Below are 246,543 nucleotides of genomic sequence, written 5' to 3' on the forward strand. Positions count from 1 at the left end.
ATGTTAGACCTGTTTAATTTGATAGAAAAATGTGCTGGACAAATTCGACTCGTCCACAAACAGCGTATCCAACGCAAAGGTTCTAAAGATAGAAAAATAAATTTGATTGATACCTCATCTAAAGATAAGAATAAAGACTTGAAAGATAGTAAAATAAATTTGATTGATACCTCATCTAAAGATAAGAATAAAGGCCCTAAAGATAGAAAAATAAATTCGAGTAATACCTCATCAAAAGATAAGAATAAAGATTTGAGAGATAGAAAGAAAAATTTTACTGATACTTCAACTCCTAACAAGGTTAAAGATTTGAAAAGCAAAAATTTAGATTCAATTGATAGCCAATTTAAAGACCTGCAAAATAGGAAAAATAACCTAAAGAAAGAGCTAAATAGCTTACATAAAGAAATGGCGCATGCAAATCATGAACTTAAGAAAGAACTAATGAATAGAACAGGTCAAAACATCAAACCTAAAGAAATTATATACTCACGAAAAGAAGTTACAGAAGCCACAAAGAAAGACATCGAGGAGATTAGGAAGCTGATACAACAAGAGAGGCATCAGCAAAGCTCCTGGATGTCGATGAGGTTTGAGGTTGTTGCTTCACAACATAAGAAGGCCCTGGAAAAGGAGAGAGAGGAAAATAGGAGGGCTCAAGAGGCAATTCGAGCTGAGTTAGAGCAGCGTCTAGCCACTCAACAAAGAAAGATGGAGGCTCTTGAGCGAGAAGTGGCCAGGAGTCGAATACAAGAGGTAAATAAATTTACTACATCCACTCCAGGACCTAAATTAAGTAAACAATTAATTAATTTAAACTCCGACTCCATTGATAATTCGCTGACGTTTCAACGCGCTGCACCTAATGATAGTCTAAAGATAGAAGCTATTATTAAAGATAGCCTAGGGTGTTTTAATTATTCCCTCACTAATGCAACAAAACTAGAATTATTCTTAAAACAATTGCAGTCAGAACTAAAAAGTAAAAAATTGCTCCACACAATTGATTCAAAACTGGAAGCAACTATGAACATTACTCAAGAAAAAATGGAAGAAGATAAAGAACAGGCCCTAAACGTAATACTAGGTAGGTTGTCCCTAGATTACCAAAACAAAGTATATCACATTACTGATCCATCAACAATGATACAAAAAATTAAAGATATGAAAAGGGGTGACATAAAGATGAGCGCATATCAAATACGTAACAAAATATATTCCATTAGATTCGACCCCAAAAAGCAAAGTGCTACTAAATTTTGTGAATTTTTTGATGGATTGGTAAGAGATTTTGAATTAATTGGTAAAACTAACAGTTTCCCTGAAGATGAGAAAAGAGATAGTTTCTATCATGCAATTATCGATGGAGTACCGGATGTAAAAATAGCCGATTTTAAAAGGCTGTTTGAAAGCGAGGATGGCTTGTCCTTTAAGTACTTAAGACAATATATCCTGAAACAGGAATCAGAAGGATCACTTCCACGACCAACAATGAATGGAGCAAGCCGAGGTGGGGCGAATGCAGGGCTGAGTTGAGGTGGGACCGGGACCGGTGCTGGGCCAAGCCGAGGTGGGGCAGGCTCTCGACCAGCCACCATAGCTGCTGATAACGTGGCCACCGCCAGCACTCTGTGCTACGAGTGCAACGACAACGGGCACTACGCAAGGGACTGCCCGAAAAAAAGGCAGAACCTTAGGCGGTGCTACACCTGCCAACGGTTCGTACAGAACCTACGAGAGCACATAGGGAGGTGCAGAGGTAATTCTAACAAAAGTAGCGATTGGGATTTTAAACGCAATACTGGTGGTGGTAACAATAAGAATAATTTTAAAGATAGTAATAAACAGAAGCATGAAAAACAGCATACAAATCATATTAACAAGAAAGCCAAGGTCGATAACAAGAAACAAGGCGAAGAAGGTAATAATAATGTAGAAATACTTAGGTCTAATGCATGCAGTGGTTTGTTTGCTGTTAACCCCGAAACTTTGCTCTCTACGTGCGCGGAGGAAACACGAGATAGCGGTTGCGAGAAAATTGAGTTCGTAGCAGATTCAGGCGCCACAGAACATTTTGCTAATTCTAAACTCTATTTCAAAAATTTTAATGGATGTAAAAATAAATTGATTAAATGCGCGAACAAAGATTCCTCCACGGACTTGAGAGCGGAGGGAGAAGGGTGCGTTTCGGATAAAAATAACCAAAACAAGATAATCCTAGATAGAGTTGTATGCGCTAAGGCACTCGCTGCAAACTTGCTGTCGCTTCGCCGTTTTGCTGAAAGGGGCATGAGTATATACCTTGATAACACAAAGCTAGATATATTTGATCCGCGTTCTAATGAAACTATAATTTCTGGTGTCTACAAGAGCCCTTACTGAATAGTAGAACTACTGCAAGATGGCCAGAGCACAAGTAATAATGAGAAGTGCAAAGAAATTATAGACTGCTTAATGGTAGAAAATCCCCTGAAAGCAAAGACTGAGAAGCTTCAGCAAGTCAGCACTAATGATAGGAGCTGCCCTGGAATCTCAAGTAATGAATCTGGTCCACACAGCTCTCATCAAAGTGAGTTTAAGAAAACAATAATTAAAGATAGAAAAATCAATAATTGTGATGATCTTGTGATTGGTGAGATTCCAGAAGCTTAAAGCCCGTTTACAGAAAAGTACAGAACATTTGAGAGAAATAACAGAGCCATGCTCTGGCATGTAAGATTCGGACATGCCTCAGCAGAATATCTCAAGGCACTACAAAGAAAATATCCGGACAATGAAGATTTGAATAAGGCTATCTTCGACAGCTTCATTACAACATGCGAGGTGTGCCAAGTCGCTAAAATCAAGAGATTGCCTTTCAGTACTAAAAGAGATAAGGCAACCAAACCACTTGAGATAGTTCATGCTGATACAATGGGACCGATTAGCCCAGCTACTTACCCTAAAGGATATAAATTTATAATCGTCTACACGGACGACTACTCAAGATTGACTATGGCATACTCAGTGAAGACAAAATGCGAAGCAGGACGTTGTTTGGACAATTTTGTGACAAGCGCACGAAACCTGTTAGGTTATGATGCAAAGATATGCTATCTTCGAACCGATCAAGGCACGGAGTTTACAGGAGGCCAAACGGTAGAAGTTCTCCAGAGGTTGGGAGCAGAACTTCAGTTGGCCTGTCCAGACACTCCTCAGCACAATGGAGTCTCGGAACGAGTTAATCGTACCTTGCAAAACAAGGTGCGAGCCTACATGTACGACTCCGGGCTCAGGGAGAACATGTGGGACTTAGCCGTGGGTAGTGCAGTATATGCCTACAATCGGACACCTCACAGATCTAACGATATGATAGCCCCTTTAGGAAAGTTTGCGCCCAATCTGAAGATAGACATAACCCAAATCAGAAAATTTGGCTGCGTCGCTTTTATCAAGATACAAAGAAATACTGGAACCAAATTCGGTCCACAAGGGATACGAGTCGTGCTGATTGGTTATACTCCCACTGGCTATTCTTTCTTAAGACCTGAAGATGGATAACTTAATGAGAGTCGAGACGTAAAATTCCAAGAAAGACTGGTGTTCAGAGATATCTGGGGAAAGGACAAAATAGCAAACTGGGGAAACCACAAGACAGATATTAAACAAGATGAATAGTTCGATAAGGCTAGCCCTAAAGAGTCATTGGAAACGGAGGGAGAACCAGTAGTCAAGAGAAAGCGCGGTCGGCCCAAGAAAGTTGAAGATCTTGATCGAGAAAGCCCTAAGCAACTCGCTAGAATAAATGATACCAGTTTTGCAGGAGCCATCGACACAAACAAGTTGAATAAATTGCTCCAATCGAAGGGCGATGTTGACTGTTTAATCGCAGAAGTCAAAGATGAAATGTCACATGCCCTGATTGCTGGACTGACCAAAGATCCCGCAAACTACAAAGAAGCTGTCGCATCTCCGGATCGCGATAAATGGCTCAGAGCAATTGATTAAGAACTGGAATCAGTGCGGAAAAACCAAGTGTGGAAACTTGTAGAAAGACCAACCGTGAACGCTGAAGGTGGCAAGCCCAACATCATCGACTCTAGGTGGGTCTTGAAGAAAAAAATAGATAAAGATGGAAACACGAAGTTCAAAGCGAGGTTGGTGATTCGTGGTTTCAAAGATAGGAACAAGTACGATCTGCAAGAAACCTATGCCCCGGTGTCTGGTTTGGCCCTGGTAAGATCAGTAATATCAATAATAAATAGATACAATCTGGAGACTTGCCAACTTGATGTCAAGACAGCTTTCTTAAATGGATCTATCAAAGAAGAGATATATATGGAAATTCCTGAAGGCCTGCTTGATGGTGACAGTTTTAAGAAAGCTCAGGTTTGTAAATTGGAAAAAGCCCTTTATGGACTTAAGATCAGCTCAAAATGATGGAATGAGCGGTTTTGCGAGACTGCATCTAAATTAGGACTACGGTCACATACGAGCGAGCCCTGTCCATACACATGGAGAGAAGCCGATAACTTTCTAGTCCTGATCCTATACGTGGATGATATGATGATAGCCAGCAATTGTGCAGGCAAAATGAATGAAATTAAGACGGGTCTGCAATCTGAGTTTGAGATGTCAGATCTTGGCGAGGTTGGCACATTTCTAGGCATCAAAGTGGAAAGAGATAGAAAACTTCACACAATTTCACTGACACAAACACCATACATAGATAAAATGTTAGAGAAATTTGGATTCAACGAGTCAAAACCCCAAAGAACACCAATGGTGACAAATCAAGTTTTGAAGCGGCAAAGAAAAGATAGAGAAGATTCTGAAGATGCTGGAGAGTTAAGCACAACTATAACGAGAGTAAATGTGCCGTACAGAGAAGCAGTCGGTAGTCTGCTGTATTTAGCCAACACAATTAGACCAGACATTTCATACTCGGTGAATGTACTTAGTAGACATCAAGTCAGCCCAACTGAAGATAATTGGAAAATGGTCAAACGAGTATTTCGATATTTACAACACACAAGGACTCTAGGATTAACTTACAGAGGCCGTAAAGATGGATTAGAAGCCTATTCAGATGCGAGTTTGGCAGACTGTAAAGACTCAATAACAACAGGCGGATATCTCCTAAGGCTGTATGGGGATACAGTTGCTTGGAAAACAAGAAAGCAGAATTATGTTGCTATTTCAACCTGCGAAGCAGAATATGTGGCAATGTGCGACGCAAGTCAAGAATTGATTGCATCTCTTTCTTTTACCGTATCGCTCCCCCTTACGTACATTAGTATAGTTAGCGCACTCTATCCTTATATCTCGATGGGCTGCTCACTACGTTAAGGAATGCGTATCCAGAGGAAAAATAATTGTTAAATGGATTCCATCCAAGGAACAACTAGCAGATATCTTTACAAAACCCCTGCCGTTTGAACTGCATGAAAGACTAACGAAAGAAATTTTGAATGTTAATTAGCGTAAAATGCATGATAATTAAATTTTGATTTTAGATAGTAAAACTAGTAAGGTAATAATAGATAGACAATGATGATAGGCATGCTGATTAATGTATTTTCTGTGTATGTTTTAGCTCGTCGGAATCAACCACAATGAGTGATCCAGAAGCCCACGTGCTCCGCATCATTGGCTGATCAAAAACCCATTTATATTTAGTGTTTACGTTAAAATATATCCTTTTCTTTCATTTTTAATAAATTCAGATACGAACGGGAGGGAGTGTTAGATGTATTGTTGGCGCTCGTAACTGAATTATTACGCATGCGCAACAGCAAGAAGACCAAGACGAGACGCTGTGACGCTGCACTTCAGCGTCAAGTAACTTCGGTTTTTGTTCACTCTCGCGCAGTCAGCCAGTCTGTACACACACGCATTCTCTGTCTTCGCTTTTCTCTTACGTTTTAGCCTACCTTTTTCTGTTCGTTTATCCATTGTACTCAAGATAGTAAAGTGTAAAGATAGTCAAACCTTAAGATAGTATAAATAAACGTTTTTAAGTTCAATTCGATATTTGGAGTGTGTTTTATTCGCCAAGTCACCCGCTTAATCCCATACTGCTAACAATAATAACAATAGTGCCAATTACCAAACAACCTGGGGCGCTTACTGGTCGCTTTGTTAATTAATAAAATAAATAAAATAACACAAGTATCAATTACCATTTAACCTGGAGTGCTTACTGGCCACTTTAAAATTTAATGCTTTAAATAATAACAAAAGCGCCAATTACCAAACAACCTGGGGCGCTTACTGGTCGCTTTAATAATTAATTAAATATTTAAAATAACACAAGCGCCAATGCCCGCACAACCCAGGGCGCTTACAGGTCGATTTATTAATTAATATAATAAGTTCAAAGACACAAGCGCCAATCAACGCACAACCCGGAGCGCTTACTAACTTTGAATTCATTATATTAATTAACAAAGCGGCCAGTAAGCGCACCGGGTTGTGTGGTGATTAGCGCTTACGTTATTATTGTATTTATTGCAAATTAAGTAAGTGACCAGTAAGTGCCCCTGGTTGTGTGGGGATAGGTGCTTGCTTTATTATTTTATTTATAGTAATTTAAGTAAGCGACCAGTAAGTGCCCCTGGTTGTGTGGGGTTATAGGCGCTTGCGGTATTATTTTATTAATCATAAATAATTAAAGCAACCAGTAACTGCCTTGGGTCGTGTGGGCATTGGCGCTTGCGTTATTATTTTATTTTATCAATATCTAAAGCAACCAGTAAGCGCCCCGGGTTGTGTGGACATCAGTGCTTGTGTTATTCTATTTATTTAATTAATAATCAAAGCGGCTCGTAAGCACCCTGGGTTATGTGGGGATATGCGCTTGTGTTATTATATTATTAATCATAAATAATCAAAGCAACTAGTTAGCACCCCGGGTTGTGTGGGGATAGGTGCTTGCGTTATTATTTTATTTCATTAATATCTAAAGCAACCCGTTAGCGCCCCGGGTTTTTGGGGATAGGCGCTTGCATTATTATTTTATTTATAGTCATTTAAGTAAGCGACCAGTAAGCGCCCTGGGTCATGTGGGGATTGGCGCTTGCTTTGTTAATTAATAAATTTTATTATTTATTCAAACTTATAAGGCTGTTTATTGACCCATTGGGTTATTGGGTTAAATAGCTTGGGATTAGTTTATTAAGTTGTTGTGCATGTAATTGTGTCGAGTTATCTGGGTATTTGCGTCTTGCGCCACATTGCCAATTTGAATTTCCCACAAGTTTGCCAGTCACATTTGGGGAGAACCACTGGCTTTCTCCCTCCTCCTATTCAGCTTTTGAATTTTTCTCACTAGGATCTGTAACTATATATAGGTCCTGTAACTATATATTAGGATCTGTAACTATATATAGGTCCTAGTGATAAAAATGCAAAATCATATCCTCCTTACCCAACACTGTTTACTATTTAATAGAGAGGCCAGTAGTCAACCTAGGTCATCATGTGATAGGTTCTTTTGTGTTATTATTTAACATTTAATTATTCATAGAGTGGCCAGCAAGCGTCTCAGGTCATCAGGTGATAGGCACTTGTGTTATTGAAAATTACTCAAATAAAAGTAATTTAAACATTCATCCTTCGAGCCAGATTAAGTTGGTTAGATCGTGCAGCTGAGGACAGGTTACCTCGAGGCCTCCGTCAACCTAGTGACAGCCAGAACTGCGTCATCTTACTTGCATCATAAGTAAGTCGTTTGCATGTGAGAAAAAACTCTCTGCGTCCGAGCACGCATTGAAAAAATTAGGTCTCTGTTGCACGTAATGCAGTCAGACAGAGTCGTGCTACGCGAAGAAAATTGCGAGGTTAGGAGAGAATGTGGGCCTTGAGTGCACGTGATGCAATCGTACCGAGTTGCACCAAGTAAAGAGCAATGCGATCTTATGTGAGTCCTCGTGTGACGCCCTGATAGGGAACCGTTCAGACAACTGCAGTGCAGTTTGTATCGTGAAACCCACGCCCTAACGCAATTAGCCAGCTCAGACTGTCGACTGTATCATGTGTTATCAGGCTCCGCTCGGGAGACCAGTGTCGAGTCTAACATGTGATCTTCTAAGATTGAACGAAGGCGGGTCAGACGGTTTTGCTACGCAGCAAGCTCTTCTCGAGGTGCTCGACCAGTTTGCACAATCCGTCCAAGGCATCGAAGTTTGGACCATGGGTCTCGTCAAGGCCAGACTGGAGCTGCTCAGCAGCTATTGGGCCGATTTTCAGGCCAACCAGCCCGACTTGGTTAGATGTACTCCCAAGGACAAAGTCGACCCCCTCAGACTACTGTATAAATCCGGTGAGCATCATTACGTGGCATGTCTTTACGGCGCTAGGAGCGTGCTGGCACTGCCCCTCCCAGGAGATGGAGACTCGTCATCACTCGCCAGAGCGCACCTTGGCCGTCGCCTGCCGAGCATCAACACTCCACTTTTTTTGTGGGTGCCGGGAAGATTGGCAGTCCTTCCGTGACTTATTTCAGGCCTCATCCACCAAGACGCCCGTCTCTCCGACGTAGAAAGATTGCACTACCTCAAAGGCGAGGCAAAAGCAGTCCTGGACACCATCTAGCTGGTCGGGTCCAATTATTCGACGGCCTGGAACCTCCTCACTTCACGGTTCGAGCATCACCGCCTCCTCGTACAGAATCACGTCATGGCACTCAGGGCGCTCAAGCCACTCCGCAACGAGTCCGCTGAGATTCTGCAGGGTCTGATCAACACGTTGGAGAAGCACCGGGACCGACTGCAAGCACTAAAGCAGCCCGTCGAGCACTGAGATATGTGGCTGGTCTCCTTTGCATCGACCGCCATGGACCCATCTACTCCCAGAGCATGGGAAGACGAGCTCGAAAAATTGGGAGCAACTCTCTCGGCATCTGGGGAAGTGGCTACGTTTGCAGCACTGTTCAGCTTTATCAGGAGGCGCGGCCGATTGATGATTTCGATGGAGGCCTCGTGTGCTCCACCTACATCTAGCAGTTGTCATCGCCGGACTTTGGCCACCCATGCCCCATGCCACCGAAATGGACTGCCCCGCATGTAATGCGCCTAATTACATGGGCTACTGCAGCCAGTTCTGAGGCGCTGAACGTGCCCGCTCGATGAGCCCTGGTGGCGCAGCCCAAGCTCTGCTTCAATTAACTGAGACCGGGACACTTGGCGCACGTAGCTGTGGTAGACGCCACTCTCCTCCAGTCAAGCGGCTCCTAGCCGAGCTGGGTCAAATGTTTCCGTTCATCCTGGTCCCGATGGGCTTGTTCGATCCGCCACCATCTGGATGCCCACAGGGAAATATCTCTATGCTGTCAGCAAGCTTTCCCTACTGCCAGTTCACCGTTTCAACCATGACGACGCTGACCCCATGGACACCAATACTAAATGTTCGTCCAGTCCGGCGGGCGGGAGCTGAAATCATTTACGAAACGAGGCGGGCGGGTTGTTGATTCGTATTTTGCGGCTGCTACCGTCTCACCCTTAGCCGCATGTGCGGAGACCTGGCATGCTTCCGTGGGTGCTCATTAACGGTAAAAAGGGAGAGTAGAAGAAAACGCCGAGTCAGGCCAACACAGCCGCCATCATACCTTTTTGACTCAACAGCACTGTCCTCGTGTATTACTTTTACGTTGTAAGCTCTGCTAAACTTAGCAGTCACGCATCAGCGTTCTGTATGGATCATTTATTTCATCAATAATTAAAAGTAAATTAAACAATTATTAATTAGAGCTGCCAGTAGGCGCCCCGGGTCTCGGGGTAATAGGCGCTTGTGTTTTTCTTCAACTCTATAGTATTTAATAGTGTCCAGTAAGTGCCCCAGGTCATCGGGTGATAGACCCTTACATTATTATTTAATAGAAAGGTCAGTTAGCGCCCCGGGTCATCGGGTGATAGGCGCTTGTGCTATTAATTAATATTTTATTATTTAATAGAAAGGCCAGTTAGTGCCCCAGGTCATCGGGTGATAGGCGCTTGTGCTATTAGTTAATAATATATATCGTTTAATAAAGCGACCAGTAAGCGCCCCGGGTTACTAGGTGATAGGCACTTGCGCTATTAATTAATATTTTATTATTCAATAGTGAGGCCAGTGAGCGCTCATCGGGTGATAGGTGCTTGTGATATTAATTAATAATATATATCGTTTAACAAAGTGACCAGTAAGCGCCCCGGGTCATTGGATGATAGGCGCTTGTCTTAGTAATTAATATTTTATTATTTAATAGAGTGGCAATTAAGCGCTTGGGTCATTGGGTGATAGGCACTTGTGTTATTAATATTTAAATTTTTGATTTCTGCTAAATAGATCGTATGTCTGAATATACGATCTAGGGAAAAAGTTCCGATATTGAATCTGCCTAACCCAACGCGATGTTCGCTATGTTCGCACCAACTTCAGCGCTGCAAGCTGCCAAGAGACGAAACGCTATAGACAGGATAAACACGCTGCTAATCATTGTGTAAAATGCTTGGTGATAGTAGTATTTTTATTATTTGTAATCAAAATAATTAACATCGCTCAAAAGGAATCCAGAAAGTTGTTATGTAGGATTTAATAAAGTAGTAAAATATATTGGCGATGGTGTTAGGCCGTATGGAGAAGGTCAGCGAGTGTATAAAGTAGGGCATATAATTTACTGCGTCATCACCCTATAACAAATATCAGCGCTGAAATCAGTCGTAAACTACATCGTTGATTCTGAGTTCATTCCATGTTGAATTAATGCTGATTCAGCATTGAATCAGCGTTTGTTGAAAACAATAATATAATTAACTTCAAAACAGTGCATGTTCCATGTTAGCATTGCAGTTTGCAATTAAAATAGATTATTTTGAAGCTTACAACCTGTTACAACAACATGTTCTCCAGTTTATAATAAGTCAACGTTGATTCAACGCTGAATCAGCATTGATTCAACATAGAATAAACGCAGAACCAACGATGTAATTTATGACTGATTTCAGCGTTGATTCATCACTGATATTTTGGATAGGGCAGTTGAAAAGCTCCTGAAACTGCCTCAATGGTACAGCTTTCTGCATTGGTTTTATGATGTTTTTGAGCTGTCCTCGCTGTTGCCGGTGTCAGTTCACGATAATTTTTCGAACATATTCGATGGAGCTGTAGTTAAAAAAAAAAACTTATCATCCCAATTGTATCAATGAAATATAATATAAATAAATATATTTATTTACATTGACTTGTCAATATGAATCAACGCATAATAATCCTACATAATAATTTTCTTGATCCAGTAGTGCGCAATCTTAATTACTTGTGATACAAATCATAAAAATACCACTATCACAATGCATTCCACCCAGCGATCAGTTGTGTTTATTGGACTTTATTCTGCCTGTAGTGCTTTGTCTTTTGGCCACCTGCGGTGTTGAGGTTGGTGCGAACATAGCGGATACAAGGGAGATAGCGATTAGTATTAGTGTTGGATTGAAGGTTCGGTTGTATTGAATTGAGCCTGAGATTTTATAAGGTTTTTTCACTTCTGACGTCATCATGCAAATTGGTGAGGGCTAGCCGACAAAGTTTGAATTCACATCTGATATCCATTTGATAGCTCGTGAAATGGAGGAGTTTTTGTAATTAAACCGAGTAACTGGATCGGAATATCTCAATAAATTTTATGGTTGCGATTAAACTTAGTGTGTGAATTCAAACTTTGTCTCCCAGCCCTCGCCATTTTGCATGATGACGTCAGAAGTGAAAATACCTTATAAAATGTGCTGAAGTTAGGCTGCGTTTACATGCAATCTTATTTACTTAAGATTGGAAGATCCCGGCGAAGTTTAAATTTACTTTGGTTTTAAAAATCTCTAAATAATATGTTAAACTGAGGAAAAAATTATTTACCGACATTTTAGTAAGAAAGTATTGTTGCAGTATATTGTGTTCGTAATATAATTTGTAAAATAAGAATTTACAACTTTTATACATCGAAGACGATGATCGGTAAGTTGGGTCACTCACATACTCTTACAGATGTCACAACATTTAATGCCGACAAAAAGTTATTTTTTCTTTAATAATAGCAAGCGCAATAATTCTATTACAACAAAATTCTAAATGAAAACGACTTTTAAAATCTTGTAAGATCCTATTAAATGTAAGCTTATTGAATCAGCCAAAAAAATGATTAATGAGGATGAACAAGTAAATCCAATTCCTTAATTTATTTAATAAGTTTGTGACTGGAAATTCTAGTTACTTTTACAAAAAGCTTATTCAATGAGCATTTTAAAAAGCAATTACATCAGGGCTTTTAATGTATTGAAATTAATATTGTAATGTCTGATAATTTTTTTTGCATTTAATTAGGTTTAATCTTTGGTGTTTAATATTGATTCCAATTTTCGCTTTATTGGATTATACATATGTGGTAATCTCACATTCTTAAAGATATTTTAATACTATTATTTAATGGAATGGCTAGTTCAATGGTATCTTGTATCAATATTAATAACTATCGTTATCAAAACTATAACCGTAAACGCTTACGAACTCTTCTTGGATATCCAAATAAAATGCTACTTACTATGCAGTGTGGTCAGCGTTGACTCTGATATCGAAGATCGAAGCCTTAGAGGGTTAGCGCGCCATTGTTTTTATGGCAAGATTAGAATGCATCTTGGACCCGAAAATCGACCTTCAAAAATATTGGCATTATGTCTCTACCACGTGACCTCAGTATATATATGACTAATGTAGAGGGAAAATAACACAGGTCTTATGGGAGGAATCTTGTTTTTATTTTTTTTTGCACTTAAAAAGATATTGAGCTTAATAAGGTTGTTAATTCCATGTTACTGACATAATAAGAGTTACGTAGTTATTTTTTTCTTTTGATGAATTCGTTCATGAAGGTTGAAACAGCGTTTTGAACGTATACGGAGTGCCATTCAACCCTACTTTGAGCTGTTTGTTTATCTCTGAGCATCAGCAGCAGTAGGGTTAACCAGCACTCCGTATACGTTCAAAACGCTGTTTCAACCTTCATAAACGAATTCATCAAAAGAAAAAAATAACTACGTAACTCTTATTATGTCAGTAACATGGGATCAACAACTTTTTTAAGCTCAATATCTTTTTAAGTGCGAAAAAAAATGAAAACAAGATTCCTCCCATAAGACCTGTGTTATTTTCCCTCTACATTAGTCGTATATACACTGAGGTCACGTGGTAGAGGCATAATGCCAATAGACTTCCCATCCGATCTCATCTATAATACTCATCTAAGATAACAGATGAAGCATTATAAATACCATTGTAGATAAGAATACAATGTCTATTTTTTTAGAGGTCAATTTTCGGGTACAGATGCATATTAATCTTGCCGCAAATGGCACTTCTTGAGGACAACTTTTTATTTTCTATCTATTGGTGCAAGTTGCGGCTAGTTAATAAGAAGGATTATACGGCACCACTATTATTACCACATACAGCGCTCGGAGACAGAATATTTTTTCCGAGGATGCAAGGTTTAAGTTGGTAGCACCTTGCATCCAGCACTCTCAAAAGTAACTGCCAAACTTGCGGGAAATTCAAATTGGCTATATGAAGCAAAACGCAAAACCCCAGATAACTCGACAACATTTCATACACCATAACTCGATAAATTAATCCTAAGCTATTTAACCCAATAACCCAACGCGCCTAAAAGTAGTACCACAAGCTTTAATGATTAAAAAAATACAATAAACAATAACGCAAGCGCCAATCCCCACACAACCCAGGGCGCTTACTGGCCGCTTTGTTTATTAATTAAAAAAAATAAAATAACACAAGCACCAATCACCACACAACCCGGAGCGCTTACTGGTTGCTTTGTTAATTAAAATAATAAATAAAATAACACAAGCGCCAATCCCCACACAACCCAGGGCGCTTACTGGCCGCTTTGTTTATATATTAAAAAAAATAAAATAACACAAGCACCGATCACCACACAACCCGGAGCGCTTACTAGTTGCTTTGTTGATTAAAATAATAAATAAAATAACACAAGCGCCAATCCCCACACAACCCGGGGTGCTTACTGGCCGCTTTGTGTTTTAATTGAAAAAAATAAAATAACACAAGCACCGATCACCACACAACCCGGAGCGCTTACTAGTTGCTTTGTTGATTAAAATAATAAATAAAATAACACAAGCGCCAATCCCCACACAACCCGGGGTGCTTACTGGCCGCTTTGTTTATTAATTAAAAAAAATAAAATAACACAAGCACCAATCACCACACAACCCGGAGCGCTTACTGGTTGCTTTGTTAATTAAAATAATAAATAAAATAACACAAGCGCCAATCCCCACACAACCCGGGGTGCTTACTGGCCGCTTTGTTTATTAATTAAAAAAAATAAAATAACACAAGCACCAATCACCACACAACCCGGAGCGCTTACTGGTTGCTTTGTTAATTAAAATAATGAATAAAATAACACAAGCGCCAATCCCCACAAAACCCGGGGCGCTTACTGGCCGCTTTGTTTATATATTAAAAAAAATAAAATAACACAAGCACCGATCACCACACAACCCAGAGCGCTTACTAGTTGCTTTGTTGATTAAAATAATAAATAAAATAACACAAGCGCCAATCCCCACACAACCCGGGGTGCTTACTGGCCGCTTTGTTTATTAATTAAAAAAAATAAAATAACACAAGCACCAATCACCACACAACCCGGAGCGCTTACTGGTTGCTTTGTTAATTAAAATAATAAATAAAATAACACAAGCGCCAATCCCCACACAACCCGGGGTGCTTACTGGCCGCTTTGTTTATTAATTAAAAAAAATAAAATAACACAAGCACCAATCACCACACAACCCGGAGCGCTTACTGGTTGCTTTGTTAATTAAAATAATGAATAAAATAACACAAGCGCCAATCCCCACAAAACCCGGGGCGCTTACTGGCCGCTTTGTTTATATATTAAAAAAAATAAAATAACACAAGCACCGATCACCACACAACCCGGAGCGCTTACTAGTTGCTTTGTTGATTAAAATAATAAATAAAATAACACAAGCGCCAATCCCCACACAACCCGGGGTGCTTACTGGCCGCTTTGTGTTTTAATTGAAAAAAATAAAATAACACAAGCACCGATCACCACACAACCCGGAGCGCTTACTAGTTGCTTTGTTGATTAAAATAATAAATAAAATAACACAAGCGCCAATCCCCACACAACCCGGGGTGCTTACTGGCCGCTTTGTTTATTAATTAAAAAAAATAAAATAACACAAGCACCAATCACCACACAACCCGGAGCGCTTACTGGTTGCTTTGTTAATTAAAATAATAAATAAAATAACACAAGCGCCAATCCCCACACAACCCGGGGTGCTTACTGGCCGCTTTGTTTATTAATTAAAAAAAATAAAATAACACAAGCACCAATCACCACACAACCCGGAGCGCTTACTGGTTGCTTTGTTAATTAAAATAATGAATAAAATAACACAAGCGCCAATCCCCACAAAACCCGGGGCGCTTACTGGCCGCTTTGTTTATATATTAAAAAAAATAAAATAACACAAGCACCGATCACCACACAACCCGGAGCGCTTACTAGTTGCTTTGTTGATTAAAATAATAAATAAAATAACACAAGCGCCAATCCCCACACAACCCGGGGTGCTTACTGGCCGCTTTGTGTTTTAATTGAATAAATAAAATAACACAAGCGCCAATCACCACACAACCCGGAGCGCTTACTAGTTGCTTTGTTAATTAAAATAATAAATAAAATAACACAAGCGCCAATCCCCACACAACCCGGGGTGCTTACTGGCCGCTTTGTGTTTTAATTGAAAAAAATAAAATAACACAAGCACCGATCACCACACAACCCGGAGCGCTTACTAGTTGCTTTGTTAATTAAAATAATAAATAAAATAACACAAGCGCCAATCCCCACACAACCTGGGGTGCTTACTGGCCGCTTTGTGTTTTAATTGAAAAAAATAAAATAACACAAGCGCCAATCCCCACACAACCCGGGGCGCTTACTGGCCGCTTTGTTTATATATTAAAAAAAATAAAATAACACAAGCACCGATCACCACACAACCCGGAGCGCTTTCTAGTTGCTTTGTTGATTAAAATAATAAATAAAATAACACAAGCGCCAATCCCCACACAACCTGGGGTGCTTACTGGCCGCTTTGTGTTTTAATTGAAAAAAATAAAATAACACAAGCGCCAATCCCCACACAACCCGGGGCGCTTACTGGCCGCTTTGTTTATATATTAAAAAAAATAAAATAACACAAGCACCGATCACCACACAACCCGGAGCGCTTTCTAGTTGCTTTGTTGATTAAAATAATAAATAAAATAACACAAGCGCCAATCCCCACACAACCCGGGGTGCTTACTGGCCGCTTTGTGTTTTAATTGAATAAATAAAATAACACAAGCGCCAATCACCACACAACCCGGAGCGCTTACTAGTTGCTTTGTTAATTAAAATAATAAATAAAATAACACAAGCGCCAATCCCCACACAACCTGGGGTGCTTACTGGCCGCTTTGTGTTTTAATTGAAAAAAATAAAATAACACAAGCACCGATCACCACACAACCCAGAGCGCTTACTGGTTGCTTTGTGTTTTAATTAAAAAAAATAAAATAACATTCCGGAATGTTATTCCTTATTTTATTTATTCAATTAAAAAACAAAGCGGCCAGTAAGTGCCCCGGGTTGTGTGGTGATTGGCCCTTGCGTTAATTATTTTTTCAATTAATAGACAAAGTGGCCAGTAAGCGCCCGGGTTGTGTGGTGATCGGTGCTTGTGTTATTTTATTTTTTTCAATTAAAACACAAAGCGGCCAGTAAGCACCCCGGGTTGTGTGGGGATTGGCGCTTGTATTATTTTATTTATTATTTTAATTAACAAAGTGGCCAGTAAGCGCCCCGGGTTGTGTGGGGATTGACGCTTGTGTTATTTTATTTATTACATTAAAAAACAAAGCGGCCAGTAAGCGCCCCGGGTTGTGTGGGGATTGGCGCTTGTGTTATTTTATTTTTTTCAATTAAAACACAAAGCGGCCAGTAAGCGCCCGGGTTGTGTGGTGATCGGTGCTTGTGTTATTTTATTTTTTTCAATTAAAACACAAAGCGGCCAGTAAGCGCTCCGGGTTGTGTGAGGATTGGCGCTTGCGTTATTGTTTATTGTATTTTTTTAATCATTAAAGCTTGTGGTACTACTTTTAGGTGCGTTGGGTTATTGGGTTAAATAGCTTAGGATTAATTTATCGAGTTATGGTGTATGAAATGTTGTTGAGTTATCTGGGGTTTTGCGTTTTGCTTCATATAGCCAATTTGAATTTCCCGCAAGTTTGGCAGTTACTTTTGAGAGTGCTGGATGCAAGGTGCTACCAACTTAAACCTTGCATCCTCGGAAAAAATATTCTGTCTCCGAGCGCTGACCACATAACTCTTAACCACTTTGAAATATGACCAAAATATTTCAGATCTCCACAAATCATTATAGTTAGAGCAATGATGCGTAATTATAGCATCAGCAAAGTAACCGGATGACACTTGGTAGCATTGCAGTAGAAGCGATTTCCAACCTTTTGTCTATTCGAACTAATGCTCTCCATTTATTGAGAACCGAGAAATGGGTCGATAAAAAAAAAAAAATTATTTTTTTTGCTTGTTAACCAAACCAAACTGCGGTTAACAGAATGATTTCACCTAACGTATATCACACAATTTTTTCCAGCCGAAACTTACTGGCTGATTTAAAAAACGCAATTATTTTTTAAAAAAATTTTAAAAACCGGTTATTTTGCTGGGTCTGTACCATATAACTTTTCTTCGCTTTACGGGCCTATGTTAAAACATAGGCCCGCGACGCGGAAAGAGTTATATGGTACGGCTCCTGATGCTATAATTACGCATCATTGCTAAAACTATAAGGTTGCTCAATTTTGGTGAAAGTGGCTGCTGGTTAAAATTTCGACCATCCTTTGGCCTCAGCTCTTGGTCTATAAGTTTTCGTGCCTCTGCCTTTGTAGTACGTACTCCTTTAGAATATAGACCCTTAGTTATTGATACGCTATACCAATGGATTACAGGATGGAGAGTGTATATTGCAGTTGCCAATGTCGATTTTCAAGAATATTTTTCAATGGTGACATGTAATCTTTCAAATTAAGTAAATGTCATACGTATAAAGTAAATCAAACCCAAAAGTGAAATCAATTGAATTGCTTTTAAAGATAAAGCGAGTCTTATGTGATTAATTTGGATGCTTGTTTATGCTGTTACTTAAGGTATAAACCTCTTTTCTGCAGTCATGCCTTACAGAAATTGATGTTCTAAAAATCGGGAAGATAACTATAAAACATGTATTATTGCAGTTTTTAATTATAGTGACTGATAGTGTAGTAGGAACGAAGTATTTAATACAATACCAAGTTATTTATAGAAGTTTTTTTAGTTACATCAAATAAGCCAACTGTCATAAGTCAATAGGACCGATTGAAATCATCTGATTATTTAGAATAAAATTTCAATAAATAAAAAATCAGAACTTGATTAAAATCAGTATTAAATCTTGTGTTCAGCAGAACTGCAAAGGATATTAATTAACTAACACTTGTGAACATCATATACCTAAGGTATCAACTCTTGCTCTGGTGAGTACTTGGTTTAATGACGTCGATACTGAAAGCAATTGCCGCGAGCGCGATAATAACAACTATAATAATAATAATAATAATAATAATTATAATAACAATAATAATGTTAGTAGTAAATAAGAATAATGATAATGATGATTATGCAGATTTGCTTGTGGTCATGCAATTGGGCATTCTGGGGCTTCAAGCCAGTATTACCCATATTGTGTCGTACGCTTCGTTTTCTCGATCCGATCTTATTGTGTGGGCTCTGTCTTGATACGTACAGAGACACACTCAATCGCGACGTAACTTAGCGTGCGGAGACACTTATTGCCGATCGTCACATCGTCGCGTCGGTCAGGCGTTGATTGATTGGCAATGAGGTGAACGCGGAGCCAAGTATTAGGCGGTATACAGTAGGGCATGCTGCAATCCGCCGACGTGAAAATGCACTGCCGACGTCGCTATTTGTCACTTAACAGAGATTGTTAAGAGTGTTTCGAACGCGAAATCGCGATATCAATTTCTAATCACACGTTTGACTCAAATATCGAGCCACCATGATTGACAACGCTTGTAGCCGATCCAAAAACTAATGATGCGGTTAAATGTTACGGCTTGTTTATCATATTGTGATGATGAGTGAAGCTGTTGATTGGTCTCTCAAGAGCTCACATTGATTTGCGTTCTCCATCTTCAACCACCATTACACTTCTACCTACAATGAGTCAGGTAATTTATTTTTGTTACTTTGATACCCCCTACTTTGGATCAATACTTTTTACTTCAAACATAAACATTTCATCTTAAAATAAGATAAAAATTGTTGGAATACTTGAAATATGACAAGTACCATTAAATGTTACTTGACGAAAAACAGTGCAACTTCAGAAAACAGTTTAAAATTATGAAATGTCTCAATTTCAAACCAGTGGTCAGTGGGTGCTTTGAAACCCATGCATGAAGTTTTACTTCTTTGGAAGTAAATATAAGAATGCAGATATACTTTTTATGAAATAATATTTAGAATAACCCAATAACCCACTTGTACGAATCTTGTAGTAGGAATGAAGATATACGGTAATTGGGTGTGGTTTCAATAAATATCTTAATCTTAAAAAATGAATAATTAAAAATAACAATAGGTTAGAAAAGTGAAGAATATATCAACAGCACAAAGTGTTGCCATACCGGCTATTAGGAGACTACCGGCATTCGTCAAATCTTCCGATTATTTCTAATCAGCTTCATATGCGTTGATAACATCTTCAACGTCACTGGCACCTGTCTACGTTATCGTGATTTTATCGATCCCCGTAAAATTGAACTTTTAAGAAAAATAAAAGGTTTGGGAAATTTGACACATTCAATCAATTTTTCGGAAATTTCTAGAGCCTTAATAAAGTGTCAATGAATTGTATTTCTGAATCGTTAACCTTGTACAGTTCTGAAAATAAAATCTAAAAACGGTCAAGTTTTGTTTCGTTTTTTGGTGCAGCTTATTTTTTGTATGACACTGGTAATATTTTATTACCTTGCACTCGTTCTTTAACAAAATCCAACTGGACGTTGATACTTCGCCTTATTGTCAAATGGCCTAATTCACGACATATATCTTCCAATTTTTTACAAAATGTCAAAAATTGTTGCCTTTATTTATGATTTTTCGCCTAATTTTGAAATTTATTTCAGCCAACAGAATTTATAAATTTGTATGCTTGACATTACGCCTAAAAAGTATGTCACTTCACTTAATATTGACATTTTGTCTAATAGTCATATTTTCTAAACTAAATGTCTCTTTGCCTAATTTTCGAGACATCTCTTAATAATATAATTAAAAATTAATTATAAAAAATACCAATTTTTAATGCGTTAAATAGTTTTATTGATCGTTTAGTGATTATTTTTATTATTACTATGTTGTATTGGTCATAATTACTATCATTATTATTATCATCATTATTATTTTTTATTTATTCTCATTTTTATTATCATCATTAATTTTATTATTTTATTATAATTACAACTGTTGTGGAAACTTGTTACACCTCGTAGGTTGTTGCTTGCGCGCAAGTCCTACCATTATCTTGTTTGTATTTATTGACCAAGGTGATAAAGTCTCTGAGTCTTTTGTCTTAATAATAAATTGAAATTCAAATTTTTGTGTGCCTCGATGATTTCGTTTCTTTGTGGGCAACCCATAAAAATATTTGTTTTAGACCTATCTTTCTTTTCCTTTCAAGAACCGCGTTTTTTCAGTATTTTGAAGTTCTGTTGTCGTAAAATAATTTTGGAATGGATTCTAAATAATTTTAATAACTTTCTTCTCATCATGCTATATGCTTTCCTCCGATGGTTCAATAAAGATACATTAATAACTACATTGTATTACAGTTATGGTGTCACGCCCAGATAATACAGGAATTAATATAGTAGTTTTCCTTCGAGTTTGAAAAGTCTCTGTTTGCAAACCGAGAGGTTTGTGGCCCGAGCCGAAGGCGAGGGACGTAACGAGGTTCGTAAAGGAGACTTCTCGAACGAGTTCCGGAAAACTGCTTTTCCGCCCTCGGGTGGTTTTGGGAGGCTGGTATGGGATATGATGTGTATGTGGCCTATGAATCGGCTTGAGTTAGCAGTCCCATGGCTTTGCCAAACGGAGACTTTTCAAACTCGTAGGAAAACTATCATTTCCTACCTTGGGCTACTTTGTGTAGCCCAACCTTGGGATACTTATGTTTGTTCTGGTGACATGCGCCACCAGGTACGAAAACTACTATTTCGTCCCTCGGGTGAAGTGCTTTGTGCCCTAGGGCGCACTTTCCGCCCATGGGCGGAAAGAAACATTCTGGCCCTGCCGGACTGAAAGTTTATTTCACACTTCTAGGGTGAAAAGTAATCAGCGGGCAGAAAGTTTGCCCACGGGCGCTAAGTAGCACTTTCCGCCCTCGATACAAAAAATGTCGTTTACAAGATGTACTTTTTGCCCTAGGTAAGAAATCATCTACACACACGCTGTGTCGAAACTGACAGCGTGGTATATATGCTGATGCCGTGACTTGTACATATTTTTATTTCCTACTGACTTGCCGCAGTGTGGCTGACTATCTATACACGTAAATACATACGAAGTCAGTAGTGTGTGCGTGCGTGTGTGTCTGTACATGTGTGTACTTGTGTGTCTTGTGTGTTTGAGGGACGGCCGCTACAGAGTACTTGTATAGTGAGCAAAAGAAAAAGGGAAAAAGAGCCCGTGTCTAGTAGTCTTATATAGTGGAATTATGTGTAAAAAAATGTTGAAAAAGTTTATTATCTCTTGGGGAAGATCCATATCTGACTAAAATCAAATTACATTAGAATAAACAAGCTTATAACTATATTTCTTAAAAGCTAAAAATTGCAGCAAAATATTTAACTTAATAGTATAAAATAGAAAAATAAGAGCAAAATAAAATAGAAACAAAAATAAGGTCAATGTCCCAATTATCGCTCACGTCCCAATTATCGCTCAGTAAAGTATTATTGTTGTTATTAATAATTTATTAGGAGTAAGATATTGTTTACAAAATTTACATCGTAATCTTTGACATTTAATTGATATATGTAGTGATTCAAAAGTTCGTTTTAATTTAAATTTACCGCCAAAAAAAAGTTGTCTCGCTGTTCTGATACAGAGCTATTTTTCATAACATACTGTTGTTCTACCTATCAAGAGTACGCGTGCTTCTCAAACTTTTTTTGGTGAGTAAGTTAAGTCAAGATAGTTTAAATTAAATATGAGGCGATAGAAATTACTTCCAGGTGTAAGAAAATACGAATTTGCGATAGTGTTGTGAAAAAAAAGGTGATCGGTGATGTTGTCATAGACATAACCTAACTGTACTAGATACCGCTCACCTAACACGTACGTAAGTACTGTTCATGCCTTGTACTTACTTTCTTATAAGTATGATATCTTTGTTGCATTAAACAAATTAAATACACTATTGTAGGTTAAAGCTATGTCGAAAAAAAAGGCCAAGGTTGTTAAAAGTAAAAAAAAACATGTGAAAGTGAAAAGGATGCAGTATAAAAAAGAAGACCTAGTCCAAGCAGTTGCTGCTGCTAAATCAAAACAATTGTCAGTAAGAAAAGCCTGTATAAAATACCAAGTGCCATTCTCCACGTTGAGAGATAAAATAAAACAAAAACAAGATCCTGAAAAGAAGCCTGGCCCTACCAGTGTCTTGTCGACAGAAGAGGAAGCAAAGCTCGTTGTCTGGATAAATTCATTAAGCGAAATCGGTTTTCCTGTTATTATACGTTGCATTATTTATAAATTATTTATAAAATAAAGATCATTTGATCTTATTCACTCTTGTTTCACTGCATCTGAGCTATGAAAGTCTGTGGAAAAATATATTTAAATGTATGAGCGATAATTGGGACATAAGGTGAGCGATAATAGAGACAACTGATTTTTCGTGAGCAATAATTGGGACAATGAATGCGTTTGTTTAATTCAAATTTTTTGTATGATTTCATGATTCAATAAATATTTTTCAATAGCTAACAATGATTAATGAATTATTTTTAAAAAAGTAGTTTGATTTTCAATTAGTTTTCTATTTTTAAGTAAATACAGTCATTTATAGAGTGGGAGCAGAAGCTTAAACGAGCGATAATTGGGACATTGACCTTATAAAAAACATCAATAATGATAAGAGCATAGCTAGTGATTCAAAGCGAGGGCTGTTTTGATGCAGTAGAGAGTGAATATAAGGCTAGGTGATTGTCAGTGAAGATGACGCTTGACAGAGTTCGCTCTGGTTGCGTTCAAGGAGGATATCGTGGAGCATAGGTTTGAAAGTCGAGTATGTGAAGTCGGCGAGGTTGATGTAGGAAGTATCATCGCATACTTGGGTGCGAGAAAGGGGGACTATGAGAATGGGATGTGGGTGGCGCAGGGCACGTGGGTTTGAGATTGTTTTGGGTGCGGGGAAAATCGATCGGCAAAATAGGCAGGGCATGGCGTAAAATATTGAATGCAAGATACTCCAGGTGGTACTCGCGTCTACGTCGGGCCTAGAGTCAGCCCAAGTCCAGCCATAGTATAGTACCACGAGCCTCTCTCGGAATGGTGCTGACCAGAGGAATTGATAGACCTTTGTATCTCCAGATTACGAGTGGTATCAAGTCGAAAGAAGACGGGCGAGGCATAATCTAGATGTGGAAATGCTAGGGTTTTCTCAAGAAATTTCCGCAGACTTTGTGGCAGAGCGCGCGTGTGAAATCTAACGGAACGTAGGCTATGGTGCACTCTCTGGTTAATTCTATTAACTTGTGGGGTTGAATGGAGAGTGGAGGTAATAGTGATGCCCAAGGTTATCGCCCTCTCTACAACGGGAATCAGAACGCCATGGATATGAATAGGGATGATATAAAATGAGTTCAGTCGAGAGATGTAGGCAAGGCTGCCGAGGATCATAGCTTTAGATTTTAGGGGGTTGAGCTGGAGATAATCGTGATGCGCCTAGGATACAATAGCCTCAAGGTCGCGGTTTATACGTGTAATGCCTTCGTTAATGGAGGAAAATGGGCAGTGAAGGTAAATTTAAGTGTCATTGGCATAGATCATTTAGTTGGAATGAGAGAGGAAAGCTGGAAGGTCATTTATGTAGAGTGAAAAAAGGGGAGGACCGAGAACACTGCCTTGGGGGGACACCCACTAGAGCAGAACATTAGTCAGAGATGGCCTCCCCATTTCCCCTCTCCCAGTTGCTTGGTGATGATCAAAGAGGTAGCTATGGAAAAAAGTTAAATCACTATTGGAAAAATTAAGTCGTATAAGTTTAGAAGCTTCAGTTGGGGGACAGTGTCAAAGGCTTTACAAAAATCAAGAAGAACCAGAATAGTAACTTTCTGACAGTTTGTCGCCTCCTTAATATCCTCAGTTACGCCAAGAAGAACGGACTGAGTACTGTGCCCTCTGCTGAAGTCTAATTGTCGAGGATCTAAAAGTTTGTTGTCTGAAATGAAGTGTGAGAGTTGTCAAAAGAAAATGCCTTCAAGGCTTTGGGTATTAGCCAAGGGGAGTAATAAGACCCTTTTTGATAGGGTAGAAAAGTGTGTTGTATGAGACTGTTGAATAAAAAAATTACAAATGATAAAATGACAAAAAAGCGAAAGATGCAGCATTTAATGGGATAGACCGTCATAACTTATTGCCTTTGACGTGGGTGAGGTGATTACTCGATGGATTTCGTCGGAAGGTGTGGGCTTTAAATAAAAAGATAGAACAAAGGGGTTGGAGGGAGCAGTTCTATTAAGTACTAGGTTAAAGTTGTTTTAGGTGAGCGTCGATACTGATGCGGAGTAATAGGATATGCAGGAATAAGAGTGTTTGCGGGAAAGAGCTGAGTAGGCGATGGTAGGGGGAGTCAATAAAGTTGTGTTTGTGAAAAGCGGACCATTTATTTTTTAGGATTTATGGATGAGTCGATGAGATGGGCAAAATAAGAATTTTTGTTGGTGGACAGGGTGTTTGAAACCCCTTTGTGGAAGAGACGATATGCGCTTAATTTCAGAGGACAGACCTGTGCGCCGGGCTTCACGATAGGCGCGGCCTCTTGTCAACGTCATGCTGATCTGATGGGCGACTTAGGGCTTCCTGCGCGATGACAGGGTGATCCGCCTAGGGGTGAGACTATCGAAGGCTCCGAGCTGTGCTGTCGAGAATTGGGCTGTGAGGACATCAAGCTACCGTGAATTTGAGTAGATGATGGATGCAGTTAGGCATGAAAGTGACTTAGAGATATGGGATAAAAGTGCTTCAGTGTTGATGTGTTTGAGGTTACGCGTGGAAACAATTTTGGATATGCTTGAGACTTGGAGGAAAAAAAGGGCAATTTCGATCCAGTCATGTCCAGCGATGAAGGGTGAGGTGGACTGTTGATAGTGGATGAGCGTGGAGGGTCTCTTATGATGATGTCGATCCAGGTATAGGAGGGGTTATTTCCATAGAAGGTGTGGTGAGTTGGATTTGAGAGAACCAGTTATAGAGAGTGTTCAGATATTTTTATAGAGAGAAACTGAGATGAGATGGATGAGGTAAGCATATCGATATTAAAATCGCCTGTGATAATGATGTTTGAGTAGGCAGATAGATGTTCGGAGAGTGTGTTAAAGAACTGGTGAGAGGGGGCGGCAGAGGGTTGACGGTAGACAATGGCTATTTGAGGTGTTATGGCTATTTCAAGAATGAGAAATTCTGTCGAGTTGTCAAAGTCTGGGTCTGAGCTCGCAAGAATGGTAGATTTGAAAGATTTTCGAATATCGGCACCAATACCACCCCCTCCTTATCTGATCTGCCAATACGAAAAAATGAATGGCCCTGGAAGCCAACGGCAGCATCTAAGTTGTCGGGCGTGAGAAAGGTTTCAGAGATAGTGATAACGTCGGGGGACTTGTTAGCGACCAAGAGCTCAAGTTGAGCGTGATGGGGGTGATTAAGAGGATTTATGTTGACATGGATGATACTAATAGATTAAGAGGCGACCGCAAATTTTCCGGACTATCGGTAGGAGAGAGGAAAAGTGCGTAGGCAGGTGTATTGTAACAAAAGAAACAGTAAATTATTATATTGTTGGGATCGAAACTGCTGCTTTTTAACGTTTAATGCATTTTACTAAGTATTTACCGACAGACACCGAGAAACTGTACAAAACGTAACAAAACTGTAATCTAGTACCGATAAGGTAAAACTCTTGCACTTTTTCACTTATCCAGCGTAGAAAAGAAATATAAGTCGTACGCGCGGGAAAAGCAAAGTGCACACGCAGATGATTCATTTATGCATGTATATAAGGTATCAGAAACCGTTAGACTCCGAAACGTTGAAGATCAGACATCGTTCGTCTTTCGTAACTACCTGTGTACAATTTTAGTGCAACATGCATTGTTTTGTGTGTAAGTCCAGTGAAAGTAAATTGTTACAGTTCGATCAGAATTCGTTTGACAAATGCGTTATTGTTTCTAAATTCCGCAAACAAAACAATTTTATGTACAGTGATGTGAATTTGCCCTTGAAGAAAGACGAAGCAGCGTATCTCACTATATGTAGAAAGAATTTCATGCAAATCAATCGAGCGTACAGAGATGATTTATGATTTTCAAAGATTTACGGAAAATGAGGTAAGAAATGAAATTTCGTATGTATGAAATAGTAGGTTGTTCAATAGTATTTTATTTATCACTGTATTCGCCCGTGGTTTGCACGTACACTCACCGTATCTCAATTTGTTAACCGCAAAATTCAAATGCTCAAATTATATTACTTAAAAAAATATCCTTAATTTCAAAATAAGCGTTTATAAATGTACTAAGTACATCCTCAAGCTGCTCGAATTATTGTACAAAAGTTACTTCATTTGGAAAGTTATTACTTTTATCATAGATTAATAAATAAATAAATATAAGCGTTTGAATTTTGTGGTTCACGCATTACGACACGGCGATACGTTGTACGATGTACGCATTCGCGTCGCTCATAAAAAAAAAAAATTGGCCTGAGAAGTACCAATACTTTTTTCTAGGCACTAGAAAGGAGTGCTCATGTTGAGAATGCCCTTAATGAGGAGATTTCTGACTTTGTCGAGAAGCCCCAAAACACAAATTATGAGCAAAAACAGGAGATGATTTAAGATCCCGTAATGTCTACCGATGAGTCTGCACCGATTTTTGCACACGGTAGTCATGAATCTGCTGATCGACCTATGCCCATGCATCCTCAATGTAGCACTGAAAAATGCATACTGTGTGACTCGTTGAAAACCATATTTCGCAAAAAAACAAGATTTAAGAGTAAGTACCAATGTCGACTATTTTAAACTAACCCTTACGAAGGCGACGACATTGGAAGACTTCGAGCTGATGGAGAAATTGTCTAAGTGTACTTCCTTTGCGTATCATCATAGCTGCATGAATAATTTTTATTTTAAATACGAGTAGTTGACGCAGTCACAGGAATGTAGCAGCTGGCATAAAATGAGACATTTTCACCAAAAAGCATTTGATTCATTAGTATTATTTGTTATTAGAAAATATTTTAGTGAACGAGAAGATTTTTTTTTTTTGAATGACCTGTATGAATGCTATGAATTTTTACTCCTTGAAAATCTTGATTGCATAAAAGAAGATCTTATTAATTATCAATCGAAAAATCTACAGACTAAACTGTCAAATTACTTTGGAAAAAAAATTGAAGTTATTAGCAGTTTGAAATGTAACGACAAAAAAATAGTATATAAAACAGGATTGGATCTTGAAAGCTTGCTACTGACATCGGCTATTTCGGAAAACGCAGAGAAGATGAAATATGAAAATTTAGCTTATGACTTGAGGTTTCACATTAACAGTATGCGCTCCCAGCAACAACAACAACATATTACTGTCGAATCTATTTTAAAAGGGGATTGCGAAGTACTGGATCTCTTATTTGATTTCATTTGTAATCTTATTTAAGGTCCCGATAGTAGGCGAAAAAATTCGGTTGAAGATTTCGTCAAAATTAAATCGATTTGCAACGCTATTATCTTCGTAACGACAAAAGGTAGGGTCAAGCCAGCAAAACACCAACTATTAGGACTTGCTATGAAGTCACTTACATGTAGTTGGAGAGTAATCGACATACTTGATAGATTAGGGTACACTGTCAGTTATACAGTGGCTGAAGAGCTCGAAACGGAGATGACGTACTCTGCCGAACTTAACAATTGCCTTGTATCCCCTGGGTTACTCTTACGCCCCGATTTATTCACATACATAGCAAGCGACAATTATGACACCTTTGTTAAAACGCTATCAGGAAAAAATACCCTACACGACACCGTTTTCAGTGCGTATCAATTTTGCTCCGACAATGTCGTCGATCGCTAATCAGTTAGCACTTCTGCGAGCGCCACTTCTTCTCACGTAGAACAATCTATCAGCTTTAACAATGATTCCGAAGATACGGCCGCTCCTACACCTAGGAAAAGACTCCGCCGGAAATATGATGAAATTAGTTCTGATATTCAGCCCTACTACAAGAAACCTCGAGCTCAGACTCAGCTAATTAATATACACAAGATTAAAGAGTTTTTAACCAGTTGTAGTACCAGTCTCGAAATATCTATAAAAATAAATTTTCTTTGGTCATTCACATTTAGTGAAGTTGAAGACACGCTCTTGTGGACAAGTTTTAACAGTAAACAACAATTGACACCAGCGAACGGCAAAAAATACACTACCTGCCACAAATCAATAAATTGCCAACTACATGTGACGTCGTGTACGAGACGCTGATGCGTGCCAAACATTTGGAAAATATGTGTGGCCAAGATCACATTATTATTACGTACGATCTAGGCATCGCCAAGTCTGCTATGCAAATTCAAATAACCGAACATCCGACGTTTGATAATATTTTTTTGAATCTTGGAGCTTTCCATATTCAGTGCGCGCTTCTAAAAGCTTTCGGCAAGTTAATGGATGGGTGCGGACTGACGGATATTTTGATCGAGGCTGATGTTTTGGCCGCTGGCTCTGTGAATGGTTTTTTGGATGGTAAAATTTTCAACAGATGCAAGATAATTCTTCCCCTCCTTGCAGCGGCTCTGCAATCACTACGCATTGAACGATTTATCGCAGAGTATAATGTCGACGAAACCCTTTTGAAGCACGAATTATTGAAGGCACAGAAAAGGAAGATAGCATCTATCAATGCAAACACTTCCACGTATTTAGATAAATTATTGGGTGATTACACTATGTTTGTTGAAGCAACACTGGATGGGTCTCTTGGTAAAACGCCGCAGTATTACATGCAGTACATTATTGCGATTCATAATTATTTATCGTTCTTCCGTAGTATTTGATGTGCTGATTTTCATTTGCATGTTTTATAGCTGTATGAACTATGCAATTGGTTTTTTATTATGAATCAGCAAAACTATACACGATACACGATACTATACCTGTGCAATTTGATGAACTTGAAAAGTAATCAATCACCTTTGTACGAGCACTTTAAAAGGGGGGCTTTTGGCATTAAAAGGACAAGCACACCCTGCTCCCGAGCTCCTGTAGATTTTTTCAGCCTCATCGATTGAAACAAGATCAAGAAGCTTACCGCACGATACTCGACTGCATATTAAAAAATTTTAATCCATTCAGCATTGATGTTGACGTGAATAATTTGTATAATTTAAATACGGGAAGAGCAGCTTCAGAGGTTACGGCAAATTTTTTACTCACGGCAAATTCTCTTGGCAATGAACAGAAAGAAAAATTTATTACAGATTGCAATGCGAGTAATGACAGATTTGAACTACCACTCAAAAGAAATAAAATACAAAACTCTGCTGCTGATTGCTTGAAACGAAAAATCACGAATTATTAAAAAAATATAATTCTTAAAATGCCTCAGCACTGCCAGCCTTTTGTTACTTAAATGGTAGTATGATTAAAACAGACAAGTCGGCTCTACTGTCAAAATTAAAATCTTTTACGGAACAGTACCCCCCTCCCCAAAACTTAGACGTGGAGATCATCGATGGCTTTTACCTTATGTATAATTTGGGTCCCCTGCCAGCCACCTTCGATAAGATCGCCGAACTGATTATGAGAAGGCTGTGCAATTCAAAATCATCAAATATTAACCTAGTATTCGATCGCTACTTCACGCCGTCATTGAAAGACGCTGAGTGAACGGAGCGCGCAGAGTACAACGTGCCCTATTTCATATCTGGCGGCTCTCAAAAACGTCCGGCTGATTTTCTGAAAAGCTTGCGCAATATTAAATTTAAAGAACCTTTATAGATTGTTTATCCCTGAACTTCACACACGATTCTCTAGTACCTATAATTTCTGGTAATAAAATATACGTAACTGTTAACGAGCACTGTTACTTGTATGAAGTACTGAACCAAAAAATAATTAAAAAGGACAACTTGGATTACATGTGCGACCATGAGGAGGCGGATACGAGAATGATACTGCATTTAAGTAAAGTGAAGCTTCGAACGCCATGGTTAAAGTTGCATATACAGATGTCTTCGTAATACTTCTTGGAAATTGCCGCTCAATCGGATCGAAAAATTTCATACAATTAGCCGGTAATTTAGGTGAAGACTTGTGCAGGGCTCTTCCAGGCTTGCACGCCTTCACCTGGTCAGATTATACAAGTAGTTTTTACAGAGTAGGAAAAAATAAACAGTTCGATCTTTTAAAAACAAATGTAGATATGCAAAAAGTTTTTTCAAGTTTAACGAATCCGGGTGATATTTACGACGAAGAAAAAATGATTTGTATACAAAAATTTACATGTTTCATGTACAGCTTACACAATTGTGACCGTGTAAATGATGCAAGGCTTCTATTATTTAAAAAGTCTTACAGTAAAACAGAAAACTTTTTGAAAGATGTAAAATCATTTAATTGCGTTATAATGTAAACATTAAATGCGGTTGGATCGTTGAGGGTGATGAAATAAAACCGCTGTGGTTCGACGGTGCAGCTGTACCTTTGGCCGTCAACGATATTCTAGCTGTTGGGGTCGAAGGACTAGAAGAAGACGAGTTCGAAAAATATTTTGGGTATAAGGTCAGCAGAGCAGTTTGGTCGCATAAAGATCTGCAGGTCTCTAACTATTGGTAGCAAATAATTGAAGCGACGCTGGGCCTCATGGGCCTTGAGCAGAAGTTTGCGGACAGGGGAAGGCCAGAGGGGACGACAAAAGATAGAGGTCTTGCCGCCAATCCTAAATAGGTCCTGGGCCTTGAAGTTCTTCAAACGATAGGACTGAGATACTACAAGATCTTGAACCCAAGCGGTGGCGAACTCGACCACCAGTAAGAACGACTGGGTACTGTTGATTGCCGAGATGGTGGCTGGAGTTGCAGCAGGCACTTTACCAATTCATAGTCGGATTTGCACAATAAGATAGGCACAGTCAAGTAGGCCAACAGCGTCAAGTACTTTGATCACGAGGGGTCGATATTGCTCGGAGGGAGAAGAGATAAAGAGAGAGAGAGAGAGAGAGAGAGAGAGAGAGGTGGAGCCAGTGCGCAGAGAGAGGAAAGCAGAGACAGTGCATGGAAGGGAGTAATTGTCGGTTTCCTTCATTCTTTCGTTCACTTACAGTTTTGGATAATGTTACATTTTTTCTTGGCTTGGTCTCCGTGCCGAACCCGGCAAAAGGAACTTCGTTCCAATATAAAAATGTTGCCAAACACAAGAGAATGAGCAGCGTTGTAAGGTTAGTGTTCTGATTTGCAGTAAAGAATCATGGCGTTGTTAAAGTATTAATGGAGTAGTCGTTAAAGATGCTTGCATAAATAAATCAGTTGAGATAAAATACCCATCATCCTATGAAAATCAAAGTATTATTGATACAGAAGAAAAAAAATTTTGTTGATTATTTAAATTTTTATGGTAAAAGCTTGGAGTTAGTAGAAAGTTCTATATATTACACATAGTGTCAAGTACAGTTATATGTTACTTGTTTAACAGTCGGTGGTTTATATGCTTTCATTACCTACTCAGTTACAGGTTCTGTCGAGTTCTGTACTAGTCCAGGTTTATAGAGACGAAATGTTTTGAAGCTTTGTATATTTAATATTCTCTAACATATAGTATATTTTTATTTTATAAATGATAAGAGTAATCATGTTTGTTAATTATTTTTCTGTAATTATAGGTGCCTGTAAATTCACTTACGTAGACCAAACTTGCCCAATATCATATATACAATGAAATAAATGTGCGGGTATCTTGTTCAAAGTGTTGCACTGCTTAATTCACTGCATAATTATTTCTATGAGTATTCTAACGTGTAACATGCTTCTTGTTTCTTTTATCTCTTCCTCTGTAAACTCTGAATTCGTTAAAAATGGTTGCATAACAATGGCAATTCTCTTACCATTTTATATTATCTTTGTCCTTACTTCAAGAAATCCCTTATCAAATAATAAATTTACAAAATTTAATTAGAAAATTTCCTATTTTTTCCGCTGAAGCTAGTATTCATCCTAAATTTTTAACTGCATAAGTAAAACTATATTCTATCCCAGTCGTTTTACACTTTTTTTAGTATTTAACCTAATAATCATAACTACACGGTTTCAAAGACCGCATTCTTATGGAAAAGTACAAAATATAAAGATACGTAAGTAAAAAATATGCTTAATGTTTGTTAGACTGAAGAATTGTAATTTAGCAAATGTTTGCTTGAAAATCGGAAATCATTCCCTTGCCGTAGGGTTTCATGTTTCCGAAAAGTCCTTGGGTAATGAAAAATTTTATTTTGCAGTATGTGGATTCATCAGTCTAAAAGACCCAAGGTGAATCGATGTGCAAATTGTTTATACTTTCATAAGCTCTTATTTTAATAAATGAGATGAGTTAACGTTTATACCTACTGATGGTACGCGAATTCTACTTGGTAATTTCTCAGTAAAGCAAGTAAGAATAATGTTTTTTCTTGTCCCTTACTGCCTTTTAAATTAATTTTTAGTTCCAATGTAGAAATCGTTTATTCTCGGTTATTTTTTAGTTGTCGGACTTCATCAGCTAGGGAAGAATTTCTGTTGCCAACAAAGACTTGCTCTTTATTAACTCTATGCTTAGCTTCTAAAGTATTCTTCTAGAAATGTAATTCTGCTAATATTTGAATCAATCAAACCTAAATTTAAACCCCTGCATAAAGGTACATACGGCATCCAGTAAGTCAATAAATGCTCCAAAAATTCTGGTGAGTAAAATTTATGGGTCGAATTTTTTGACTTGTTTTATTTTGTTTGTTTATATCGTGGATGTTAGCCTTCATAGATACTGTGGTTTTATTACAGAGTTTAAAAAAAAGAGATTTTTTATAAATAGCACTACTCTTTTTTTCATGCAATATTTTTTTTGTATCAGTTTCCTCGGTCAAGTTTGGATAATTTTGCGTATCAGATATGTATTCGCGAATTTTTGCAATATTATTTGTAATTACAGGTATACTGTCGTTGGCCGCTTCAGTGTCTGTAGTTAATAATACTGCACACAAGTGCTGAAATATCTCTTGCAGTGACTTGAAGTTGCGAGTGAAGTAAATGATCGGGGTACACTTAAATAAAAACGATTTTACTCCTTTGAGTTCTGGAAATGTGCTGTCTATGGCTCTTGCGACAATGTGCATAAAATGTGAGTAACACAGGTTGATAAGTATAAGGGTTTTTTGGTGGTCTACGTATCGAACCCTTACAATAATCGAATAACATTTGTAAATATTGATTGATATCCATATCATTCCACCCGTTGAGTATACCATGTATTGACGGCCATGACGAATCAATCGGTATAGCTGCTACAATTCGCCTCTTACTTATTGTTTGTACAACAAAAGCTTGGTACATGTTCAATACAGTTTTTACACTACACACTGTCTCGTCACACGTAATCCATCGAACGAGTTCTAATATCTCATACTTATTTTTACATAGAATTGTGTGATAATACAATTGTTTGTCTTGTAATCCTTGCGACATTTGAACAACAGATCCCGTTGCGTCCATATGGAGAATAATTTTACTCTCCTGACTGATAAGTCGAAGATCTTTTTGTGTACATAAGCGCTCACATATGTAAACTTATTATGTATCTAAGGAATGAGTCAGCTACTGATTGTTGATTCGAGTACAATTGAACTAAGTCACCCAAATCAATTGTTTTCAATGTTAAACGATTTTTTTCGCATTCTCAGATTTAATTTTGTGCAGTGTATCTTGTCTAACAAGCTCTTGTAAAAGACCATCTTGAACAAGCTCGACAACAAAGTCTTTTTTAATATTAGCTAAAATAGATGCAGTATTGCCGTATCTTCATTTTCGGCCAAAGTTTCTTTTCAAAAGAACTTGATGAACTTGCTCATATTTGATGGACTTGCTCATAGACTAGATTAACATCAGTCGTATTATGAACATACTTTAAACCTTCTGTATTCTGTATTACGTGCAATTAGCACCATGACAGTCTTAACGCATTAATATCATAAATCCGGGATCCAAACCACTGACAATGTTGGGTGGACCTACAATCAGCATAGCACACAGAATCTCCTTCGTTCTAACGAACTGTGCTTCTAAATGCTAAAGGGCAAGGGCACATCAACGATAAACACATTATTTTCTTATAGCAAATTTAACTGTGTACCGTGCACAATCTCCTTTAAGAAAATTGTAATAATGATGGACATTTAGCCCGAGCAATATCAAATTTATGTTGTTTATTTTTTTTGTAGGTTCCTCTTCTGAAGACTCTGCTATATCACTTTCTATACCTTTATCAATAAATTCTTTCTCAGTCATTTTTCCTGATTGGATTTCCATTTTGGTAATTGTCCTCAAGAGTTCCCAATAACCATTTAACTCATTGCCATTAAGCGTTGTGGTTCATTTATCATTACTTTTAATAGGACATCCAGGCCACTTACCACTTACTTTTCTGTATATATTTACATATGAATGATGCAATATAATGAAAATTATTAATTCAAATGTTGTTCTATATTCTTTATTACGATTCATTATATTGGTGTATGCAACTTTATTTTTGTATTTATCTATACTGCTTATTGAACAACGTGCATCTTTTAATTTATCCTAATTTTTTACTGCATAGTTTACTATATTATTTCGAATCTCAGAATAGTAATTTTGTTTATCATGTAAGTACTGTGACATACATCTGAAAAGGCAATTGCCATCTTTTGCAATATCCAAAACCAGAAAATGATTTTCAACTACTTCGATGCATCTTTCATGATTTTTATCAATGTATTCGAGCGTAGGTTTTTCTTTCAAATGAGATAGTGTACTGTTCGGTTTATTATTAAATTATTTTTTTGTTGTAATTTATTAGCTTCAGAAGTATCTTGTTCATTTGAGTTAGTTCTTGTTCCTATTTTATTGTTTGATAATATCAAATCATTTTTTTCCTTCAAACAAATTTTCTCGTGATTTGAATTGTTTTTACTACTACATGCCTTATTATTTTGTCTCTTTTCATTATATTGAGCCTTCAATAATATTTTAAGCTCCTTTTTCATGTACAAATCTTTTTTTTTCTTTCTAAACATACAGTACTTTATTTTTAAAAGTCTTGTCACATTTATTTTTACTGAAATCTGCAAGCTGTGGAAAATTGAATTTGATTTGTTACTGTTGACATTATTAATAAAATAATTATTCATGTAATTAGTGCGTAATAGTAGACATTTTTCTTCCCAAGCGCGTGAAGTCACTCATCTTCAGGATGTAAATAGTCCAAGAGACGTAACCTATGGCCGATATTGCATATATTGTATATATTGTTTCTATTACGGTGAAAACTTAATGTATAAAGTTGTTGAGGTCACTGGTCACGTGAAAAATATTTCATTCGCTAATGAATCACCGCTTGAAAAATCAGTTTAACAACTAAAATAATTTTTCAGACAGCTCAGTATATCATTACAAACGATTATTATAAAGCCACTAGCGTCCCTTCCTTCTCGGCTTCGCCTGAGACTTACTAAATGGAACATCGTAGTGTATTGACGCGTACTACAAAACGTTTTCAGTTAAAAATTTTACATCCATTCCTGACACTTCTCAGAAAAAAACTTCTTATTAGAAACATTTTTGTTCAGAGTTCATGCAGTTTATTTGGTCAAATAATAAGCTGTAAATAAACAAGTGAAAAAATATGGTTTTGCTGAAAAGTACTAGTCGTTCCTTACGCCATGAAATAATTGTTGGCCCTAAAGGGCCGTTGATTTTCACTTTCTCACCTTATAATAAATGAAAAGAACTATTCGTCAAAACTGTCAAGTTTTAAAACTGACGGAAAATATATGATTGAAAAATTGTTTTTTCCAATATCACAACATTATTACAAGAGCATCAAAGTCCTGGAGCTTAGGCTCTTCATTTTTTATCGCCACAATAAATACAAATACATATTATTCTACTTATTTACACATCCAGAAGATTTAATTAATTTCTGTAAGGGTTATAATGGAAAGCTGATCTCCCACTTCATGGATTTTTTATATATCGATTTTGATGCTGCTGTTTCAATCTTGATAAATTGAAGTTTTTCTTCCAATTCGCCCATTTGCGACTATAGGCATGGTTAAAAATTTTGTGAACCCTAGAAGCTGTTTTTTGTCATCTTTGTTAAGTTGTAACCTATTTGTTGGCAAGGTAGTTCGACGCCTGATAGCCCTAAAAAGGACCGATGAGCTAGATTCTCTTTTGACTGAAGTTTCCGGGTGACTGCCTGGACACCTCAGGTTGATCTTCTCTGGACTGTTGTTGTAGCACCAGACTAATCGGGAGGAAAACTTTGTCTGAAGCGTTCGAGATAATTATAGAGATTTTTCCCAACGTATCCTGGTGTTACGCCAGAGACGTTGATGTTTTAACCACCTTTTTTTTTTTCAGAGCTCGTTTTAGTGATCTAAGGTGGGGAGATTGGTTCGCGATGCTTGCCCGTTGGAGACTGTCCCGTTTGCTAAAGTTTATTTTTCCTTCATAGCTGTTAGTTTCGCCCAGCGCAAATCTCGGAGAGAATCGGTGATTCCTGGTTGAATGCTTAGAATCGAGAGGGTAATGCAGGGTCGTCGGTCACCGGAACTCCTAGCCTTGTGACGAACAACCTCACTCGTGACGTCTACCAGTGAATAACTGACTTGGCTGAATAGTGGCCAGCTTTATAAGGGCAAACGTACCCATTACCGTACAGTTTTGCACCGACTTTTTTTTCTATATTTTACTAAATCATTGTTTACTGTCAAATATTGATTCAAAACGTTTTAAATCGTTGTTTTGGGTTCCTTGCACGTGAGAAAAAATTTTTTTTACCATACTACCGTACCAAAATAATTGTATAACTAATCAAGGATTTAAAAATCGTGCTCCTAATAGTGAGAGAACTCCTGCTGCTGGCTGTCCGCTACTATACGTATATATACGTATTCTCCGTCTCTTGCAACTTGGCGTTAACTTATTCACGGCCGTTTTACTCAAGTTTTTACATTGATCAACAGTGAGTAAACTTTTGTTTTCAACGTATTTTTTGTTTCTTTTACGAGTGGCGTAAGCCGTTAGTTGATCCAACTTGTCATTCGCGAAATATGAGCGTTCTTATAAAAAGTTGGCAAAAAACGCGAGTTACGCATTAAAACTGGAAGTGAGAAACTTTTTGACTATTTTTCCCGTGATTAGTGACCTCAAAAACATATAGAATACCGAGTTTCTACCGTGATAGGAACAGTATAGGCTCCAGGCTACGTGTCTTGGACTAAAAGCTAAAGCTAATCGACAGACCTAGCTGACTTACTACATGCTACAGTCATGAAAAAAAATTTGTATCTGTTATAATTGTAAATGAAAACTACACTAATACTTGTTGCCATAACCAAAGAATACAAGTATAATCTTTTTTAAAGTACGAAGCCACTATCACCACGTTAACAATAATAATAGTAAATAAAATCAATACTAATAAGCCACGAATTCGTACAATTTTTTTCGCTGAAATCTTTAAAACTTTTCTTAACAAAACATTAAAGAGACGTTAGAGAGCTTATACACTTTGATTTTTGTTTTGTATACCGACTGACGCTTTTTGGGATAGCACAAAAGTTTTACAAAATGAATAATAAATAAATGCCGATGAACCAGTAATTTTTTAATTTAAAAACCCCCAAGTAATCATAATGATATGTAATAATTCGGAAATAAATTTTTGTGTTTAATAATGTACATCTAGTTATTATTTACAACGCTTGCGTCTACTATAATGACATATTTTTCCGATAGTAGAAAAACACCCTTTAATTAAAGAATCAATTTAAAAAATTCGTAAATTTTATTTAATAGGTCTAGCTAATCTAGATGCATCTTAAAATAATTTTACACTATTAATTGACCCATACACAGCCCATGAACCGACTCTGCAATGTATGGAGTTTAAACCTACGATGCGTCACTCATAATCATTAATGGTAAGCATTTTTGGAACACAAGTTCTAATTCTGTGTATGAGGATCGACTACGGAAATGGGCACTCTTCGTTAGGACCTTTGCTTAACCGAAAATAATGTCTGTGCTTGTTTAAATATCGTGTGCTGATGAAAGTCTAATATTTGCTGCGTGCAAGCGTATTTGTGCCATCTGACACCAAAATAGTGCGGACTTGCCCATCAATTTGAGGCTCAATGCACTATCAGTCGAAAATAACACAAGATTATTGACTAATTATGATCATTGGCGGAAAAACTATGGAAATCTCCGTAACTACGATTATTTGAGGTATACGTACTGTAAAATGCAGATGTAACAAATAATAATGACACCCATGTTGACAAAGTAAAGACAATACCAAATCTGGTTACATAACACAGGCATGCGAGGTTTTTTTCTTTGCAGTCCAATAGTCATATCCTGAGTATTTTTTCGCGCTGAATCCCTATCCGTTAGCCAAATTGCCCTATCACGTCAGGATTTTGAGCAATTTTAACCTAAAAGTGCCAAAAAGCGTGTTTTTTGCCCTTTTGCGCGTTAAATATTTAAAAACTATGAAATAATGAGGCAAATCAAACAACGCGATCGTTTTTAGCATGCCAAAATCTAGAAAAAACCATACCGAAAGCGTGAAATTAAAAAAAACTTTTTTTGTAATACTGAAAAGAAAAACTTCTTGACGCGAAATCAACAATTTTTATTAACACATGATTCTGAAGTCAAAATTTTTATTTTTTAAATAGCCAAAACTTAAAACGCTCATATCACCCTAAATAATGAAGATATCGCGAAATAGGCTGTAATTTGGAATCACTTAAATTTCGAAAAAATTAGATTTGGAATTTTTCAAACCAGATCGTTGTTATCAATTGATAAATTTAATAAGCAACTATAATGACCTTCTGAATGCCCTCTTACATCCTCTCAAAGGACTTACAAACCCAAAACTTTGTTTTAAAGTAAAAATTTTTATTTTTAAAACAGCCAAAACTTAAAACTCTCATATCTCCCTAAACAATAAAGATATCGCGAAATAAAATTAATTAAAAATCACTTAAATTTCAAAAAAAAATTAGATTTGAAATTTCACTTAAACAACTAAACTAACCTTCTGTATGCCCTCCTGCATCCTTTTGAAAGACTACAAACCGAGGACTTTATTCTAAAGTCGAAATTTTTAATTTTAAATTAGCCAAAACTTAAAACGCTTAAAACTTCTTAAATAATAAAAATATCGCAAAATAGGCTGTGATTTGGAATCACTTTAATTCCGAAAAAATAAGATTTAAAATTTTTCAGACCAGATCTTTGGTATCGATTAACAAATCACATAAACAACTAAAATAACCTTCTGTTTTCCCTCCTGTATCCTGTTGAAGGACTGCAAACCCAGGACTTTGTTCTAAAGTCTTAATTTTTATTTTTGCAACAGCCTAAACTTAAAACGCTCATATCTCCCTAAATAATAAAGATATCGCCAAATAAGCTGTAATTTACAATCGCTTTAATTTAAAATAATCAGATTTGTAATTTTTTTAACCAGATTTTTGTTATCGATTAATAATTTTAATAAGTAACTATAATAACCTTCTGTATGCCCTCCTGCATTCTCTTAAAGGACTACAAACCCAGGACTTTGTTCTAAAGTCAAAATTTTTTTATTTTGGAATGGCCAAAACTTAAAACGCTCACATCTTCCTAGATAATCAAGATGTCGCGAAATAGGCTTAAGTTTGGAATTCCATAAATTTCGAAAAGATAAAATTTGTAATTTTTTAGAACAGATCTTTATTATCGATTAATAAATTCAATAAGTCACTATAATAATCTCCTTAATGCCCTCCTGCATCTTCTCAAAGGACTAAAAACCCAGGACTTTGGTCTAAAGGCAGAATTTTTAATTTTAAAATAGCTAAAACTTAAAGCGCTAATATCTCCCTAAACAATAAAGATATCTTAAAACAGGCTGTAATTTAGTATCACTTGAATATCGAAAAAATTAGATGTAAAATATTTTAGACCAGATCTTTGCTATCGAGTATTAAATCACTTTAACAACTAAACTAACCTTCTGTGTGCCCTCCTGCGTCCTTTTAAAGGACTACAAACCGAGGACATTGTTCACAAGTCAAAATTTTTAATTTTAAATTAGCCAAAATTTGAAACGCTTGAAACTACTTAAATAATAAAGATATCGCAAAATAGGCTGTGATTAGAAATCACTTAAATTCCAAAAAAATAAGATTTTAAATTTTTCAGACCAGATGTTTGGTATCGATTAACAAATCACATAAACAACTAAAATAACCTTCTGAATGCCCTCCTGTATCCTGTTAAAGAACTGCATACCCAGGACTTTGTTTTAAAGTCCTAATTTTTATTTTTGCAACAGCCTAAACTTAAAACGCTCATATCTTCCTAAATAATAAAGATATCGCCAAATAGGCTGTAGTTTGGAATCACTTGAATTTGAAAAAAAATGAGTTTCGAAATTTTTTGTACTAGACTTTTGTTATTCTGAAATAAATCACTTGACAACTAGAACAACTTTCTGATTGCTCTCTATCATTTGTTTGAAGGACTACCAATCCAGGACTTTCTTTAATTAAAAGATTTTATTTTTTAAACAGCCAGAACTTAAAACGCTCGTATCTTTCTAAATAATGTTGATATCGCAAAATAGGCTGCAATTTAGAATCACTTTAATGTCGTAATAAGTTAAATGTGACATTTTCTATACTAGACCTTTGTTATTTTCAAATAAATCACTTTAACCACTGAAACAACCTTCTGTTTGCCCTCCTGCATTTTTTTAAAGGACTAAAAACCGAGGACTTTAGTCTACAGTCAAAATTTTTAATTTTAAATTAGCCAAAACTTAAAACGCTCATATCTCTTTAGATAGTAAAAATATTGCAAAATAGGCTGTAATTTAAAATCGCTTTAATTTGAAATAATCAGATTTGTAATGTTTCTAACTAGATTTTTGTTATCGGTTAATAATTTGAATAAGTAACTATAATAACCTTCTGTCTGCCCTCCTGCATTCTCTTAAAGGACTACAAACCAGGACTTTGTTCTAAAGTCAAAATTTTTAATTTTGAAATGGCCAAAACTTCAAACGCTCACATCTTCCTAGATAATCAAGATGTTGCGAAATAGGCTTTTGTTTGAAATCCCATTAATTTTGAAAAGATAAAATTTGTAATTTTTCAGATTAGATCTTTGTTATCGATTAATAAATTCAATAAGTAACTATAATAACCTCCTAAATGCCCTCCTGCATCTTCTCAAAGGACTAAAAACCCAGGACTTTGTTCTAAAGGCAGAATTTTTAATTTCAAAATAGCTAAAACTTGAAACGCTAATATTTCCCTAAATAATAAAGATATTTTGAAACAGGCTGTAATTTGGTATCACTTAAATATCGAAAAAATTAGATGTAAAATATTTCAGACCAGATCTTTGCTATCGATTAATAAATCACTTAAACAACTAAACTAACCTTCTGTATGCCCTCCTGCGTCCTTTTAAAGGACTACAAACCGAGGACTTTGTTCAAAAGTCAAAATTTTTAATTTTAAATTAGCCAAAACTTGAAACGCTTGAAACTTCTTGAATAATGAAGATATCGCAAAATAGGCTGTAATTAGGAATCACTTAAATTCCGAAAAAATAAGATTTTAAATTTTTCAGACCAGATCTTTGGTATCGATTAACAAATCACATAAACAACTAAAATAACCTTCTGAATGCCCTCCTGTATCCTGTTGAAGAACTGCAAACCCAGGACTTTGTTTTAAAGTCTTAATTTTTATTTTTGCAACAGCCTAAACTTAAAACGCTCATATCTTCCTTAATAATAGAGATATGGCCAAATAAGCTGTAGTTTGGAATCACTTGAATTTAAAAAAAATTAGTTTGGAAATTTTTTGTACTAGACCTTTTTTATTCTGAAATGAATCAGTCAAACAACTAGAACAACTTTCTGATTGCTCTCTAACATTTGTTTGAAGGACTACCAATCTAGGACTTTCTTTAATTAAAAGATTTTATTTTTTAAACAGCCAGAACTTAAAATGCTCGTTTCTTCCTAAATAATGTAGATATCGCAAAATAGGCTGTAATTTAGAATCACTGAAATTTCGTAAAAAGTTAAATTTGACATTTTTTATACTAGATCTTTGTTATTTTAAAACAAATTACTTAAACTACTAAAACAATCTTCAGGTTGCCCTTCTGCATTCCTTTAAAGAACTCAAAACCGAGGACTTTGTTCTACAGTCAAAATTTTTAATTTTGAAATGGTCAAAACTCAAAACGCTCATATCTCTCTAGATCATAAAGATATTTTAAAGTAGGCTGTTATTTGAATTCGCTTGAATTTAAAATAATCAGATTTGTAATTTTTCAAACCAGTTTTTTGTTATCGATTAATAATTTTAATAAGTAACTATAATAAACTTCTGTATGCCCTCCTGCATTCTTTCAAAGGACTACAAATCCAGGACTTTGTTCCAATGTCAATATTTTTAATTTTGAAATAGCCAAAACTTAAAACGCTTAAAACTTCTTAAATAATGACGATATCGCAAAATAAGCTGTGATTTGGAATCACTTAAATTGACAAAAAACAAAATTTAAAATTTTTCAGAACAGATCTTTCCTTTTGCGTAATAAGTTTAATAAGTAACTATAATAACCTCCTGAAAGCCCTCCTGCATCCTTTTAAGGTAGCTCCTCACCCTTATACAGCCTGTATTTAAAACATTTTGTTAAAATTCTTATTGAAAGTTATAACAAGTGTCAGTTAGTTTGACAATATTATAGCTAGTGCTAAACATCATGCGACTTTTTTCATAAAATTTTGTTGATAAATTTCTGAGGTACCGAAACTTGGGAAAAATTCAACAAATTACTGTCATCTCTTTTAATTTATATCTAATATTTAATTTTTTGGGCTCATTTTCTTCCTTGAACAAAATCATTGGGAGTTACCACTGACAAAATTGCAATAACTTAGATAGGTTTCCCATAAATTTAATTTGTTTACTTATTCTTCGTATTCTCATATAAAAAATTGAACTTTGTAGGAAACCTATCCAAGTTATTGCAATTTTATCAGTGGTAACTCCCAATGATTTCGTTCAAGGAAGAAAATGAGCCCAAAAAATCAAATATTAGATGTAAATTGAAAAAAGATGACAGTAATTTGTTGAATTTTTTTCAAGTTTTGGTACCTCAGAAATTTATCAACAAAATTTTATGAAAAAAGTCGCATGATGTTTAGCACTAACTATAATATTGTCAGGCTAAATAACACTTGTTATAACTTTCAATGAACATTTTAATAAAATATTATGTATACGTGCTGTATAGGGGTGAGGAGCCACCTTAAAGGACTAAAAACCGAGGACTTTGTTCTACAGTCAAAATTTTTAATATTAAATCAGCCAAAACTTAAAACTCTTAAAACTTCTTAAATAATGAAGATATCGCAAAATAGGCTGTGATTTAGAAGTACTTTTAATCCGAAAAAACAGGATTTGAAATTTTTCAGACCAGATCTTTAGTATCGATTAACAAATCACATAAACAACTAAAATAATCTTCTGTTTTCCCTCCTGTATTCTGTTAAAGGACTGCAAACCCAGGACTTTGTTCTGAAGTCTTAATTTTTATTTTTGCAACAGCCTAAACTTAAAACGCTCATATCTCCCTAAATAATAAAGATATCGCCAAATAGGCTGTAATTTAGAATCACTTGAATTTAAAAAAAAATAAGTTTCGAAATTTTTTATACTAGACCTTTGTTATTCTTAAATAAATCACTTGAACAACTAAAACAACTTTCTAATTGCTCTTTATCATTTGTTTAAAGGACTACAAATCTAGGACTTTCTTTACTTACAAGATTTTATTTTTTAAACAGCCAGAACTTTAAACGCTCGTATCTTCCTAAATAATGTAGATATCGCAAAATAGGCTGTAATTTAGAATCACTTAAACTTCGTGAAAAGTTAAATGTGACATTTTCTATACTAGACCTTTGTTACTTTTAAATAAATCACTTAAACCACTAAAACAACCTTCTGTTTGCCCTCCTGCATTCTTTTGAAGGACTAAAAACCGAGGACTTTAGTCTACAGTCGAAATTTTTAATTTTAAATTAGCCAAAACTTGAAACGCTTATATCTCTCTAGATAGTAAAAATATTGCAAAATAGGCTGTAATTTGAAATCGCTTCAGTTTAAAATAATCAGATTTGTAATTTTTTTAACCAGATTTTAGTTATCGATTAATAAATTTAATAAGTAACTATAACCTGCTAAATGCCCTTCTGCATCTTCTCAAAGGACTAAAAATCCAGGACTTTGTTCTAAAGTCAAAATTTTTAATTTTAAAATAGCTAAAACTTAAAACGCTCATATCTCCCTAAATAATAAAGATATCGCAAAAAAGGCTGTAATTTGGTATCACTTGAATATCGAAAAAATAAGATGTGAAATTTTTTAGACCAGATCTTTGCTATCAATTAATAAATCACTTAAACAACTAAACTAACCTTCTGTATGCCCTCCTGCATCCTTTTAAAGGACTACAAACTGAGGACTTTGTTCTAAAGTCAAATTTTTTAATTTTGAATTAGCCAAAATTTAAAACGCTTAAAACTTCTTAAATAATGAAGATATCGCAAAAAAGGCTGTGATTTGGAATCACTTAAATTCCGAAAAAATAAGATTTTAAATTTTTCAGACCAGATCTTTGGTATCGATTAACAAATCACATAAACATCTAAAATAACCTTCTGAATGCCCTCCTGTATCTTGTAAAAGGACTGCAAACCCAGGACTATGTTCTAAAGTCTTAATTTTTATTTTTGCAACAGCCTATACTTAAAACGCTCATATCTCCCTAAATAATAAAGACATCGCCAAATAGGCTGTCATTTGGAATCACTTGAATTTGAAAAAAAATTAGTTTCGAAATTTTTTATACTAGACCTTTGTTATTCTTAAATAAATCACTTGAACAACTAGAACAACTTTCTGATTGCTCTCTAACATTTGTTTGAAGGACTACAAATCCAAGACTTTCTTTAATTAAAAGATTTTATTTTTTAAACAGCCAGAACTCAAAACGCTCGTATCTTTCTAAATAATGTAGATATCGCAAAATAGGCTGTAATTTAGAATCACTTAAATTTCGTAAAAAGTTAAATTTGACATTTTTTATACTAGACCTTTGTTATTTTAAAACAAATCACTTAAACCACTAAAACAATCTTCTGTTTGCCCTCCTGCATCCTTTTAAAGGACTAAAAACCGAGGACTTTGTTCTACAGTCAAAATTTTCAATTCTGAAATAGCTAAAACTTAAAACGCTTATATCTTCTTAGATAATTAAGATATCGCGAAATAAGCTGTAATCTGATATCACTTAAATTTCGAAAAAATAAGATTGAAAATTTTTCAGAACAGATCTTCGTTATCAATTAATAAATTTAAAAAGTAACTATAATAACCTCCTGAATGCTCTTTTACATTCTCTCAAAGGACTACAAATCCAGAACTTTTATCAAAGTTGAAGTTTTTATTTTTAAAATAGCCAAAACTTAAAACGCTCGTATCTTTCTAAATATTGACGATATCGCGAAAGAGGCTGTAATTTGAAATCACTTAAATTTCCGAAAAAGTCAGATTTGAAATTTTTTAGACCAGATCTTTGTTATCGATTAATAAATCACATGATCAACTAAAATAGCCTTCTGTATGACCTCCTTCATCCTTATAAAGGACTAAAAACTCAGAACTTTGTTTTAAAGTTAAAATTTTCATTTCATTTCAAATAGCTAAAACTCAAAACGCTCATATCTGCCTAAATATTTTAGATATCCTGGATGCTTTTTTACATTTCCTTGAAGGACTAGAAGAAATTTTACGAATTGTTTATCATGAATGCTAAGAAAAAAAGAGCTTAGCGTGCCAAGATCTTTATACTTACAAATAAATTGAGATATAATTGCTATAAATTGGTTTCTGATTATACTTAGTGGTATAAATGGAATGATTAATAATCATTCGTATGTAGAAAGTCCATTTATCTGCCTGTTTTGCAGTGTAGACAAATAAATAAAAAAAAGGTTTGTTGTAAGAAAATAAACATATTCTTATTGGCTTCGAATGCCTCACACTGTTAACAATATAATATTACAGTTATTTTTATAATTATATATATATATATAATATTAATGACGCTTTGCGCAACGACCCCCTATAAATCAATTATGTCTTTGAATGTCTTCTTGACGATAAAATAAGTCATGACGATAAGACAGGTGTACGCGTCTGTATACGAGAAAATTTATATAAATATTATTATCTGATTTAACAATACCTTTATAGGTCGCATTATCGATGTAGTCATAAGTTTTAGTTTCTCCATGTAATTTACTCAAAATCTGATTGTTAAAAAAAAGTATATTTATTATATAAAGTTAGTATTACGTTACTACTAAAATTGTTGTTGTAATTACCAATTATTTTAGTACAGACATCATCTGTTGTACAGGATTTAGAAATGTTACATGTTTCTATTTTTTCTTCTCTAATTCTTTACAACAATTTTGAAAATTATTTATTACTAGAGCGATTATTAATTTGTTATCTTTAAATTTTGAAGCAGTTCCATAGAAATGATGATTCAATAGTTTATTCTATTATCATAGTTCTATTACCGTTTTTTGTAACTGGAAGGATTTGTCGAAAATCTCCTAATACTATTAATTTATTACCATAGAAAATTTTTGTATTACTTAAGTCTCTTAACGTACTATCAACAATTTTTAGAGTTTTTTTCGGATATATAGAAGCCTCGTCCTTTATAATTAAATCAACTTCCCTTAATCTTTTTTTTTTAGTTTTAAATTCTAAAAACACGCTCTCAATATTATCTAAGTCTAGAGGTAATCGGAAAGTTCTATGACTGGTCATATATTTTGGTAGCAATACAGATGCAATTCCTTTCCAAGCCATTGACTAAATATTTTAAACTTTAGAAAGAAGGTAATAAATGATTGTCTTATATAAGCAGATTTTTGCAGATACTTCAGGACCATCTATGAAATATACTTTTTTACCTTGTTCACAAATAGTTTTAAAAATTTTTTTTTGATCTCGATTTAAATTTGTGTATATTATATGTAACATTTTTTTACTGAAAGATATTTCCTGAATATTGCAACTATTTATATAAGGTAAAATTGGGGTATAGTGGGACAACGCAGAAATTGCAGGGTATAGTGGGACTGGAGGAGAAAATCATAACTGGTAAATTCATTTGTTAAATAATATCCTTAAAAAAATTTTCTCATATTCCAGTATTTTTAGCTAGATAAAACTCCCAAAATTGATTGTGGTAAACGTTCAAGGGAGAATGAAAAAATTATTTTATCAAGCTGTCCAAGCACTCGTTTGATGCATACGTCTTCAACGAGGCATTTCGCTCATTTTAGATGTGACACTAAAGTTGACTATCAAGATGATTTTCCGAAAATAAAATTTTTTTCGTACATTCAAATTATTTTTACGAAATATTATGACACTCAAGAACAAGTTTTATTAATTAGATCATAAAAATAATTACTTCGTCATAAAATATAACCTGTCCTAGTATACCCTTATTTTCTGCTAACACCATGTAGAAGTGGGACAAGGCGTATCATTGCTGTCCCACTACTGCATCTTTTTTTTTTTAACTAAGTTGTAGTGGGACAAGTACTTGACAAGACCAAATTCTATTTTTAACGACTGTGATCTCATGCTTTTTACGATAGTAATTGTGCGAGTGTCATCAGTCTAATCTTTAATAGTAAAATTAAACTTAAATGTATTTGTAGGATTGGTAGTTGAGTGAATGAGAGCATCGTTACCTGGTAAATAGACATAATCTAATACCTAACCTCAATGCAATCTGTATTAATCTATCCTACTCAATGTAAAAAAATCAACTTGGCAGAAAATGAAATATATTTTCAATAATTAATTTTCATCATACTAATATTAAAAAAAAACAGAACAAAATCAATACCTCTGAAAATTGGCAACAGAAAAATACAGGTATTAGTTTACTCACATTATATTTTCATTTGGTATTTCAGCTTTTAAAACTTGCTTCTTATCTTCATAGAAGAATCGAATAATTCTCCTTTGAAAAATATATTTTTTGCAACCAATCTTAATTTTAAGATCAAGAAGGAAGCAGCTAAGGAAAATCGACCCGTGACGGTTGTTAATACTTAGATACATTACTTTGAAAAAAAAAAAAGAGAGAGAGAAATCATTGAAAAAGCAGTAGGTTATAGTTAATAAATAAGAAAAAGAAGAAATAAAAAGAGTACGAAAAAAATTTCAAACAAGAAGTTTCAAGAGCGTAAAAAAACTGTTAAGAACAAAAAAAGAAATTAACTTGAAAATTAAAAATTGGAAAAAAAAATTTTTAAATAAGAAAACCGGAATGCGAATAATACCTTAAAAGTACAGGAAATAAATAAATGTTTATCTAAACTAGAAGTCAATGAAAAAGCATTAGGTGCGTGTGAAGTTCATTTATTGCAGATGAAAAAAAAAAAAAAAAAAAAAAAATTTCAAGACCTTAGAAACTAATATTTGTTTTAAACTTGTGTTTACTATTATTATTTTCGTAGTTTGTATTATTAATAACCATATTATTTAGTTTATGTTGTATTAGACAAAATTTTTTTAATAACATTGTCATATACTGTCCCACTACTACCACATACAGTGTCCTACTACCGCCGTAATCCTCAAAGACCATGTCCCACTACTGCAGATTTCATGACTTATTTGAAAAATTATTTAATTAAACGGATAAAGATAGGCACAGTCAATAAATATTGTTTCCTTGAGTAAAGACCTATATTTTCAATTTAAAAAAAAATTTAGATAAATTAGCATTCTCGGAACTTCAAAAACAAGAAATGAATATTTTTTGCTTAAAAAGGTGTCCCACTATATGCCATTTTACCTTAGTTACTAATGGTTGGTGTCGGTAAACTAAAAGACTCATGATTTACTTTCCGATACTAAAATTTGAGTAATATGTAAAAGAGCACAATTATCATTATCATTATCGAAGTCTTCCGTATAATATTTTCTATATGCATTCCATATTTTATCTCCTTGAATTTTTCCTGACATCAAAAACAAAGCAAAAAATTGTCTTAACTGGTATGGAAACATAATTGTTATTGCTTGTTTAAAAATATTATCAATTTCATTATCGTGTTCAATTATACCCATTGCAATTGCAGTATCACTCAAATTTTTATATGTTATTTCATTATGTTTTTTAACGTCTTCGAATGATGTAGCCCCATGTAATTTATTTAAAATTAGTCTTTAAAAAAAAGCGCTCATGATCTTTTTGAGATACTATGTTTAATCTACGTATAGCAATATTTTTCATTATAATTTTCCCTTTTTTCCAAATTTTAAGGTTATGGTCAAAAATGTAATGTTTTGGAATTTTGATATATTTTAGTGGCGTTGCAAAATTATCTATTTTATTTAATTTAAACTATTTTATTTATTTAATTCAATAAAGACTAATATTAATGTGTTGAATACAGTAATACTTCTATCTTTGGCTTCATAAGGTTTTGATAATCGGGTTCCACGACAAAGCTGTTAGTCAAAAATTCTTTTTTTCCAAACTTAGAAGTTAAGACATTTCAGTTGCATAATTTTAATTATAAGTTTATACGTAGTAGAATTTTTGTTGACAATGTTTACTTACCTTTAGTCTTAGTTAGATTTCTATATACCTCTTAAGTCTAATATCAATTGTAGCTCGATGATATAAAAATATTAACACTATAATAATGTTTATAAGAGTACCCTGTAAACTGCAAATTGTAGGCTACGGTACATACAACGGAAGTAGCCAGAGTCACAGCAGAAAAAGAAAAACTCCCCTCACCTCCATTTTAATAAAAATACACGTTCGCTCTCTGACTTCTGTTACCGAGCGGAAAAGTAGTGTTGAGTAGTGTTAAGATGTAATCAAAAAATTAATCACCAGAAGGCAGCATGTGTTAGTGAAGTACTATATCATAGGGCTGGCATATGTATATTCCATACGACGCCAAGAAACGACTTGATATTAAATTAAATTATAGCATACTGAATGAAAGATTACACACCCGTTGGTTGTGTAAATCATTGATGTCACAATTAAATCTAACGAGGTTTTTTACTATGCCAATGACGATAGCATATACGTGCATAGTAACACAGCAATGCAGAGTTGTTATACCGTTCTCCAGAATGGTTGTAAAATATAAAAAAAATTATCTTAATTTTCATTTCATTTCTACCAAGTTAATTAATTTTAGTGTTCCACAATATAACAACGAAAATCCTAACGATTATTACACTTAAAGAAATGCTCATTTTAACCCTAGGAATAATCAAGGATACCGAGGCAGAAATCAGAATTATAATAGATACCCCCAATATAATAATTACAATGGTTATAACCAACGAAGTTTTAATCCTAGTTATCAGAATCAGAATTTTCAAAATCAGTATCAATCAGGAGATGACCGTTTGCCGCATCATTTAAACTCCCAGGTGGCTCACCATAATCGTCGTTTGGAGGTGAGCCCTCAAAGACAGAATTCAACCCCTATACCGAATGTTTTAGCACAAGTAATGAGCATAGCAACAGAATCGAAACCGTCAAAATCGGTACGTGCCAGGGACTTGGCGTAGACGACGATCCTACAAGTATAAGGTTGTCAGTCCTAGGAGGGAAAGATAGCTTTATCACACTCATGCTCGATAATGGCGCCGCCACAAACCTGATGAAATTATATCAGTTGCACCCATTTTTACGTATACAGACTAGTGAAATTATTAATCTTACCGGAATTACACCCCACCCAGTATTAACTAAAGGAACAACGTATATGACTGTACAAGGAAAAGCTACAATTTTTTAAATGATCCCTGACGATTTTCCGATCAAATATGGCGGTTCATTGGGTCGAAACCTTTGTAAGGAACGACGAGCCACATTATCGCATTATCACGATGCTATAGTATTAGATGATGACGTAATAAACCCCATTCATTTTTTAAAAACTCTTGAAGAAATAGAGTGATTGGAGAGGGATGAAAAGTAACAAAAAGTAACAAAACTTAAGAAACAAGCACAGGAAAATCAAATTTTAGCTATCAATTTGGAGATGTAAAAGTTGATTTTCATTTTCGAGATGAATTTGATAAATTGATTTTATCAGAAATGTATTATAATTTTATGAAGCCCACTAATAATAAAAGTGATGAGAGTGGGATACACAGTGAAAATAACGATTTGAACAACCAAGATCCCATGCCATTAAACAAAGTAAAAATGCACCTGGTGTAGAACAACATTGCCTTAATGAGGAACGAAAAGTTACTAATAAACCAACTTAATATACAATCAAGGCTCAAACACGTCAAGTAGTAAGAATTAATTTAATTAATACTAATTAAACTGAAGAATACTTACCACGAGTTGGCGTAGAGCGTGATAACGTATATTTAGGAGAAGGAATAGTAAAACTATAAAAGGTTAATGTAATATTATGATGATAAACACTAATGAGGATGATGTTACGATTGAAATAGACCCAAGAGATATTTTACCATTTGTATATATTGCACCTGAATTTGATATCGTTACTAGAAGCGAATATGAGAGACCACTTATCAAAAACAAACTAGATAGAATAAAAAACCTAACAGAACTTGTGTGTACCGGTCATATAAACTTGGAAGAACGAGACCAAATTAATTGACTGATTTCCGAATTTTCAGGAATTTTTTTGTCACTGAGAGACTCCTTACCCTGTACTAGTCTTGTTACGCATGAAATCCCGACGGAAAATAATATTCTTATTAACATTAAACAATATCGTCATCCACTGGTACATAAAAAAGTTTCAGAAGAGCATGTAGCGAAAAAACTTGATGATGGAATAATTGAGCCTTCATCATCACCGTATAATTCACCCGCCTAGATTGTTCCAAAAAACCTGATAGCCAAAAATATGAGACAGTTCTTAGGATTAGCAGGATACTATAGATGCTTTAATAAAGATTTTTCAAAAATAGCTAAGCCATTATTAGATTTATTAAAAAAAGGAGAAAATTTTGAATGGACTGAAGTGCAAGATAAGAGTTTTCAAATACGAAAGATCTATGTCAAGAGCCTATTTTACAATTTCCCGACTTGAGTAAATCACTTAGGTTGTTAACAGATGCATCTGACTACGCTATTAGAGTGGTCTTAAGTAAAGAAAAAGATGGGTTTGACCATCCTGTCGCCTATCTTTCAAGAACTCTGAATAAAGCTGAAATAAATTATCCTACGACTGAAAAGGAATGCTTAGCTGCACTATACGCAATGCATCATTTTCGTTCGTATTTATTAGGAAATAGATTCGTTTTTGTAGCTGATCATGAGCCATTGAATTGGATGCATGCAAGAAAAGATCTGGGTCAGCATTTAATGCGCTGGATGTTTAAATTTACCGATTATGAATATACTTTCAGATACAAGCCAGGAAAACTCAATACCAATGCTGATGCACTATCTAGAAATTCAGTAGGACCATTCCTTAATGCGAAAAACAATATAAACAATCGATTACCATTACTAAGAGTTATGATGATTAGTCAAAAGAAAATAGAGGAAAAGAAGAAAACAGAATTACAAAATCAGAGAAAAGGAATAGTAAGAACATCTAATTTAACGACTATCAAACCTACAACACAACTACAAACAACCTTGAAAGAGACAGTGGAAATGACAAAACCTGGGAGAGTGGCGAAATCAGAAACACACTGAAAAACTTTCGGTACCGCTGTTATCCCCGCACGTATACACACTATACCGAACTGCAGTGTATCTATCGTCTCTCCATGCGGTATAACAGGTATACCGAATCGGGCTACGTGAGTTCCACAGCGGTACGGTGGCAGCACCACCTATGCGGCTAAGCAGCTGTACTCATGCTCGGGCTAACAATTATTCCGCTACTCGGTAATACGTACTGTATACACACCTGTAGATATAGTTCAGGTGTTTATGTTTACTATTAAGTGCGTTTGTAGGTACATTGTTTTGATCACACCGACATTTTATATAAACAATGATTGAAATCTGTTAGTGCTCATTTGAAAAGATGAACGACTTTTTTAAAAAGTACCCAAACCACTCTGAGGACGTTGTGTCAAAATTAAAAGGTGAGTTTCGTTCATTCAGCAAATAACTTGTCCTAACTTTCAAACAAGTAGCATGCCTCAATGAGTCTATTCAGTAATATTGATAAAGGTAAGTATACTCAAACGTGAAATATTTTATACAAATAAACGCTTGTTTTGATTACTTTTTGTTTTCACTACTCTGTATGAATAAATTTTTGTAAATGCAAAATTTATCCTTCAATACAGCAATTAATGTAAATCTTTTTCCTCATATTTAAACGTGTTAGTTTACTATTTTTGTACAACTCTTTAATTTTAATTTTTTTATTTTTTTATTGTTTTACTAAAATGTTAAGTAGTTTTTTGTTTTTTTATTAATTTTTAGTTCTTATACATCAAACATATTTGAGCATGATTACCAAGATAAAACAGTTTTAAACAATTACAAAAAGGGTTTTCTCTACTACTCAGTTTATCAGAATATCATTGAATCTCATTTACTTTCACACTCCCTTTTCCTTGCTTAATTTGAATTTTCATTGAGTTTGTTTGTTTCATTGGTTAAAATACCAATTGTAAGCTAACAATAGCCACCAAACAAATGTTACAACTTTGTCATTCAGCAGATTCATTGAAATGTTACGATGATATTACCTGGGGCACATATTCCGATGCTTCCAATAAATATTATAACTTCGTAGATATCAACAAGTCGAATTTTAGAGTTGGTGAATATTTTGTCACCGATATGTCAGATAGTGAGGTGGAATTCGGAAAATTATGCAAAATAGAAAAGGTTGAGAAAGCTGAAGATGGTTTTAATGAAATTGGAGAAACTTATAAAAGTGTGATTTTTCATATGGAAATATATCAAGAAATTTATTTTGATGAACATAAATACTCTTACGTAGTCGAGCTTTGTACTAATAAAGACAGAGTAATTTATTTTGAAGATTTACCAAAAATTCCACTAGTAGTTTCTGTAAAAACAAAATCATGTTATCATCTTGTAACACGTTATGAATTGTAAATTATACTAATAAATTATTGTATTTACAAGTAAGTTTCATTTTTATTTGTACTGATTTATTAAACACCCGTGTAAAACAAAAATCTAAGTTATAAGTTAAAAGGTTACTATTTTACTACTACTTGTTACTATTTTATTATTTTATAAAGTAGTAAGTAAGTGCACTGGGTTATTTAATTACAGTCATTTTTTTCAATACCATAAACAGTGACAGTCATATACGTCTTTATAAGTATATCATATCAACGCATTACCATGTAGTATTCACCACCTATATATAAGTATACATTTGGCAAATCAGATACAGCTCAAGGTACTGTCTGACACTCCACACTCGCGCATAACAGTTGTACCATGTTTACGGTTCAGCAGACGAGCCGTAGGACCGGTACAGTGGGTATGCCGTTTCGGCGCTCCTCTTACGCCGAAGCTACGCAATACAGCAGTGCCACCTGCGAGTTAACAGCGGTACCAAAAGTTTTTCAGTGCAGATGTACCTAAATTTGCCAGAGTTCCTGGACGACCCCTTCGTTCAAAAATAAACAAAGAACAGCCAAAGTTAGATCATAGTGTGATTGCTCAAAGGACCCGAACGAAAACATTTCCACAACCACAGACATCATCTGCATCTCGATCGAGTATATTATGAAATGTCACTAAAAATATCTCAAAAGATTCTAGCTCATATAAAGTGAAATTTTCGAAATCAATAGCTTGAACATCACACGCCAGTGATACAAATACAGAAACAACTGGAATGAAATCTAATAGTTCCACAAATGACAAAATGCCAAAGTTACCAGTCAGAGATATAATTAACCTTGATACATCGTCAAAGAAAGGTATGTTTTCCGAGAACGATCCAATTGATACTTAAGTATCGTCAGAAGAAAATATACAACCACCAGTATATAACCCCTGACGAAGTGGATTATGGCAAGAATTATCTGAAACGGAAGCAGACTCAAATACAGATACTGACTCAGACTCAGACGCGACAAATACTGAAATCTCCGTTACACCCATTTCACCCAGTGAAGGTTTAAATGACGACGTTTTTAAAGACCAACCTAAAACTACGACCAGTAATTTGATGAGGTTACCCATCAAGAAATACAAAAGTTAACAAAAAAATTTAACCAAAGTCTTTAAGAATACTTAAATAAGTCTAATAACGATGGTGAATCCAAGCAAGCTGATACGGATTTTTAATCAGTAACTAGATTTTCTGATGGAGACAAGCCGGAGCCTGAAATTCAGGACATATTAATCGAAATCGATACCTATGATCCCGATAATTTTGATGATTCTGTATTGGATAAAAAAATTGCAGATTTATCAAGATGTACAGCGGATTTTGAACCCCTATTTTGTAAAGATGAAATTTTAAGAAAATATATGACGAGTGGAAAATTATCAATTTTTTTTCGTATTCAAAACAATACACCCTTAAGTTCTAGTACACCAACACACACGAGTAACAGAAGAAACCCCAGATAACTTGACTGAAAACAACAAACAAATAAACTGCAACACAAACAAATTAATAAATCGAAGTATTGCACCTGATTTCATGCTACTATTAGACTTATACCCTTTCTCACCAATCAATAGATAAAAACAGCAGTACGGAAAGGTGTATGTAAGTCTGAGTGACAGTAGCAGTAGAACTAACAACTATAATAACGTAAATAGAGCCAAGCTAGTAAACATCGTTATTACCACCAGGTATTGTCTTACATACAAAAGGGACAATATAGTCTATTTTATTAGCAAAAATTGTCAACCAGTCACATCTGTCTCAAAACTGTTCAGATCGATAGGTGCACTGGACTTTAGTTATTTGAAATCAAAGAAACGAAAAGTTGGCCACATATTATTAACACCTTATGCAGGATTTAATATACCATCAATCGTTATCAATGAAACATTTACCGATTTAGTAACTTCAGAAAGTCGTACAAAAGCTTTTAAATCATTTAAAATATTGTTGAGACGAAATCTTAAAACTTTCCGAAATTCAAGAAGGGAAGATCTTACAGACAAATTAGAACCTGGATTGATAACTAAAATGTTATTAACAACTTTCGATAAAACACTTACACAAATTACTGTCTGTTACGGTAAAGTTGATTCTCCAAAAATTCAAGAATGTAATGAAATAATATAAACCCTACATGATAGTTCTGTTGGAGGTCATGAGGCAATAAGCCAAACTTATCGGAAAATATGAGAACGACTTATTGGCCTGGAATGAAAAATGATATTCTTAATTATGTTCGTAAATGCAGCAAATGTCAAGAGAAAAAATTAAACGAATAAGAACAAAAGAACCCTTGGTGCTTACAAATACACCTATTGAAGATTTTGATAAAGTTTTCATTGATACCGTCGGTAAATTAAGAATAACACCAAATAGTAATTGCCATTTGCTAACCATACAGTATAATTTGACTAAGTACATCAAATTAGTCTCTGTACCAGACCTAAGATCAAGCACGCTTACCCATGCACTCGTCCAAATCTAATATTAGCTTACGGTAAGCCTAGACAAATTCTATCTCACAGACATGCTACATTTATGTCTAATTTATTGGAAACACTCACGAGAACCCTGAAGACCAATCTTCTAACTTTATCAGCATATCATCCTCAACAAACGGATCACTAGAGCGAAGTCATGCTACTCTAGCTGACTTTATAAGAACTTACTCAGAAACTTATGGTGACTAGGACAGTTTACCCAAATTTCACGACAGCCTTCAAGTACAACACGAGTGTACATGCAGCAACAAATTTTACTTCCTATGAAAAAGTATTTGGGAGACTAGCCAGATTGCCCTTAAAAATACCTAAAGACGAAAAGCTATTAATCTATCTATTGTATTTACAAGATTTTATTAAGCAACTTCGAAAAATGCAAATTGTGGCAGGAAATCAACAAATAAAAAAGAAAATGCAAGCAAAGACAAGAAACGATGAAAAATTAAAGCCTTTAAATATTAAACCAGGAGATTACGTTTGGGTAAAGAAACAAGTACGTTCCCATAAATTCGATCGCTATTATAATGAACCCCTGAAGGTTAAAACAGTTTTAGAGTGAAATAATGTGTAACTTGAAAAAACCACTGTTGAAATCATACGAAAACACACAAATGAATTGAAACTAGTTCTTTAATAATCGTATCCTTGTAAGAAGTATATTCTACATGTCTTCTAGAAAGAAAAGAACTCAACGATCTGGATTCGATTGTCCATCTTAATGACAATAGTGCTTGAAGGTTGCGTAGATCTAAACTATGCTAGTCATGGTAACTATGGTAAAGAATCACTTGAAACGAACCCTTGAATGTACTATGAACGAATTGGTATTACAAAAATTAAAGGAGCTGATTGGAAGATAGTGATATGGCTTGATATTAATAAATTTATATTAAAACACCCACTTACTCCAGGATTAAATAAAACCTCTTGATATTGTATTACACAGTTTGGTTATCCTAATTGTACCAATTATATGGAAATGGACCTCTTGAATATAAAGATAAAGCGATTGATATATCTGAAAGCAACATTATTGAACATAATAAATACTGTTGGAACTCATGCGAAAGATAACATTGTTTCACTACTCAGCATACAAACAAAAAGACTGACACCTTTCGAAATTATTGAAAGCATTGCTAAAGGACCTTTGAGCTTAGTCACAGAAGACAATATGAACGTTATGAACACTAACATCAATAATTTGCACACCGATCAAAAGAATATATTAAATTGTACGATCAAAATAGCCATATTTTCGTGGCTGCATTCAAAGAACTACATAGTTAGACGAAACGCCATGAGCATATTCTAAAACAACTTGCTGATATATTGACTTTAGGACAAGATTTTACGCTCGACAAATATTTGATACATTTATCAGCTTACCTTATAAGAACTAAGGTCATCTGGATCACATTATTCGTATCCATGAAGATCTGATCGACATCTTGCATAATCTACAAAGAGGTCAAGCACATCCAAAGCTGTTTACTCCAAATATTTATAGAACTGTAGTCCAGGATGTAAAGAGCCTAGCAGGAAATCTAGAATTTGTAGCACCAATAGATAATCTTTATGTTATAGATAATCTTTATGTTGGTGAAATAAGCACTCTAAGCAAATTCGATAGTGTGCATTAAGAAAATAGAACCATGGCAATATTACATTTCCCACTTGTAGATCAAACCCCTTACAATCTTTACAGACTACATCTAGTCATGATAACTCAATCTGGACAAAATGGATCTGCCTATATAAAACCATTATACCCTCACTTAGTAGTAGCAGTAGACCATAATTCGTATTGACGATTAAACGAAATTACATTTGATCAATATGATTAAACAGTATACCGTAACATATGCTCGGCTATGGAACCGTTCAAAGAACCCTATTCTATAAACAAATTTAAAACTCTTATATTATAACGACCTGGAACAGAAGTATTTAAATACTGTGAAATTATGTTTACTTCGAAAACCGAAAGCCAATGGATTTACTTACCAGCTGATAGTTCACTATTATTCTTGACACCTAATGAAGAGTAATTGAACATTATTTGTCCTAATAAAATGGACCGACAAGAAAGAGTAAAATTTACAAGTCTTTTACGAATGAACGATGGATATACGGGAAAAGCACACAAACTAACCTTAACCAGTGAACATAAGATTATCACTCAGACACAATATACCCATCAAGTAGAAGTGAACTTGAACTTAACTGTACTACATGAACCCTTAAAAGACACCAATGACTTCTACGATACTATAAAATCGATTCAAGAACTAAACCTTAATGAACAAGCATGGACAAATGAAGAATTAAATGTACAAAATATAATCAATCAAATGGAAAAAATACGAACCCGAAATTTAAAGGAGAAACGAACTTCTCTTATTATTTTAATACGTAATATCATTGAAGCTATTATTGTTTTTATTATTATAATTATTCTTATTATTATTATTATCATTATTATTATTATTATTATTATTATTACTATTATTATTATTATTATTATTATTATTATTATTATTATTATTATTATTATAATAGCAATACTCATCAGCAAAACAAAAAGCAGTTTCAAGAAGACTATGAAACGTAGTATCTCGGGAAAATTTATAAAATGCACCATTAACCCAGTGAACGCAGAACCCTGAGTTACCATAAAACAAGAACCAGAAAAACACGAACCGACTGAACTTGATGTCGAAATTGAAGTAAAACAAAAAACACCTAAATCATCTAAGGCTAGACCTATAATGAAGACACGGAGTTTGATACTCCCACGCCATACACCCCAAAAGTTAGAAATAGACTCATAAATCAATAGTAATTTGATACTATTTTCCTTATAGGCTGCACGATGAACCCCGATTATGAAATCACAATAAAGACTAGAGTCAACATAAATCATCCTTTACGTGAAGTCATTGAACAATTAGAGAATAAAGGAAATATCAAGGAAATGCACATACTTCCGGATTTACATAGTTATACACATCGAACTATAACCGCCATTTAAAATAGTGTTGCAGTTCATAAAAAATCCGATGAAACACTAGAAATAGGAGAGGAAGCTCAAACATTTTCTACTTTTAAGATGAAATCCACTATTTGTCTAGCAGAAAGAATTTATTCATCAACATTACCAAAAAGCTACAATGACATACTAAACATCGATCCAAAAAGACTTATGTGTCTTCTACCATAGTATATAGAAAAAACGATAAAAGAAAAAGATTTCTTTAATTATTTCTCTAAATTTAGTACCCTAGAATATTTTTATACCGTTAGAGATCGGCGAGGAAGATTACCCAAGGATATGTAAAATACATGGATCCTGAAAGCGCTATTTTTGGATTGCAGAACGATAAATCCAAGTATCGCACGAAATACGCTGAACCAATTAAAAGGAGTACAAAATACAAAATGATCAAAAAATTGATTCACCCATTATGTCAACAACAAGTTGAGTTACTGAGTTATCAAAGACATGTGATTACATGCAGAAGACAGTGCTGTACACAAACTTCAAAAACAAAGTCAACCCGTGCCAAAATCAGCGATCTACGAGAAAGGATCAAAAGTAGCATCAAATGAACCCAATCATTGAACCCTACCCTTCAACTAGCCACATTCTACGTCGAAAAACACATCACTTAGTTCTAAGATTTTAATTTTAAGCTTTGTAAAATCAATGAGTGAATTACATTCAGTTAATTATTACCGTCTTATATGCAAACTATATTAGTAAGCACAGATATCACATCATCCTTTTTTCTAATTGCACTTTATTTTTTAGTTTTATCTTTAAGATTTATATGAACTACGTTTGTTTTTAGCTTTCGTATATCAACATCAAAAAAAAAAAAGTAGAAAAAGAAATATAAATAAATATGATAATAATAAAAATAATTATTATAAGGCTTTAAGTTTCAAAAAGCGCATGCTGTATTTAATCACAGTTGCATGTTACTCTATTGTAAAATTTTTTTTTCTAATATTAAGCTTTACTTATTTAGCATGTATTAAAACTACTTACTCCATTGTATTGTGAATCCGCGAATATTTCGGCATAGCATGATAAGTAATGATTGTATCTATCTATGTATTTCCTACTCATTATCCAATAGTTTTATAAACCTAATTTTATTTTCATACTTAAATTCCACATATAACCTACAAATCCTTACAACTAATAACAGCACTCAAACATATACAGTATCAACCAATAATCACCATAACATCCATCATATTTACGCTTACAGGTTACATAAAATGACTAAAATAATTGACACCATCGTCAGTGGACGTTGCCTAAGCCTTATGATCAAGGGCCCTATAAACAAGCTCGAATTGCAACAGTTATTACAACAATACGGCACAGTTCAAGCCCTACAAGAGCAGCCCTGTGTTGTTCCACACATAAGCTATGAAGCCATCTACTATCAATCTTCAGAGGCTGCAACGGCAGCCGCTTACTTGACAAACATAGAAATAACCCGAGTACAAAGTATCTGGGAAAATGGAAGACGAATGGATATAATGATCAAAGGACCAATAAATACACACCAATTAGAGACAATCCTAAATAAGTTTGGCCCATGGAAATTCTTGAAAGAACAGCCATGTATCACACCCTACACTGGATACAAGGCCGTGTATCACCAACTGTGATGCTGCAGTTGCGGCAGGACCCTAAATGAAACCCCAATCATAGAAACAGAAAGGGGTAACCGACCATTATTACCAAGGCCGGAAATTGACATGACCATACATGCAAAGAATCCAAAAGAAAATAGTTGAGGACCCTGATATGGTACCGATAACCCAAGCAGCAGCTACGGACCTTAAATCAGTGAAAATAGCCCTCAAAAGTGAATATATACCGTTGAAAGACCTATCAACTTCCATGTGTGAAATTATAGGAATACCAATATCTATAAAACCTAGCCAACCCAGTAACAAAACTGCCGAGAAAGACTCAGACAACTTTTTACTACAGTTTATCAGAGTTAACCGTAATGGTAAGACAATACACGTGTTGTTAAAAAACCCTTCCAACACAGATAATGTGACTAGGTTCTTCGAAAGCAGATTTGGAATTGAAGACGTTTAATTTTTTAAACAGGAAACAAAGTAATAACATAACACCAATCCGCATGCACTATGAAAATAAACGGGAAGCCGAAGAAATACGACAAATAGTAGTACACTACTTTAAAATTCAAGGTACTAAATCCAAACTTGTATCAACAAAAGAGAATGACGATCGTACTTTACAACTACGATTGATGTCAAAAATCCCAGTGAGCAAAACAATACATGAATGGAACGAATGTCTAATGAACTTTGGCCCTTCAAACGACATAACATAAATTAGTCTACCAATACAACGGGCAGATAATAGAACCATGTATATGACGTTTCACGCATACTGCAATAAGCCGTCAATACAAAGAGCTTTGGAAGGATTACAACAGTATAGTGTGAGATACGCCAATACCTCTGCCACTCCAACACAAATAAAAAGTAATTTAACAACACACAATAAATGTGGCAATAAAATTAACAAAAGTGATTTACAAAAACACATTACACTTTGTAACATACAAAGTAAAACTTTGATCACTTGTAAAGAATGCAGCGGTCACATTCCAATTACAAAATATGATAATCACTAACAAAGATGCATTCAAACAAAAACCATTATTAAATATAGTTCAAGGATAGACATGTATGATAAAACAACAACAGGTTTGACATTGCTTGATGTGGAATATGAGATTCAAGTGTGGGACTTACCGCCACCCTTGAAACCTAATTCCTCTTGCATTAACACATAGGATAAACATTTTACTATTACTACTTACATTTTAAATTCACCTTACATATCATGTATCACATCGACATTTAGCTTTTTTTTATACTCCATTTCCTTTTGCACAACCCCGAATACATGTAATAATATTGTACATTAATCATCGCATACTTTATTATATAACATTATATTATTTTTTGATGCACAGTAATATCATTATTCATTATAATACTAATATTTAAAATTGATTTTTACACCTACGTTTAGAATAGCTTCAATAATGAAGTTATATTAAACTCTGATTACTAATATACATTCACCGAGGACGGTGATAATTTTAAAAAGGGAAGGCTGTTAAGTGACAACTTACGTAAATAAATAAGTTTTTGATTCTTGTTCTATTTTATATTATATTTATTCTCCATGATGAAATTTTAAGACTCTTAAAAGAGTCGTACTTACCGAAAGTCGTCACTTAACAAAGCTGACTGTGTACTTCGTGGTTCCCGGAAGTGTCAAGTGACAACCGAAGCGAGCTCCTAAGCATAAACACATGGAGTTAGCAAGTACAGGCCCCATGGCAAGTGAGACAAAGATATTTAAACTAAAACTTCGTGCAAGGTGCATTTCTTTGCGCGGCGTTTTAATCAGTGTTTTCCACCGCTCATCAAGTGTTGTTCCTAACTATTAGTTCAAAATTTAAATCAAACTTATTATAATTGTTCGATAAGTCATAGTTATTATTGTAATTTATTGTGAAAGTAAATAAAATGAAAAGAAAAAGCATACTTGACTGTGCAGACTATTTTATTAGTTAAAGTTCAATAAAATTATTAATATCAAAAAAAGCAGAACTGAAGAATCATATAAAATTAAATAAAAAAGGAAGACAAGGTATGTGAATATTTATATTTTACAAAGCTTAGCACTCTATATCTTAATTAATTTTTTCTGTTTTCTTTTGCCCAATTTACAAACGAACAAATAGTTGGACTATCTGCTGTCCCGCAGCCTGTGAAAGAGCGTGAGACTGTAGTCCACAATCTAGGGTTTTGAAATAAAGGCCAAAGTAAATGACATTAATTATCATTTAACAACGTGTTTTCAGTTGCTTTTTATTTTTAAGCTATTTGTCTAAAAAATTATTTCGACCGTGTTCACTCAGGAAAAAATATTTATACCGACTTTTACCGACCTTATCTGACAGTCTGCATAAGTTTTTGATGTTAAAAGTTAATATCTGAAAATCATGTAGAGTCTGCATAAGCCAATTTTCGAATGATGTGCCGAAATCTCTCAACGTAAACGAAACGAAACGACCGAAAATTCGAGACTGCACGTGACAGCACCAGAGAAAAACGTTTTTGAGATCACGTCGGGGTCACCATGAATTGTAGCACAGGGGTCTTATGCTACCCTAATGACTGCGTCTAAGTGACGAAGCCATCTAATTTATTAATTAACTGAAAAAGAGGGAAACCGCGAGGCAAATACAAAATACAAAATAAGAAAACGCAAGACAAGCAACACTATGATGCGAACAAGTTTCTAAATTTAAGGGCAACAATTTAACAGCTAAATCATTAAACTACTTTTACTATAAATGGAAAGAATAAATTATGAAAACACTTACGTTAATAACGAAGGATAGGATATGTGGGGTTGAACTAAAAAAAAAAACACTACTTATGAGCCACTGGTGAAGATGTAATTTGTGGCTCAAAGGAGGAAACTCTTGCGAGAAAACCCCCTAAGAGGAAAAAACGACCGATACAAACTTGAATACAACAAGAATTACAACCTGGTTTGAATTGATGTGTAGAGGTGTAGGTGTAAATGTGTGAGAGTGTGAAGGTAAGTGCGCGTCCGCACTGATCTCCTCCTCGTCTTCGTACCACGGTTCCGCGAGTGCGGATGTTCGCCGTGGGTGCTCACAGCACGTGGTGAAAGTTAACGCGGCACGCGGATGTAAGTTAAATTCGGACGAACAAGAAGAATTAATGCAGAAACACGTTAATGCGTCGCGGTGCAACGAAAACTTCTCGAAAAAACTCAAACGAGCAAAATTTATCCTAGACGAGCTACGTACACGATTTCTCAGAAAAAAACTGAAGACCGCTCTGTACAGAAGCAAGTATCAGACTGGACGAGGCCTACCGAATTTTCCCAGAAGAGACGCCCTTTCTCTCTCCCTCGACCCCCCTCCCCTTACTAATGATGCGCGCCAATTAGCGGAGGTGTTATTCTTCTCGAGTGTCAATTCGGGAGCCAGGACACGAACAATGCCGAAGATAAACGATGTATACTAATAAGTCGGTTTTGAAGGGAGAGAGCGAACGAGAAACTAGAACATAATAATAATCGCGCGCAACGAATGTGTAAAAGTAAAATGATTTAAGTGTAGTTCAATGTATTGATGAGGACGGACGTGCTGTGAGCTTCGATGCTCCTCCGCTCACGTGGCGGTACTCGATTTAGTCGCGTTCGACTAAACAATCAGCATATGAAAAACCTCTGTCACGTTACGAACCAATTTAATGGTATAAAATTCAAACTAACTTGTAATGTATAAAAAATCAAAACCTTTTTTTCTACGATTGTAAATATGGTATAGTTACAGAGTTAAATTAGTATGTATTTTTATTTTAGTTTTGTATAGAGCTTCGATGGCTTAGTGGTTAGCGTACTAGTCTCCTAATCGGGGGATACTCGAGGGGTCGTGCATTCGAATTCCGTCGTAAATTATTGAGATTTTTTTCTCGCTCTTTTTCGATGGGATGAGTTTCTAGGATGCCGAAAAACCACTTATCTGATTTTTAAAACAAATAGTCGATTTTTTTGGTGATGCCTGGATCTCTAGGGGCTTTCTTTTCGAAGAAAAAGCCAATACTTGGCCTGCTCACCGGGTTAAGTCACTGTCGGTTATTAAAAGGTTGGTACAGCGAATTAGATGGATTATTAGAAAAGATACATCTATTAAACTTGATAAAGTCCTTAAAATAAAATAAAATATCATACCATACCATTTCATATATTGATTTATATTTTTGTACAAAATTAAAAATTATTTCCTAAACAACATGTTGATTTCTAAATCATTTTCACGTTTATTTAGAATAAAAATTTTATATTCATTTTTGCATCTAAATCATGCCACATAGCCATCAGCTGACGATGAGAGAATGAAGTTTATTCAAGTAATAACCCTACGTTGATGAAACGTTGTTCTTACAATTTGTTAATAGTAATTGAAAATGCTAAAGCTAAAGAAAACGGCTCTCTTAGTCAGTTAAACATTAATAACGATGTTTTTCTTGTATTTAGAGTTAGTTTTGAAATAAAAACTTAATGTCCAATTTTTTTTCTGTTATGATTTCTGCTTCTGTATTTTTTTTTAACAATTTAGTTTCCTTTAACCTTGTACCGTTGCATAAACCATCAGCTGTATTTAAATTCCTTATCAACATGACTATTGCTCTAATTTTTTAATGCTATTTACTGGGTAGAACGCCTTCATGAATACCGTTTGGAATTTCAATAGGAAAATTTAAATAAATTTTTGTATCAGACCTATTAGTCCGGGTGCCAGAGGGGTTCCCGTAGCCTTTTGAGGTCTATAGCTCTACCAAGGTTTTTTTAGGACAGTTTTATTTCCTGAACTAGAATTTTAAAGGTGGAACCTTGAAAAACCATGCAAAAAAAGTTATTAACAATTTTTATGAAAAAATTTCAAAATCATGTTTTGAAAACATTGAAAAAATTTTTTTCTTATTCTTTTTCATATTTAAACCAAAAACGTATTGGAACGTATGTACCTAAACCCCACAGTTATCGAGTGAAAAATTTCTGAAGTTTTGAAAAATGCATTTTATCTAATTTTTAGAGCCTCGGCAGAGTATGAAAATAAAACAATTCCACAAGGCACACCACATTACCGTTAACCATCAACTTTCCTCTACGACCTCTGAAAAAAAAATTCCGATAAATTAAATAAAAACATACTGTTTCGTAGTTACCAGTGCGTACGCACCCATTAAAGTATGTCTCGTAACGGAGTGTGCGGGGGGGAAATAATATCAGGAACAGGACGTAACCTCACGACCTGCCAAGTTATACCTTGATCGGGCGGCTAGGCCCGAAAACCCTCGTCGACTTTTCTCGTTGATCCCGTAGGTCAATTTGCCTGCTTTCACGCCTCTGTCACTATAGGTGTAGTCAAGTGCCTCAGGATTACGGTGACGATCTCGCAGAGTACGCACACCTAGGACGAGAGGCAACACTGAAAGTCTAATTACATGTAGAGATACGGGGACACGGGATTCTCGGGTTGGGTATAATATACTCATACGGAATCAGTAATTTAACACTCGAACATTCGTAATTAAAGTAAGGCTAATACCGTATATTGAAAGTTGAAGCATACAAATTTATCTATATACCGACGCCTCGGACGAATACAAGTCCAGTTCAGATTTTCCCGTTCAAAATAACATTGAAAAATCTAAACTAGACTTGTTTTCGTCCGAGGCGTCGATATACGCGGGTGTGTGTATACCGCAACGGGATCTAATATAAAATTAACTTATCTTCGAGACCGCTGTCTCTCTCGCACACTTTGATTCCTACACGATGGGCAGACCTTGCGAATGGAAGCGAAAAGACACGTTCGAAAACACTCTCCTCAACTTACTTGTTCTAACGCAGGTGTTAAAGACGACAGACTATGTCAAGGATCCCTTGATCCTGCGGGAGGAACTAGTGGGCGTCTCCACCAGCCAAATTTCTTGATCTTGGCCTGGCATGGGTAATCTTAATCCCCTGGGTGCTCGAGCTGCGTCGACCTTCACTTGCCCTCACTTTATCGACGGTCGTTGACGCCCCTAACCTCTTTTCTGATTACTTATCAACTTGTCATGTATCAACAAACGCTCCTCCTCTCCCGTCTCCCCTCCCCGCTCCTGCGAATGCTCTGCGGCTACGCCGTGACAATCTATATGTGTTTACGACACGCTGTATACTCTAATACGTGCGTGCGCGTTGAAACACTTGAAATGTTAACTGCAAAAAAGAATGGTGGTACGTATTTCATTGGAATCATCTTTTTTGGAGATTGTAGAGGAGACTCAATAGTTAATGGTGATGTGATATGCCTTGTAAAAATGTTTTATTTTCATACTTTGTCAATGCTCTGAAAATTGGAAAAAATGCATTTTTCAAAACTTCAGGAATTTCTTACTCAAAAACTATGGGGTTTAGGTATGTAGGTTCCACTTGTTTTTTGTTCAAAATGTGCCAAAGAATAAGAAAAAATTTTTTTACTAAAAGAAACATAATTTTGAAATTTTTTTATAAAAATTATTAATAACTTTTTTTCTGCGTGGTTTTTCGAGGTTCCACTTTCGAAATTCTAATTCAGGGGATAAAACTGCATTTAAAAAACCTTGGTGGAGTCATAGATCTCAAAAGGCTACGGAAAACTCCATGGCGCCTGGACTGTACCCATTCTTTTATACATAGCATGATCCATGCTGTAATAAGTTTCAATTTTTTCGGTTTTATTCTCTCATCTCTTTTTCAATAGTTCAAAAGTTTATCATTCAAGAAATAAGGTGTATTTGTTGTTAAGAGTAAATATCAAGCTTTTTTTTAAATAATTCATATTTCTACTAAAAATTTATGGGAAAATATTACTTATAAATTTATTTTAACAGTATAAAAGCTTTATTCTTAATATTTAAGTTTGTTTCTCTTTATTTAACATCTTATGCCAACACAAAAATTTTAATATTATTTAAATTCAAAGGTAAATAAATGGTTTTATAATTAGTCATTTTTGTTAGACTTAACACAGATGTGATATCAGTCTAAGCCATTACTTTTTTACCTTTAGAAATGAGATAGTAAATAATTGTTTTTTATAGGGTTTTTTTATAACCTCTAAGACAATCGATAAAATAATTTTATGAATTAGCTCACGTATCGTTTTAAAAACGTATTTTTGATTATCATTTAACTCAAGATACATCGAATAAAATGTTTGTTTACACAGTGCATGTCTATAAGTGGTACAATTTTAGTTAGAGCTTACATTTTTTTTAGAAATAATAAGTTAATAACAATTTTTTCCTTATATTATCGTCTTAAATGTTGTCTAAAATTAAAAACTAAGCAAAAATTGATGTTCATTCAAAAAGAGGATAATTGTGCTAGCTTCTTAAAAAAATGTTATTGATTTGAGTTTCATGGTCAATTAAACCCATAGCCGTGCAGTATCTTTCATTTTGTATATTTAATATTGTGGTAGTTTAAAAAATTTTTTAATTATGTTGCTCTGTGCTTTTAATTTACTAAAAAAATCAAAAAAACCCAAGAACCATATTTTTCATGATCTTTAGAAAATACAATATTTTATTTGTCTACATATCAAGACATTTTCTGAAACGTTTTTCCATTTTTTTTAGATCTTCAGGTTATTGTTAAAAATATTGTTTTCTAGAAAATTGACTATTTTCAATGATTTAACTAAAACAAAGGTGTTCATGGTCTTTGGCGATAGTAGTTAGCAAGATAATCAGAAACCTATATATGTCTTGTATAGAAAGTTAAGGGAAAAATAAGGGATCCATGAAAATCTGTTTTGATATACTAAGAATATTAGAAGTCTATTAACGGCCGTAAAAATCTATGTAAACTGCTTAGTAGAATTAAATAGTCTGTTTAAGAGCTAGCTTACGAAAAATTAAGCGGTTAGTAAAAGTCCGTCTTAGTATGCATTAGGAATCTTGAAGGTCCGTGAACCTGAATAGAAATATTCTTTCAGTATTAATCCTTTCTGGATCCAGGTACTGGACAATTGGATCTGGACTGGATCCATTATACGGATCTAGTCTGGGTCCATTGTGTTCGCAGTTTTGGATCCATTCTGGATCCGTTTTGGCTACAGTACTGGATTACAATATCACGTGACATACCTCGTGATTATCGAACTTCCATATAATGGGAAAGGAATGGATCCAGACTGAATATGTAAGCTGCATGCATTATAAAATTTTATCTTTTTTCATCCTGCATAGTAAAATAATTGATACATAATTGAAATTCACAAAATTGTATGAAGAAGTTATGGAACAGGTACACAAATAAAGATCCATCCTTTATGTAACACGAAGGACGTATAATATTATTCAAAAGAAATTTACATTAATGATAATAAATTATTAAAGCCGTTTTTCTTAATTACATACATAAATTATTACAGCCATTTCTTTAAATCTTATACATAAATTTTGGAAGACCCTTTTTCTGGCATATAAATTGTTAAAGCCATACAGTTTTTAATTAATCTTCACTCATAGGCTCATGTTCATTTTTATTTTGTTCTTTGACAGGTTTGCTATTGTCGTCACTCTAAAAAAATGCATTGTTTATAAGAATACCCAAACCTTTTCGTATGTCACTACTTTTGATCGAAGTTTGCAGGACAGACAGAAATTTTTTCTCGTAGTAGTCTGCAAAAAAATATATAGTACAGTATTTCTTCAATGGTTTTTGATATTTATCAGCACATAAAATTGTGTACATACTTTCATAAAGCTTGTAGAACTCTTTTCACTTAAGACTAGTTTGTTCCCCTTTTTTTGCGCAGTATGAGCTCTTACAACATACTTGGATACGAAGCTTTTGAATACTCCAGTTAAATTTGTGTGAGATTTTTCAGTGAGAATGATGCAACTATGAAAATACTTAGACTGAAACAAAGATAGAAGCAGTATTATAGCTACTTGTGTTAATAATATAAATTTAAGTAAGAATTTACCAGATCATTTTTCATATTTATATCTGCCTTGAGGGCAGCGTTGAAAGCTTCATTATCCTCAATATTACTCAACGGTAAAGAGAGTTTGTATTTTTCTGTAAACGAGGTAAGCGTCACCACCTCTTCGATAGGAACACCCTGCTGTTGTATAGCTATTCGTAGATTTCTTTATTCCAGAATAACGTCATTGAGTTTCATATCAGCTGTATTGGATTTTGTAAGCAAAGTGTCCAAAGTTTCTTTGTAAAAAAAACGCTATTTAGGATTTGGAGTTTCATAATGTTCATGTAGATTAAGCTTGAACTCACCCTTACTTGAAGATTAAGTTTCTTTTTGTGATTTCTCAGCATATAAATGGGATACAGTTTGATGCTATTAAAAAGCTGTAAGATTGAGACAAAATCAGACTATGTATGACATTTACAAAGTACGTACCCCCAAAACATGTTCTAAACATGGATTCTATTGTTTTCCAGAAACCGTCATCTGAAAAAACATTTAATGATTCGCAAGTATTTTGATTTTATACATTTCTTCCACAACAATTGTAAGTTACCATTCGAGTTATCTCTGGGAATAACGACAGGCTCTTCGACAGACTTGCATGAAATCTTTTGGTTATTCATTACTACTTCTTGCAGCTTAGGTACCTCGAATAATTTTTCTACAGGTTCAGGCTTTTTTTTAGTGTGCTCTTTGAACTAAAACTCATTAAGTAACATCAGCCTGCTCGTAGGTGTCTAAAATACAAAAAAAAGTAGACATGAATATATTAAACAGAAATAACAGTCTGCTATGATGGATTTCTCACCATATTCTCCAAAAATTTCGCAAAGATGAGATTCCCATGTCTCTGGTAAAGGACCATTCATTTTTATCAGTTCATTTATAAAATTCAGAGTTTCTCTATTGAAAGGTGGCTTCTCGTATCGCACAAACAGTCGATCTTGAATAAAATGAGAGTAAGAGATTGGTACAATGAATATCAGATTGTTTAGATCTTTTATTTCACTTGTGATCTTTCCCATCACGTATTTGCATTGTGCACTCATCTGTAAATATTGGAATTAATTTATGTGGGGTAGGAATGTTTTGTATGCTTAATCTAAAATTATGAAAAGCAGATTTTCAACGTAGGAAAAGGATACTTAATTAAGATTTTAGCCTACCTTATATTATATTCAGCGAAAGAGTGAGCCTTAATCGTTGCTTTAAAAAAAAATTTGTTATTTTTTCAACTCAGTACAATGCTATTGCTGAAGCTGTTAAACCTTATGTTCAACTAAGACTGAGATACATTTCGTTTTCTGCTAATGCTCATAAGTATACCTACTTAAATACTGTACCTCCTATTCTACATTTATGTACATATCCATTTACAACCTCTTTTATTTACAACTTGCACACTAAAGATGTATTTACAAATATTTTGCAATTTGAGTCTATAATGAGTGTAAAATTGGCATGACATACACAGTTTTGTCATCATCAGGCAATTCGTACATTGACAGTATGATCATTTTGCATTTAATATCAGCCAAAGAAATATTCATAATTTTTCCAGAAGTAGTAGGTTTTATTTTGTAGATATTTAAGACTGATGAACTTGAACGATAACTAAAAGCATCTCTATTTGTTTCAAGAAGTTTAGCTTCTATTTTAACATTAAAAAATTGTAAATCACTTGAGTAAATGTTTTTTATTTTTAAAATTTTATTATTTTCTGTCATTAATATACTATTTGAATCTTTGTTAGTGAATTCACATCCTCTGCATTTCAAACCAATGGTTTTAAATCCACAGTTATTTTTAATGTATCTAATAATTTTGGTATTCTCTTGTGATAAAATTTTTGTCTTATTCCTTTGATTTAATTAGTTGCGAACTTGTTCAAGGGGATTATGGCCACTACGTACCATCTTCTTAAGTTGACCTAGTTCACTCTCGAAGCTATATGCTGATAAATCATCCAGCGGGCAATCCATCCTCTCCAAGTCATTAGTTAAATATATTAATGCATATATATATATATATATATATATATATATATATATATATATATATATATATATATATATTATGGACCAAGGAATCCAAGCCATAAAAAGTGGCACATAATTTAACAAAAGAAATTAAATAAGCACGAGTATGGTTTATATAGTTTTTATAAAGTTGCCTTGTATGCAAAATTCTGCAAGCTATTGCTAAGTAATAAAAAATGATTATATAATTTTTCTGGCAATATATTTTTAAGTACAACACAGCCAGCATATAATACAAGAAATCTATACTCCGTCGCTTTCCACAGCCCTATTTTCCCAAGGGTTCTAGTAGGGTATCTGTCCCAATTAGAGACCCTGTCCCTATCGTGGACCCATTATCACATTATTAATGATAAGTTAAACGAGTGTTTCAATAGCACAATGAATTACTTTTTAAGTTGTTATTTTCTCTCTAATTCACTATAATAATAACAAATAATAGCATTTAAACAATGTTATATCATTAAAATAAGTTACATAACGCTTTTGACTATTTTCTTCATCATGCCTTGTTGAAAATCGTGAGATACTCATATTTTTGAAACGGTGTATAAAACATTAGGAGTATTATTTGAACTCAAAAAATCGTTTAATATATCAATAAGAGTTTCAGAAAAATAATAAAAACAAATTATACTCCTAAAAAGTATATTTATATACATTATTAGAGGGTCCACAATACAGCCATGATCATCGGCTCTGTCTCTATTATGGACCCTTTATTCCGCCAGTATTGAGTGCACACATAACCTTCAACTTCATAACTTCGAGCTGTTGTTTTCATTCTAAAAGTAAAGAAAGAACAACAAAAATGCCTCTTAAAAAACGTATCAAGAAGACTAAACAACTTAAACAAAGTCATAAAAAATATAAGATTATTATAATAAAAAAAAGTAATAGTAATTATCACAAAATTAGTTTTATATAAAAATTTTTTCTTAAAAACTCATCTTTAAAAGTGCCTAGTCATATATTTTGTTAAAAGTGTGAGAAGTACTTATAATTAAATCTCAAATGTTTATTTAATTACATACAAATATTTTTTTACTTTTTCCTGTTCAGTAGATTTCATAGAACAGAGGTCCAAGTTCTAAACAGGGTCCATAATAAGGTGGTCCACATTATGGATAGGGTCCATAATTGGGGAGTCCACATTATGGGCAGGGTCCGTAATAGGGGGGTTCACGATAGGTTCAAAGTCCATCGAGGGGGTCTGTAATACGGACAAAATTTTTTTGTCTTGTTTCATCATTAAAATAAAAATAACAAAACTTTTTGATAAAAAAAAAATTTGATGTTGTTAAAAAAGAATCAAACGACTTATACGTTACTATACAAGGTGTAGTTCTATTGACCGTTAGACACAAAATAAAGTTGAGCTCGAAATTTTTCTTAAAGTGTCCATAATTGGGACAGATACCCTAGCTCTTTGAAAGTCATCCGGAATTTGATTACTCAAATTTGCTAGAACTGCTGAGATTTGTAGTATGCTCTGTCGATTTAATTTTACGTATTCACTTGATATCCAGTAGTTAAGCAATTTTTTCATTACACCTAGGTATCCTACATGCATAAAATCAAGCATAAAATGGTTCACCATATCTATTGTTGGCAATGTTTTTAAAGGTGAATCTCCTAGATGATGTTCACTGTTTGTTTTGTCAACAAAAGTTTGATGTGTCTCTAGAGGGCTATCTATTTCTGAGAAAGTTACCCTATTATTAACCCCTTTTTAAATTTATCAAAAAAAAGACCACACTGCTTGGTTTTCCCTTTGATTCGCATATAGCTACTGAAACAGGTTTGTATACTTGAGGCTGCATGTATACCTTTACAAGTATTGGCCAAAATTCTATTTTGCTTGATCGAAATAATGGCAAACCATCAATATTAAAGAGCAATTTTAAAGTTGATTCTTTGTGTAATTCAGGCTTAATTAAACTTTTCCACTGGTTTTCAATTCCTAGGTATGCTAGCTTACATAGACTGTGATTAGAATTTTTAGTATTTGTCATATCAAATTTTTTTTATTTTATTTAAATAAAGTTTTGTGTGACAACGGCAATATAGGTACAATATTTTTCAACTCTTTTAGTAAGAAATCTATGTGATTATTCAGAACTTTAAAATTTTCAATGTATTTTGTCAAAATCAAAACAATTTTACTCTTACTGAACTTGCTTATATTAATTGTACCATCCTTTAGTGCATCCTTTGCTTTGATTTTAGTTTGATCATTTACTTCCATGTAATGTTCGAGTACTACATCATGGTTGACAATAGATAAGGCTGGCGATTCCAAAAACGATTTTTTTTCAACAAAGTCACTTTTATCACTAGTGCAACTCATGTCTGGCATAGATGTTTGAATAGAACACGGGTCATCAAGGGGAAAACTTATTAGATTCCTGGACTTTTAATTAAACAACTTTCTCATTTTTATTCTTTTGTAAACACTAGTTCTCATTATTTTGATGAAGATTTATTTTACATTTTCCGGATAAAATAACCTCATCACTTTCTTTGCCTTTTAACACTGAATTATTGTTACTCTGAAATTCCAAACGCCTTCTTTTCCTTCAGTACTTTATTCGAATGGCACTTATGGTAATGCGCTTTTGCGATATTTTTAAAAATAATGATTGGCTCTCAATTTTTTTATTACATTACTTTATACAAATGAATTAAAGTAAACATCAAAGCAGACAGCTGTACCCTGCATAGGTATTTCACGTAATGTAATCCAGTACCGTAGCCAAAACGGATCCAGAATGGATCCAAAACTGCAAACACAATCGACCCAGACTTATTCGTATAATGGATCCAGTCCGGATCCAATCGTCCTTGTACCGCAACTCAGTTTCTATTGGGGAATGTCCGTAATAGTCTATATGGATTGCTCAGAACAAAGTAAACAATCCATTGAGGTCTGATTAGACATATCAAGAAACTTCAAAATCCGTGAACGTCTACGAAAGTCCGTATAGACAGCTCGAAAAAAAAGTTAGCGGTGGTAAAAGTCCGTGTGAGTCAATTTGGACGTATTATGAATCATTAAAGTGTATAAACGTCCGTAACAGTCTATGTGGACTGCTCAGAAGAATGCAAGCGGTCCGTTTGAGTTTTTACGGACAGCTTAGGAGAAAGTAAGCGGTGTGTAACATTTTTTTTTAGTACGTATGGGTACAGTAAGAATCTTAAAAGTCTTTGAACATCTATGAGTGTCTGTAACATCCTATATGGACTGCTTAGAAAAAAGTAAACAGACCGTTTAGATATATTAAAAAACTTGGAAGTACATGAATGGTAATAAAAGTTCGCATAGACTGTTGAGGAGAAATCAAGCGTTCCGTAAAAACTCCTTTAAGTCAACATGGATATATTTTAAGTCCGTGACTTTTCGTAACAGCTTATATAGGCTGCTCAGGAAAAGAAAGCGGTCCGCTTCAGTCTGTTTGGATAAATTTAGAATCGGGGAAGTCCGTGAGTGTTCGTAAAAATTTGTTCCTCGATACTCTGTGAATTTGGTATTAATTATCAATACCTATCACAAGGTATCGATGCAGTATCGATACATCGAATAGTATTAGGAAACCCTAGCTCTATTACGTTATTGCGCATCTTGTAACTGACTCCTAATTCACGACATATTTGTGTGTATTAAAATTTATCATTTCAATACTTCAATTTGTAATCCTTTTTTATTTTTATTCCAGTACAGTGATTTTATATTTGCAAATATTGTGATTTAAGATTTTCAAATAAGAAACAATTAGTAGTACATAACAAAATTTATACGTAAAAGTTTACTCATGCAGAGTATGTATACAAGTTATTTATCGCTACAAACATTAAAAGACATGTTTTGGGAACATTTAACTGGCAAAACTATTAAATGTCATTTTTATAAACAATTTTTCAAAGAAAATGAATATTTAATTACATACATCGTCAAACATCAAAATATCGTTTAAAAAAATATGTAATGCCATGGCAAAAAATTTTTAAGTAGTGACGTGTAAAAGACGCATAAGAAATGACATCAACATTACCTGTAAACTATGAATGTAAAATATGTGTGAAATGAGGCCCCGTTTTATCATTCCAGGTGACATATAGATCAACTCTATCCTTTTCTTCCTTTCCTTTTATTTTCTATCCTTTGGCATTTACGAAACTACACATCAGACTAATATTTAAATTTGCAATCCAACGTACACATCATCTAAGCCCCAATTTCTCTTTCATTCCTCTTTTTCTTCTCTCTTCGGCAATTACGAAAATAATAAGCAGATCTAGTTATACTTTGAAAGGGTCTTGTCAACTTATCAGATTGTTAATAAATTAGATTTTAAAAAAACAGAATTAAAATAAAACATTAATTAAAACAATGTATAATTCTTTGTTATTTTTTTTATTAATATTGTGTTCCCAAAAAAACTTGCGAAACTACACGTTACACAGGAAACAAATTTTTAACTAAAAAATTAGCATACTTAATGTCCATTAAAGTTAAAGGTTAGAATTTTCAAATAAATCGTCTTCCAACTCGTTTTCTATTATTTATATATATTATTTTCGTTATCTTAAAAAATTGATATACTTATTTAGTGAAAGGGACTAATGCAGACAATTACGTGATTTTAATATATATATATATATATATATATATATATATATATCTTCCTATATTAAATAGTCGTAAGAGTTAGAGCGAGGTTTTGCTCCCCCCCCGCTCCCCTCCCAGCTCCCCCCCAAATAAGGTAGTTATTCTTGTATTTTCTTGCATTTTTCGAGTAATCCTACTTTTTTGCTAGCTCCCCCCGCTCCCCCCAGCTTCCCCATACATAATGTGAATAAATTCGTAAAGCCTTATATATTAACTGTTACAAGTGGTCTAATTTTCACATATAATTTTATTTGACCATAACAAAAAATGTTGTTACAATTATCTTACTTACGATGTTCATTTTGATTACATACTCTAAAACGTATTTTTAGGTGCTCTGCTCTTACATAACCTTTTCCACAATTTTGACAAATATTTTTTTGAACGTTTTTTTCATGACTTTTCAATTGTCTCTATAAGTGATAATTTCTTTTGATACTTTTTTCGCATATGATACACTTTAAATTTTTATCAATGTTTTGGCATTCCTTTGTGTGACGCAAATAGTTTTTCTTGTCTAATATTATACTGCTACACAGATCACATACAAAAAATTTTTTTTTGTGAATTTTTTCGTGCATTGATAGACACTCTTGATTTGAAAATTTTGAATTACATTTGTCACACTGATAAAGTTTTGCATCCATGATGGTGCATCTAAAAACATATTACAAAAAACGGATTGTTCATAATTACATAAATCTGGGTATGAGATGGTACTGAAATTTGCTTTTTTGATAAAAGAGAAAATTTGCAAGAACGTATAAAAATAGTAATGAACTATAGAATAGTTTTTTTGTTACTCTAAAATTTCATTCCAAACAATATTTTCAATTTCAAATTTTTTTTCTGATTCAATTTGGATAAAAATTTTTTTTGGGTTTCTACATCTAGACAATGCAACATATAATTGCCCATAAGAAAATAATGGTTTTCTAAGGTATAATCCTAAGGCATCAAAACTTTGACCTTGAGATTTATTGATAGTCATAGAGAAAGCTAAGGTAAATGGAAATTGTTTTCTGTACAATATAAATGGTAGTGAAGAAGAATTGTTTGTTTGTAGTGTTATTCTTGGAATAAAGACTTAATTTCCTTTTTTTTTACCTGTGATTATTTCAGCTTCGATGTTGTATTTAAATAATTTTGTAATTCGTAATCTTGTACCATTGCAAAGTCCTTCAGATATGCTTAAGTTTCGTATCAACATAACAATAGCGTTAATTTATAAATTCAATTCGTGTGGAGGAAGACCTTTTTTATTACAATTTAAATATTCTGTACGGAAATTAATATAAATATTATTGTCTGAATTATCTACTCCTTTGTGAGTTGCTTCGTCAATACTATAATACGTTGCTAAAGTTCCCACCATATCATTTAAAATTTTTTTGTTCAAAAAATGAGTGTATTCATTGTGAGATGTTTATATAGCTTTACTTATTGAAGAATCATCATCATTATTAATAATTTTAGAACATACATCATTTGTTTTCCATGTCTAAGGAATTATAAAAGTCTTAATTTTGCCTTCTCCTATATCCAGTAGTAATGAAGAAAATTTTTTATCAATTAAACGTGTATTATTTTTTTAAATAAAAAATATTAAATAAAGGCCAAAAATTGAAAAATTTTATGGCTTCTTGAACAACAGTAATTTTGCTTTCGTTTTGTACTACTGGGAGAATTTGACGAAAGTCTCCACCTAAAATTGTTATTTTATTTCCAAAAGGTTTATTACTACTAGATAAATCTTTTAAAGTTCTATCAACGATTTCTAACGCTTTTTACGGTATCATAGAAGCTTCATCCCAAATAATTACTTCTTCATTACGTAATTTTTGTTGATCTGGCTCAAACTAGAATAATGCACTTTCTATAGTGCTTAAGTCTAGAGGAAGTCTGAAAGTTCTGTGAGTGGTTGTTCCCTTTGAGAGCAGAATAGAAGCAATACCTGTCCAAGCCATTGTAAGAATTTTTTTTCAATTGATATGAAATAATTTATTAAAGTTTTGTATAGAAAAGTTTTTTCAGATCCACCAGGACCATGGATAAAAAAAATTTTTTTTTCAAATTTTATTATGTCTTGAAAAATTCGACGTTGATTATGACTGAGTTGTGAAAACATTTCATGGAATTTATGTTTAAAAAATATTCTTTCATGATTGTTAGTATCGATATTTTTTTCAGGAGATATAAAAGGAAGAACCTTTTTTTTCGTTGCAATTTGAGAGTCTAATTCGCTGTCAAATTTTCGTTTAGACATTTTGTAACGTTTTAAAATGAATTTACGAAGTAAAAGTAAACAAAGAAAAAAATACCAATGGGCCAAAATTTTGGTTATAAAAAATTAAAAGAAAAAAAACAATCAACTAACGATACTGTTAAAACAAAGTCAATTTGTGATTTTAACAATATCGTTATTTTGTAATTTTTGACGAAATTTGAAATCTTTTAATACGTTGTTGTTTTAAATATATAAAATTCAGGCATTAGTCAGGGAAAATAAAAAGTGATTGTTAAAAATTTATGTAATTAATTTTGATCAATATATATTTATTACATATATAAATTTTAAGTAACAATTAATATAATTCGGGTTTTTTTTTCCATACTTCGTAAATCTAATTTGCAATTACGGGGGTTGGTGCGCAGAGCGCGCAGGAGCCATGTATAGTTATAAGAGCTTAGAAAAATCTATTGACACATACAGGATAGACAGCTCATTTAAAAAAGGGAGCCACTAGAAGAAATAATAAAGCTCACCAACAAAAAGTCAAGGGCACATCTCTGTGTCTATATAAACTTCACCACTTTTATTTGAAATTAGCAGCTTGTTCTTTATATTTCCTTAAAAGCAGACCAGTAATCATTCCCCAGCGTAGAAAATTTATTCCCGAGTATTTTCGAAAAATGCCACAGTCTTCCGAATTCTGTAAAATATACTTTACTATATTATTTTCGAACTAACAATTAATTTTATGATTTTTTAAGGCTTTAAAAAATATTAATACAAACCTTATTTTGAAAAAATTACACTTATAACATAATAAAAGGGTGGGTTGGTGCGCGGAGCGCGCAGGGGGTGGAGCCCCACTAGTATATATATATTTATAACATGGTAGAATTACGCGGTCGTTTTTGGAATGTTTTCAAAGTTAATTTTTCTTACTATCTCACCCGAAAATTCGAGTTTCGGCGGCAGTGTATAGAGACGAATGCCTATGTTCCTTCCCTATCGATGCGACATTTATATCGCGTAGAGGGTGCGGGAGAAACAACTTCCTGCTCCCTACTTTTCCTTGTTTGAGAGGAAGATAGAGAGAGCGAGTAGCAGTGCTCCACTGTTTCCCCCTACTTCTCCTTGTTTCAAAGAGAGATAGAGAGAGCGCGAACATCAGTGCATTCATTCATTTTTTCGAGCTGTGAGAAAACTTCTATACAGAGCACGCGTCCAACTAAAGTGTGACTTTCAATTTATCGTGTAATGCGTGTAATCTCTTTCAGTAATATGCGACACAGTAAATTTCTAACCTCAATCTGAAACTAGTAACAATGATTCAACAATTGTTGGAAAATCTTATAAAAATCAAACATGTGACTTTTGCAGCAACCGATGCCCAAGAGTCTAATAAAAAACTGTACTAGCTTATAAATAGTTGAATGCTAATAATATGCAAAAGTATTTATTAAATAATATAATTTATACGATGTCATTTAGTAACTAATAAAAACTAAAGGATTTTTAATAAAATTAAGTTGTTCTGACCGATTTCTTATGCTTTTCGGACCTGTTAACATTCGCTAACCAACAACTCTTGCTTTACTCGGGTCGTAAATGTTAGCGGATGATACAGGCCCTTCACTTTTGCCCTAAACATAACCTATTACCAAACTCATGACTGAAGCTAATTGTTATGTGATGGCTAATGAACAACGAATTTTCGGCCGAAGTAGTAAGAGAAAAAGAGTATGCACCACATGGGACGTAACTCGATAATCCACTCCGGCGGGAGCGGGTCATCGAGTTTTGTCCCTTATAATGTAATGTACTATTTAGAATCTTTATGAGCTTTTTTGTTGATTTTTCTTTTAATAGCTCGTTCTTTTTTCCCCTATGTTTCACGAGGTATACTATATTCTTTTTCCACATGATGGTGTGTCTCTCCAGTTGCAACTGCAGTCACTGCTTTTTGCAACGCCCCAGCCGACTATAACTGCCGATTTGTTTTTCTTCAATACGATCTGACCATCACTTTTCTTGTAATTAATAAAGCTTATCTACAAATCATAATTGATTTACCCGTACAGCCCCCCTCTCCAACCAATATTTCTTTAATACTAGATAATGTATTTAAAACTGTAAATGTATATTTTGGTGAAGCATTGCATTAAAGTGTAATATGTGATTCATTGTTATGAGGTTTTACAAAAGAAAAAAACTTGTTACCAATACTTGTATTCCACATATCAATATTTGAAGTAATTCAACTTCTTATTACTCTAAATACTCATTAAAAATAATATGTATTTACAGCGCTTAATGAACAAATATCAAAGAATAATTAACTATTTACTATAATATGCAATAGAAAAAAAAAATCAATACGACTGGTGATATAATTTTTTCAATAATGATAAAGGCCTTGTTTTTACCCAGTAGCCCATACAGCCCTAGGTTTCCCTATGCAACAATAGCTCTGTAAAAATGTAAATGTTACATTATATTTTTATTATTCAGTTATATTGTATTCATCAATAAAATTGAATTACATATACAGGTTTATCCCCCATTTGAAGCTTATTTCGTAAAAACTCTAATGAATAGAAAGGAATTGTATTAAATTTTTTCATTGTCATTTTGACTGTGTCATTCGAACTTTTTTTTAGCGACATATTTTCTCTTGTTTAATTTTTGTAAAAAATAATTACAAATTTTTTTCTCTTTAGGTTATTTTTAACAAAAAATTCTTAAAAATATAAATATAGACTTTTGAAAATATAAAAACTGATTGTCCTGGTAAGCAACTGCGCAACTCCTTCATGCAGAGCATTGATTTTGTTGGTCGCCATCAGCTGATATGTATGAATGCGTAGGTTTGGGGTAAGGGGGTTAGAGTGGCACAGTCAGTCTCAAAAGTTAGTTTAAAATTAAAAATCAGTGTATTTTATCATAATTCTTGATAAATTATCTGAGCTGTTTCACATAGTACAGCAAAAAATTACTAATAAATGAGAAAAAAAAAATGAATACTTAAAAATTGAATCGATGCACAATGTTTTATTTCTTTTCTGTTGTATATAGATTTACCAATAGCATTTGGTTAAAACTTTTGATTAAAGTATTTCTCAAACCATGACGGCACGCTTCCTTAAATTTGAATATGTATTCTAATTGTTGTTTACAATAACATACTGGTTTTTTGAATGATTTGTAAGAGTATTTTCCAACTTATTAGTAAAAATGTAAATGTCGTGACGACGTCTTCATCTTATGCTCTTCACGACGGCTCATCACAAGCTCTTGCTTGTGTACAAGATCCTAAGTTTTTTTTTTCTCAAAAAATGGGATGCTACGGTTCCTGAAATTCTTGTATGTTGTCAATATAATTAAAACAAACACATTAAAATTTTTTTAAGACTGTTAGTCCATTGCCCGGAGACAAAATTCGTCACTTCCCCAAGAATACGGGTAAAATAGTTTTGTCCAAATCATACATCGGCTTCATTTATTTATTTAATAATAATATAAAATAATGCCAATTTTTTATTAATTTTTTTGCTTATGTCTCCGCTTCTATTGCTCTTAGAGAAGTTTTTCAAGCACCAATCTCTTCGTCATCGAATTTCTTATAGAGCAGACACTTTTGCAAATTCATTATTGATTGTTAGTAACATGTAAATGGCAAAAAAGTGTGAGAACAAATTTTTTATAGTAAAAACCTTTAGATTGACGTAAAAATCAATCATAACTTACTTGTTAAGATTATCAAATTAATTTTTTCTCACTTGTTATCATCACTAACATTAAATACAATGTTTTCATCGAAGTGAAGTGTCGTGAAACCGACCGCGAAGTTTGTGATATCATTTCAAAGTTTCACTTTCAAAAATTAATTTAAAAAAAACAAACAATTATTTTGCAATTTTACAAATAGCTATTTGTTATGCAACTTAATGCTAATACTTTTTTTGAGTTATGATTAAATTAACATGATTTTTTTACGTCAATCTAAAGTTTTTTTAGTATAAAGAATTTTTTTCGCACTTTGTTGTCATTAACATATTATTAATAATCAATAATGGATTTGCAAAAGTGTCTGCTCTATAGGAAATTCGATGATAAAGAGATTGGTGCTTGAAAAATTTCTCTAAGAGCAATAGAAGCGGAGACATAAGCAAAAAAATTAATAAAAAATTGGCATTATTTTATATTATTATTAAATAAGTAAATGAAACCGATGTATGATTTGGACAAAACTATTTTTCCCGTATTCCTGGGAGAATTCTGATAAAAAATGACCAATTTTTTCTCTACCGAAAAACATGAAATTAAAAAATCTTTCGGGCCATGGACTATGTTGTAAGGAATTTGTTTTTCGCTTGAACCATCTTAATAACTTTTGTCCAAATAATTTGGAAATCGATTTTTTCTTCTATCAAGTGCTTTAAAGTAACAATGAACATTGGAGAGTGAGTTCTGTTGCCTCTTTCAAAGGGATATAAGACTCAATTCGGTGATTAAACTGCATGTTAGACGCGTGCATTTGAAGTCAATTTTAGACCGAATTTGACGACTAAACTGTGTGAGAAAAGCTGGAGCAAACCAGGCCACTGTAGACTCGCCTAAAAAGTGAATCTAAGAAGAACAAGAAAGAAAGGACCATCGATTTAAGTTTTGATATTAAAAGCAGCAGCCTAATTATTGTCATCGCCACTAGTACTCTCGTGTAGGATTATAATCATCATTGCCGCCAACCTTGTAAAATCTTGCAACTGCATGAACACAAGCAGCGGCTAACCAACGATCATAGAATCTGAAGAACTTGAAGTTAAGAAAAACCAAATATTGTTGAAACATTGTAAATGCTAACTTGAAACTGTATAATTTACGTTATTTATAAAAGTCAATCATTTCCGGCATTACCAAATTTGTTAAATCATTGTGTAAGATATAACTTGGTTGCTGATTAAGTTTGTTTTCTTAATTCAATTATTTCAAGGTTCGAAGTCCTAATTGATAGAAAAAATAAATTAAATTCCAAGCAAAAATTAAACAGATAACGTATGACCAAAACTTTCACAAGAACGTAAGATAAAAAATCGAATAAAATACGCTACTACTGCATTACATAAGATTCAAACAGTATAAATTCAAACAGTAGGTCAACGCCAGCTCGACGTACGACACACTAACACTACTGCACACATACCATTCAGTGAAATAAATACCATGACGCTGAGTCAACGATTTAAAAGAAAACTATACTGTATCAGCAAATAAGGTCTTTGCGCCGACGGCTGGTTTCTAAACAACAAAAATTAAATTTGTTTGTAAAACAAATCTACTTGTTTCACTCTTTACTTAAAAGTTTGAACGTAACAAATTCGTTACAATGTTTAAAATTATAAATTTAAATACTGCAAAAAATCTTTGAATATAGTTGTTCAGCTTAAAAATTATATTATCACACATACTAACGCAAAAGCATTTTAATGCCAGTTATGTGAGAAAATTTCTGCAAGGAACAGTTATGTATAACATCGTATGCTACAACATTATAATAATTATATTAATATAATTGTAATATTCATGACAAATACATCTACGTAAATCATATTATGATAAAAATATATATATTATAAAAATTACACTAGTTGCTATTACAGAAAAAATATGTACTTTTGTCAGAAATAAAACTTTCTTCGAAACTTTCTAGTGATGAAAGTGAGTATAGTGAAGATGTTGAAATATATGTATGGAAAATAAATTGATACATTGTAAAATAAATTGATTGATTTTGATTTAAAAATTAAATACACACGTTTGATTTTTTTTCATAGTCTTCTTTTTTTGAAACTATTAATTTCGACGAAAAGTTAAATAATTTTCTTGTTATTTCTTGGGTAGCAGCATTTACTTCTCTTCCTAAATTTATCATATAATTCTAATAACTTTCTTCATATTTAAGGTACTCCAAAAAAATCGACCGTCTTTCTCAATTGAAAAAAATACTAGTACAATTACAAATACAATCCAAATGATCATTCCATAATTAATTTATATTGTAAAATTTTCTTTCCTTCGATTGTTTTACTCATTGTGTGGATAAATAATTTTTGTCCAAATATTTTTTTTTTTTTTTTTTTTTTTGTAAAATGTATCATAAAAGCAACAGGTCATACATTAATTATTAGGTTGTCGATAACCAAGATAAAATAAAAATTTTTACAAATGCTGGGTGACACTTTATACTGGCAACATTCTAGAGTATTAAATTCGTGGACCTCTCTTTTTATTTCAAGAACGCATTAATATCATTGTTCATACTTCATAATTATAATTGGAAAATTCACGGTCACGTTTGTTACATGACACCTTAATCTCTTAAAAACAGATGTAATAATAATTTTTATAGTTTTGTATGTATATATATCTATCAATGGTGACTTCGCCCCCTTGCGCGCTTCGTGCGCCAACCCCCCAAGAAATATTTAAAACTAAAAAATTCAATAACTTTATATGATTTCAATTTAATATCTACAAATACTCGATTGTTACTCAGTTTGTATACTTTTCTAAATAATGTTTCTAATATTCTAATATACTTAAAATATACATACAACCTACAGTTTCGTATCACTACATTTTATTATATGATGAATACAACTTACATTTAAAACTAAAGTATTCAGAGATGGAAATTTCATTATAAAGGCTATGTGATAAATTAACATTTAATATCATTATTACATAGCAGCGATATGGTACTTGGCAGAAAAAATGAAAGTATGAAATTTTTATGATTATGACATCGGCGTTTAAAAATTTACGACAATTTTTGTAATTATAAAATTTCTAGTACGGAATTAAAAGCTGTTCTGTTTCTCAATTTTGTAAAATTAATTTTTCATCAAAATTCAAGATTTTCAAGATAAATGTTACAATATGCATGAAAAATTTTTTAATGTGAGCGTTTCAATTTTTTTTAATGTAAGGATTTAAAAATACAGTGTCATAAAATCATTATTTATTTATTTATTTCATACTCCGCCTCTTTCGGGTTTGGAGGGGTTCCGTTACACATTCAACCTTCTGTTTTACATAATAATTTAATAATTTTTATATCATCTTGTATTATCTTCATTTCTATTTGCACATACTTAAAATTCTACTTTACCTTTATATTATATAATCATGCATAAAAAAAATTCAGAGGAAAAAAAAATTCAGAAAAAAAAAAAATTTAGAAAAAAAAAAAATTCAAAAATTTAAATAACAATCTCCTTTCTTTAATTTGTTCTTTTAATTTCTTTCATTCTTCTTTCTCTGCACTCTCTTTTTCTTCTCTTCTTCCTTGTCCTGCCATTCGTTCATTTCTCCTCTCTACTATAAACTTTCTTCAGTCTTCTTTGTCTTTTAGTTATTTTCTGCTTCCTTTCTTTTTCGGATAACTCGTCTTAGTGACTCTATCTCTTTTGCATAATGGCTTCGTATTTTTTTCTATTTCTTTCTCATTTCACGTATCTCTAAAATTCTTTAGTATGCGTCAATAATCTTCTTCTTCTTTTTTGCATAATCTGCACTTCTTATCGTCCTCTCCTTTCCAACACCCTTTACCCCTACATTTATTTCCGCACCTAAATCTTGCTACTAGTTTCCTATCCTTTAATGACATATCCTTTTTCAAATATCCTGGTTCTTCCTCTGTTCTTATATCTTTGTATACCCTGTTGTACCGAGAATTCTCTATCTTTTCCGTTCTCTTCTCTTTGTCTTTTCTTTCCATGTTCTTTAATATTTTCTCTCTCACTTTTTCTTTAAATTCCACCCCTTTCATAAATCTTGTTTCTTTTATATTTTCTTCATGTAATATTTCCACTCCTTTTTTTTATTCTTTTCCTATTTTCTATCTTTCTTTGTCCTTATCTTTTTCTCTTATACATTCCTTAACTAATTTTATGTCTGAATCACTAATTTTCTCTTCAAATTTTAACGCTCTTCTAAGCGCCTTAGTACTCATCTTTTCTAATCTACACTCCTCCTCCACTATATCATTTGAAGTATTGCCATCTAGTCCTAATATCAATTTCATATATCTTCTTTGTACACTTTTCAGCCTTTCTTCTTCTTCCCTACCCAATACTTCCACACCAAACAACGCTATACTTTCCACTAGTGCTGTAAATAATTTTCTTCTTCTTCTATAGCTATTCTTAAATATTCTTTTACCTACGCTCCATGCATTTTTCATGGCGATCACTGCTTTCCTCTTTCTTTCTTCTATATGTCTATCATTTCTCCCATTTTTTTGTAGTATATATCCTAAATACCTTATTTCATCTACTTCTTCTAATTCTTCACTTCCCCACTTCCATTATTTTTTCCACAATTTTGTCCCTTTCTTTTTTCAAATACTAAAATTTTTGTTTTTTTCTCACTTAAAATCAATTTCTTTTTACAGGTGTACCTCTTAAATCTTTTAAGCATCTCTTTTAATTCTTCTTCTCTATATTTATATAATATATAAATATTTATACTATATCATCCGCGTAAGACACACTCCATATTTTTTCATTACCAACTCTGCATCCTCCCACACTTAAAATACATTCATAGTTTCTTTATAGATATCCACAATCCTATTTCTTAACTTTTCGTTCATCTTCATCTCCATCAATCTTTCTTTTAAAACCTGTCTATCCACTCTATCAAATGCTTCCTTTAAGTCTATAAAACAGGCAAATATTTTTCCTCTTGCTTTGCCTTATTATTCATCCACAATGTGTTTCAGTGTGTATATCGCTTCTTTTACACCTCTCTTTTCTCTAAATCCAAACTGACTTTCTGCTAATTTCCCTTCAATTTCCTTCTTTAGCATCTCATTCAACAAACTTGCATAAATTTTATATGCTGTGCACGTTAATGTAACTCCTCTATAATTTTCCAACTTATCTTTATCACCATTTTTGTGAATGAGGCATATCACTCCTAGTTTCCATTGCTCTGGTAATTCTCCTTCTTCCCATACTTTCTTAACCAGTTCCCAAAAGGCTGCGTTTACTTTTCTAGGCATGTACTTCCAAACTTTGTTTTCTATCTTATCTTCTCCTGGCGCTTTTCCTATTTTTAACCTTGCAATCTGTCCCTCGCATTCTCCCTTGCTGAACTCTTCCTGATCCTCTTTATTTGTCCTTTCTTCTTTTTTTCTTGTATCTTCTCTCTCGATTTCTTCTTCATCCTTCCCATCTTACTTTTCCATAAAATACCTTCTCCACACTTCCACTGTAATCTTTTTATCTATTTTTTTCTTTCGTTTTTTTCTGAACCTGTTAATGTACTTCCACACTTCACCTTCCGATGTTGTGTTTTTTTTCTTTTCTTCCTCTAATCTTTCAAACCTTTTTCTTTTGGCTTTACACCAGTCTCTGTACTTTTTTTTTTTATCTATATAATAACTCCTTTTTATTTTCTTTTTTGTCCACATCTTCATTATTCTTCTTAAATCACTCTTTTTCTCTTTCCATTCTTTATCGTACCATTTTCTATCTCCCAGTTTTCACACTTTAAACTGTTTTTCTACCTTAGGTACCGTACTCTCTATTATTTCTTTCAATTTCTACCATGTTCCTTCCACTTCTAGTCCTTACATCTCTCTCCATAATGATCGATTAATTCTTGAGTCCATTCCCTCTTTGCTGTTATCCTCTTTTCTTTTTCTATAATTCCTACTTCTACTTCCTTTTCTAAATACACCTCCAACGGCATATGATCTGATTCCGTTCTTTGTCCTATTTTCATTTCCTTAACCTGATCTAAGGCTTCTTGATTCCCAATTGCAAAATCTATTACAGATTCCCCTCTGCTGCCTACGTATGTGAATTTTCTTTCTTCTCCTTTTTGCCCATCCTTCTTCTGTTATTTCTTTAATTAGTCTTCTCCCTTCCTCATTTATTTTATCGTCTTTTGACTTTCTTACCTTTACTTCCTTGTCGCCATTTATTTTATTAATTCATCTTCCTTCTCTTCCGGTTCTGGGATTCCAATCTCCCAGTATTAGTACACTTCCTCTTTCCTTCGTTTTTACTTTCTCTTTTATAATCTCCGTCGTCCTTTCTACGTTTTGACTATATACTCCTATGATTATCCACTCCTGATTTCCGTATTTTATTTTTTGCATTATTATATTATTGCTCTATGTTTCGTATTTTCTGCTCTCCATCTTTTTACTTATTCCTAATATTATTTCTCCTTTCGCTCTACCTTTTCTATGCTCTCTTGTCGCTGCTATACACTTCCACTCAAAACTTTTTGACAACTCACTTTCTACACTAGTCCACTTGTCCTGCTCTAACGACGTTTCTACTAACACTATTATATCAAAATCACTCAAGTACTTCTACACTTCACAGTCCTTATTTAACACTCCCGCAACGTTTCACGCACAAATGCTAACATTCCTTCTTCTTACTCCCTCCCCCTCTCTATCTTCTTGTTCTCATTATTCCTGCCTCCTGCTTCTTTCTTCAGTGAACTCTTTTTTCCGTTCATCATATCTTAACCACTTACCGTCGACCATCATCTTCATATACCCAATTTTTGTATTCTTTCCTTCACTCCTCTGCTCTTTTGACTTGTTTAAAATAGTTCTTTGAATCTCTCTTTCTTTCTCTGTTAAATCGCTATCTATGTAAACTCCTCTCTCCATATGTTTTTTATTCCTCATTACTTCTTCTTTCATTTCTTTGTTTAGCAACCTTACTACAACTATTTTCCTCACATTTGGCCCAGCGTTCACATTTATTTCTTTAGCTTTCTCTACCTTTACTTTCACTTTATTCTCTTGTTCAATGAAGTCTTCCACATTCTTCTCCAGATTCTCTCTTTCAATGTTTGCTTCTTTGATTGTAATGTTCGGTCCCCTTTTCTTTCTCTCATCTTTTTCTTTTTCCCATTCCAACTTGCTTCTTCTTTCTTCTAATGCCTTCTTTTCTTACGTCCACTGTTGTCTCTCTTTTATCCACATCTGTTTTTCCTCTTTCCAATCTTCTTCTGTCCTTTCTAAAATTCTAATCATACTGTCAAACTTATTTTCCAATCTGCTCAACTTATCATTCAACTCTTTATTTTCTTGACTTTCTTTTGTGAAGTTTGATAAAGACTGCTCCTTTGGTTTCACATTTGCATTACTCCTTGTATTCACATTTACACCCGTCACTTTCCCGGTCATTTTCGGATTCTTGTTGATACCACAGTTTTCTTCTGGACCGGATTTTCACGTTGATCCATCAGAAATCCTCTTCAACGACCTTAATCAATAATGTAGGAAACTTTCTTATCGATATCTTTAGGAATATATCCTTTTCTCTGGTGTCGGTCTTCCAAAAATCTTCCTTATCGACCCCTCTCTTTGTTACCCTCCCTTCTTCTTTATATACCACTATTTTATTTGGCCGGGGACCTTTCTTATCTACCTCTTAACTTGCCCCTTTTATCGACCTCTTACTCAAGTTGCCGCTTCCTTTTTCCTATAGTTTACTAACCTCACTTTTCTCTCGCACTTCACTGCACTTTTTACTTTTTCTTATTTCACCACCACTTCTCTAACACTGATTTCCTGTCCTCTTGTCACCCGTTTTTCCGCTCACTCTCACCTTCTTTTATTATCTACCTTCTTCTCTGCCCGATAATTTTTATCTTTCACGTGTACCGTTCCCATTCCACTGACACGACCTCGCTAATCTCACTTCATCCTTTTAATTTCTTATATTTATTCACTTTACACTTTTTCCTCTGCTATTTCTCCACTTTTTTCACTTATTGGTACTTTTATTTTCTTTTAATTTTGTTTGAATAACTTCTTAATACTCTACTCTCCGGAGCGCTCATACGACACGTCCGCTTTCTCTCTCTCGCATCCACAACGGAACTCCAGTGTCTTAATATGTAAGGTTCTTTTTACGTTTTTACTTGTTAAAAGTCTAATTTTTAAGATGCATTCTATATATAATAAAAAAACTTAATTTCTTAGAGAAAAAAAAAATTATTAGGAATAAACTTTGACAAACACATAATAAAATTGTCCATGATCAAAAATTTCTTGCCATACAATGTTTTTGATGTTAGCTTGGTTTTCCGAATCATTTTTTGTATAAATTTATTCTGAGGATGTTCACATCTTGATACCAATACGTATAGTTGACCACGAAAAAACCAAGGTCTCTTGTAGTAAAATCCTAATTTATCTAAACTTCAACATTGCGATTAATTGATTGTCATGTCAAAAGCCAGAACTGTTGAGAAACTGTTTTCTGTATATAATAAACAGTAAAGATAAATTATTATTGGTATTTAACGAGATTTTTTACCAGTTATTATTTCTGCTTCTAAATTATATTTAAATAATATTATTATACGTTGTCTCGTTCCATTGCACAATCTATATTCTATATTATCGGTCATCACTTGATGAAGATCCATATCAGATAAAATGAAAAAGTAGACTTATTATGTACTGTCAATCTTCACTTTATTCGTTAAAAACGTGTTACAGCTGTTTCTCAGAGAACGCTGTATATTATTAAGTCTTGATGTACATCTGTCTGACGAAGGTACTGTGATACCGAAACAGCTGTAACACGTTTTTAACGAATAAAGTGAAGATCTTGTGTACATAATAAGTCTACTTTTTCATTTAATCTGATATGGATCTTCATCAAGTGACGACCGATAATATAGAATATTTAAAACAAGCTGATACAAGCTTTCTGGTCACCTTGTACTTCAAGCTCATACTGCGTTTAAGAACATGCACGCAAAATATATGGTTTTATAACGAATGTATAAAACATCAACTAGTACCCAAATATATTACGATAAAAACCAACTTCAATAACTTGTCGGCGAAGAAAGCAGTAGCAGGGGCAATTAGAAGATGGCTAGTGGAAGATAGAAGAAAAGCATACAACAAAAGAGACGTTGTGAGTTTTTACCTTAAAGTGGTTCATACTGAACTTTTATCCAAACTCCATAACATTGAATTTACGGCACTTAACAGTGATGTAAGAGTGAAAATAGATTGTATCATTCGGAAAAAGTACATAAAACAAAAAAATAAAGTAAATAGACTGAAATATTTCAAAAGAATAAACACATTTTACACAGACACTAACACTAATAATGAACATAGATATTCTGACCATAAATTTTTCAATAGATTCGTTAATTTGTCAAACACTAATTTTTCAGAAAAACAAACCGCTCTACTAGAGAAAAGTTTTAAGTTTAATTTTAACGTACAAAATTAAAAAAAAACAAAAGAACTCATAGTTGTCGAATGTGAAACTAAACTGAACAACAAAAGACTTTTACCGAACAATTTAGTCAATAATTTAAACAAAGAGAAATATTTGTTAGCTAGTTTAATAAAAGAAAATTCAAATTTTGAGATGAAAAACTATCAGAAAATAGCCATTAGTATTAGAAACAAGTTGAAAGATAATAATATTATTGTAACTCGAGCGGACAAAGGGAATACAGTTATAGCTATAGATAAGCATCACTATGTCTCGAAAACCTTTAAATTTATAAATTCTGGTCATTTTCAAGAACTGAAAAAAGATCCTACACATAAATTCCAACAAGACGTTATAAGTCTACAAAAAAACCTAACCATTCTATCAAATCTCCCGTACTATGCGATTGTCCAGATGAATCCCCAGCCACCAAAACTATACTCTTTAATTCAACTACACAAAAACAATATGCCTATTAGACCAGTTGTCTCATTTAATAGTTCCCCATCGTATAAAGTATCCAAAAAGTTAATTAAATCAATTACATATAATACTAAATTCACATCCACCTTCAGCATACAAAATTCCATACAACTTATAGATAATTTAAAAAATTAACAACTACCCGAAAATTCGACTCTGATTTCATTTGATGTAAAAAATCTCTTTCCAAGCGTATCAGTATTAGAAGTAAGAACCATTATTAAAAATTTACTTAGTAGATCCACTACTAGCCAATTATTTTCAGAAGAAATTTTACACATTCTTGACGTCTGCTTGAAACAAAATTGTTTTCAATTCCAAAACCGAATATTTTTAGCTAGAGATGGCCTTACAATGGGTTATCCCATAAGTCCACTCTTAGCAGAGATTTTTATGAATGACTTAGAAAATTAAATTATGGAACATGGTCTTAGGAAAAATTTGCTCTTTTGGTATCGGTACGTGGATGACATAATTTGTTGTTGGACTGGTACAAAAAGACAACTAAATTTATTTTTCAAACATATTAATACATTACATAAAAATATTGAATTCACTATGGAACAAGAAAACAACAATAAAATTAATTTTTTGTATTTAACAATACATAGAATTCACGATCAACTAGAGTATAGTATTTTTCATAAGCCTACCCACACAGATTCCACAATACATAAAAATTTTATTTATCCGTACTCGCATAAAATGTCTGCATTCAATAGTTATATTCACAGACTCCTTTTCATACCTTTAAACTCTGAGAACTATACTAAAGAATTACAAATAATTAAACAAATAGCTCACAATAATGGCTATGATTCCAACATTATCGACAAGTTAATTAAAAATATACAGTATAAGAAAGCTATAAACAAAGTTTTCCCTCAGTCCGCAAGAGAAACTGCACCGTATCATGTAATTACTTACGTAGGCAATTTGTCAGAAAAGATTAAACAGCACTTGAAGAAGTACAATATAAACATAGCTTTTAAATCAAACAAAACTTTACAAACTATCATCAAAAATAATAAAGATCAGACCGAAAAAGAAAACAAATCAGGCATTTACGAACTTAGTTGTGGTTCTTGTGATAAGAAATATAGAGGACAGACAGGTAGAGCTTTCAAGTTCAGACTCAAGGAACACGAAAATGCCTACGAAAAACAACTAGATACGTCTAGTTATGACAATCACATTCTTAAATGTAATCATATTTACAATAACAATTTTAAGATTTTACACACATGTAACAAAGGATTAAAATTAGATGCATTAGAAGCACTAGAAATTAATAAATTAAAAGACTCTAAAATCTTATTGAATGACATGTTAAATTTGAATAATTCGCCTCTACTTAATTTAGCTTTAAAATGACCAGTATTATTGACTATACACGAAATGTATGCATTTGTATGTGTACGTATGAATGTGTGAATGTATGTATGTGTATAGCCCCTGTTATCTGATTGTCGACCACGGCGCAGCGTGTATGTTCTTATGAGAACGCTGTATATTATTAAGTCTTGATGTACATCTGTCTGACGAAGGTACTGTGATACCAAAATAGCTGTAACACGTTTTTAACGAATAAAGTGAAGATCGACAGTACATAATTAGTCTACTGTTTCATTTAATCTGCACAATCTATCTTGTATACTCAAGTTTCTCATTAACATTACAATAGCATCTACTTTAAAATTTATAACATGTGGTGGTAATCCTTCATGTATATTTCTTAGAGTTCTTATAGAAAAATTTATGGTTGTATTTTCATCAGTGTGATCACTACCCTTATATTTTGCATAATCTATGCTGTAATAAGTATGTTCTTTTCCTTTAATGTAATTCAAAATTTTATTATTTAAAATGTACAAAAGGCCGTTATAAGTTGTTAGGATTACATTGTTAAGGCAGCTATTAATACCATCTCCATAAATTTGTTTACAAACATCATCAGTTTTTCATCCCTGCAAAATTTCATAAGACTTTATTGTTCCATTTCCAATGTCCATTAACAATAATAAAAATTTTAAATCTGTTCACCGCATATTACTTTTTAATTTTATAGTTTTAGAGTGTTTCCATTGAAATGAATACTTTACAGTTTCACTTATTATAGAACTTTTACACTCATACTTTATCACTGGAAGTATTTGTCTAAAATCGCCTCCTAAAATAAATGACTTTTCACCAAATGAAATAATATTACCACATAAATCTTTCAAAGTTTTATCCAATATTTCCAAAGCTTTTTTAGAGATCATTGAAGCTTTGTCGCAAATAATTACATTTACTTCTTACAATTTTTTTTTATTAGCTTTGTATTCTAAGAAAGAACTTATTTAAATCTAATGGTATTCAAAATGCTCTATGACTTGTCATTATTTTAGGTAATAAAATTAAAGCAATTCGAGTTAAAGCCATAGATTTAACCTTCTTGTTGAACAAAAAATAAAAAATAAATGTTTTGCATAGAAATGTTTTTACAGTACTTTCTGGACCATCAATAAAATGTAATTTTGTATCACTATTAATAATATCATTATAAATTATTTTTGATCACTATTAAGGTTAACGAATAAATCCTTAAAATTTGTCTCTAAATTAATTACAGTTTTATTGTCCTTAATATTTTCAGATTTTACTGTTTCATTTGATTCTGGTAGTCCATAATCTTTACATGATTTTTGTTCAAATTCAAAGATTTCATTCAAATATAATAAAGCATTGTTTTGTTTATCGTCTTTTAAATCTTCAATAAAAAATTTGTTAGAGTGATTTTCCAACAGACTTACCACAAACGTCTCCAGATTTAAAAAACCATGTTGAAACACTTAAAATTAATTTAAAAACAAAACGCTAAGAGTCCTTGGTTAACACTAATATTAGTTGCCCTATTGTTAAATTATGTATAACTCTTTCTTTTCTAACCCAAGTTTTTACTGACGAATTGAATCTGTAATATTCTGAAAAATTTTTGTATCTAATTTTTTTGTGAAACTATCTATTTTATTTTATTTTAACCAAGCTGTTAATGCAGTTCCGGAGTTTTCTACAGCTTTAAACATATTACTTTTTTGAAAAACTATTTTTTGTTTATTTTTAATAGTACTGGTAAATTAAATACAGATGACTACGTCCATACAAAGAGAACTCTTGCGATCGCCATGCTGCTTCCATAGGGCTTAAATAGCGGCCGTCTACATAGTCTGAAATCTCATCAAAAATTTTTATATCGTCTTTTTTATCACTCGTATCTGTTTTCGTTATCTGACGTGATGCTTTATCTTCTCCTTGATGAATATAATTAAAAATATCCTTTATACTTTAAATAGCTGCACAATACTCAACATGAATGTGGCACTTATATTTAGTTAACAAAAATGAATTGTATGGTACTACCATTGAACTATCGTCTAAAAAGTTTTCATTACTATTTTTGATTCTATGTATGTGATTATCACATTTATTGTCACTTTTTTTGTAGTTTGGGTATCCATTTTTGTAAAAACAGTGTCATTAATAAAAATTTTTGAAAATTTCTTGTACAAATTTTTTAATGACCGGTAACACATGAACTATCTTTACCATGAGGTCCATGAAGCATATGTTTAATAACTAATTTTTGGATTTGGTAATCAAGTGAAATTTCCCCTGAGATATGTTTATCTATGTCTATAGTTGTAAATAATTTATTGTTTATATGCAATATTACAATAATATAAGAATGAGATAATCCTCTTTTTTGAATTTCAATGGTATAAACGTAAGCAATAACTTTTCCGAAAATATTGTGTTTAGTTATATCGTCTAAAATTAATTTTAATTTTGTATGAAATAATTCAACAGTTATATTCGGTATATCATTCGAAGTGGTACCTTCAGAAAAGTTTTTTAAAATTTGCGTTATTTCTAACCATCAAGGGTGACATGTAACGGTAATAAAAAAATCAGGTCATCTAAACTTTCGCGTTATTACCATTGCATCTTGAAAATGATATTCTGTTGCTTTCTACCATCATATATGCATGCAAAAAAAGTCGTTGCGTTAATTTTCTAGCATAGAGTATGGGACTAAAAATTTTACTATTTGGTCGGTAGGAAGTTCGACATAAGTAATATTGAAGTAATGTAAGATTTTCTGCTTTTGTTAAAAACGTTTATCCATCACATGTACTACATCCTATGTCTCCTACTGGAAGTAATAAAGGAAATACCATAGGATCAGCATGCTGTATTCAGCATACAGCATCGATAATGCATTCTATAATGGTGTGGATAAATCAGATGATAAAATTTATATAAATGTTCCCATAGAAATGTTAAACATTATTCGTGAAGGCTTGCAATCTCATGAACTTAAATCAAAAATAGATACAATAGTAATGTTAATTCGAAATTCAAGTACATCAGACGGCTTATGTAACGGTACACGATTGTGAATTACGACATTGTTTAAGTATAACGTAGAAGGCGAAATAGGTACGAGAGAAAAAATTGATAATAAAGTTTTTAATCCAAGAAATACAATAAATACTGGAAATACTTTATAATTACCTTTTATTTGATATAGAAAACAATTCTCATTAGTTGTAGCATTTTAAATAGTGAAAATATAGTTTAGGAAAAAATTTTTGATTATAAGTAATAATGTTTCTAATAATAACAACATGATTTGGATATTTTTAAATGATGTATGGACAAAATTTTTTTCCTAATAATACATTCCATGAATGTATATTGTGTTTATCTATTGTACCAATTTTAAAATTAATTTAAAACATAATACGAATAAACTTTAGTCTTTGTTGTTTGAGAAGGCTTTATAAGTTAACTCATAAAATGAGTTATCTTAATGCGAAACTTCCACGGTTTGTTTTAACGGTAAACTAAATGTAATTTACGCTTTGCGCAACGACCCCCTATAAAGCAATTATGAGTTTAAATTGTTTCTTGATGATGAGATAAATCATAGTGATAACAGAGTTTTGTCCTAACATAATTTAGTAATGAAGCAGATTTAAAATAAGAGATTAATGTATATACGACATGAACACGTCTGTATACACATCAAGGTCCGAGAAAGACGGTATAATCCCTGTCAGATTCACTAAAAGTCGTTTGGTGGTGGTGGTGGGGATGTTGTGGGGTCACAAAAAAATAACCGGCCGGGAGGGGGGGGGCTGCTAGGGGTTTTGGAAAAAAACTTTGATGTGTCAAACAACGAAGAAAATGACGGATTTTTACCTTGTTTTGTAGAGGGCGGTGGGGGGTAAATGGGGGTGTGAGGGGGGTTGTATGGAATGCACTACCGAAATAACTGTGTGTGTGTGTGTGTGTATGTGCGCGCGCTCGTGTATGTGTGTACACTAGTGGGGCTTTGCTTTCTGCGAGCTCTGTGAACTCTCTAATTTTCAAATATAGTTAAATACTTTATTTTTTCACTTTGCCTTATGAAGTTTAAAAAATACAAAATGTTGAAATGAAAATTTTTGTTGAAATTCACGTAGTTAACGTTATGACCATAATAATAATAATAATAATAGTAATAATAATAATAACTGTTAGGAAAATAGTAATAATTGTAATAATGAAAATAGTTTTTATAATTATAAAATAATAGTAATAATAATAATAATAATAATGATAATAATTATGATTATAATTAAAATAAAAATCTTACTATGTTACGATGTTATTCATCTTGATTATGGTGTAGACTAAGTATAAAAAATTTTAGTCCTCTATTACAAGTCGGAAGAACGTATCAATTTTTTTTACATGCATATTTTATGATTGAAAATAATAAACTAAATTATTTAAAAAGTAATCAAAAAAACTTAAGAATTAAATGGTATGAAGGTTGATAAGAAAATTTGAAAAATAAAGAATAAATTAGAGACGTATTTATATTGTTATCGACGTACATTGGAGGAGCACGTTATATGCAACAACATTATTAAGATGCTGTGGCTATAATAAGAAAATACGGTAGACCAGATTTGTTTATAATCGTAACGTGTAATCCTAAATGGTAAATTAAAAAATGGTTCAATCTAACTCTCCAAAAAAAATAGTGCCAAACTGTATACTGGTTATAACTGTTCAAGTATTTCACGCAAAATTACAATCGATTTTAGTCATTATATCGTGTGACAACATTTTTGGTAATATATTAGCTTATTTTTACGCAATAGAGTTCCAAAAACGTGGAAATGCAATTAATAAACTTTTTGAGAATTAAAAAAAAAAACAGGGTGCCACAGCACTACTTTAAAAGTGATGTAAAAATGTGCCAACAAATATATATACACAGATAAAAAAATTATTAAGAAAGTGGTGGAAAGTGGCTGAAGAGGGCTAGATCAAATATTGGAGCGTTTCTGAGACAATGTATTTAGAAATTGTAAGTGAACTTAAGACCTTTTTTAAAACTGTCAGAAGTGCTGAAAAGGAAGGTGCAAAAAGTAATATAACCAAAAATGACCTGAAAGCCAATATTATTTTACTTTAGAAATGCGGCTGAAGGGTGGCAGGTAAGAGATTTTAAAAATTATGTTGGGTTGTACTGGGTGCTTGGTCATAAAATTAGAGTGTGGGTAGAGGGGAAGCTAAACAAAATTGTGTTTGGTTATGCTGTTGTTGGGTTATAAAATTTGGGGGGGGGGCTGGAGTTGGGGGAGGGGGGCTAAACAAAAATTAAACCCAATTAAAATAAGGCAAAACCTAATAGAATCTTACCTAATTAAGTAGAGTGGGTTAAGGGGGGTTGGAAAAAAATTAAGGGGTCTCATTAAAATCTAGCGATATGTGGAGGGTGTAGAGGGAAGGGCTAAACAAAAATCGAACCCACTGAAAATAACATTAAAACCGTGAGAATTTTATCTTGTTTTCAAGGGTGCCTGAGGGCGGTGGTGAGCGGCTGAGGGGTTCGTGGAGCAGTTGTGTGGAACGATTCGCCGAAATCACTATATAATACGGTAAGGTACATAATGACTCTCTGTCTGTGAAAAAAAGTTTTCCAAAACTGATTGTTTTTATAAATTTTTTACCATGGGCACAATGTGCAACTGCTTCTTTTCACTCTTGTATTCACTTTTAGCCCACGGAAAAAAATGTTTTTTGCGCAGTCTGGGCCTAAAATACTTTTTTGCCTTAGGGCCCAAAGTGATTTATTTGGTGCAAAGTGTGCCCACAAGCGCACCATTGAACTTCGCTCCCTCGGTAAAAAAAAAATGTATGTTTTGTAAAAAAAAAGTAAAAATTGTTGCGAAAAAGGGGTAACGAAATCTCCTGCATTTAGTTATTCTGATATAAGATTTAACAAGTTACTTAACAACGATCATTTTAGACACTTCATTTGATACTACACTAATATTTTCTGTTTTGCTATGTTTAACGCTAACGTTATTATTATATGAGTGTCGCTTCGCGCGCCAAAATACTCTCAAAATATGAGTTATGAAATTCAATATAATTACATTGTTTTTAGTCTTGAATTATGAGTCATGTTATTTCATTCTTCGAAATGTAACGTATGTTTCCTACAAATATTTTCATGATAAGAAATGGAATTTTTGGAACAGAAGTTAAGTTACAAAGTTTTGTTAAAATTTATGTTTTTGTAACAATTAAGTATAAACATCCAAATTTTACTCATAGATATAAATAATTCGAGTAAATTAAAATTTTATACTTTATTCTAATAATAACGACAGCTGGCATTATGACTTATTACAACATAAAACTAAAAAAAGTTATGAACGAAATAATAGTTATAACTTTAGAAAAAAAAAGTTGCAAGAGAATATTACCATTACAATTTATAATAAAAAAACAAAAATTTTTAGTGTCTTAGATAGTAGAATAAGATAAAAAAATACTTTGGAAAAAAATGTGTTAACAAACGAAACAGATACAATTAAAAGTGTTGTATACAGGTGTGGTATACAAAGTACAAACATAAGCACCTGAACTATGTGGTTGTTAAATGTTAGTGCCTGAGTTACGTATAATATTTTTCTTACTGAAGGCCCAAAGTGCAATTTATCGCTGAAATTGATTACAAGGCTGCAAAGCGGCTGTTAGACTTTGTGCCTATGGTAAGAAAATTTATAAAAACAAGCTGTTTTGGCAAGCTTTTTTTTACAGAAGTGAAGTTTATAGGCATAAAGTTATATATATATATATATATATATATATATATATATATATATATATATATATATATATATATATATATATATATACGTGTTTATATTAAATTGATTGTTTAAAGGGTTATTAGAATTGTTCATAAGGAATTAAGATGTCATGTAACAAACTTGATTTTGAATTTTTTAATTATAAATAGCTTTTCCCTTCACTCACGACATTGGCATTGAATACTGCAAAATAAAAAATATTATTGTGATATTGAATACAATATCCAAAATCATCTTTGGTTCAATAGTTGTTGAAATTTATTAGTATATAAACTTACAGCAAGTAAAAATATTTTTGCATACTAAAAATAATTAAATTTTTGTCTTTTACTTTGCCAAAATTTTGCACAACAAAATTCGCTATGTTAATTTTTTAGAATACTACTTTTTTAATTTAGTAACAAAAACTTGGGTTGAATAGGAAATAGTTTAGGATAATTTTTAAAAATGTTGACTTAACAAATTGTCTCCTAAGGGCTCCAACCGCTTTTTTTTAAAATACTTTTAAATTGCATTAATAGAGCGGAATTTTTTAAAATATTAAGAACAATTGTTTGAATACTTTATAGTACATTTAAAGACGCTGCTTTTTCTTATGGTGCAGTGGTATACGATTCCCTAATTCATAATATTTTTAAAGAAGCATGTAACGTTATACTGCCATGCCAACTGAGAAAATTGTTTGCTTGGTTTTTAATCTCGGAACGTATTTTAGGCGAAAATTTTAACAATTTTTTATAAACGATTTAAAAATAGAACAGGAAAACAGTGCTCTACAACAGCTACACTTCATTTTCAAATTAAAAGAAAACTCCAAAAAACTCGCAAGAAAAATCTTAGAAATAGTTAAAAGAACATTACGTAATTTAAGCGATACAAATATCTATTTCGGTAGTAAATTAATTATTTGAGAAAGAGATTTTAGGGTTATTGGGTTATTAGGTTATTGGCTTAAGATGATAAATTTCGTATAAATTTTTGCATTTCGCGGTCATTTTTGTGCTATAACACTTGAGATTAATAATTTTGGAAGACGAAAATTCCAAGATCTAATTACTATTATATATACCAAGTAATATCAATAATTCTTTATGCATTATCAGTGGCATGCAGACTGTGATAGTGAATTTTTTCTAAATTTCTGTATTTTTTGGTCATTTTTGCGATATAACACTTGAAATTAATAATTCCAGAAGACGAAAATTTTTGAAACTTATTACTATTATATGTACCTGATTATATCACTGTAAATTCAGGCATTTTTAGTGGCATGCAGCTTGTTATATCAGATTTCTTGGAAATGTAGGTACTTTTCGGTTTTTTTTAACGATACGACAATTTTTTGTTATTTTATTTTACTAGTACCAAGAATATAGTGTCGGTATGGATGATTTTTTATTTTTCAAGTCATTTGTACATGCATATATATTCTATTCTAACTTCGTTTGGTTATTGGGTTATATAAGTCATTGCTATATCCTGACGGTATCATAGCGAGGACCTCTAAAAAAAAATAGTTTTTATGAGTTATTGCATGGACAGAGAATTACCTTGATTTATAAACACTGTATGAATCTTACTTCCATAGTTTGAAAGGCCTGAACGCATTTTTTACGCCTGTACTTTCGGATCAATCTTTAAAATCTCATATCTTGAGAAGGGTACATTTTTACGATCTAAAAATTATTGGGAGCCTTCCTCATTACTTTTTAAAGCGCTTAAAGCATTTTAATTAAAAAAAAAAAAAAAATTTTTTTATTTCGTTGCACGCAACTTAGCAATTTTTAGAGTTATTTCTCCCAGTTTAAAACAATAGTAATAAAAGCTTGATTATACAGAAAAAGTGTTGAATAAGTATTAAATCGTTATATCTCTAGTCATTATTACGTACATTATTATTTGCTCAATTGACAAAACATTCCTAAAATTAGTATTAGATATTAGAGAAGGAAAAACTAAATTTCTGCAATTGCTAAATTAATGGATAGCAACTGATGTTTGTTCCGATATTTTGAATAAAGATATTAACTTTCTAATGAATAGTCTTATAGTTTTTTCCTACAATAAATATACTTTGTGTTCGAACAATAAAATTCTAAATTACGTAAAAAGAGAAATAAAACATATTACAGCATAGATTATGCTATTTACAACGGTGTCGATGAATCTGATAGTGATATGTATAAAAATTTTCTAATTTAATTTGTAAACAGTCTTTGTTAAGACTTATCTCCGCATGAGCTTAATTTAACAATTGAAACAATTGTAATGTTGATACGAAATAATGCTATTAATAAGCTTATTGGGAATTCAAGTTAGAAAAAATCAGCGAGCCATTGCAGGGTCATCAACTAAAGATGACACGATAATTGGTATAATTGTACCTTATTTCGAGATGCAACTGAATAGCTGAATAATGTCTGGAGAGAGTTATTTAAACTTGTGAGAAAGACTTATTGGGTTATTGGTTATATGGTTGTAACGAGTGGCTCAGGGTAGTAGAAGGGTTGGAGGGGTAGCTAAGCAAAAATTTAACTCAATAAAAATAAGGAAAAAACCGATAGTATTCTAGCTTATTATGAGAGTGGCTAAGGGAGCGTTTTAAAATTAAGTCGTGGTGTAGGGGGATGAAAAAGGGAGATTTGCAATAACTAAACCCTACAAAAAAAGGTTATAACCAATAGAATTTTATTTTATTTTTAGGGAGCTGTAGGTGTTTGAGAGACGTCTGTGAAGTTGGCACGCCACTTTTTAATAGCAGCTTTCTGATCGGCACCGGAATATTCGTTTTTTTAAAATTCAATTTGCAGTTAAAATTCTAATATTAAAACAATAAAAACTGATTCACTGCTAACTATACAAGAAGTTAGCAGTCCACATACCCCTGCAACGACAACCAAGCTAACTGTAAAATTCTGTGTGGGCTAAGAATTTGCAGTTTTCTTGCATTTTTTTGAATAGTGTTGTGCTCATTTTTAAAATTCTTTTATCCTTATTAGTAATAGTTCTTGCTGATACCTGTACATGTTACAAGCAGAGCACTAGTGCATGTAAGACTGTCTTACTGTAAAATTTTGTAGGATGAAGGTTTGACCAAAAGTTCAGTGAAATTTTTTAGACACTTTAGTTTTTTATAGTTTTTGTCAATGTTGGTGAGTTCATTGGTTTAAAAAAAAAAAATATATAAAAATAACAAAATCGTAACGTCTAAGTTTTATGTTTAATTGATAAATATGATAATATTTATTAATAAATGTGATAATAGATATGAATAATCTAGAATCTTACATTACTCTCTTATGCGATAAGTTTTCAAGATGTTAACGAAATTTCAGTTTAAAATCTTGAAAAAAATTTAAGAAGAAGTTACGTAAAACAAAAATTTTTGTATTTAATTTGGTATCTCAAAGAGTACTGCATTTAGAACGAAAAATTTTTTGAGACAAATGACAAACGTATATAAATGTGAAAAGGTAGTACTTGCAATGCTTTAAATTCAAAGAAAATCGCGTATACTACAGTTTTTTATATTCTTAAAGATGTGCGCCCAGTCTGGTAGAAAAATTTCCAAATGACGGCTTATCGCAAAATTGTTGATTTTTTTTACCGGGTTGCAACCACAACAGCCTATCGTCCGAGTCTCCGTAACTATATACTAACCACTTATGTATCAGGGTGTATTGCCACATCCATTTTACCAATATTTCAAGTGATATCATACCTTATACCATGGGCACAGTTGAAACTTTATTAGTGAAATACCTTGCCAGTTCAGCTGGCACCTTCTGCACTGATAGTGCATTGGGCCCACTCGTCAGTGTGTAATTTTTCCTCGGAGACGACTTCGTATCTCTGTCCACTTCTCGCTGGTTAAGCCAGCGCTCTCTGCTGCAGCATTGAATCCAGGCATATTAGCATCCTCAGAGAAGCCCCATCTTTCAGGGACCACTCCTCGCTGGTGGAGCCGGCGCTTCCCGCCGGCGCTTGGCATCGGATCCGCTAATTCCTATACCTTACAGCGCTAACTCTGTCTTGCATTCACCTAGGCTCGAAAACCTGAGAGAGGCTAGGAACAAACCCTGGAATCTTTCTGAAGTAAAATTCCATGAAAAAACTTGCCCCGAAACAGTCGGGATTTTATAGGAACTTTTCCGATGAAAACAGTTTTTGAAAAAAGCTGCATTACCGTGAATCAAACCCAAGGCCCTAGATTTGTGTTGTATTAGTACCAAGCACGCTTACTGAACCAACACCGCTACATAGCAAAATCGTTAATTAAAAATTTATATTTTCTGTACACTTTTTACGATATTAATCTGTACACTTGATGATACAATATGGTTACAATATAAATCGAGATCGGCTTAGCTAAAATTGGTAAACACTTAAAATATCAGTAATACCTTTGAAATTAGGATTCTAAAATAAATAAACGGAAAAGTGTAAAAACAGTCCTATTTCTAAGAACCGTGATTTCCTTGGTTTGGAACACAAAGCTTGGAAACACAGTGCGTTTAATTGCACTTATGTTTTTACAAATCATCACAAAAATTATTATTGTAAGACCACTTCAAGGACAAAAAAAATACGTCAGTTTTGACGGTAAAAGCAACGGTACAGTTGTGACAAACGAATCTTGACTATATAGTCATTTCGATAGCTTTAGAGTAATTTTTTTGCAAAAATCAATCTCAATTAGTAATACTTTTTACCGTGAAGCTGCAGTAATCTGACAGTAATCAGTGAATAAAGTAATAATATTTAGTATTATTGGCATTTTTTGTCTCAATCAGGCGAAAAATTATTATTGCTTTTAGGTTAACAATTCATATAATTTGTTTTCTTCGCAAAAGGAGCCGAGTTACGATACATTTCACTTTTTTGGCCGTAATGACCTCTCTAATTACTATGTTGATCTTGGACCTAGCCTAACCACATATGGAATGGTTACTTTGTATATTAGAAAATTTTTACTGGATCAATTTCACTATCCCATTCGTCATAAGTAAAAGATTCAGTTGACCAAAATTCCCCCTGAAACTGCCACCCTAAGCGTCTGTTTCTGCCTGCCACGAGGCAAGCGTGCTAAGTAGCCTGAACAGTGGAAAGTCAACTGACGAGTTTGTCAACGCTGTTGCCTGATATTTACTAGTATGTCTTATGTAATTAACTGCTTGCCAAGAATACTATCCATGAATTTGTGTTTTAACCTACTCCTATGAAATTTTTTCTCAATTACGCGCTAGTGTTATTTATATTATTGAATTGAAATTATAAGTGACAGTGATGCAGTACCTTCCAAAACACTCGCTTTAAAAACGTTACCGAAAAAGTACATTGATACCAGTTTGCTTTTATAGTAATGTGGTATTCTATACAATATTACGTTAGTGGCTGTTGATCGATAAAAACATTACACAAAAGATATAGTGCTGTTACATTGCGAAGAATGTGTATTATAGTCACTTGTAATGAAGCCACAGTAATATCAATAGCACACGCTTGTAGCTGAAAAATAATTTGATTTGTGAATAGATCAAAACGCAATTTTATGCGTGGTTTTGTTACGAGTATTTAATTATCTGAGTAAACATTAGGCGACAACATCTGGTATTAGCTAGGAGTGGATACTCAAGGAGTCAGTTTATGAATTTTGGTTAATTATTTTCTTCTTTACAACAACATGGTTTGATACGATTGGTCAGGAATTTTTATTTTTATTTTCAAAGTTAAAGAAAATAGATTAATTATATTTCGTCTCCTTTTAGTTTGTGAAATAACATGTTTCGGAAAGTTAATAGAAAAATACGTGCAACATTTAATACTTCATTTAAAATTAAGGAACCTGTAGTCTTAATAACAAATTTATTGATTATTTTTTTTGTTAATATATTTAAAAATCATTATTTCTAATAGTCATTCATGACATTTTTAGTGCTTACTACTTTGAGCAAAATAGATCTCGATTTATATCGCATTATCAATCGTATAGGCTGTCCAAATTTTTATCATTTTTGCATATCAAACAATAAAAACAATCTTACTACTGATTTCTTGTGCAGAATATTTACCTTCTTATTAATAGCTTTTTTCTTTTAATGCAATTTATTCAAAAATATTCAACAATGATGGGAAAAAAAAAGTTTTTTTTATAAAAACCACATTTATGACTGCCTCAAGAGTTATTATTTACATTTTTCTGACAATTTTCAAACTCATTTCATCACAATGTAAAGAATCACGATTTTTTGAGGCTCTGGCATATCTGTATTTCAAAAGTTCCTTTACCGACCGTTCCCCCGTGGGAGTGAAACGAACCGCCCGTTTTTCTGCAGGAGTGGAACGAACCTCTTCAAGGAGTCTTTTCATGTTTGCACGGAAACAAGTGAACGCATACACTTAGTACTAACCTTACGTCAAACTGCTTCTAATTTACGTGCAGAATTTTCAGTGAGTTTCATGTGGTTAGTTCGCAGTTAAAACTTATTTACGTCTCTTCGTGACTAAGCGTACATATTTATGCGCGTTCTCAACAACAGCGTGGCGTAATTTAGCAATTGAGTTAGGTTCATCTAAAAGAACGGAATATTCTTACGAAACAAGTGATCGGTTTGGCCTGATAACAAAACTGTTAGGTACTAGTTCAGAAAAGCGTTTTGAAAAAAAAACTTGATAGTAGTACAGACTTAACTTATGAATAAACAAAACATGAATAAAGTTTGACTGGGCCAAATTCTTTAACTTTTGACATAGTAAAAATCTGACTTACTTCTGACTTCGAAAGCAAGGTTTACAAGGTAGGATACTAAATCATTACTCATGACTGCAGATTTTGAAACGACAAAGAAAGAGTGTTTTAAAAGATTTTATATAGATAGTTTACAAGATATTTGTCAGTTTCAAATTTTTTACTCGAAAAGTATTCTACGGAAGAAATGTATTAAAATATTTTTTATTTGAAACAAACTTTAAAATATAAAATAATTTTTTTATTTCAAAAACTTTTGATACGGCTCTGATAAGTGGATAATGCCCTTAAGTAAGAATTTCATACTGATACAGTTTGTAACTAATGCAATATCTATACCATGGCAAGCCTATAGCTCAAAATGCAATAAAATATGTACAGAGATACTTTAAAAATTTGGATTTATCAATTAATTACGTGAAAATACTTACCTCAAAAAATAAAGTTTCAAGTAATAATTAAAGAATAAATATTCATAGAATCATCAAAAACACGATTCTCAATTAACCATTTTATAATGGAATGTTTGTTGAAAAATTGAAATATTGGTAGTATAGATTCAACAAGCAAATCTACAGCTAGTTAAAAGATAGTGCCAGTTAAAAATTGCCGTCAAAAAAATAGCCAACTTTGGTTTTATTGAAAAAAAAAAAAAAAAAAAAACGTCCTAGAAGAGATTACTTTTTACAGACTTTGTAGTGGCACTGCTGCTTCCGTTACGAGAGAACTCGATTTATTAATAATATTTTAATGATTCAATATTTGTAGTCTGTCTTACCTTCAAATTAATTTATCTCACGAAGAAAATAAAAATGTACCACTTAAAAATAACAAAAGTCTCTTTGAGTGGACGCTATTATAAATGCGTTTCATGAATGGTTAAGTAGATATAAAAATATGTTTCTCAAAGTTTAGAATTGATTTTTTGTACTTCAGGAAAAGTCTCTCTCTCTCTCTCTCTGTATATATATATACACGGGATATTCTTAAGCACTTAAGGAGCGGGAACCAGCGTGTAGATCAGCTTCCCCTGAGTCAAAATCCGTTTACAGAATAATTTTTTAACAATTATTCATTAAGTAAATGGATTTATAAAAGTGCTGAATTTCAGCGTATTTAGAACGCCAATTTCAATGGCGTGGGCTGCCATGAAGAGCAGTGTCATCGATCGCAACAACATAGCAACAAACCTCTAGGTCGGTAAACAAAGTCTGAATAGATCCCCTAGCGGGCAGGAGATGGCGCTCAAATGTGATTAAAATAGTAAAAACGTGTAGCTATAAAATTATTAGAACAAGATAAGGGGCTGAGTATCAGAAACCTAAAAACAAATAAATAAGCGTACAAAAAGGTTATTTAGTTAACCAGAGATATTATTGTGAGATCATTGTACATACGATGAAATTGACAATGACGATGAAGATGATGATGATAATGATAAAGATAATAAACATGATAATTAATATAATATAAGAAAGAAAATAAATTGTAAACAACAGTAATAATAATAATAAATACTTATAATAAATACAAATGTTTAACTTAAGCAGCTATCAGGTGGAACTTGGGCCGCACTTGGGTAGTACTTAAGCAATGGCGCTTGGGCGGTACTTGGACGGCACTATGGCGGCACTTGGGCAGAATATGAGCAGTGGCACTTGGGTGGTACTTTGTCGGCACTTGGGCAGAATTTGAGCAGCGGCACTTGGGCGGTACTTGGGCGGCACTTAAGTGGTACTTGGGTGGCACATAGGCGAAACTTGGACGGTACTTTGCCGGCACTTAAGCAGTACTTTGGCGGTACTTTGGCGGCACTTGGGCAGAATTTGAGCAGCAGCACTTGGGCGGTACTTGGGCGGCACTTGGGAGGTACTTTGTCCGCACTTGGTCAGAATTTGAGCAGCGGCACTTGGGTGGTACTTGGGCCGTACTTTAGCGGTACTTTATCGGTACTAAAGCAGAATGTTAGCAGCGGCACTTGGGCGGTACTTGGGCGGCACTTGGCCGGTACTTTAGCTGCAGTTTGTCAGCACTTAGGCAAAATGTGAAAAGCGGCACTTGGGCCGTACTTAAGTAGTATTTTGGCGGCACTTGGGCAGAATTTGAGCAGCGGCACTTGGGCGGCACTTGAGCGGTACTTTGTCGGCACTTGGGCAGAATTCGAGCAGCGGCACTCAAGTGGTACTTAGGTGGCACTTGGGTGGTACTTAGGCGGTACTTTGGCGGTACTTGAGCAAAAGTACTGCCCAAGTGCCGCTGCTCAAATTCTGCCCGAGTGCCGACAAAGTCCCGTCCAAGTACCGCCCATGTGCCACCCAAGTACCGCCCAAGTGCCGCTGCTCAAATTCTGACCAAGTTCTAACAAAGTATTGCCAAAATACCGCCCACTTACCGCCCAATTACCACTGCTCAAATTCTGCCCAAGTGCCGACAAAGTACCTCCCAAGTGCTGCCCAAGTACCGCCCATGTGCCGCCCAAGTACTGCCCAAGTGCTGCTGCTCAAATTCTGCCAAGTACCTTCCAAGTGCCGCTGTTCAAATTCTGCTCAAGTGCCGCTGCTCCAATTATGCCCAAGTGCTGCCGAAGTACCGCCCAAGTGCCGCTGCTCAAATTATACCCAAGTGCCGCCAAAGTATCGTCCAAGTGCCGCCGAAGTACCGCCCAAATACCACCCAAGTACCGCCCAAGTGACGCTGCTTAAATTCTGCCTAAGTGCCGACAAAGTACCGCCAAAGTACGGCCCTAGTGCCACCCAAGTACCGCCCAAGTGCCGACAAAGAACTGCCAAAGTATTGTCCAAATACCGCCAAAGTGCTGCCCAAGGGCCTCCCAAGTGCCGCTGCTCAAATTCTGCCCAAATGCCGACAAAGTACCGCCTAAGTGCCGTTACTTAAATTCTGCCCATGTGCCGCCAAAGTGCCGTCCAAGTACCGCCAAAGCGCCACTGCTTTTTTATTTATTATAAGTATTTATTATTATTATTAATGTTGTTTACAATTGTATCTTTCTTGTACTATATGAATTATCATGCTTATTGTCTTTATCATTATCATCATCATCTTTATCGTTATTGTCAATTCCATCGTATGTAGAATGATCTTACATTATATCTCAGGTTAACTAAATAACCTTTTTGTACGCTTATTTATTTGTTTTTACGTTTCTGATACTCAGCCCCTTATTTCCTTCTTATAATTTTATATCTTCACGTTCTTACTATTTTAATCACATTTGAGCACCATCTCCTGCCTGCTAGGGGATCTATTCAGACTTTGTTTACCGACTTAGAGATTTGTTGCTATGTTGTTGCGATCGATGACACTGCTCTTCATGGCAGCCCGCGCCATTGAAATTGGCGTTCTTAACACCCTGAAATTCAGCTCTTTTGTAAATCCATTTACTTAATGAATAATTGTTAAAAAATTATTCTCTAAACGGATTTTGACTCAGGGGAAGCTGATCTACACGCTGGTTACCGCTCCTCAAGTGCTTAAGAATATCCAATATAAGAATATTTGGCTGAAATCGACGCCTGATGCCGATGTTGCCAAGAAGTTAAAAAAAAAAAATATCCCTATATATATATCCATATACATATACATAGGTGTGCGTGCGCATGTCCTCCTTTTCAACAATTTTGACTAGTTAGCGGAGTTTTTTTATTTGGATTTCTATTACCGTCAAAGAATAAATATTTATTTTATTAATTTTTTTTTCTATTTTGGTTTTATCTGGTTAAAAATGACTGTATAACAGTTTGTCTTGTTTAAAGTTAAAGTTATAAAAGTTGTGTATGCTTATTGCAGAATGCAAAATGTTGATGGTTTTTTTCATTAATTTTTACTTGTATTTTTTCACTTCATTACTATTATAGTAAGAACTTGTCTTTTTTTTAAATAAGAAGACGGAGAATAAAAGGATTGTAATACAAAATGTATAGTAATAAAAAATAATAGTCATATAAATCTTTAACATCAACATCAGAATGCCCAAGATTGATTTAGTTATATGCTATCCCAGTAGTCAGAGACAGCAGACTAATTGTGATTTGATATAGCTGCTGTAGGGGGAGGGACAACTGCAGCACTAAATCTTTCTCAGTGTAGGTTTGCTAATATGATCTGTAGATGCTAATATGATCTGTAGATTGCTAATAAGATCTATTGTAAAATTTGTATACATAGTTTTCCTTATAATCCTTACGGTAATGTAAAACTGTACAATGTTGACACAAATAGGAGATGTTAATGATAATCAACTGATAACTTATTAGGTGTATTAATAATTTAATACACAACTTATTGCCTGTTGTTCAATAAAAAATTTAATAAGAATAAGCAAAAGCATAAATCAAATATCACTGGTTATCATAAATATTTCCTGACTTTTAATCTAGTTTAAGGGTATTAAGTATATCACATGAAGGTTTCATCTCAGTTTCATTCATTTCATTAATTATACAGCTGGTTTCACTGGAAAAAAAAACCGAAACCTTATAAAGTTTGTGCTATGAGCACTAGATCAAGCCCAAATTTGTTTTTTGTTGCGTATTAAGAAAAAAAAATCGCACCACCTGATTAAAACAAGTATATTACAAATATTATGTTCCTTTTTCTTAATTAGAAAATAATTATAAAAAATATAATAATGATGAATTCGTTACAGTGCCAACTTTCATTCTCTGATCACGATTATCCGTAAAAATAGCTATAAAATGAATAAATAATAAAAAGTAATGAAAGTTAAATAGTTGCTTAGGCAAAAATTCCCAAGAATCCACTGAACTTGATATTTTCAAACATAATGTATAGAGACATATTTGCTTTTTTTTAATTCACTTGTCCTGCTTTAATTTAATATCAATCAATACATTATGTTATGGAACAAGTTTTTCCTGTTAAGTTAGCAGTGTATGTCGTTATTTAAAAAAAAAATAAACAAATGCAAAATTGGTATCACGCTATTTGGAGAAATGCAAAAAAGTGCGTATTCCTAGCTCATGCAGAATTTTGCAGTTGGCTTGGTTGTCGTTGCAGGGGTATACGGACTGCTAACTTCCTGTGAAGTTATCGGTGCATCAGTTTTGATTAATTTAATTAACAACTGCTAAATTGGGATTTGAACTGCAAATTAAATGTAATATAACTGCAAATTCCTGTGCTAATCAGAAAGCTGTTATTGAAAAGTAACATGCTAACTTCACAGATGTGGCTGAAATAAAGGTGGAGGGAGGTTTGCTAATAAAAAAAAATTCGAATAGTTACAAAATGTATTTTTTGCATAAAAGTTGTAAAAAAAGACATCTTTACAATAAACTGTTGACATCAGAATGCGGTCCTATTATAGTTTTTGATTCAGATACCGTAAATGATTTTAATCTTTGTGTACATTCCAAGAATTTACCAAATGACATTTTTACTTATACTTACTTCAATAAATCATCTTATTTTATCGATTCAATGATTTTTCCAATAATATTTTTATCAGATAATTCGGATTAGAGTCTAAATTATAAAAAAAAATCCATGTAAAACAGACAACACTACTTTGTTAGATTATTATACATACAGATTTTTTTATTGACCTATTTAAACAAATTTCAGTTCTCTCTTATATGCTGAAAGACTAATGCAACAATTTTGAATACACTCATACATAGTGATCGAATGTAATAAAATGAATTTTTTTAGAAATAATAAAAAATCATTGTATATTGAATGTTATCAAGGAATCTTGGATCATATCGCTCTAAACTTAGCCTAAAATTTTAGGAAAAAAGAGAAAAATTGGAAATTTGCTTACATTACTATAAGTATTCATATGTAGACCAAGATACATGCAACAACATTATCAGGATGCAATAGCCGTTATGAGAAAATGTGTTGACCAGATTCATTCATCACTGTGACGTGCAATCCATAATGAAAAGAAATTTTAAAACACTTCTTAAAAAATATAACTTCAAACGGTAAATTAAATATAACTGTTGAATCATTTCATATGAAATTAAAGTCTTTAATAAAACGTTGTTTTGGTTAAGTCTCAGCATACGTAAATACTATTGAGTTTCAAAAAAAGTTAACCGCATGCTTATAATTTAATAACATTGCATTCTGATAATAAGCTAATTATAACAGATTATATTGACAAATTTATATCTGCAGAAATTCCTTCGGACAGTAAATAACTTCAAAAGCTAGTTATCAAACACGTGCTTCATAGTCCACATAAAAAAAGTCTATGATTAGAAAGTGAAGATGAAATGTGTAAAAAACATTTTCCAAAACCCTTTAAACAAAAAACAACTTTTAAATAAATGGCTGTCCAGAATATTAACGTTGAAATAATTCTTCTGACAACTATATTTATCGAATCAAAGATAACAAGAAATTCCTGTTAATAATTTAATAGTTGTTCGATATAATGAATTTTTATTGAAAAAATATAACTATCCCAGTAATGTTAAATATTATGCTTCTATACAAAGTGTAAAATTTACATATATTCATAAAGAAAATATCAGAGCATTTGTCAAAATTTACCATATCCTAAAGCAACGGTTTTTTCTAAATCCGTGCAAAATTACGAGCTAAATAACTGTCAAAATCGTATTACGTTACATCTATTTATTTACAATGTATTACAAAAAAACGTACCTTCGAAAAAAGCACATATTTTCATTTTTTGGATGTAGTTTTTACGGTCTTACAAAAAAAAAATGTCCATAGCATCATCGTAAAATATAGAGCTTGAAGAAAAAAATGAGCTCTTGATCGATCATTTTTGTCAACCTCAACTTTCTTAAAACTATTAAACATTTAATGCGTTTTTTATAAAAAAATTGCGATTTCTTAAAAACGAATATTGCTCGTACACTAATTTCTAATTACGTAGGATCTTTTATAAATTATAGTCAATTAAAAATTTCGTAGTTTTTGACACTAATTTGTTGTATGTACATAAATCATTAACCAAATTTGAAATGTTGAATGAGTAAAAAAATTCATCTTTAAACGTAAGAATTTTATTGATACAAAAATATTTACTACTTCTGTTATTAATATAAAAATCTTTTGTAGAACCATTTTTATAATTTTCCCAACGAAGAAACAAATAAAAATTGTTTCAATCTAAAATAAAGCATTATCGCACTAGCTTCTCCAAAAATTTTATCAAACTGAGACGTCACTTCTTTAAAACTCATTGCAATAGAATTTCCCTAAGAGGTTAACTTTAAGCTGATATTGCTCCTCGTACTTAATTTTATGTAGATTGAAATAAATTTTTCATGATTATTAAAAAAAAAATTTTTTGAAACTTTAATGACAAATTTAAAAACAAACTTATGATTTGTTATTAGTAACAAATTTTACCTTTTATTTTAAATAATGTACAGTAAAAATTTTGCTTTATCACATACAAATGTCAAAGTTTCGTTAGTTTTTTTATTTTCCGTAAAAATATTAAAATTCCATGATCTTAATCTGCTCCGCCCCTCTGCATGCTTTACCCGTGAGCATACACAATTACTTGTTATTTTACGATTTTTGAGGTGATGAAAAACATTTTTGCGTAGAAAATATATTTGTGCTATTTGCTATGCGCCTACGTCAGGTGATGCCGTCGAGTGAGAGAAATTGCCCCTCGCTATCATCGCCAGAATGCATGCAGCCTTGTAGGAAAATTTTTTAATAAATTTAAAAAAAAGGTTATGAAGAGTGGATTAACCAAATGAATTAGTATTTGATCGTGTATTATGTTAGTGTACAGTAATACATTTTTTTAGTGTTGTCATGTGTACTACAAGATTGAAAAAAATAAAAACATGGGTTGCGACCGTAATAACACAGCATACATGAGTGCATATACATACTTGCACTTGTGTGGAGCTTGAGAAACACAGTTACTGCTTACATTTATCTATTTCTCACAACACAGTGTTCAATAAACGTAAATACTAATGGCAGGTTAGCTTAACTTTTATACATTTATATTACGTTTCCGTGGATTACCTGTACCCTTTAAGCTTTACACAAGTGGAAGCATGTATCGTGCACTTATATATGCTATGTTATCATAGTCACAATCTACGTTTTTATTTTTTCCAATCTTGTAACACACATGACAACACCAAACAAAATTTATTACTGCACACTAAAATATTACACACTCAAATCACTGATTCATTTGGTCGATTTATTCTCAATAACCTTTTTTTTAAATTATTAAAAAATTTTCGTGCAAGGCTGCATGCATTCTGGTGATCTTAGTGAGGGCCAATTTCTCTTACTCGACAGCGCTACCTGACATAGGTGCACATCGAATATGGTATAGTTCTTGCTCGGAAAACGTACAATATTGAGTAACTATTTTCATGTACGTCCCATTTTTATAACTGTTCCACATTCTGATATTCATTCCATGATAGTGAAAAAAGCATTCTTCAATCTCATTCTTCTCGCACATTTAATGATATACTCGGTTTGAAGAATTCAAAGTGGGGTACATTAGGTAAAACACTATGCCAGTTAAGCTGGCACTCTCTGAACTAATGGTGCATCGGGTCTACTCGCCACTATGTAGCCTTTTCCCAAAGAAGACTTTGTATTTTAGGACGTCCACTTCTAATCGGTTAAGCCGGCGTTCTCTGCCGAAGCATCAGATAAAGGCTAATTAGCATCGCGGGAAAAGCTCAGTATTTTCAGGGACCACTCCTCGCTGGTAAGGCCGGTGATCCCGGCCTAGCATAAAATATGGCCCTAACACTGTTTCGCATTCACCCAGGCCCGAAGACCTGTGGGGCTAGGAAAAAACCCCAGAGTTACTCAGAAGGAAAATTCCACGGAAAGACCCGCCCCTAAACATTCTGGGTTGCATAGGAACTTTTTCCGGTGAAAACAGTTTTTGGAAAAATCTGCACTTACCGGGAATCGAACGTACGACCTCTAGAACGACATTGTATCAGTAATGAGCATGCTTACCACTGAGCCAACGCCGCTCCTAAATTTAGTATTAATTATTCGTGTGTACAAAGTTCATCTATTTGCGTCCTGGGCAGTCTAGAAAAAAATATATAAATATGTATTTCAAACTAAATATTCAATTAATCAAATAATCAAAAAATATTGTGGGGTATGTTGATATAAACCAATATAAGTCAGAATAATGGACGTTCTCATAAATTAACGCTATTATTAATATGTACAAAGTACCAGCAAATAATGTTTACTATTATGTGTACATGTATATACTATTTCATTTTTTATTTCCCGCACGAGTAGTGATTGACTCACACGAGTGGCCGGAGTTGACGGGAACGAGTACCAGTTGAGCACACGAGTGCGTAGCACGAGTGTGATCGCAAGGTACGAGTTACCGTCACCGGTCACGAGTGCGGGAAATCGTCCCGCACGAGTTGCGTACAAGTTTTTTCGCAATGTGTGAGGAAAATAGGTACAAAATAGGTATGAATTTTGATTTTCAGTGTGTAGCAGAATTTTTTCCAGTGTGTGGCAAAACCTTAGCCGCACACTTTTTTCACACACTGTGCGACAAAAACCTTTGCCACACACCTTTTCCGCACATGTTTGTCGCACACTATGTGGAAAAATCGATTGTCCACACTAATACCAGTGCGGAAAACATCCATTTTCCGCACACTCTTACGAAAAATAAATTTTAGAATAAAATTTTAATGTATATGTGTAGATAGCTGTTGGGGTCCGTCAAGATCAGTAACATGTTAGTAAGATTCTGCAAGAATGTCGTGGGGACTCTGAGGGATAAAAGAAAAATTTTGTGGATGGTGAGGTCACAGGAGGCTAGGGGGCGATGGGAAGTCTGACCAAAAAGTAAGCTGAGCCGAAATAAGAGAGAAAGGGACGAAATTTAATTTTATTTTGTAATAGGTCAACAAGGATATGTGGTGGAAATATGATGAGGTTCTGTGGAGTGCCTTACACAAATAACTATACAATCTAGGAACACACACACCTGTATATACCCCTTTCTATATTATATAGTCAAAATTAATCTTAACTACCATACTAAAATTGTATTTCTTTATTATATTGTTAAACAATTATTTTTCATTAATATTTGTTATAAACCTTGCTGAATTGATAACATCAGATCTACTCAAGCTAATTTTTTTCTAACAACCATAATTAATTTGTTGTAAGAGGTATTTATAATATATTTTTTATTACTTACATAATTTGTTTTATTTGATTGTTTAATTTTTTTTAATTTAAAACCTTTTGCCTCCTACGTCAAGATCTATGATGACGTGAGGGATAACAATTCATTGACAGGGGGTTAGCGTGCAGGGGACGAATCCTTACTTACATATATGTAAAGGAAGTTGGTTTTTTTCATTCGAATTTGCCGCGCGCAACACTGCGTTAGTCGCCTTCAATCACTCACTAGATAGAATAAAATGCAGGATGACCAGCAAATTTTAAGAGAGTAAACAGATTCGAAAAATACGTTAGAAGAATTTGCAGTACTGTAAAAGCAGTCAATAGATAAATTTCGTTAAGAGTGGTAAGTGAGTGAATTAAAGAAGCGATAGTCAACTTCAGTTGTCATTTATTTATTTTACAGATGGCTTTGTGATTATTGTAGATAATAGCCCTTGTAAATAGTAACAACTTAAACTTTGTTTGACAGAGAAACATATTCGATTATTGTTACTGATAAAAATTAACACTTACATGTATTGATTAAAGGTAAACTCTGCAGATATTGTTGGGTAAAAAAGCGTTATTACGAGTACGAAATTGTACTTGTGCTGACGGTCTGTATAACTTTTTAATGTTATTTGTATGTATTCCAGAAGCACGTGGAGTCCACATAAGTCATTTGAGGTGTGTGCGTGTGCGTGTGTAATACAATAATTTTTGTTTTACCACAGTTCACTATTAATTATTTTTTATTTTAGCATCCTCATCATCTCCAATACTGTCCTTCTATTCAGAGCTACTAACATCAAATCATCCGCATGTACCATAGACCGTATTTGTAATTTACCTATTTATATACTCTACGTTCCCTACTCTAAACTTTATCTGTAGCCTTGTTATATATAAATAAAAGAGTGCTGGACTCAACAAGCAGCCGTGTCTCAGCCATTTTCTTATCCAAACTCCTCTCACTTACCTTTTTTGCTTTTTACCATCACTTTCATTTCAACTTAAATTTTCTTTTGTCTTTGAACCAAATTTTTACTCCTTAACTTTCCACAGAAAATTTTTATCAGTCGTATCAAAAGCAGCTTCAAAATATATGAATGGTGTGAATGTAAGTAATTACCTCTGTGTTAAGTAATTTAATATTTAATTTGATACATTTATACGTTCTTTTCTCACACCCTCTCTTGCCTCCCTTATTACATTCGTATAACTCCCCGTACACAGTTAACCGACATCTACCGATTGATTTAGACCCTCCTTCTATAACAGCTACTGACCCCTGTACTTAATTTCACCTTATCTTGACCTGCTTTTGCATTTACACTGTTTTTTTTTCTGTTTCACTGACTTGACTATTTTTTCTTTACTTTTCCTCTCTTTAAAAATAAGATTATCATTAACAAGAACATCTGTGCCCCTCACCTTTAACTTATTTTTCATAATTTGTAACTTATCCTGCCTTTTTCTAGCCTCACGTAGATTACGGAGCCACTTATCCTCGCATTTAATACATTTGCTTTCATTCCCAAGTGCAATGCTGAAAAATTTTCATCTCACCTACTCAATTTTTTTTCTTTCTGCTTCATTTATTTATTTATTTATTTTTTTTTTTTTAACATTATCCATTCTATCATAGTTTTTACTAACTTGTATTAATTTGTTTATTTTCGTTATTTCTCTTTTCAAAAAAATCGCGACGCTTCCTGAGTTCGCTATGCTTACCCTACCACTGATGCTCCACGACGATCTATGAATGTCATGTTCCATTTGAAGTCAGTACCATTGCAATATCCATCCACGCCACTGATAAACTTAGTCTACCTTGACAAATAAGGCAATTGATAAATATTTTGAACACAAAAGTTTTTCTTGGTCCTTCCGATCATTATTTAACTCAAGATACATTAAATAAATTATATGTTTACCGAATAAAAATTCTTTAGTGTTACTATTTTTGTTTTATTCTTTTGGGATGAGCTAAATTAAACGATAAACAAGATTTATTTTCAGATTCGAATACTTTATTGACGTGTACACAATCATGGTTTTCTTTAGAAGATACCATATTCAATCTGTGGTTGCTATATTTTTTTTTACATTTTTTCTTATTTTCTTAAATCTTACGGTTACTGTTTAAAATATCAATTTGTGGAACGATACATTCTTTAACGATTTTGTAAAATCATTGATTCCATTTAATTTAAACTTAACTGTTGTTTAATTTTCTTTGAATATTAATTTTTATTCATTTTCAAGATATACGTGTGGATTCATTTTTTTTAGACTTTGTCCAAAAAACACTCTTTATATAAGGTGATTGTAATATTTTTGAATAACGAAATGTCATGAAATCAAATAGTTAGAACATATATAAATTTAAAATCCCGCGCGCTCCGTTGGAGCGCTAGGCCATAAGCATGCGTAGGAGCTCTCCAGTCGTGTGATTGGTATACATTCGATAATAATACGTATATTCAGTGAATAGGTAACCGTTGCTGAGGTAAGAAGCCTCATGTATGACATAAAATATTAAAAATAATAAATTTAAGTCTATTACAGACGATACGTTTTTAACTATTTATTTTCCCAGGCTCGTTTATTTTTAACATGGTAGGAGTCCGTGGTTTGAGTTGGTTGTTTCGTTCTTATTTTTTTTTTTTTGACTTCTTACGTGTCTCTTCAGATACACGTGACATTACCTTGTAAGTGAGACTGTAAAATTAAAAATGGATAAAAAATATGTGAAGTATCAAAAAGATGAGTATAAACGTGTGCAGTGAAATGTTACACATGTTTTTTAATGCAAAATGTATTGAAATGTAAAGGGATTAGAAAGCTTTATTAAAGAAGAAGTTTGGCAGGTGTTTAATGGAAAAAAGTGTAAAGGTGTGGTTCGAGTATAGATAAATGTAATATATACAATAAAAAGAAAGAACTAAACCGATTAACAACGAAAAAATCTTAAAAGAGATAAACAGTACAAATATTGAGTGAAAACAAAGAATACAAACACTTCGTGAGAAGGAGTTTTTTGAAAATTTAAAAAAATGTGCTGTGTATATTAACAGTAGTCGAAAGCACAATATAAAAAGGTTAATTATTTACAAAGAATATTACTCCCTGCGTTGAAATATATTAGTGATTTCATAGATATTTTGAAAGAAGAGGAACAAACAGTTTAATGTGTTAAAAAGAAAATTAAAATGTACGAGATAAGAAATCAAGCATACAAAAATAAGTATAAAGTGGAAAATCCAGTGTTTTTTAAGTGGAAAAGCAACAAAAAAAACTGTTATGAGTGTTGTTAACCAGGACATTTTCTAAATTAATGTTATAACAATAACTATAATCAACACCAAAAGACTTCAAGATTATCGTGGACGGGTATTCCAAATGTAAACAGAGGAAGATGCAGTCAACAGCGAGGAGGTGGATGAGGTCAGTTTGGCAACCAACAGTAGCAAAACTTTCACAACAATAACAGAGGCCATGGCAGAGCGCAGCGTGCACGGAAAAAGCTCTCAAAGTTCAAAATTATTTTCCGTGTGTTCGTGATGGAGATCAATAGTGGCAGAATCAACATTGGCAACAGCAACACTATCAAAGAAAACAGTGCTAACTATGGTGAAAGCGATAGCAAAAATCGAAGTACTCACATAGAGTTATTTTGTACAATGTGAGATAACGATATAAGTATTAAAAAAAATGGAAAACTTGCCGATTGCGAAGCGAATAATTGTAATTATAAAATTAAATGGATTTTTGATAGTGGTTGCACTGATCAATGTATTAATAACTTGAATTATTTTTCCGAATATATACATCTATAAAATCCAGTCAATATAATAATAGGGTATAGAAAAATTTTAAAAGCTACAAAAATAGAAAACGCAAATCTATTATTTAAATTAAATGACAAAATTAAAGACGTCGATATAAATAACATTTACTATGTTGAAAAAATGGATGAAAATCTAATGAGTGTTGGTAAAATAACAAATTAAAATAAAATTAGTATTGAAAATAATACTGCAAAAATATTTATTAAAAACAATGAATTGCTTAAAACAGCATCTAAAATAAATGATATATACAAGATTTTTGACATAGTAGATAAGAAACAGGCATACGATGTAACATGTAAAATGAATCAAAAAGAAAAATATCATAGAATGCTAAGCCATAGTGATTTTGATTCAATAATTTAAAGAATGATTATTAAAAATGTAGCACTGGTATTTGAAATAAAATGCATGATATTAAATTTCATAAGGATAGACGTTAAGCAAATAATATATTAGAAATCTTACATGTAGATTTGAATGGGCCTTACAGAGATAGTTATAATGGAGATAAATACTTTTTAATCATTGTTGACGATTATAGTAACATTACCAACGTATACATAATGAAGTTTAAAAATAAGACTTAAGATTATTTAGTACATAATATAATCAAATTAGAAAAGTTGACAGGAAAAAAAATAAATAGTTGAGATGTGATAATGGGAAAGAATTCCTAAACAAAAGTATTTATGAGTTTGCAAAACAAAATGGTATTATAATAGATCCATGCTCTCCATATGTGCATGAGTTGAATGGAACTCCAGAAAGATACAATCGATCAGTTATGGATACAGCAAGGTGTCTGTTATCTGACGCAAAATTAGATATAAAATTTTGGCCAGGAGTAGTAAAAACGGCATTTTACTTAAAAAATAGAATCTTAGCAAATACTTTTGAGAGGAAAACTCCATATGAAATTATGATGAGAGTTAAGCCACACTTACATAATAATATAAAATTGTATGAAAGTAAAATATTTGTGAGATTACCAGAGGTTAAACGAAACAATAAATGGGATAAAAGGGCAGAAGTAGGAGTATTAGTAGGGTATGAAAGTGTTGGTTATAGAGTACTCATTAATAATGAAATTGTAATTGCTAGACATGCTGATATTGTAGAAAAGGATGTTAAATTATTAGGTTTTCATGGTGAAGAAAATAAAAATTTTGATAGTAAAGAGAATAATCATGATAGTAACAATAATGATTCAATTTTTAATAAAAATATCAAAACTGTAAAGAGTAATGAAACTACAAATAAAAGTAATAGTATAGTAAGAAGGTCTAGTAGAACACGTAAAGAACCAGAAAGATATAAATCAGAAAATTATGCAACATGTATTTACGTAAATTATGTTAGTGCAAGCACTCCACAAAAGTATAATGAAGCAATAAATGATGAAAAATGTTTAAATTGGAAAGAAGCTATGGATAAGGAAATAAATTGCATTAATAAAAATAAATTTTATGAATTAGTAGATAGACTAGAAAATAAAAAAATTATTGATTTAAAATGGGTTTACGCCAAGAAATCAAACAATAGGTATAAAGCTAGATTAGTTGTAAGAGGTTTTCAAAAAAAAATAAAACATTGAAAACATATATTAACGGCTTATTGTTTACAAAATAATCTAACTATTAATCAAATGTTTAAACTAAAAAAAAAAGCGAGAATCATTGTTGTTTGTATCATATACTTTATAGATATGATTTATGTAATTAACTTTATGGATGATTTATTGGTACGTAGAAAAAATGAAAATAAAATTAACGACACTAAAAAGGTGTTAGCAAATAAACTTTAGATAAAAGATACAGGTGAAGTTTATACATATCTTGGTATAAACATTGACTACAATTGTAAAAGATACATAGAATCTTTAGCAAAAAAGTATGGTATAATAAACGTAAAATCTTATAAAACTTCAATGGAGGAAAACTTGAAATGTAAACCTGCGTGGTCGGCATCTGAATTAAAAACAACAAAAATTTGATAGAAGCACTTTTATGTGTAAGCTCAGGAACAAGACCAGATACTAGTTATAGTGTAAACTATTTAAGTAGATTTCAAAATTCTTCAAATTATACTCATTCAAAAATGCGATAAGAATTTTAAAAAGTTTTATGCCCCAGACTGAGCCGGTGATGTAGTTGATAGAAAATCAACTATTGGTTACGTTAAGAAGCTGTTGAATAGTGTAACTTGGAAATCTATGAAACGAGGAAGTGCAACAAAATCTTCGACATCAGTTAAGTATGTAGCGTTGTCTGAAAACGTAAGTGAAATCTTATAGATAAGAGAAATATTAAGAGATTTCCTTATTATTTTTATGAAACCAATACATGTCTTTGAAGATAACTCTGGTGCAATCAGCATTGCTAAATTTGGTGATTATACAAAAAATTCGAACTGTATCGAAACACATTTTCACTTTGTAAATGAGAATTGTTCAAACGGTAAAATTAATATAGTTAAAGTAAACTCAGAAGATAAAAAAGCATACGTTATTACTAAGGCATTAGGGAAAATTAAATTTGTTAAGCTTAGAAAAGATGTAAGATTGATTTAAAATAAAAACATGATTATTTAAAATTTGTAAAATGATAAAATTTTTAATTTAAGGAGGCGTGTTAGAATATATGTAAATTTGAAATTACGCTCAAGGCGCTGGAGTACTAGGCCATAAGCATGCGTAGGTGCTCTTGAGTCGTGTGATAAAAGAAGAAGAAATTTTTAATCAATTCATTACTGTCAATTTAAAATAAATTCAGTTTTATCAATGCACAATTAATTTTATTTATCTTACGCTAAGCTTAAATCTCTAAATACTTTGATGATAACTACAAAGTTTAAATTATTTGGCTGCATGGGGATTACAAAAATTGTTAATGAGTGGTAAAAGTAATTGTGTTATTAATTTACCAGTCGATCTTGAAAACAGAGAAAAAATTATTTCGAACTAACGAATTAATCCATAAGTAACCAAATACTTGTTTCACAGCTTGGTTTACATTCAATAATGTCGAAGATTTTCCAAAGAAGCTTAGGTAAATATTTAGGAATATTATGTTTTTGACAATGAAATAAAAAGTTAAAAAAGATAACTGGTAAGAAAAAATATGTCTGCTAATAAAATGAATATTGTTTCTCCTAAAAATCCAGAGCTTTTCTTAAATTGAATATTTAACGAAAAAATCCTTAAAAAAATTTAAAAAAGCATGAAAAATTTTGCGTAAATAAAAAAAAAACTAATTAAATAAAGCAGGAATATAAAATTAGTACAATTTTTGAGGAAGCAGTTTCTGTTATAACACCGTTTAGATAGTGAAAATTTTTGCCTATTTTTTACTTTCGGACAAAATTCTAAGAGATGATATTTTGAATTAGTATAAAAATTACTTTTCAGAAAATATTTTATTGAGAGACTAATCTTTTGTTGAGAAGCTGGTGGTACGGATAAGACGTTTTTCTATAATTTCTTGATATATTATTTTATTTAGACAGAGAAAAAGTTGTAACTATGGTGTAGGTTGTATGTAAGTTGTATCTATGACAGGTATTTTTTAAATATCACTCCTTAAGAAAACACGTCATAAAACTTTTTAATTACCATTAAAAATAGACAATGTAAGCCATCATTTGAGAATATGTAAAAAATCAAAAATTTTCTTTAGAATCAAATGTACTACAAATAAAACAATTTGAAAAAAAACAAAATGTACGAAAAAAATTTTTCTTAAAAAAAAAACCATTAAAAATCACGTTTTTTTCAGTGCTTGTATCTCTGTGAAAATTATTTATTTTTTTACCAAATTTAGTAAAGGGTAGTTCTTAGCTTAAAACAAGCGTTTCTAAAAATTTCAAAAATATTGAGAAGTTTTTGCAAAAACCGATTTTTTTAAATCTGCAAAGCTGATACACCATTAAGTCTTTCCAAGCGATCAAGAGCTTAAAGTTTTCTTCAAAGGTTGTTGTAACATGTGTTAGCATTGCGTAGTTTTCAAATTGACCAGTAAAATGCGAACAATTGGATTTTTTTTTGTTAATTAAAACAGTCGTTTTTTTTATAGCTGATATTTTTTAACGAATTTACAAAAAAAAAAGAAAAAAAAAGAAATTATACATGCGATCTTCTGGAAGCAAAATAATTTTTTTTTTTTCATGTTGTAATTCGTTAAGACGTATTATACGTCGTACAGTAGTTAGGTTTAGATAAATTTAATACTTATATAACGAGTTAATACTACACTAATGACATCCTAAAAATTCACTAAAAGTTAAGCATAACGCTGTGGTGCTCGAACGTTTGCACTTAGTGTGTAGTGGTGGAGAGACATTCAGAGTCCCCGGCAACTCCACTTTGTGCTGCTCTGTTCATCTGCTTATTTCTCAATGGTATTTGGTGGTGTGCACATGGACTGTAATCCATATATCATATACTTTTCGTTCTGTGTTTGAGTGATGTGTTTAAAGTAATGAGACAAAGATACGTTTTACGAACTTATTTTTTATAGATACATCTTCTTATTTCCTTCGTATTTAAACTTGTTTATTACAATGATTTGAATGACCACGTGCTGTGCAGGAGTATAACCTACAAATTTATATAGATTACAGATACTAATAAATTATAATGTTACTCGCTGAAGTTTTGAATATATATAATTGTAATTTAAAAAAATTTGTGGGTCAAATGTATAATCAATCAGAGCAGTTAGAGCTGTCGGAAGAAACTCCAAAGAATAGCTAGTGCAGACTTAGCATATATGCCTTCTATGCGATAAATCAATCGGAGATGGGGTAGTTTGGACAATTAAGTCAAAAGCAATCAACAAACTTATCAATGTTAAGAGCAATCGAGTTTCGTAGGTACACATCGATGGTAGTTCACAAGACCTGTCAAGTACAATGTAATAATGATTGTTCTATTAAAGTGTCTCAAACCGCTTCAGGCAATCTAAAGTTAAAAGAAAAAATACTGTTATGTCATACTGCAGTAAAGTTTTGAGGAAGAAAAAAGAAGAAGTAAAAAGGGAGAGCGTATGAATATTGTTAAAAAGGCTGCAAGTATTATTTTAGAAGATGTGCGGTCAATAAAGTATAAAAATTCTGAATACAAATCTCCTAGCGTATCGCTCATATTGGAACATTCTTATCACCAATCTTACTCAGATTATCCTCGATGATTCATAAAAAACATGGTTTTAAGAGTTTAATTAATGCTCTAGCTCATTAAAGTCTTATTTCGTCTTAACATGAAACTCTGCTTTTTAAATCTTTCATTGCAAATGATCTGGGTAAATTTATCGTAAATGACAATTCATTTATTTAGTTAGGTTTTGACAACCCGTATCGTGAAACAGAAAATAGCGATGAGAGTTGTAGTGAAAAAAAAGATGAGCGATCCATTAAACAAAGGAAGAATGAAATGATTTTTGTTAAAAGCTGTATAACACATTTATATGTAATGAATATTGCTTAGTAACACAGGACCACAAAAAAAAATAAGTGGAAGGGTCCCTTTCAGCAACAATGCATTTCTTATGTATTTTGAGGCGCTGACTTCATTCCCATTGTCTAAATTGCTCTATCACATCACAATTTTTTACACTTGTTAACATGGGGACTACTTTAATTACTGAAATAAAAGCATTGCCGCTTATGGACACGTTTTTCGTTAATAAAAAAGAATTGTGATGTGATAGAGCAATTTAGACAATGGGAATAAAGTCAACGCCTCAAAATACATTAGAAATGCATTGTTGCTGAAAAGGACCCTTCCACTTATTTTTTTTTTTTTTTGTGGTTCTGTGTAATTATTCACCTGTGCCGTTTTAAGGTATATACACAAAATTCATAGATTTTCAGTTACTAATTTCTCAAAGTTTTAATAAATACTTTTTTTACTCAAATCACACTCTCCCACTGCTATTGCATTATTTTAAATCTATCAAGGCTTAAATTGTACCTTAAAGTACGTTTATTCGCATTAAAAAAATTTTATGAATGTTAGCTACTTGACAGCTACGTTATGGCTGCTCTAAAATCTCCGATTTCTCACATATTTCTAAGTACTGTATTTCGAAAAATGATAATTAACATGGAGCACGAAATAAACAGACTGGCCTAATGTTAACAGCGCATATTTAGAACTACAATACGAAACAAAATTTAGGAAAGTTGATATAATTATATGAGATAAGCCTTCAGTGATTTTGAACAGCTTTAGAAATAGTAGATTATTGAAAATAGAAAATAAAAATGTTAATTCTGGTTAAGCTGCTGGCTCTTTATCATCAATAGTATCATCTAACGCTTGTTCAGAGTGCGTGTGTTATTGTGTTTGTGCGCTGTTGTTTGAGCCTAGGGATCACAGGACTCAGTACATAGATATGCGGACTAGGATTATGTGCTATGCGCGTCAAAGAGCGGGATACACTTGTTGTATGTGCTAAAGACTTTATAACTTACCCTCGTCTCTGTTCTTAATCAAATCGGTTAGTTATTAGAAGAGACATCAATGCCAAGAAGTGCCTGATGTTACAGAATTTAGAAGGTGAAATACAGCAGCGGCAGCATAACTATATATTCTAAAGATATAGATTTTCTAAAAAGAACTAGTATTTTTCGTTTAATTTTAAGGTTAGAAAGTAATAGAACTCTTTTGGTAATATTTTTTGTGTATATTACATGAACATAGCTCTGCGCTGTAACAAAAAATTATTTTCCTACATCCATCTGTTCAAAATACTTGGTTTTAAAAGAAAAAAAAAACAGTGGACAGTGGATATTTGAGTACTCAAATAAGAAGTTATACTTCTATAAAATTATATGACATAATATAATTATAAATATAAATATACATTCTATGAAACGATATTGTGTACAAAGGTGGTACGATCATCGTTGAAATGAGTACACGTACGTTAGTTGAATGTGGTTTCAATAAATATTGTAATATGATCTCAACCCAGAAAATTCTTCAAGGAAATTGACAATAATCTTCAACATCTTTCCCTTTTCTTTTTCTTTATGCTGATGAAAACTTAATCACGTCGTTCCTATTCTCTTCCTTTCTCTTCTCGTTAGTAGTGCGTGAACCACAATGCTGCAGCATAAGCAAAAGTTATTAGTGGTTTATTTATTGCCTATCACTGGGACCAAATATACTAATTAGTGGTTCAAATGATTTTATTGTTAGAGCTGCCAAAATCGTAGTAACCTTTAGATGGCAACTGAAATTTCCTTCAAAGTTTGAGTTGACAGTTGACGCCAAGGTACTAAACCGAGTGTCGTCTTACAACTCTCCAGTCCTGATTGTATTGATTTTATCCTAGGAGCTAATGTATATGCACGCATTGTTAAAGGGTCAATTATTTAATGCCCTTTATTTAATTAGTCATCTACAAATTAAAGACCGTTACCTATAGATTGGCTTATTTCCCTTATTTAGTCTTCCGAGTGATAAAACAGTTAGCTCGAGATTATAAGGTTGAGTTTCCTTGGTCAGCCCCAATAATTAAAAATAAAATTTTTATGGATCATGTTGTATCTGGTGCACTTAATCTTATAGAAGCTAAAGAAAAAATAAATCGATTGCTAGGTATAATAGAGGCTAGGGACTTTACCTTACATAAGTGGATTACTGGTGAGTCAGAGCTATTAAAGGATCTCTCTGAATGATTTTTAAGCTCACTGTAGCAGTAAAAGTAAAAGCGGGTTAAGACTTAAAACGTGTACTGAAGAACTCGATGCGGCGCATCAGCGTGTTGCTTTGATTGACCTTCGTAAAATATGATCAAAATGACTTAAAACAAAAAAAAATATTGAAAATTCCTTAATCTCATTAATCTTATGATTCCCCATGTCGTATTATTATTATTCATTTATTTCACTTATCAAAAACACAAAATAACGGATATATTTTATTTTTTTCTTGTGCAATAAAAATCATGAAATCAAAGTATAGAAAAAAAAGTCCAAAAGATGTAAGAACTAATAGTTACATAAAAAAACATAAAACAGTTAACCATGATAATATGAAATCAATCATCAACTCTATTAGTATCTCTCGATAATTTTTTTTCTCTTTTTCGATTCAATCGGTGACTTAATGATGTACTGTTTCTCTTTAAACTCTTTTTGTAACTGTCTTTTGATAAAATTTTAATTTATTAATGCATATAAATTAACTGAGACGTATGAAATTGACGAAATACTTGTTTCTTTGTTCTTTTAAAACAGATAGAGAGGAAGAAGATAAAGTACTAACTATTTTTTTTGCAGATGTATATCGAGTTTTAAGTTTTTCTTAATAAAGCAAGTTCTCCTCTTTAAAGTGATAAAAACAAGTAATTCTTGTAAAATAATTGAGCATATTTGTGTAATGCTTTAGGTATAGAAATGGGAAAGCCTGAACCATTTTAAACTTGTACGTCTAACGTGACTCTTAACAGTTGCTCCTAGACCATTACAATATTTTTTTTGTGTGCCATGGCATAATCGTGTCACTATATCTCAGCATTTAAATTTTTCAAAATGCAAACAAATGTTCTGAAATTAATAAATTATTAATAAAACTTGGGTTACCGTGTAATATAAAAACTTAATGTATCCGTTATTCTTTGTTTTCAATAAGTAAAATCAAAAAATTAAAATCAAATGTCGTAAGAAATCGTTAAATTAGTCAGATTTAATTGTCTCAAATGTTGTTCACAGACGATTTGATCGTATTTTATAAGGGCAAACTGACCCGGTTTTGCTATTATGGCAACACTGAGTTAAATAATAGTTTTTTTAGCTTTGGAAAGTTGTTTTTGATCGATTCCGACCTACTCTATTGATTGGTAGTATTATTTTTGCTGTTAGGGTTAGCCCCCACATTGAAAAGTCGATTGGACTTTCAAACACAATTTTAACGTAAAAAACGAAATTCGCATGTTTTAATAATTTTTTAAAGATGTTTTAATTGCTTTTGAGCAACCTGAACATCGGGTGTTTTGGGTAATAATTGCTGTCAGAGCCATTGATGGCCCATTATTTCTGGTCTAATTAATGCACGTATGTTTTAGAAATTCATACGATCAATGGTATACAAACGAATGTTGATACATCTAAATCATTGTATCAAGAGGTGCATATGCATAGATGGCGGCACTTTCAAAACAAGCACTATATCCTCCATGCATGCCTCTTTTTCAATATCCAATATACTTAAGACTTATCATACTAATCACATAGTCTCTTTTCCAGGAAATTTTTTTAAAGAAATGAATAAGAATGAGAAATATATCCTTTCCAGGTGCGGATCGAACACACAACCTCCTGTTTACTAGACAGTTGCTCTACCACTTAGGCTACCAAGGAGCCGTACATTTACTCGCACCGTAAGTTTAGATAAGTTTCTCATTCTTAATTTTCAGAACTGTCTCTTACCAAAGCAATTTAGTAGAGCAACTGTCTAGTAAACAGGAGTTAGTGTGTTCGATCCGCACCTGGGGAGGATATTTTTCTCATTCTTATTTATTTCTTAAGAAAATTTTCTTGAAGAAGAATTAATGTGGTTTGATATTTAAGTCTTGAGTATATTGGATATTGAAAAAAAGTGCATGTATGTAGGATATAGAGTGCTTGTATTGAAAGTGTCGCCATCTATGCATATGCACCTCTTGATACAACGATTTAGATGTCTCAACATTTGCTTGTATGCTATTGGTCGTATGAATTTCTAATTTACCGACAAGCATGTATGTTTTGTAACCTTATAAATACAACTCCTATCGTGTAACTTGATTTAAAGTTATTTATTTGAAATAGTAGATAAAATATGTTGATAAACACTCATGTATATGGAAAAAAATTAAACAGTTGTGGCATGAATACCATCCATACTTAAATAGTATGAAAGAAGTCATGAGTATAACGCTTCGATTCACATAGTTACATTGTGTACACAGGTAGAGACGGTATAAGATGTATTGAAACGAATACAGCATGGTCTGCGAGATTATATACTGTGACACACACGGAAGTAGCGCTCGGAGCTCACGTGCAGTGTTTCTTGTGTACTCACGCTGATTTTGAGTGAGAGCTATGCATGGTATGCACAGGCAACTCAGGTTTTTTATACACATGCCTTCCACTAGGTTGGTGGTTTTCGTTGTATTTACAATAAAATATAAATTATCTATTAATATGCATATTTTTGTGAATCCAAGAGCTACGATAAAATAAGCGCAAAAATAATGTGTGTACGTTTACATAATTACATAACCTTTATAATTTAAAATAATTTAGCCTGATCCATACACAATTCATTAGATATAAATGCGTTGGTCTCTTTTTAACCACTATTAACCGATGTGATTATCAGTATAGTACTATATTTTTCAAATCTATTATTTAAGGAGGTTCGGGGTATCATTCAATATCATTCAAAGGGATGAGGAAGAGAGAGTCCCCTTTGCCCGCGCAGCTTGGCCTCCTTTACCGCGCACCCCCTCTTGCACCCCACAAACTCAATATTTTCCTTACGTTTAACGTTTGTATTGATTAAAATGCACTATAACATGCCTCTAAATTTTGCTAACCAAATAATTAAACAACAATTAACTCGTAGGTAGATTTTTTTTAATACGTTTGCATTTTTCAAAAAGTTTTGTCCATTTAAGCAAGACAAAGAGGTTACTTTCTACAAGTGCCTGTGTCAATCACATGATTTTCGTTCGTATAATTCTTTTAAAAATGACCTATAATAAATATTTAAAAAATTCATACATGTTCTACGTATTGTAGACTATCAAGAAAACTCTACATTATTGTGATATCTGCATTTTATTATTACTCCCGAACTTCCTTAACATATGGAAATCAAAATTTTTTTTTTTTTTTTTTTTTTAATTTATCTAAAGCAGTTTTAAAAAAGTCTTACAAAAATTCTACATTACAATTAATTTCATTGGTATTTACATAATATTTTATCTTTTTATTCTTGAAAAGGTAATTTCTCATTTATAAAACAGATTTACCAGGTGAAGCACCATTTTTGCAATTTATTTTCAATGACTTATATGATTAATGATTTATTCAAATATAATATAAAAATTATGTTGCACAAACTATTGATCGTTGGTACAAAAGAGTAAAAAATTGTCTAAAAACGACTGTGCGTTATTGAACAATACCACGGTTGCCAAGCTGCAGATTGTTATGAAAATTTTTTTATTTTGAAGTACACATCTGAAGGTAAAATTTGAGCGCAGGTTTGTTGAAAATAATGTAGTAACGGCTAAGTAGCACGTGGTCGAAAATCGCAAAAAAGCGTTTTCTCAAACTTAAAGCGTTTTTTACTAAAAATTTGGGGTTGAGACCTATTGATTTTTTGTTAAAAATGTGCCAAAGAATTAGAATAAATTTTTGTTGACCAAAATTGTAAAATTTTTTAATTTATCTTCATCATTAGTTAATAACAATGAATTACTGAAAAATAAAGATGAATACCACGATTTATCATTTTTAGGAGGTCAAAACAAATTGAATAGAAAAAAAAGTTCCGTGGACTCGAATCTTTCAGGGGCCCTTATCAGCAAAATCTAATACACACATCACATCAGCTGTAGTGCAAACCACATGTGCATTAGGTGAACTTCGTACTGGAATCTGATCAACGTCGACAGGGCCGGAAGCCCATGTAAATTAACATAAGGTGGCAGTTTTTGAAGCCTTGACATGAGGCTAGCCTCTGTTTTGTCTTCCCCCACCCTGATCGTTGTTCGGATACTAATAGCTTTCACTCGAATTCAGCATGAGTACACATAAAACACTTTGCGCGTGGGCTCCACGCGCTATCCCCGTGTGTGTCACAGTGTAGAAGCTATAGCGGACCATACTATATTCATCTTGGCGCATCTCATGCAATACAGACTTGAAATCCAAGCGTTGTATGCTTGACTCGAGAGTCATACTAATGCAGTATAGATTCTTAGAGTGGATTTCTTTACTTCAGACGCTTCAATAGTTTTTAATTCTTTTGCTGTTTGCGTGTCCCAATGGCTTTTACGTAATTTTGGCGTTTGTGTGTGTTCTCCCAAGCGGGCTTCACTGATGTGTGTACCAATTCTGTTTTTATTTGGAAGTAGTATGTTGAGAACACGTTAATCTTTATATCCAGGCGTGATATCAATACTTGTCACGTTCATAGTACTGGACTCAATCAAATGCGTGTTAACATAAGTGCTGTTTTTGTAAGACGTTGGGAAGGCCGTATGGGTCGATATCGAAGGCATGTTGCTACTGCGCTACTTAGAAAGGACTAAATAAGTTTCTTGTTTTAATGTGTTTGATCAATACTCTTCCGTGCTTGTTTGTATTCGTGAGACGTTATTATTGATGGATTATTTTTTCGGGGGTATAAAGCGAAGTATTCAGTGTATAACTTGTTAAATTACAACGATTAAGTATTATAAATGTAATGCAAAGAAAAAGGAAGAAATACAAAATAAAGTATGTACACTGTACATTTTGTTTTAGAGTACGCATTAACAGTATTTCTTTTTATTCGTTGCGTAATTGATAAGTGTTATGATCTTCGTAGTATGGTTTCAAGTTTTTTAAATGAAATTTTCTCAGCACATTATTTCCATTTATTTGTTTAACTAAATATGTATTGATGCTTAACTTATTGAAAATAATGTATGGACCTTCATATAAATTTATAAATTTCGAAGTAGTGTTTAATTCGGCATTTGAAAAATTTAACGCTTTAATTAGGACTTTGTCCCCTACATTGAAATAAACATGTTTTCAACACTCAACTAAACATTTCAACTTTTTGACACTCAAGGAAAGATTGGCTTGATATTATTATTAGATAATTTAGGTGTCCAGTTTCGTGTCGTAAACTATGTTCAGTGATCGGTTACGATTTTTTTGGAGTTCCGTACTTCAGTAGGTAGTCTTTAAAAATTTTATTCACTACCGCTAACGTCGTAGCTTTTTTTACAGGGTAAAATGAATCCCAGAAAAGCTTGTAACTGGTTGATGTTTTTGGGGGGCGAAAAGTTTTTAAAAGTGGTTAATTTTTTTGGATCTTGTTTTAAGTCTTCTGCTGGCCAGATGTGTCCTAAAAAATGTATTTCTCATCGTGCAAAATTGGATTTATCGAACCGCAAGCGTAAATTGTTTTCCTTCATTTTTTCAAAAATATCTTTAAGTGCTCGCAGTAGTTATGAAAGGTAGTAGATATAATGGCCATGTCGTCAACGAAGGTTATAACGAAATTTTCTAAGTCATATACAATTTGATGCAATTCATGTATGGAAGCCGAGCCATTCGTTTTTATTCCAGAAGGCACTAAATTAAATTCATAAATATGGCCATTGAATTTGAAAGCTGTGAACTGTTTACTTCCTTCGTCTAAGGGTATTTGACAATAGCTACTATGAAGATCTATGTTAGAAATGAAGTTCGCATTGTTACAGTGTGGGAATAACTCTTCTATGCCAGAGGGTATTTCATAGTTGTCTAGAAGGCGTTTGTTGATTTTCGCTCGTCAAAGCACAAGCGGACGGTCTTATCCCTTTTTATGACGATACTTAATGGGTTCATGTAAAGACTCATTGACTTACTGATAATCTCTAATTTTAGCATTTTTAATATTTTGTCATTTACAATATCTCTGTACGCAAAGGATACTAAATACGGTTGGATGTAAAAAGGGGAAGATCTTTTATCTGTAGTTTATATGTATACGACACGTGCAGCCCGGGTTTATTTTCAAAAATACACTTATATTTAGCAAGTAAATTTCTTAACTTTTCTTTTTCGTTACTATCTAATTATGCATACGCATTAATTTTTTATTAATTTCTCTATTTTGACACTAATATGATAATCTAATTCATATGTGAGATCTGCCTCATTGGTATGTGTATCTTCCTCTTTGACGTTACACGAAGTGTCATAAAGGCTTACATCGCTGACACCTTCATCTATATCCTCGTCTGTGAGATTAGACCGATGATTGGGATTATAATCGACAGGTACACGTACTGGGGTAAAACATTCAACATTGTAATTATTGTTAAAATCCGTCACTGTTAGTGAGTCATATTCTAAACGCTTATAACTCCGCGGGGCATAATCCGTAAGAAATTTTTATCCACTTTTCGAAATACTTATATAATCCAGATAAATATCAATTTTTATTTTCATTAATTTTTGCGCATCATGTCCAAGAATACATGGTAAGACAAGCTTCGAGACTATCAAGTAAATGAGTTAAAACTCTAATTTCCCGATTCTTGTATCTGCTTGGATTTGCAATTTTAATGTTGTTGATTTCAGGCTTGTAGCCCCTTTAATGATTTTGCCATTCACGGTAAGTGTTTTACATTTCCGTAATTCGTTTATGGTGTCTTCGTAAAACCGCTGTGAGATACAAATGACTTCGCTTTCTGTGTTGGTAAGTGCATTTACCTGAACACCCTGGATCGCTATCTCGATGCCCAGGCATTTCGTGGTTATACGTGTGTCACACTCTGGATGGATGTTGTATAATAAGTCTCCAAAAGGGTCTTCTAATACTAAATAAAAAACATGATCATATTTCAGTATGTGTAATTTACATTTTAGTATTTTGAAAGACAGGGACAATTTCTGATTGTTTACATGCCAGCCTAACTCCGTAGCTCTATCATGTATTCTTAGAGCGTTCATTACAATGTTATTTTTTTTTTGCTTGTATTATTTCGTCACTGTTTTGGAGCCGAATAGTTTTGCCATCGTGGTTCGTTACAGATAATTTTTCAAGCATTATACAATGAGTTACCACAACATTGTGATGGCGTAGGTGGATGATGGCCTTTTAACGCTTTGATTCTCCTAAACAGTACGAATATGATATGGTTTAGGGTAATGATCTTATACCTGTTGGGTATAATTAAGTTAAGATTTACTAGGTTTAGTGGTTCCGGCAGCTCGTGAAGCGTTGGGTGGGGTATCTGTCTTGCCGTAGTAAGGAACTTTTTTTAAGTGCTGAGATTGTTATGATCATAATGGGGTTTATTCATTGTTTCGAATTTTTTTGTTTTTTGTCTTCTTCGTCGAATTCGGCCAAAACTTTTAAAATGTTTCGACGTCATTAAAATTTTGGCAGATCCATGCATGACGTACATTTTTGTCAAAATGGTCTTTTAGATTATTAACAAGTTCTTGTTTAGGGTTGCCTCATTGTAGATCTCGTGCAAATCCCATTATATGTGATGCGTAGTCCTCCCGGCGTAATCTGCCATTACTTATATATTGACTAATATCTATTTTCCGTTTTAGACCACGTTTCACATTATCACGATAGTCTGCTTCCCCCGCACAATACAATTTTACTCCTTCCTCTACAGACGTTAAAGTACATGATCTGTCTTTTGAATATGTGAGTGCAGATGTATGGATATTAACAAGAAATACATAGTTTGAACGGAATATTTCGTTATAAGGTTACATATAGTTGATAAAGAATCTAATAACCGAAAATTCTTATAGGGCTGAGAAATCTTCAAGAGTACGTTGCAATATACCCGAATTAGAAGTCGTAGTCGCCTTCGTTAACCCGAGCGAAAGGGCACAAATACTTTGGAGCAGGGGATCAAGTTTTAACCTTTCAGAGTTGCTAGTGTGTTGACCAGAAATGCACTCTCAAAAATTATGTTTCACCATTCGGAATATGCCTAGAGTTTATCACTACTACCTGGTGCGGTGATATGGGCTCTATTAGAAAACAGAGATTGTTTCGTTTCGCGATCTAAAGGCTACGACTATCTTCTCGAGTAGTGGTGCATGCCCTAGAGTTTACGCAGAGTGCAAGGTATGTTTTAATTCGCGACCGATCAAGAGGCTACCACTACCGTCCCGACCAGTGGTGTATGACCTAGAGTTTACGCAGAAACAAGGTGTGTTTTAATTCTCGACCGATCTAGAGGATATCACTACCGTCTCGAGTAGTGGTGCACGATCTAGGGTTTACGCAGAAAACCCGCTTGTTTTTTAATTCCCGAGAAGTCTAGAGGCAACCACCACCGTCATCAGTGCATACCCTAGACGTCATATTCACGTTAGAAAGGAGAGAAGTTGAAAAGCTAATAGTATTAAAACAAACTTTTACTCTGAATATTGAAGTCGTACACGCGAAGAACCAAGCTTGAGATGTCAAGCAAAAATGTTGTTCAAGCAAAAATTGAACCGCACTCGTGGATAACCGAATGGTAGCAGAGGCGAACTTTTACTATCTAGTCGACCGTTCAAGGGTGAAAATTAACTGCCGTGTCCTCACTTCGTGGTAGACTGGGAGGTAGCAGAAGTGGACTATTGCTACTCAGTCTACCGTTCGAGGGGTGAAAATTAAGAGTGTTGGCTTCGGAGCCTCCGGACCTTTTTATAAGAAGTAGCGGACCTAGATGACGCGCTGGTTTGAGGACGACGCAGGAAAACTTGTCGGGGGAAAATCTTGAGAAAAAACAATAGCCGAAAATTTAAGTGGCTAGAGTTGCCCTAATTTAGCCACTCAGAAATTGGCTTGCTCTCCTACGTGTGTCAAGGGAAGAGAAGGTGATTCACTTACTCATGCCCTTCCTTTCTCTGTTACCTCCAAAGTGTACAGATTTTTCATCAGAACTTAATATTACTATTAAGATGAAATAATACTATTTATTAATGCTAGACACTCTTTGTTTATTCAATTGAACTTGTCTCAAAAAAAGTAATGAAAATGGCTTAACATTTTGTTTAAATGCTTGGTTGAATAAAGGGTTGGTGCGTTGTGGTAATAGTAATAATTATTATAATAGTAGTAATGTTAAGACAGTAATAGCGATAATAGTTGCTAGATTTACCGTAGGCAACACACACACACATACTTACACGTGTATATGTATCACTTAGGAAAATTAGTAACATGAAAGGTTAATTAAACAGTAACAGCGATGGCTGTGGTTAAAATATTTATAGTTATAGTAACAGACCCTTGTCGCGAGCCGTTGGCATTCATGAATTGTTAACCTTATTAGATTCATCGACAATTTTAATTCATTGTTTGTTGCAAATGTACTTCGAAATGTTAGTAGCATTTGTTCAACTCGTTTCTCTTTGCTAGTTGTTGGAGAATAAGTTGGCTCATAGTGCCCTAGGGATTCGTAAATTCCGTTGCCTGAGTTGAAGGTAGGAGTACGGACTCTTTCTCCAATTAATGGTAGGGTACCAATGTTACATCATGTTACGATCAGGAATAGTTTGCAGTTGTAATTTATGATACTTACCAAGTTGTATTTTGCTTTGTATGTTCCAGATGTTTGCAAGTTGCGAATCTTTAGTCTTATAGTGGATGCAAAATTATTTAAAAAAATCATTTCTATGGCTGTGATACTATCATAATATGTAGTAGGATGAAATTAGCTTTTTGATTTAGGAAATTGCTATTAGCGCGAAGAAAATCTGGGTGGTAGTTAAACGGTTTCGGAACAAATCTAAATAGTATTAGACTCCAAATTACGTCATCTAACGGCCTAAAAAAATGGTAATAGTGGCCAAAAATGGTTTTTCCCGTCTAGAAAAAAACCGGAGAGTCGTACAAAACAGTTTTATGGGTAAAAAAGATGCGCAATTTCAAGACGAAAAAAATGATCTTTGGTGGGATAAAATTGGTCCAGCCGTTTATTTGCAATTTGCAAAAAAGTGCTACGTAGGATCGTTTTATTTGAAATCTATAACTCGTGTTCCTTCAAATATTAAGATTTGAAAATTGGATACAAAGTATAGCTGGTGTCCCTTAACCCTTATCGGTTGTAAATTTTTTTCAAACCGCTGCAAGAAGCCAAAAATGGTCCCTCCGCAATAAAGTTCGACGTGGCTGGTTTTGCAACATATTGCCACTTTTAAAACGGAATTGTACTCGTAGAGCGTTACTCTATAACCTACCAAAACGTTGATCTGTTTGAGATTTCGGAAGTACGCGAAAAATTGATGTCAAAAACCGGCTATTTTTCGTGGATGCGGTGGCACGGCGAACCGCTCGCAAACTCTGGAGCTATGATGTGGTGAGGGGGCATAACCTACGGCAAAAACCATTTTTGGCTACTATTACGATTTTTTTGGGCCGTTAGCTAACACAATATGGAGTTTAAAACTATTTAGATTTTTTCTGAAACTGTTGAATTACCACCCAGGTTTTTTTTCGCGCTAATAGCAATTTTCCAAAAATAACCATGCTTTTTTGCTAATTTTATCCTACTAATAGTATAGAAAGGGGATAGGGGCAAAGGAGCTAGCATTATTCTTTGTACTACTGAAAATAACGTTAGAATAATTGCTTTAAAATTTTGAGTTTCTTAATTCTAAATTTGTTTTTACAATGTTTTTTTCAAGAGTTTCGTTCATTAAGGTGCTATGTTATTTTTTATCCTTCTTTATAATTAAGTAAATGAAATTTTGAGTCAACGGTTCTAATAGCTATACTGTTCGGTTAATTTTATTAATGTTAAAATACATCAGTTCAGCTGTTTATGTACGGTCCTATTCAGGTACCATGTTTGAGCAGCGTCACAAAAAATAACAACTGGAAACTACTATGCTCAAATTAAACTACAATATTGTATAAGCATGTAGTCAATGTTGAATTTGAGCATGGTGGTTTTAAGTTGTTATTATTTTGTGGCACTGTTCAAATATTATTACTGAAGTGGACCGTAGGTACGTGGCTGAAATGTTGTATTTTAATTTTGATAACATTAACTGAGAGCATAGCTAATAGAATTGTTGACTTAATACTTGATCACATCGCTGTTATTAGTATAATTTTTATGAAACAGAATTCTATAATTTGCTAATAGTACCGTAAAAAATCAAATTTGTTGTATTATAAATTTACTTTGCAGATATGTCTCGTGATTATGAGAGGAGAAAAAGAAGAAGCACTAGTATTTCAACCAAACTTAGAATGGACACTAACTCTTTACATTCAAAATCTCATGGAGAAAGTTCCGGAAAACGTAAAGAGTTGGATAATGTTATGAAAAAAGCGCGAGAGTCTCAATCAAACTATTGGAACAAAAAACTTTTAGAAGTTGAAGAAAAAGATCCCAACCGTTGGCGACATAGTGGTTACAAGGAGATGTACATAGGTAGTGCCGCTAGTGGAGATAACAGGAGTCAAATTCGTAGTCCAAGGCATCGTAGTTTTCGTCCTCGTAGCCCAAGACCTTGTAGTCCACGAAGTCCACACACTCCAAGGTCACGAAATTTAAGAAATAGATATTCCCGTAGTCCCCGAAGAAAAAGTCCCCGAGTTGTTAGTAGTACTAATACTGCTCGGCCTAGAAGTCCATTGCTGAAAAGATCGTACTCTCCACGGTCTCGAAGTCCTAAAATACGAAAATCTAATTCGCCACGACTTAAAAGCCCTAGAACTATTCATGATCGATCTCATAATACCCATGTTAGACGAGCTAAAAGTCCGAGTTCTGGAAGCTCATGCTCAGATCGATCGTGCTCAGTCTGTTCTCCTAAGGGACGACGGAGGCAATCAAATATGTTACGTTCTCGATCAAGATCAACTTCATCTGTGCTACCAAGATCTCATATGAAGGATGTCACTCCAAATGCAAAAATTATTTCATCTAAAGCCGATATTGCAAACTCTTTGTCTGCACGAAGTCCTGCTTTAAAAGAAGCCATATTGCATCAAACAAAAGATTTAAGAATAGGAAAAAGAGATAAACATCGACGTAAACTTACTAATGATCCTCGGATACCGGAACCCATACATATGGTAAAAAAATAATTATACTTCAGAAATATCTTCATACAAACTTAATTATTAAATTTTTGATTGCCTTTTTTGGAAAAAATTAGATACTTTAAACCTCTTGCAAATGTTAGCAGTGAGAGGTCTATTCTCAGGTAGTGAAGTTATAAAGCTGTGGTACTTCTAATGCTTAATTATAGTTGCAATTACCAGAAGGAAGGGTCTGAAACATTAGTGATACACACTTTCTTATAGCAACTCTACAAAAAATTTTTCTAGCATGTGTAAGGTCAATGAAACTGCAAAACAGTGATGATGAATGCATTAATATGTCAGAATGTAGATGTCGAGAAGTACATTTTTAATGAGCTTTTTTTAAAGCTAGTATCGTTACTGTAACACATGACTAATACATGTACGTTTTACTTACATTTCATCGACATTTTAGTAAGTTATTCAAGTTGTAATTTACATTTGCAAAAAAAAATTTCTGACAGAAATTGATTTTTTTGACGTCTACATTTTGTTCGAGATATTAGTTATCCCCAAAGTTGTATCTGCTACGCAGTGTTGTTAATTTGAGCGCCAAATTACATAATTCGTGGCTTTGGTACAAAATTAAAATGCTTTGTGGATATGTTGAATCAGCTTCCCCCATTTCACTTTATGTAGTATGTTTGTCTTCCCTATATTATAGTTTTTTTCTGTTTTTCTTTTTTCTTTCTTCCCGGTCATCGTGATAGCCTACAGACCTAGCCGTCTGAGCAATCTACTCACCACCTTTGTCTGGGTGTGTATTGCTGCACTTATTACCATCACTTAATTGATATCTCAGTTATTATATGCCATTGGTACTGTAGACATTTTTTTGACGAGATTTGATACCGTACAGTCATATTTTGCCAGTTAAGCTGGCACTCTGCTACAATAGGACATCGGGTCCACTCGTCACAATGTAACCTTTTCCAGAAAAAGCGACATATCGTCCACACCTTGCCGGTTGAGCTAGCACTCTCTGCGACAGCATCGGTCGCAAGCTTATTAGCATCCCCAGACAAGTCCCAATTTTCATTCACTGGGAATCACACCCTTAACTTCTAGAACAGTGTTGTTTCAATACCAAGCACGCTTACCACTGAGCCAACACTGCTCTGCCTGTATTATATAGTTGTACGGACAAAAATAAATTGTAGCTCCCCTCTGCTGTACATTAGCTTTTCCTCCTATCAAATACTTATTTGCTTATTTTTAAGTAATTTTTAATCGAACTACATTTGAATTAGCTCTCTCCACAATCCCATAACTCGTCCTCCATCTCTCATCTCTCTTCTTCTCTCTTATTCTACTTCGCAATCTACATTCATCTCAAATGGCGTAATTATTCAATCATTTTTATGTGTTTTAGCTCAATTACATATTGACAATCTCTTCTTCATGCATCTCTATTTTTTTCAAAGACTTATTATTGTATACTCAGTTACTATTTCTTTATATCCCTTAATTCTTCTTAGTCCCTACTCTACCAGCTAGTATTTTATCTTTAAGAAAATATCTTTTTTTACACCTAATTCTTAAAAAAACTATACTATAAATATAAAATTTAGTACCCAAAAACTTGTATGTTTTTGACAAATATATTTTTTGTAAAATGAAAATTTTTTCTCATTTCTAAGTTACTTATGACAATTATCAATCTTTAATGTATAAGACAAATGTACATAAGTAGATAACTATTGAATACATTTGTAAAAGTAAAAATACTTCTCTTTCTAATAGTATTTTTACCATGGTTATAATCATTATTGTTACCCTGTTGATCATACTTTTATAATCCTACAATTTTCAGAAACTATCAATTTTTCGAGGACTTGATGAAATATAAAAAACGATATAATGTAATTTACAAAACAAAAAAGCTTATCAAACAAGAATTAATCCTGTGTTTATCTTGAGAATAAGCAAAAATTGAAATTTGTAAAATGGTAGACACCCTTGACAGCTTGGGTTGATTTTAATAAAATTGATGATTTTGCAAAATCATAGAAGTATGTGGATGTTTCTGAAAACTACAATTTTCGTATATTATCAATATTTAATAAGAAAAAAAAAACGTAAAAGAATATATGTCTAAAGGGCTTAGAAAAAATCTCTCACAGTATAACTTTATTTGAATAGGATAATATTTCATGTCAATGCATATGGATGTGGCTTAATTCTAGAAATCACCTTGGTAACGAATGATCCAATTGTTAAAAATAAGACGCAATAAAAATGTGATAATTTATTAATAGAACCTTTTATGAATCAATGAATAATGATAAAAGATGAAAACTTTAAAATAATTTATAAAAATTGAATAAATAATACGTACTAATGTATTTAAAAATAAAAATGAAAATTAAATAAATATTTGGTAGTATAAAAATAGCTGCTAGAAAAAAGGTTTGTAAAAAAAAAAATCATTCAATCGAAATAAGTACTTTGATAAATAATTGATATAGTTTATAATGTAACCAAATCAGTTAGAAACAGTATGTGAATATTTAAATGAAAAATAACTTGCGGACGCTACTATGAAAAGATGTAAGAGGACTCCTTATGTATACGATACTTAGCTAGTATGTAAAAGGTTGCCAGTTTGAATCTGAATAATTAGAATCGAAATTTACCTTCATTACATATAATGGCGTATTGGGATATGGCAAGGGGGGAGAGTAAAATGAAAAATTCACTACCGTTGCATATTTTCTAAATGTCAAAATTCTGAAATCATTGATTTACTCTAGTACAGAACACGCCTATGGAAGTATAGTTTAAAAAATGGGTATTTATTGTATAAAGTTAAAATAATATTTTTTATTAAGTAATTATTGTCATTATAAAATATTGTTGAAGAAACGTTGTTGGTTTAATTGTTAATAATAAAATTTAAAGTGCATTTAATAACTATGTGATTTTTGTAGTAATTAAAGGTGATTCTCTCCCCTCCCCGCCTCTGAGCCTCTGCACAATCTGCTCCTTTTTGGTAAAGCTTAGGTAACCTTGGCTTCCCCACATCCTGCACAGTTTTTCGTCCACAGCCTTTCTACTACTCTCCCACAGTATCACGATTATAGTATAACGCATAACATTTACAACAAAACTATTTGACTAATTAATACAAATATTTCGGACGTGGTCATATTAACCGTCATATTGTTTTTATAGGCATTAAATAATATGATGCAAATCAGTGCCATATGTTAGTGCAAGTCATTTAGCTTACTGATAATGTTTAACGTGGAGGAGATTTGCTATGCATTCCATGTTATGTGTGTTGTTTGAGGTAGTTATAATAAAAACTAGTGGCCCCTCCGTCCTAGATTCACCCGAGACTTACTAAATGGAACACCGTCGTGTGTTGATATGTAGTGTCAAACGTTTTCAGTTAAGATTTTTACATCCATTCTTAACATTCTTTGAAATTAAAAAATTCGAATTCGCCAATTTATTTCAAATATAAATTCATTTAGGATTCTTACACATAGATGAAGCAATATATAATGATCTATGAGGAAACAAAAATCTTCTTAAATATAAATCTAATTTACAAAACTTAGACCTTTTGACTTGCTTATAGTAACAGAAAACTCCACCTAGTTAGGTAATCGTTTTGTGTATAATATAGTAGGTAAAGATGATCAAGATTATGAATTTGATGTTATTCTGCAAAAAAAAAACTTTATTTTTCTCATTTGTTACCAGTAATTAGCCTTAATGATAATGTTTAAGTTTTTGGTGTCAAAACGTCAAAATTAAGAAAAATCAACTTTTTTTGTTAGTTATAACATTACATACTTTGCTTGTTACTAACATTAAATACAGTGTTTTTACTGAAGCGAAATCTCGATAAACAGACCGATAAGTATGTAATAACATTTTACTTTAAAAAATTAACAAAAGACTAACAATTATTTTGCTATTTTACACATACATTTTTTATGCAACTAAATATCTATATTTTGTTATGTTCAAATTAACATGAAATTTTTTTTACTTTGATCGAAAGGTTTTTCGGTATAAAATTTTTTTTTCGCCCTTTCTTGCCATTAACGTATCACACCAATAAACAATGAGTTCGCGAAAGTATCTTTATTTAGGATATTTTATGAGGAAGAAATCGGTGGTCAAAAAAAGTGTCTTAGAGCTATAAAAGCGGAGATATAAGCAAAAGACTCAATAAAAAATTGCATTTTTTCATAAATTATTAAACAAATGAATAATTGTTCTTGCATATCGACCACGACAACTTATCTTGCGTGTACAGCACGATGACTGTGTGCTGAACCCAAGTCTTCCATGTATTTATCGTATGACATGTGACCATCGTTAAAAGACAAAAACATGACACGATTATCGCAGGTCCAAACGCAAGGCATCATATGGTAATAGCGCATTGCCTCCAGCAACCGGCCAATCGCAAGGTGGCTGTGGTTGGCGGACCATGGCCTCTCTTGCATTTGGCATTGAGGAATTGGTAGGGAAGATGGGGAGAAGATATGAACATTTCTCTGCTTATCTATCTTACTGTAGTACTCCTATAGACAGGCTGACTCTAGTACTATTTCAAGTTTATTTGTGCCTTCCTTATGTGCCTGATCCACGTACAAAGCTTATCTTATACCTTTTCCCACTGAAATTCGTTAGTTATTTGAAGTGAAACTTCTTTAGGCACGCCTTATATGGGGAGCTAACCCGTGAAATGAGCGAATGAGCGAACACTGCCGCGCTCACATATTATCTATATATATTGCCAGCTCTGACTGCAGTGCAGAGTAACTGTTTGTCTGTCTCTCTTTCTTTCCCTTCCTCTCACATGCACACAATAGTGTGCCGCAGTTACTCTATACATGTACATGCAGCCTTTCGCTATAGTTTTTTTTTTTTTTATATTACAGTGCTCTACGTCCGACTCCTTCAATAAGGGCACTGCTATGGGCACTTAGCACTTGGGAAAGGGACACGGAAAGGGGTGGGAGGCCTCCCATTACTGGGAGGGGGGTAGGGGGAAATTAGGCAATTATGCTGCGAGGAGGTCGCCTAAACCCTCCTCGAGGAGTATTGCGTAGTGAAAAAGCACATGTGAAAATTCACAGAGGTACTTGCCCGAAAAGTCGCACTGGCCGGGAATCGAACCACGGTCTCCCGCGTGCCGATCCACGACCTAGCCGACTGAGCCACCGCACGCTCTTTCGCTATAGTTTATACTCTATACCTACTGCTGCATGATAGAAATCGTAACGTGGCTGTAATACGGGCTTAGCTGGGCCTCTGTTACAGCTAAGGTACTGTCAAGTAAACAATATCTGACACAAGACGTCACTTGATCTTTTTAAAGTCGTGGAAAACAGTAGTAAAAATCATCCCCTTTACTATATCTATCCTTTTATATGTATATGTATGTAAAAAAACGTGCATAAAGTATTACATCTATATAATACAACACCTTAACCTTTGAAAACAAAAAAAAATACTATATCTCAAAAGGCAAGCAAAATTGGCTAAAGATAAAATTTTTTAGGGGTTTCCTACAGGGGAACTACATGATCAAAAAATTCTTCAAAAAAATTTTGTCACAATAAAACCTCTTAAAAATTTGAAAAGCAGTCATATCTCAAAAATGAAGCTAGATAGACCCAAAATAACCATTCTTAAAGAAATTCTCAAGAGAAATAACACGAGTGACGCGCACAAATAAAACATAACCTCAATTTTTTCGTATTTCGACTGTATCTTAAAAAAACAAGTCAAAAACCAGTAGACAGTGAGTGCTTGGGTACCCAAGTAGAAAGTTATACTTCTATGAAAGTAGATGGCAGACATTATATTTATTAATATAAATATATCTTTTACAAAACCGTATGTATTGTATACGAAAGTGGTAAAATTATCAGTGGAAGGAGTACATATACGTTTATTAGTTATGGTTTCAATAAATAATTAATATTTAATAACTAAACAGATATAAATAATACACTATGGCACAATACATTATGTAGGCAATGTATACAAACAATATGTAGGCTGGGCAGTATAAAACTGCAGTTTCATCAAATCTTCGGATGATTGAAAAACAACTTCCTACCACCTACGTCGATTGTAACTCTAACGTCACGATCCCATCTGTCACATACGCTCACACACTTATTGCTACTCCATATTTAATAGCCAAAATATAATTGTACCTAAAAAATTAAGACAAACCATCCTGTAGTATTGCTTTCTTCAATAGCATAGTAGTGCATGCCAGTGAATGTCCCTTTAGGAAGGATGTTCATCACACATAGGTTTATTGACAGATATAAAGCTTCATGAATATACTAAAAATATCATAAGAAATACCAAAAAAAAAAAAAAAAAAAAAAATTGTTCAACTGTACCTTTTTCATATGTTTATTTTGAAAAGTTGCAATGTAACCTTATAAAAAAATCATTTAAAAATTCTAAATTGTAAGTATAAGATCTGTATGAACCTCCTAAATTTTATTTGTATGAAAAATTACTTTTAAATAAACCTGTTTCATTTTTAAATGGAATCAAATTTTTTTTTTTTTTTTTTAATAACACAAAGAAACAATGGGTCAGACATACATATGAGAAAAATAATTGCCAACGTTGTATTTATATAATACAAAATTTTTTTTCATTACAAAAATTTTGAAAAAATGTGAAAAAACTTTTTAAACAATTATTTATTCATATTAGAAGTAACAAATTAGTAATAAGTAAAAAAATATTTATACATATAGAAGCTGCTCTGCTAGTATGTAAAAACATTTACGTCAAAAATATATTCAATTAAATAAATTATTTATTTGTTTAATGCATAATCAAATCCAATGAGTTAATACACAGTAAATAAAAATTTACGTATGGTAGCGTTATGTAGTGTGAAGAGGACTAAAAGTACATCACTGGGGATGAAGTGAAGTGGGGATAATCAAGCAAAATTCACTTCCGTCACACTTTTTCTCAAGGCCACCGATCTGAAAATGGGAATTACCCTCACACATTACGCGCCTATAGAAGTATAACTTGAAAAATTTTTATTTAGTATGTTGTTTGGTATGTAAATTTTAATTAGTTAATTTTCTATTCTCTATCATGTATTGTAAGAAAAATTGTCACTTGACCAAAACCTATATTCTTATTATTAATTTTGACGGTGGTAGAAATTAGTTAAGCATGGGTAAACTTTAGTATTAAATTATAAATAATCATAGAAAAGAAATTGAATGAGAAATTACATCTTTACAATGGAAAGTAGTCATATGTCTATTGTTTTCTTTAGTCTCAATCAGAAATGGCGGTTTATTTTTCTCTTATGGTAGCCAAAATTTAAAAAGTTATTTATGTGTCTGATATAAAGATTCCAACAAGAATTGATTGTACATATATGGTGTCATTTTAAATGCATGAATAGTAATTTAAGTCTCAATCAGAAATGGCGGTTTATTTTTCTTTTGTGGTAGCCAAAATTTAAAAAGTTATTTATTTGTCTGACATAAAGATTCCAACAAGAATTGATTGTACATATATGGCGTCATTTTAAATGCACTAATAGTAATTTTAAATAAAAGGAATTTTTGTCCCTCGTAACGGGACACAAGTACTTTCTTTCGGCGCAGTAAATTAAAAATTTTGTTTCGTTCTGCATTATTAATACTAATACATGACTAATACTTCGCACATGTATTACGTTGTTGTTAGGATTATATTTAAATTTTGTAGTATTTGGTTTGTTTCAACAGTGCAAGCGAGTTAGTTTGTTCGTTAAAAAAAGGTCGTCTGCTCACTTTTTTTGATAGGATAATTATATGTATAAATAGCTGAGTTTCTTTATGGTAAGCAATTTTTCACGGAACCTATGTAAACAACGTTTAAAATGTTGCTAAATCAGGTTTTTTGCTATTTTTGACGTGAAAAATAATTTTTTACCTAAAACAAAAAATATTATTTGAAAAAACAAGGAATTGAGTTTTTACACATCTTAATTATTCTACAACTTTTCCTACAAAAAATGTAAACTGCCGAGGATATCCATTTTCGGACATTTAAGTACAGGGCTTTTAATGGTCCTAAAAAATTTTTTGGAGCCTCAAATTTAAAGTATTTTTAATGCGCAGCTCTGATAAGAATTTGGTTGATTAATTTTTTTAAGTTTGGCCACAATTTACCAAACAAACCATTGGATTTGATTTGTGCCTCACAAAATTTTTTTAGGACCATTAGAAGCCCTGTAATTCAATGTCAAAAAATGGCCATTTTCGATGATTGTTGTTTTTAAAAGGAAAAAGTTGTGGACTGATTAGGAGGCATAAAAACTCATTTTCCTCGTCTTTTTAGCGCTATTTGACACCATTCTTTGTTTTTGGCACCAAATTTTTTTCGCATAGCAAATTACAATAAATCTGGTTTACGTACCTTTTTGAGATTTTTTAAAGACAGGCTCCGTAAAAATTTGCTTTCTAAAAATGTACTCAACTACTTCTGCTATTTTCTTATCATTATTTCGGCGAAAAAGTGGAAGGAGGATTTTTTTTTAAATATGGGCTTAAATTTAATGACTTGCTTTTACTCCAAGTACAATTTACATCTGCAATATTATCAATAATTGACCTGTGAAGTATTGGTTATGTTCCTGTAAATAAAGCGCAAGAAAACAAGTATATTATTTCAGAAGGACTATTTTTTAAGCATGAAAATGTATACACGCTATGAGGCCTTTCTATTACTATTTTTTATAACACCAGATATCATGAGTACCTAAATAACATAATATCATACTTAAGTTCAACGTCATTTATATTAATATTTTTAAATAAAAGTAATCATGAGTAAAGAATGAGTATTGCTGTTTACCGTGTCTTTGAATCCTTCAGAATTGATATATGTGTAATACACCATTTCCTAGGTTGACCAGGATTTGCTTTTGTTTACTTTTTATAAATATTTGATTGTAATTAAAACTAATTGAATAGAAATGAAATACATATTTTTTGCATGCATATATGATGAGACATGCGTTTGATGTTCGTAGAAAAAATAGTCATTTCAAATTAATCAATAATTATAGACCTTATGACGGATTCTAACTTTTCTCTTCATCTACGGCCAGAAAATACTTAACATTACTACTACTCTCATAACTCTGGAGATCAAGTAGCAAAATCTAAAATTAATCACCTGGAAAGTGAAAGTAAGATTTTAAGAAAAAGTTGGTTAAGTCAGCTTCGTTACATGTTTAACAGACACGATTTTCTTTTTCTGTTTAGAAATTAATTTACAATTATTTCTTGCTGTGGTAATCAATAACTGTAATAGTTTCTTCAATCAATTTCACTATTAGTTGACATAGGCAACGAAATGTTAATTGATGTGGTGTAAGATATGAAATGTGTGCAAATTATTTTTTTGCTCTTTAACCTCAATTTAGCACTTTCATCAGTTAATTTTAGGTTTTCGGATGGGAAATAATAATTTGCAATAGCTTGTTTAAAAACTCTTCTATACAAATTCCGTTAAGTCCCTCTCTTTTGGCTCGGGCCGTGAATTTCTCGGTTCATAAATATAAGAATTTTTAAACTTGTACAAAATGTGAAATTGATCCAAAAAGTATTTTATGTGAAATAAACCAATTTATTTTATTCTGTCTTTTAAGTGCCACAGCAAGAAAACATCTCTGCTTTTGATCGAGAAAAAAATTATATTTATTAAACATTGCTTGTAAACAATAAAGAGCTTAAACAACCACAAGCTCAAATACACATTAACTGTTCCCGAGATTATTGCAAAAAATTTTTACACAAGACCTCTTAAGCATCAAAATGCTGGTAGTGCTTTCTACAGTTTGCGGAGTAGCATAAAAGGACGTAAATTTTTGCTTGTATGAAATTTTTGGATATTTCTTCAAAAATAATAAGCCCAAATGAAGGTAGATACTTTTTAAACATGGTCATTTCTTACATAAGAATTTTTACAATCTGAAATTACAAATTTTTTTCAGATCCTTAAGATTTCGAGTTTTGGCAGGCACTAGTGTCTAAAAGAGACGGTTTCCTATAACAAAGTGGATTTCAACTCATTGTACAGGAAGACTTATTAATGGAATCTATTTTTTCGGAATCACGATACAAGTACAATTGTTATAAAGTTCCCAAGTTTTAAGCATGCATTTGGCTATTCGATGGTACATATTTTTACTTACCATTTTGATACCATGGCTCTTTTAAACGTCATTAATATTACCAAAAACTAATGGAAAATTTTTATGTGGAGTATACTAAAATATTCGATGAGGTATTTAAAAATAATGGCCAAAATTTCCTGAATAGTAATAGTGTTCAGAAACAATTTAAAAAAAAAGAACAAAAGAAATTATAGGAAATACATTTCAATAGATAGCACTGAAAATATTGTATATGTTTGATCTTAACATAAGTGATTGTAACTTTATTTTGTTATCATTATTATTATTATTATTATTATTATTATTATTATTACTAGTATTAATTATTGTTATTATTTATTATTATTGTTATTATAATTATTATTATTATACCTCATTAATTTTATTTGACATGACAAGTTATTTAAAACACATGACTTAAAGTAGTTAATACATCTTTTAAAATAAGTACAGTGTTCGGCAATAAATTCGCTCTATTGACTAGTCGAATTTATTACTTTCTGCAAGTGAAAATTTATAAAATTCTTGGATCCTTATTAGTAAATGTTGTTAATGAATTGCATCACAACATTTCTGAAATCATTACTGTTCAAAATTGACATCGTAAAATTAGATTCATATCATTTCTATTCAGTTGTATTTCATGCATTCCTAGTTTTTGTTTGAAATAATTATGTAATAAAACATAAGTTTAGTCGCTGTACGTAGTATGCACGAATGAAAAATAAGTCACGGTAAATAAATATGTGTTACAAATTTGAAAAATGCATATATCGTGTACTGATTCCCGTACATCACTTGATGTTTGCGCCGGGAAGTAATGGTGGGATGGGCATTGTCACGAGTAAGAAATCGGGATAAGCAGAACAATAAATTCTTACGTTGCTTAAAACTATGTAAAAATTTATTAACAGAAAATTAAGTATAAATGTTCGCTGTGAGAAAAGCGTTTTTCAACAGCAGCCGTGAGCTGACTGACTCTTGTGCAGAACAGTTGAATTTAAATGTCTCAAGCATTTTGAGTCTATACATTAAAATATTAGAGTAAAAATTGCTAGTGGCTAAGAAAATATAAACATAAGCTTCATAGAGGTGAAAGTCTTGGTTTTTATTTTGCACGTAAAGAGATAGTAGAGATAAAAAAACTCGTTACTATTGCAAGACAAAGAATGTTGATGTAAATGTATCGCAATAAATATAACTTTTAAACTTAATACTTAATACTTTATGCAATTTTACTACTGCTAGCTGATTTTCAAGACATTTGGACGTTTGTAGGGCCTTTGGTAGATAAAATAATATTTAGAGCTATCTAACCTAGGCTTTCCTACGAACTCTTGGGCGGCGAAATAGTCCTGGTGGTGATGACGCGTATGTAACGTTAACTACTATTTAATTATCCATTGTAGGCGAGCGTAAAAAACTGCTGTTTTACGCTTATGCGTGAGTATTATTCATGCACTGTTATCTGTGCATAAATTATATAATATAAATAGATAATTATCCACCTTGCGAATTTGTGACAAAAGATACACTTGGCAACAAGCGCTTACGTACATAATTTAGGACACCAGTGATTATTGTGCTCTACTTCGCTTGGGTAATAATATTTACACACGACGAAAAACACCCACTTTATGTTAAGAAACACACTCTATTTCATTTTTTTAATTTTTTTTTATTTTCTGCCCAATCTCAAAATTCATATGGTTTGATTAGAATGCTTTATAGTTCATCATTAAAACAGAATACACAGAAATTCGACTGGAGTTTGATGACGATGACAAGTACAGCTGCAGCAGATATATCATCGTTTCAAAGTTTTTTTAATCTATTTAACGCTTTTATTTAAATATTCAATAACTTCCATCATCTAAGACTTTTTAATTACAAGGAGATTATAAAAAAGTTGCACTAGCGTGCTCCCCTAACCGTATTTTCATATTCAGCTCAGCTTAGAGTTTCCGCAGCACCTTAAATGATGGAAACTGAAGTGCCTCACGGTTATTTTCTTATGCAATAACTTTCGCATGAATTATTTCTTCTTGTTTTAGCTTCTGGGTATACGTGTTACTGATTTTCAGATACATTATATGACAAGGTCAATTGATGTGAATGATTTGCTTAACGAGTTCTTAAAGTGTTCCTGATATTTTTATAATAATAATAATAATTATTATATATATATATCCCGGTAAGCAATTTATAAAATTATTTCTTTCATCAACAATTTCCATAGTAAATTTTTAATTCCTTACATTCACCAACGAATGCAACCAAAATTACATGAAATTGCATCGAATGATTGAAACTCCAATGAAATTTTTTTACTCAAAGCAAAAAAGGTGCCAAAAAAATGAAATTAAGACAATCATCAGTGGAATTATTTTTTACAATCAGGTACTTCAGTTTAATTATTGGTAATTTAGTAACTAACTTGAATAATGAAAAATGGAAGATGTATTTATATTCACGAAAATTCATTGGGATCCTTACATTTACAATTTGATGAAGTAAATAAATTTGATAAAGGTATTCATAAAAAAGATTTATCTTTATGCTACAGACTGATGAAAATACATTCAAACGACTTTCCTATTTGTATGATTTTCTCGGCATCAAATTCACCCACTCATAGTTTTTCTAAATTTCTTTCTGATTTTTTGATTAATAATATTGCACTGGTAAGGTCGCACATAAAAAATAGTTATGAATTAAAAATAAATTAAAAGATGTTATTATTTCACCTAGTTATACTCTAATTAGTCTAGATGTAGGTAGTTAGTTTATTGACTAAGACTTATGAAAACTTAATTATAAATGCAGTACAACATTTTTGGAAATTTTAAAATCGTAAAAGAAATGTTTCTTAAAATGAATTTGCTCAGGTGTTTCTTTAATTTCAAATTTGACTTTTTTCCAATCAACGACGAGTATTATAAACAAGTTTTTGGCTTACCAATGGGCAATTCTTCTAGTCCGGTACTGTGTGACATTGTTACGCGTTTACTTGAAGTTTCATGCTTAAAGAAGGTATGTTTTGATGTTTCACTGTTTGTCCGCTGTATGGATGATATTCTCATATGTATGCCTACTAAATACATTAACTATACTCAAAACATTTTTAGTCGCTATTTTTCTGAATTGTAATTCACTGTTGAGAGATGTAATGATAACAGCATTAGTTTCTTAGATTTGGAAATTATCATTCAACAAAATAATACAGTACTAACTAATCAATACCAAAAAGTTACACACTCCGGTCGATACTTGAATTTTCTCCCCCACCATCCAATACAATAAAAAATAGGTATTATTTTTACACTAGTAGATTTTTCCATTAAATTAGCAGACATTCAATTCTATGATCATAATTTAAAGTTGGTTAACAAATTTTTACTAGCTGACAACTATTCTCAAAAATGATTGATAAATTTGTGAACGAAAAAATGAGTACCTTACAAAACATGAATATGATTAACGATTGCAGTAGAATGATAATAATTACAAACTAATCTTATCATTACCATGTATTCCCTACTTGCACAGTCATATTAAATATTACTGTAAAATGCTTCACATTGGTATTATATATAGGTAAAATAATAAGTTAAATTTAATTTTTTCTCTTGGAAAGGATGTATTTAAGCCACTCGATAAAAAAAAACGTCATTTACCACTTACCATGTGCAAGTTGCAACTGCTGTTACGTCGGTTAAACATCGAGAGCTCTAAAATTTAGTATGGCAGAACACAAAAGAGATAAAGAAAAAAGGATGGATCTGTACTATCACTACATAACATTTAATTTGCACATGACTTCAATTTTAATAAAACAAAAGTTTGAGACATCGAACAAAATCACAGAAAACGCTTTTTTCCGAAATTTTAACAATGCGTTACTTTAATAATAATACATGGTTTGTGGAACCCCTTTTATTTATAGTATGAAGAACACATGTACTGTTTATATACGGCTCACTAGAAGCTGCTTGCGATTCTTATTTGATTGTATTGCGTACGTGTACTATGTCATTTGTGTATCTGCAGAATTAAAAATAGCTAAACTTGAAACTCTGACTGCATTACGATAACTAATTCCTTTCGTAAGAGTTAGAGGTATGTTACACACTGAACTTAACTAGCGTTTGATTTATACTATCAAAATTAGTATTGTAAAGAATATTTATACTACTCATAGCTTTTTATACATGATGAGAGTGTGTACGTTGTCCAAACGGCCGAAACGTTGTTTTAGTTTTTGAATAAATAAAAAAATATGATTACCACCATTAGATGTTTTTTTCAATTAATTACCAACTGTCATTAGATGTTTTATTTGATTATTTACAACTTAAACGAAAGGGCGAATCGGAAACGTTAAATATTTTGTAAAAAAATATAATAAATTATATAGAAAGTTTTTCGCCAAAGTGAATTTTAATATGCATTTATTTAATAATTTTGATCGTATAATGTGTTTAAACGGCCCCTCGTTTTATATCTCAGTGATTAAGTTTGAAAGAAAAAATAGAGATTCAAAAGAAAATACTGTTAGTACACCGTTAAATATCAATATGCCTTAAACTTCCTATTAGACACCAGTTAGGACAAGCATATGCATTTGCGTTCTTAAATTCTTTTCCAAATGATTTTGAAGTTGGTCCTTGTAGTGTATGAGATGATGATGCCACATGGTGGATACGGGTTAAATAACAGAGGTTGGCTTATTATCAAGTAAACTTTATTGATACGAATACAAATAGCCATGGTAGGCAAGCGAGAGACGGCTCGCGCGCTTCTGTGTACGCCTCTCGTACACTACGCTAATCCCCCTACCTGTACGTTCTCTCTGCAAAAGTATTTCTCTCTTGTATGCCACGCATGCTCATATCGTTACACAATAAGATACTACATTCCTCCCCCACTCAATGAAATATCGCCTTATAATTTTAACCGTTCAGGGGGCTTACGAATGCGCGTGGAGCGTCGAATATTTTCATCTCTGTTTTGGTGTACAATTAGTTCGCTGTGACTATCACTTGTAGGATCACTAGCAATCGTTGATTTACATGGACTTTTTGGTCTTTCTGCGTTCACACTCTGATCTACAAGACGCGTTTTAATCTGGTCTGTGTGTCTTTTCTAGACCAAATTTTGATCTGTACGCACCTTGTATGTGACTGGCCCTTTACTCTCTATCATCTCAGCTAGTGTCCAGGTGATATTCCGATAATCTTCCACCACTACACTATCACTTGTCTTAAAATTAGCTTCTCTTGGCCCACGGAAGAATTGTTTTTGGGCCTCTTGGTGACTGTGTACTGTAAATTTTACTGACACCCTAAGGAGGTCTAACTTGATTCTCATTTTTCTTCTAAGCTGCAGTTCGGCCGGGGATACCCCTGTAGTCACATAAGGCGTTGATCTGACGTGAAATAAGTACTTAGATAGTGCTACTTCTATTGGTATCCCCTCGTCTAAGTACGTTTTGAACTTTAATTTGAAAATTTTTACTGCGTTTTCTGCTGCTCCGTTGCTTGCAGGGTGATAGGGTAGAATTTTATGATGAGATACTCCCATTTCGTTTAGAAACTGTTTAAATTTAAAGGAGCAAAACGACGGTCCATTGTCGGTCACCAACTTAACCGGGAACCCCCAGGCTGCAAAATACTTGTGCAAAGCTAGAATGGTTGACTTTAAAGATATATCCTTCATTTTTTTAATAGCTATGCATTTGGAGTAAGAATTAACGATGATGAGAAACATGTGACCTCTTAACGGGTCCAGAAAATCAGCATGAATGCGTATGTTGGGCAAGTCTGGCCAATCCCATACGTGCAATTTTGTTTTTGAAGGATTGGAGCCCAACTTAAGGCAGGAGTTACAACTCTTAGTGATCTGTTCGATTTCATGATCCATCCCCGGCCACCATACATACGACCTTCCTAAGGCTTTCATTTTCACGACTCCCATATGGCCGCTATGTAATTCTCTCAGTATTTCTTGCCTCAGGGCTTCGGGGATCATCACTCTGACCCCACATTAGGCAATCGTTTTCAATGGAGAGTTTGTTCTCTTTGTTTTTAAACGCTTTTAGTTCTTCTCTTACCTCCGACGGCCATCCCACTTTTACATACTTCTGTACTTTCGATAACAAGATGCTACTATTGAAGGCTAGTTGAATATCAGAAGCTGTGATCAAATTAATATTTTCGAATACATAGTTTCAATAAGAACTCTTATTTATTTTTGACTTATCTATTTTTTTAAAATTTAATCTAGATAAACAATCTGGTAGTACATTTTTATGGCCTTTAATATGCTCAATGACATAGTCAAAGTCTGAAAGAAAAACAGCCCACCTTTGCAGGCGACTCGCCGCCATTTGGGGTAAGCTCTTTTTTTCTTCAATAATAAACACCAAGGGCTTATGATTAGTGTGTTAAGTAAATCGAACCTCAAATAAGTAAATATAAAACTCTTTAATTGCATAAACTATAGCTAGGGCTTCTCGATCCAATTACGTATAATTACTTTCAGCTTTTTACATTGTCATTGATGTATAGGCCACAGGTCTTTACATTTTATTAGGCATAACATGAGAAAGTACTGAGCCTACCCCTGTGGGGGACGTGTCGCAAGACACTACTAACGGCAACTTTGGATCATAGTGTATTGAAATTTCATATGAGGTTAGGCTCTTTTTTGCCAAATCAAAGGCCAGCTCGCAATCCTTCGACCAAGCCCAAGTTCTATTTTTCTCTAACAACCAATACAATGGATGCATGATCATGCTAAATTTTTTTAATAAACTTTGCATAGTAATTAATCATTCCTAAAAATACTTGCAATTCTTTTATACTGCGGGGTGGGGGCATTTGCGAGATGGCTTTGATTTTTTCTTGTGAAACATATATACCTGGCTTATCGATGATGTACCCTAGAAATTAAATTTCTGTTTGATTAAACTGACATTTTTCCCATTTTAGCGTTAAACCTACATCTTTCAGACGTGACAAAACTAATCTTAGCCGCTTGTCGTGCTCTTTTTGATTTTCACCGCCAACTCGCATGCCGTCAAAAAATATGTTGACGCCCTCTATGTCTTCCAAAAGCTTTTACATCTCCCATTGAAACCAACCCGGTGCTGACGTGACCCCAAAAGCCAATCTATTAAACATAAACAATCCTTTGTGCGTAGAGATAGTAGTTAAAGGCTTAGATGCTTCTTCAAGCTCAATTTGTTGGTAGGCTTGTTTTAAATCGAGTTTCGATTAAATAGCTTGATTGCTCATTGTCGCTAAAATATATTTTATTCGCGGTATAGGATAGCGATCAACTTTTAAGTAACCATTAAGGGTAACTTTATAATCGCCGCAGATTCTTACTTTCCCATCTTCCTTTAACAAAGTCACGATTGGCGTTGCCCATTCACTACTTTCTACTGGAAATATCACTTTCTCTTTAACTAGTTTTTCTAATTTGGCTTCTACTTTGGCTCTCATGGTGTACGACATCAGTCTTGGTCTTTTAAATATAGGCGTTTAATTTTCTTTAATTTCAAATGAGAATTTCTTTTTTGTATAACATCCTAATTTTGATGCAAAAACTTCTGGGAACTCTGATTTTACATTGATCTCATTCAACTCATGTATGTCAATGGCACAGTCAACTTTTTCCCCTTGTATAATGTTAAGCGTTCTCAGCCATTCTTGACCTACGATAGGGTTATTTTTACCTGGCATCACATACAATAATAACTTTAATTCTAATTTTTTAAATTTGACGCTTACATTCAGAGTACCTAATGGTACAATTAAGTCGCCTGTGTAACTTTTAAAATGGTTGTCTGTTCTATTTAAATTTACTTCATAGAATCGCGATAAATGTTGTCTAAAATGATTTTCAGAAATAGCTGTAATGGCAGACCCGGTGTCTACCTCAAAAGTAGTTACAATACCTTCAATATCCAATTTAATAGTAATTCGTCAGCAAAAGTGCTTGAATTGTTTTCTTTTTGATTTTCAATCACCAATAAATTCTTATTGCTATTATTCGAGCTTACCTATGAAACATTATCTGTGACAAAATTTTAAAAATTCTTATAGTTATCCTAACATTTCTTACTTTTTGACACATTTACCATTTTACACACGTGCGCTAAATGTCCCTGAATTTTGTGTATATTACATACATACGCATAATACGTACACTGAGCTGTGTCATGATTGAAAAATCCACAACAAAAACATCTCTTGAAGTCACCATCACTCTTCTGTTCACTTTATTCATGACCTCTTGACTTGACTTATTTATCTTCTTCTTCATAGTGCTCTGTTTGCCCTTCACAAAATTGATAGAAGTTGATGATTCAGGCTTAGGTAGCATGTTCGTAGCGTCAATGGCTGCCATTTTCATTGCTATAAATTTCTTAATTAGTGAATCCCATGTGAGGTTTTCTACCCGTAGCAACATTTTTTTAGCGGATTCACAGCGAATACCACACACGAACTGGTCTCTTAAGTTACAACTTAATTCACTTCCAAATTTACAATACGTTGTATTCTTTAATTTGAACAAAACAAGTTAACCGTTTTACTTTCACCTTGGACACACTTCTTAAATTTATATCTTTCTGTGATGATACTCGGTGGGGGTTGCAAATGTTTTTTCATTAATTCCGTCAGCTCTTTATACGTTTTAATCGATTGTAAGTCAGGCATACACAAGTTCCTTAATAAAGCATACCCTTTCTTTTCTACCAGCGTTTAAAGCGTAGGCACCTTTTTTGCCTCTTCCACATCATTCACAATAAAAAACTCCTCCAGCCTTTCTTGCCACAATCCCCATTCTTCATCTTCTCCCAATTCTTCAATTGAACCTGTTATGGCTTTTGATGCCATCTCTAACTTTAATGTAGCCTGCGTCTCTTTAAGTCTTGCCTTATACTCTGTTATTGCCGTATCATTTTTTAGTGCCAGTTCACTTAAAGTTCTTAGGTTGTTTTAAGGTTTTGTATTTGCTTTAGGTTTATTCCAAACTCTCGGCACCTTTCATCGGGCATCACTTAAACACACGCGTTACCTCTCACCTTGTGATCGCAGATCCTATCGGCAGAACATTGTGAGTCGCTTCACTTTTTCTTGTCCATTGTTCACCTCGTCGCCATTGTAATGTACGAGACGATGATGCCGATGATGACGATGGTGGATACGGGTTAAATAACAAAGGTTGGTTTATTATCAAGTAAGCTTTACTGATATGAATAGAAATAGCCGTGGCAGAAAAACGAGAGACGGCTCGCGCGCTTCTGTGTACGCCTCTCGAACAGTACGCTAATCCCCCCTACCTCTACATACTCTCTGCAAAAGGATTTATCTCCTGTATGCCACGTATGCTCATACCGTTATACAATAAGATACTACAGTCCTTTGCAAAAATCAAACGCACTTTCAGACCGAAAACCAATTTCACCGAAGTTATTTAAGAAAATTTCACTATCACTCTGAAAAATGTTTCTGTCTTAAAAAAATTTTTACACATAAGTGTGTTTTTGTGGTCGAATTTTCTGCTAATGGTCCGAAATTTGGCATACTCGTAGTACGTGTATTTATTATTATATTGTATAAGTGTATAGCAGCAGCAGTAAGAGATAAGGGGCAGAAAAATACACACACACTCGCCCGCATGCACGCGCGCGCGCGCACACATACACACACACACGTCTCAATCACAGATAAGCCAACGTATAACTTTACCGCACATCTGCTCTCTTACGTAGCGTACGCAATCTTTTTTTTTTATTACCATATTGCATACACTACATTCAAAATTTTTTTTTTTTTTTGTATAAACTTTTAATTTTTCTATAGTCTCAAAAACATATAGGCAACATTCACACCAAAGTAAGCTTATTGACCTATAAATTATTAAATACATAGCTGAAATTTTTGACTTTTTTGTTCAATATTTTACATTATAAGAAAACATTTTTACTCACTAATCTCATTACAGGGAGCGCCCCTGTATTGTTACTAAAACTATCTTTTTAGTATATGTGTTTAGTACAGGCTTGTTTATTATTTATCTTTTTTTACCTGCAGTGAAAGTGCATTAAAGCAGTAGAAGAATCGTGTGGTGGAGCAGAGGGGGGAGAAAAGAGAAATTGTGTAGAGGGGCAATGAGGTGTCAGTGGAGGGGTGGTGAAGAGGAAGTGGAGGGGCTTGATCCATTATATTATTGGGTTAAAATAACTTAAAAAGAAGACGAACTTTTTCTTAATTTGTGAGAGGGAGATCTTTTGTGAGGTAGTGAGGGGTTACGTGGAATGCCCCACACATTTAACTATGTAATCTCTATTTCGGCGCAAGCCAAAATTCGAGCTTCGCCCAAATGCGTAAGTGCTCCTCCTCTCATCCCTTTAGGACCGAGCTGGCCTCTGAAATTCTCCGTTCTTTTCCTTCTTTCTCCTCTTATGCGTTTTTGTCTTCTAGGGGAGTGGTCCTCACAGACCTGTCCCATGCGGAAATGTTAGTTTTTAGTCGGTAGGCACAACGGGTGAATCCGGCACTACCACCGGATTGATTAGCTGGGGTGTCTATGAAGATTTTCCTCTCCGCGCTCCATCAAAATAAAAAAAATTAATTATGTAATATAGAAGGATAAATATATATATATATATATATATACTAGTGGGGCTTCGCCCCCCTGCGCGCTCCGCGTGCTGACCCCCTACTGTTCTAACTTGAAAAAAAAGTCTTTAAATTTTATCTGTCAGTGGGGAGAGGTTGGTGCCCAAAATTTCGTGAAGAAAAGGAGTTTTTGATCTACATGGTTAAGCATTAGTTGTACATTTATCAGTAAATTTCCACACCATGCAGAAGGTACTATTGTGGTACGTGGAGAGTTTTTTTTAAAACTTTTCGTTATGTTTGGAGAAAAAATGTTTGATATAATGTACATAAATTTAAATAAGATCAAAAAAAATTTTTTTTAACTATTTGTGAAGAAAAAGACAAAGTATATTTCATAGATGGTCCTGGAAGATCCGGAAAAACCTACTTATACAAAAAACTCATTTATTATTTCCTTTCTAGAGGTAAAAATATTTTGTTAATGGCTTAGACAGGAATTGAATCTGTATTACTACCAAAAGGTATGACCAGTCATAGAACTTTCCGTTCACCGTACGATTTAGATAATATTGAGAGTGTATTTTTAGAATTTAAAACTAAAAAAACAAAATGATAAGGAAAGTTAATTTAATTATATGGGACGAGGAGTCTATAATTCCGAAAAAAGCTCTAAAAATCGTTGATAGTACGTTGAGAGACTTGTGTAATACAAAACTTTGCTTTGGTAATAAATTAATAGTATTAAGAGGAGATTTTTGACAAATCCTTCTAGTTATAAAAACGGTAATAGAACTACGATAACAGAAGAAACTATTAAATCAGCATTTTTATAAAAGTATTTCAAAATTTTAAGATAACAAACCAATATTTCGTTGTAGTGATAAAGAATTTTTGAAATTATTGTTAAGAATTGGAGAAGGGGACATAAAAACATTTAACACTCCTAAATACTGGATAACAAATGATGTGTGTACTAAAATATTTAATAATTACAACAACTGTTTTGGTAATAACGTAATACTAATTTCACATAATGAATATACTTTTTTTTAAACAACAAAATTTTAAAACAACAAAAACAACAAAAACTTATTACAGCATCGATACTGCAACCTATAAAGGTGTTGATTAATCAGATGATAATATTTATATAAATTTTTCCGTAGAAATGTTAAACAATGTTCGTGAAGGCTTGCTATCTCATGAACTTAAATTAAAAATAGGTACAATGGCAATGTTAATTCAAAATTTGAGTACATCAGACGGATTACGTAACGGTACTACGACTTCCCTTTCTTTGAGTATAACCCCGGTTAATTTGTGGTGGTAACAATCGGCTAAGAATATTATCTGTACCGAGGAAACTCTAAGATTAGGAACCAACATACAAACAATGATTGTGTTTATATGTCGGAGGGCGGGTTCGTGGCCCTGTGTAAAAGAGCGAAATTGCTCAAATTGCCGATTATATACAATACTTAAAAATATTTATTATCAAGTTTCAAAATTTATCTGTTGAATAATCAATTAATTCCTGCACCATATACAGCAATTGTTTATTGATTATTACTTTATTGAGTTCTCCTGAATATTTCCTTAATTTAATAATTTAATATTTTAATATCTTTTTCAACTTATTCAATATTTTTCTAATCTAATATCTTTTTTATTTTATTCCTGTCCCTTTTTGGGGTCCAGATAATATTCTCAGTTTATTAAACGATTTTAAATCTTAACAGCTATTTTTCTAGTTTTTATCTTAAACTATGTAAAAGGAACTTGCAATCATAGGTGGAGGGGAAGGTTTCCTTAAATAAGTACAATCAATTTATTTTTAATTATATTATATTCATTCAATCATATGATTCTAAGGAAATTTTATCTTAAATTTTTACATGTATTAATTGTATTTGAGTGATCGCAATTATTTACGTTAATAATAAAAAACAATATATAATATACTCGATAATTTACTTAAAATTTATCCGCCCTTTTAATAGAGAATTTTACATAAATGACAATTTGAATTTTCCCTCCTTAATATCTCTGCTTAAACACGTTAGGTTAGACTAATGCGAATTTTTATTACAACCGCGGAAAGTAAGTGTTAGGTAACTACCTATCCGACCAAGTCACGTAAGGTTAGGTCGTTCTCAGGGCCCTTGGGTGTCTTGAGCACTGCTCAAGTCACCAACCCAGGAACTTCGCCTAAGAACGTGGTCGCTAACCCTAGTGCCTCGACTACTTGGGGATGCGTCGTCTCCACGCTTAAAGCGGTCGAGCACCGAAAGTCCAAGTAGGTACCTGTTAGTGGAAGTGTTACCTTGTTGGTGGAGTACACACTTACTTTTCAGCTACCGGCCTTCGTACTTCGTCTCTTTCTCTCCCTTCGTGCTCGTCGCGGTATTGTACCGGTGCACGGGAAAGTTCCAGGTCTGGGTGAGCAACGGATATACCGCGTCCCAGGCTCGCTGGAAGAGGAACTCTTTTCATTGCGCAATGGTGTCTTTTATGCTAACGTTATTTCCTTTTGAGTAGCAGGTTTTCCCTTCTTTGGGTGAACGCGCTCTAGCGTTTTCTTAACGTACTAGACGCACATTCCCCGCGCGCGGCGTTCAAATTTGAATTTTCAAATAGGAATTTTTTATAAAATGAAATATATGTATATATAGAAAAAATGTGTACTATTGAATTGTCTATTAGACGGATTTTTTATTACAAGAAAATATAATAAATAGAAGAATGTAAATATAAATGTAAAGCGTGTATTATAAATTCTAGGTAATAGAAGTGCCCCCTTGCATCTGCTTCCTCTAATTTGTGAAAATGAAAAAAAATTTTTTTTAAACAAATTAGCTTCGTGGAATAAGTTTTGTTAGTTATTATTAACATCATTTCCTTTTAGATGTCTCATTTTTTTAACCAGCAGGAACTTTTTCTTTAGAGGTAATGGGCTCCTTTTCGAGGCACGTTTGCAGAAGAATTTTCTTTTTATGGTTACATTATTTATACAGGATTGTCCCTTTTAGTTTATACCGATTATATTCCTGTCCATTTATTATGTTTTGTTTGGTTATGTGCCGTTTTTCATCGTTTGATCGTACGTTAGATGTCGATTTTGATTGTTCAGGTATATTATCGTTTGGTTTTCTTGCCAATATTTTTAATGTATTGAAATCCTCGGTACTTTTTCGGTCCTTTTGATTGATGTGTCGGTTTAACGAAATGGCTACCACGGTTTTACTCCTCTTGATTAATGATGTTTTAAAACTGTAATCCAATATATACGAAGGAAATTGGTGTAATATCGAAACGATTGCTAATACTTTGATCTCTGTGGTAGAATAATTTTTCTCTGCCCCCTGTATTGATCTATTTGCAACGTATATTACTCTTTCATTACCATCGCATGAGATGGCTCTGAGTGCGATTTTACTAGTATTTATTTTTACTTCAGCCTTGGATTGTTTCTTAGCTTCAAGAAAAATTTTACCAATAAATCTACATGTTGGAAACTTAATTACCGGAAGAGTAGGGAAAATTTTCCGTGCGTCGTTATTTTTCTCATAAATGTATTCAAATGTACTTAGTAATTTACTCCCCGTATCTATTAATGCCTCCAGCTTAACCCTTTGAATTTCAAAATTTATTTCCGGGCATACAAAAGCTTTATTGGTCAACAGATTTTTGCTGTGTGGTTCTTCTAGCAGTGTCTGTCTTAAATCTTCGAATACTGTATGTATTTCTGGTTTGACTACTGAACAACTTTTTATTTGATTTTTATGGCAAATTGAGTAGGAATGGGATGCATTTGTAACAATGTTAGACTTATTCTCCTCAGTCACTTTTTTTTCAAGCTGGTTATCAAATGGAACCAAAACTGTATATGTACGGGGTATTAAACATTCTTGAGCCTTGATAAGTAGATTCCCTTGATTATTGTTAATTTTCGACATTATTTTTAAATTTTTCTTTCCATATGGTAGCGTGGTAGTGTGTAAGGTGTTTATGTTATTTTTTTGTTCGGACTTGGATTCATAATTTTTTAATATACTTGTCTTTGTAATGTCCCCTCTGATCGTTGTATCCCATGAAGTGTAGGTTTGATAATCTTTAGGGGTTTGGGATACAACGTCTATTCGTTTTCCTGATTTGGGATCTCTTCAATTAAATTTATTTGAGTTCCCTGGGTCCCTCGATTGTATGAGCTACTTTGTGGTCTTTCTACGTATGGTCGATTGGAACTATTATTGTTGTTGTTGGTTTGTTGGCCTGAGTTCGTATTTCGGTTTAAGGTGGTATTACTTGTATTGTTACCGCGGTCACGCCAATTGCTATTGGGTGGGTTTGGTGTTGAGGCTCGGAAGTTGCTATGATTCCGCGTAGGGCTTGAGTTTATTTGTCTCCCGGAATCTATGTATGAATTTTCTCGAATCGTAATCGAGCTATTTAACGCGCCTACTGCATCCATAGAATCTAAGAGTTTTATGAGATCGTCAATTTTGTTGATTCCCCGAAGAATTATAGACTGTTGTATGACTTCGTCAAAATGATTTGCGAATTTCTCAACGGCCTCCGCTTCAGTGGGTGGTGCTGATAACATTTTCACGTAACTATACAAATTTAACACGTATTCACTACGGCTCATATTATTTAGGGCTTCGTATGCATTCCATTCGAGCGCTCGACGAACTTTAGCTTGTACCGTCGCGTTCCAATATTTATTCAAAAATAAAGTTTCAAAATCATTCATGGAATTTATTCTTTCTTCGATGTGCTCAAATCAATCAAGTGCCGGGCCTTTTAATGCTTGAGATAATACTAATTTAATCGTGTCAGTTTCTATGGAAGTTATTTCAATGTAAGTTTTTAAGGCTTTAAGGAATTTGATTGGTCGATCACTTGCAGCTGCGCTAAAAGTGGGTAAATCTACTTTCAATTGAGAAACTCCTCTGCCTTGTACGTTATTTAATTTTCGGGTGATGATCGATTCCACGTCTTTTTTGTGTTGGGCGATAGCCTCGTAAATGCGATCATCTTCCTGTTCTAAATTGACTATGGCTTGAGTTTGTGCCGTGACTGTTTGATTGAGTTTTTGGAATGTTTGTGTTGTTTTCCCTATGTTTAGTGCAAGTTGATCGAATTGTTTATTTAAGTTGTCGAGTATTTCTGATTGTCTTATAAGTTCTGCCTGACGTTGTGCGTTTTGAGTACGTATTTGATTTTGTGTTTGTGTGAGTCGTTCTATATGGGTCTCCAGTGCATCGTACGTATGTTTAAGTCGCATCGATTGTTCTTTCAGTGTGTTCGTTTGTGAGATGACTTTATTTACTTTGTCAATAATTTGTTCCGAATTATTCTCGGGGTTGAGAGGTAGGATTTCAGCCATTAGCTGCTTTTGGACCCCTATGACCTCGAAAATATTTCCATCATTTCCACCCACTGTATTTGGCTGAGGTGACTCCTCTAATGGAAAAATTCCACTTAAGTTATCTTCGTTTTCCCCGTGGATCTGAGCCGTTACTTGTTGTGTTTCTTCATTATTGCCCCCTCGTCGTGTTTTAACCATTTTTAAGGGAAACAAATAATACAAAACTTTTAATAAAATTTAATAATGTGTTTATTTATAATATAATACAAGCCAAAGTGGTACTAAACTTTTCTGTGACTTTATGATCACTTTTCAAATTCTCTACCGATTCAAATTCGTTTGGAAAATCCCGTAGTGCTCGATGATTCGGGAGTTTTTTTATAAATATGTGTAATTTCCGAATCAAGGAAGGTATAGTATCTGTTAAAATTACAATCAGTTAAATAAAATTTGTTGAGTTCGTTAGTTATTTAGGTAAGGTCTTTTTGTCGGACTAATTTTAATTTATTTATATTTCTGTTAATAGTATCTATGACTGGCTCTAGGGAATATATGTGTGTGATTTGTGCTTCGAGTTCTAGTAGTTGTTGTTTTTGTGTAGCGTTTTCTCTCTCGAGCTCCTCAATTCGTCGCACTATTGCCTGATAATGGAGCCCAGAGTACGCAGTTGGCTTATTATTTGCCTTGGATTTTGGCATCTACAACATATTGCGGGGAAACTAATATAAATTTTTTTTGCACCTATTTGAACACTCTCTCTTACAATTGCGTGTCCCACCAGGGGTACCATTTACGACTTCCCTTTCTTTGAGTATAACCCCGGTTAATTTGTGGTGGTAACAATCGGCTAAGAATATTATCTGTACCGAGGAAACTCTAAGATTAGGAACCAACATACAAACAATGATTGTGTTTATATGTCGGAGGGCGGGTTCGTGGCCCTGTGTAAAAGAGCGAAATTGCTCAAATTGCCGATTATATACAATACTTAAAAATATTTATTATCAAGTTTCAAAATTTATCTGTTAAATAGTTAATTAATTCCTGCACCATACACAGCAATTGTTTATTGATTATTACTTTATTGAGTTCTCCTGAATATTTCCTTAATTTAATAATTTAATATTTTAATATCTTTTTCAACTTATTCAATATTTTTCTAATCTAATATCTTTTTTATTTTATTCCTGTCCCTTTTTGGGGTCCAGATAATATTCTCAGTTTATTAAACGATTTCAAATCTTAACAGCTATTTTTCAAGTTTTTATCTTAAACTATAAAAAGGAACTCGCAATCTTATGTGGAGGGGAAGGTTTGCTTAAATAAGTACAATCAATTTATTTTTAATTATCTTATATTTATTCAATCATATGATTCTAAGGAAATTTTATCTTAAATTTTTACATGTATTAATTGTATTTGAGTGATCGCAATTATTTACGTTAATAATAAAAAACAATATATTATATACTCGATAATTTACTTAGAATTTATCCGCCCTTTTAATAGAGAATTTTACATAAATGACAATTTGAATTTTCCCTCCCTAATATCTCTGCTTAAACACGTTAGGTTAGACTAATGCGAATTTTTATTACAACCGCGGAAAGTAAGTGTTAGGTAACTACCTATCCGACCAAGTCACGTAAGGTTAGGTCGTTCTCAGGGCCCTTGGGTGTCTTGAGCACTGCTCAAGTCACCAACCCAGGAACTTCGCCTAAGAACGTGGTCGCTAACCCTAGTGCCTCGACTACTTGGGGATGCGTCGTCTCCACGCTTAAAGCGGTCGAGTACCGAAAGTCCAAGTAGGTACCGGTTAGTGGAAGTGTTACATTGTTGGTGGTGTACACACTTACTTTTCAGCTACCGGCCTTCGTACTTCGTCTCTTTCTCTCCCTTCGTGCTCGTCGCGGTATTGTACCGGTGCACGGGAAAGTTCCAGGTCTGGGTGAGCAACGGATATACCGCGTCCCAGGCTCGCTGGAAGAGGAACTCTTTTCATTGCGCAATGGTGTCTTTTATGCTAACGTTATTTCCTTTTGAGTAGCAGGTTTTTCCTTCTTTGGGTGAACGCGCTCTAGCGTTTTCTTAACGTACTAGACGCACATTTCCCGCGCGCGGCGTTCAAATTTGAATTTTCAAATAGGAATTTTTTATAAAATAAAATATATGTATATATAGAAAAAATGTGTACTATTGAATTGTCTATTAGACGGATTTTTTATTACAAGAAAATATAATAAATAGAAGAATGTAAATATAAATGTAAAGCGTGTATTATAAATTCTAGGTAATAGAAGTGCCCCCTTGCAGTACACGATTGCGAATTAGTAAATTGTTGAACTAAAACATAGAAGGCGAAATAATCAAGGGAAAAAAAATTAGTAATAAAGTTATTATTTCTAAAATTACATAAAATACTGGAAATACTTTATCATTACCCATTATTTTATATAGAAAACAATTCCTATTAGTTGTAGCGTTTGCTATGACTATAAACAAGTCTTAAGGTCAAAGTTTGGATAATGTAGGATTAAACTTGAAAAAACCTCTATTTTTTAATGGTCAATTATACGTGGCTTTATCAAGATGCAAAAATAAAAATGGAATTTTCATTTAAATCGATAGAGAAAACATTTTAGATATTGAAAATAGAGTTAGGAAAAAAGTTTTTGATTGTAAGTAATAATGTATCTAATAATAACAACATGATTTTGATATTCCTACATAAATGGACATAATTTATTACCTAATACATCCCCTAAATCTATATTATGTTGTACCAACTGTACTAATTGTACCAATTTCAATATTGATTTAAAACAGAATAGGAATAGACTTAAGTCTTCGTGGTTTGTTAGGGCTTTATAAGTTGACACATAAAATAAGTAATCTTAATGCGAAACTTCCACAATTTGTATTAATGACAAACTAAATGTTATTTAAATTTTTGTTTATATTTGTATTATTCATTCGTATATCAAGTAATATAATACATACACATAAAAATTTTACAAATAGTTTATCATAAATGCTAACAAAAAAAAAGCTTAAAGCACCAAAAACCTTATACTTACAAATAAATGGAAATACAATTGACATAAATTGATTTTTGGTCGTATCCAGTTTTATAAATAATATGGTTATGAATTATTCGTATGTATAAAGTCCATCTTTTTACCGGTGGTGTGGAAGAATAGATGAAAACAAAATATATTGTAAGAAACAAAACATGTTCTTATTAATTAACATTCCTTACAAATAAACATTTTTACGTTACAAAAGTATGTATGACATATTATTTTTATGATATATTAAATTATACTTTTTTTTAAAGACTCTGAGTAAAACATGAATGACTAAATAATCTTAAGACTCCCAATATAAAGGGTTTTATAAGGTGGAACGTTGCTTGGATACCCCACACAGTTCACTCTTTAATATAACAGTTAACTTTATAATTTTATTTTTTAATAATAATGATGCTTCGTGCAATGATTCCCGATAACTCAATTATGACTTTAAATTTATCTTGACGATAAGATAAATTGTGGCGATAAGACAGTTTTGTCTCAAAGTAATTTAACATTAAAGCAGATTAAAAATAATAGACTAATCCATATACGACACGTACACATCTGTATACACATCAAGGTCCAAGAAATACGACAAATACGATGTGATCCACGGTTTCCAAAAAAAGTGCGGCAGACGGCCGCGGCGGGGGGCGGTAGGGGGTTTTAGGCGGCAGTAAGGGGTTTCGAAAAAAACTGCGATATGTCAAAATAAGGGAAAAAATGACAGATTTTTACCTTATTTTGTGGGGGGGACGGTGGGTGGTTAATGGGGGAAGTGGAGGGCTGTGGGGGGTTGTGTTAAATGTCCCAGTGAGATAACTATGTAATACAAGAAGATATATACTATTGATATATATATAATAGGAAAATGTGAATAACGAGCAAAAAAAGTAGTCCCAAGCAACTTTAGCCCAACGCACTTATATGACTTGTTGTTCCCTTGGTTATCAGGTTAACGTCTAGTGGGTTATTAAGTTAAATAATTGGGATTTGTCTATTTGTTATCTATTAAACGTATTAGGTTACGTAGCTCGAGATTCATTTGATTAGCGCATCAAGTTAACTACCTTGGGATTAGGTATTTTATAAGTATTAAGCGCGTTGTTTTACGTAACGCCGTTCTTTAGTGCTCTTGCACATATAGCTGATCCTAACAGACTTACTGAACCTACCTGACCTGAGACTGATGAGTCTGTTTAGTTGGGTCGGATAAGTCATCAGACTTACCAGACCTGCAGACCCAGGTTTAAATAATCTAGTAGACGTCGGGTATTCTTAACATCTCTGCCCATAATATAATACCGAGGTCACATTCTTGAACAAAAAAAATAACTGAAAAGTAAAGTTGAATTTTATGGCCAGATTAGAAGTTCAGGTTATTTAATATCCCTGCAAAGAGGTTATGTTATAAGTTGATATGCTGTTATTTCAAAGTGGGCTTTCAGCCTAACGTAACTACAACAGCACATAAAAGCTCACTTGGAATCGTATAAGCTTCAAAGCTACCATAGCAAAAATAGACTGGCTTATATTCGCATTTAAATTCCATGAAAACAATGAATTGGTGGCCATATCGAATCCGCCATGTTGATTTCAGATAACCTAACACTAATGTTGATATCAGCGATCTACAAAGTTAATTGCATAAATGAAAATGTATTGTTATTATTCTCACGGATTGATGAATCGACGAAATTTGAAATCTGACGTGAATTCGTACAATCAGACTTTCATGAATTTTTTGCTCTAAATACATGCATTTAATCAAAAATGCACAAAATACAATTTTTTCTTAGAATTAAACGAGAATTACGATACGATTTTTTTTAGAGTTATTTTTGAATATTTTCAAAAACCGTCCGCATTATTGGATTAGCCATTTTGAATTCCGAAAGTTAAACTGCACACTCATCATTGGCAGCCTTCATGGATCCTAATAAAATTTTTATCAGATTGCAAAAATTTAAAACCCAATCGAAAAAGCGTCAAATTTGGTGACCATAACATTCAGCGCCACCTAGCGCCTGTTCCCGTTTTAAGCCCACTACGCAAAGAAATCACGAAAATAGAATTTGTTAGAAAGTTGAAAAAAAAAGTTAAAAGGAAATCGTGTTATACTTTGCAAAAAAAATTATTTAAGCTTAAAAGCCTAAAAAATGAGGGTCCCATAACCTAAATCTTAAAAAAAATATTTTTAAACAATTTTACGTCAAAAAATCTACAAAATGTGGCTCTTTTTTTAAATTTTTTTTTCTTAGCAAAATAATTGGAAAGAATTGGGTCTAAGAAAATATTTTAAATTTGTGACCGTCACTGACGGCTTTGGTGTCAGTAAAAATTATGAAAAAATTAGAGTAATGATTTCTCACGAAGGACTATCGATTCCCATGGATTTTGGCCTAAACTATTTTTTGACCGTTTCACTTGACGTGGAATGCCATATGTATATATATACATATATATATATATATATATATATATATATATATATGAAAAAAAAAGTCCTGGCCTTCTCTCTCTCTCTCTCTTCCTATGCACCTGGAGCGAAATTGCGTGAACACCCACAAGATTTGGTACTCCCGAGCATGCACCCGCGACTTCTCGTAACCTGGTTCTTTCTCTCTCTCTCACTCTCAGTCCTCTGTCTACTCTGGGACTTTGTCCAGGAGGCCTACCGGCGCTTGCGAGCCCTAGCACGACGCACAAAAAAAACGGAGGGAAGACACACGCTACCTCCTGGCTCTCTGACTCGCGGCAATGGCGTATGGCGTCCTGCTAGGTCTCGGGCTGCGGGTGAGTCCGTGGAGCTAACGGCGGCGGTTCTACTCTCTTTCTCTCTCTCTCTCTCTCGTCCTGCGGTCACTCTCCTTTTCGTCCTGGGTCTCCTCCTCGCGGTAATGGTCTCCGACGATGGGGACAAAGCAGCTTTCTTTTCTCTCTCTCTCTCGTTAGGTCAACAACTTTCTCTCGCACTTTCTCTCTCTCTCTCTCTCTCTCTCTTTCGCGCAAAAATCTCTGGCTACTATGCGCGCGCGAAGGCTCTTGACTCGAGACTGGGTCATCCTGTCCCGCTTCAACCACAGCGCGTACCTCTCGACTTTTCTATTTTCTCTCTCTCTCTCTCTCTCTCTCTCTCTCATACCCGGGAGCCGTCACCGCGATCCGAACAGTGGTGCGCGCGCTTACGCGTATATTTTTGCCGCTGTTGCTGCTGTGTCCCGCGTCGTGTCGTCCTCTTCTACCTTTTTCCAGGAGCAAAAACAAAAAAAATAATTCCGGGAAGGTAAGCCTTTGCCAGTGACGTCATACGCGTTGCGTCAGCGAGAGCGACATGAGCTGGGAGGCTTAATTTGCCTCGTTACAGGACGGAAACAATAAATACAAAGTAATGTATTGTTATTAATGAGATATTGCGTAAAGTTAAAAAGGAAAAGCTAAAGTGCAAATGGTTATGTGGGATAGCAAGGAGGAAAGTAACAAAATAATGGTTCAACAAAATAGATAAATTAGGACGCAACATAGGAGAGAATTGAACTATTTTGATATATAGAGAATTATAAAAGGAAAAAATAAATTTTGAAATGTGCCACAATGTCAGAAAGTTTAAAGAACTCCTCAGATCTACTGTGGAACAGGGGTAAAATGATGGAGGTAATATAATTTGATAAAAAAAAAAAGATGAAACAACGGATAAATGAAATGTAAATATTTAGTAACAAATAATGCATATAAAAAAAGTTAATGCATAATAGAAGTGAGCCGAAGTAAGACAAAAAAAATAAAATAAGGAAGTAGTGCTGTTAATGTAAAAAAAACAGAAATTTTTTTTGGAGAAATATCTAAAAAAGTAGGTGCTGAATGAAAAAAAAAAATTGTCAATTCACAGAGTGGAGACATAAAAATATTTTGAAAACCTTCTGTACGGGACAAATATTAAAAAATAGTAAAAAAAAAGAAGACAACGAAAAATTGAAAAACGACTAAAAATATTGTCAATGAAACAAATCGAAAACTATGTCAGGGAAGTGAAAAGACTGTAAAATAATGTGCACTGTAAAATAAAATAAATATACAGATATATTAACAATTAGATCTAGTTTAATTCTATTGTGGCTGAAATTTGTTTGAGCAATAGAGTTGGTTATTAAATATACAACTGCTTTAGTACTAAATACTACAAATTCTTATTTGTTAAACGTGACTTGTGTTTACACCAGCTCTATCATAACATGTATGTGGTGAATCAACCAACAGATTAGGTGTAGTAGAATGAAAAATATTTCAATATTTTTTTTTAAAAGAGACGTTTAGTTAATATCTAATGATGTAATACATACCTACGATACACTCTAATCATGGAGTTGAATTTAATTATGTGAGATAGTAATTTATTTTTTTATTAGCATACTGTTGATAAAAAAAGAAGAATCAGTAATCAAACAGAATTTTTTTCAAGATTTATTAAATTTTAAATGTTAATACTGTTATATGATTTATTAAGACGAATATTTGTTGAAACTTACAAAAAACAAGATAAAATAAATATTTTTAATGCAATAAATCAAAAAAATTATTTACTTTATGCTACCATGCCACTCCGTGTATTCTCGTTATCACGCGGACTCACCATTTAGACACAAGTTGGCGCTGGTGTCTCTGCACAAAGCCTATAACGCGATATCTTCAGATACAGGCGAATCGCCAGGCAGCCGTAATCTGCAGACACGACCTCTCTTGTATTTGGTATCAAGAAAAGAGGAGGGGAAATGCGATACAACGTAACCCATAGTAACCATAAAGAGACTATATATATTTATATATATATACACTAGTGGGGCTCATGCCCCCCTGCGCGCACTGCGCGCCAACCCCCCAACTTCCGACTATTGTGCATCAATACAAAGCAGTATCAATACAAAGTACAATTAGTAGTTACTTAGATGCTAGATATGTAAGTCCAATGGAAGCAGCTTGGAGACTTCAAGAATATCCAATTTGTGGTAGAAGTCATACAGTTGTAAATCTAGCTGTTCATCTTGAAAATAAACAAAAACTCATAATTGAAGAAAATAATATAAAAAATGTAATAAAAAATTATAAACACCCCTTACAGCTTGGTTTAAATTAAATAAAGTAGATGATTTTGCATAATCACTATAATATGTTGACATTCCAGAACATTACATTTTTGACAATAAACTTAAAATTTGGGAAAAAAGGAAAGTTACAATGAAAAATATTGCTATAGGTAGATTAAACATAGTAATTCCAAAAGATCATGAACGCTTTTTTTTAAAACTTATTTTAAATAAATTACATGGGGCTACATCGTTTGAAGACGTTAAAAAACATAATGGAATAACATATAAAAATTTCAGGGATACTGCAATTGCAATGGGTTTAATAGAACATGATCCTGAAATCGACAATATTTTTAAAGAAGCCAAAACAATTATGTTTTCATACCAGTTAAGACAATTTTTTGCTTGGTTTTTGATTTCAGAAAACATTCAAGGAGATAAAATATGGAATGAATATAAAAAATATTTTACGGAAGACTTTGATAATAATAATAATTGTGCTCTTCTACATATTAATCAAATTTTGGTATCGGAAGGAAAATCATGTGAATCTTTCAGTTTACCGACACCAACCATTAGCAACTATATAAATAATTGCAATATTGAGGAAATATCTTTCAGTAAAAAAATGTTCGATATAATGTACAGAAATTTAAATGAAGATCAAAGAAAAATTTTCAAAACTATTTATGAACAAGATGAAAAAGTATATTTCATAGATGGTCCTGGTGGATCCGGAAAAACCTACTTATATAAGACACTCATTTATTACTTCATTTCTAGAGGTTAAAATATTTTGTCAATGGCTTGGACAGGAATTGCATCTGTATTACTACCAAAAGGTATGACCAGTCATAGAACTTTTCGTTCACCGTACGATTTAGATAATATTGAGAGTGTATTTTTAGAATTTGAAACTAAAAAAACAAAATGATAAGGAAAGTTGATTTAATTATATGGGACGAAGAGTCTATGATTCCGAAAAAAGCTCTAAAAATCGTTGATAGAACGTTAAGAGACTTGTGTAATACAAAACTTTGCTTTCGTGATAAATTAATAGTATTAGGAGGAGATTTTTGACACATCCTTTCAGTTATAAAAAACGGTAATAAAACTATAATAATAGAAGAAACTATTAAATCATCATTTTTATGGAACTCTTTTAAAACTTTAAGATTACAAAATAATATCCGTTCTAGTAATAACGAATTTTCAAAATTATTGTTAAGAATTGGAGAAGGGGACATAAAAACATTTAACATTCCTAAATTTTGGATAACAGATGATGTCTGTACCAAAATTTTTGGTAATTACAGCAACTGTATTGACAATTAAATGATACTTACTTCACATAATTAGTATATTTTTTTTTAAAACAATAAGATTTTAGGTAAATTACATGGAGAAACTAAAACTTATTAGAGCATCGATACTGCAACATATAAAGGTGTTGATAGATCAAATGATAATATTTATATAAATTGTCCCGTAGAAATGTTGAACAACATTCGTGAAGGCTTGCCACCTCATGAACTTAAATTAAAAATAGGTACAATAGAAATGTTAATTCGAAATTTGAGTATATCAGACGGATTATGTAACGGTACACGATTGTGAATTACTAAATTACTGAAGTATAACGTAGAAGGCAAAATAGTAACTGGAGAAAAAATTGGTAATTAAGTTTTTATTCCAAGAATTACAATAAAAATTGGAAATACTTCATCATTACCTTTTATTTTATATAGAAAACAATTCCCATTAGTTGTAGCATTTGCTATGACTATAAATAAGTCTCAAGGTCAAAGTTTTGATAATTTGGGATTATACTTAAAAAAACCTTTATTTTCTCATGGTCAATTGTACGTGGCTTTATCAAGATGCAAAAATAAAAATGGAATTTTTGTTCAAGTCGATAGAGAAAACAATTTAGAGATAGTTTGGAAAGAAATTTTTGAATATAATAATGTATCTAATATTTATAACATGATTTAATTATTATTTTCTTATGTATAGGTAAAATTGATTAATTAATAATACATATCATGAATGTATATCGTGTTTATCTATTGTACCAATTTCAGCATTAATTTAAAACAAAATAGAAATGGACTTAAGTCTTCGTGGTTTTATCTGGCTTTATAAGCTGACTCATAAAGTGATGCAAAACTTTCATTGTTTATATTAATGATACTCTAAATTTAGCTTAAGTTTATGTACGTAAAAAGAAAAATTGTGTTATAAAGGACTATATAAGTGATAATGATATAATAATTATGCGCACCAATCCATGTGTATATATTATTTGGTTTCAAAATATTGTTAACTCCATATAAATTGGTTTATAAACGTACTCAGTAGTATAAATAATGATGTTTTGCGCAACAACCCCCTATGAATAAATTTATGACTTTTAATTTCTTCTTGACGATGAAATAAATCATGGCAATAAGACTTTTTTGTCCAAAGATAGGTAAAGACGGTATGATCACGGTCAGGATCCAAAAAAGTGGTGTGGGGAGGCGGTGGGGGCCATGAAAAAATTCGTGGGGGTCAGTGGGAGGGCCATAGGGGGTAGTTCGGGAAATGTTGGATGTTTTGAGAAAAAGTACTATACAATATTTTCATGTGATTTGGTAGGAATGTGGTAATAGACTTTAACACATTGACAGGGCTGGCAAAATGCAACGTTACAAAATGCTAACAAAAAAAGTCAGCCCACCAAAAACTTTATGCTTACAAAGAAACCAAGGGATCCAGTAAATCGAAATACAATCGATTGTATTTAAGTTTATCTGATTATAGTATTGTGCAGTAATCTGTTACTATTTGATTAAATATTAAAACATACAATGTTATTATCCCATGAAGCCATACGTGGTTGAACCCCCTGGCTTAAATAAAGACTTATACCATACTTCTATACTATTCATATAATATTTTGTGATAGGTCAGTGGCGGGGCGGTGGAGGGGCCATTAAAAAATGTGTGGGGGGTTGGTGGGAGGCTGTGGGGGTTTTGAGGAAAACTACAATATGTCAAAATGAGCAAGAAAATAACGGATTTTTACCTTATTTTGTGGAGGGTTGGTGAGGGGGTGGTAGGGGGCAAATGGTGGGCGGTGAAGGGTTTTTGTGGAATGCCTAACTGAGTTTACTATATAATATAGGAAGATATATATATATATATATATGGGGCATTCCACGGCAAGTGAAACGGTCAAAAAATAGTTTAGGCCAAAATCCATAGGAATCGATAGTCCTTTGTGAGAAATCATTACTCTAATTTTTTTATAATTTTTACTGACACCAAAGCCGTCAGTGACGGTCACAAATTTAAAATATTTTCTTAGACCCAATTCTTTCCAATTATTTTGCTAAGAAAAAAAAATTTAAAAGAGCCACATTTTGTAGATTTTCTGACGTAGAATCGGTTAAAAACATTTATTTAAAGATTTAGGTTATGGGACCCTTATTTTTTAGGCTTTTAAGCTTAAATAATTTTTTTTGCAAAGTAAAACACGATTTTCTTTTAACTTTTTTTTTCAACTTTATAACTAATTCTACTTCCGTGATTTCTTTGCGTAGTGGGCTTGAAACGGGAACAGGCGCTAGGTGGCGCTGAATATTATAGTCACCAAATTTGACGCTTTTTCGATTGGGTTTTAAATTTTTGCAATCTGATAAAAAACTTATTAGGATTCATGAAGGCTGCCAATGATGAGTGTGCAGTTTAACTTTCGGAATTTAAAATGGCTAATCCAATAATGCGGACGGTTTTTGAAAATATTCAAAAATAACTCTAAAAAAAATCGTATCGTAATTCTCGTTTGATTCTAAGAAAAAATTGTATTTTGTGCATTTTTGATTAAATGCATGTATTTAGAGCAAAAAATTCATGAAAGTCTGATTGTACGAATTCACGTCAGATTTCAAATTTCGTCGATTCATCAATCCGTAAGAATAGTAACAATACATTTTCATTTATGCAATTAACTTTGTAGATCGCTGATATCAACATTAGTGTTAGGTTATCTGAAATCAACATGGCGGATTCGATATGGCCACCAATTCATTGTTTTCATGGAATTTAAATGCGAATATAAGCCAGTCTATTTTTGCTACGGTAGCTTTGAAGCTTATACGATTCCAAGTGAGCTTTTATGTGCTGTTGTAGTTACGTTAGGCTGAAAGCCCACTCTGAAATAACAGCATATCAACTTATAACATAACCTCTTTGCAGGGATATTAAATAACCTGAACTTCTAATCTGGCCATAAAATTCAACTTTACTTTTCAGTTATTTTTTTTGTTCAAGAATGTGACCTTGGTATTGTATTATGGGCAGAGATGTTAAGAATACCCGACGTCTACTAGACTATGTAAACCTGGGTCTGCAGGTCTGGTAAGTCTGATGACTTATTCGACCCAACTAAACAGACTCATTAGTCTCAGGTCAGGTAGGTTTAGTAAGTCTGTTAGGATCAGCTATATGTGCAAGAGCACCAAAGAACGGCGTTGCGTAAAACAACGCGCTTAATACTTATAAAATACCTAATCCCAAGGTAGTCGGAGGCGGGTGTCCCAATCCGGCCCAAGGACAGCACCGTCACGCTGCAACAGGCGCATCCCGCCCCAGAAGAGGAACACCGGCCTCGCACCATGGGGGTGCTGTTGTCGAAATTGCGACCTATCAGAACTGACCCCACTTTAGACCCACCTCCTCGAGCCTGCTTTAACTGTTGGCAACAGGGGCATCGGGCCAAGTTGTGTCCCAAGCTCAAAGCTAACATCCACTGCATTAACTGCGGTAGATTGAACTTGAGCGCGCCAGAATGTCCTCGCTACCGCACTAGCTATGTGCGGTACCGGGAAAGGCAACGTGACCCCGCCCCCTCTCCCCGAGCCGAGGACCTACGGGGGAGGACCTCTACCCCGATTGGAGATTCGAGGGATCGTCTCCCCCAGAGCGATGAAAGGGGCACTTCGAACCAGGTAACGAACCTCCGAGATCGCTCCGTCGAGGACGCACGAGACCTCTTGCGATGGGTCCCATGGCATGGAACTCTACACCGCAATACCGGAGAGGGGCTAAACCGGGATGTAGCTCTGGTGTCCACCACCGTGCAGCTCTCCCAGGTAATATCCTCGAAACGCCCGCTTTCTGAACGTCAGCTGGAGACGAATAGGGCGCAACAAGCTCAGGACCACCCTAGCTGGCCTCGGGAGCGGATGAATCAGGTAGAGCGCGTTTGGGGGAGTCTTCAGAGCTATTCCCAGGACTTGTGGGAGCTGGTGCTCCGTAGGGTGTTCCAAGCGGAATGCGATGAGTAGGCCTGGGGCCTCCACCTGGACGAAACGGGCAACGGACTAAGACATGTGGGAGGGGGAGAGGACAAAGGACTAAAAAAGTAGATGGCAGTATAGGAATAGGACCATTGGACGCAAATTGAGGGTAAACCACCGGGACTAAGTCAAGGACCAAAGGACTAGCGGACAACTACCATCGAAGACCCTTCCGTGGGGGAGATGACACCGTGGACCAGAGAGGGACCACTCAGGGAAAGGACACCGCTACCGAGCATCTGGACTCTTGGCCGCGAGCCCAACGTAAGTACTTTTCCATCTTCTTTCATTTCTTCTTTTGTTGCGCCAGAGAGAGAGGCAAAGCGAACCAAATTGGCTTTCGAGCAGCTGGGAGTGCTCTAGCCTAGGGTGGAAAAGGGTTTGTATCGAGGCAAATTGAGCCTCCCGGCTCATGTCGCTCTCGCTGACGCAACGCGTATGACTTCACTGGCAAAGGCTTACCTTCCCGGAATTATTTTTTTTGTTTTGGCTCCCGGAAAAAAGGAGAAGAGGACGACGCGACGCGGGACACAGCATCAACAGCAGCGAAAATATACGCGTGAGCGCGCGCACCACTGTTCGGGTCGCGGCGGCGGCCCTCGGGTATGAGAGAGACAGAGAGAAAAAAGAAATTCGAGAGGTATGCGCTGTGGTTGCAGCGGGACGAGCTGACATAGTCTCGAGTCAAGAGCCTTCGCGCGTGCATAGTAGCCAGAGATTTGTGCGTGAGAGAGAGAGAGAGAGAGAGAGAGAGAGAGAGAGAGAGAGAAAGTGCCAGAGAAAGTTGTTGACCTAACGAGAGAGAGAGAGAAGAGAAAGCTGCTGTGTCCCCGTCGTCGGAGACCATCACCGCGAGGAGGAAACCCAGGACAAGAAGGAGAGCGACCGCAGGATGAGAGAGAGAGTAGGACTGCCACCGTTAGCTCCACGGACTCACCATCAGCCCGAGGCCCAGCAGGACGCCATACGCCGTTGCCGCGAGTCAGAGAGTCGAGAGGTAGCGTGCGTCTTCCCTCCGTTTTTTTTGTGCGTTGTGCTAGGGCTCGCGAGCGCTGGTAGGCCTCCTGGACGAAGTCCCAGAGTAGACAGAGGACTGAGAGTGAGAGAGAGAGAGAGAGAGAGAAAGTACCAGGTTACGGGAAGTCGCGGGTGCATGCTCGGGAGTGCCGAATCTTGGGGGTGTTCGCGCGATTCCGCTCCAGGTGCGTAGGAAGAGAGAAAGAGAGAGAGAGAGAGAGGACCGGGACTAGGAACTGAAGGGGATAAGGAGCAGGTTACCGAGAGACAGTGATAGTGAGATTTAATTTGATTTGAAAGCTAATTTATTTATGCCAAGGGCATTACACCTGAATGGCAATTTTTGAAGTACAAAGATTTTATAGTATTGATATTTTCGACAGTATTAAACAAAAGTTACAGAATTTTTACAGATTTTGATTTAATTTGAACGGCGACAATTTAACATAGCAATCTATACATATGCATACATATATATTCGTTAATTTACATTAGATTGCACTTAATTTTAGTTTTATTTACAGTATGCCCTAGATTTGAGAAAGACAAGTAATAATTAATCATAACAAAATATTTTCAGTCTTGCCATAATGACTAAGTAGAGCTTACAATCTTAAACATAAGCGTGCTTAGTAGTCAGTTCCCCTGTTTTTCTAAATAAAAACGGTAAAGAGTCGTCTTAAAGACGTTTAGCGAATCAACCTGCCTAATACTTAGTGGGATAGTATCCCACAACCGCATAAGTCTCTGCGAAAAGGCTGATGCGTATGATGATAGCGATGCAGTGGGAATCATAAATGTCGGCCGATCACGACGCGCTGAACAACGGATTCCATCCGCAAATCGGGGTAGTAAGTTGAACAAGTACGAAGGCTCACCCGAGGCCAAGAGTTTATAGGCAAACACAGCAAGAAAGTACTCCCTTCTAAAGCTTGGCCGTAACCAACCCAGCCTTTTATAGTACTGAGAGAGTGATGCATCCCTTCTCAACTAAAGGATGTACCTAATAACAGTATTAGACAGGCGATCGAACTTGGTGGCCAGGTACCCTGAAAGACCCATGTAGACTAAGCAGGCATAATCGAAGTGGGGAACAACAAGACTCACAGCAAGAGCAGCTCTTAGTCGGGATGACAGAGTGCCACCCCGATACCGGAGACGATACAACACACCATGCACCCTTGAGCACATTGCTGCAACGTGGGCATTCCATGAAAGGTCACTCGACAACGTCACCCCTAAGTCCTTAACCGAACTAACAAGTGGAATCACCTTCCCATCAGCCAGGAAAGGAGGTATGGCGTCAACGTCAATTCGCATTAAATTCTGACAAGTGGTCAGAAGCATAGCACGCAACTTTCCAAAATGGAGCTGAAGACCAAACTCAGATGCCCAGGCTACAACCCTCCCGATATCCTCATTGAACCTGCCCACAGCTCCAGCAATCTCTGAAGGCCTGCACTGCACATACGCCTGCAAATCATCAGCAAAAAGTATTCCCGTACTATGAGACAGCACCGCCAAAATAGAATCTATTACAATTAAAAATAAAATTGGTCCCAAAGAAGAGCCCTGAGGCACACCCGACGTACACGGCAGAAAATCAGTCTGCACCCCATCCAGCCCAACGACGGCCTGCGATCGGTCAGACAAGTACGAGTGGAACCACCTAATAGCGTCCGGAGAGAAGTTCATCCTGCTCATAGCCTTTAGCAGGACCACATGGCTGATGGAATCGAATGCACGCCTGAAATAAAACAGCACCAAAATCTTGACCTTTCCGGCCTTCATCCCAACGCGAACATCCTCCGTCAACTTAAGTAGAGCTGATTGCGTGCTATGGCCCCTCCGGAAACCCGATTGCATGGGCGAAAGGAGTCTCTGACCCTCCAAGTAAGCCACCACCTGTCGTGACACAAGAACGTCCAGAACCTTCGCAAAATGCGCCATATTCGCGATAGGACGCACATCAGAAGGGCCAATGGGTTGCGCAATCTTAGAGAGCGGCACGATCACAGACCGACGCCAAGGTGCAGGATACCTGCAAGATTCAAACGAGCGATTGATAAGGCCGGTGAGGAACGGCATAATTGCGGCAAGAGAGCCACGAAAATATGAGAGGGACAGCCCATCCAAGCTTCTACCCCGTGAACGAACCATGCAATGTGCCATCGCCTGAGACACGCCCACAAACGACACCGGAGCCAATGAGAAGCCGTCAGGCCAGGCACCAGCATCACCCAAGATACCCTCCAGCTCCCACACAGTGCACGGCAAGTGAGTACAAAACATCGCCGAGAAGTGTCGGGACAGCACCACGGGTGAAATAAAATGCAATGGTGATCGCTGCGAGCCTCCAACTATTCCAAATCTACGGAGAATACTCCATCGCTGGGATGGCTCCCGTGCACCCTCCAAGGCACGACGCAGATACTCCTCTCGCGCCTCTCTTATGTCTCGCTTCAGGGCCGACCTCAGACTCCGATACCGCAGCAGACAGCCAGCATCACCGGTGCGGCGAGCAATCCTATACACACGATCACGCGTCCTACAACGCTTACGCAGTTACGCATTAAACCAGGGCGCCGGCCTACGACGCTGCCTCCTCTCCACCAGCGGCGCATGGATATCCAGAGACGACCTTAATACCTCCTGGAAGTGCCCAAGTAATGTATCCACGTCCACACCATCATCCACATCGACCCTTGCCAACCCGGACGATACCGCAGCCGAGAAATCCTCAGCCGAGAAGTGTCGAAACTCACGAATCTGTGGCAAAACCCTCACCGATGGCTCACTCAAAGCGTAATCTATATACAAATAATCGTGGCCGTTGATGTATGGAGTATCAGACGACACCACAGACCGTACCACTTCACTTGAATTTGTTACTATCACATCGATCCAAGTATCAGCCGACGGACAATGGTGCGTTGCTCCTGTAGGCGCGAGGTACATCGAATTCTCAAGAATCAACCGCCGCAGGTGGCGCGCGTAGTAATCGTCTCCCAGTATATCGGAGTTCAAGTCACCCGCTATTACAATATCTGAGAAGCGACCCGAGCTAGCCTGGATTGTGCCAAAAAAATCAGTGAGAACATCACCCTTCAGACGCCTGTACACAGACGCAAAGAGCATACGTCGCCCTCTTCCAGGCCGTAAATCCAATAACATGTACTCAGTTTCATTCAGACGCGTTATTTGCGGTGTTGCTATAATCCGAAAGGACAAATCATGTTGTATATAACAAGCGACACCTCCACCCTGCATAAACTCACGCCTCCCATTGTTCGTTCTGAGGCTCCTGTCATTCCGCACGAAAGTGTAACCAGGCAACTCGAAAAGCGATGAACAGTGGCGCGGTGTCAGCCAAGATTCTGAGATCAACAGCACGTCTATATTTTTCTGCTCAAGAAGAAGGCGCACTTCGGGAAGATGCTTACGGAAAGAACTGGCATTTAGTTGAGCGATACGAATAAAACCACGGACCCCCACACCATCCCGACAAACATTAGATCTTGACCGTCATTTGAGAGATCTTAAATCATCTTCCGAGGCAACACAGTGGCGCTCCGACCGATCATCTCGCTTAACATAAACATATCTTCCTTTACCCCAAACGTACTTGTAATTAAGATTTTTTGCTGTGGCTTTAGTTTTTAATAATAACGAATAAGTAGCAGAAGACAACATTGGATAAAGCTTTATTACATTGTTGCCAGTGAATTCCGGATAGAGGTCTGTAAACTTCAAGTCACCGAACGCTTTTTTCTTTCGCAGAATGAAGTCACGTGCCGAAGATGACTTAAGCCAAATAGCAAATGAGCCAAACCCACCCTCACCACCAAGCCCCAACCCCTCCACACGCTTACTAACCAATGGCCGAACCTCAATAATATCGGACATAAAGGCCTGCAAACTCAAAACCATCATTATTCTGTTTGCAACCTCAGACAGGTCATACCCCCTATTAAGAGGCAAACCCGTTACTCATAACTCATCGGCGGAATTGTCAGGATATTCCCTCACACTATCAGGGCAATCAAGTCTAGTTCTCAATGCAGCATTTGACGCTTCCAACTCGTCAATTCGGCGTTCATGGTCGTCTAAACGACGCTCAACACACTTGATGGACTCTTGAACCGACCGACTGGAGCTTCTAATTTCCTTAAAAAGGACAGCAAACTGTTCCGAGGGTGAGAAGGATTCCCAACCAACGGGCAGGTCATGCCCAGATGCACTCGTGGCAACACCTTCATTCGCCCCCTCAAGAATATTATCCACATTCAAATCCATATCGGAGTCAAAGTTTGACATATCTGAATGATGAACAGACGGTACAACCACTCCCCTAGCAACGTCAAATTGGCGAGAGCGTTGGTCAACCTGAGGCTGAGACAAGGTACGAGAGGACACAGGTCTGGCACGACGCACGGACTCCGATAGCGCACGGGCACAACAATTGTCGGTTCCCGTGTTTAAGTTTAGTTCCCGAGGTATTCTAACAAACCACGATTTATGATAAGATCGATTACACGAACCACAAGTCCTACCACTACTCGAAACCTTGCGCGAACATCCGGAACACAAGACAACCCCACCAGGCATCTATGCACAAAGTTGTCAAACTTAACAAAAACAATCTAATCGCATTAAAGCGGTACGCTAGTAAGGCGCTAAAAATGTATACAAATTAAACAGATGGATAAATACACAAACGATGATATAAAATATGCTACATAAAAATACCCACTTACACTAGCACACTAAGTTTACTAATAGTTCTGAAGATCGTGTTAAAATAATTTTAAATTTCAGAGGGCAGACTAACAGTACAGAGCCGGCATACCAAGCACGCAATCACTCTACAACGGTAAAACAATAGAACAAATTAACAATAAGACAGTCGGATACCGTACAAAATATAAAGTAGTCAGCACAACTAAATAAACTAGCTTTAGAAATCACATTGGATGTGCTCATTTATTACAGATGCTTTCTCAGCCAATCTACATCGTTCGAGGCCGCTAATAGAATCTAACTGTTCAATCCCTTATTACTATTACCTGTCGTCAATTTGCAGCACATGTAATAATGGATTAACATTTGAGCAGCTATCAGCAACAGCAACCCAGAATTAGCCAACAGATGTCACCACTGAGCGAGCCGAGACAACCTCCCGACCCCAACACTTCCTGGCCTCGGAGATGATGCACCAACAGCTGGACACGGCAGCAACACAAATGGCACCGACAGACAGTCCCAGGCCTCAACCGCAATACCCTGGACGTTACTCAGCCTCCGCAACAACACTACAATGTAAGGATGCAAGCGATGCCTCACTTAACGGAGCAGCAGAAGTCAGTCAGAAAAGTCTCCTAACCTCCAAAGGCCTCCGTTGTAGATTCAAGCTTGCCGTGTCTCAGATTACTTGAAGGAGCCCGTAGCTAGTTGCTCAAAAGTTGCGCGAGCCTACCAGCGAGCGAGTCTACAACAAATTGAATAAAATGCATGGCAGTAGACAAGAAAAGGCACAAACCTGGAGGAGCACGCAAGAGGCACGTCCAGTCACACTCACCAGCGGCACGGGAGAGAGAGAGAGAGAGAGAGAGAGAGAGAGAGAGAGAGAGAGAGACAGGGTGAGGAAGGTTAACACTGGACGAGAAGAAAAGGGCGTGATAGAAGAGAGCAGGTGTGTAGCGGGCCGGGAAAGGACAGGGACGAGAGGTTGCGTGTGAGGGTGCGCGTGTGTGTTCGTGCGTGACGTGGCTGGAAGCGTTAGGGCAGCGGCCCCTCCTGGTCTCAGGACCCTGATCGTGCACTCGCGGTTCGCGCGGCGAGGCGGAACCGCTGTAGCGCTGTCGAGGAGTTGTTTGTAGAGCAGGAAAGAGAGTGCAATAAATGATTTCCTTACGTAACGCGAGAGCATTTCCCATAATTATTTTCTCTCGGTAGAACGAGAGGAGGAATCCCGTACAACTCCCCTTTTCAGGATCAGAATCCAAGAGGACGAAGGACCCGAAGGACGTACGAGACGAGGCGTCCACTTCCTGCATACCCCCCCCTTTTTTTATTTCCAGGTACAAAGGCAGCGTGACAGTCCTTTCCAATATTCTCGCATCTCATTGTTGCCTATCGTTCTTTTATCATTGCTTTCATTTTCTCTTTCTTATATCTTTCTGGCAGTATGTTTGATTTGATATTTTTAGAGTTGTTTGTTTGAATTTTGGCTTCCATCGTTTCTTCCTCCCTTCTTTCGTATATTCCTCTTATTGCTACTTTATTTCCCTCTTTATGACAAGCCTTGAGAAATTTTGGTGCTCGTTTTGAATGGTTTTTATTTTGGATTCTTCTCAGTTCTTCTCTTAACTAAATTGTGACCCACCCATTCTTTTTTTTTAGAATTGTGATAAGATAGTCTCCCGTTTTTTTCTTTACCTCTATACTTTAGCTTCTTTGTCCTGACTCTAGTCTTTATATATAATTTCGAGTATTTCAATTTTTCCCCATCTTTGTTGTTACATACTTTCACTAAACCTTCTCAGTTCTTTCTTTTCTACAATCCCCAAATCTTTGCCCTTTATAGACATGCTGAGTTCACTATTAAATTTATGTATTTGTAATTTTTAACTATCTCTAGATCTTTCTATCTATATTCTCATTTTTCATCCTTCTTTAGTATTCCCCTATTTTGAAATACTATACACTGTTTTCTTTTGTATTACTTCCTATTCTGTTTTTTGTGCCAAAGTTGTGTATGTCTTTGATCATTCCCCTATTATTACCTCATTTTTAATTTCCCTCTAGATGTTTGGAATAACCTTTTGCATCCTACTTTTTGTTTTGTTTCGCTTTAATTTTTATATTAAAATTTCTTTTTCCAATATATCTAATGCCATTTAAAAGTCGATGAATAACGCATATTTTTTTCTTTCTTAGCTTATTTTCTAAATTCTGCTCTCTTTTCTCTAAATCCTGCTTGGCTTTTCTTGATTTTAGTTTTTTCCTTGATCCAATTTCTGATTCATTTTGCAACAGTATTTATTAGTAACGTATTTCCTCCATCTAGTAGTGCATCCCCTTTTATTATTTCCAACGTCTGAGTCGTCCCCTTCTTTGTATGTGGAATATATTTTTGCTTTCTCCTTCCTGTAAAATATTCTGCTTTAATAAACATTTCATATCTGCCAATTCTGCTTACCATTATATAAATAATTCTTTTCAAAATTCTACAACAATTCTATCTTTTCCAGATGCTTTTTTATTTTTTGTTATTTAAGTGCATTGACTACTTTTAATGCTCTTATTCCTGCGTTTAAGTATTCTCGCTTTCCTATTTCGTCGTTCTCTGCTTCTGTATTTTTGAATATAGGGTATTTTTTTTCCTATTTTTCTCTTCTTTGATCAATGATAACGCTAATAACTTCTTTTTCTCATTCTTCTTTTATAATGTTTTTTCTCTTGTTACTTTCCTTAGCATAAAAGTACTTCAAAATATTGTTGTTCCTTTAATTTTTTGCTGAATTATAAAATTATTCTGTTTGCGATTCTCGTATTTTTTTCTTTTTGCTAAGCTGTTACATCCTGAGTTGATACAGACGAATTACATAATAACTAAAAGCTATCCGTCCGTCAAATTCACATAAGATGTATTGTGAATATAAAGCAAGCTCATGTGACAAGATGAGCTTATACGTCATTTATATGCGTGTGTGTTATAGCTTTAAGGTAAATGTTCAATAATATGCTGACATATGGTAAAGCCAGCCTCTTTGTAAGAATGCGCGTATGTATTGAAATCGTATTATATGTATGAATGAAAAAATTGTATTGTATGTATGAATGAATAATTTACTTGCGCATTGATTGTCCACTTCTAATAACATCAATTTTAAAATTTGTAATTGACACACTATTTCATTATATTCAAAATTGATTGTAAAATCCCCAGAAGGATTTATTTTGAAATTTGTTAATTTACTGTCACACTTGAATTTGTACTTGGCTTTCTTTTATTGCTGATGCGAGCTTTTATCATCACTGACCCAAAAAACTCAATCGCACTTGTCAGAAAAATGCAATTGGTACTGCTGTATTATGATTTCCTAATATATGAAATAATAATATGTCACATCATCGTGCAAGCCTACTGTTTTGCTGTCAATGCAATCTGCAAGAACATCGCTCATTGGTTGACCTAATTCGCTCTGACGCTATGAAAACTTACCATCAAGAGTAAAAATCACTCTTTTCACGTCTGTCACCTGTCCTCAAAAGTTTTAGTCTACTTTTAACTCCCGCGACTCGCGAGTACCTTACACACGTAAGGCATAACGTGTTGGCTGAGGCAACTCGGGTGCAGTTCGAGAGTATCAATAATATTAGACTATGCTAACTAGCGAGGTACAACGAAAGAGGCCCGTCGAAAGTGGTTCTGGTGATAGCAGAAAAGGCAAAATCCGCAAGCCCTTAGAGGCCACGAACTCATTCGTGTAGTTAAAGTAATCACTGTAAATTTATGCACGAAGCATTAGGGAACTCCGAAGCAGAAGTAACAACAGTCAGTGATGGATGTAAGTTTTTTTAACAGTAATAAAATTAATATCAAAATCTGTGAAATAATCTAAATGGACTGTATCTGAGAGAATACCTGTTTTGAATTATTTTTGTAAAAGATTTAAAAATTACGAAATAATTATACCATCCATATTATTGAAATAATTATTTTTACTTGACTAAAAAGAACAAATAAAGCTTATGAGCTGAATCCTAAGAGATCCACGAATAACATTAGAATAAAACGGTTAAGACCATACTTTAAACAAGTCCGGTCATAACAAAGCTTTCCTTATTTATTTTCAAATTTTCTGTATCCCTACCAATTTTGGCCTTCAACAATTTTTTTAATTCCCCCCCCCCCTCTTAAAAATAATTGGCCTCTGATTGTTGCACTCTTTTCCCTAGTAATTTAAAGCCCTGCTTTTCCTGAAACCTTTTTTATATTAAGCCTTTTTGCTACTTCCCAGAAAGCCCTTTCTTTCTGGTATATTTTATCCTTTATTTTCTATACTTTTGGCTCTTTCCTCTATAAGTTTTTTCAATTCATTTCTTTTATTTTCTCCTATTTGAATTCTACTACTGATTGATCGATGTTCTTTCTCCTTTATTTTGATTTGATTCTGAGTACCACATTCAACTTGTATGTATCGCTTTTATTGCCTTCATCAAGCTCTAATTCAAAATTAAGTACAGAATGAATCACTTTCCTCCCTTATGTAGGTCACTTTTCCTCCCAGTATCCCTTCGTTGCCCCATTTTTTACTTTAAAGCCATATTTATTACTGAAATCAATTGACTTTTCACCTTTATTATTTGTAATTTTATTTTCTGTTCTACTTTCTCTATTGCCAGTTGCATTTATACTATGAAAATTACCTATTCTTGCTTTACAATTTCCTTCAACTGCAATGTTCTTATTAGTTATGATATCTTCAATTATTTTTTCCAATTTTGTAAATACACATTTTATTCTGGTGTTGATACAAAATCTTATTATACATATTCTTTTTTGAAATTTATTTGAACTCCTTTTAGAACGATCCCAAATTTTCGTCTCTCTATCTTTACCCCTTTCATATTTTTTTTTCACTACCATCACTTCTCTCTTAGAACTGCTTTTTGAATTTTCTCTTACAACTGCCTTACATAACCAGTTATAATCATTGCCACAGTTATCTCTTATAATTTTTTTCTTGTCTTTTTCTATTTAATAATGAGACAGTATACGAAGTGGTAATTCGAGCATGACTTAGTTTAATAATTAACAAAATTGCCAATATTTTGACGTCATGCTGACGCCATCCTCAGGGCAACTAATAACAATGTACAAAGAAATAGATTTCAATATTAAAAATAACAAATAGCAAAATATAAAAAGTTATCTATAAATACCAATGCAAGTGTTAGGACCCCACATAACACTGCAAGCGGAGCGATGAAAACTTAGGAAAGTAAACGGAAGATAAAACTAAGTATCACAAAGGTGTGTGTACATAAAAATTCGGTGAAATATTCGAGGATATTGGAAAACCAAGAAGCATATTAAACTGTATGCGACATATACGACGTATAAACGTATAAATATTTATAATACACATGTAAGGCATTAATTAATAGTAATTACGACTAATTTTTTATTTTATATAATTTACTATTTAGCACTAAGTTTTCGTCGCTTCGCTTGCAGTGTTATGTTGTGTTCTAACACTTGCATTGGTATTCATACATAACTTTTTATATTTTGCTATTGGTTATTTTTAATGTTGTAATTTATTTCTATGTACATTGTTATTAGTTGCCCTGATGATGGCGTCAGCATGACGTCGAAATATTGGCAGTTTTGTTAATTATTGAAATAAAGTCATGCTCGAGTTACCACTTCATGAACTGTCTCATTATTGACTGTACGACTATGGAGCAAGTGTTATGATGATTTACCTTTTTCTATTAAAGTTTATTGCAAAATTACGAAATCAAATGTCTCTAGAAAGTTCCATACTTCTCTTATATTTTTCATCTCCGCTAGATTCCGTATAACTACTCTGACATTTTTATTTTGTTTTTATAATTTCTTCTTTTGCTTCTGCACTATTTCCTTGAGTCCAAAAAAGCTGTTTATTCTGCTTTTCTAACCCTGCTGATAATCTCTCCTCGTTCATTATCTTAATCGTTTCTTTTCTCTCTCTCACTCTCTTATACTCATTATTATCTTTCTAACCTTTCTGTTCTATCTGTGTTTAGCTCGCTTACTATCTTGTTTATTTTATCCTCTTCAATATTCTTTCCTTCTATGTCTCGGAGGTTTCTTCTTATATTCATGTTTTTGTTCCAATCTTTTACTGACCCTTTCATTACATTTGTTACTTTAAAAAATTATTTTACCATTTTTTTGCTCTTTCTCAGCACACTGTTCATCTCTGTTGCTTCTGGTTCTCCTCACCTTTCTCTCTTTTTTTTTTCTATTGAACTCTCACCTACACGGAAACAATTCTTGAACGTACCGAGCCCAACTACGCATCCTTGAGAAGTTTAAATCGCTTTGAACTCCTAGTGTACAAGTGTACAGGCTGTCTCGGCTCGAAGATCGAGTCACGCGCGAGAGATCACCATCAAGATCTATTTTATACGCGTAGTAGTGGGGATCAAAATAAATATTATTTATGTCAGTTACTAAGAGAAACGCATAATAATTTTGTGAATTTTTTTAATTTAAAAAAGGAAGGATTGTCGTCTTCAATTTTATAAACAAGAACTATTATACATTTGTAATGCTTACCATTAATTATTACAAATTTATGCGTCATAGCTCTGTTAATATTCGGATTAAATTTTTTTAAATCAGAATTTTTACAATACATTTAATTTCTTGAAAACATATTATCGATTAAGCTGGTTTTTCATTACCATTGTCAGTGGAACAATTTTTTTGGAGCATGTACTTACACTTATTGTTATTAGAAATTAATTTTTTCGTTCTAGTAATATTTTCCAAAAATAAACAAGCAAGCCATTATTTTTCGTTACTCGAGGTATGTGATTAGCCAAGTGCATTTTACTAATAAGATCACCAAATAATCTCATATGCATTTCATTATGATTTTTTAATCCATGTTTCACGTTATGTATATCAGCTTTTACGTACCTTGGAGAAGATAAAATACCGATAGTTTAACGTACAATTAAATATGAGTGCCAGCTTTCATTTGTCCATGGTATTTAATCTCCAATAATTTGGCATGAACATTTTGTTAGACAAAACATCTTAGTGGCACTTTGTTTAATTTTTATTTTGTCTTAAAAATTTTTTTCGTTTTTTTGTTTTTGTTTCTTTTAATAAATGACAAAGCCTATTTGTTTCATTTTTTCCATATTCAAAAATATCTATACAACTGTTTAATGTATCAAACGTTATAAGTTTATCATGATGAATTATGTTGGTTAATACTTTACTTACAGTTGTTTTTTTTTTTTTTTAATTCCTCTGGCAAAATCATGCATATTATCTAAACATCTGTTCTCTGTTATGAAAGTCTAATAAATTATTAAAAATGCACGGTTCTACAATTCCAGTCGTTATACTACGTTCTTCAACATCTTGAGTATAATTTTCTCGATTTCTTAGTACGTTCGTCTTCTTCAATCATGTTTTTAATTTGGAAGAAGTCTGCTCTACAAATTCTACAACAGCGAGTATTAGAAAAACTAGATACAGAATCGCAAATCTCATTCATACCGAGGTTATCTTCAATAACTAGCACACATTAAAAATAAATTTTGTTATTTTTCACCTATATTGAGCTTAACTCCTTCAGTACCGAGTTGATTCACGTTTCTTATGAATCTGAAAAAAACTGAAGCGTTGCCATATTTGTTTCTATTGCTTGTGTAAAATAAAATGGCTAAGAATATGTGATTTAATTTTTCAACATATTTGGAGGGTAAAAGTAAGCAAATAATACATCCGGCTCAAAGTTTGCTTTCACCTCTGTGACTCCTAGTTCATTGCCAATTTGAAAATCATCGAAAGAGAGCAGTAAAGATAATCACAGCATTTTTTTAAACATTTTAAAACGCTTACATTCTGTTTAAAAGTCTGTAAATATGGATTTATACATAATAACAATGTTTTTGGTTTTGTCAACAACCTTTTTTTGTGCCGGCGCATTTAACTTATGCTTAATTTTTTTAATTAGTAATGAAATGAGAGTATCTAAAATAAAACTACTTATAGTATCTAGGAATTCTTCAATCACATCACGAGGTATCTGTGGGTTATTATACATTTTTAAACAAAATGTGGCTACAGTGTGATTTACGTCAATTTCATGAAACATTTTAAACAACTTGTTTTAAGGCTTTTTATTTATCAATGTCCGATATGTAATTATGAATAAATCAAAGATTTTTAGAAATTTATTAAAGTGTTACATCACAGACTACACTTGAAACTGATGTAAATGCTGTTAAAATTATAGTAATGACTTTAATTTCTGGGGAACCTCAACTACATTTGAAAAGGGTGTATCGTTGTGAAGTGCATAAACTTGATAATCTAAAAGTTGAGAAATGTTTTTATACAACTTAATCTGCCTTAGTCCATATACTTTTACTTATTTGTAAAGGTATTCAACTGCAAGGTGCAAAGAATCGACTTGAAACTTAGTCTTCTGAATCATTACTACGTACACAAAATCAGAGGCTGTCAAAGGCCCACAAATAATTATGTATGGGTGGACCTCTATTAAATGTTTCTTTATACTTCTATTCTTAGTGAGCATGAATTGATAGAAATATATTAGTGGAAGATAAATTCCTTCTATCCTATGTATGCAAAATTTTTGCTAATGTATTACTGTCGACAAATATTGAGTTTGTTAATCGAAATATAATTTTTTCTTAAATTTTTCCTACCGTTTTGTGAAAAATGAAAGAATCAAATAGCTACTGTGTACTAAGTATAAGTAATTAAGACCTTTTCTTAATTTAAGAAGATTTCCCGGCAGTGGACATAATATTCCAATCAGAAAGAAAGCTGAGATATCTGAGAGAAAAAAAAAAGTTTATTCTTAAGAAATGCATGGTGTGGATAAATATATTGCAGTAGTTCAAACCATTAGTCGTAGTAGCGTTGCATATTATTATTTGCTCAATCTTCGAATTTTTTGTCTTTTCATTTGCCAAGTTCTCAATTGCATTGGCTGCAGATTTCCATGTTGTCTTGAAAAACTCATCTTGTAGGTCATTAGCTGCTTTATAGCCGTTAACGATCTGTTGAAATTATTATAAAATTATAAATAATTTGCAAAGGTCTTTTTAACATTAAGTATATTTGAATGTGATCAAAACTAACTTTCATTTAATGTTTCTATACCAAGTTATGAAAAAAATAAATACCAATTTAAAGCCATCAGAAGAACCTAAGCATGGGTACAAGTCGAATATTTCTTGAGTTGTTAAACGTGTGAATATTAGTTTTCGCTCATCCGTGAAAGCTGCCCATTCAGTCAGAAAGTCATCATCAATGTCAATTGGTGTCCCGTGTTGCAAGGCCAAAAACTTTTTCAGATTTTTTTGCAACGAACATAAACTAAATTAGATTTCATGCAGCAAAGAAAGTGTTTATTGCATTGAATTATTTTATCTTTTTTTATTTTGTTTAGCGGTGCCTTGGAAAATGCCTAAATAAATTGCATCTTGGCGGTAATGTCTGTATGAATTAAACAAAGCAGTTTTAAGTTCCACGAAATCTGGTCTGTGAAGACTTGAATAATTTTTTATGAGTTTTGAATTGAACATTAAGGAACTTGAGAATTAAAAAAAATTTTACTTACTCATGAGGACCTTTTACGTAAGGTTATATCGTGGACTTTCAGGTTAGCATAAGTTCTTACGATTGAATAAAATACGTTTGGTGAATAAAGTGTATACCTTTTTGTTACACGTGAAAGTTTGAATATTGATATATCATGGAAAAATATTGCAATAACTTGAAAAATGAGTTTTAATAGATGAAAAGTAATATTTCATCAAGTATCGATGCAGATAATATCGTGGATGTGCATGTACTGTCACGTGGTAATTATCGCGGAGGATTGTATTATCGTGTGGGTATTGTCGTGGTTATTTTGTAGTCGAGAGATGGATGTCCTTGTGAGAGGTAGAAATATCTTGGTAGGTAATCAATAAGGAGCATTAAACTACCTACGTAAATACATAAAATAAATGTTCAAATTTTTATTTAAAATATGTGTGTGAATGTTGTCAATTCTTACAATAATTTAACAATATTTGAACATAAAACATAGAAATATTTATTTCGTTTACAAATATTTCTACTTTTGTAGTATTTGACTAAACACACCTAGCTAAAAATACTTTTAAGCATGATTTTTGAAGATTATATCACCACATTAATACTTTTTGTTCCGATTAAATGCATAGTACAGCCTTAGGTAGTTACGATCTAGAAAAGATACAAATCAGATACAAATTTTTATAAATAAGTAAGTAAAATAAGAATTAAACTATAACAATATCTTAATCGAGCGTATCATTATTGACTGATTTTAGAGCGTGGGCAACGTTTCCGGGTGGATGAGAAAATATTATTTTTTTCGTTTTTGGCACTTGATGCACTTGACCTTTTTCCGGCTTGTACGTTCATCACTTTTTTTTCACATTTCTCTTTGACCTTACCCATGTTAATTGATTAGTCAATAGTTACTAATATTTACAAGGTATACACACTACCATTCACTCTAGTCAATTTGTTGTGGTTAGGTAAGTTCCCAGGTAGATGTGAGGTTAAAGGGTTAGGTTAGCTGAGCAGACGGGAAGTATACCACGATAATTGAAATCACGCCAGAATTCGTGTACCAATTGCCACTTTGTTAAATATTAATTGAAAATCATAGAAATAATAAGCCAATTAACTTTATTCATGAATATTAATATATACTTTAGTAGTGTATGACACAGTAGTTTAATAACTGTTACTAATAAGCAAAATACAGATGTTTTCGAAATAGGTGTTTCAAGGCGATATTGCCATTATTTCATTGATATGTAGGTGCTCCACTTTCATCTTATTTAAATAGAACAAAAAAAATAGATCGCCATGATTCGTTAAAATATTGTAAAACTAATAGTTGAAATATTTTTTTGATCCATTTTTATAGGTATACATATTACCACGGTCTATATTTAAATAGTTTTGTAAATTTCCACAATAGTAGGAGCATGCGCGATAATACCCACACTTACCCTACTCTTGATCTACAAGTAATTCAGCGGCTTTACGGATAAATTTGAATTTAGATGATTTAAATGGTTTGAAAAGAACTAAACGGTATGCAGCTTAATCTAGTTTAAACCAGTTCAACAAATAAAAAAACACTCAATTGTTAACAGAGTAAAACTTCTCCAAAACTCGTTACTTCTATCTAATTGTTTTATAAAAAAAAAGTATACGAAACAGTATCAATTTCAGATAAATATAAAATTTTGTTACCGCAGATCCTTCATTTTTTCACCTTTCATAATTGTTGAACTTAAATCATTCATTTCCACTTTGATCAACAACCTATTTAGTTATTTGTGACGGTTCTTCTGTAGCTTTTGTTTTTTTATAAACTGGCTGCAATTCTGTAAGGTCTTCATTAAGGTCACTTGATATAGAAAAACTTAACATATTTCGAAAAGTAATGGCCTCTTGTCTTACTCCAAAATTATGTGATACAGAAGGAGATGCAGATACAGAAAAACTTGGTAGATGCTGGTTGCTAATGTACAATTCATTTCCTAAACATTTGAAGCATACATTTTAATAATAACGTAGTAAGAATCAAAATGCTATTATGTATTATTTAAGTGTAAGAATTTACCAACCAACCCATTTTTCTTAGTTGAAAGAATCATATGATTTATATTACCACCTGAATATTGATTGCTACTATTTATCTTGAGGACAGTACACTTCAAACGAAACTGGTCCGTCTGATGTTGAAAAAAAAGATGTCTATTATGAAAAAGAGGTGAAGTGAAATAAAATTATAATAATTACCATACAGTATTTGATATGATCACCTTTATAACATATATTAAAATGCAATACTTTAAAACTCAGTTTAATGGAATATTAAGGTGTCAATAAATAAGGTTTATAATTATTGTAATATTGTTAAAAATTATTTGTATGTATGAAGTTTAGATAAGCAGCAAGAGAAGTCCGAAGCCCCTTCCTATAATAACAGTGGTACGTAATTTTTTTTTTATATACATATTATTTTGAAAATTCGACGCAATACTCAAGCGCATGCACAGAATTTCCTAACTGATGTAATCTCACGAGTATGATAAGTTAGACACTGCAGCTTTATGTCTCTGACTATCCAATAACCCAGTATACCTGTATGTAACACGGCACCCAAGTTATCATACTCTCCCTAATACAGTATTTATTTTGCTATTTATTTATTTAATGAAAACCTTGGCAAAGCTGCTGCCTCTCTGTATTAAATCAGAGTAGAGAATCTTAAAAATGTAGGATTCGGCGATTGCAAATAAAAAGATGCTATTGACCAAAAGTACAGTACTTCGAGTCAAAACGTAGAGAAATTTATTTTTTACTGCTAACTTATAATTAAAAAAAATCTTACTTACAATGGTGGTTAAACTATGGTTCCTTGACTGTATTCTGACTGAAAAGAGGCGGTGTTTTCAGCTGATGGTTAGATCTGCAGGTATGGAGGTTGTAAAAAACACTAAGCGCGAGTTATGAGGCTTTAGCTGTATCTATTCATCGAAACCCAAAAGTTGTCTGCTGATAGCTCAAAAGGACCCAGCACCAACCTAACTGGAGTGTGGTTCCCAATGAAATGTTCTGAAAATTTTAATATGTTATAGTTTATTAATTTCTCAACAAAAGTTACCATAGGCGCAAGAGCGGAAAATGGACAGTTTTTAAGAAAATAATTATTTAAGTCGCCGATTCTGGAAAAGGTTAGTTTGACAGGCGGCGCAGTTCAGTATAGATAATGTATATAGCTCGCTCGATGTACAGAGATATGATCGGAAAGAATTATGTCGAGTACATCTACCATTCTTGACTATCGATGGGCGCGATATAAGATATTCTAATTTAGTCAGTAGTAGCGTAGCTCATTGGCATGATTGTCTTGAACGGTAGATCTATATCTAGGTAATAAAAAAAAATCTCTAGTATAAAAAAGTGCTTATCGTAACTAACCGAAAAATAATTGGCTTTATAATTTTTTAACTATAGATAGCCGAAAAAATACTCAGTCAGGTTCATTAATGTAATATAAGTTGTCATCATAATTATTCTTATTTAAATGGATGAACTAACTCTACTATACAACTACATGTCGATTATTTAACAACATTTTTATTTGTGGAATCTATACTATTATTAATAAGATTGATAATTTGCGGATAAAGGATAGATTTTACATTTTAACTCCTCTAACTATTTTATTTCTGCTATTGCTTACAGGTACAGTGAGCTAAGATCTTGACTCCAGCACCACTTCTTCGTCCAGTTTCCAAAATCTACTATTTGTTGATCCTGCGTTATCTTGAACCGTTTACTGTGGCAATGACGATTCCCAGACACAAGATTAAGTTTCTCTAAGACAAATAATAATCTCTTAAGACACATAATATCTTTATCCTTACAACTTTTTTGAAAAAAAGTAATGAAAACATAATATTTTTTAATTACAAGGACATTGTTAAGATTCACTAGTGTTACAATTATTTTAATTTAATGAATAATAGTGTGATGATACACAATGTAAAATCCTGAAACCCATTAACTTATTTTAATATATGTTAGTAGCTCATGATTGAATTCTATTTTTGAACTGTCATACTTATTTAAGCATGTGAATTGTGTAAAGCATTATGATTAAGTAACCTGAAGTATCAGCTTTCTCACATCTGTTAGTCATGGTGCCATTAGTCCCTCAGTCTTGTTTTCCAATATGATAGGCAGTATACTACTTTTTGGCTTGATGGTAAACCCAAACTGGTTTTAATGTGGGAATTTCATTGCGGTAACCCAAGATCAACCGACGATATCCTTAAGTTTTTCACGTGTAACTTCACAAAATTATAACGTGCTTCTTTAGGAAACATACTGTCAAATAAGATTTTAAGCAGTGCCCAGCTGACATGTTTGATAAGCTTCACTAAAAAAAAAGCAAGGACCATCGTCAAAGTTTTCCGGACAAAGATCCTCGATAACTCGTTACTTTGCGATAAACACGATCAAATAAAATAAGTTCTTATAGATTCTTAGCAATACCTAGCTAACGTCTTCGATAAGATCTACTCCTGTTACAAAGTCAGACTTTACCGCGTGGGGATCTTTGATAACGTATTTCTTTGGGAGACTCACTGTCAAATAATATTTTTAGCAATGTCCAGCAACCAGAGACGTGTGCATACACTTTGGATTTACCATCAAGCCAAAAAGTAGTATACTGCCTATCATATTGGAAAACAAGACTGAGGGACTAATGGCACCATGACTAACAGATGTAAGAAAGCTGATACTTCAGGTTACTTAATCATAATGCTTTACACAATTCACATGCTTAAATAAGTATGACAGTTCAAAAATAGAATTCAATCATGAGCTACTAACATATATTAAAATAAGTTAATGGGTTTCAGGATTTTACATTGTGTATCATCACACTATTATTTATTAAATTAAAATAATTGTAACACTAATGAATCTTACCAATGTCCTTGTAATTAAAAAATATTATGTTTTCATTACTTTTTTCAAAAAAGTTGTAAGGATAAAGATATTATGTGTCTTAAGAGATTATTATTTGTCTTAGAGAAACTTGATCTTGTGTCTGGGAATCGTCATTGCCACAGGAAACGGTTCAAGATAACGCAAGATAATTCAAATTGTGTTAAGTTGGTTGACTACCTCTGGAGGGGAGTGCGAGAGGAAGGTCCAACTTTGGGCCTTTTTTAAGTTAAAAACACGTGCACATGTTCCGTAATTTAATATAAAGTTGTATTTACACTCCAGATTATTCATAAATAACGTTTTTTACATGCCCTAAATCGATGTGATTGTCTTACATAATTATAAGATATATATTAATTTACGGTTAACTCTAGTTTTGTCCTAATCTAACTGTTGATTGTAATGTAATTTTTGATTGAAGTCGCTTTTAACAATCTTCTATAAAAATGCATGTTGAATTCACTTAATTTGTTTTATTAATTTCTTATTTCATGAGCACCCAAAGTTGCTGAAATTTTGCACAAATTTTTCTTAAACATTTTCGAAGCTCTGCACAAATTTTAGTTCCAAACTGTCGGTCAATCGCTGATGGTAGTCAACCTCTTTAAGAGTTGTCATAGTAACACTTTCAATAATAATATTATAATAATAATACGAATAAACTTTTTCAAAAAAATGATTAACGTTTGTTTACAACTTTATTTTCAAATATAGTAATACAAAGGAATTCTGAATACATTTATGATTCAATCAGAAGTTCCGTATAAGTTTTTTTCTTATCCCTTTTATACTACTGTAAGTATTACTTATCAGATATTTCGCAGATCTTGAATACACAATAACTAGGTCGCGTAGATAAAACTGTTTATTGTCACATTTCATGTTCTATTAACCAGATTGTAATTTTATCAAAACTTAACTTTCTAAAAAACTGAAAAACGGTCGCCGGGGTTCCTAGCCTTGTGACGAACAACTCCACTCATAACGTCTGCAAGTGAATGACAGACTTGATTTCTCAGTGACTGGCTTTATATTGTCTTTTAGTCAATGAATCGTTGCTGGAAATGGAAGTAAAAATATATTTGTTGGCAACGCAGTTTAACGTTAGGTGGCCCTAAAAAGAACCGATGAGATTTATATTTAATTAGGGAACATAAATACTTACGATGGTCCTGAAAAGGGCCAATGGTACTGTTTCCAGTCATTCCTTATTATTATTCTTGATAATAGAGAGCTGGCTGTGCGTAGCTTGACTCTTATTCTTGGAGACTACGTACTGAGACCGTGCAGGAGGGAGGTACGCTGCTGACCGAAGAATATCTCGTCTTTGGATCGCTTCCTGTGTGACCAACCGTTCACCGTTGGTCGAGGAAGTGGGCCTGGAAAATACCTTCTCTGTAGATATGCCGTTGGAGCAAATCACTGAGAAAGAGGCTGTTGTGGCTGCCTAAACTCAGGGTTGTTCTCCCTGGTTTGCTGTTTTAATATAATCTGCTCTGATATCAGCACCAGGTTGGTTGAAAAAATGGCCATAAAACTCCTAACTGCTAGAGCAGAGTATGCTCTGACTAAACGTCTCCTGATATTTTGCTGGTAACGTTAACGTTTAGTACGTCTTAGTATAGGAGGCTACTCGTCATACATGGTAGTTGAGGAGTTAGACGTAAGTGCTTGTCCTTTAGAGAACAGTGTCGTCGGTAACTGGGATACCTAGCCACGCACGTCTCCTAGCTCTTGGTTTCATGCACTGGCAGTGCGACTGTGTATTTGACACGTTGCTCGTGCCTATTGTAACCACACTTATTTAATTTAGTTGCAGGTTGTTTCGATTTTACTTTAATGTCACCTTGCGGATTTGACTAAACTAAAGCGCAAAGCTAGCGTATTTTAGCAAAACTTTGTTTTATTGCTTTTGTTATTATTTTTTCTAAGATACAAACTATACTTAAACCATTTAGGAAGTGTCGAGAATCGGTATGAAAAATTTCAGCAAAATCGGTTGAACAGTTTTCACGGTTAGTCACGAAACTCTAAAGTGATAGATCAGATTGTGCTCTAGTTGGACGTCTCCCAGTATCATACCAGATATTTTGGCGTTCAGAATGCCTTGTTATTGGTAGCACTTAGTTAATTTTGGTGGTTTGGTATACAATTTGACGTAAGTTGCTTGTCCATGAGAGAAGAGTGTCGTCAGCAGCTAGGATACCCAGTTGCACAGCTCTCAACTTTATGCTTCATGCACTGCCAGTGAACGACTGGGGTATTTGGCAATCATCTCCAGGATATTATAACCAGACCCACTTCTGTTGCAGGTAGCTTCGATTTTATTTCTTTGCCACCTAGCTGGCCTTTCTGATCTAAAGCTAGCGTATTTCTGCGAATTTTTAAGCTTATTTCTTGCTAGCGTTATTAGTTTTTTTTAAATAAAAACTACACGAAAATCATCTGGGAAGTGTAAAAAATCAGTATGCGAAATTTTAGCAAAATCGGTTAAGTAGTTTTTACAGTCAGCAATTACAACGGTTCTTGTGACTTTACTGTCTTTATTAGTAAGAAGACTTTTTTTTGTATAAGAATAATAATAATAACAATAAAAATAAAAATAATAATAAGAATAATCATACAAATAATTATAATAATAATAATAATACAAATAATTATAAAAATAATAATAATAATAATAATAATAATAATAATAATGATAATAATAATAATAGCTCCCTAAAAACCATAAAATGTACGAAAAGAGCGTGTAGCACTGTTTGCACAAAGTGTCAACTTTCGCACTCAATATCGTACGTGAATACGTTAAACACGTAACAGTGCTAAGTTGGTAAACAAAAAAAACTCGTTGAAGCTTGAGTGCAGTAAAACGAGAGCCGCATGTCCTCGTATGTCACATTAGTGAATGCTCACAGTTCTTCGTATCTCTCGCTTGATGGTGGGCTAGTAGCGCACTTGATAATATAGATATTGATATAGTTCCTTGGTAGTGCCATCTATCCTTTCTTTTTCAGCACTCAACACTTTGATGGTTTTCGTAATAAAATAATAATTGATTGCGGACATTACGTGATTATTTAATCATTGTTACTTTGAACCTTTGGACTTCGTGTATTTCTAAAAAGACATAATAATTGTCTTGGTCATGTAAATAGTAAATTTAGGTGTTCAAATGTATTTCGTTACAAAGTACTTATTAAAAAAATATTATTTTGAAAAAGGTGAACCAGTTTATATACTAAGTTAACAGAAAAAAGCACTAAGAGTTGTTCTATATAAAAGTCTGTAAAAAAAAAGTATCGTCAAAACTAATCGTAAGATTAATTTATTGATTTTCATCAATTTAAGGGACTCAGAGCAGAGCCCTAACTGGCCAGTTACATGGTTGTTGTTTGGTATGTGGCAATCATTATAGTTTATTAATGAATTAATACAAAAATAAACTAATATAAAAACGAAAACAAAACATGAACAGCAAAAATTGAATAAAATAAAATAGAATTAGAAGTTAAAATAATAAAAACCAGGATAACAATAACAAGAGTGAAAACAAAAATAATTATAACTGATTTCAGTAGTGACAGCAACAAACAAAACATAATATAATAACAGTGTAACAGTAATAATACATGTCAGTGAGTTAGCACGATCACCAACTGCAGTAAGATACCCTCCAGGTTTAAGGACTTACTAGAACGTAATGAATCCATAAGCCTCGCCACCTCAAGGATTAGATCATCGCGCCCCTCCTCCAGCACCTGACGCTCCTACTCACAGTGCTCAGGCTTGAGCAGCCTTGCAAAGTTGTCAAAGAAATTAATCACAAAATCAGGCCAAACAAGCTGTAATTGGTGCAGTAAGATAGATAACGATGAAATTTTTTGTAATATATTCTTAATGCTATCCTGAAACTTCGCGAAGATAGTTATTAATACAATTTTAAATGAATAAATTTTTGCAATGAAAATATTTATTTGAGAAAAGCAGCTCTAGGAGGCAATGAGTAATAATTTTACAACTCAGTTAATTATACCAGAAATAAGTCCAATTTTGTTATCTAGGAGTATTGAGGGTCCCTAAATTCGATAATGCAATCGGTGATGGTCTCGAGGCACCTGGGACCCAGATTATATGTACGCCGTAAACACAGATTGATTTTTAGTGAAGCATGCAAAAATTGTATAGTCACTAATTTTAGAAACATAAAAAAATACGTCAGTAAAAAATGTGATGCTAAAAGAGATAAAGAATCTGAAAATATACTGTATTTTTTATACAAAAACTTTTTCAATAAATCTCTACAAATAATTTTTAAACATCAACGAACTCAAACCATTATTTTACGTCTTCGCTAAATGTATATTCGTGGTCAGCAACCCTTAAAACTCCTGCGTACATATTTTTGTTTAGCATTTTGTACATATGAAGCAAAACTCCAGGATACGATGTGTTTGATGGCTACCCTAGGTCCCAGTTGCCTTAGAGGCCATCGCCGATTACATAATCGTATTCAGAGACCTTCAAAATCCCTGTGTAAGTATTTTGGTTTGGTGTTTTATAAATAAGAAGCAAAACTTCAGGGGATCACTCGTTTAACAGGCACCCTGGGCCTCAGGTGCCTCGGAGGCTATCTTCTACAGTATAATCGTGTTAAGCGACCACTAAAACCCCTCGCGTAACAAAATTATAATTTTTTACGTTATAGTTGACATAGTTGTAAAATTATTATTTATTGCCTGTTAAAGTTGCTTTTCTGAAATCAATATTTTTAATGTAAAAATTAAATTTGTTTAAAATTACATCAATGACTACACAAAGTTTCTGGACAACATTCAGAATCGAATGACCTACATACAGTAAGCTAGATTCCTCAGTTAACAGTTTACATTGAGAAAATTAAAACCTAACATACGTGGCAAATACGTATCAAGCAATATGAGTGATCAAGCTGTACTGAACACAACAAATTAGGTATGAATTATTTGTTAAAGTAATTAAAAGAGATACACCGTGAATAGTAACATTGAATGTTGTTTCTTTGTTACTTACAGGTAAGATTGACAACTTGATTAAGTGATTTATTGTATGTAAAATGGAATAATAGAGATCTATGTCACTTACAGAGAATCACATCTTGTATTATTTATATCTAATCCAATATTTTATTTTTATTTATTAATATTTTATTATTTACTTATAATTGATTTAAATTTTACAAGTGACAACATAAGTTTCATCATAATTATGTTAACTTTATTGTTACTTAGTTTAGTAATTATAGTAACTAAAAAAAATCATTTCTAAGTTCATTTATTTTTTTTAATTATGTTAATATTTGTTTTCCTATAAAGATTGATATTTTACTGATTTATTTATACTTCATTTTATATTTGAATTTAGATTTATTTCTATATTTTGATTAATTGTAGGTTGAGGTTATTAGCCTGAACGATTAAAAGCATCTTTATACATATTATTTTTTAATTATATCTTTTTCTTTACCTGTATTAATTTAATGTTTTTTTTTGTTAATTTTTAACTACAAATTTTTATGTATTTAGGTGAATACTTATATTAAATGAATTTTGAATAACCATTTCTTATTTTTAATTATTTAGAGCATTCGAAGTTAAATTACTAATATTTTTATTTCATAACTAGCTACCTATAGCTCATGTTGAAGCCCCAGTAATGTGACCAATACTTTACGCAGGAATTATAATAAAATCAGGTGGTTATGGATTACATCGATCATTTACAATATTCAATATCAGTTTCATAATCTATAATGATTTAGTTATAATTTTAAGATTTTCTGGTATGATATTGAGGTTTTTATGTTTGCGCCATTAAAATATAAAAATCATCGTTGATTATTTATCAGTAGTTCATATATATATACTATTAATTGGATTCTTTTTTCTAAAAGTTGTAGGATATTATGGAGGATTAATAATATTAATAACTGCTCATGGATTATGTTTATTTAGAATATTTGTTTTAGTAAATTAATTTTATTTATGATCTTAAAGACGAAACATAGTATTAAATAAAAAATAATTTATTTTATGCCTTCTTGAATAACTTTTTGATCTTTGTAATGTATAAATAATATAGCATCTCCCATTTCCTTGAATTAATTAAGAGTAATTATAATTATAATTATTACAATATATTTCAAAATAGAGAAAAATAGTTTTATTAATTTTAATTTTTAAAATATTTTTTAGACAATGTTATGATACTTATTCATTTTGTTATTGTATTTTTATTTTATACTCTTAAATTTATCACTTTTAAAAATAAACTTTTTTATTGATTTAAATAATTAATTAAGAAATATTAATTTGTAGACTTTAAATTACATTGTTTTTTATAAACATTGTTTTATATTACTCCCGTGTAGTTCATTTTATTATAATAAGATTACGAATATTTATTTTAGAGAATATATATAATTTATAAAATTAAATTTATTTATTAAACAAAATCTTATGATTATAAATTCTTCATTAATAAATACATCAATGTATTGCAATTGAATTTCTTAATTTTCTTTATTTGCTGTATTTTTAATTTCAATAATAACTGTATGTTATTGTTGTGAAAAAAAAAATGTACAAGTATGTATATGTATATCATACTGCATATAATACTGTCTTTTTTTATGTAGTACTTTTTTATTATTTCTATATCGTACCAATACATAAAACAAAGTCATTAAAACCGTTGTAATCGCTAACCGCGAAAACTACTGAACCGATTTTGCTGAAATTTTGCACACTGATTCATGATACTTCCTAGATGGTTTTAGTATAGTTTTCATCTTAAAAAATTTGATAACAATAGCAATAAATAAGTTCAAAGTTTTGGAAAAATACGCCAGCTTTTCACTTTAGTTCAGTAAAATCAGCTCGATGGCGTCGACATAAGATCAAGGCTACCTGTAACAGAATTAAATAAGTGTGGTTATAATACGCCAGAGCGTCTCGATATCCATGCAGTCGTACTCTGGCAGTTCAACGAACCGTTCAGCGTATGCTGATGATAGTCATGCAGCTAGAAATCCTGGTTACGAACAACACTCTTCTGTAAGGGGGAAGGGACCTAAATGTCCATTCACCCTGAATCTCGACGAATGCGATAAACAAAAAAATCATTTCCAACCGATGACGTCTCTGGCATAATACCAGGAGACATATCTAGCCAGAGCACAATCTGCACCAACTCTTCAGAGTTGTGTGGCAGTCCCACCATCCCACCTGGTGCAGTTAGAGAATTTTTGGCTACAAATGTAAGCCAGGGAAAACAGCTCTGAGGGGCACGGGCAGCCACAACGGCCACCTTCTTGGTCGTCGCGTCCCCAACGCGCTTACCCACATGTTCCCGTCCAACGATGAGCGGTTGGTTATCCGGGGGACGACCCGAAGTCTAGACATTCTTTGGTCAGCGGTGTACCTCCCTCCATCACAGTCTCCGTACTCCGTACATCGAGACTCCCAGGGTAAGAATCAAGCAACCCGTAGCCAGCTCTTCATCATCAGGAATAATAATAAATAGCCTGGAAGTTTCACCACTGGCGTTTTTTAGGGCCATTATAAGTATTTACGTTCCCTACTTAACCATCAATTTCATCGGTTCTTTTTCGAAGCCACCTAAGTGTAAACTACCTTGCCAACAAATACATTTTTACTACCATTTCCGGAAGCGATTCGTCAACTAAAAGACTATATTAACTAAAGACGGGCACTATTAAACCAAGTCAGCCATTCACTAGCAGACGCCACCTGCTGAGTTGTTGTTTGCAAGTCTGGAAAACCCGGTGACCGACGACCCTATATTACCCTCTCGACTCTAAGCATTCAACCAGGAATCACTGATCCTCTCCAAGGTCTGCGCTGGAAAAACCTATAACAGCTATGAAGGAAAAAAAACTTGAGCCAACGGGACAGCCTCCACTGGACAAGTGTCACTAACCAATCTCCCCATCTAAGATCACCAAAACAACTGAATCTGCAATTAAAAAAGGTGCTTAATACACCAACGTCTTCGACGTTATACCGGGAGACGTTGGGAAAGAGCACTACAACTAGCCCCAAAGCTTCGGACTTTGTAATTTTTCTCCCGATCAGTCTGGGTCTTCAACAGCAAGTCAGAGAAGATCACCCTGAGATATCCAGGCAGTCACAATTGCTGTTAACTGCAGTCAAAAAAGAGTTATCTTGAAAAGATCACCGGTTTTTTTGGGCCATCGGACGTTGAACTGCCTTGCCAACAAATATATTAGAACTTAACAAATTTGACAGAAAACAGCTTTTAGGGGTCACAAACATTTTAAGCATGGTAAAAGTCGCAAAAGGGTGAATTGGAAGAAAAACTTTAAGTGTACCTAATAAATATTTTTTTAATTAGGCGTCAAGAAACTGACGCAGAAAATTTATCGAGATTGAAACAGCAGCGTCAAAGTCGACAACTAAAGAGTCCATTACGTAAGAGATTAGCTTTTCATTGTACCCTCACAGCAATCTCTGAAATCTTTAAAGATGCTACTTCAGATTTTTCAATGATTAGAAAATGTATTTGTGTTTTTGTGACAGTAAAAATGTAGGGTTTAAGGTCCAGGACTTTGTTGCTCTGGTAATAAAGTTGTGAGATATGAGAAAAAAAAATTTTTTTAATATAAATTTTTTGGGGGTTTAAAATCTTAACAGCTCAAAAAAATAGCCCTTTTCGTGAATTGCACGAGAGAAACTGTAAATCAACGGCTTCTTATGGCTACCGATTATTTTATGGCATAAAGAACGCACGGTACTTTTCAGCATTATTGTTTTTTTGAATTTTTACACCTTATTATTTGACCAAAGAAACTATATGGATTCCGAAAAAATATGTTTTTAATAAGAAGATTTTTGTTCTGAGATGTATCAGGAATATGTGTGAAATTTCTAACTGAAAATGTTTTACATTACATGTCAACACACTACGGTGTTTTATTTCGTAAGTCTCGGGCGAAGCCGAGACGGGGGGCTGCTAGTTATGTATAATTATAAAACCTAATATAATTTCTTTAATTACAGCTTAAAAAGGATTAGGATCAGTATTGTATCATGTAGCTATTTATAATCAAAATTTTTTTTCTTATAATTCTGGAATATCAACAATTTTGATAAACTGAATTTGAGATATTAAAATAGTTCTATCAATGGGAAGAATAATAATTTATGGATCACGAAATTTTATCAATATAAACTTTGATAATGTAATTTTAGTATTTTTAGTAATAATTAGAGCTTTTACTCAAAGAGCTGCGTCGACTTTCTTATCGTGATAAACTGCTGCTATAGCAGTACCTGCACCCGTAGTGTTATTTATTAGTTCATTCATTAACTTCAGTAACAGCGGAAAGTTACATTTTCATTTGATGGTCTAATTCAAAATATAAAAATAAAATATTATTTTATATAATTAATATAAGAATAATAACTATAATAATAGCTGCATGTTTAGCTAATTTTTTGTATGATTAGAAAAAAATATTGTTTGTTCTACTGTATCTCAATAAGAACAAATACTAGTGATTTGTGGTATAAAAATTCATACTTCATCTTATTTGTATTTGTTAGTTTATAAAATATTCAAACCAATAATATTTATATATTCTGGAATGATTATTTATTCTATAAATAATTATCAAGATTTTCGTTTTAAAAAAAATTTAATAAGTTTAATACCAATAACTGTAGTAATAACAGTAATTTCTTATTTTCTTTTTGTGGAATGCCAATTCTTTTATAGATTCTATTCTAAAGAGTTAAATTTAGAAAAAATTTTAATGAGTAATTGTTTTTTAATTTTATATCTTCTAGTAATTATAAAAACCATATCAATAGTAATTTATTTTGTGTGATTAATTCATTAATTAATAAATAAAAAAAAATTATTTTAATTATTTTAATTGTAAAAGTAGGAAAATTATTAATTTCTCTATAATAATTTAATAATCAATTTAAGTATTATTGGAAAAATTTTTTTTAGTAATTTCTATGAATGATGAAAAAAATTTTTTTATCAAAATTCAAAAAAATTTAAACTTTAATTTTATGTTTAACTTCGTTCATTTAAAGTTTAAATTTATTTAAATGTGAACATATAAAAAATAACTTTTCATCATTATTTTTTTAAGAAAATCTATTTTTTACTCTTCAAATTTTTGTTTTTACTTGTTCATATTTAAAATAATGAAATAATAATATTTTTTTATCGATTAAGACATTCATCATTTTTTTGATTGTTCAATTATCAAAATTTTGAAAGGTATTAAATTTTAAAATTCATCCAAATAATTTTTTCTGAAATTTTTTAGTATTAATTAGATTATTTATTTAACCAATAATTATAATTCTTATCAAAAATAGTTTATTTGAAAATTTAATAATGAAAGTATGAAGAAAACATTTATTTTTTAAATATTGATTAAAGTTAGTTTTATATTTAAATTTAAATTATAAAGTTTTATAACTTTAACTATGTAAATCAATAAAAATATGATTATTCTTAACTAATTATAAAAATATTGGTATATTATATTTTATTTTTGTAATATAATTAGGAATTTTTGGAGTAAAATCCAGATTTGTAGTTTGATTAGAATTAGGTAATCCAGGTTTTTCAATTGGGAATGATCTAATTTGTAATTCTTAAGTTACTGCTCATGCTTTTATTCATTTATTTATTTGTCTATTTATTTATTCGTCTATTTATTTATTTTTTTTGTTTCTTATTTATTTATTTATTTTTTTGTAATACCTGCAATTGAAGAGGATTTGGAAATTATTGGATTTCTTTAATTGTAGAAATTTCTGATATGGTCTTCCTTGGAATTAACGATATGAGATTTTGACTTACACCTCTAAGAAGTTATATTAATTATAGGGTTAATCAATTTTGTTTCAACTGTTTTAAATATAAAAATTTTTAAATCAGAAATAATACCATTATTTGCATGAGCAATATTATTAACAGCAATTTCTTTATTATTATCGTAACCTGTATTAGCAGGAGCTATTTCTATACTTTTATTGGATCGAAGTTGATTACTTCATTTTTCGATCCTGTAGGAGGAGAAGATTCAGTATTGTACCAACATTTATTTTGATTTTTTTGTCATCCTAAGTTTACATTTTAATTTTACCTGGATTTGGATGAATCTCTCACATAATTTGTAATAAAAGAATTTAAAAAAAGTATTTAGAATAATAGGAATAATTTATGCAATAATTTCTATTAGTTTATTAGGTTTTATTGTTTGAACTCATCATTTATTTACTATTGGTATAGAAGTAGATATTCGAGCTTATTTTATCTCAGTTACTATACTTGTTGCCATTCTTACAGAAATAAATTTTTTTAGATTAGCTCCTTGACATGGAATAAAATTAAAATTAAATATTACAAATTTATGATAATTAGGATTTCTTTTTTTATTTACTCTAGGATGTTTAACAGGAATTATACTTTCTAATTCGCGTATTGATATTATTCTATATGATACTTAATATGTAGTTGCTCATTTTTATTACGTTATATCTATAGAAGCAGTATTTGCCATTTTTGGAAGATTTATTTATTGATATCCAATAATATTTGGAATCTCAATAATTGAAGTAATATAAAAAATTTAATTTTTAAAAATATTTTTAGAAGTAAATGTAATATTCTTTCCTTAACATTTTGTTGAGGTTAAGAGAAAACTTATTAATTTTAATAAGAGAATATTTTATAATGTCATTAAATAATTTTATAGGAATATTTCCTTATATTATAAGTAGATCTAGACATTTATGTATAAGTTTATCTTAATCATCAAGATTATGACGTTCATTTATATTATTTAATTGAATCATGAATACTAATCAAATATTTATTCATTAACTACCTCAAGGTACACCAAATATTTTAATATCTTTTATGGTCATTTTTGAATCTTTAAGAAATGTTATTCGTTTTGGAACTTTAAGAGTGCGTTTATCAGCCAACACTATTGCTGGTCATTAATTATTAACTTTAATTTTTCGACTGGCTCTTTATTAAATTTAATTAAATTAATTATTATATTAATAAGACAAAGATTATTAATTATCTAAGAATTAAGTGTTTCTATAATTCAAGACTATGTTTTTTCAGTTTTTTATATAAAAGATAATCAAATTATGGAAAAAATATTATTTCGATCTCTTCATTTAGTAACTATTAAACTTTAACCAATTTAGTTGGGACCACCCTGGCCGTACATACATTTGGGCCAAACACTTTTTTTCCTACTAAGGGCGCAGCAGCCCCTCGAAAACGCCTGAAGTAGGGTAAATTAATTTTTTGTCCTCAAAAATGATCGATAATATGCTTGAATATGAACAAAGAAGGATCGAGGGAAAAGGAATTCCTGGACGGGAATCGAATACTCGACCTACTGCAGGAGAGATGTTTTTAGATAGCTCAGCTATCATCAACCTCGACAGGTACAGTTTAGTTGTTATACTTACAGTGTTTCAAATGATCCAAATTAGATAGAGGTGCGCGTTATCTTCTAAACTCAATCGAAATAAAATGTGATAGAAAATTGAAGTTTTAGGGGGCTTCCAAAAATAAACTCCAAAAACGCCGAGCGCCTTCTCTCAAGGGATAGTAATAAAGTGATTAACTAAGTTTAACTGCTGTTTTGTTATTAAGCACCCTAGGCCTTTTGAATCCCACGTAACAGTAGCAAGTGAGGACTTAACTAACTTTTTCTTTATTAATCAAACAAACTGAATAGCGCTTACATTACTATAAAATTTATCGCAGCAGAATCAATTATTATCATGATTGCACTTAATTTTTCATAGACTTATAATAATAAAAATGTGACGTTAAAAATGTCTGTGTAACCTAATTTACTTTTGCCAAAAGCACGAGAAAAAAATTTTTAGTGTCAAAATAATTTTAGTGTAAGATCAGCAAATTCAATTTCAGCATAACGAATAAGTGGCAAGTTAAAGAAAAAACAGATAGCTTTTAAAGGCAAAATATTATAATTGTTTTGCCATACGTTTTCTAACGCAATACGACCAAGACTAAAAAATTTATAGCATGATTTAATTTTGGTATATCTTCCAAAATATTAGCACCCCCAGACTTTGATTGTAAATGCGCTAGTTAGGTATTAGGCTATCACGCAACCGATTCCTCTGCTTTTGGGTGCAGCAAAAAAGTCGTCAGTTAGCTAACGATTCAGCGGCAAATTAGCAGAAAATCATCCCGTTAGAATTATGTTTCTAAGTTGTGAGGAAACCGAGATAACAACAGTGGCGGCGCTATCTTGATATCAAGCTGACACGCAACTTGCGTCTAGATGCCTCGGTAAAATCTGTAGTTAGCTAACAATTCAGTGGCAAATTAGCGGCAAATTATCCCGTTAGAATTATGTCTCTAAGTTGTAGGGAAGCCGAGACCGGTGGTGGTGCTAGCTTGATTTCAAGCTGAAACGCAACTGATTCCCCGGCTTCTGGGTGCAGCGGTGAAATTAGCAGCTGTTAACGGTTTAGTGGCAATTAGCGGCAAATTATTCCGTTAAAATTGTATTTCCCAGTTGTCAGGATCCCGGGATAACACTAGTAGTGGTGCTAGTTTGATATCAAGCTGACATGCAACTGATTTTCCGGCTTCTGGGTGCAGCGGTAAAATTGGCAACTAGCTCATGGTTCAGCGGAAAATTAGCGGCAAATTATCCTGTTGGAATTGTATTTTCAAGTTGTCAGAATCCCGAGATAACACTAGTGGTGGTGCTAACTTGATATCAAAGTGACACGCAACTGATTTTTCGGCTTCTGGGTGCAGTGGCAAGTTTAGTGTTAACGTCACAAATTAGCGGCAAGTTATATATTAAGTACCATTGTGTCGTGCTGACTTAGTTATGCTAGCTTGATATAGGTAGTTTCAGAGGCTAGCTAGCTTATTACCTACTGAGTCTTTAAAGCTCCATTTTTTGTAAATAATGAAACTGTAAACCAATTAAAAAAAGAAACACACAAGTACTGGTCACAGATTATTAAATACCTAAAGGTTCATGTAATGTTAATATTCATTCAATCTCTCTAATAAAAATATTTTACACTTTATTTAAAGGTCCATAATTTTAAAAGATAAATTCAAACTTCAAATTGACAGTAAAGTTAATTCAAAAGATTCGTTAAGTTCGAAGTAAAATGATTACAGATCATTTAACTACCACTTACAATGTTAAACCAGAACAGTAAACTGGAAAAAAATGAGTACCTAAGTTTTTATAATAACACTTTTGTATATTCATCGCGTTTTCTATAACTATTGAAAAATAATAAGATCAAAACTTGAAAAATGTTAAGTTATGGTTAAATGATTCCTAATTTATCCATGATAAATTATACCAATATCATTCCATATCATTACTTTATTTTTTATATTATTGCTTTGATATTACTTAGTTTGATTTTGTTAAAGTACGAGTACAAAACAGTGTTATACTACGAATGTCATACAAAATGTATGCTGCACAAACAAAAAACTTAACTGTTTTTATATTGTGATTTCAGAACTTTTCGAGACTACAGATTCATTACGAAGAATACTATTCATTGACAGTGTGTATAAAGGTTCAGAAATTTCTTACAAAATATTAACTAAATACATCAAACTTACTTAACATTTTAGTTTTGTTAAAAGCTATTTTTAAGGAGTTACTGCTTAGTTTTGTGTTTAAATGATTACTTATAACTCTAGAAACAAAGCACATATCGTGCTAGGTATATTTTCAAATCATCAGTATAGTTTTTGAGGAGCTAATAACACTATGTAGTGGATTTCAGTGAAAACTCCTGTATTTTTGTAATAATCTGAGTGTAATTATCATTTAAATCGTTGTCACAAATGTACAGATACTTCCCGGTTAACTATAAGTTTTTCCAAGCACTTATGTTAACTGATAAAATTATTTTTTAATCTCAAATCAAAAACCAAACAGAACTACATAATGTATTTTTTCCTGAATTTTTGATTTCTATTATAGACAACAGAGTTTAGGACTTTTCATGTTGCCTTCTTAGTGTGCCTGTGCAAACTGCGGGCTAACAAATTACGAGAGTAATTCGCGTTAGGCCATTGCTTGTTTTTTTTAAGAGTTGAGAACTTATCAACTTAAGTGCAGAGGCCGTTTCCCTTTAGGAGATACTCATCTTCAGACCGAATCCCTTCTTAGGCACTAGGCGCAAGTTTTTGGAGCAAAGCAACAAATGAAGCAGAGTTAAAGAGTTCGTGTAGATAATTTTATAGTGCGAAGTATTCCGTATGGCCCAAAGTTTTTACGGTCACAGATAACTTAATTATTTGTGCTACTAAGTACTACTTATAGGACGTAGTATCGTCTCAACCCCACGTCGGCCGTTATTAGGTTTAAGAAAAGGATCTCTTTCATAAATCATTTAACTCTCCATACCGACGTTTTTTATATCTAATGGTGACTTAACCGTCGAGATTACCAAAGTGTTGGCTTTCCTAAAAAAGAAAATTTTTAATAAATCCAATATTATAAAAAAAATATAGTAATTGTAAAAATTCTATTAGAAGTACTCATTCTATAAAAAAAAAAAAAAAAAAAATAGTCATTGTAAAAGTTGTATTAGAAGTACTCATTCTATAAAAAAAAATTAAGAAACCTATCTCGATATTTTTCCATGATATCTACACCCACGATTCCCTAAAACTTTTTTAGCTAGAAGACTATTACACAAACAAGAATAAATCTTTAGATGTATGTAAATAAGATGTTGAAATCTTTTTTTGTAGTAGATAATTCAGCGTCTTATACCAAACTTTCTTCAGTAGTAAAACTGTTATCCGAGGTAAATAAAATATCAATATTGCTTGTATACCTATTAGAGCCATACTGAATTTCTAACTTATTTACAAGCATTAGAGTGACATACCTATTATATCGAGCTTAAGGTGAAAAAATAAAGTAGTAGTAAATAAAATTTAATTTCTGTTAATTTTACTTTTTCTACCTCAAATGATTATTTACATAGTACTATGTAGAAGTTGTATCACAGTTTAAATAAATTACTATAAGCTCCTCATACATAATGAGAACAATACTTTTTAAATCTCGCAGTTTAATTTCACAGTACTTATCAAATATTATATAATAATTGAAACAAATAATCCTTTAAATTCTTTTACAGATAAATAAGCATATTAAAGTTGAGAAGGTACATCCAAGTCATCCAGACATGACAGTCATTCATCCACCTGCAGAATCTTCCGCAAGTGATGATAGTGACAGCTCTTCTACTGCCTCCCACGCACCCCCTCCAAGAATGACTCTATCTGAAAGGTAAAAATTGAAATTAATCTAAAGCTTATCAAAATACTCAAATATAATTTAGAAAGAATATATTAGGATCATTTATCATTTTTACTTAATCTAATATTTACGTTTTTTACGTCTCCAACATCAATAAACAGCAAGCAGGCGAAAAAGTATTTAGCCGAAAGTAAAAAAGTGTTATATGTTTAAGGAAAGTAAAGTTTTTTAAAAGTAAAAATGGGGTACATAATATGGGGTTTGCTGTTAATACATATTATTTAAAATGCGGTCTATTTTTTTACATAAATAATTGAGAAGTAGTTGAAAAATTATAATTAACTGTTTTTCTGTTATTTGACAGCTTTTGTAATAGTTAGTATGTTATTTATAGTTCTTAATAAGGTCGTTTTGTATGACAAAGCACTGATAAAATAAATGAAAGTATATGCCTCAACCCATACAAATAATTGTTTTCATATGTAATAATTAAACTCAAAGACGCAAGTGGAGTTGAATCAGGAGTTTCATAAATTTATACGATGATTGAGTAAGCAACTTCCCTATCCTCTGCCCACACCTCCACAATGTTTGGGATAAATTTTTCTGCTTTGATAACTTTGATAACTTTATTTGTCATAAGTTTTTTAAATAATTCAATTCTAGGAAAAATCCACCTAGATTCTAATGGCTTAAATTGCTTGATAACAACAAGACATTTACACTCGATCCATTATTTTATTGTTGTATTTCCTTACGAAAAGGTGCTTGGCAGTCTCGAGTTACTTATAATGATCACTCTCCTTTTGGTTTCCTTGTTCTGGAGCCCTGTGAACACTGCTGCGGTCCTTTTTATGCCCCTTCTTTCTCCACTCATGCTCCTTTCTTCTACTAATAAGCCGCGGCTTCTCACACACACACACACACACACACACACACACACACACACACACTATAGTTATCTCGGTGGGGAATTCCATACAACCCCCCAAACACACCCTAGCGCCCTCCACTGCCCCCCCCCCCATAAAATAAGGTAAAAACCCGTCATTTTCTCCCTTATTACAATACATCGCAGTTTTTATCCAACACCTCACAGCTCCTCCACGTAATTTTTCGTGATCCAAATCTTACATGGCTTCAATATTACTTATTTCCAACTTTCTATCGACCAAATAGTAAAATTTGTAGTCCCATACTCTATGCTAAAAGATTAACGCAACAATTTTTTTTGCATGCATATATTATGACAGAAAGCAATAGACGAACATTGTCAAGCTGCAATGGTAATAATGCAAAAGTTTAGACGACCTGATTTTTTTATTACCATTACATGTAACCGTAAATGGTTAGAAATAAAGCAAATTATAAAAAACTTTCTCGAAGGTACCATTCCGAATAATATACCGAATGTAACTATTAGATTACTTCATACAAAATCGAAATTAATTTTAGACAGTATAACTAAACACAATATTTTCGGAAAAGTTATTACTTACGTTTATGCCATTGAACTTGAAAAAAGAGGATTACCTCATTTTCATATTGTTGTAACATTGCACACAAACAATAAATTATTGACTACTATCGACATAAATGAATGTATTTCAGCGGAAATTCCACTTTATTCACAAATACAAAAATGAGTTATAAAGACATGCTTCATAGACCTCATGGTAAAAATAGTCCATGTCTTACCAGTTATCAAAAAATTTTTATAAAAAAGTTTCAAAAAAAATTTTCTATTGATATTGTTTTTATGGAAATGGATACCTAAATTACAAAGAAAAGTGACAATAGATGTGATTATCACATATTTAAAATCAAAAATAGTAATAAAAAAATTTTAGTTGATAATTCAATGGTAGTACTATACAATACGTTTTTGTTAACCAAATATAATCGCCACATTAATGTTGAGTATTGTGCAACTAATAAAGTAAGTATATTAAGCATCAGCTATGCAAGCATAAGCATTAGCTGGTGTAAGAAGATTAAGCATCACGTAAAATAACGAAAACAGATACGAGTGATAAAAATGACGATATAGAAATTTTTGATGAAATATCAGAGTATGTAGATGGCCGCTATTTAAGTCCCATGGAAGCAACATGGCGATTGCAAGATTTCTCTTTGTGTAGACGTAGTCATTCTGTATTTAATTTACTAGTGATATTGAAAATAAACAAAATTTAGTTTTTTTTCTAAATAATATGTTTAAAGCTGTAGAAAACTCCGAAACAGCATTAACGGCTTGGTTTAAATAAAATAAAATATATAGTTTCGCAAAAAAATTAGATACGTGAATATTTCAGAATATTACTGTTTCAATTTAACGGTAAAAAGTTGGGTTAGAAGAGAAAGAGTTAGACATAATTTAATAATGAAGCGACTAAATATAGTATCACCTACAGACTCTGAGCGTTTTTTTTTTCAAATTAATTGCAAATCGGGTGAGTGGAGCTGAATCCTTCTAAAGTGTGAAAACAGTTGATAACATATTTTACAGTACGTTTAGAGATACTGCTATTGCTTTAGGTTAAGTTGAAGACGACTCTAAAATATATAAAATAATTAAAGAAGCTTTTAACGTTATGCTGCCATATCAACTGAGACAATTTTTCGCATGGTTTTTAATTTCTAAAGACGTTTGTGGTAAATCTTTTTGGGATTCACTATGAAAAAATTTTTATCGAAGATTCAAAAGACAATTAACAAAAAAACGCTTTATTACATTTGAATGAAATCTTTAATCTTGAAGAAAAATCATGTAAAGAGTATGGACTACCAGAACCAAATGAAACAGTAAAATCTGAAAATATTGAGGACAATGAAACTGTGATTGATTAAGAAACAAATGTTAAGGATTTATTTGTTAACCTTAATAGTGATGAAAAAAAATTTTTAACAAAATTATTTACAGTGATACAAAATTATATTTTATTAAAGGTCCAAAAGGTTATGTAAAAACATTTTTATACGAAACATTAATATTTCATTTTTTGTTTAAAAAGAAAAAGGTTATATCTTTGGCTCGAACAGAAACTGTTTTAATTTTATTACCTAGAGGAATGACAAGTCATAAAACATTTTGATTATTAGATTTAAATAACATTGGAAGTTATTTTTTAGGATATAAAGCTGATAAAAAAAATAACGAAAAGTAAATGTAATTATTTGGGACGAAGCTTCAGTGATCTCTAAAAAAGCTTTGGAAATAGTGCATAGAACTTTAAAAGATTTATGTGATAACAATATTGTATTTGGTGAAAAACTATTTATTTAAAGAGGCGATTTGAGACCAATACTTCCAGTGATAAAGCGTGAGTGTAAAAGTTTTAAAATTAGTCAAATTTTAAAGTATTCATTTTTATGGAAACATTTCAAAATTATGAAATTGAAAAGTAATATGCAGCGTACAGATTTGAAATTTTTATTATTGATAATAGACGTGGAAAATGGAAGAATAAAGTCTTTTAAAATTTCGCAGGGATGAAAAACTGAAGATGTTTGTCAACAATTTCATGGAGATGGTATAAATAGCTGCCTAAACAAAGTTATTCCAGCAACTTATAACGAACTTTCGTACATTTTAAATAATAAAATTTTGAATTATATTAAAGAAAAAGAACATACTTATTACAGCATAGATTATGAAAATATAAAGGTAGTGATCGCACTAATGAAAATATGAACATAAATTTTCTTATAGAATCTTTAAAAAATATACATAAAGGATAACAGCCACGTGTCTTAAATTTTAAAGTAGATGCTATTGTTTTGTTGATAAGAAACTTGAGTATATTCAATGGGTTGTGCAATGACACTAGACAACATATAACATAATTATGTAAATGTAATTTAGAAGCAGAAATAATAACTGGTAAAAGTCTAGTTTTAAAGTTTATATTCCAAGAATCACGTCAAATACCAGTAATAATTTATCTTGACCGTTTATTATATACAGAAAACAGTTTTCAACAGTTTTAGCTTTTTTCATACAATTAATAAGTCGCAAGGTTAAAGTCTTAATAAATTAAGATCTTACTACAAAAGACTTTTGTTTTTTCTAGGTCAACTATACGTATTAGTATGAAGATGTGAAAATCCTGAGAATATATTTATATAAAATGATTCGGAGAACCGAGATAGCATTTAAAACGTTATATGGCAAGAGATTTTTGATCCTCAATAATTTTATTGTTTGTATGTCAAAGTTTACTCCTTATAATTTTTTATTTTTCTCTAAGAAATTAAGTTTTTTAAATACAAAGAATACATTTTAAAATTTAGACTTTTAACAAGTAAAAACAAAAGAATCTTATATATTAAGGCACTGTATTTCCAAACTCTTGCATTAAAAAAAAATAGAAATGCTCACTTAACAAAATTTTTATGCACATTATAACTTTAACATTCGTCTTGAAAACCTTCAATTTTGGTAAAAAATTGATTTTACAAAATTTAGGAACAGGACAGCCTTAAATTTTGTACTAGAAATCTTATAATTACAAAAATCGTCGTATATTTTCAAACGCCGATTTCATTATCATAAGAGTTTTACTTTTTGTGCCAAATAGAATATCGGTGCTATGTAATAATAATATTAAGTATTAATTACTTAATATTTTTAAATATTGTAATTATACAAAAATGCACATTTTTCATTTTTCATTATTTGTACAAATAGCCTTTATAATAAAATTTCCATCTCTGAATACTTTAATTCCACATATAAGTTGTATTTATCATATAATCAAATATTGTGATACGAAACTATATGTTGTATGTATATTTTAAGTATATTGGAGTATTAGAAACAGCATTAAGAAAAGTAAACAAACTGAGTAACTATTGATTATTTGTCTAACAAGTCCATTATTTTGTAGATATTCAATTTGAATCATATGAATTTATCGAAATTAAGTCTTAAACATTTCTTGGGGGTTGGCGTGCGTAACCCTACTAGTGCGTGTGTGTGTGTGTGTGTGTGTGTGTGTGTGTGTGTTTACGCTCTTCCGTTTGACATAACAACTTAATAGATATGCCCTTGGAGATCTCAAACTCTATTTATAGTTATTTAATAATTATTTATTGCTCTTATCCTTACTTAACTTTCATTGCGTATGCATATATATAGATACGTATATATATATTAGTTTTCCGCCCCATTTTAACTTTAATAATTGTTTTGTACATTTATATATCTTTTTTCTTTTCGTTTTTTACCACTCTATCTAATGTCACGTAGAATCCTTTACACAACATAATTACAAATTTTTTTTCTATTACGTGCATACATAAAAACTTAAATACATACATACAAGTATATGTATTTTGTACGCCTTTATTTATTCAACGCATTATCTTCTTACGTACCTACTTACTAGTTCTTCATCGAATTATTTAGTCTCTCCGTATGTACATATATTTTTGTTGAAAAAGGCTCTTTTCTTTTTGATGTGGAAAAAAATATAAAATGATTAGAGTTACTGTTATACATGGTACCTTTTTTTTTGTTTTCTTTAAATGAACTCCCTATGTCACGTGACTTCAGTTCCACCCGAGAATTGTGTTAGCATACTATGGTCCCAGCCGTGGTATTAAGGAGGTTTGGAAGAAAAGTTCAAAATGTAGAATCGTGCCAAAAAAATGTATGCTGTATTTGAGGAGATCCAAATCACCAGGGGAGATTTTCGAGAAAACAATGATTGAATATTGACAGTTAAACACAGTCTTTTATGAGAGAACAATGTTAAGTTGCCTTTTGATTAAAAATTAGGTCACATTATAAATGTGTTTAATCAAATAGAAACGTTTCTATAGATACTTAAGTATAAAACGAAGATGCTCAACAAAAAAAATCACGACTCGCCCGGCATTTTTTAAAAATATAATCAATTACAGTCGTACAATTTGAAGTTTGTAGAGTGAAAGAGAAGGTACGTGTTAAGGGGGAACATCTGCGCAGGAAGGGAAGACTCACTGTTCCTTACCTCTCTGAATTATACTCCCAAACCTTCTGAACCGGTGGGTCTATCTACCCACACCAGCCCAATCCCACTCCTGTTGCCACGTCGTCAAAGTTTCTATCACTTTCGTCGCTAGAGCCCAGGAACTTTCTTCGCTGCTCCAGCGCAAGCAACACGACGGGAATCGTTAGTGCTATCACTATAGCCGTAATGGAGGAGATCGTGCGATAGGCGCACGCGATTCTTAGGAATCCAATGCGCTGCACCGAAGTGAGGCGCTCTCGAATACCCCTTCTCGCAAGCGTATCGTACAGCAGGTTTGAGTTAAAGACCGATGCAAGAAGCCGTCTTTTGGCTTCTCGCGGGCCCTCATCGTTTAGCATTAAACATGAAAGTGCCCTGAAGGCTTTAGTGGCATTTTCAGCTGCTCTTTTGATGTTCTCCCAGATGGTAAACCGTAAATATTGAGTAGTTTCCAATGCCGGCTTCGTGTTTCGTGTCTCCTGTCTTGCGAAGGAAGCACCGTGCTGTATTACTGCATTTTTATACAGTGGTTGCAATTTCTGCATTGAAAGCATAGCTTCGATCGGTCTTCTTCTATACAGTCATGCGATACGTGACCCTACCCTAGACATTTGAAAAACCTTGTCACAACCAGCCTTTTTTTAACATGGCATGAAACGATGTCGATCTTAATCCGGCCTGTGTGTTCGAATTCCTTGGTGACTGTTTCGTCAAGCATCAAGAGCGCCATTATTTGTCTCTTAGCCTTTGCTTTTAGGAGCTGAACCTTAAAATCTAGTCCAGTTGTCCAGAAGTCCAGTTGTTACCACTTTTTTTGGCTAACCACTGACTTTTTTCATCTTTTATTCATTTGGCTTTCAAGAAAAAATCTCCTTTTTTTGTGGCTACGACACTTTTCACAATTGTTCCCGTTTTGTCGAAGTTAAAACTTTCTTTTATTGACTTTAGTACTCCGAAATAGGTATTTGTTCATGCCATTTAGAATCGCAGCTTGGTAAAGCGTAATGTTTGAGCTCGCTGGGCCGAGCACCAGGCAGAAGGCAGGAGTTAGTGGTTTGGCAAATCACTGGCACACAAACACGAGTTATCTGAATAGGTTTGCACTTTATTTATTCTTGTCGTATATAACTGAACTCGGTGGATGCAGCGTTTTGAGAGCTGGTGCGAATAACACCACAGGCGCGAGTTGCAAAATCTTGGCAAATAGAAACGAGGAGCGCACAAGCCAAAGGGCCCTTTGAGAACGTGTGTCTCGGGCGCTGGGCAATCCAATTCTGAACTACTTACGATACCCGTGACTCACGAGTATAGCCGACGTGATTGACTATCGATGAAAAACAATGATTGATCCCAATAAAGACGGGACGCTTCAAACCTAAAAGGCTTTTACAGTATTTTTTCCACCTACCTTTACCCGTTCCTTTGTTGTCGTTTTTAAAGATTTTTTATATTTTCTCGTACTGTTGTAAATGCCCTGTTTTGGTATGCCCTCACTAAACTTCTTCCTTTTAGTCGTTGCAGTACTTTTTGTTATTTCAAGGCTTTCTAAAAGATTTCTAATCCTCTGAGCTCGTTTTATTTCTTTGAGTGCAGTCTTCAGTGTTTTCTTTTGGATGTGCCGTCGAAAATTATCCATTTTCTGTTCCCGATACTTTAAGGATTCAAAGTTTTTTTTCCAAAATTGATAGTGCATCTCTTTAGCATTAAGATTCTCATTTCTAATCAATTCTGTTAATTCAAGGTGCCTAAGAGCAGCTTTAAGACTATTCTTGATAACCTTAACAGTGTTATTATACTTCTGATTGATAGCTTCGAGTGCTTTCTCAATCTCCTTTGTTGCAGATTAAACTTGCTGAGTCTCTTCTTTCCGTTTTCACTTGAGTTCTGCGCGCTTTGGTTTCATGTAAGCAAAATCGCTATGCGTCTGGTTGTTGACAACACTACAGTTGTTTTCCTGGCTTATGTTGCTGCCCAAGCTTGAAAGGCTGAGTGTCCTACGCCACTCGCAACCCAAAGCCACTCGTTTGTTTGCCTGTGTTACTACAGTGAGGAAGTAACGCCTGTACCAAAAAAGAATGTTATAACCGCGGCTTACTTCTACATACGACAGGGGTGTGGTATGCAGTTAGTTTAAAGCCCCCTCACCTGACCTAAACTGCAAGTAGTACGGTCTTCGACAAGTTTATGCATACCGTAGAGGAAGGGTGACAGTGGTAGTAGTAATAAAAGAAGTAGTTGTAGTAGTGGTAGTGGTTATAGTAGTTGTGTTGGTAGTGTTTTTTTTAGTTAGTTTTTTTTTTTTTTTTTTTTTTTTTTTTTTTTTTTTTTTTTTTTTTTTTTTTTGGAGGGGAGGAAAAGCATTGAGGAACAACGCAGAGACAGCGGTAGTGTGGGACTCGGTGGATTTTTTTATTAGACCACCCATACCCACTAACACCCCCCCCCCTCATGCCGCGTGGCTTTTGATCCACCCTGGAGCCGCGTTAGCATTACTTCAGGGTAGAGCATCGGGAGACCATCGCGTCTCACAGCATTAACGAGCTAGCTCGCCTCCATTTGCTAGAGGTGCTGATGCTCTCGAGTCCTAAAAAGGACTCGGGGTCCCTGAGGACCAGCACATGAATCATTTGACTGCTGTGAATGATAATTGAAATAAAAGGTGTTAATGATATGCGCATTAGTACAACAAATCGAAAAGTCAAAATTACTTTAAAGCTTCCATGGAAAAATGGTTTCTAACTAGCTTATATACACTGCGTTTGCCTTTTTACTTTTCTGCTGTAAAAGTTGCGATGTCCTCTTAAAAACTACTTTCAACAGAAGTAAAAGGTTAGGCAAGTTGAATATGTCACAATTAGTTACACGTCAACTATTTTTTCTAATTAATAGTAATCAATAATAATAACGAATTCAATGTTATGATCAAGTTTACATTAAAAAAGAAAGGTTGAATAATATTTCTTAGTTTAATTGTACGTTTTTCCTTTCTGCACACTTGTGTTGCCTTTTAATACCGGCTTTTAATAGAAATAATAATTATATCTAAGCATTTATACTTGTCATAATATGAAATAGATCATTAAATTGATTATAAATCGTTTACAAATTTATAATATAAAATCAAGAAGTCTTTTTAAATATCTTATTCAACAGCTTTTCGTATCAACTGTTACTATTACACAATAAAAAAATAACATAGCTTTTGCGTAAGCGTTAAAAGTCAAAATACTATAGGTAAATGTTTAATGTAGTTGCTCACTGTATTATGCCAATGATATGAGGTGCTCTGTTTTATGAATGCTGCAAAAAAATATAACGTATGTTAAATCAAAGCATACGTGGTAGTGTGACGTACAGTATCTAGAGCCTTTGTAAGTTCGCGCCCAAGACTCACCTTTCACGGCGCATGAGCAGCGGATACAAAGTATGCTACTGCTCTCGCTTTGAGACACTAATAAACGGACATATACTTTCTTCCACGTGTATTCAATCCCCTTACACCCCCAAGCTTCACAATTCCCACGTAACAGGAGGTTGTAGATAACCCAACCCCCAATTTTTGGATCTCGACGAGTGGCGAATTGTATACGACAAAGTGATAGAAAATTTGTTTTTGTTTTATTTCGTCGTTGGGAAGCACCCACAGTACAGTGAAAGTGAAAATAAAAAGAATTATCGTAAAAAGAAAAGTAAAATTAGAAAAAAAAAATTTAAAAGAAAAAACAGTGAATTATAACAAGAAAAGAAAAAATACAGTGTTAAGAAGACACGCGCGGCAAGACACGTGAGAAACGAGAAGGTGTCAAGTACCAGCGTGGGCGCACAGCAGCCATACAGGAGGCCGGCACCGTTAGGAAATAAGACAAGGGAGAGCCAAAACATGAAACTACACCAGACCACGCACCCTCTGGTAGCAATATTTTTCTTTGGACACTTTGTTTACGGACTCGGAAATGCTTTGGATCGTACTGCTTACAATACTGTCCAGGTAGATAAAATTTATGTAAACGGTAAATAATATTACTGCTGGGCAACAAGTTTTATCAAATAGGCCCATAACAAACAAATGCAACCAAACAAACAAAAAAAAAAACAACAAAAAAAAACAACCAAGCTAAATAAAACAAAATGCAGTCGGGAAAAATTGATAACGTTGTAGGTGGGGCGGTGGGCGCTCCGCTTAGCAGACGCGGAGGTCGTAACAGATGACAGTTTATGGTTACAATTTTGCCACGATCCCGAGGTGGTCAAAGAATTAGAAAAGTCGAACAAAAAAACAAGTTACTTTATTAGAAAAATTTTTAAGGGCATCAAATCGGTCGTGCTAAAAGATAAGAAAAAAGAGGGTCCTAAGCAAATAATTAGAGGTAACGAAGCCTCAGAATCATATGTAGAGCCCCTGCGTAGTGATGATAGTGGAGAGAAAGGGGATAAGTCAGATAGGGGGCCTGCTAGAAATCAGCTTGGCAATTGGAGAAGGGAGATAGAGTTGCTCTGGAGATGGCCAGAAAGGGAAGGGGAAGAAAATAAAAGAGAATTTCACAACAGAGATAGAAGGAAAGTTAGACCGATGCGGGAGTTCAAAAATTTTAAAAATAACCAGGAGAGGTGGGAGCAAACAACAGGTTGACCTACACACAGATCGTCGCATCACCGGGAATATGAGAGGAATGTAAATTACTCAATTACAGAATTGAGCACAATAATCCCCACAATAACAATATTTACAGGAGACCCAATAAATCGAACAGCATTTACAAGGGTAGTAAGGGCAATAGGCCGGCAGGTGGATGACAGAGACGTCCTATATTTTTTGGCAACGCTGTCCAGCAGGCTAAAAGGTCGAGCGGAAGCAAATTTAAACGATAGAATCACACAGTTTGAGTCTATTGAACAATTTCTCGAGGAGGTTACAGAAAGGTACGGGGCCATCAGTAGCACAGAGACAGTTATAGCAAAAATTAGGTCGGAAGGGCAAAGGGATAGGGAATCTGTTGAAAAATACTCAGATCGCATGCAACAGTTGTTTAACAGGGCTATGAGACTTCAAGAAGCAAACCTTGAAGTTTCTGAAATGTTAAGGCAGGAATTTAAGAAAAATACTCAAAAAGAAGTAGTGACTCAATATATATTAGGCCTTAATCCCCCGTACAACCACGAAGCTTCAATGCATAGGCCCATAACGCTAACAAAGGCCATTACATTGGCATTGAAAGTCGAGGATATGATGGCTATGAAGTCACCTCGAGTGGATAGCAATAAATATGAGAGATGGAAAAAAAAATCTAACAAAAGGAAAGACGAGGTAAACAAGTGTAACTATTGTGGCCGAATCGGGCACAAAGCAGAAGAGTGTCGTTCATTGTGGCATGACATAGAAAAGGGGCTGCTTGTGAAGAAAGGTCGCGGTGAGGAGACCAGAGCACCGTACTATACAAGGTACCAGGATAGGGGTGAAGAAAAAAGAGGTGAAAGACTATATAATGACAGTGAAAGAAGATCCAGAGACTACAGACATAATAATACGGCTCAGGCAGATAATCAATACAACTATGGCAGATATGGACGAGATTTTGAAAAAGGGTATGCTTATCGCGAAAATAATAACAACAATAACAATATTAATAATAGATATTATGAGCCGAATGGCAGAAATTACGGCCAAAGAGGCAGTGGTAGGGATGATGGCCGAAATAATTATGATTGGAAAAGTAACGAGCGTTATGAGCCTAGAAACACAAACATGACACAAGACGCAAGGAAGGCTGAACCTAGATGGGGTGATATCTCTAGTAAACAGAAGCCGAATTTTTAGAACGATGCTCGAAGTACTCCTCCAACATCGAGCATCGGGAAAAAGTGGCTACGTATTGTAAAGAACCAAAAGTAAACGATGGAAAAATTAAAGAGAAAGAAGAAAAACCCATACAGTCGGAGGTGTGGGGAAAGGAGATAAACAAAAACAAAATTAATACTCGTCAACAAATCGAGCCAAATTTAAAAAAAAATCTAAAAGATAAAAATATATCGATGGAAAAAAAGGACAAGAAAGAAGTCACGACGGTACTAATTAATTATGCAGCAGTAGGACGCAGATCGCCAACAGTAACGCTGGAGAGTGAGGATTTCCGAAATGAAAGATCAGATTTTTATGCTGACACATGTGCTGGGATCTCGATACTAAAAAAAGATTATATAAAAGAAAATTAGCCATTGGATGAGAATGTAAACGTAAAAATAATTGGAGTAACTCATGGAGAACGTGAAACAAAAGGCACGGTTGGCACAATGATCCACGGCATAAAGTGCACTTTCCATGTAGTCCCGCAGTATTTTCCGCTCAAAGTAGAAGGAATCCTTGGATGGGATATGTTTAAAAAATACAATGGCGATGTGAGCGCAAAAACAAATACACTTAGCCTAGGTGGTGTGGAAACCCCACTGAAGACGGCAGAATATTTTGAGATAGGAGCAAGATCCAGGTAGGTTATATATATGCAAGAGTCCAAAAAGAATTCGGAAAGATTCAAGTTTAATTTGTGCCACTTCAAGATGTGGGATAACATGTGCATTTTGGAGACTTTTACGGCACTCATAATAAAGGTAAAATATATGCGAAATCGTGAATTTTTCAAACAAAAAAAGGAGAATCACAGTACCGGAAGTAAATCTAATAAAATGCGAAGAAGTGAAAAAAAGGGAAATAACTGGCAACTTAAGAGACGGCGCCAGAGAAGAAGAGACTGCATTTGTGGGCTTGCTTGAGGAAGACAAATTGGAAGAAGTAGAAATAGAAAAAAAATACAGATTGAGATATAAAAGCGTAGATGGAGGTAAAGAAATCGACTCGCACGCGAAAAAAGACTGTGATATAAGAAGTGTCGAGGAAAGAATTGAAAAAATTATGACACTAATCGACACTGAGGGCTGTCACAAAGAAGAGTTACAACACGTAAAAAAATTAATATCGATAAATCCGTTAGTGTTTGGGTTTGATGGGTAACGGTTAAAAACAACTCATTAAATTAAACACAAAATAGAGGATACAACAAATAAGCTAGTAGTGGTCAGAAGATATAGATACCCGCCTGCGGTGAAGGAAAACATCAGGAGAGAAATTAAAAAATTGATGGATTTGGATATAATAGAACCGTCAACGTCCCCATATAACTGAAATATATGGATAGTGCCTAAACCGCCTGGACAAAACGGCAAGAAAAGGTGGTGACTGGTCACGGATTTTAAACAGCTAAACAAAATAAATGTTGGAAGCTGTTACCCACTACCCTTTCAAAGCGACATATTGGAGCACTTAGTGGCTGCTAAGTACATCACAGTTGTTGATTTGAAGAGTGGATTCCACCAAATTGAAATCCAAGATGAGGACGCGCATTAAACTGCATTCTCGGCACCCGACGGGCACTATCAATATAAACGTATGCCAATGGGGTGCTCAGAGTCACCAAATATATTCCTAAGGGCGACAACGTTAGCTCTAGCCGATCTACAAGGGCGAGAAATTAAAGTATACATGGACGACATCATGGTGTTCGCAGCAACTCCCGAAAGACACGAGAAACGCTTCAAAAAATTGATAGAAAGACTAGCAAAAGCAAACATGACCATAGAGCCAAAAAAGTGTCAATTTTTGAAGAAAGAAGAAAAAGTCCTTGGTCACGCGGTTGGAAATGGTAAGATAAAGACGGACCCGAAGAAGATCGAAGCTGCAAAAGAATATCCAAGACCGACAAATACAAGGAAAATTAAGCAGTTTATTGGATTCGCGAGATATTACAGAAAATTCATAAAAGATTATGCAAAGATAGCGCGACCACTCTCTACTATGACAAAAAAGAATACAAAGTTTAAATGGGGCAAAAAAGGAAAGAGGCCTTTAAAAAACTAATGGATGCGCTATGTTCGAAACCTGTATTAACAGCACCGGATCTAAGTAAACCATTTATTGTAACACCAGACGCGTCGAATTATACCATCGGATCAATCCTTAGTCAGGGAGAGATAGATAAGGATAGACCGTGTAAATATGCGTCACGGTGTCTCAAGGGTAGTGAATTTAGATATCCAACGAATGATGAGAAGTTGCTAGCAGTAGTTTTTGCAAAGAAACAGTTTAGACCTTATCTGTATGGCAGGAAGTTCACGGTGGTTACGAATCACGAGCCATTAAAACATTTTAACACGTCCAAAAAATCTGACATTCGGTTCAACAGATTAAAGGCAGAAATGCGTGGTTATGATTTCGACATTATTTATCGCCCAGGTATCTCAAACGACGCACCAGATGCTCTTTCAAGAAACCCAGTCGTAAAAGAGGGCGAAAAGAACCCAGAACTACCGCTAGTAGAACTGTATTAAATGGCAGATGAACAAGAGAAGGAAGAGGGTGTTGTAAGCGATGGCCCACCAGTGCGTATATTAAAAATTAGGGAAAAATCAAAAAAACGGATCTACGGTTAGTTAAAGAAAATGGTAGTGGTATCAGACTTTGATTCATCACATAATAAACCTAGGAAGAAAAAGACTGAAGTGGAATTGTGTTCGGAGGAAGAAGCTGAGGAGAAAGAACAAACTAAAGAGAAAATCTTATCTCAGGGGCCACTAAAGAATAAATTAGAACACACGAAAAAATAGAAAGGGTGGATGAAAGGGGTACCAAAAACGAGCATACCTTATGTCGTCATAGACCACCAAACAAGACAAAAGCAATGGAAGAAAAGACAAAGGCAGCTCGACACTCTAAACAGAATTAGACAGAATTTTTCTGTCACTCCTGTAAAAAACACACAGACTGAAGAAAATATAATAGTGAATTGGGAAAAAAGACCAGAAATTGAACACAATAATTTTAAAGAAAATCAAATATGCTTCAACGAATCAGAGCATGGCAAAGAGAGAGAGACGACAGTAAAGAGAGAAGCTCAAAAAGTCGTAATACTTCGGAGGACCGAATGTCTGGGGAAGAAACAAAATCAGAAAATCCTTGACAAGAAAGGCAAAAAGAGTCTAACTATTTTGCAGAAAAGGATCTAAAAAAGCTTAACGACCTTACCAGCATGTTACAAGAAAAGACAGATAGACTCTAAAAAAAAGTTTTTGTCGACATCAGAAAAAGATAGGTAGAGGAAATTGAAAGAAACCCTGGAATATTGGTGGAGAGCTTGGGCCCAGTCCAAGCAGTCGCATCAACTTGGAAAATGATATGGTATGTAGATTGGAATGACGTTGTCGAGGAGGTAAATTCCTTTTTAGGCGCGAAAAAGCAAGCAAAATAGAAGTGCAGGGTGACGGTGAAAAAGGAACACGAATGTATAGAACAACTAGAGTACACGACAGAAAAAGTCTTAAGGGCCTTGGATAGGGTAAAAAAGGCATACAGAACAGTAGTAGGCCAAAAGATCGGTGATCAAAGCAAGACGGTGCAAGCGCTGCAGGGAGGTGTGACTGACGTGAAAAAAGAGAAAATACAAAAGCTAGTAGAGGCGATCCCGACTAACACAATAGAAACAACTAAGTACTTAACGGAACAAATTAGAGTCATAACATATGGAAACCATGAACAATACCTTCAAGATATAAAAACGTTTAAAGATAAAGCTGGAAGAATAACGAAGGAAGGTTTAAAAATGTTTGCAGAGTACTTTGGCAATTATGACAGAGTTACAGAAATGGTGGGTGAATCGGAACACTTAGCCGAGAAACTTATAACAAAATTTGGAATAACAGTAGACATAATATACTTGGCGAGTCGGGCAACGACACATATACCAGATGCGGCATTGAGAGCGAATTGGAAGCAAAAATTTTGGCAGAGCAGCTGAGACCAGATCTACAGTTCCCAGTAAGGGAAAATATAACTACAGAAGAAGAAATTGTAGAAGTCTCAGAAATAACGACCATGGCATTGAACAGCAGAATAATATATTACATACGGATACCACTGGTTACGAAAGAAAATTTGGACCTTCTTAGGATATCATCATTGCCAGTGGAACAAAAAGGTTTAAATACTACGGATTTAGTGGCATACTAGCAGCCAACATACGAATACATAGCGAGCAGTAATAGTGAGAGAAGATTTACGCCAACACCGCAAGAGGTAATAAGACTATGTAAAAGACTAGGAAAAACACGAATATGCACACAAATGGAGCCAACACAGGAAGTCGAAGAGGACCACCTCTGTGAAATACATATCATATTGGGGATTGCAGTGAAGAAACCAGAAGAATGTCCGATAATATTAGCCAATTTAAAGGGCACATTTTGGACACGTCTCCATGCTAAAAACCAACATGCCTTTACCACCACGAGAAAGGACGAAGTCCACATACAGTGTGAACACCGAACACAAGACACTGAAGGTGGTGAATTCTGGGATAGTCAGCTTAGCAAGAGACTGTATAGCTCAAGCATCGGATACAAGACTAGATCCAGGACAAGAGGAAGGTGAAAATCGCATAATGAAGCTTGAAAGCGCAAATCTAAACTTGAAGGATATAATACAAAAGGTGAAAGGGACTGAAGGAGGTATGTTATTGAAATTAATAGAAGCAGTGATAAAAAGAGACGAACTACAGGAACTCGATAACCAGGAGCATGGAGTTGACGATAGGATAAAAACAGGTACAAAGCTAGCGGATATACTCCAACAAGCACACGAGTTAGTACAAACTAAGGAGGAATTCTCAAATTGGAAGGAATACGCATTGTTGGCAACGAAAATAGCACTAGGAGTGGCAGCCGCATCTTTTGGATTTTTAAAATGGGGGGGTCCAATAATACTTGAAGGTTTGAGAATGATTACAGGCGGAGGGAAGAGGAACCGCGGAAACACCAACTCAGTACTACAAGACTTGTCGACCCAGAGGGCCATGGTTAATGCACGTGAGGTACAAGTGCTACTGGGCGAGCGGGTAGGATCATAAGGCAGAAGACAACCGGCTCAGTTAATAACCAATCCGCGATGATCATTAAGATCGACGATGCAACAAAAAGCGTTATACATAAAATGTGTACAGATAAAAAAAAAAAAAAAATTAAATAAATAAATAAATAAAAATGAAAATAAAAAGAATAATTAAATAAATACTAACTATACAAAGAATATAATTATACAAAAATAATGTAAAGAGAGCTGCGCAAACAAGAACAATTATGTATACACAAATAATTCACAGACAACATAACATAAATATACTCGCACACACAAACCAGTATGGCCATCGAGGACGATGACCGCGTGTCCTCGGACGTGTGACGTACAGTATCTAGAGCCTTTGTCAGTTCGCGCCCAAGACTCACCTCTCACGGCGCATGAGCAGTGGATACAGAGTATGATGATCACCTTTTGGTGGCGGGCCCGAGCGTTATCAGCTCTCCCGCCCTCTCTCTCTTCGATCAGCCTCCGAACCTAACGCCACGCACGCGACTGCTCTCGCTTTGAGACACTAATAAACAAACATATACTTTCTTCTACGTGTATTCAATCCCCTTACACCACCAAGCTCTACAATTCCCACGTAAGAGTAGTCTTATTTTATATACAAATGGCATAATTTGCCGAGATCTATTTTTTAATTTTTTTGTTAACTTATACTTAAAACTTTAACGTATGCAGAAGCTGGCATTGACACACTTATACTATTAAAATTACAATATTTAACTACCTTATACGTCAGAATATTTTTCGTTTACCTCGATAATTATAGTACAGTTGATAAAAGTGTGTTGTTAATTTTATAATATTGTTTACATTTGCCTCATATTTCAGGAAGTAATAATGTTTTTATAACCGTATCTACATACTTTTCCGAATTTAAATGATTAAATTTTATAGTTGTAACCATTGATAAGTACAAGTGAAAAAAACTACCAATAGTTTTTTTTAACTCACAGCTCACATTATCAACTACATAATCTTCAAAATACATAACTAATAATCTGCTTATGACTTCTACTCAATAGTACATAGTTTTCAGGACTGTATTAGAAAAAGTAAAGATTTAAATATGAGTGTGTTGCTAAATTTAACACATGCTCACTGGTTATTCAATGAAGCTTTAAGGGATGATTAAGTTTCGTAGCGCTTTATACCCGAAAATAAGTATACTGGTAAGACACAAAATTAATGAATAGAGCATGGCAAGTTATGCCTTTAGTATACATAATAAAGCTACCGCATTTTCTTCGATTCACCATACGTTACGTTTTTTGATAGTAGCCGTACAGTCAAGCACCTTGTATTATTAGAATAATTCAGTGAGCAGCTACATTAAATATCCATCTGTTATATTTTGAATTGAAATGCTTATTCAGAACCTTTTTTAAATCTTTTTTAATATTTATAAAATGAGGACTTTATTTTTCATGGTTAAGTTATCTGACTTCTTATTTTAATTCGGAAGATCAATATTACCTTATCGAACTAATAATACAAGGACATTTTTTGTGTTTCTATCAATTATAACTCTCTGTAGAAGTAACGATTTGTAAAAAAAGTATAGTTGTAGTATAGTCAATATTATACTGGAGAAGTTGAAATTTTCTTAAAGTTTTTATTCGGTGAATCCCACCGTAAAATACAAAATGACATTTTAAAATTGATTTCATGACTTTGCATGTCAGAAGTTGTATTATTTTAAACTCTTTCTATTTTTTATTGTATCATAGTAACAGTTTCTTAAAAGGAACCTCTTGGGGTGGGTGGCTTTGAATGCGGTGGAGGAGTTAAGAGTGGCTTTAGTCACCTTCAAAAAAATTTTTACTGGCTCTAGACACTGCCGTGAGTAAGTAACGATCGCTAAGGATTAGGTGATCCGGGTAAATCTTTTCGAGCAGCCGTGCAGTAACTCTTAATCACTCAAAGCTGCTTTAGTACTTGCTAGTGAGCTTTGAGGGGGTAAGGAGATTTTTTTCATTTGAGACTCATGGTGAAAGACGTGAGTTAAAAAACAGTATTGGGTATGCATATATACATGTCACTACATACAGATATATGCACACATACGTCCAAATTTATGCTAGTGCATTGCATGTATATTATGAAACTCTCCATGAGTAATAATTAAAGGTAATTTTTATAGGGTACTTAGAATCACAAACTTTTTTGAGTATACTTTTTAACTTAGTTTAAAATCACCTTGCGATAACTACTCTGATAAATTGTCAGCTTAATCATTGAGTAATCTTTTAGCCTAATTTTTTACTTTAACAAAGTTTTGAATAAACTGTGCGTTAAAAATAAAGTACTTTGAGTAACTTATGACCTAAAAAACTATATTTATAAATTTCATATAAGCTTTCATTATGATAACCTCTTAATTTTAACACTTTGTTTTGTGTTAGTTTTGTTAATGTTAAAAAAACAGTGCTTATTATTTAAAATAATACATCCACATAAAAGTAGTAGATAGGAGTACGTATTCTTTCTAATTGATTTACGTAAGTTATTTTACCACGAGTCTTTTTCAATGTTCTTCTACAGAACTATTTTTATGTATAAACCTAGAAATACAAGTAAATCTGGAAAATCAACTCTTTTTATTAAATGCATCAGTGAATCCTCAATTACGTATCAACAGTCAAGCTTAAGAGAGATATTATAGTCATCTAATAAAAGAAGCACACAAATTATATCTTTCTTTCTCTTTCTCCTTAGATAAATTTTGTTATAATTGGTTAGGCATCAAAAGAAAAAGCTGCATAGTATAATAATATAGAAGTACTTATATGCTAATTAGATTTTGCAAAAACTTTGATAATGTGAATAAAAAAACTAACAAAGTTCAAAAACATGGAGATGCTAGTGGTCATAATTTTTGCTGAATATTAGAATTTTAAAAGTACATAAAGTATTCATAACTTTTGATGAACGATTACAAATTTGATCCAACCATTTATTAACAAAAATATTTCGAATGTGTGAGCCCTGACATTCAAGTAGTTAATTTAAGAAGTTAACTTAAAAAATATCATTAAAAAGTCGGGACAAGCACATTGATGTGTTGGTTTAAAAATAAGTAATGTATGTAAAGATTGAGTTTAGTATTTGTTTAACCTAAATATATAACAAGCAAATTATTTAAACTATGCATGCCTTTTGTGATGTTATTTAAGGCATTCTACTATTTATACTCAAACTATTATTTATACGTCACAACCAGTTTATGTAATACTTTATATGAAATTTCAGGTTTGGAAAAATGGCTCAATGGAGCGTTGATCGCCGAGATATGGAGAATATGCGTATTACAAAAGTTGGCAACAATACGATGAAAGTAGTTATTGAAGGTCATGAGAGAATAGCAAGATTAGGTTATGATTCACCACCGCCTGGGCATTATCCGGAATCATTATTAACACAGGGTCCAAGAGGTCTTGAATGTTGGGATGATGTTCGGGTCAGGTATGATTATTATAAATCCAGAGGGTACCTTCGAGATCTTTCTCTTGATGATTACATCAAATGGGAAGAATGGTGGTATAAGTATCAAGAATGGTTAGAAGCGGAACGTTATTACGAACAGTGGGCAGCACAAGCTTCAAATCGTCCTGCAGGAGGAGTAAATAGAAAAAGACGAAGAAGAAATAATGCTGCACATTAATTTTTGTAAAACGTTTCCATTTTCACTAATCATTTATTAGGGATTTTTTTTCTTGTATATTTTTTATCTCATGTCTCAATAATACTATATAAATATATGTATATTATTTCACTTATTTTTAGAGAAAAATATATCCAAGTATGTACATGTTTTAATTTTACTGGCATAACTGCTCAAAAATTCAACTTCTAGATAATAAAATTTTTAATAAATTACAAAATTTTTTTAAATAAAAACTAAAAATGCTTTAAAAATCGAATATGGTAACTTCTTAATTAAACAAACAGAAAAGAAAAAAAATTAAATTTTAATTGATGAGTGATGTACATAAATTAAAAAAACCGTAAGTCTTACAATAGTAGTTATACTCTTAAGAATATAAATAATTAGAGCATGTTTATAGAGTCACAAAAAAGGTTAAGTGTAACTTTTATAAAAAAAATTTTTTTTTTAAGTAAAAAGAATCAAAAAATGCTTACATTTGTATCAAACCGACTAATTTAACTATTATACGAACGCTAGTTAAAATACAAAAAAATTTTTTTTATGTGCCTACTTATTTCTTGTTTGAAGAAGTGAAAATCAATTGAAATAGTTAAAAAAATAATAAATGTAACTGATTTTTGGAAAAAGCTAATGTAGTTTAAAACAGTATTAAACAAATAAGAAATAGTTGACAAATAGAAAAAAATAAGGTGTCACCATATATTATGCTGTGAAATTTTTAAACTTACGTTATAACATTGTATTTATTAACTTTAGAGATAACTTTAGAGCTCTTTCCCAACATATCTTGGTGTTACGCCAGAGACGTTGATGTCTAAAACACCTTTTTTTTTTGCAGAGCTCAGTCGTTTTGGTGATCTAAGATAAAAGGTTGGTTTGTGATACTTACCCGTTGGAGACTGTTTTGTTTGCTAAGGTTTATTTTTCTTACATAGTGGTTAGGTTTGCCAGGCACAGGCCTCGGAGAAGATATGTGATTTATCGTTGAATGCTTAGAGTTGAGAGGTTTTTTACCATCTGGGATATTATTTAATTAATTATCAATTATTAAAATAATTATTATTCTTTAAATTCAATTGTTTTACGGACATTTGATTTTTAAATGTCACGCGCAGCTCCAATTTCAAACTTTGGGATTCATAATATCACCTTCTGCTCGTTAAGTGGCAACTGCTAGTTTCTGGTGAACATAGCAAGTAAGAAATTAGCTTATAGTATATGAGAAGGGCTGCGCGACTTCTTAAAATTATCCTTCCGATCAACAATCACCTGGTCTTAAGCCAAAGCTACGTTCTCGCTTATCCGACGAAACCTATGCTATGGCAGTGACTAGAGCACTAATTGATTTCAATAAATTATCAACATTTACTACCACATAATACTCAGTATGTCGACTCTCTTTTTCACCCGCTCTCATCAACCATTATCGGGACAACTTGCTCTACGGCCTAACTAGTGTCTAAAAATCGAGAGAAAGAGACAAGTGTACTGTTTACTGGCTCTTCTTGACTGTCGTAAATCACCACCTAACTACCTACCAGCGGCACCAACTCTAGTGATGAAAAGAAATTCCAGCAGAAGTGTACTACCCCTCCATGCCTAGAGTCTCTAGCACAGAGTGCTTACTGCTGCTGGATCTCGACTGCTGATCGAGACTTTCGAAGACGACTCTGGCCACCCTTAACTTTTTTTTTCTCTCTCTCTCTATCTCTGTTCAAAGCCGCCTGCTCCCCCAAAAAGCCGGTTTTAACTACAATACCCCGGACGGTAACAGGTGTGTGTGTGTGTGTGTGAGAGAGATTGTTGGTCGCCGGGGTTTCCAGCCTTGTGACGAATAACTCCACTCAAAACGTCTGCTAGTGAATAACTGACAGTTTTATATTAGCCAGCTTTATATAGTTTCTTAGTCTACAAAATATTGTCGGAAATGAAAGTGAAAATGTATTTGCTGGCAAAGTAGTTTAACGTTTGGTGACTCTTAAAAAAACTAATGAGATTGATGTTTAAGGAGGGAACGTAAATACTTATGATGGCCCTAAAAGGGCCAGTGGTGATACTTCCAGCCATTCCTTAATATTATTTTTGATGATGGAGAGTCGGCTGTGGGTAGCTTGACTCTAATCCTCGGACTCTCTGTGTACGGAGACCGTGCTGAACATGCTGTTGCTGCGAACCACTGATGAGGATTTTGTGGCTGAGGGTTGTTCTCCGTGGTTTGCTGTTGTAGCATAATCTGCTCTGGTAGCAGCACCAGGTCGGTTGAAAGTATGGCCACGAAACTCCAAATTGCTAGAGCAGATTGTGGTTCGAGATGGAATTCGACGTAACTCGCTTGTCCATTAGAGAGCAGTGTCGTCAGTAGTCGGGGTACCTAGCTGCATGACTCCCAGCTCTATGCTTCATGCATTACCAGTAAATGACTACGGTAAACGACAATTGGCAAGGGTATATTATAACTACTCTTCACTATCTTTGATTGCAGGTGGGTTCAATTTTACCTCGACGCCCCCTAGCGGTTCCTACTGAATTACGGTGAAAAGCTAGCATATTTTTTCAAAACTTTGAGCTTATTTATTGCTATTGTTAACAATTTTTTCGAGATAAAAATTATACTAAAATAATCTAGGAAGTGTTAAGAATCAGTATGCAAAATTTCAGCAAAATCGGTTGAGTAGTTCTCACGATGAACGATTACAACAGTTTGTGCGTCTTTGCTTTATGTATTAGTAAGATTTACGTATAAAATTGATCAGTTTAATTTATTTTATTATGGCTAAACGAATTTTTTTTGACTAATAATACAAATTTAGCTTATCAAATGATTTCAAATACGTATTTTACCATAATTCATCACGAAATGACTTTAAATGAAAGTCATGACAAGAATAGTATTTATGACTGACCTTGTTTTAACGACTGATTTTAAAAGTTTTTACTAATGAAACGACAGTACGTTATGCTTTTAGGTTTGGAATCGAAGAGTTTTTATACTCTTAGATCATATTATTCTAGCTGAAGTCATATCCGGTTTTTTTGTTTTTATCCGTGTTAAACTAAATTTCATGTGCCCAAGCCGTCGAAATGTGAAAATTCCTAGTAAACGATGGAATTTTTACCAACCATTCTTTAGTAAGAATCGATAAATTTATGGCATTTCATAGATAAGTTGCGTGTTCTACTTAAACTATACTCTATGTATGAAACACATATACATATGATATTTAAAAATAGGAAATTTTCAGGATCATATTAATTAACGTTTGCATTATGAATTTTAAAGAATATTATTCTTTGATAATTATAATAGTTCACATTTTTTTTGCCTAACTATAACGTGTATTTTTGCTTCCACTCTTTTACTAACTGTCCAGGAAAAATTACTGTAATGGAACCCTCTTGTACGTCTCTGCTCGATAGTCTACTATCTCTCCGCTTTTTTGTCGAATCTTATTTAAAAAAAAGTTTGCATCTTGGCTAATAAACAACATATTATTGATTGTAATTACACGTTTAGTATGTATTTATTCAACCATTCCTCTCTCAGTCACAGTTACAGCACTTGTCAATAGTCTGTAAATCGGAACCATAACGCAGGCAGTGCACTCGTCAGAGAGTCTACGTAAACTTGCACACTAAAACTCGTACACACACAAACACGGCTCGCCAGTCTTTCGCACTTGGTCTGTACAGCAAGATTTTCAGATTTGGTCCCTGTAAACTCTTCGATCTTTTACGTTTCCTAGTGCCGCAACGCTCATTCAAGGTTTTCTCTCACACGGTCGCCGTTGCTTTTTCTCTTTTTCTCTTGCTCACTCTCTCTTTCTATCTCTCGCTCTCTCTCTCTCTCTCTCTCTCTCTCTCTCTCTCTCTCTCTCTCTCTGCTCTATGTGTACCTACTAAACCACTACCCGCTTAAATCTCTACTTTATTCTTCTGCTCTATTTTACTCGCACTTTCGTGCCCCCAATCTATCAGTTCTGATTAAATCCCACTCTGCCCGTTTCACTGTTATTACTTTACAATATTAGTATAGTCTTATTTATGCCACTGCACTGAATAATAGCCATATATCGTTTTTGATCAAGTTCGTTGTATTGATTGAGATTTCGAGACCACAATTTTTTTGTTGAAAAATAGCGGGTGCAAGAAAATCCTTGTGAGTTAATTTTTATGTTACAAGTATCGAAGTTTTTCAGTCTCTTATTTTGCCTGGTGTTTAATATCGAAAGTGTAACAATTAGACAGTTGTTTGGATTTGCGTAACGTGAAAGTCAGGCTTTTATCTGGGTTGTATAAAATCACATGCTGTCGTCCATGGGAGCTCGGACTGCTGTTCGCGTACTCATGACTGTGATATGAAAAGAAGTTATCGGAGTTGACGGGTTTCCCATGCTAGGCTTCATGCTCTGGCATTACACTGAAAAAAATTTTGAAGCGATGTACCTCAAGATTTTGATGAGATAGTAGACTTTATATACACTGAAGCATTGTAGTACAATGTTTTGAGCAAAACACTACAATTCTTGAACTGGATCACCTCCGTAAAAACTTGAAGTACTGTAGAATCTGTTTGCATGTGCGCCTATCAGAGTTGGCAGAGACTCTTAAGTACCCTCTCCTACCTTAACGCAAAGTCTGTCAAGGATCATCATCACGACATAAAAGCCTTTCTCATTAAAAATTAAATTTATGTACTGTATATTACTGAAATCTGGTTTACGCTGCGCTGGCATGATATATTCCATAGCACAATGTGAGATGTAATCTTGTACCTAATAATCGGAGGCTGGTTTCTAAAACTGCTAAAAGAAAACTGTTTTGCTGGACTTGCACGCTACATACATACGCAGAGGCATTCGTAAAATTCCAGCGCCGTGGATGAATGATGAGTTACGAATGGACTGCAGGCATCATAATCAGATATAACAGAGAGCTAGGCGATTGGGTAGTGCATATAGGTTAGTTAAGTACAGAATTTTACACCGTGAGATCAAGCTAAAAAAGAGGCAAGCAAATGATAATTACCTACAGAGCTTGTTTAATGGACTAACTGATAAGTCAAGGTGCTGACTCAAACTTAGCCATTTTGGCATCACTTCTAATAGGCCACGATCCCCTGAAGATTTTTTCTGCAAATGGTTTGAAAAATTACTACTCGTCCATCACGTGTGTGCTTTTCACCTGCTCATAGAATGTCCTTGACCGCTTAGCTGGATCAGCTGTCACAGGATTTAAGGTTTTAATCAGTGGTTATGGTACAAGTACCACAATCGTTAATGCACTGCCGTTGATAGCACCATATCTGACTCACATGCTTCTCAAGGATCTAATCTTGCCTAGCTCTCAACTATTATACCTCTACCGAGAGTACCAATACCGTCATGCATCCTCAATGCGCATCCAGTTGTCAGCTCAGTTCTCAGCTGTAGCTGTGCGTTAAATTCACTCATATGTTAACAAGCGCTTCCCATCTTTGCTACCACAAGATGATACGATTACCAAAGGATATTTGAGTACATCTGAAGTGCCGTAAGATTTTTTCCCTGGACCCATCCTGTTTTCGATCTTAGTTAATTCGTTATTGCCAGTGTTACATTATAATAAAGCAATGCTCCTTGCTGATGATCTCCAAATATATGTCTGATGTAGAATGGTAGAGTTGGAGAGATGTATCGAGTAGATTATGTGGGACATGATGCGGTGGCCCATTGCTCTTAAGAATAAGGGTGGCCTCAAATGATACAAAGCTTGTCGCAGTTCTATTTTCTACAATTAAGCAACTTATGCGTATGGACAAGATCTTTTAACTTCCAATAATAATGTGTAATCGCGTAATTTCTCTATTAGCTACAGTAAAAAACCTGGGAGTTACCTTGTATGTGAAAATTTCTGGTAGAGTAAAGTGGAATAGGCACATTTCGGGTGATTGTACTAGAAATAAGGGTGTGCTGTATCGGCTGTGTTATAAGGGTGTTTCTCTCATTCCCCTATGGTTTTCTATGATCCATATGACTTGTACGATGTCGTATCACTTTTCAGGTAACCCCATTTTTTACGTATTTTTTCCACATGTTTTTTAAAAAACAACCAATGTTGATACAGAAACAACTCTAGTAACAGACTTAAATGCGAGATACATGATAGAGACGAGATCATTAAACATTATAATTATTTATTTTGAAACATGCTTTTTAAGTTAATGATAAGTGTCAATTTATGCTCATCTCTAGAGGCGCATGTTCTGGCAGCGCTCTTGCCCTTCCAGACGTTGTCACCGTTTTCCTTGCTTAATCGTAGACTCGTCAGTTTTGTTCCTACGTTCCACCACTCTATCACTTCTTATTTGTCTGGCCTGTATTACACTGTGTGTAACTGTCAGTCCCGTTCCTCAGCTTTCGTTCCCTTTCGTGCTTTTGCGGTAATAATAACAATGGATCTTTAGAGCCTATTGACACCGAATCTGAGCCACCATATGGTCAACTTGTCAGAAAGCACGCTCAATACCCCGTAAATGCGTGAGGTATACTCTGCAAATAATCTACATGGCCAGATAAGTTTGATTTCAGGATAATTGTAGCCTAAGGCATTTGATTCTCCGATTAAGGGGCTGTCTCTTCTGTAATTGTCTCTCATATCTCGTTAGAAAAGGATTGTTGTGGGGAGTCATGTTATACTTTTCCAATTCGCCGAGTTCGATTATCTGTAATTTTATAAGTTA

General features: G+C 33.6%; 1 protein-coding gene across 3 annotated transcripts; it reads left to right on the top strand.

Annotated features, from left to right (window-relative positions):
• The first annotated feature begins 18,116 nt into the window (after positions 1-18,116).
• On the top strand, positions 18,117-240,031 carry LOC106642439 (uncharacterized). Of its 3 annotated transcripts, none has more exons than XM_089594652.1 (5): positions 18,117-18,675; positions 18,825-19,392; positions 141,852-142,744; positions 219,078-219,229; positions 239,408-240,031. In XM_089594652.1, the coding sequence occupies exons 3-5, from the start codon at positions 141,854-141,856 to the stop codon at positions 239,817-239,819; spliced, it is 1,455 nt and encodes a 484-aa protein (XP_089450778.1). In that variant the 5' UTR covers positions 18,117-18,675; positions 18,825-19,392; positions 141,852-141,853; the 3' UTR covers positions 239,820-240,031. The 3 variants fall into 3 exon arrangements, with proteins under 3 accessions (XP_089450778.1, XP_089450779.1, XP_089450780.1); XM_089594653.1 differs by having other exon boundaries at positions 18,117-18,309; XM_089594654.1 differs by lacking the exon at positions 18,825-19,392 and having other exon boundaries at positions 18,117-18,309.
• The last annotated feature ends 6,512 nt before the right edge of the window (positions 240,032-246,543 follow it).

This window comes from Copidosoma floridanum, unplaced genomic scaffold (assembly GCF_036245765.1).
Source record: "Copidosoma floridanum isolate Cflo_tuat_1 unplaced genomic scaffold, Cflo_Japanese_pri ptg000021l, whole genome shotgun sequence".
NCBI lineage: Eukaryota > Metazoa > Arthropoda > Insecta > Hymenoptera > Encyrtidae > Copidosoma > Copidosoma floridanum.

Excerpts from the sequence above, each read along its gene's own strand:
- LOC106642439 (XM_089594652.1), top strand. The coding sequence starts at position 141,854 with ATGTCTCGTGATTATGAGAGGAGAAAAAGAAGAAGCACTAGTATTTCA. Across the intron at positions 142,745-219,077 it reads TACCGGAACCCATACATATG|ATAAATAAGCATATTAAAGT; the intron begins GTAAAAAAATAA and ends ATTCTTTTACAG. Across the intron at positions 219,230-239,407 it reads AGAATGACTCTATCTGAAAG|GTTTGGAAAAATGGCTCAAT; the intron begins GTAAAAATTGAA and ends ATGAAATTTCAG.